The 241,290-nt window shown below is 53.9% G+C and overlaps 7 protein-coding genes and 1 long non-coding RNA gene across 36 annotated transcripts; 4 read left to right on the top strand and 4 right to left on the bottom strand.

The window, feature by feature from the left end:
- Window positions 1–4,341: 4,341 nt before the first annotated feature.
- On the bottom strand, window positions 4,342–12,128 carry Ptges (prostaglandin E synthase). Of its 2 annotated transcripts, none has more exons than XM_004849133.4 (3): window positions 11,823–12,128; window positions 9,931–10,013; window positions 4,342–4,880 (listed from the first exon to the last, which is right to left on the bottom strand). In XM_004849133.4, the coding sequence occupies exons 1-3, from the start codon at window positions 11,949–11,951 to the stop codon at window positions 4,631–4,633; spliced, it is 462 nt and encodes a 153-aa protein (XP_004849190.1). In that variant the 5' UTR covers window positions 11,952–12,128; the 3' UTR covers window positions 4,342–4,630. The 2 variants fall into 2 exon arrangements, with proteins under 2 accessions (XP_004849190.1, XP_021117548.1); XM_021261889.2 differs by having other exon boundaries at window positions 9,835–10,013; window positions 11,823–12,018.
- A 22,507-nt stretch (window positions 12,129–34,635) lies between these two features.
- On the top strand, window positions 34,636–46,191 carry Tor1b (torsin family 1 member B). 2 transcript variants are annotated; one of them, XM_004849598.4, is made up of 5 exons: window positions 34,638–34,904; window positions 35,366–35,631; window positions 37,192–37,367; window positions 37,941–38,068; window positions 38,352–46,191. In XM_004849598.4, exons 1-5 carry the CDS (start codon window positions 34,688–34,690, stop codon window positions 38,591–38,593), a joined length of 1,029 nt encoding a protein of 342 aa, XP_004849655.1. In that variant the 5' UTR covers window positions 34,638–34,687; the 3' UTR covers window positions 38,594–46,191. The 2 variants fall into 2 exon arrangements, with proteins under 2 accessions (XP_021117547.1, XP_004849655.1); XM_021261888.2 differs by lacking the exon at window positions 37,941–38,068 and having other exon boundaries at window positions 34,636–34,904.
- Window positions 46,192–48,727: 2,536 nt separating this feature from the next.
- On the bottom strand, window positions 48,728–53,501 carry Tor1a (torsin family 1 member A). The gene is made up of 5 exons (XM_004849132.2): window positions 53,257–53,501; window positions 52,717–52,982; window positions 50,456–50,631; window positions 50,245–50,372; window positions 48,728–49,600 (listed from the first exon to the last, which is right to left on the bottom strand). Exons 1-5 carry the CDS (start codon window positions 53,435–53,437, stop codon window positions 49,350–49,352), a joined length of 1,002 nt encoding a protein of 333 aa, XP_004849189.1. The 5' UTR covers window positions 53,438–53,501; the 3' UTR covers window positions 48,728–49,349.
- Window positions 53,502–55,845: 2,344 nt separating this feature from the next.
- CUNH9orf78 (chromosome unknown C9orf78 homolog) lies at window positions 55,846–60,889 on the bottom strand. 2 transcript variants are annotated; one of them, XM_021261886.2, is made up of 9 exons: window positions 60,732–60,889; window positions 60,361–60,420; window positions 59,350–59,401; window positions 59,161–59,231; window positions 58,572–58,649; window positions 57,504–57,872; window positions 56,852–56,988; window positions 56,671–56,769; window positions 55,846–56,138 (listed from the first exon to the last, which is right to left on the bottom strand). In XM_021261886.2, the coding sequence occupies exons 1-9, from the start codon at window positions 60,812–60,814 to the stop codon at window positions 56,047–56,049; spliced, it is 1,041 nt and encodes a 346-aa protein (XP_021117545.2). In that variant the 5' UTR covers window positions 60,815–60,889; the 3' UTR covers window positions 55,846–56,046. The 2 variants fall into 2 exon arrangements, with proteins under 2 accessions (XP_021117545.2, XP_004849188.1); XM_004849131.3 differs by having other exon boundaries at window positions 57,675–57,872; window positions 60,732–60,888.
- A 92-nt stretch (window positions 60,890–60,981) lies between these two features.
- On the top strand, window positions 60,982–83,786 carry Usp20 (ubiquitin specific peptidase 20). Its single transcript, XM_004849130.4, has 24 exons — window positions 60,982–61,106; window positions 68,553–68,649; window positions 70,169–70,222; window positions 71,005–71,067; window positions 71,246–71,359; window positions 71,983–72,079; window positions 72,215–72,284; window positions 72,815–72,928; window positions 74,121–74,199; window positions 75,655–76,090; window positions 76,324–76,464; window positions 76,594–76,703; window positions 76,777–76,949; window positions 77,202–77,296; window positions 79,103–79,136; window positions 79,225–79,270; window positions 79,561–79,741; window positions 79,820–79,946; window positions 80,054–80,223; window positions 80,304–80,385; window positions 80,603–80,711; window positions 81,825–81,927; window positions 82,546–82,617; window positions 82,699–83,786. The coding sequence occupies exons 2-24, from the start codon at window positions 68,566–68,568 to the stop codon at window positions 82,857–82,859; spliced, it is 2,715 nt and encodes a 904-aa protein (XP_004849187.2). The 5' UTR covers window positions 60,982–61,106; window positions 68,553–68,565; the 3' UTR covers window positions 82,860–83,786.
- A 4,851-nt stretch (window positions 83,787–88,637) lies between these two features.
- On the bottom strand, window positions 88,638–173,773 carry Fnbp1 (formin binding protein 1). Of its 25 annotated transcripts, none has more exons than XM_087183054.1 (17): window positions 164,103–164,363; window positions 138,784–138,899; window positions 133,358–133,414; window positions 132,271–132,418; window positions 124,747–124,809; window positions 124,080–124,184; window positions 112,392–112,520; window positions 111,463–111,609; window positions 109,917–110,114; window positions 108,971–109,153; window positions 101,753–101,767; window positions 98,914–99,023; window positions 97,956–98,088; window positions 97,214–97,335; window positions 96,438–96,577; window positions 95,454–95,615; window positions 88,638–90,813 (listed from the first exon to the last, which is right to left on the bottom strand). In XM_087183054.1, the coding sequence occupies exons 1-17, from the start codon at window positions 164,124–164,126 to the stop codon at window positions 90,806–90,808; spliced, it is 1,860 nt and encodes a 619-aa protein (XP_087039180.1). In that variant the 5' UTR covers window positions 164,127–164,363; the 3' UTR covers window positions 88,638–90,805. The 25 variants fall into 25 exon arrangements, with proteins under 25 accessions (XP_087039180.1, XP_087039181.1, XP_087039188.1 ...); XM_087183055.1 differs by having other exon boundaries at window positions 96,438–96,574; XM_004849115.3 differs by lacking the exon at window positions 88,638–90,813 and adding an exon at window positions 104,672–104,755 and having other exon boundaries at window positions 91,717–95,615.
- LOC147826050 (uncharacterized) lies at window positions 113,215–124,085 on the top strand. Its single transcript, XR_015439823.1, has 3 exons — window positions 113,215–118,597; window positions 118,775–118,910; window positions 120,422–124,085. It is a non-coding gene; the product is annotated as an uncharacterized LOC147826050 (long non-coding RNA).
- A 114-nt stretch (window positions 173,774–173,887) lies between the features above and the next one.
- Window positions 173,888–221,190, top strand: Gpr107 (G protein-coupled receptor 107). 2 transcript variants are annotated; one of them, XM_004849114.4, is made up of 18 exons: window positions 173,889–174,082; window positions 186,082–186,204; window positions 186,721–186,771; window positions 186,862–186,941; window positions 188,269–188,414; window positions 190,865–190,902; window positions 191,924–191,980; window positions 194,173–194,283; window positions 194,892–195,025; window positions 198,575–198,650; window positions 200,294–200,367; window positions 200,836–200,953; window positions 203,145–203,275; window positions 203,731–203,774; window positions 214,598–214,647; window positions 216,177–216,260; window positions 217,243–217,364; window positions 220,316–221,190. In XM_004849114.4, the coding sequence occupies exons 1-18, from the start codon at window positions 173,942–173,944 to the stop codon at window positions 220,410–220,412; spliced, it is 1,677 nt and encodes a 558-aa protein (XP_004849171.1). In that variant the 5' UTR covers window positions 173,889–173,941; the 3' UTR covers window positions 220,413–221,190. The 2 variants fall into 2 exon arrangements, with proteins under 2 accessions (XP_087039191.1, XP_004849171.1); XM_087183065.1 differs by lacking the exon at window positions 220,316–221,190 and having other exon boundaries at window positions 173,888–174,082; window positions 217,243–217,368.
- Window positions 221,191–241,290: the final 20,100 nt, after the last annotated feature.

The raw sequence follows: 241,290 nt of genomic DNA, 5'->3' as shown, positions 1-241,290 counted from the left end.
CATGTGTCAAGGCCCTGGGGCAGCCAAATGTTCACTTCCAGCTGGGAGAAGGGTTTCCCAGGTGGGACCTTCCGGTGCAGGGCAGAGGGAAGAGCAGTGTTGCCCCAAGAAAGGCTTGTGGCTGGGACTAGAATTTCAGAGGTTGTGCCATCTGAGGGAGCTGAGGGGGCCCTGTAGGGGGGCAGCAGCCCGGACTGAAGGGGGACAGAGTGGGCGCGCCTGGGAGATGTCACTGACACAGCGAGGGCAGGAGCTGCTGATGAAGAGGCCAGCTGAGGGCCAGGCGCGGGGTGCACGACTGTCATCCCAGCACCCGGGAGGCTGAGGCAGGAGGGTGGCAAGTTAGAGTCCAGCCTGGGTAGTTCAGCTATGGCTTTCTAGTTTTCCACTGCTGGGGGGCTAAATGAAGAGTCGAGGGTTGGGGTGCCTGGTGCAGAGGGGGACCCCTGGCTTTGGAAGAGCTGAGCCCCAGTCCCACGAGCCGCCGGTCAGCATCTGGCCAGGAGGACATCAATGTCATTTCCCCCCCAGCACTGGAGAGAAAATAAACCAGGTTAATCGTTCACACATGTGGCTCTGCCCACACAGCAGTCCGAAGCGGCCGGCAGTGCAGACCTCAGGCCGGCTGGGTGGGCGGCTTCCCCAGCACTGGCCCAGGAGATGGATTTCAGGAGCCCAAGGTGCCCCAGGCCGCTCCCGCACTGGATGCTCCCCACGCACTTCTGCCCACTCAGGCAGAAAGACAGGAAGAGACTGACTGTTGGAAAACCCCAAAGCAGAGGAGCAAAGACAAAGTTTCTGGCTCTGAGCCAGGTGTGGTGGCCCATGCTTGGCATCCCAGCATCTGGGAGGCTGAGGCAGGAGGATCTCAAAATGGAGGCCAGTGTGGGCTACATAAAAAGACAGTCTCAAAAAAAGAAAAAAATTGATCTGGGGCTTGGAAGTCCCCCTCATCCTGGCCTCCCTGTGCCCATGGCTCCCCTTAGGGACCCCCAGCCCTGCTACAGGGCAGAGTATCGAGGCCCCTGCTCTCTCCACCTGCCACAGGATCTGTGTCAGCCCCACCTTGGCGGCACCAGGGACAGGTCGTTTTTCCTCTCCCCTCCTGTGAGCTACTGAGACCCTGACTCACACAAAGTGAAGTATATTTAAAAAGCAATATAATTCAATGTTATAATTTTATATTTGGAAAAATAGAACAAAATTCCTTTATTATTTTCTTTTTGTTTGGCTTTTCTTGAGACAGGGTCTCACTGTGTAGCCCGGGCTGGCCTTGAATTCCCAGTGATCCTCCTGCCTCAGCCTCCCCAGTGATGGGATGACAGGAGTGCGCCACCACACTCGGCCTCCCTATTATTTTCCCTATTATTTATTCAGACTTTGAGAAGCGAAGCCGGTCCAGCTCTTCTTAGCTGGTACAGATACCAGAGAAGCTGCTGTCGTCCACAGTGGGCCAGGGCAGGAGCTCCAGGAGTAGAAAGTGTCAGATCCACTGGGACCTAGGGATGGCCTCCCGTCTCCTTTGAATGCGGACCGAATATCCCAGTCCCATTACATCTGTAATTAATATGCATAATTAAAACTCCAGGAGGTCAGAAACCATGATGCATCCAGAGATCTCCCCAGGATCTGGGGTTGCCCTTCCTCATATGCAAACTTGTATATTAATTTCCCTACAGGGTATAAAAATTGACAAAATCCTCTAAAATCCTACCCAAATTGGAACCGTCCTTTCTGAGGACCACAAGCCTTAAAAATAAACACACCAGCAGGGTGTGGTGGTCTGCACCTGTTGTCCCATGCTCTGGGAGGCTGAGGCAGGCGGATGGAAAGTTCAAGCCCCGCCTAGAAATTTAGTGATTTGGCAACAATTTGAAAGCCCTGGAGCAATCCCCAGTACCAAAAAGAGAGGAAAAAGCCATGCCTTTTGAACCAATAATTTTACTTTAAGGAAACGGAAGTCACCTTAAACGGATGCGCACAGGGATTGGTGGGTAGAGAGGTCTGTGAGCAATGCAACCTGGGAAATTACCCACTGCAAGAGCTGGCTAACCAAACCTGGAGGGCAGACGGGGTGGTGGGTGCCAGGTGCTGTTAAAACCCGATGTCCACCCTGGGGCAAAGCGGGAAAGGAGAAACTTGGGCCCGGAGGGAAGAGCTCATCTGAGCTGTCACTGCTGAGCTGTCACCCACGTCTGTGGCACCCTCGTCCCCTCGGTGCTGAGAAGCGGCCCATGATGGTTTTTGTCCCAGAATCCTATCTCAATTAAGTAACAAAACCACTGGCCCTGGTGGCCCACCCCTGTCATCCTAGCACTCAGGAGGCTGAGGCAGGAGGATCACTGTGAGTCCAAGGCCAGCCTGGGCTGCATAATGAGACCCTGTCTCAAAAAAACAAGATTTTCGACTGAAGCCACAGTTCTGGCTCTGATCCAGCGACCTGCCTGGTTCTCACCAGAGCCAACAGGACGCCCCTTTGTGCCACCTGAGGCCCAGCCTGACAGCAATGGGGAGGCCGGTCCTGGACAGCAGGGGCTCCCGGGTCGAAGAGGCCCAGGGACAACTCAGTCCTGTGAGCCTCACAGCCCTCTGCCCCCACCCCAAACCCCACACTCGGGGTGCTCTCGGAGGCTGAGCTGAGACGCCCATCGGCCAGGTGACACTGGGTGGCTCCGGCTAAGGTGGGTGCCCTGGGGAGGGCATGAGGGTCCGGTGACCTTAGGTCTGATCGGCACAGGTTGCCAGAGGCCCCCGGTTGCAGCCCACCCTGATCCTTGGGTCTGTGGAAACCCCAGGTCACCCTGGGCCCTCAATGTCCCCAACAGCCCCCACTGGCTCCAGCTTGGTGCCCGCAGCCTGGTACACAGCAGCCGAGGCCCGCACTTCCGGTGCCCAGGCCCGCACTTCCGGCAGGGTCAGGAGGAAGCGGCGGCCCAGGGCTGGCCACGTGGGGTGGAGTTGGAGAGGCTGTGGGCTTCAGACGAGGCAAGGAGGCGGGAAGGGGAAACAGGGTGCTGAGGCCCCGCACTTGGGGCTCAGGATGGCCACGGGGCTCTCATCACTGAGAGGCCATCCATGCCACGCCCTCACCAGCCAGACACCTCCGGGCCCTGGGGGCTGTTGTCCCTTCACCGCTGACCCCTGCCCCGCTGGAGCTCCAGGGCAGGAGGCTGCTGGCCGACTGCCATCGTGTCGCCACCAGGGGGCAGTGTTGCCCACGCCCAGAGCCCAGGCCCTGGAAACTGGGGGGGCCCGAGATTGTCATTTCCTCCCCGCTGCTGGGCCCCAGGCCAGCTAAGCTAGCGCTCTCTTTTTTCTCAGCAGTAGTGGGGTTGGAACCTAGGCCTTTCCATTAAAGTACATCCCTAACCTTTTTTTTTTCTCTTTTGGTACCCGGGATTGAACTCGGTTCCTTGCGCTTTGGAGGCAGGCAGCAGAACCACTGAGCTAAATCCCGGGCCCCCCCAACCTTTTGTTTAGAGACTGGATCTTGCTAAATTCCCAAGGCTGAGCTTAAATTTGCCATCCTCCTGCCTCAGCCTCCAGAGTAGCTGGGATTGCAGCTGTGCACCACCATGCCTGGCCCAGCTGGCCCACCTAGTGAGGCCTGCGTTCCCTGACAAGTACCCCTTGGCCCTGTGGTCCCCCACAAGGTGGCTCCCATCTGACAGGGGCCCTGCAGGGTGGTCACAAATGGACTGTGGGCTCGTGGCTCTGAATCTGGGCTCAGGAGCCCAGAAGTCCTGGGTGCAAGTTGCCCACACTTTAAGCACTCACTTCCTGGAGCTCTAGTGGCCTCAGCGTGAAAGCAGAGCTGTTGCCAGGTGTGGTGGCACACACCTGTCATCCCAGCACTGAGGAGGCTGAGGCAGGAGAATCCCCAGAATTCAAGGCCAGCCTGAGGCAGTCCTGGGTCCCCAGCCAAACAGCATCTTACCAGGCCCTGGCAGGAGGTAGGTGCTGGGCCCCAGCAGAGGGTTGCTGTGGCACCTGGCACCCAGTTAGGGAGCAAGCTCTGCCGCTCACTCGGGGTTCTCCATGGGTGGGACACTGGCAGCAGCTCCGGGGTTGCTGACAACACCCAGCCCGCACCTGCAGCCCGGAGCCCGGGGAGAAGAGCCCCACCCCAAGGAGCCGGGGCTGGACCTAGCAAGGGGGAATCACGGGGGCCTGGTGGGGCCAGGCTGAGGCTCTGTGGGAGCCTTCCCTTACTGCACTGGGGGCAGGCCCGGTGGTCTGAGAAGGGTGGGTGCAGCCCTGGGTTGGGTTTGGGGTCCTGAGTGGAGACTCTCCCGCCTCTTCTAACTGGGGAGGGAGAGAAAATGTGATTTTGATACTCTGTTGTTTCAGTGGAAAGATTTTTTTATCAGCTTTTTGTTTTCTCTTTTTCGGACACAGGGTCTCCTTACATAGTCCAGGCTGGTCTTCAGCTTACTATGTACCCCAGGCTGGGCTGGAACTCATGATGATCCTCCTGCTTCAGCCTCCTGAGTGCTGGGATTAAGGTGTGCACCACCACGCCTGGCTTTCTATCAGTCTTGACAATGGGCCACTTCATCCAGGAATCCAAGAAACACACACACAGCCCGCTGGGCCCAGAGGGTGCCGGGCGCCGTGCTGGCCACGCGGGTCACAGGTGCCGGGCTGCTTCCCACAGGATCTGCAGGGCCATGGAGGCGCAGGGCAGCTGGGCCACGGTGTAGGCCAGGGAGCGGACGGGCGCACGCAGCTGGCCCAGGTAGGCCACTGTGTGCAGCAGGCGGCCCAGGAGGAAGGGCAGGAAGTGCCCCCAGGCCGCCGCTGGGCTGGGGCCCAGGAAGCAGTAGACCAGGCCCAGGAAGAGGAACGGGTAGATGGTCTCCATGTCGTTCCGGTGGGCCCTGCAGAGACAAAGGCGCTGTCAGCCACGCTGTGCCTCCCAGTCTCCCCCATTGTCGTCCCCCCTCACCCCAGGCTTGGGCTTGCAGAGCCGGGGCGGTGCAGCTGGGATTGGAACAGTCAGAGTCGCTCCCCTCCCAGGGAGGCTGAGTCAGGACAGCCCAGCCATCCTCTGCCTGTTCTCAGGCCCTGCCCCTCCCCAGCACTCCCTCCCTCTGCCCAAAATCCAAGTGCCATCCTCACAGAGATAACAAGCTTAATCCCAGCACTCTGTAGGCTGAGGCAGGAGGATTGCTGTGAGTGGGAGGGCAGGCTGGACTATGTGGCAGGACTTTGCGTCGTAGAAAACCAAAAAACTAGGGCCGGGGATTTAGCTCAGTGGTTTTGCCACCTGCTGCGCAAACGCAAGGACCCGAGTTCAATCCCTGGTACCAAAAAAAAAAGAAAACCAAAAAATTAAATGACAAGGTCGCCTGGCTCACCGCCTGCTCCCCATGCTGTGGGTCCCTGTGGTGGTTTGGTTTAGAGCAATCAAGTGTGCTGGGGGCGCGTACAGCCCGGCCTAGATAAATGTAAACAAATGAGCAAGCAGGCGAATCTCCTGCTTCGGCCTGGGCCTGGGCGTTGTTCTGTGACCCTGGCTGACACCCTGCTCCTGGAGGGGGAGGGGGCCCCAAACGCGAGGAACCCAGTGATGCTGGAAGCTGTCACTGGCCACGCCGGGCCCAGGCCCGGGACAGAAGCCTTCCCTGCTCAGAGAGGCCAGTGTGGTGGCCTGCCTGTGGGGACCAAGGCTGAGGGCCTGTTCTTCTCCCCCACAGCAAGAGAAGGTAGGTGTGGGCCATGGTGGGGGTTAGAGGGCGGAGCAGAGCAGGGGCCTGGGGCGCCCAGCACCCAGCACTGCAGGGGGCTCCATGCTGCGGTGGGGTGGGGGTGGGGTGGTCAGGGAAGGAGATGTCTGTGCTGGAGCCTGGAGGGTGAGAAGCTGGTGCAGATTGGAGTCTGTATGTGCAAAGGCCCTGGGGCAGGAATGCACAGTGCATTCATGGGACAGAAAGTGCCCCATGCTAGAGTGTGGCACACAAGAGCAGGGACCCGTTCGGAGTGTCCAGCAGCCCATACACCCAGCAAGGCCTGTAGTTTTCTCAGATACAGCAGTTGGCATCTCTGTCTCCCTGAGACCAACACCAATCTGCCTTCTCCTTCTCCCTGAATCTTTGTTTGCTTTTTTCTTTTTTGAGACCGGGTCTCTCAGTGTAGTTCAGGCTGGCCTTGAACTCACTGTGTAGCCCAGGCTGACCTCGAACTTGCAGTGATCCTCCTGCCTCAGCCTCCCGAGTGCTGGGATTGCAGATGTGTGCCAGCACGCCTGGCTGAAACCCTGAGCTTCCCTTTTCAGAGCAGGCCCACATTTAAACAGCTGTGGCAGTACAGGGGGCGCAGAAACCAGAGAGGAGGACGGGCCACGTGGTGGAGGAGGGAGGGGGGACTGGCAGAAACCTGGGTGGGCGGAGCTTCCTGGCCCCGCCCCTCGCCTGCAGAGGACGGCCTCTCCCTCCCTCCCTCCCCCAAGCCTGCGCGGTGCCAGAGCCCAGGGCCAGGCCGCGCTGTGTCACAGGGAGACTCAGGGAGTCAGCACGGTGTCATCCCGCAACAACCCCGGGTTAAGGCAGAAGCCACCCAGGGCGTCCCCACGAGACCAGACTTGCACACCGGCCGCGTTCTGCCTCCTCCCCGCTGCAGGTTGCGACACAGCTGCATTTTGCTAGAGCAGGTGACAGCTGAGTGGGAAAGGCAGAGGCTAAGGAGTGAAGTGGGCTGGCTGGCTGCGGTGGTGCTCGCCTGTCACTTGCGAGGCTGAGGCAGGAGAATCGCTGTGAGTTAGAGGCCAGCCTGGGCTACATAGTGAGTTCAAGGTCAACCTGAACTATACAGCGAGACCCTGTCTCAAAAAAATGAAACCAAGCCAGGGATGCAGCTCAGTGGAACAGCACCTGCCCAGCAAGTGGAAGCTCCCGAGTTCGAGCCCCGGTACCACAGAAACAAAAAGGTTTGGGTCTGGCGTTCACCTTCCTTCTTGGGGACACCAACCAGGACACCAACCCTGGCTGAAGCCGCAGACCCCCCCCAGGTTCTGATCCAGTTCCGATCTGGTTCTGATCCAGCTGTGACCCACACCCACTGCCAGGCCTGGGCTCAGGCATTGCGCAAGCGAGGTGCTCGCTCTCCCTGTGCCCCAGGCCTGGTTTCCCCAGCTCAAGCTCTGCTGCAGGCACCGAGGCGTGAATGACTTCCTGTGTGCACAGGGGCCCCCACGACTGCCTGGAAACCCTGCTGTAATATTTAACCACTCCGCCGGGTCCCCCCATCCACAGGCAGCATGCTCTCCCAGGCTCTTCTGCATCCCAGCATTCCACGGCTCTGCCAGGTCAGGAGGTGGAAGGGGAGCCCCATAGGCCCAGCTGTGCCCTGTACAACTAGGTCCCCCCAAAGTCCTCACAGAGTGGATACAAAGCAGGATTAGATAAAGGGTGCTCAGCCCAGTGAGGGGGCACAGGCCTGTGATCCCAGCTCTCAGGAGGCTGAGGCAGGAGGATCTCCAGGAGTTCAAGGCCAGCCTGGGTTACATAGCAAAACCCTATCTCACAAACAAACAAACAAGTGCAGCTGGCACTTAGCACGGCATCCTGCACATAGTAGGTGCTCATTAAATCCCCAGTGGCTGGGTGGCTATTGGAGTCCATACCAAGGCCTGGCCACTAGGTTACACTGGGAAGAGCTAGAGAGCAAGGAATCTCACTTCCTGTGACACACATCGGTCTTGTTTTAAAACCACAGTGTACATACAGACTGTAACTGATGGCTCAGACAGACATAAGGGAAAAACCCACAGACTTTGTTTTCGGAAGAGAATTTCTCTGACTGAGGCGATGCGTCCCACCCACCTCCACCCTCCCCTCTCTGCCTGGCATGCTCCGAGACATGTTGCGACCTGTCCCCTGGCTCACCCCGAAAGCTACGCATCTGCCCACCCCCACCCCCGTCCTCTGCCAGCCTCAAGCCCTGCAAAGTCACCCGCCCCCTCCTGGCTGCTGGGGAAGATGGCAGAATGACCCAGCTGTGGTGACCCCTGCCTCAGCCTCCTGAGGCAGGAAGATGCCTTTGAGGCCAATCTGGGCTACAGAGCGAGACCTTGTCTCAAAAGGGGGGGGCAGAATAGCAGCTGCCCCCCAACTCTAATAATTGGCCCTGCTTATTGAAATGATCAGTTTCTAGGGCCAGGGATTTAGCTCAGTGGCACTGCGCCTGTCTTGCCAACCCAAGGTCCTGAGTTTGATCCCCTGTACCAAAAAAAAAAAGAAAAGAAAAGAAAAGAAAAAGAAATATCAGTTTCTATGGATTTTACAGCTTTTTTTGTGTGTGGTACCAGGTAATGAACCCAGGGCCTTTCTATTGAGCTCCATCCTCTGCCCCTTTCTACATTTTTTTGTTACTAATATTCTTTTTCTTGTTGTTGGTACCAGCCATTGAACTCAGGACCTTGCGCTTGCAAGGCAGGCAGTGGCACCACTGAGCTAAATCCCCAGGCCTGTTTTTGGCCTTTTTTGTTTGTTTGTTTGGTACCGGGGATCGAACTTGGGTCCTTGCGCTTGAGCAGCAGGCGGTGAAACCACTGAGCTAAATCCCCGGCCCTTCACAGTCATTTTTAAAGAATCTTTTCTTGTTTGGTGTTGGGGATGGAACCCAGGGTTCCATACCAGGCAAGTGCTCTACACCACCTCTTCACCCAAGAATTGAGTAATATTTGCCACGAGGAAAATTCTCATGAAATAATGTTCACTGAAAAAAAATCAGAACCCCATGGGCCAGGGATTTGGCTCAGTGGTGCCGCCATCCCCGGTACCAAAAAAAAGATCAGAGCCCCAAGTTGGGTCCTGCCATGCGCGCAACCTTCTCGGGATATGTGGATGCAGAAGACAAAGAAGAGAGATGAAGATGTCAGCAGTGGCTGGAATGGAGAGTAGTTTTCCTCTTTGGCTGGGTGTTTTTGGTGTGACCCAAACCGTCTGCCATGACTAGTTCTGACTTTTATTATAAGAAAAATACTTTTCAACTGCCTGGAGCAAGGTACACATAGGAGAAGATACGTTTCTTCACTCCGAATAAAAGAAATGCAAATTAAAAGCAAAATATGAAGCGGGACATGATGTGGCAGGCCTGTAATTCCCAGCACTCTGGGAGGCTGAGGCAAGAGGATGGGAAGTCCAAGCCCAGCCTGGGCAACTTAGCCACTTAGTGAGACCCTGTCTCAAAATAAAACAATAATAAAGGAGCTGGGGATGGAACTCAGTGTGAAGACCCTGGGTTCAATGCTCAGTACTGGAAAAGAGGAAGGAGGGAGGGAAGGAAAACGTGACAGCGCTTTCCCCTCTGCTGGGCAGGTCCCACCCTAAATCTGACCGCCTGCAGCTCAGGAACAGCCGGGCCCATGCGACACATTCCTGCCACTGGAGGGCGCCCTGCGCTTTGCTCCCTTGGACAACAGGCAGGTGACAGGTGCGCAGGGCTCGGCTCACACAGAAAGACAGCACAGGCCAAGCAGAGGGGGTCGGTGAGGCTGCCGTGGGCCCCTAGGCCACTCTGTGCCCTGTGTGGAGGAAAAGGGACTCTGGGATACTGCCGAGGGCAGAGGAATGCCAGGTGACAGGTGGGAGGGAGGGGGCTCTGCAGTTCCCAGTCCCAATCAAGTGTTACATTTCCCAGATTAAAAATTAACCAGGCCAGGCGTGGTGGTGCATGCCTGTCATCCCAGCACTCAGGAGGCTGAGGCAGGAGGATCGCTGTGAGTGCAAGGCCAGCCTGAACTACGTAGCGAGACCCTGTCTCAAACAAACAAAAAATTATCCACTGAATGATTAGCGCAGTCCAAGGGGATCAGGGTGCAGAGAACCCCACCTGCTGGGGACCCTCTGTGTCCCCGGTTTAGGAGACCCGCAGGACAGGCCCAGCCAGATCTGTGCCAGATCCTGGCCCAGGCCTGGGGTTGCTTGCCTGAGACACCGCTCCACGTCCGGGTTGCTTCGGCAGAACTGGAGGCCACCATGTCTCAGGGCATCCTCAGGGTTGGCGAAAGCCTGAAACACATCAGCGCGAGTTACCACAGGGGGAGGCGTGGCTGGCTCCTGGGGGGAGGACACGGTGCAGACGTGGACTGCCGTGCTCCCCACGAACATCCACCCTGTGCGTGCTCACTCTCGATCTGGTGGGGGATCCGCCTGCGACCAGCGTGGACAGGAGTTCCCTTGTCAGAAAGAGAAGACAGGGGGCCAGGGATTTATCTCAGTGGTTTCGCCGCCTGCTGCGCAAGCGCAAGAACCCAAGTTCGATCCCCTGTACCAAAAAAAAAAAGAAAAAGAAAAAGAAAGAAAGAGAAGACAGGAGCTGGGCATGGTGTGCACTCCTGTAACCCGAATTAAAGCTGAGGTGAGAGGATGCTTCCACATCAGCCAGGGGAAGGGAGGACAGGAGCAACAACAAGGGAAGCTGAAGGAACAGCATGTACATAGGCCCTGGGGTGGAAAGGAGCTGAATGGGTCTGAAGAACTCGAAACTAGCATGGCTGAAGCCTCAGGAGCAAGGGACAAGGGCCTAGGATGAAGTCACAGGGCCAGCAGAGGTGCTGAAGGCATCTCAAGAATTTGACTTTGCATCATACACTTACAGTCTCAGCAAGTTCTGGGAGGCTGAGACGGGAGGATTCCAAATTCCAGCCCAGCCCAGGCAATTTAGCAACCTAGCAAGATCCTGACTAAAAATATTACAATAAAATATACATAAGGGCCAGGGATTTAGCTCAGTGGCACTGCGCCTGCCTCAAAATCACAAGGTCCTCTGAGTTTGATCCCCGGTACCGAAAACAAAAGGAAAAAAAGTAAAGGGCTGCAGATATAGCTTAATGCAAAGACCTTGGGTTCAATCCCCAGTACCTCAAAAACAAAGATAAAGAATTTGGAGGGCCAGGAATTTAGCTCAGTGGCACCACACCTGGCTTGCAAGTACAAGGTCCTGAGTTCGATCCCCCGTACCAGAAAAAAGAATTTGGAGCCAGGCGGGGTTATGCATGCCTGTCATCCCAGCATTTGGCAGGCTGAGGCAGGATTGCTGCCAGCCTGATCTATATTGAGTTCAAGGCCAGCTGAACTACATAGTGAGATTATCCAAAAAAACCCAAGTCCGCCAGGTGGACCCCTTGCTTCTCTAAATCCAAGTCCAGAGGAAATGGCTTGGGCTTAGAACCCGGGCCCACGACAGGTGTGAGCCCTGGAGGTGACGCCTGACCTCACACCTGGCTGGGCCTCCCCAGGGGCCTCTTCTAGGGAGAGGAGCGGATCTCTGGCTGGCTGCCTGCCGTGGGGACAGCCTGCTCAGCTCTGTGCCACAGGGGGACCCCCGGGAGCAGGCGCCCCAACCCCAGGCTCTCAGCTAGGCCCACCTTTAACCCTCCCTGCTCGGCGGGCGGGGTCCCCGCCCCAGGGCCACCCCAGGGGTAGAGGCGACCCGCCCAGCCTTTGAAAGGGACAGGGCAGAGAGAGGCGCCTTTCCGGAAAGGGCTCCCGGGAAAAACCTGCACAGGAGCCGCAGCCGCCGGGGGCGCCCGGCTGGGCTCAGCGCCAGGGTTGGGGGACCCCGCTTCTCCCCGCACCTCGGGGGCAGCCGCCGGGGACCTGGGAATTTCCACTCGAAGTTCCTCACTCCTGTTCCTACCCCGCCCAGGGACGGGGGCGCGGGGCCCGGAGCGGCCGGGTCGGACGAGGCCTTAGGGGACGGGGTCCCCAGGTCCGCCTTGGGTCCGGGACCTGTGCGTTCACGTGGAAGCCGCGCTGAAGCCGGCCCGGCCGGGTCCCCGCTCCTGACTCCGCGGGCTCGGGAGGGACCGCTCTCACCTTCTTCCGCAGCCTCACTTGGCCGGTGATCACGGCCACCACGTACATCTTGATCACCAGCAGCGTGCTGCACAGCAAGAAGGCCGGGAGTGCCCGGCTGTCCGCGAGCGCCAGGCCCGAGGGAGGCATCGCTGGGGCTCTGGACGGCGGGACTGCGAGCGGCTGGGCTGCCACGGCCGGCCGGGGGAGGAGGCCGCCCGGCTCCCGCCCACTCCCCGCCCACCTCGGGCTCCCGGAGGGGGAATCCGATGCCCAGGTGCCGGGAGTCCCGGCCGATCCGTCCTCCACCTGCACATGCCCAGGAGGGGGCGCGAGGGCTGAGGGAAGGGACAGCAGAGGCGGGGTCTCATAACACAGGGCCGCAAGGTCAGGGCCTCGGGTGGGCGGACAGAGACACTGGCGGACAGAGACACTGGAGCTGGCCACTATTTATTGGGCGATCGGAGCCGGTATCGGCGACTCAGGGGGCAGCAGTGACCCTATGCTGGTGAGGGTCTTATGTTCACAAGGACGGTAAGACGGGCCGACCACTCTTACCATAGGAGGTGGGTGGAGCCAGCAGGCTAATGAGGAACGTGCCCCCCCCCCGCCCCCTGTGAATCCTCTCTTTTTTAAATTACTACTCGGTTTGGGTTTTTTTGGTACTGGGGATCGAACTCCAGTCCTTGCACTTGTGCAGCAGGCAGCGAAACCACTGAGCTAAATCCCGGGCCCTCTACTCGGTTTTCAAAGCACCAGGATGTCTTCACCTGATGCCCCTGAGTGTCACACCATCACTGGACCGTTGAGGCCTCAGCTGTGACCGGAGCCATATGGAGATGTTTCCCGCCATACCATAGCTGGCTCATGGACAAGGAGACCTTGGGCCCTAGACAATCCTAACCATAATTCATTTACAAAATGATGTTTCCCCTAAAATTATGTAGAATGGCTCTCAACACTGAGGAGCACAGAGCCAGGTGTAGTGGTGCACACCTGTAATCCTGGCACTATGGGAGGCTGAGGCAGGAGGATCGCCAGTTCTAGCCCAGCTTGGGCAACTTAGTGACTTAATGAGACCCTGTCTCAAAATAAAAGGGCTGGGGTTGTAGCTCGGTGGGAAAGCCCTGGGTTCAACCCCTAGGACTGCAAAAAAGAGGATGCACAGTGATGCCTGCCTTTGGAGGACACTCAGGGGACCAACCCCCTGCATGGCAAACGGCTGATCTGTCCATCATGGTGGGCAGGTACCCTTGCCTGAGGCCCACACTGGAGCCAAAGCTGGGCAGGCAGCAGTGTGAGTTTGCTCTTCGTGGCTGCTGGCTTCTGGCTGGTGCCTCCCAGAGTCTGTGTTCCAATCCCTAGAACCCACCAATGTGTCACCTAACCTAGCAAAGGAGACACTGCAGACAGGGGTTAGTAAGGCTCTGTTTGTTTGTTTTTTGAGACAAGGTCTTTGTAGTCCACACTGACCTTGAACTCACTATGTAACCCAGGCTGGCCTTGAACTCATGGGGATTTTCTTGCCTCAGCCTTCTGAGCACTGGGATGACTGGCGTGCACCACCAGGCCCAGCTCAGTAAGGGTCCTGAAAAGGAGCAGAATGTTCTGGATTCTCTGCTGTGGAGCCCAGGGCCATCGTGGGGCCCTGCTGATGAGGCGGGGATAGGATTACAGGAAAGACGTAAAAGCCAGTGTAGAATGAAGAGAGATGTTAGGCCAGAGTCGAGAGCCAGTAACGCCAGGGGCCCTGGCAGCCAGAAAGGACAGGAAACAAATTCTTCCTCCCCTGGGGCCTCCAGAAGGAACACAGCAGGCATGGTGACTCCAGCCCAGTGAGGCCCACACCAGACATCTGCCCACCAGAGCCTGAGCAATGATGTGTGTTTCCTTGTGGTCCTGGGGACGGGACCCAGGGCCTTGAGAACGAATGCTCACCAAGCTCTCTACCCTTCAGTTACATACCTAGCTACCCTCACTTTTTTTTTTTCTTTTCTTTGACAGGTTCTCCCTATTTTGCCCAGACTGGCCATGAATTTGCAATCTTCCTGCCTCAGCCTCCCAAGGGACTGGGAATACAGGCAGAGGCCACTGCATCCAGCTATGTGTGTTGTTTTAAGCCACTAATTTTGTAACAGTTTTTTACAACAGCCATAAGAAACCAGCACATTCGGCTGAGCCTGGTGGCATGTACCTGTCATCCCAGCACTTGGGAGGCTGAGGCAGGAGGATCTTGGTGAGTTCGAGGCCAGCCTAGCTTGAACCACATAGCAAGACCCTGTCTTAAAAAATAAACAGGTCTTAGGGGCTGGGGATTTAGCTTAATGGTTCCACCACCTGATCCCTAGTACCTAAATAAATAAATAAATAAACAGGTCCCTTGGTGAGGTTGGTTCTGGAGGCTGCACCAACCCAGCACTGTGTATCAGAACCAGCCTGACAGGGTCCCCTGAGTCCATCCCAGCTTGCTCCACCACGCTTGATCTCCTGAAACAAGGAAAGTGTTCTGGAGTGGAGCCCAGGAGAAAAGGCGTGGACAGAGGGCTGATCCTTCCCTACTATTCCTTCCAAGTCGAAAATGAGAGATGTTTTCAGGGAGTTCTCTGGGTTGCTGTATGGGGCTCCGGGTTGAAATCTTTCCTTCACCATCTGCTGAAATGCACGAGTCAGGCCAGGGCCCGGCCGGGAGCTCAGTCCGTCTCTGATCTTCGGCCAAGAATTTCAATCCATGGAAGGGTCCGCGATGTTCTGGGAGACGGAGATGTTCCTCCTCTCCAAGCTCCTGCTTCTTTGCCCTGAAGGGAGGGGTGGAGAGGGCCAGAGAAGCCCCTTCAGGAGGTTCCTGGGGTTCCTGGGGTTCCTGGGTGGTGGTGACCCCCATGGAGACACACACCAGAAGTCTCCAAGCTGTGTCTTTAAATCTTGTCACTTTACCAACTTTCTTTTAGACCCTGCCAGGCGGAAAGCCCCCTGCTCATTCCTGTTCCGCTTGGCTTTTCCTGAGGATCCCAGAGCCAGCTCTCCCCGCTGGCTGATTGTCCCAGCTTCAGAGGGGGCGGGGAGCGAGGAGGAAGCAGCCCCACCTCGGCGGGTTCCTGACCCCTGCAGGATCGCTGAGCTTTCTACAACCAGGGATGGGGAAACAGGAGAAGCAAAAGTGACCGCAGCCCAAGGGACCTTGACCACCAGATTTTCCTGTAGTCATTCAGGACAGTGCTTATGAGGTGATGGGGGAACCCCGGGACACCACCCCGCATGGTAAACAATTCAGTGAAGGATGCTGCTTCCAGCCACCAGCTCACTGCTTCTTCCTCCCCTCTGGAAAATGGGATTTTTTTTCCAGAAATTGTGCCCCTATTGGCAGGCATCCTGGCCAGTGCCCAATCGTAGCCCTCCATCCTCTTGGCATATGGTAGCCATGTGACCCAGCCTAGCCAATCACAACATTCTTAGCATCTGGCCACAGGGATTCTTCCAAGTAAAGCCAATCACAGGGCTTCTCTGGAGTTTATATGCTGTGAGGGCATTGGCCATGGCCCCTCTCCACCCTGGGATGCAAACTTGTATCCAGAAGAGGAGGTTCCAGCCTCTGACTCACCCAGGCCTAGAAATTGAGGAGATTTTTTGCTAAACAAAACATCCACCAAGTCACATCCTTCAGCTGAGGACTCGGCGCAACGGGAGAGCTGTTCCCTAGCACGTGTGAAGCCCTGGCTCCCATCCTTCTTTGGGTCCAGACTCTCAGGGGCTCCCAGCTTACTTGAGAAAACCAAAGCCTGGCCCAGCACCCATGGCTCATTGGGTCCCCGCCTTCTGCGTGAGGTTTCAGTCCCCAGCCGCACTGTCACCACGCAACGGGCCACAGTCCTGCCTCTGGGCCTCCCTTCTGGCTGACCCTGCCGACAGAACTCCCCACCCATCCAGGCCAGGGACAGGGCCGTCACCTGGCCCCAATTCCGCCTTTGAACCTGACCTCAGGGAGGAGGCCCCGCCCCGCCCCCAGGTGTCCCCCATGGCTTCCTTTCCTCTTGTAGCCTGGGCCTCCTGGGGACCAGCCACCCCCCACCTGTCACCCCTACCATCTTCTGGGGCACCAGGCTGAACAGGGCAGTGGGCCCAGTTCACTGATGAAGCAGCAGAGCCAGCATGGTGCCCAACACAGGCCACAGCCACTGCTGGGCTAAATTAAGTGAGCTTGACTTGGACTCTGTCCCTCAAACTAAAAGAACTCAAACCGAGACAAGTGGCAGCTTCCACTCCCCTCCCAGGGGTTTGGTTCTGGGTCCTGGCCCTGTCCAGCTTGGCGGTGGACACACCCAGGGAAGAGAGAGGTCTGTGGTCGTGAGTGGGATAGGCTGCTGGCCAGGGTGGGACCAGAGCCAGATAACTAGGCACCACCCTGGGCACCTGCCTTTGTCACCAATCCCTGTGAGGAATGAGAAGGTGCTGCATTTGAGTTGAGTTTGCAGATCGATAGCAAACACGCGGATGCGGGCGCACACAGCCCGGGTGGTGTGGAGACGGAAGCTGGCGGTTGTGGATGAACATAAGCAGTTCCGGTTGGAAGCTGCCCAGCAGCCAGCTCCTGCCTGGGCTCACAAGCCCACCCGGGTCCCCAACGGCTGCTCCTGACAGAGCCACGGTGGCCTGCGGGGAAGATGCCCTGATGAAGGACAGCAGCCAGATGGGCAATGGCCACAGGGCCGTGGCCGCTGTCCTCCACCTGACACTGGGCTAATCACAGGCGTTACTAGATTTTTATTTCTCCAGTACTGGGGATTGAACCCTGGGGCCTTAGCCCTGAGCCCCATCTTCAGCCTTTTTCTTTCTTTTTTGGTACCAGGGATTGAACTCGGGACCTTGTGCTTACAAGGCAGGTGGCAGAACCACTGAGCTAAATCCCCAGCCTTTTTTTTTTTTAACTGTTTTATTTTTAGACAGGGCCTCACGAAATTGCTCAGGCAGGACTCCAACTTGCAATCTTCCTGCCTCAGCCTCCCACATGGCTTGGATCACAAGTATGCGCTACTACACCCATCTTCATCACCAGATTTAAAGGAAGTATGACTGAGGGACTGGGGATGTAGCCCAGTGGCACCCAAGCCTGCCTTGGAAGCACAGTGTCCTGAGTTTGATCCCTGGTACCACCCCCACCCCCCAAAACCAGAAGTATCACTGATACATCCATTGTGGGGACATGGTGCTGTCCCTGGCTCCACACGTAGCCTTTGGTAGAAGTAGACACTTCTGTCCCACAGGGGCACTGACAGAGCTGCAGGGCTGTGGCCGGAGCACCTGGCATGTGCTATACACCTGGGAGACGGCCGCTTGTCAGGTATAATCATAGGTCCCTTCCACTCTTGAACTTCCTGATTTCCTGTGCAGAGAAAACAAGTGAACTCTCCCTGTCTCAGGTGTGAGGGAAAGCAGGGCTGCCCACTGGTCCAGCATAAGAAAAGCCTGGATTCCAGTGCAATGGAATATTACTCAACCAGCAAGAGGAAGGAGGTCCTGAACTCAGTATGACATGGATGAACCTCAAAAACATTCTGCAGAGTCGAAGAAGCTGGACCCCAGAGACCACTCGCCATAGGTTTCTAGGTGCCCAAAGCGACCAGAGCTGTGTCAGAGTAGGGATGGAGAGCTGGAGGGTGGCTGCTGGGATCAGGCAGGAGTGAGTGACTACTAAAAGCGGGGTGGGTTTTCCTCCGAGATGATGGAAAGCTCTGGGGAATGAGCTGGGCGTGGGGATACACACCTATAATTCAGCACTTTGGAGCCTGAGCCAAGAGGATCACTGGGAATTCAAGGCCAGGCCACGCTTCACAGCAAGGCACTTGGCACACGTTGGATGCAGGTGGCCGTCAAATGCAGAGGGAGATGCTACTGGGTCCCCAGAGATGCCACAGCCCCCTTCCGCTGGTTCGGGAGGCACAGGCACAGGAGTGGCTGGGGCCAACTGCCTCCTGATCAACTGTGTCACAGATGCTCGGGGCCGCTGTCAGGAGGCAGCATTTCCTGGACGCTGCTCCGGACAGGACCCAGCTGACAGCAGAGGTGGACAGGGGCAGGGACAGGGACAGGAGAATCGTCTCTCAGCATTGACAGCCACCAAGACCTCCCAGGAAAGCCGCTGGGCTCCGAGCACGGCTGTTGGCTGAGGCCACTGCATCCGGGGAAGTCACACTGCCTACCCAGCATCCAGGGGACCCACAGTCTCTGGTCGCCCACGGATGTGGTTTCCACGGATGTGCGATTCCGGTGTGCAGCTCCTGGCCGAGCCCAGGACCCATTTCCTGGGAAGTCCGAGGGAGGCTCGCATTCCTGAGCTCTCAGACAGCTGGCCAGGGTTTTCAAAGGCTGGAACGGCTGGAGCTCCTCCAAGACCCTAAACATCCAAGAAGCGCCACCCCCTCTCCTCGGGCCTCTGTCACAAGACAGCTCTTAATGACTGGTTTTTCCTAATGATACAAAAATGTCACATGCTGGCATTGTCAAGGGGGTGAGAGGGCTTCTTACTTTTTTTTTTTGGTACCGGGGATCAAACTCGGGTCCTTGCGCTTGCGGGGCAGGTGGCAGAACCACTGAGCTAAATCCCTGGCTTCTTTCTTTACTTCTTTGGTTTCGTTTTGATTTTTTGAGGCAGGGTCTTGCTATGCAGTTCAGACTGGCCTTGAACCAGCAGTGACCCTCCTGCCTCAGCCTGCCAAGTGCTGAGAGGACAGGCGTGCACCACCATGCCCAGCTTTCCTCCTTTATTCTAAGGTGAGAGTCTTGTCCGCAGCTCAACCCATCTTACAGATGGAGAAGAAACAGGGCCAGGCTGGGAGAGACCGTATTTAGGGCCTCTGATGGGGACAAAAACGGAGCCATCTCGAGCCCGGGCCCTGACTAACTCCCAGACACAGCCAAGCGCCATCCAGTCGGCCCCTTCTTACACAACTCTCCTTGCTCCAAATTCTTTCCATGTGCAGGGCTGGGTCTACCCTCTCACCCTGCTGACACCGCTGTAGGCTGAAGAACTGCTGCTCCGCCAGCCCCTCGGCCTGTTCCCGATCCACACCCAGTAACCAGACTGGTCTAGTTCACAAAGGCTGGGCCTTAAGAGAATCAATGCAGAAGAGAAGAATATGCTGCGACCTTGACTGGAGGAGCGCTTGCTGAAGGTCAGGCTAAGACCAGGAGAAACGAGGACACCGCTCAGAATGAACAGCAGTGGAGGCATCAACCACCTTGGGGGGCCAAGACCTCCCAGCCCACTCTTTCCAGGAAAACCTTGATCCTTCTGTGTACCTTGCTAGTGACTTCCTTCCCCATTTGATCCCCATTGAATCAATATTACCCACGCGATGATACTAGTAATCTTATTGGCTGACCATAGTTTTGTCCCACCTCCTACCCACATTGTGATTTCCCATTGGGTCAGTATTACCTAAGCAACTATACTCGTAATCCTATTGGCTGACTGTAGTTTTGTCCCACCTTATCCCCCCACCCTGGTTTTGCTCTATAAAACTTGCTTGAGAAGTGGGGTCTCCAGGCAACCCAGTCCCCTCCTGTCCCTCTTAGGGAGGAGCAGTCTCTCTCTCTCTCTCTCTCTCTCTCTCTCTCTCTCTCTCTCTCTCTCTCTCTCTCTCTCTCTCTCTCTCTCTCTCAGTAAATATTCCTACTCTTAACCTCCGCTGTTCCTAGAATTCATTCTTGGATTTTAGAGTACATGAACTCGGTGTACTGGACATCGAGCAGCTTGGGAGTTATATTTCCCTCATATTTGGAGGCCCTATGTCATACATGCTGGCCTTGAACTCACTATGTAGCCCAGGCGAGTTTGAAGCAATCCTTCTGCCTCAGCCTCCGGAGTACTGGGGTGACAGGCGTGCATCACCATGCCAGGCTGTAAGGGCTTTTCTGTAGGGGCCATACCCAGCACGCTGGTGACCCCTACCATCCTGGCTGGGGTCCCAGCACTGCTACAGCCACAGAAAGCATCGTGAGTCCAAGCAGTTCTGACCACATAATTTGTGGACCCTGGTGCAAAATAAACATGAAAGGCTTCTTGTTCAAATGTTAGGAAGAGCCGGCTGTGGTGGTGTAAGCCCGTCATCCCAGCACTCAGGAGCCTGAGGCAAGAGGTCCCCAAGTTCAAGCCCAACCTGGATACCTTAGCAGAACTGTCTCTAAATATAAAAATATTAAAAAAGAACCAAAAACTGCATAATTCTTATTGTGTGCCTGGGTGAGTTATTTACTCCTTCACATGGCTAATAATGGTCTCAACAGCCTTCTGGAATAAGGACTCGCAGCACTAACACACCCAGTCTTCAGAGCACATTCCTGAGACTCAGAGGGAGTACACAGCCATAGAGCTGCGGTTACAGATGGAGAATTTGAATCCAGAACTCCAAAATTGCAGAGCCACACTCCAAGCCTCTGTGCAGTCCAGTCCTCACCACAGACCCAGGAAACAAGCCTGTAGTCAACGGAGAGTGTCCCCAAAAGGATAGGGGCCAGTTCTAGCTTGATACCTGGGAGAGCTTATTTTTTTTGTATTGTTTTTGTGTTTTGAGACAGGGTTTCACTATGTAGCCCAGGCTGGCCTCGAACTTGCAGTGATCCTCCTGCCTCAGCCTCCCGAGTGCTGAGATGACGGGCCCCATGCGCATCAAGATGGGATTTGATTTCTAGTCAGTTCTGGTGATTCTGGAGGCTGAAGAGTCATGTGCTGTGCTGTGTGTAGGCTGTGGGGCCAGGCAAGTGGGAGTGGGGCTCTGTCCAAGTCTGGAGCCCTGAGGGGCAGGGGAAGGCATGGGGCAGTCTCAGTCCCAGCCAGGCGAGGAGATGAGACACCTAGAGAGAAGGGGAACTCCTCCCTCCTGTCTTCTGCTCCATTCGGGCTCTGGAGGGATTAGGTGGCACCTGCCTCGGTCTCTGGAGAGGGTTCCAATGCTAATCTTGCCTGGAAATACCCTGAGGGACACACCCGGACCGTGTAATCCGGGCTCGCTGTGGCCAGTGGGGCCTGCAACCATCACAAATCCCCCTTGTCCCCCAGACTCACTCACCTCCCAGGCCAGACCCGGTCTCCCAGCCCAGCTGGGATTCCACCCAGCACGACAGCAGCCCAGTCCAGCCCAGCCCAGCCTGGCCCCTAGGAGCCCTTCCGGGAAGGAAAGGCGAGGCCTCCTGGGATGTCTGTTCCCCTTCACATCCTGCAGCTTCAACGCCACACTATAAAAGCAAAACGTCTTATGTTGCACCATTCAGAAATAAGAGAAAAGAAAACAAAGATACACCCATAGCAAAGGAATTCTTATTCCTGTACCTGCTCAGGCGGTCGGAGCTGGTACTCGTCGGTTTTTGTTGGTGGTGGCTGTCACGCTGGTCTAAGTGACCGAGGTGGTGCCGAGAAGTGCCAGGTTTATTACATCCCAGCAAGCTGCTAAATCGATCCCTGATTTACTCCTTGTTCACTGGGATAAACTTTTCTTTCTCCTCACAAAAGCCTGTCTCTGAGCTGGTGGTTTCACGTGTGCTGTTTATAACAGTGGTGTTGTTTTTATTTCAAGACAGGGTCTCTCTATGTAGGTCTGGCTGGCCTTGAACTATGTAGCCCAGGCTGGCCTTGGACTCTCGGGGATCCTCCTGCCTCAGCCTCCCTAGTTGCTGGAATTATAGGCGTGCACCACCTCACTCCGCTATTGTTTATTTGTTTTGGGGATCAAACTTGGGACCTTGTGCTTTCGAGGCAGGCGGTGGAACCACTGAGCTAAATTCCCGGCCCTGTTTGGTTTTTTGAGATGCGGTCTCACTATGTACCCTGAACTGGTCTTAAACTCACTACGTAGCCACTGGCCACGCACAGTGACTCCCCTGTTTCAGCCTCCCAAGTGCTGTGTGTCACTGAGCCTGATTTTGCTCTGATTTGGCTTCTACTTTGGTTCTTTTGACCTAGGACTGTTTTGTCCACACAAAACATGTAGTCAAGTAAGATTTTAGCAGGCTTCCCACCTAATCTACCTCGAGAACCCATGGCCAATGCGCCAGCTCCACAGGGCTGCCAGTCAGATAGTCCAACTGCTGCTTTAGTCCTCTGTCCCTCACGGTGGCCATGTCTGTCTTGGCTTTAGCAGTTGAGCGCTGCCACCTGGCCCATTACCCCGGGATCCAACATTCCTATTGTGTTCAGGTTTCACCAGCTCCCGAGGTGAGCTCTGGCCTACAGAGTTCTGCCTAGGCACTGGGGCTCCCTCCCAAGTGTGTATTTCTTTTCTTTTTTTTTTTTTTTTTTGAGACAGGGTCTCACTACGAAGTTCAGGTTGGCTTTGCATTCACAGTGTAGCCTAGGGTGGCCTTGAATGCCGGGCAACCCTCCTGCCACAGCTTCCTGAGCGCTGGGATTCCAGGTCACTGCACTTGCCTGAGTTTATTCCTTCGAGGTTTGGAGGAAGAGATGTTTCCTGACTGTCCCAGGGCAGGTGAGGCACAGGCTCCTGCTCTTAACACTAATCCCCTAAGCCTTTGAAGTCCTTCATGTACCATCTGACCCAGCCCTGTCCACACATCCCCAGTTTGATCACCACAGGTCACGCTGCACCTACATCTTAGTCTCCAAGGGGCCAGCCTGTTAGGGTTGGTCGTGTCTCCTGGAATCCGTGCTCTGGAGACTCCTTCCCCATGGCCTCTGTAATGGCATTTGGAGGCAGGGGCTCTGGGAGGGGACTGGGTCAGCAGGGCCAGGCCCCTGAGCAGATTCAGCCTCACCTGTATTAACGGATCATTGAAGGAGTGGCTTGTTTATAAATCGCTCTCCGGCAGCGTGTTCTGTCTTGCCATGTGAAGTCTTGCAGCACCTCAGTACTCTGCAGAGTGTCCCCTGGCAAGAAGGTCCTCTCCAAGCTGGGCGTGGGGTCTACGCCTGTCTTCCCAGCACTCTGGGAGGCTGAGGCTGGAGGATCACAAGTATGAGCCCAGCCTGGGAAATTTAGAGACTTAGTGAGATCCTGTCTCAAACTGAAAACAAAGGGCTGGGGATGGAGCTCAGCACAAAGGCCCTGGATTCAATTCCTGGTTAAAAATAAAGGGGCCAGGGATGTAGCTCAGTGGCACATCACCCGCCTAGCAAGCACAAGGTCCTGAGTTTGATCCCTGGTACTAAGAAAGAAAGAAAAAGAATGAAAGAGAAAGGAAGAAGGAGGGAAGGAAAGCAAGCAAGCCCTGACCAGACGCAGCCCCTAATCCTCAGAACTGTCAGAAATAAACTTCTGTCTTTATTACCCAGCCTCAGGCACCGAGCTATTACAGATTGCTGAGTTAGGTAGAAATACTACAGGCAGTCAGATAGGGCCAGGTCTTGCGTCAGGACAAAGGTGAAAACACCACAACTGCAGCCGGAGACACATCAACTGGAGACTCGGCCTTAAGATAAATATGAGATGACCAGGCCTGCATACTTCCTCAAAGGACAAACACTAGGCCTAATGAAGTCTAGATACACATCAGCCACCTTGGTGGGTGACCAGGACCTCTGGATCCACCACTTCCTAGGAAAAGTCTTTGTTCTTTCCATCCATGCTTGTTACGTGACTTGTTTCCCAATTGGACCACTATTACCCAGGTGACTGTACCTGTAATCTTATTGGTTGATCATGGCTGTGGCCCACATTGTTCTCATGTGAGTTTTGCTCTGTAAAACTCCCCTATAAAGTGGGGTCTCCGGCTACACATTCAGGACCCCTCCTGCCTTTCAGGAGCCTTCCTCTCAATAAATATCTTTCTACTCTTAACCTCTGTTGTTCCTAGAATTCATTCTTCAATTTTTAGAGAACAAGAGCTTGGTGTATCAGACAGCTAACAGGTTGGGAGATATAATATTTCATATTTCATCTCCAGTATCATTTCCTGTGTCACTTATGGCAATGGAGAGGAAGATGGCATCTTGTTAACAAATTCCACCAGGACTGACTTTCTGTTCAATCCCCAGTACTGGATGGGGGGGACACACGGTATAAAGGTCACTGATGTGATTAGACTCACAGATGAAGTGCATGCCTGTAGGTCCAAACCTGGAGATCTGTGACCCGAGATGTTAAAGCCGCTCCTGAGGCAGGAGCCCAAATTGTGGGCCGATGTTGAGCCACCTGGTCTTAAAGGTCAGCTCTGCAAACCTAGTTTTTTGCTGATTTCCAACCCCCCCTACTGGGGATCGAACTCAGGACCTTGCACTTGTGAGGCGGGAGGGGCATCACTGAGCTAAATCCCCGGCCCCCCAGTTCCTTGCTGAAAGAACAGCAAAATTTCCTTTTCCCACTTTGGATAATGCTGAGCAAGGGCTTGAGTTTCACAGTTTGAAAAAGGATTATTTTCTGCAGTAGCTCTTATTACATTTGGAGTGGGGTAAACTGAGGCCTGGAGAGGCCCAGTAACGGTCCGTGCGGCTTGTCAGCTGAGAACCGGGGAAGGACACAGACCTGGGCCAGCAGCTGGTCACCGTGAGGCTCCATGCATCCTACTAAGCACCACAGGACCCTCCCTTTCGCCGTCTCTAAGATGCATGTGAGCTGGGCACGGTGGCACACACCTGATATCCCAGTGCTCCTGAGGCTGAGGCAGAGGATCCCAGTGAGTTTGAGGCCAGCCTGGACAACATTGGAGTCCCTGTCTCAAAGCCAATCAATCAATCAAATGGGTGTGATTGGAGGCCTTTCTCCTCCATTACTGAGATAATCAGGGGACATGGAATTGTGCCTGGCTTACACAGAAGCTCTTGCTGCTTTTGTGGGGCCATTGTTTCCTTATCAACATAGACCGAGCAGGCCAGTTGAGCAGGCTGGTCTAATTCTAGAGGCAAAGCTTTGTATGCAGAGGTCAATCTTGTAGCCAGGCCAATCGACCACAAAGGGCTGGAAGTCCAGGCCCACCACTGTCCCTGCACAAATACACAGCAGCCACTCGACAGGCCAGGCCCCTGCAATGACTCTCAGGCAGGGCCGGCACAGCCCACAGGGAAGGGAATGCTCCTGGGAGGTGTAGGCCTCCCTTTCCCCTGGCTACCAGAGCAGGCGCACACCCAGGAGCCTGACCTCCTCGCAAGCGGATTCGCTGGAGCCCAAACCCAGCCCACGCAGCACAGAACCGCAAGGAGGGGCGAGCTCCGGGAGGGGAGGAAGAAGCTGGGATTTGACGGGGGATCCGGAGCCACAGAGTGTCCTGGACAAGGCCTAGAATTCAGACGCGCCACAGCCTGGGTTCAGGCAGTCTCCAAGCAGCGGGTCCACGCAATCGTCCATGGGAAGGCCAGCGACTTCCTCATTCGGGTTTCACCCTGGCCACGCTGATTGGACAGCAGAGGCACCTGACCACAAGTGGCCCATGGGAAAGCCAGCATGTAGCCAATGAGCTCCATGGCCCTTGAGTATGCACAAAGGGTCTCCCCGGTGGGAAGTGAGGATGGTGGAGAGAGATAGGAAGGTGGGAAGGCATAGGAGCCCAGCCAGGAGAAGGGGAGAAGGGAGGCTGAGCCCAGGCAGGGGAGCTGTGTGAAAGACGCTCACCTGGGAACGGCAAGAAGCCCTCTGGGAAATCTGCGAGCCCTTGGACCCCAGCAGAGCTTTATTTTTTTTGGCACCGGGGATTGAACTCAGGACCTTGCACTTACGAGCCAGGGGGTGGAACCACTGAGCTAAATCCCCGGCCCTTTTCTATTTTTATTTTTATTTTTTGTACTGGAGATTGGACCCAGGGCCTTTGCCCTGAGCTACATTCCCAGCTCTTTAAAAAAATTTTTTTTAAATTTTGAGACAGGGTCTTGCTAAGTCTCTGAGCTGCCCAGGGTGGGCTTGAACTTGCAGGCCTCCTGCCTCAGCCTCCCAGAGTGCTGGGATCACAGGTGTCTGCCCCACAGCGGGTTTATTGTCCTCATTTTATTTATTAATTTACCATTACTTTTTCCCCCCAGTACCAGTAATCAAACTCAGGACCTTGTGCTTGCCAGGCAGGTGTGGGTTTTTTTTTTTTTTTTTGGAGACAGGTCTCACCATGTAGTTCAGGCCAGCCTTGAACTCACTATGTAGCTCAGGCTGGTCTCTAACTCGTGGTGATCCTCCTGCCTCAGCTTCCCCAGTGTTGGGATTATAGGCATGCGGCACCACGCCCAGCTCTGGCTGTTTTTTTTTTTTTTTTGGTACCGGGGCTTGAACTCAGGACCTTGCTCATGCAAGGCAGGCGCCAGAACCACTGAGCTAAATCCCTGTTCCAGGCTGTTTTTTGAGACAGGATCCCACTATGTAGCTCAGGCTAACTTTGAACTCCAAAGTCAGGTGACTGTCATCCCAGCCCTGGAAGCTGAGGCAGGAGGATCACCAGGAGGTCCAGGCCAGCTTGAACTACACAGTGAGACCCTGTCTCAAAAAGAAGAAACAAAATAAGACCAGCCATCCCAGCGGGGCCTGGAGCATCCAGCAGAGGTGGCCAGGGGAGGGTTGGGCCTCCCTGCAGTCCCTTGCAAAAAGGTTTCTGTTTGTTCGTTGCGGTACTGGGGACCAAACCCAGGGCCTTCACACTGAGCCATCTCCTGGCCCCTTTTATTTTTATTGTTAGGCTCTCACTAAGTTCCTAAGTCTTCCAGCCCTGGCTCAAACTTGCAGTCTTCCTGCCTCGGCCTCCCAGATCCAAGGCAGTCTGGAGCTCTGGCCTCTCCCCAGCCTGGGCCCAGGGTTCCCTGAGGCAGCTCACCCCACACCCCTGAGCCGTCTGCGGGATGGATGAGGCCCAGGGACCAGGACGTCACACTCGGCCAGCTGGATCCCAGTCTTTGCTTCTTGTTCTGCCCCCCCCCCGCCCCGCCCCAGGCTCAGGCTTGGGTGACTCAAGCGGACTGGGCGGCTGTGGCAAGGCTCCCGCTCTGACGCAATCGCTGTCCTCACTGCGACCGCAGCCCTGCAGGGCCTCCAGTCCTCCATGAAGGCCAGCGTCGGGCGCTGAGCAGCCTGGTGCCCCGAGCTCCTCCGTCCCCTTTCTTCCCACTTCTGCCCCCTGCTGTCTCCTCCTCCCTTTGCTCCTCTTGTTTTTTAAATTTTATTTATTATTTGAGACACAGTCTCTCTATGGAGCCCAGTCTGGCCTCGAACTTGCAGCGATCCTCCTGCCTCAGCCTCCCGAGTGCTAGGATGACAGGCGTGTCTGACCACGTCCAGTCCTTTTCCTCTTCCTCACCCACAAAAGTGACCTTGTAACCAAACTCAACTGCTACTGATGGGACAGGACTTTTCCAAAGGTGGCTGTGTTTCTGAAAGAGAGCCGGAAGCCGAGTTGTTCTTCACTCTTCTGTGTCGAGGAGGCAGGGGCCGAGAGCCGGGCTCAGGAATCAGACCTGGGGCACCTGCCAGCACCACCACACCCCACTCCGCAGCCAGGACCAGGGACTGCCCAGCATCCTCTGTGCCCTCAGCGCAGGCAGGAGCTGAGGGGGCAGGCACTGGGCTCTGGGGAGGCCCAGGCAGAGCAGGGGCAGGAAGCCGGGGAAGAGGGGGACAACGAGGGGCCTGGGCTGTCACTCAGAGGACAGGGGCAGGGCCTGAGGAAGGTAGGAAACAGAGACCTGAGCCGGGAGTGGTGGCGCACTCCTGCCATCCCAGCACGTGGCAGGCTGAGGCAGGAGGATCACTGCAAGTTCAAGGCCAGCCTGGGCTCCATAGCCAGACCCTGTCTCAAAAAACCAAAAACAAAAAGTTGGGTGAGAGGGTCTTCTCTATGCAGTGCCGTGGTCGGTGACCAAAACACACATTTCATTTCTCAAAGAATGACAGCTATTGCATCATCTGGGTATTTTTGTAAAAAAAAAAAAAGAGAGAGAGAAACCAAAGGAATTGTCCACAGAGCCTGATCCGCACATTTGTGCAAGCAGAGAGAAAGTTCTGGAGAGCAGCCACCTGGCAGTCGGCGCCTGCACCCGAGGGACAGGGCCGGGTGGGTCTCTCCACAGTCCGAGCACGGCTGGGAAACTGGATGTTTTCATCCCAGGCTCAGAGTTCATGTTTGTTTGTTTGTTTTTTGAGACAACGTCTCACCATGGAGGCCAGGCTGGCCTCAAACTCGAGGCGCTCCTCCTGCCTCATCGTCCCGAGTGCTGGGATGACAGGTGTGCACCCCCACACCGGTGTTGTTCCCCCTCGGGGTGTCTGGATGAGCAATGCGGCCTTTCCCCCTGCAACGCAGTGATTTCCCACTTGGGTTTCTCATGCTTTGCTTTCCAAACAGACCTGACTCTGAGGGCAGTTTGTGCGTACTGGCCTGGGAGTGATTTCTCCACTTTAAACAAACTTTCATTTGATTCATCGGAGAATTTCATTCTGAGGTCAATCTTATTTCCTTTTTTTTTCTTTTTTGACTCAGTTTCACTATGTAGCCCAGGCTGGCCTTGAACTTCCAGTGATCCTCCTGCCTCAGCCTCCCAAGTGCTAGGACTACAGTTGTGTGCCACCACCCCTGGCTCAATCTTACTTTCAAGGCCTTGACATTTCCCTCTGTTCAGCCCCCAATTTTTCTGTAAGTTGCTATGAATACTGCTGAGGAGCTGGCTCATTCTCGTCATTTATCAGGAACTGTACTTCCTTCTTGTGCAGCATTTGCCCTGGAAAAGGTGACCTTCAGACTCTGAGGCGAAGTCCCCACAGGGGCGAGTCGAGTTCAACACGTCCTGGAGGCTGAGGCTCGTGCGAAGGCGGATTTTTAATGCTGAGCCCCATGCGGAGGTCCCGGAACATCGTTTTACTCTTTTCCAAATTCAAAATAAGCACTGGTCACTCCCCAGGTCGTACGTGGATAAGAGGTGTGCAGACGTCCGATAAAGGGTGGTTAATAAGCGTATGCATTTCCTTACATCATTACTGATTGGGAGGATCCTTAGAGAAAGGTCTTACTGTGTAGCCCAGCCTGGCCTCGAACTCCCAGCAATCCTCCTGCTTCCTCCCGAGTGCTGGGATGACAACCGTGGGCCACAGCGGTGGCTAATCTTGGGTCATCTTAACTCCTAGAACACTGGTATTTATTTCCACCTGTGACAGCATTTCTACTCTTGTGACCTGGCCGCCGGTCTCCTACTTCTGCTCCTGGATAAACCTGGCCCTGGTTCTCCGGCCAACAGCGCCGCCTCCCGGTCGGGCCCGGCAAGTCCTCCTGCCCTGAGTCCTCGCCCTGACCGCGCTCGGGCGCCACCTGGTGCTCGAGCCGGGGAGCGCGCCCGCCTCTAAGCGTCCAGGGGGACGCAGGCTTTGCGGATACTGGTGCTTTCCGCCCCTCCTCTGCAGCTCGGAAACAGCAACGCTCTGGGCCCCCCAGAGGCCAGGGTCTCCAGCTGTCTCCCCCGCCTCCGGTACGCCGGATTGAACCCAGCACCTTCGCCCCGAGCTACCTACTCACCATCCCTCTTTTTTAGAATTTTGAAACAGGCTCTAATTTGCTACATTGCTCAGGGTGGGCTCCTACTTGCGATCCTACTGCCTCAGCCTCAGAGTGCTGGGATTAGAGGTACGCACCACCGTGCCCGGCTCTCCTGATGGCTTTAGGCTGGAGGCCTTTTTCACTTAATTATAAACAATCTCACCAAGAACAGAAAACAGGGCTTGGATTTAGCTCAGTGGTTCCAGCGCCTGCCTCGAAAGCCCAAGGTCCCAAGTTCGATCCCCGGTACCAGAAAAAAGAAAACAGAAGAGAAACTCATTTACACTAACCTAGATTTAACATTTACAAGTTATATTTTGCTATATTTGCTTCAGATCTCTACAGAAAAAATAAATAAATAAAACTAAAGCATTAATCTAGCATGGTGGTCCATGCCTATATCCATGATACTCTGGAAGGCTGAGGCCAGAAGATCACAAGTTCAAAGCCAGCTTTCAAATTAGCAACTTAGTGAAAACCTATCTCATAATTGTTTTAAAGATTGAAAAGTGCTGGGAATGTGGCTCAGGCTTTGGATCAATCCCCAGTATGCAAAAACAAATAAAAAATAAAACAAACAAATAAAAACAAACACTTCAAGCCTCATCACTTGAGCGGATCCTCCTGCTACAGCCTCCTGAGTCACAGGTGTGCATCACCACACCTGGCAAGTGTATCCATCTTAATGGCTGTCTAATATTCCATTTCAGGCCTTTACAATGGTTTCTCTGTTCCACTGTAGGTGGTCAGTGTTGCTAATATTCTAGACAGTGCTGCCCTGCACGCTCTGGGTGTGTTGCCTGGTGCATTTCTGTGGTTCCTACCGTGCAGAAGGGGCCAGGAATGTGTTGTGGGCCAGCTGCTCCTCAGCAGGCTCCTCCACCGCCCAGCGGCTGCGCTGAGACCGCCGCCTTCCAGGTGGGCCCGGCCCCCACCTCGCACATCTCAGACCAAGCCCCTGGGCCGCCCCTCTTCTCAGACTCGCCCACCTCGGGGCTCTTCTTTCCCCCAAACATGGATACGCCTCCACTCCATCAGGACGCTTCTCGTTATTTATTTGATATAGTCGAGGCCAGCCTTGAACTCACCACGTAGTCCAGCCTGGCCTCCAGCTCGCTGCGATCCTCCTGCCTCAGCCTCCCAAGGGCTGGGATTACAGTCGTGCACCACCACGCCCAGCTGTCTCGAGGTTTTCTACATCGTTGTTTTTTGTGACCATCCAGCGGTTACAGAGAGCGGGAGGGTGGTACTCCCCGGCCGCCCTCCTGTCCCCTCCGGGTGCCTCGGTTGCCTCCCCCCTGCTGGTCCCAGAGCCCAGGCCAGGACAGAGCTTTAGTCTGAGCTCCCTGGGAAACAGGTGAGGCTCGGGGCGCTGTCTCTGGTCCTGAAAAAGCCCCGCCGCCACCAGCCACCGCGTGGAGCCGCTCTTCCAAGCCTTTCCCGCTCCTCTTCAATTTACTACTCTGGAGAATTCTGAATTTAGGGTGTGAACACCCGGGGCCACGCTCCAGATGTCCCGGAGGGCAATGACAGAAAGAGGAACGGCGAGCGGGCACCCCTGGGGACAGCCACCACGGATTCCGACTGTTTGTCAAAGGCAATTACAAAGCTGAAAATAAAGTGGTCGTCAGTGGTGCACACCTATAATCCCAGCTACTCCGGAGGCCGAGGCAGGAGGATCCCAAATTCGAAACCAGCCTGGGCAACTGAGACTCTGTCGTAAAATAAAACAAAAAGGACTGGAGATGTCGCTTATGGGAGAGCTGTTGCCTGCTCCCATGAGGCTATGGGTAGCCCCACCCCGCCCCAGTATTGAAAAGAAAAAAGAAAGAAAGAAATGAATGTGGCCCAGGCTGGCCTCGAACTCATGGTGATCTTCCTGCCTCAGCCTCCCAAGTGCCAGGATCATAGACATGTGCCACGGTGCCTGGTTCACAATGCCTGCAGATCTTAGCAACTTCCCCCAGAGACTCTGAGCAAAGAATCATCTGCAGAAACCTGTGTCTAAAGGCTGAGACCACCAGAAAGCAAGTTCTGAGCTGGAGTTGATGGACGCCGGACTTGTGGTACTGTCCATTTCCCTGGGGCCCTGACAGAAAAAGTGGGGCGTGGGTCGCTGGATGGAGGGTGACCGAATATCTGCAGCCCCAGGCTCCCAGAAATGCGCCACAGGGGCAGGGCCCAGCGCCGTGGCCTCTGGGGCCTCTGGACCTCAGGCCCGGGCTCTGGGTGGTTGGAGCTGGGCCAGGTCACCGTGGGCCTCCCAGTGAGGGACCCATGTCCAGGATGAGGCCAGAACTGACTGTCATGTCCTTGGTGGCTCCACAGGAAAGGGCAGCTCTGACCCCAGGGGAAAGGGCATCCAAGCTGAGCATGGTGGGTCAGAAAAACCTCCTTCAGTGGAAGTGCTGGCCATCTTGCCATCTTCCTCAGAGATGTACTGGTTATTTCTCAAAGTTTTAAAAAAATGTATTTGTTTATTTTGTGAGACAGGGTCTTGTTATCTAGTTCAGACTGGGCTTGAGCTCACTATGTAGCCCAGGCTGGCCTCAAACTCACAGCAATCCCCCTGCCTCAGCCTCCTGAATGCTGGGATGACAGGCCCATGGCACCAGGCCTAGCCATAGTTCACACTTTTGGGCTATGCTCTGTGTATTAGTTAGGGTTCACCAGATAAACATGGCCAAGAGGAAACACAGATACACAGATGGAGAGAGTGATCTATTTATACATATCCATGAATAGGTCACATAGAAAATACACAGAACTAGGCCGGGGATTTAGCTCAGTGGTTCCAGTGCCTGCCTTGGAAGCACAAGGTCCCAAGTTCAATCCCTGGTACCCCCCCAAAAAAGAAAATACACAGAACTAACAGGAGACATAGATACCCTGAACTTTCCCCACCCCTCCTGGCTCACACACCTTTTGGGGGAGTTTTTACCAATACAGTGTGATTGAGAAATCTGGTAAGTGTTTACGGTTTTTAAAAGTTATAGCAGCCAGGTGTGGTGTGGTGGTACATGTCTGTCATCCACCACTCAGGAGGCTGAGGCAGGAGAATCACCAGGAATTCAAGACAGCCTGGGCTACATAACGAGACCCAGTCTCTAAAGAAACAGTTCTTGTAGCAAAAGACACAGTGCCATAGCTCCTCTTTAAAACCCTTGCTTTGAACACACTGATCCCACTGTCCTCGCCACTTCCTGCAGCTGCTCTGGAGTGCTCTTTCCTGAGGGTCTTTAGTTGTGTTGCCCTGGCTGCCTCGATGTCCTGAATGAATCCCAAACATCTGCCTGTTGTGGTCACTGTGACTTTGGGGAGGAGCCAGAAGTCATACAGTGCCAGATCCAGTGAATAAGGGGGTGAGAACAAAGCGCCGTGTCTTTAAGAGCTGCCTTTCCGGGTTACAGCTGTGCACCCCACACTCAGCTCCTTATCCCCCTTTGTACAAAACCCCAAAGCTCTGCCAACCCCTCCCAGCCACACCCTGACCCTCTTCTCCATCCTCCTCCTCCTCGGGCACGGCCTTCTGCCCTTCGCCCTGCTCCTTGCTGTGACAGTGGTGGGGACAATGGCTGAAGCGTTGCATTTGGACCCGGCAGCTGGAGCTGGGACCCTAAACCTCCAGTCACCGCTCCTCTGTCCTGTGGCACCATGGCCCAGACCATGTGAGGACTCCATGAGTGGATCATGCTACTCCCTGTGTAAAACCTTCCACGGCTCCCTATTACCTCTGGCAAGACCTCCACCTCTTGTCTCTGCCTGGTTCTCCATCCTCATCGCCACCACCCTGCACCCGGGGGACACTCAGAATTCACCTCCCCACAGCCCAGATGCTGGACATCTGGGGACAGGGCAGGCCTTGCAGGTCTGTCCTGGGGCCACGTGTCCCCGTGCCCAGCCCAGGCTGGCCAGGCTGTCAGGCTCATCACAGCTTGGGGGGTAAGATGAGTGGGGACAAAGCAAGGCCTGGGGCTGAGAGGCCCAAGGAAATATGTCTAGGAGATAAGACTGTGGTAGTACAGAGCTGTAATCCCAGCACTGGGAGGCTGAGGCAGGAAGATCTCAAATTCAAGGCCAACCTGGATACACAGTAAGACCATGTCTCAAAATTTATGAAAGGGGTAAAAGTGTGTCGACCTGCAGTGCGCAGTTCCTCCTGACTATGACCAGCAGGGCCTTGAAAGGCATGTTCAGACCCATCTTGGTCAGAATGTTCTAAACTCTGACTAGCTACTTTTTATGAAGAGTTAATAGATGTTAGCAGTTTAAAAATATCACCTCAATCTGGCACCTCCCACGAAAGCACAAGGTCCCGAGTTCGATCCCCAGTACCAAAAAACAAAACAACAACAACAGCAAAACATCATCTCAAGTAGACCACTGAGACCCTAAGTGTCATGTACCACCACGGCACTTTTCTGACTCAGAGCTACTTTGATTTTGATGTTACTAGGGCCAGGGTCAGTCTTTGGCTTATCAATAGATATCATTTTAACCTCTGTTAATCTTACTCACTTTAAGAAAAGTTCTCGTCGGGCCGGGGATTTAGCTCAGTGGTTTCAATGCCTGCTGTACAAGCGCAAGGACCGGAGTTCGACCCCGGTACCCCCCCAAAAAAAAGTTCTCATGTGTTTATATCTTTATTTATTCCCCTGTTTGCAAAATTGTATGAATAAAGGATAGAGGAATTATTTTAATGTTACTACACTGAAAAAAAATGTAATGGTGTGCTAGATTACTCAGCAGAGTATTTACAAGCTTCTGTTGGCCTTGTTGATTGAGCATGACTACTAAATACTATGTCATAAAAAGCATTGGTCATTGAGAAAAAAAATTTATAAGCAGGGGAAGGGGAGCCTGGGATGTAGCTCAGTGTGAGGCCTTGGGTTTAAGTGCTACTAGTGGGGGGTTGAAAAAAGAAGAGAAAAGTCTGTAGGTGCTGTTGAAATAGATCAGCGCTAGAGTGTTGGCCTAATGCACTGGTCCTTGTTCCATCCCTGGAGAGCAAAAAAGAAAGAAAAAAAGTTCATAAACTGGGTGTGGGAGGCTGAGGCAGGAGAATCACAAGTTCCAGCTCAACCTGGGCAAATTAGAGTTAGTGACACTCCCAAAATACATAAGATGTGGGGGATAAAGCTCAGTGCAAAGGTTCTGGATTCAATCCCTAGTACCTTCCAAAGGGGGTAAAAACAAAAACAAAAACAAACAGAAAAGAGAAGAAAAAGAAACGTTCTTAAAAGCCAGAGGTGAGGCTCCACGGAAGCCCTAGCGCCATCAGACTTCGTGCCACTCACAAAGATGGCTGCGCGCGCCTCGCCGCCCCTCACCGGCATGGCTGTCCTTGAGGCGGCGGGTTGGCGGGCGGAAGTGACGCTCGGGACCGGAAGTCCTGTCTGGAGCTCTCCAGGCGGGGGCCAGCGCGGCGGCTGCAGGGTGCGAGGGGCGCGATGTGGCGGGCGTCGGGACGGCCGGGGGTCCCCGCGGCGCTGAGGCGGCTGCTGCTGCTGCTGCTGCTGGCCACGCGCGAGGCGGCGGCGCTCGAGCCCGTGAGCGTGGGCCTCGCCATCGGGGCGGCGTCGGCGCTCACCGGCTACCTGTCCTACACCGACTGGTACTGCCGCTTCGCCGAGTGCTGCGACGCGGAGCGGCCTCTCGACGCCTCGGGTGCGTGCGGGTCGGGCGCAGGGGCGGGAGCGGCAAACCCCGCGAGCCGGCCAGCCAGCCCTCGGTCTCCCTGGAAGAGCTAAAAGTGCCGGGCGTGGTGGCTCACACATGTAATCCCAGCACTCGGGAGGCTGAGGCAGGAGAATCGCCGCGAGTTCGAGGCCAGCCTGGGCTACATAATGAGACCCTGGCTCAGAAAACAAACTGAAAGTAGCGTGGCCACCCGGCCTGCTCCAGGGGAGCCCTTCAAAGTAATTTTCAGATGTGTAGGGAACACCCAGGACCCCCAGATTTGGCCCCTGGTTTTCCCGGAGCCAGCAGAGGTGGTGGGAAGTGCTCTGCACCCCGGAAGCCGCATCCCTGGGCCAATGCATCCCTGAATGCGCATCCTGGGCTGTTAACTGGCTTTTTGGTGCCTTACTAAGGTGTTTTTCTCTCTGCTCTGGGGTGGTGCCCCGCAGCCCTCAAGCAGGATTTGGAGGAGAAGCTATTTGGACAGCACCTGGCCACAGAGGTGATCCTCAAGGCACTGACTGGCTTTAAGAACAACAAAAACCCCAAGAAACCGCTCACCCTGTCCCTGCATGGCTGGGCCGGCACAGGCAAGAACTTCGTCAGTCAGATCATGGCGGACCATTTGCACCCGCGAGGCCTGAAGAGTCACTTCGTCCACCTGTACGTGTCGACCCTGCACTTCCCCCACGAGCAGAAGATAAAACTGTACCAGGCAAGAGGCCCCACTGCCCCTGCTGCAGGACCTCACTAATCTGGCATTGGGGCGGCCCCTCTGCCTGCCTTGTTTCCCAGGCCTCAGGAATGGCTTGGAAGATGACAGATGCGGGCATGTCTGGGCACGGGGCACCGTGGTCCTGGCCTTTTGTATTTTGAGGTGCACAGCTCGCTGCTTGGGTGTCTTTGTTTCAAAAAGGCACATTGATGCCAGGATGGTCCCAGAGCTCTTTCTACAGTCTTTCTTCCTGTGATTCCAAAATAACTCAGTAGGGTAGTGGATGCTACTTCCATTTCAAAATGGAACCAGGACTGTGAGTGGTGGCGCCCTCATGTGATCCCAGCACTCAGGAGGCTGAGGCAGGAGGAGGCCATGGGTTCAAGCCCAATTTGAATTACACAGTGAGACCCTGTCTCAAAAAAAAAAAAAGCCCAGATTGCCTTGTACAAGCTTTGGCAGAGCAGAACTTGAACTCAGAACTCCCGGCACTCAGCTTTTTCCTGGCAGGCATGTTACACAGTGACTGAAGATGGTGCTCAGCTTTTCCAGTAGGGCCCTTGGTGTTGGGGGGAGGATTGCACCCCACGGTGCAGCCCCAGCTTTGCCTCTGCATTTGCAAGGTGGATGAGTCTGTCTTCCTCCTTTATTCCTCTCATCCTTCAAGTCCTTGCCATAGCTTTCGCTAAGGCTTCAGCGAACTGAGCCTCAGGATCCCTCTCCTTCTGAGGCTCTTTCCATCTTCCGGTCGTCCTTGTCAGGGTTAGCATTCCTATTGTCAGGCGAGGAGGAATGAGAAATAGAAACTTAACTGTACAACGAAGTGAAAGCATTTACCATCATAACTGTGAAGACCAGGAAGAGATGGTTTCCTTGGCTTCCCAATGCTGTTATCAGGCTCTTGTAACAGAGCTGGGTGAGGTGGTGCCTGTCTGTGATCCCAGCACTTGGGAGGCTGAGGCAGGAGGATCTGGAGTTTGCAGCCAGTCTGGACTGCACAGCGAGACTGCCTCTGAAAAAACAGTAAATCTTTTGAAATACTGTAAGGTAGATGAAGTGGAGGAGGGGGTGCTGTGGTTGTGGCCTTTATGTTTTGGAGTGGAGAGTTTATTGCTGGGGAACTTTGTTTTAACATTGCAGCTGAGGGTGCCCCTCCATGGTGAGCGCTTGCTGGGCATGTGCAAGGGCCTGCATGCCATCCCCACACTTTGTCGGAAGTGCTGCCTGGGTCAGCTGCTTTGTGCAGGGTGCCAGTCAAGGCCTGGTCTCAGGCACTGGGCAGACCTCTGCTTCCTGGTTCTTCTGCCCTGCCTGGCAGGAGGAACTGGAGATTTCAGTCTCCTACCTCCTACACCCTTTTGTTTGTTTTGATTGTTTTTTGAGACAGGCTGGAATGACCAGGGAGTGCTACCACACCCAGCCGGTTTCTGCTTTTGGTAAAATCTGTCAAACCTGTGCCCCAGGGAGTGGAGGCAGAGGTGGTGCAGGTCTGAGAGCTCTCCATCCGGCTCTGCCTCCCCTGTGCATGCTCTGAGCTCCTCCCCTCTCCTGCTGCTCCAGGACCAGCTGCAGAAGTGGATCCATGGGAACGTGAGCAAGTGCGCCAACTCAATGTTCATATTTGATGAGATGGACAAGCTGCACCCCGGGATCATCGATGCCATCAAGCCCTTTCTTGACTATTATGAGCAGGTGGACGGGGTGTCATACCGCAGGGCCATCTTCATCTTTCTCAGGTCAGTGGGGAGTGCTCAGGGACAGGGAGGACCCCATGACCACCTGCCCTTTTTTTTGTTTTGGTTTTTTGAGACAGGGTCTCGCTATGTAGTTCAGGCTGGCCTGGAACTCATGAGGATCCTCCTGCCTCAGTCTCTCAGAGAGCTAGGATGACAGGCGTGTGCCACCATGCCTGGCCAAAAACTTTTTTTTGGTACCAGGGATTGAACTCACAACCTTGTGCTTGGGAGGCAGATTTGGTGCCTTTGAATACCCAGCCCCTCAAAACATTTTAAAAATGAAAGTAAAGCTTAGAAGTTGGGTGTGGTGGTGCACACCTGGCATCCCAGCTCTCTGAGAGGCTGAGGCAGGAGGATCACAAATTCGCACCCATTTTTGGCGGCTTAGAGACTTGGTGAGATCCTGTCTTAGAATAAAAAATACATGCGAAGTGTTGGCCTCCAGGCAGAGGCCCTGGTTCATTCCCAGTTCTGTGAAAGTAAGGAAAGCTTAGAGCAGGGGTCCAGGAGTACGTCGGGATGGGACAGGAGTCTCAGCATGTCACTGGGCCTGTGTTTCTCTGATGGACCCAGCAACGCGGGAGGGGACATCATTACTAGGACGGCGCTGGACTTCTGGCGGGCAGGGAGGAAGCGGGAGGAGGTCCAGCTGAAGGACCTGGAGGCCGTGCTGTCCGTGGGTGTCTTCAACAACAAGCACAGTGAGTTCCCCGGTGCTCCACAGGGCACTGTCTGTCTGTCTGTCTTTGATTTTTTGAGACAGGGTCTTGCTGTGTCTCAGAGCTAGGCTTCAACTCAGAGATCCTTCTGCCTCAGCCTCTCAAGTGCTGGGATGACAGGCGTGTCCAGCATACCGGCCCCGGCAGGGCACCGTTCTCTTGGGTGTCGCTAGGGCATCAGTGGGGTGGGCACCAGCGCGTCCTGTGGGCGGGGACCAGAGGTGCTCATGGCGGGAAGGGCTAGAAACCTGCATCTCCTTCGCAGGTGGCCTGTGGCACAGTGGCCTGATAGACAGGAACCTCATCGACTACTTCGTCCCCTTCCTGCCGCTGGAGTACAGGCATGTGCAGATGTGCGTGCGAGCGGAGCTACAGGCCCGTGGGGCTGTGGTGGACGAGGAGGTGGTGGCCAGGGTGGCGCAGGAAATGACATTCTTTCCCAAGGACGAGAAGATCTACTCGGACAAGGGCTGCAAGACCGTGCAGTCTCGGCTGGACTTCTACTGAGCTGGCCTGGCCTCTCGGAAGCACTTTGAAGCCCTCTGGGCCCTGCACATTTGCACCAGGGGATGTGGGGACCTCGAGGTCCTGAGTGACTTGGGACACTAACTGTCACCTGACAGCAGGCAGCTCACCTGCGGCCACCACTTCCGCTGCTGCCTTGACCTAGTGCCTTTAAACAGCTGTGCACGTGGCCTCACGTGCCACTCCCGGGACTTTCGGGGTCCCAGGGACCCACAGAGCACCCTGTGGGGACATCCCCTTTCTGCTGCTGCTTTGCATGAAGAGCCTCCGCTGACTCAGTGCTTTCTGTGACAGTGGGTGCCATCTGTGGCCGGCCCTAGGACAGGGCTGGCAGCCTTGGCCTCTGCAGAGCAGGGCAGATGGGGCCTCAGGTCCATGCTCCTCTCTGGCTGCGGTGACAGCTCTGGCCTGGTGTCCCCTCATCCATGCCCGCTCCGTCCGGCCCCCTCGCACCCCTGGTCTTCTGGTCACTCGATACCAGGTCCCCTGGCCGAGTCCTCCCACAGCCAGAATGGGCTTGGGAGCCCAGGCCTGTGGTGACATGCTGCCTGTTACACTTGAAACTTGCTCCCGCTGGCTGCGTCCTGCAGAACCACTGGAGATCTGTGAGATGGAGCCGGGCATGGTGGCGCAGGCCTGGGCTCCTAGTAAGTTCAAGGCTGGCTTCTGCCCACCCCAAAAGGCTCCAGTTTTCAAGGGTATCTATGATACGGAAAAGTTTTAGATAACTTAATAGATTGAATATTAAGGTAGTTGTAGAAGCAAAATAAGTAACGTGTTCTTTTAAGAATTGCTTTTCCTGTAACTCCTTGTTTAAGGTGAAGATTATCTGACTCTAACCAGTAACTTCATTAACCTAACAAAGTTACCAGGCCAGGGTGAATTTACAACGTATATGGCCTATCTTGTGTCTGTGACTTGTAAATAGGAACTGGAATTGTATTTACACATAAAAGACCACTAGGGATGAGATAATGGCTACAAAGGATATAAAAAGGGAAACGCTGAACAAAGGGGGCAGATATTGACCAGACTGGTTTCTGGCATTCCCGTCCGCTTGTGAGAAGAAATTTTATTATTTTATCCGAATTCTGTGTGTCTGTGTATTTCTTTCCAAGATCAGGAATGAAATAGCCCTTTTGGGCATCGGCCCGAACCCCACCGAAGGGAGCGGCTCTCTGTCTCCTCCAGAGGAAAGGCGCGCCCCTGGGACTAATTTCCTAGGCTCCCCAACAGGACACAGAGATCTGCTCACCATTGGAGGTTTGCCCGAACCCGAGAAGGAGACTACAGAAGGAGGACTGCTGCTCTTGGTGTCTCGTCTGTCTCACTGCTGGGTGAGAAACCCTGGGAAACCCCCTAGTTGTTAACTTTCGGTTTTGCCTTGTGAATTTAGACTCTAACTTTGGGCAAATACAGCACAGGGGCTTAATCACCCCTTGTGCTTTGCCATTTGGAAAGATAGCTCCTCTCATTTGTTTTGGTATGAACTTTGGGCAAACATAGTGCAGGGGCCTGATCACCCCTTGTGCTTTGCCATTTGGGGAGGTAGCTTCTTTCATTTGTTTTGGTTACCGTTAGGGGGTCACCGGGAGGGAATGTGATAATTTCTGAATAAATGTGTGAGTGAAAGTGTTCTGGATAGGAGAGTGTGTGGAATGAGCTGCGGAACAAGACAGGGAGGAAGCGCTTGTAGAATTTGCTTGTGGTCGCGTTTAACAAAGGCACAATGGTCAGCCCACCTTAGCCTGAACAGACCTTACAATGGCCGAGAAGCCCGCAGCCAGGCAGGCGAGCGAGTGATCCCCCACCTTTGTTTGTCTTGCGTCTCCGTACAAGGGTACCCATATACGCACCAACACTCTGATCTGCTGATCGTGGGGACAGAAACATCTCATCCTGCTGTTTTTAAATGCATGCTTAGGAATTTTAAGAAAGGCTTTACTGGAAATTATGGTATTAAGATGAAACCCCAAAACTTAGAGCCTTTTGTGAGTTAGAATGGCCCAAGCTTTGCCTAGCTTGGCCAACTGGGAGATCCCTAGGTGAGGGTCTTGTCTGGTCCATCTGGCTAACAGTCACTGCCCCTGGATGGGAACATCCAGATCAATTTCCCTATATTGATTTATGGCTCAAATTGTGCCCCAGAATGCCTCCTTAGCTTCATATGTGCGCCCCAGAAGCGAAAAGCAACATCCTGGTCCTCTGTCAGAAAGGAGACGATGCTGAAAAGTAACCGGTTCTTTCAGGTCCAGACCAAGAGAATTTAGACTTTCCCTCTCTTTTTGAGTTGCTAAATTCACAGGTTTGGAGGAGGTGGGGACAGAAGCATGAAAACTGCTTGGGTTCAGAGTACCTTGCTGTGGTTAGACTCAGAGAGGATCAAATAGGGCTTATGCTCAAATTTTAAAAATTAGTAAGAAAAAGTAAGTAATGGACTAAAAACAGCTAAAAAAACTCTGAAGGACATAAAGCCAGAGAAAGTAAGAAATTTTACAAGGGTTACAAATTTTAGGTAATTGATAAATGTATCTGTGTTTCAGTTTGAAAAGTTAGAAATTTTAGTTAATTGATAAATGTCTGTTTCAGTTTGAAAAGTTACAAATTTTAGTTAATTGATAAATGTATCTATGTTTCAGTTTGAGTTGATGTTTAATTGGTGTCCTTAAAGTATTGTATTGTAAATTCTTCAATTGTAATTATAAGGTTAACTTGCACTTTTCTGTACTTTGTTAAAAAAAAAAACTTCAAGGTTACTACCATTCTATTGGCAGCCAACCAAGTTTAAAGTGTAAGAATCTGAGAAGGAAAAAAGGGACATTTTAAAATTTTAACAGCTAAAGACAAGTTTGTGATAAAAGGTCTATAGTGAGAAAATATATATATTTAAAAGCTATAAGTAAAAGAGATACAATTTTGCTATAGAAATTTTTGTATGTTTGTCTTGTTAAAAAGATAAAAAAAATTCAAGACCAGAAGGCCTAGGTGTATCAAAAGATGCACGAAAGTGATTTATCAAAAAAATATGTATGTTTGTTGGTTTCAAGTATGTTATAAAAAGTTTAAATATGTTTACATTAGTTGTCATCAAAGGGTTAAATTCTAAATATGTTACTATAATATGTGTACACTGGTCATCTTCAAAGGGTTTAAGAGCCAACAGGTTACAATATGACCTGCTTTATAGTGAGTTAGAAAAAAAAAACTATTGGAAAAAGGCACAAATATGTCAGACCAAGGTGCGATATTTGAGATTTGACTTTAAAAAGGATTAAAAAAAGAGGCTTGGTCCAGAGAAAAAGGTCATTTATTCTCTGCCAAGACCCCTCCAAAATGCTTCAGTTATTTGATTCCATCTTTGCTATCCATTGTCCTAATTGGGAAGACTGTGAAAAACTTTGTAGAACTTTGTTAACCTCTAAAATATACAGAGAGTTTTAGGAAAAATTAAAAAGTTAATGCCACTAGAATACCAGGTGCTATGCAGAATCCAGATGCTTGATATGAACAGCAATTCCCAGTAAATGTGTGGCCCGATTGGGATCCCAATACCCAAGCAGGACAGGAAAACTTGAGAAATTATCAGACAGCCCTTTTAGCAGGAATGTGGGCTGCAAGTAAAAGGCCTACAAATATGATTAAAATGCTAGAAACACAGCAGGAGCCCAATGAGAGCCCTGAGAGATTTTATGAGTAGCTCTGTAAAGTTTACAGAATGTATACACCTTTTGATCCTACTGTTCCTGAAAACCACCAGCTAATTAATACAACTTTTGTAACCCAGTCAGCACCAGACCTTAGAAGGAAAATCCAAAGGCAGGAGACTTGGGAAGGCATGAATATAACGCAATTGTTAATATATATATATATAACGCAATTGTTGCAATTAGCTGGGAAAAATGTATGTAAATAGAGAGACAGTGAAAGAGAAAGAGAGCCAGGAAGGAAGATAGCAGTAGCTATGGGAGCCAAGGAAGAGAAGGAAAAAGAAAGACAAGGCTCAAGGAAAAGAAAAAGCGGGACTTGAAGGAAAGGAAAGATACTGGCACGTTTTTGCCTGCGATGGAGGACAGTGACGGACACAGACCGGGCTCAATGCAGCTAGGCCCCCATGAGCCCATGGTCGATATATAGATAGGGGGCCAAAGTACATCCTTAATGGTGGACAGTGGCGCAGAACATTCAGTGGTGACAGCTCCAGTTGCCCCTCTGAGTGGAGAGCGCATCCAAGTGATCAGTGCCACTGGAATTTCAGAAGAGCGCCAGTTTTGCTATGAAAGGACATGTGAAATTGGAGGACATGAAGTGAAACATGAATTCTTGTATATGCCAGAACGTCCTAGTCCCTTACTAGGAAGAGATTTATTATCTAAATTGGGAGCTACAATAACTTTCACCCAACGAGGAAATGCATCTCTGCATTTAGACCCAGGAAGAGAGCTCATCGTGATGGTAACAACTAAAAGAGAGGGTGAATGGCAGTGTTACAATGTGGATGATGTTTTCCAGGACCCGCAAGAATTAAGAACTATGTTTCCTAGAGTATTGGGAGAGGAATCACCCCCAGGCTTAGCTAAGAATCATCTACCCACAGTTTTAAAATTAAAAGACAATTCGGCCCCATTGGTGTAAAACAATACCCAATGTCCAGGCAAGCCTGAATATTGGAATTAAACCCCATATCATGAGATTAAAGGAATTTGGACTTATTAGAGAACGTACGTCACCTTGGAACACCCCTTTGCTGCCTGTTCGGAAACCCGATGGGGACCATAGGCCAGTGCAGGATCTACGGGCTATAAGTGACGGAACAGTAATGCTGCACCCAGTGGTCCCTAACCCCTATGCTTTGTTGGGTCTGATGGCCCCAGAAGCAGCATGGTTTACTTGTTTGGACTTAAAAGATGCCCTCTTTTGCCTTCTCATCACTCCCCTCAGTCAACCCATCTTTGCATTTGAATGGGAAGATCCGAGTGATGGGAAAAAGACTCAGTTTACTTGGACTACATTGCCACAGGGACTTAAAACTCACCCACGCTTTTTGGGGAAGTCCTAGCCAAGGACTTGCTTGCCTTCCCTGTGGAACAATATAGCTGTGTCCTACTGCAGTATGTGGCTGACTTACTGTTATGCAGCTCAACCCAAGAATGGTGCTGGGAAGGCACCAAAAAGTTGTTGCTGCACTTACAGGAAAATTGGATATAAGGTATCATGGGGAAAAGCCCAGATTTGTGTACAGCATGTTAAATATTTAGGATTTCAAATAACACAGGGCATGCGTTGCCTAGGAAATAAAAAACAGGTTATTAGTGCCATCCCTATACCCCAAACAAAGAAACAGCTGAGAAGGTTTCTTGGGGCAGCAAGCTTCTGTAAAATTTGGATTCTGGGTTTTACAGAAATCTCTAATCTCCTTTATGAAGCCCTAAAGGGACAAGAGGAGAATCATCTGCACTGGACTGTAAAACAGGAGGAAGCTTTAAAAAACAAAAATTTTTTTTTAATTGACTTAGGCAGCCACCCCAGCCCTATGCATACCAGATGTAAAGCGGCCTTTTACTCTGTATGTGACTGAAGAAAACCCAGGTGGCCCTTGGAATGTTGACCCAAGAAGTAGGCCCATGGAATCAACCGGTGGCATATTTGTCTAAGAATTTAGATTCAGTATCAAAAGGATGGCCTCATTGTTTTTGGACCTTAGCAACTTCAGTTCTGTTGATTCAGAAAAACAGACAAGCTGACTTTAGGTCAGGAACTGACTGTGCAGGTTCCACACCTGGTCCTAGAACTGTTGAACACAAGGGAGCATCATTGGCTGTCAAATAATTGGGTTACTCAGTATCAAGCCCTTCTCTGTGAGAATCTCCACTTGTGGTTTATTTCTATAAAAACTTTAAATCCTGCTACCTTCTTGCCCACGGAGACAGGCCCTCCCAATCATGACTGCTTGAGTGTCACTGATGAGCTCTTTTCCAGCTGCCCTGACTTCCAAATGACATCCTTGTCCAATGCTGACCTCGTTCTCTTCACGGATGGGAGCAGCTTCGTGGAAGATGGGGTTCGTCATGCTGGATATGCAATAACCATGAAGGATAAGGTGGTCCTAGCCAGGGCCATCCGTGCAATGTGCTAAGCTCTGGGCACTCATACGGGCACTCCGATGGGCAAAGGGTAAAAAAGATATATATATATGGACTTTTGCTATACATTTGCTACATTATACATCATTGGCATGATTTACTGAGAGGTCTTCTCATGGCAGAAGGGAAGCTAATTAAAAATAAACAGGAAATTATACAGTTGCTAGAGGCAATGTGGAAACCTAGCAAAGTCACAGTAATATATTGTTCAGGACATCAGAAAGGCAAAGACTTTGTTGCACAAGGTAACAACAAAGCTGATGCTGAAAGCCGAGAAAGACAATGCACTCAAAGCCCTGCTCTCACCACTCTGGAGGCTGCTGAGTCGATGCACGGCTGAAGAATACCAACAAGGCCAACATGGGTTATTGTGCTGTGCCAGATCACCACTGCCTTAAGTTTCTTTGTTTTTGAACTATGGGTGTTTAGGCCTAGTTATGAAAAGTTTGATGAACAATATGTGACTTTTAAAATGGGAACCGGAAGGCTATGTGTTTACAATATTCTTTGATAAAAACATTATGGGGGACCTGGGATAACTTCTGACTGTGGGGGGCTATTCTAATGAAAAATTATATTGCCAAGAGAAAACACAAGTTTGGATCAATGGCTCCCTTGTTGGATGAGCCACTGGTAATTGTAACAGTGGTAAACAAGGTCAATGTAATCCTATATCTATGTATATGCCAGCCCCATGGGATCTTATTTGGCTACAAAGAGTAATATATTTCATTAGGACAAGAAGTTTAAAAAGACCTTGAGGAAATTTGAGACACACTTCAGGCTTTAGAAACTCAACCAGATTGACTGGCCAATGTCATTACAAAATAGGCATGCTCTTGATTTGCTCAGAAAGGAGGGACTTGCTTATTTCTTGGTGAAGAGAGTTGTTAATATGCTAATAAATCTGGTGTAGTACAAGAATCACTAGGCAAACTAAAAGATCAGATCAAGGCTCTTGATGAGAAATTTGATATAGGAGAGCTGTCCTGTGAGATTAATTTTACTTGAGCAGAATGAAAAAAACTTGGATAGGAACTCTTCTGAGTCCCCTTCTTGTTATAATATTACTATTGTAAGACCCAGATGAGACTTAGCACAAGTAACACCATCTTGTTACAGGCCCTCCATCTTGTCCCTGTGGGTTTCTGGTTCACTACAGGACACAGAGTTCCTGGAATGTACTTATTTATCTGTTAAGACACCATGGAATGTACCATTGTTTCTGTGTAAGGAACATCCTGTTTGCTAAGTAAAGAACATCTGCAACCCCCCCCAACCGTCCCCTAACCGCAAAAATTCTGCTTCTGTAGTTCTGCTTGCTAAGCACCCCTGCAGCCCCTATAAAACCTTCCAACCCCCTGAGCTTGGGGCCCTCTCTAAGCTTGTTTGCTTGGAGGGTGCCGTCTGGCCAGACTAATAAAGGTCTGTTTTACTTTTCCAACTTGTCTGGTGTGTTCCCTCCCGGGTGTTCTTTGCTGCAGTCAGCTCCTTGGAGCGTTTGATAAGGCCCTCGGTCTTACACTATTAATGTTTGGTCCTTGTGTCATCCAATGGATTTCAAAATTTATACAGTAGCATAGTGCTGCAGCTCAAGACTACCAAATGCTAGCGTTAAAAAATGTAGATAAACTGGATAAAACTTGTAATGGTTAGAAGAATTATCCCGAAGTAAACAGAGGGAGGAATGATATGGAAAAGTTTTAGATAACTTAATAGATTGAATATTAAGGTAGTTGTAGAAGCAAAATAAGTAACGTGTTCTTTTAAGAATTGCTCTTCCTGTAACTCCTTGTTTAAGGTGAAGATTATCTGACTCTAACCAGTAACTTCATTAACCTAATGAAGTTACCAGGCCAGGGTGAATTTACAACGTATATGGCCTATCTTGTGTCTGTGACTTGTAAATAGGAACTGGAATTGTATTTACACATCAAAGACCACTAGGGATGAGATAATGGCTACAAAGGATATAAAAAGGGAAATGCTGAACAAAGGGGGCAGATATTGACCAGACTGGTTTCTGGCATTCCCGTCCGCTTGCGAGAAGAAATTTTATTATTTTATCTGAATTCTGTGTCTCTGTATTTCTTCCCGAGATTTCCACATCTATTTTTATAATGCTTTTACTTCTGAATCTTAGCTAATAAAGGATAGGAGCCCACATATTTGAAACCCAGGGAAGGAACAAAGTGGAGTCTTCACCTCTCCACTCAGGTCCTCTTGAACGGAGGGTGTGAATTCTTACCATCAAGTGCATGCACTGTGTCATGCTGTAGGCCAGACAAGGTCGTCTGATGTCAGGCCGTCATCCCCCTGCCTGGCCACCGGGAAGCACAGGTCTGGAATTTCACACTCGAAGTCAGAGCTGGCGGCACAGTGTGGGAGGAGGGTGAGCTGCCCCACAGAAAAGCCTTCCGGTGTCACCTCAGCCCTGAAAAGTGCCAAGGGGTGCCGGGCGTGGGTGTGCACCTGTCAGCCCAGCACCTGGGAGGCTGAGGCAGGAGGATCGCCGTGAGGTCACAGCCAGCCTGCCTGAACTGCTTAGTGAGACCCTGTCTCAAAAATGGGCCAATGTGAAACTTGCAGTTTTTAGGATTTAGTCTCCGTGGAGCTGAGTTACTTTTCTAACCTATGGAGTGCCTGCTGTTGAGGAGCCGAAATGTTGTTTACAATGAGGCAACCAACTGGACACAAACCGGTACAGGAGGGACTGTCCTGCCCTGCCCTGCCCCACCCCGCCCCTGGGAGACATGGCCAGGAGCTTGGACTGACCCAGTAAATGTGGAGTAATAATATGGCCTAAGCATTATGTCATGAGGTGTCACTTGTCTTTTTTTCCCCAGAGTTTATTTGGCAACAAAATTTGAGCTCAGACCGCCACGGGCGATGGTGCACACCTGTCATCCCAGCATTCAGGAGGCTGAGGCAGGAGGACTGCTGTGATTTCCAGCCTGGGCTGCATAGCAAAAGCAAGACCAAAAAATAAACATGATTAGTCTCCCACAGCTCTGCAGGCCTGCCTGGCACCTCAACTGGTCCTGAGCTCCAGTGATGTCGGGAGCCCCATGACACCCTGGGCCACTGGGCCTCCACCCATGTCAGACCCCATTTCATTCCAACCGGGCCCTCAGCGCCAGGCCTTCTCCATGCGCAGCCTGAGCTCCTCAGGGTCTGTCCTGGGCTTTGTTTAAAAAATGTAGTCACATGGTGGCGCACACCTGTAATCCCAGCACTCAGGAGGCAGAGGCAGGAGGATTACTGAGCCTGGGCTACATAGTTCAGGGCCAGCCCTCCCTACAAAGAGAGACTCTGCCTCAAAAAACAAACAAAAAACCAAAATGTACTCAAATCCAGGCGTGGTGACGCACACCCAAAATCGTAGCGCACAGGAAGCTAAGAAAGGAGGATCCTCAGTTTGAGGCCAGTTTAGGCTACTTTGACCTGGGCTACTTAAGACTTTTTTGAGATGTCAAAAAAAGTGGGTGCTGGGATGCGGGTCCGTGGCAGAGCCCTTGTCTAGCACCTGTGGGCCCTGGGTTCCATCCTCGCACACAAAATGCATCCACACTGATGCCTACAAGTCTGCTGTAAGTAGCAGCTATTGGCACTTACAGTTAACGCTGTTATTAGAGCCAGATGTGGTAGCACACACCTCTAACTCTAGCAGTCCGGGCGGCTGAGGCAGGAGGATTGCAAGTTCAAGCCCCGCCTGGGAAATTTAGCAAGACTCTGTCTCAAAAAATATAAATAAAGGGGGGAAAAAAAAAAAAATATATATATATATATATATATATATATAAATAAAGGGCTGGGAATGGAACTCAGAGGGAAGACCCTGGGTTCCACCCCAGCACTACATGCCTAAGACAGACCAAAGCCCCATGTTCCTGGGCCCCTCAGAAGGGCACTTAAACTTTTCTTCCTTGGTTTGGGGAGTTCTGGTTTCACATAAAAACTAGTGAGAAACTAGGCAGATTGTTCAGGACCGTGATGGGGTAGCTGTTTATTTCGGGGCTCTCCTAAGCTGGGTGTGGTGGTGCACGCCTGTCACCCCAGCACTTGGGAGGCTGAGGCAGGAGGACCAGAGCCAGGGCTTTTAGGCAGTGGAGACAGGAGTTTTAAGACATAGAAAGCCAACAACTTAGAATCCAAAGAGTTTCTCAGAAAGTTAAAAACAATCTTAAATAAAGTTATCTCATTGCCAGTAAAACTTATTCTTTCTTCTTTGAAACAACACTTGACATTAAAACATAATCTTTGTTTTTTTTTGAGACAAGATCTGGCTATGTAGTTCAGGCTGGTCTTGAACTCACAGCAGTCCTCCTGCCTCAGCCTCCCGAGTGCTGGGATGACACGCATGTGCCACTGCACCCACCTTAACACATGATTTTAAAAATCTGTGAGCCCTGGGAAGAGGGCTGGGAGCGGGTCACTTCCTCTTGGAAGGTTCTGGAAGCTTCCGCCGTGTTCACGCTCCCTAAGGTATGGCTGCCTGTGGCCTCCAGGTGATGAAGGCAGCGCCTAGAACTCCTGTCATGTCCATCAGGAAGCGCTCGCTGGACCCTGCCCGGCATGCGGAGGCTTCTCTGCAGCTGTCAGTCTTCGAGGTAATAGTCCAACTTGGTGAACACAGTTTTGCAGCCCTTGTCGGAGAACACTCTCTCCTCCTTGGGGAAAAATGTCATCTCGTCGGCCACCCTGGTCACGATGTCCTCGTCGATGGCGTAGCCGCGGGCCTGCATCTCCACTCGGACGCACATCTTGAGGTGTTTGTACTCCAGGGGGAGGAAGGGCACGAAGTAATCGATGAGGTTCCGGTCGATGAGGCTGCTGTGCCAGAAGCCGCCTGGGAAACAAAAGGTGCAGGTCATGCGTGGCCACTTGGTCAGCTGTCCGTCCGTCCGTCCGTCCATCCCTCCACCCACCCACCAGGCATGCCCACTGGTGTCCGCGCTGGCCGAGGCAGAGCCATGCATGGGAGCCGCTGACTCCAAGGACAAGCTGTGACAGGTCCACGACAGCGTGGGGTGGCTTTGCATCCTCAGGGAGGCCTCGTGTGCCAGTGCAACTGAGCAATGGGAGCCGCGTCAAAAGCCAGGGTGTCGGGCCTGGGCCTGGGCCTGGGCCTGGAGAGGCCGAGCCCAGAGAGGAGCCTCCGCCTGGGCCGTGTCCTGGCCTCTGCTGCAGGCTTGGCGGCTCAGCTCCCGGGTGGATGTTCATGGCGCCTGCCAGGAGCATCCGGAGACCAGAACCAGACTCCGCACGGGTAAGGAGCCAGGTGCACACACAGCCGCAGCCCGGAAGTGGGCTCTCCACTGGGCTCGATCCGCAGTGCCACACACACACACACACAGGGAGGAGAGGCGCGCGCCACCTTGCCAGCTTTCAGGATTGCCGCTGCCAACAACTTCCCCCTGCCTCGTCTCACACTTCCGGTCATAACCTGCCTGGAAGTTGGAAGCCTGGGGTGCAGCCCCGGGCCCCACTTACTGTTCCTGTTGTTGAAGACGGACACAGACAGGGCCTGCTCCATGTCCTTAAGCTTGATATCCTCCCTGCGCCGCCCGCTCCTCCAGAAATCTAGGGCCACGTCGGTGATGCGCTCGGCCCCTGCGTTGCTGCAAGACAGTTGGGGAAGAGGGCTGGACTCTCGGGGAGCTTTGGCGACCGAGCTCTGCAGCAGCGGTGGCCACTCACTCACCTGAGGAAGATGAAGATGGCCTTCTGGTAGGAGACCTCGTCCACCACGTCGTAGTAGTCCAGGAAGGGCTTGATGGCATCGATGAGGCCGGCATGCATCTTGTCCATCTCGTCGAAGATGAAGATGGACCTCGCACATGCGCTCACGTTCCCTCGGATCCACAGCTGTAACTGATCCTGAATTACAAGCAAGAAGTAAGTGTCAGAGCTCTGTGCAAGCGAGATGGAAACTATTCTTTTTGGCAGCACTGGGCATGGAAGTCAGGGCCTCTACAGGTAAGATAAGAGCTCTACCACTGAGTGCCACCCCTGGCCTATGCCACATCAATGGCACTTTCCATGAGAACGCATCTGGGCACTTTGTTGTTGCAGGCAATCAAGCCCAGGGCCTCGAGCATGGTGGGCAAACAGCACCACAGCCCACATTCCCAGCCCAGGAACTTCTTTCCTGTTTTCTCCTATGGTGGTAGGGATCGAACCCAGGGCCTTCACAATGAGCTCCATCCCCAGCACCTTTTTCAATTTTTTTTCTCTTTTCTTTTGAGACAGGATCTTGCTAAATTAAATTATTAATTACCCAGGCCAGGCTCAAACTGGAGATCCTCTTGGCTCAGCCTCCCTGAGTGCTGGGACTGCAGTTGTGCACCACCAGGCCGGCTCAGGGTGCTTCTGAGCAATCGAGGGAAGGGGAAAAGACCCTCAGAAGCCTTGCCATCAGCATCAGAAAACCGAGCCATGGTCCTACACAATAGACTCCCCCTGCCCATCAGGGTAGGAAACTTGCTGTTTTCTAGAAATGGCCCTGGTGTCCGGTGCAGAGCTCTCTGCTGTGAGGCACTCTGCGGCCGCTGTAGCCATGGTGACAAAGCTCCATGCCAGTATTGAATTGAGCAGCAACTGTGCTCAGCAGCACCAGCTCAGGAGCTTGGGCAGCGGAAGTGGCTCACCAGGGTCACTGCATGGCCCGCGTTGTCCCGCCCTGTCTTCCCACCCTGCCAACGGTGGGGACAGAGCCCAGGTGTGCAGTGGCGAGGGCAGGACAGCAGCCCAGATACCACCCATAATGCTGCACTGCCGCTCTCCAAACCCAGGCAGGCTGGGCATGGTGGTGCACACCTGTCATCCCAGCTCCCCGGAGGCTCAGGCAGGAGCATCACCACAAGTTCGAGGCCAGCCTGGGGTACACTGTCTAAGAAAACCAACCAAACAAAAAAAGCCATCAAGGGAATAATACCAAGTGCTCCTTTTCTGACAGACAAGAAAATTCAGGTACAGAGAGGGTAAGCGCCCAATGTGACAGTCACTAAGCTGGTGCAGCCCTGTTCCTAACCAGAGGCCCATTCACCCCAGTCTGCCTAGGACGGGCCCAGTTTCAGCTAGGAAATCCAGCACCCTGGGAACCCTAGACAGTTGGCAACCCTGGTGCTGCTCCCCTAAGCAGACGGGAAAAATTCATTCAACCGTGAGGGCTAGGTTTCCCAGTCTTAAAAGGCAACACTTGGGAACTCAAGTTCACACTGATACTATGTTACAGAATGAACACTGCCTACTGAGGAAGGCGCTTCTCAGAGGTCAGGCAACTTTCCCAAGGCTGCACAGCTGGTGGGAGGGAGCCAGGACCCTAATCCAGGTGTGTCTGCAGCCAGAGCCTGGGCTGTCAATCAGCCTTAAATGCAAAAGCAGTTTGCAACAGTTAGGTCACTGCACTCTGGGCCTCTAGGAATGCTTCCTCTTCCACAAAGTGAGTGAGTTTGATCCTTTTGTGTTTTTTTGAGGCAGGGTTTCCCTTTGTGGTCGAGCTGGCCTTGAGCTCACCATGCAGCTCAGGCTCACCTTGAAGTGATCCTCCTGCTTCAGCCTCCCAATGCTCCACTGTGCCTGGCAAGATTTAATCTTTAACCCAGATTTGATCATGTACTTTCTGAAGTTCTACAACTTCATTTACTAAAGCTTTGCTGGTGTTGCTGCTCTGTGGATCTCAAACCCTTTGTAAGGTGCACATTTCAAAGAGGAATTACTGTTAGGTGAGCTGGCGCACAGCACTTGGGAGGCTGAGGCAGGAGGATCTGTATGCATTCAAGTCCAGCCTGGACTACATGGCGAGTCACTGCCTCAGAAAGATAAAACAAAAAGCAAAGAGGAAGTGGCACACGGAGCCATATTCAGGGTCACTTTCCTGTCAACACAGTTTTCCCAAATCCCATTCCTCATCACAGGACCCCAAACCCAGCCCCCCCCCCCCCTTTGCACTGCCGCGCCTGCCTTGTACAGGGTGATGTTGGAGGCGTGTGGGAAGTGCAGCGTGGCCACGAACAGGTGCACATAGTCACTGTTTAGCCCGCCCTCGTAAATGTTCTCCGCTATGATCTTGCTGACGAAGTTCTTGCCGGTGCCGGTCCACCCGTGCAGGGACAGCGTCAGGGGCTTCTTAGGCTTCGGGTTGCTCAGGAAACCGGACACGGCGTTCAGGACGACCTTCTTTGCAAGATGCTGTCCGAAGAGCTTGTCGTCCAGGTCCTTCTGCAGCGCTGCGAAGGACGGGGACGGTCAGGAGGGGACACGGCTTGGAAAACCCAGTCCGGGCGCCGCTGCTTCCACGGCCCTGCTCTGCAGCCCGGCCTCAACCGTAAGGCCCCCGTCGGCGGGAAGGAGGCGGAGCTCCGGAGTTCGCAGCCCGTCGCAGTCCCGCAGCGCGTCGCCGGGGCCAAAGTCCGGCCGGGCTGCGGTCGTGGGCCCCGCGCCAGGGTCCATCCCCGGCCGGGCCGCCCCGCTTCCGGGTCCGTCGGCCCCGCCTCTACTTACCCTCCCGGCTCAGGCTCCGCTTCTGGCCGCAGCACTCGGCGAAGAGGCAGTAGAGGCGTGGGTAGGAGATGTAGCCGGTGAGCACGCCGGCCAGCGCCAGGCCCAGGCTGATGGGCTCCACTGCGCGTACCACGCACGGGGCCAGCAGCAGCACGGCCAGCGCAGCCCGGCCCAGCTTCATGCCCGGACCCGCGCCGTCCTGCGCGCTCCTGCGGCGCCTGGTCCCCGCGCTCCGTCAGACGCGCGCTTCCGGTTCCTCCCGGCCGCGGCCGTCCTCTTTGTTCCGGGCGGGCCTCCTCCTGACTCCGGAGGCCGCCATCTTTGTTAGGGGCAGGGTTCTTTTCCAATTTTTTTTTTCTTCCCCTTTCCCACTTCTGAAGGGTTGGTTGTGGCGGTCGGCTGATGATCACGTTTTCTGTTTTTAAATTACAGACTTTATTTTTTTAAATTTTATTGGTACATTTTAGGTATACAATATGACATTCATCATTGGAAACTTGCACCTTTACATACTCTTGGTTCTTATTTTTTCCCCTTCCTCTGCCCTCTCTTCAACCCCTCCATTTCTCCCTATTTACAAAGACTTTGTTTCCATTTTTTCATTTTCTCATTAATTCCAATAACAGACTTTTTTTTTTTTGGTACGGGGATCGAACTCGTATACTTCCGCTTGCAAGGCAGGCGGCGGAACCACTGAGCTAAATCCCCGGCCCCAACAGACTATTTTTAAAGAACAGTTTTAGATTACAGAAAAGTTGAGAAGATCATACAGAAGGTAGCCATATACCATCCTCGTAGTTTTCCCATTATTAAAATCTTACATTAGTATGCTACATTTGTTACGATGAATGGACCGCTACTGCTACATTCCCAGGCTCAAACCTGAGAGGCCTCTCTTCCGAATTTGCCTGTTTTTCTGAGTTAGATGAAGGCTATGGGCTTTGGAAGGGGGATCCCAGAGACTCAGTGCTGCTTTATCCCATCACACCTTGGGTACTTGCTGTCTATATGACAGCGACCTTGACCTGACTGAGGCAGAGCTTGTCGTGTCGCCCCGTCCTCCTCCTCCTCCCACTGTGCTTAGGAAGGAAGTCACCATGTAAGGCCCGCACTAGGGAGTGGGGAATCTCCCTTCGCCTCACCAGGGAAGAGTACCTGCAGCACTCATTCAGAAGTGTTCTGAATGAAAGGTTTGTCTCTTCTCCTTCGCTTATGTATTCAGTCAGTCCCATCCGCATTGGCCCTGGGTTATTTCATACTTTGGGTTGTAATCCACACCACATAGTTTTTGGCCCCATTTGTTTTTGTTTTAGCCCTGGGGCGTGTCAGCTGGTCCCCTGTGCTCCTTTGACACACAACTAATGTGTGCAAACATCTGTTGATTGGGCTTTGTTCTGAGCGCGTCCACACTTCCTGACACTAAGGATGCCCTGGCTGTAGAATCAGCCACTTGCCCACAGAGCCCTGTTTCCCTGTACTGGAGGGCAGTGTTAGAGACCAGGATCTGGGTGCTGAGTGTGCTGCTGCTGCTGAGGTGTCATTTCAGGCTGCCAGCTGACAGGAAAGAATCAAGTGCATGTGGCCACCCGCACGTACACTGGTCCCAGAAGATTTCTATTCAGAACCATCTGTACCTGTTAAGCCAGACACGACTTCCTACTGACATCAACTAGTATTCTGTAGATCATTTAAGCTTCCTCCCTGCTCATCTGTAATCCCCAACCCAGCAGTGAGAATCTGGCTCCTACCCTCTGCTGGCCACTTCCAAGCTTGGTACAGGCCACTCACACCGACCAAGGGGCCTCTGGACAGCAGGTGACGTGCACCTTCCACGTCTTCATCCAGCCTGCCAAGTGTTTGCTGGGGCCTGGGTTCCAGGGCCCTGCCAGGCCTGACATCCCCTCCTTATCCTGGCGTCTGATAAACATGTGTTCAAGCCGGGTGCAGTGGCCCAAATTCAAGTTCAAGATTGTAGCTGCACCCTGCATCCACCCGGAAGCCTGCTGCATGCTCCTTCCCCAGCCCAACAGCAGGCACCGCTGCTCCATGGATTGGCATCTGCTTTCTGCATGGGAGAGGGTCAATCCCAGGTGCCCATTTCACATTTGTTGCCAGTCTCTGGGCTGATGTTGGTGTAAGGAGACAATTCAAGCAAGGTTGGATTCAATCTGTATTTAATAATTAAGTTCTTTAAATGGAAATAAAGTGTTTCTTTTTCTTTAATGAAATGTAAGTCAGAAAATCCCAGTATCCCTGATTTCATTTTATATTTTTTGCCACCTGTTGGACCCACTCTAAACAAAGGATGCTTTTTTTTTTTTTGGAGGCACTGGGGATTGAGCCTGAGGCCTTTGCACTGAGCTTCATCCCAGCCCTTTTTTGTTTATTTGAGATAGGGTCTGACTAAGTTGCCCAGGCTGGGCTCAAACTTGAGACTCTCCTCCCTCAGGCTCCCAGAGTGCTAGGAATACAGGCCTGCGCCACCACACCCAGCTGCATGTGCAATCTGAAAGGCACAATCTAAAGGGTGCTTTTGCACCATGAACACACAGCTATTTCCTAATCCAGAACAAACACTGAAAGTCAAAGTATTTACAAACAAAATTTAATATGCTCATAGGAAATAAGTTTGCCCTTAATGGGAAAGCTACACATTGTCCTGCTGCGAAAGGTCCCAGTCAGTGTCTGACACCCCGGCGGGTAGCAGCAGCCTTGCTGCATGTCTGGGGACTGTGTGTCAGCTGTCAGGAAGCAGTAGGCTGCTGCACAGTGCGCAGCCTCCCAGCAGCCTCAGTACCGCCTGTTCATCTTCTTGAACTTCTCATAGTGGTAGTCATCAGTGGCTTTCTCATTAGCTGGACGCTTGCGGTTAGGCGGGGACCCTAAGGAGGAGGACAGGACAGAACAGGCTGTCACCAAGTTGGAACCTCCAGGGCCGGGGATTTAGCTCAGTGGTTTTGCCGCCTGCTACGCAAGTGCAAGGACCTGAGTTTGATCCCCGGTACCAAAAAAAAAAAAAAGGTTGGAACCTCCAGGCCCGGCACACAAAGGCGGGGCCAGGCTGTCTCAACCCCTCAGGGGCCCCTGCCAGGCTGGTGCAGGACAGCACACAGGGCCTCGGGAAATACCTGTCATCTGTAAGCAACTTTCATTTAAAGTACGACTGAACTCAGGACCTTGCCACTGAACTCAGGACCTTGCGCTTTCGAGGCAGGCACGCACCACTGAGCTAAATCCCCCACCCTCCTTTTTGTTTTTTTGAGACAGAGTCTCGCCAAGTAGCCCAGGCTGGCCTTGAACTCAAAGCAATCCTACGACCCCATTCTATAAGCCAGGAAAGCAAGGCTCAAAAAGGGGGAGACATAGGGCTGGTCAGACCCCGCGCCGCCCCCAGCCAGGCCTGGCCACACTCACGCTCCGGCTCTGGCTTCTCTGTGTCGCCCACTCGCAAGGGCCGCGCCTTGGGCTCTTCTTTGTTCCTCCGGATGGGGGCATTAAGCTCCTCGTGATAAACTGAAGCGAAGAGAACAGAACACATCAGAGGTGGCACAGTTTCCAGCCTCCTCCTGGCGGAGCGTGGGAGTGGGGCGCATACATCGGTTGTGCTGCACGTAGTTCACAGCCATGTTGGTGGGCACAAAGGACGTCTCACTGTCTTTCTTCTTGTTCTGCTGCTCTGCCAGCAAGCGGGCCTTGGCATCCTCCGTGGAGATGATGTTTTTGATTTTAGCACTGCAGGCAGAAAGGAAGTGCACCCCGTATCAGATCCCTGCGCCTTTCTTGCAGATAGAGCTGATCTCGAGGCCAGCAGCCCTGTGCTGTAAGGAACTGAGCCAGGGCTGCTCTCTACCCAGCTCCTTCACGGTCACTCTTTCTTTCTTGAGACAGCGTTTACTATGGAGCCCCGGCTGGCCTCAAACTCATGGCAATCCTCCTGCCTCAGCCTCCCGAGTGCTGGGATGACTATGTGCATCATCACACCTCGCTCAGTCACACTCTTAACAGTGCTCACAGCCAGAGGAGAGCAGGAGCTGTTCCTCTTTTATGGCCAATCAAGCATTAAGAAGAGAAGTGAGTGGGCTGGGGATTTAGCTCAGTGGTGCTGGCGCCTGCCTCTAAAGTGCAAGGTCCTGAGTTTGATTCCCGGCACCGAAAAAAAAAAACACAGCAGTGAGTTTCCCGAGGCCAGAAAAGAGGCTAGGACCAAGTGCCCTGGTTCTACTCCACCCAGAGATGCCAGCACCCACCCACTGCACTCTTTGCTGATGGTCCCCAGGAAGCAGGCATGGTACAGTTGGAGGACCCTGGCGAGAGGGTGAGCACAGAGGGCTCCTGGGAGTGCTGGGTACAAAGGCGAGGGCTCCCAAGGGATGCCTGCCGGAACAGGAACAGGACCCGGCCCCTCGGCCTGCACGCACTCGATACCCAGGTCCACCTCAGGGATGCCGCTCAGCATCTGGTTGGACAGCATCTCCTCCGTCTTCTTGGCCGAGGACACGCGGATGTTCTCAGGGAGCTCGTACAGACAGTCCTCCGCATTCTTGGGCTTCACCTTCTGCTCCTCGTGCTCCACGATCCCTTTCCTCTTCTTCAGCTCCGTCTCGATGTACTTCATCCTGAGGATGGGAACCACAGCCTCAGGGTGGGTGGGGAGCACACAGGCATCTGCTCAGCCAGCGGCTCCCTGCACTGGCCTGCAAGGATATGCCATCACCCATGGAGAACAAAAAAATGAAGAGAACCTGAATCCTTTTCTTTGAGTCAGAATCTTGCTATGTAGTCCAGGCTGGCCTCAAACTCAAAGCACTCCTCCTGCTTCAGCCTCCCACATGGTGGGAGTATAAAAATGAGTCACCACATCTGGTGATAGTTGTTATTTTCCAGTACTGGGGATTGAACTCAGGACCTTGCGCTTGCCAGGCTGGCCCAGCACCACTGAGCTACATCCTTGGCTGATAATTGTTATTTTAAAAGCCTAGTTGGCCAAACAAAAAGAGCAAGTCCATGTTTACCCCCGAAATCCCAACCACCACTGTTTCAAGAATTCTTCCCCCCACCAAGATAAGATCTTGTTGCATTGCTTAGGCTGGTCTCAAACTCTTGGATTCAAGCGATCCTCCTGCCTCAGCCTCCTAAGTAACTAGAATTACAGAAGTATACCACCATCCCTGGCTAAAGAACTCTTAAAGAGGTTTGCAAAGTTCTCAAGCCCGTGAGGTTCAGTGACATCTTCTAGAAAATTCTGGAAAAGTCACCTGTGATAAAACCTCTCAGACTATGTATTTCACTGTCCCAGCCCAGCACCTGGCACCTACATGTCTGCGTCTTCATCCCTCCGGTTGGTTTCTGCAGAAAACGACGTCCCCAAGTGCAGGTCCTCCTCCTCGTTGATCCTGTAAGGAGACCGCAGTGAGGCAGAGCCTCCACGTCACCACGAAGTGAGGCGACTGTCCCAAGAATGAAACCAGGACATGAGAAAGAGCATAACATGCTGTCCATGGACGTGGTATAAAAACTCTAGGAACTTCGGCAAGGAAACAGTTGGCCCCTGGGGAAGGAGTGGATACACTGATTTTTGTAAACTTTTGAAATATTTGGATGTATTATTTTTGTAAATTTAAATATAAAACTTCTACATGGGTTTGAAAGAAATGAATAAGGCACTTTTTGGAGCAGTCCTCCTGCTTCAGCCTCCCAAGTGCTGGTACTACAGGCATGTGCTACCATGCCTGGTTGAGTTTTGTTTTTTCGTTGTTGTTGTTTATAAAGCACAAAGCACAAAGGCAATAGTCTTTGCAATATCCAGATGTTCCCTGCAAGGTCCCACTGTAGCCCCAGCTCCGAGGACCCTCAGACCCAGGCAGAGGCTGCAGAGAATCTGCATCTTGGTGGCCCCGCACTTACTTATCTTTGCCTCTTTCCTTCAGCTTCTTCATGTCTACCATGCCGCCCGTCTTCATCTGGAAGGGGTCGTCCTACAGAAAGCACACGCAGCTTAGAGGAGGCCCCGAGGTGATGGCAGTGGGATCATTAGTGTTGGGGAAAACACAGTTATCCACGGAAGAACAGCTACATAGAGGACCCGGAACTTACCACTAGTGTGGTCTCTTCTTGTACCTTCTCGCCCACCAGCAGCGCAGCAGCACTGAACACCACCAAAAGAAGAAGAGAAATGGTAAAATTCAGATACAGGGAGGAGGAACAGCAGGAGGTTTATAAAATGCACCATTAGTGCAAAGGCAAGGCTAGGGGGATGGCAGGAAAGCCAGCTGGAGAGGACAAGGAGAACAAAACATGCAGCTCAGCAGGCACTGCGGTCCTGGGGGATGTGTGAAGAGGAGTAATGCACTTTCCTATAAATCCACTGGACATTATCATGACCTGGAAATAAGTGCAGCAAAAGGCAAAGGTAAGAGATCATTAAAGCCTGTTTAGATGGTGAACATTTACAAAATGATCTACAAAGCAAGTTTCTTGACAAATTATGGCATCCACACCTGGTGGAATATTACATAGCCACTAAAAAAGTTTGCTGAGCTGGGTGTGGTGGTACATGCCAAGAATTCCAGAATTTTGGGAAGCTGAGGTAGGAGGGTTACAAGTTCAGATCTGGCCTGGACAACTTAGCAAGACCCTATCTCAAATTAAAAAAAACAAAAGAATGGAGTTTAGTGCAAAGGTTCTAGGTTCAATTCCCAGTACCATGAAACAAAACAAATGTTTCCTGGAAAATATTCCACAATAGGTTAAATGCCCACAATGTCATAAGTTGAAAAAAAAAAAAGCAGGGACTGAAAGTACACATGTAATTGCTCACAATCTTTACAGAAGAGAGGAAATAAGATTCTTTTCTAAATTTTCCAAACTCTTACAGTCAGCGTGTATTTCACAATTAATCGGGTGCAATAAAAAGGCGAGTTGTGACCTGTCTCTGCGCCCCAAGAGCAAGAGCTCAGTGCACTTTGGGGTTCAACGTTTGCAGCCAACGCTGTTCTCCAGAAGGCGTACGTGGGTCAAGAGAAGGGCCAGGTCCGAGAACTTGTGATGACCTGAGCTGGGGGGCGTCACTGTCCTCACCGCTCCTGCTCTGCTCGCGGTACCCACCTCACCCCGTTGGGCCTCTTCCTCAAGTTCTGTACCTCTCGGGTCTCCTCCAGCTTCAATCTGAAAAATGGTAAATGCACAGGCTGAGAGATCTCGCCCAGAACCCAGAGGAGCAGGCTTTTCGTGGGCTCCCCTGACCCGCCGCGGTTCAGAGGGAGACCTCGCACCCAGGACCCCTGGGAGTGAGATCCATCCTCGGGCACCTCTCGGTGGGGACGGCGGCCTCACCCCCCCCTCCAGAGCCTCCGTTTCTTTGGGGGACAAGAAGCCCGGCTCGCAGTTAATTGTGTCAGCTAGGCACCCGGGCGCTGGCCAGCCCACCCAAGGCGCTCTCTCTCTACCTGGCCCGTGAAACCTCGTCTGAGACGCACCTAACCTCCTCTGAATCTTGCTCATCTTCCTCCGATTCAGAGTCGGCCCGGCGCCGGCGGAAGGTCTTCCCGGTGACCGGCATAGCGGCAGCGACTTCGCGGTGCAGCCGCCGCGGGGCTGCGCAGAGGCCCGACTGCTTCCGGCGCGCAGCTGTCACGTCAGAGCCTGAGCCCTCTCGGCCCACTCCTGGCCCGCCTCGCCACGCCCCAGCAGCACCGCCCATGTGCCACGCCCCTCCCGTGACGTCAGGTTCTGCCGATTGGACAGCCGAGGGGGAGGAGGCGGGGCGCGGTCAGCAAGGCCCCACGACCCCGCGCTGCGCGGTGGAGGGCGCACTTGATTGACAGGCGGCGGCAGCGCTGTGGCGACTGCAGGTGAGTTCCCGACCGCCGCCGGGCGCCTGGGGGCTGGGCCTGTCCGAGCCGGAGCGACCCCAGCCTGGCTCTGGGCCAGTGGGGCCTGGCCGTGTCGGGTGCGCCGAACGCCGCGGCCAGGTGCGCGGAGCTGGGATGCCCTGGGTGCCGCCCCTCTCCCCTCCCCGCGGGCGCCGGAGGGGTCCCGGGTCCGCGCCCCGCCTGAGCCCCCGGCACCCGGGCCACCGTGTTGCCCATCGGGGCCGGGGCCCGGCCCAGCACTGCGGGCGCGCGTGGCGTCTCCGCGCGCCGAGCTCATTTCCTCCATGTTTGGGCCCTGACGTGCATATTTTTTTTTCTGGGGACAAAAGAGGACCGGGTCTGGGGCTGGTGACTCCCAGTCCCGCGCCGGCTGCCCCGCCGGCGGCGCCCCCGGCCACGTCTTTCCGTGGGGAGGCGCGCTCGTGCGTGCGCCCCTTGGGAGGGCGTGGGGACTGTGCCCCTCGGGTGCGCGCGTGTCGCCTTCCAGGACCTGCCCGGGCCTTGTTTTCCTTCTTTGACCCGGAGGACTCCCTTTGCCCTCCGCCCCTTTCACCCCGAAGATGCTGAGAAAATCGGGTATTTGCAAACTTAGGAAATACCTCGGTGCGACCATAATAGCTCACGGGACTTTCAGAATAGTTTTCCTCCCACTGTGGGGGCCCATCGTGCCTTGGGAGAACTTAGTAGGACGCGGCAGGCACTAACTAAGCTAAGCACGGTCTCCCTGAATTCTCCCCGACATCCTAGGAAGGAGATTCAGTGGTTTTTCATTTTGCAAACGAGGATCCGAGACTCAGGCAAGCCCTGCCCGGGCTGTGCAGCTGGAAGGGGCACCCGGCTTCTCCTAGCTTCTGGGAATAGAGGCTGGGATGATGCCTGCTCCCTCAGACGCTGTCGCCGGTCTCCCTGCCTGCGGGAGGGGCTGCTGGAGGCTTTGTTCGGAAGATTTTTCTCAAGCCGGGCCGCCTGTCTGGGATGCCTGGTTTTTGTGTGGAACAGGCTCTTCCGACGGTGTTGTCGTCCTGGGAGGTGGACAAATGGTAAACTCGCAGCTTCTTGGAACAGGACTTTGGCCCTGGTCAAAAGCCACGCGTTACAAGTCTCAAAGTCATGCCCTCTCCAGACCGGTGCAGCCAAACCCAGTGCATATGACGCTCACTGGACACTGCGTCCCTGTGAAGGGCTGAAGGAGACAGAGGCTCCCCGGAGACTGCCGCAGGAAGCGAGGGATTTGGTGTCCACCGCTCTCTCACTCCGGGAGTGGCTCTGAATGTACCCTGACAGTCACACCCCTTCTCCCTTGGGATCGGACACCATTGAGAAAAGGGCCAGCTGCCAGGGGCATTTCTGGACTGCCCTCCTCCCCATCTCAGGTCCCAGGGAGGAGCGTCCGGTGCACATGAGCAGCCCCCATCCCACCCATCCATGAAACCAGAGTGCCCGTGGGAACCCACTTCCCAGGCTCTGGCAGGCCAGTTTGCTGTGCTGGGGATCCTACCCAGCGCCTCCCACTCGGGGCAGGAACCCTACCACTGAGCCCCACCCTCAGCCCTTGAGGGCAGTCTTGTTGAACAAAAGTAATTCTCAAAGAATTATTTGGGCCCTTTTTTGTGTGTGTACCAGGGATCGAACTGGGGACCTTGCACTTGCAAGGCAGGCAGCAGAACTTGGGCCCTGTGAGAGTTGAGACTGCTTCTCAGAGGGTCTGTTCAGCTCAAGCAGGCGTCTTGGGTTCTAACTTGTCTGGGAGTCTAGTTGGTCATGGAGCCCGGGTCTGGGTGGGTTTGCTGGCTCCTTGGGGCAGGTAAAATAGGGGCTTGTTTGGGAGTTCAGGGAGCACTAATGTCTGGTTGGATTTGGGAGCCAGAGACTCAGTTCATAGACCTCTGTAGTACTTGTTCTCGAAGTGTTTGCTGGACTCATTTATTCACAAGATATTTACTGAGCATTTACTATTTAAGTGAGGCACTGTTCTAGGTGCATAAAGTGCATCACTGAGCAAAAGAGACAAAAGATCTTTAATCTAGTGGAGTTTATATTCTAATACCTTAATAAATAAAGTATGTAGCTGTGAAGTGCTTTGCAAAAGAGAAAGGCAGACCTCAGGAAAGGACTGGGCTGTGGGAGGGAGGTATCAGCACATCCGCTTGTGGTCTGTTGTTAGTGACTGATTCCTAGGCTCCCGAGTTCAAGTCCCACTCTGCCTGCTTGCCGTGGGCTGGTTCTGGGCTGAGGCTTCCCTGCACTGAGCCTGCTCCACTGGTGTCCCCGTGCTACCATCTGCTGGCCCCGTGACCTCTGACTCAGCTGCTTGGTGGGTTTAGGGGTTTGGGGGTCTGAACTTTCTTTACATTTTGTTTAAGAAAGCACTTATTTAGAGGATATATTCTTTTTGTTTTAGATAGAATCTCACTGCAGCCCAGGCTGGCCACAGGCTCTCGGCAATCCTTCTGCCTTAGGGCTGCCCCCCGCCCCCCAAGCGCTGGGATGACAGGCGTGCTCCACCATGCCCTGGTAGAGTGTGTATTCTAAACTCACGTAGAAGATACCAAACAGTAGGGTGTGTAACCGTAACGGAGGAGCCAAGCTTTTCATAGTTTTTCAGGTTAGCAGAACAAGAAACAAATCCAATCCAATCAGATCACACTAGCATGAAAGGGGAACACTTGCAGAAATGTTAGAAGTCGGCAACAAATGCCTAAGCAGCATGGAAAGGTCACAGTTCTGTTTGGCTACAGTGAGCAGAAATGGATCACTATGTAGAAATTTCAGGAAAGCCAATTTCCATTTATCATGAGGACTGAGACAGCCCGTGCTGGCCTCTGGGGAGACACGGCTCTAAGTGGTTTTGGACAAACAGCCAGCAGGGGATTTATGGAGCCAAGTCTCGCCTTAACAGGAAGGTGGGGTAATTAGCCAGGCAGATGGCGCCTGCTTGTAATCCCAGCACTTGGGAGGCTGAGGCAGGAGGACTGAGAGTTTGAGCCCTGCCTGGGTAACGTAGCAAGATCTTGTCTCCAAATAAAGCAGTCAAAAGGGCTATGGATGTAGCTCGGTGCAAAGACCCTGGGTTTGATGCCCTGTGCCGCCAAAAACAAAACAAAAAAGGGGGATGAAGGAATCCCAAATCTCCTTTTATTTTGCAGGATTGTGTGGTAGAAGCAGGATGCAGGTCATGTTACCTGGACAGGGGGAATCTGCTTCCCGGTCCTAGATATCAGGATTTTCCTGGCCCTTAGTCTGCATTGTCTGTGCTAGGAGTTTAGTGATTTCTAAGGTGATGAGATTGGAACTTCAGAGTGTGAATTTCTGCATAATCCCTTACATTGGGGCTTGAGGCTTTTTGTGTCCTGGGCCAAGTGCTGCCCCCAGCCTATTGACCCCCGGGACAGCCAGCCAGGGAGCCCCAAGCCTGTGCCTTCTCCAGTGATAGCCAAAGGCAGTGCCAGGCTTTGGTCTGCACAGAGACTCCGTCCTAAGAAACCCTGGCTGGAGACACCATCCAGGGTCGGAGCCAGGCAAGGTGGTCCCCATGCCAGGCTGGTGGGTGTGGGGCACTAGGGAGGCTGCAGCCCAGAGCTCAGGCTGAGGGCAGGAAGTCCAGGGTTTGATCCTGGCACCCAAGCTCAGCTGTGTGGATTCTGCCTTTCTTCTTCTTGTTTTTGTGAGACAGGGTCTTGCTGTGTGGTTCAGGCTGGCCTTAAACTCCTGGCAGTCCTCCTGCCTCAGCCTCCCAAGTGCTGGATTACAGGTGTGTGCCACCCCGCCTGGCGACTCTGCCTTTCTGAGCATCGGTTTCTCTACTTTTCATGATAAAGATGAGTAAGGACCAGCAAGGTCAGGGGTAGGAGAGCTCCGGACATGGGGCCATTTGGGGACAGGGCCAGGTGTGTCGGGCTGGGGGCCAGGTGCATAGTGGTGGCTGATGCTGGTGGGCAGTGTGTGCAGGTGGAGGCCCTGGCATCACCTTCTGGGCCTAGGGCCCACTTCTTCCGGGGGAAATGATGAGAAATCATTTCTCATCATTTTAGGCGGCAGCTGGCAGAGCGATGGGCGCCTGGGCAGAGGCCCGGACCTTCCCTTCTCCTCCTGAGCCCTCTGCCCCAGAGACAGGGGCACTGCTGAGTCCCCAAGGCGGGGTGTGGCCCAGCAGCCCGCCGGTCCTGTACCGCCAGGCTGCCCGGCCTCTGCCTCTCCTTCCCCTCAGCCTCCTGCCCAATGCCGGCCAGCCGTGTGATGGTGGTGGCTGTTCCTTCTCCGTCCTTAGTGACAGGGACTGCAGGGGACCTGGCACACCTCCCCTGGGTCCCGGGTCCCTCTCGGCAAGGAAGCCTTTCACAAAACTGAGGGAAGTATTGGAAAAATAACACAGTGGCCTCCTATGTACCTTCGCCTAGATTCATTGGGTATTAACATCTCGCCTTGTGGACTCTGATCCGAATCTCCTTACCGCTCATCCCTGTCAGAGTGAGCCTCGGGCGGCATTGTGCTCCTTTCCCTGCGCCTCTCGGGCACTGTCTGAAAGACAGCAGTGCCACACATGACCACAGAATGCTTTTCTTCAGAAGCCTTCCATTTTTTGTTTCTTTTTGCTCATGTGAGGGTTTGAACCCTGGCCTTGATGTGGAGGCCAGGCGTTCTGCTACTGAGTTCCATCCCCAGCACCTTTTTTTTTTTGCGTACCAGGGATGGAACTCAGGACCTTGTGCTTGGGAGGCAGCATCAGCACCTCTGAGCTGAGTCCCTGGCCTTCCTTTTTTTTTTCTTTTGAGACAAGGACTTGCTAAGATGTCTGGGTTGGCCTCGAACTTGGCAGTCCTCCTGCCTCAGCCTCCTGAATACATGAGATTATAGGCACGTGTTGCCACACCAGCTCGGAAACCTTTAACATTGATATAAAATTGGACCGGGGATTTAGCTCAGTGGTTCTGCCGCCTACCTCGCAAGTGCAAGGTCCTTCCTGAGTTCTATCCCAGGTACCAAAAAAAAAAATTTAATGTAAAATTATTGTGATCATTTCCCAGGGCTGCCCTGACAAAGCACCACACACTGCGAGGCTTGAGGAACAGATATTTTTTCCTCACAGTTTTAGATGCTGGAAATCCAAGACTCAGAGGTTGGCGGGTTTGGTTTCTTTTTTCGGCACCAGGGATTGAACTCAGGACTTTAGGCTTTCGAGGCAGGCATGGTGCCACTGAGCTAAATCCCCAGCCCGGGTTTGGTTTCTATCTTTGAGTAGAGGAGGGCCTGCTGTAAAGATCTCCTTTTAACACAGGGCTTCTGCAGAGACCTCATCTCCGAACTTAACACCGTTGTTCTGGAGGGCCGGTGGTTACCTGTCAGCATATGAATTTTGGGTTCAGGACAGGGATAATCTCCACAATAAATATTGTTATCCATGGGTGGCCCATCCTTATTTTTTTTGCTGCTGGGGATTGGACCCAGGCCTGTAATCTCACTGCTTGGGAGGCTGAGGCAGGAGCATTGCTGGGAGTTTGAGGCCAGCCTGGACCACATGGCGAGACACTGTCTCAACCTCCCCTCACAGTGTCACCTGGCATTGTGGTCCCTGTCACCACTGCAGCCACCCGCAGAGCATGAATGTGCTGGCTGCCTGTGCGCCCCGGTGCCTCAGAGGCAGGCCTGGCACCCAGAACGCAGTGTTTGGTTCCAAGCAGGAGGGGGAGGAATCTAAGGTGCGGCAAGCAAGTGGGCCGGGCCCCAAGCGGCCGCTTCCTCCCCCGGGGCTCACCTGCTGTGAGACTCGGGCAGGGGCAGGACGAGCAGCCCTCAGCCCTTCGTGGGAGGTGGGGCTGGTCCCAGCCGGCCACTGTGGGGAGCACCCGGGGAAGTTTTCTACTTTTATTGTTTTGGTGTTTTTGAGACAGGGACTCACGGTATAGCCCAGGCTGGCCTCCACTCAGGGGGATCCTCCTGCCACAGCCTCCTGGGTGCTGGGTCACAGGCACGCACCACACCTGGCTCAAGAATTTTCATGGAACAGTGAGGGCCAGCACTCAGCCTGGTGGTGGGCACTGCACTGGGAGACTCGGCCCCTGCCCTGGGCACTGAGGCTGGGGAGGGGCCCCTGGGAGCTGGCGCCGCCTCCTTCCTGTGAGGGACCCATCGGGCTCCACTTCCAGCTCCGTTCCTGGGGCCCTCGGGACCTGGCGCACTGATTTATTCTGAAGTGTTTTCTTTTGAGGGAGCTTAGATCCACAGGAAGCTGTGCAAGCTCACGGGAGGTCCTGCACAGCCTCTCCCTCTGCTGGTGACAACAGTGAGGCGGGGGGGGGGGGGTGCCGCCGATGTAACTCTGGGGCCCACCAGTGAAGCTCCTGGCTTTGAGACTTCCCAGGTCCTGCTGATACAGGGCGGGTGGTCTGTGGATGAAGCACGGATCTCCAAATAACGTCAGGCAAATGCTGTCTTCCCAACCTGCTAGATGTCCAGAGTGCTGAGTTCCTGTTCTCTAAAATCGAGGAATGAATTCTAGGAATATGGAGGTTAAGAATAGGAAGAATTGGGCCAGGGATTTAGCTCAGCGGCACCGCACCTGCATTGCAAGTGCAAAGTCCTGAGTTCCATTTCCGGTACCAAAAAAAAAAATGGGAAGAATTTATTGAGAGAAAGACAGCTTTTGTCTAAGGCAGAAGGAGGTCCGGAAAGTGGGCTGCCCCCCCCATCCCTGCTTCTCAAGGGTGTTTTATTGAGCAAAGCCACTCCCTGAGGTGGGTTCAAGGTGGGACAAAACTATAGTCAACTAATGGGATTACAAGTGTGGTCCCTTAAGTAATATTTATTTAATTGGGATCAAATGGGGAGGAAACCACGAGGAACAACAAGGATTTTGGGGAAGGACTGGGCTGGGAGGTCTCAGCCCCTGCCCAAGGTGGTGGATGTCTGTTTAGAACATCAGTCACTGCTGTTCATCCCTAGGGAAGTATGTGAGTGTAATAGTTCCTTTTTTTCCAGTCCCAGCCTTCAGTAACTAATCCTCAGTTATCTTCTGTATTGACTGCCTAGGGCCTGGCCCTAACTTCCTATAATATATCTAATTAATGTAGCTGTCTGCAATAATCCCAGCACTTGGGAGGCTGAGGCAGGAGGCTCCCCACCAGATCAAGGCCAGCCTGGGCTTCATAGTGAGTTCAAGGCTGGCCTGAACCACATAGCGAGAGGCTGGGGTGGGAGCCCCACACTCAGGCGCGATACCTGTGTATCCCTTCTCGAGGCTCCAAGCCTCAGGCCCAGAGCCTGCCCACCAGGCGTGGTGTCTGTGTGTGGCCCAGTGGCTGCGGGGCAGCTGTGGTCTTCCCAGAGGAGGGCGTGCGGCCTGGTGGGGTTGGGTGGCTGCCCTGTCCCTGGCCAGAGTCACACCACGACCACAACATCTGGCTAACCCCGTGCTATGTCTCCTCCCAGGTGAGCCTAGGCCATGATGGGGGATACCAGGGACCTCTGCCCTCACCTGGACTCCATCGGGGAGGTGACCAAAGAGGACCTGCTGCTCAAGTCGAAGGTACGGGGCAGTGGCCGTGGGCCGGGCCCAGGGCCTGTGTTCCTGGGTGTGGCTGCTGGGCCCCTTTCCTGCGCCTCTGCGCAGCCTCTGGGCACACAACATGCCGGTGTCTGCAGACGCCCTAATTTCAGACTAGGGCGGCCATCTGGGAGGTGGCAGTGCTCTCTCCGGATGTCACCGCCCATGGGGAGAGCAGCAGTCTGGGGCGGCTAGTGGGGTCCCCTGATCTGGTGCTAGGGGCAGAGCCAGTGCTCATGCATGCTCAGCGTGTGCTCACAGCCCCAGGTCCGGCATGGGCACTGGGAGGCCAGGCATGGGGAGACAGCGGGCTCCCTGGTCTCTATGTCTGTGTTGTGGTTGTTAAGTTGAACTTTTCTGAAAAGGGGCGGTGGTTGTAGAATGAAGCAACATAGCTGGGTGTGGTGGTGCACGCCTGTGATTCCAGCACTCTGGGAAGCTGAGGCAGGAGGATCTCAAGTTCATGCTCAGCCTGGACAGCCTAGTGACTTAGACCCTGTCTCAAAATAAAAAGCAAAAAGAGGCTGGGGAGGTAGCTCAGTGGAGAGGTCCTGGGTTCAATCCCCAGTATCACCCCACCACCACCAAAATGAACATTTTTGGTGTCCTTCACTGTGAGTTGTCAGGAGCCCCCCCCCCCCCCGCCCCGTAACCGCTTTCCTCAGTTCCTTTTGTAGATGTTCTTTACAAAAGCAAATACAAGTAGGTAGGTACATTCAGTCTCCATTCTGCCCTTTCCCTGTAAACGATGGCAGACGCCAGAGGCTGCTTTGTGACTGGTGTGGCCACAGAGGGTCTGTCCTAGAGCTCACCAGTCCCCTGCCTCTGACCCCAAGTGACCTCTGCTCCTCAGTGCAAGGGGACCCGACAGGACAGGGACCCACTCACCCAGTCCCCAGCGCCAGTGCCCTCCCTTGGCGCCAGGGTGTCAGTGCCCTCCCAGGTCGCTTGGAATTTCTCTCACAGAGCGCAGCGGTTACAGGATTTCATTTTGGAACTGTGCTCTAGACGGGCATGGGCAAAATGATTGGGGCACAGTTTAAGTTGCTGTTACAGAGAGACCCTGAAATACAGTGGCTTACATGAGAGAGAAGTTCCTGTTTCTCTCCCAGAACGAACTAGAGGTGGCTAGGCTGGGGAAAGTGGCTCTGCCGTTCTTCATGTGTGACTTTCCTCTCTGGGTCCAGAGTGGTTGCTTTGGCTCCTGCCATCACATCTGCATTGCCCCCTGTGGGAGGAGGAAGAGAAACAGGGAGCACATGGCTCAGAAGAGGCCCACACCTATTTGCTGTTATCTCACTGACTGGGCCGAGTGACAGGTGCGGCTCAGGGAGAACAGGGTGCCAAGAGAGCAGGGTCTGCCTAGGTCCGTCCTCGCTGATTTTATCCAAACCTGAGAGGAAATCTGACGGTGACAGGGAGTGGCCTGGGGCCCCCACGGCAGCAGTGGTGAGCCAGGGGCACCTCGCTCAGCCCTGCACCCCCTCTCCCCTCCCCACAGGGGACCTGCCAGTCCTGCGGTGTCTCGGGGCCCAACCTGTGGGCCTGTCTGCAGGTAAGGATTGGGGGGAGGGGGCGAGGCTGGGAGGGGCTGTCCTTCCTGGGCATGGGCTGCCTCCGAGAAAAACAGAATCCAGGTGTGGTGGGCATGCCTGTACTCCCGGCACTCAGGAGGCTGAGGCAGGAGCATTGCTGTGAGTTGGAGGCCAGCCTGGGCTACAGTGCAAGACCCTGTCTCAAAATAGAGTCCCCCAAAAGTTTATTTTAAAAAAGTCACGAGTAGAAACACAAAACACACCACTGGGGGCACAAGTGAAGACACTGAGTCAGGCTCTCAGGGGACTCGAGACCCAGGGAGGCGGCTGCCCCTCAGCTGAGGGGGTGCGGAGGTGGGTGTGGTCCTGCCTCAGGCGTCTGAGTCAGGGGAGAGGCCAGGAGCCCTCTCATGCCCTAGCAACCCCCGCGGTGCAGTGCTGACCGCAGGGTGTCAGGACACAGAGGGTCTCAGGGACCTGACCCGTGGGCCGCACCCTGGGTGCCAGCTGGGCTGCCCTGGCCACGCCTGCTGCCCGTTCAGCATCCACTCTTAGCAAATGGCTTTGAGGCCCCAGGGCCCAACAGCTTGGCCCTAACAGCCTGGGCAGGAGGAGGGTTTCCTTGGGGGCAGAGTCTGGAAGAGCCGTGGCCCAGGCCACACTGGCTGTCTTGTTTCCTGCCGTGAGCCTGGGTCCTTGCCCATGTTCCCCTGGGGTGGCGGAGGTGTCACTCATGGGCTCAGCTTGGGCACTTGGCACTCTGCACAGCCATCCTTGTGGTCCCACCCCACGCCCTCTGCAGGTTGCCTGTCCCTACGTTGGCTGCGGAGAGTCCTTTGCTGACCACAGCACCCTCCACGCACAGGTGGGTGCAGGCCCAGGCTGCAGCCTGCACCAGCTGTGGTCTGCCTGGGTGGCCAGGTGGGGATGTGGGGACAGCCCCCAAGGGTGCCCCGTTGTAGGCCTTGCGCAGGCCCAGGGGGCAGGTTCGAGGAGGGCACCAAGGGGCAGCCCCGAATGCTCACGCTGCACCTTGCCCACAGGCGAAGAAGCACAACCTGACGGTGAACCTGACCACCTTCCGGGTGTGGTGCTACACGTGCGAGCGTGAGGTCTTCCTGGACCAGCGGTTGGCCCCGGCCAGGTTCCCTGAGCAGGTACACAGGGGCCAGGCCAATGTGGCTGACCCGATGAGCCGGGTCCCTGGGTCAGTCTGAACCTGAGCCCAGAGCTCTGGGGGACCAAGGCACTCATGTCACCGAAACCCACTGTGCCCAGACCTGCGGTGTGTGAAAGCACAGGGTTGGGGCAGCTGTTGGCAGCTCCAGATGGGTAGGAGTCACGAGTGGTCACTCTGTCCTCCTCCGTGGGGACCACCTAGGTCCCCTGCCTGGGGCAATGTGGCAGCCAGCATGGCAGGGACCAGCCATGGGCAGGACTGCTGGATCCTCCGAGTTAGACAGGTGCCTGATCGGCTTTAGCCAGCGAGGTTGGGACCGGGCCGGAGCTTGGGAACGTTCACAGCGCTGCAAACAAAACAGCGAGCAGCTCTGGCAAGTGGACAGATACACAGGGTTCGTGGGAGTCCTCTCCGGAAGTGAGGCTGCACTGTTTGTCTTTAGGTGTCTCCCAGATGTGCCATAAAGAATGGAAACGGTTCAGTATTGCTAAGAAAGAAGCCGAGGCGGGTGCTCCCGGGCCCCACAGTGCCGGCTGCGGGCTGGGGCTGCGTGCCCGGCCTCCCTCCAAGGCCTTCCCCTCATCCCGGTCTCTCCCACAGGACTCCCCGCCACCCTCCCACCCCCTGAAAGCTGTCCCTGTTGCCGTGGCCGACGAGGGGGAGTCGGAGTCCGAAGACGATGGCCTGAAACCTCGAGGTGGGAAGCTGGTGGATGGCCCCACCTGCAGTGGCCTCCACATGGCTGTGGCTGTCTTGGGAGGTGGGAGATCGCAGGGGTGGCTTTGGAGGTCCCCTCGGGGCAGGGCCATCACCCCCTGCCTGTCACTTTCAGGCCTCACTGGCATGAAGAACCTCGGCAACTCCTGCTACATGAACGCTGCCCTGCAGGCCCTGTCCAACTGGTAGGTGGCCTGCTGTGGAGCCCTCGGGGTGACGAAGTCTTCCCTGGGTGGCTGGGGTGGGAACGTGGGGACAGTCCCCCAAGATGCCCCCTTGTAGGCCCTGTGCAGGCCGGGGGGTCCTGGCATCTGCCAGGTGGCGGAGAGGTGGGGCTGGAGAGGGACAGGTGTGCAGGGCGCGCCCCGGCCTTCTGTCCCCTTGGCCTCCAGGTGGCGTCCTCCTCCTGTCCCGTACCTGTCCTCTGTGTGCACTGCGCCTGGTGCCTGGCGGTGGAGCTGCCTCTGTTAAGGACCCTGGGCGGATGGGGTTGGGCCGGGAGTGACCGCATGCCCTTGAGGGCCTCTGTCTGCCTCGGTCAGCACAGGGCTAGGACTTGGGCGTCACTGTGGGCTGGGGCTGCGTCCAGCTCGGGTCCTTCCGGCATCTGCAGGCGTTTTCGGGCACGGTGGCCTCTGCATCCCTGCTGAGTTGCCCAGCCCTTTGCTGCTCAGTGGCTCCTCCTAACCAAGCCGCGTCCCCCTTCCCCTGCCAGCCCCCCGCTGACCCAGTTCTTCCTGGAGTGTGGTGGCCTGGTGCGCACGGACAAGAAGCCAGCCCTGTGCAAAAGCTACCAGAAGCTGGTGTCCGAGGTCTGGCATAAGAAGCGGTGAGCACCTGGGTCGTGGCCCCTGGGGTAAGGGCTGGGCTTTCGTCAGCCCCTGGGTCCAGCACTTCCTGTGGTCAGGGCCTTGTGGATACGCGGCAGGTGTGTGGTGCAGCTCGTGTCCAGCCCTGCCTTCCACAGTGGGGACCGAGGTCAGAGGGCTCTAAGTGTCCCACAGTCACCGGCTTGTGTGAGATGGAGCTAGAATTTGCCCCTGGGGTTGGGGCCAGTGGCTCAGGGTCAGGGTAAGATGGACTGAAGACCACAAGAGTGGCTCAGAGCCTCCTCAGAAGGACAGCAAGGGGAGCACCAGAAAGTGTGGAGTGGAGAGGAGGGTGAAAGCACCCCACGGTGCCCCAAGCCTGGAATCCCAGCTGCACAAGAGGCTGAGTCCGGATGGTCGCAAATTCCAGGCCAGCCTGGGCAACTCAGGGAGACCCTGTCTCGAGATAAAATAAAAATTAGGGCTGGGGCTGTCGCTTGGAAGTGCTTGCCTAGAATACATGAGGCCCCTGGGTTCTATCCCTGACCACAGAAAAAGACGGAACCGCACAGTAAATGGGCACCTGTGTCTGTATTTTGTTCTGTTCTGTTTTCTGGTACCGGGGATCGAACTTGGGACCTTGCACTTTCGAGGCAGGCACTGGAACCACTGAGCTAAATCCCTGGCCCTGTGTCTGTATTTTGAAAGAACATTCTGGATTTTATGAACTTTTAGATTTTTGTTTTGTTTTTTGGAGACTGGGTCTTGCTATGGAACACAGGCCGGCCTTGAACTCACAGTAATCCTCCTGTCTCAGCCTCCTGAGTACCCAGATTACAGGCATGCACCACCACACCTGGCAAAAGTTTAGATTTTAAATAATGAATATGTTATTACTCTTGAAATGAGAGGGCTGGGGATTTAGCTCAGTGGTCCTGTCGCCTGCCTTGAAAGCACAAGGACCCGAGTTTGATCCCCAGTACCAAAAAAAAGAAAAAAAGAAATGAGAACCACAGTGAACGTTTTACAGGGAGAATGGAGGCAGCAGCTGGGGCCCCACGTTCTCCCTCTTGGCTGTGTGGCGACCTGCTGGCGTTCCCGGCCGGGTCGGCCCCCACGGCTGATCCGATCCGACCCTACTGACCACCTGCACTCCAGCATTCCATGGCTCACAGCTACCCACCAGGACTGATGGGCTGGGTCTCCCCACAGGCCGAGCTACGTGGTCCCCACCAGCCTGTCTCATGGGATCAAGTTAGTGAACCCGATGTTCCGTGGCTATGCCCAGCAGGTAGGCTGTTGAGCTGCCTGGTCCCAGAGCTGTTGCCAGGCGGGGCCCATTGGGTGGGCTGGGTGCTAGGTGGGGCCCATTGCTAGGTGGGGCCTGCTGTGTGTCCCTTGCCCCAGCATGGTGGACTTGTCCTAGTCCTACAGCCTATAATAAGCCAATGCAGGTTCAGGTTCCTGCTCACAGCCCTGGGTCACAGCAGCATCAAACCAGGAGCAGAATCTCAATTTTATTTTTTTTTAAATTTTATTAAATAGAAACATGAACTACAATAACTTTTTAATCTGGGAGAACTCCTTGCGAGCAGCCATACAGGCTGGGCATGGTGGAACACACCTGTAAGCCCAGCACTTGGGAGGCTGAGGCAGGGGGATTGCTTCGAGTTTGAAGTCAGTCTGGGCTCCATAATGAGTTCAAGGACAGCCTGAACTACATAGCAAGACCTTGTCTCAAAAATAAACAGAACAGCAGCTGTCTTTCTAATTGATAAAATCACAAGCCCTGCCTGGGGATGCTGGTCCACTGCTGTCATCCCAGGACTCTGGGAGGCTGAGGCAGGAGGGTCACAAATTCAAGCTTAACCTAGGCAACCTAGTGACTCAGCAAAACCCTGTGTCAAAGTGAAAAATAAAAAAGCACAGGGGTGTAGCTCAGTCCCTGAATACACGCACGCACACACACACACACACACACACACACACACACACACAATGAGGCCATATGTAGATCACCTAGCCCCAGGCAGAGTCGCTGGCTCCTGGGCCTGGGTCCCTGGGGGCCCGGAGTGTCAGTGGGGTCCATGGCTAGGGCTGGGCCCACCTGGGTCCCCTCCTCTGCTGCTGGACAGGGTGTCCCTTGCCCCTGTGGTGGGCACGTGGGGGCGCCTGCCTATCCCCCGGCCAGGGCTGCTGCCGCATCTGTCACACTAGGTGGAGCAGGCGCAGAGCCCTGCCTAGGAGCCCTGCCAGGTTGTGTGTGTGTGTGATATTGGGCCTCAAACCCTCAGCCTTTACACCGAGCTACATATCTAGTCCTTTTTCTAAATTCTGAGACAAGGTCTTGCTCACTTGCCCAGGCTGGGCCTCAACTTTTGGTCCCAGAGTGCTGGGCTCACAGGTGGGCACCGCCACATCTGGCCAGGGCGCCCCTGTGGGTTAAAGGCAGAACCAGACGAGGCTGGCTGGATGCTGTTCCCTAAAGGGGCCCTCCGTGTTCCTGGCTCCGGACACTTGCCCCTCACCTGGCCTGGGACAGTCGGCCGAGGCCTCTTCCCTGGTGGTGCCCAGGGAGCTGGGCTCCTGCCCTGGCTGCGGGCTGCTCTGCACCCTGACCCCTGCCTCAGTGGAACTGTCGGGGCCCCTCGGTTCCCTCGGCTGGCGGTCAGCCCCGTTGCCCCTGGCGACCTCTCCGGGCAGCTGTGCGGGCGCATGTCCGAGCGCCCCCTGGCGCCCATTGCAGGACACCCAGGAGTTCCTACGCTGCCTCATGGACCAGCTGCATGAGGAGCTCAAGGAGCCCGCGGTGGCGGCCGTGGCGGCGCTGAGTGAGGCCCGGGACTCGGACTCGAGCGACGTGGACGAGAAGCGGGAGGGTGACCGCAGCCCCTCGGAGGATGAGTTCCTGTCCTGTGACTCGAGCAGCGACCGGGGTGAGGGCGACGGGCAGGCCCGCGGTGGGGGCGCACAGGCCGAGGCCGAGCTGCTGGTGGCGGAGGAGGCCGGCCGCGCCATCTCGGAGAAGGAGCGGCTGAAGGACCGCAAGTGCGCCTGGGGCCGGCAGCGCAGCAGCTCGGAGCAGCTGGACGAGGACGCCGACGTGGACACCGCCCTGGCCGGGCAGCCCACCGAGGCTCCGCCGCTGTCCCCGAGGCCCAGGAGCCCCTGCCGGACACCAGGTAGCAGCGCCGGTTGCTCTGCGGGGAGAGGGAGCCTGGCGCCCAGCGCTGGAGCCCGCGAGCCCTGGCTCAGTCGGAAGGGCAGGGCAGGGCAGGGCAGGGCCGGGCTGGGCCACCCGTTCTGGCACATTTGGGCCGGGGTGGCCCAGGACGAGGACAGACCCGTCCAGAGGCACTGGTGCGGGATCCTGGCTCCGCTGCCCGGCCCAGTACTGTCCCCTCTCTGCCCCCAGAGCCCGACAACGACGCCCACATCCGCAGCCCCTCTCGCCCCTGCAGCCCCGTCCACCTCCACGAGGGCCACGCCAAGCTGCCCGGCAGTGCCCCTCGCTCCAGCCCGGCGCGCATGGGGTCGTCCTATGTCCTCAAGAAAGGTTCGGGGCCTCGGGGGTGGAGGGGCCGGCGCCTGCCTGCGAGCTGTGTATCCTGGATCGGCAACCCCCAGAGCCGTGCGGGCTTAGCCGTGGGCAGGGAGACACTGCGTACCCGTGCTGTGTCCCCAGCCCAGGCCTCGGGCAGCCGGAGGCGGAAGGAGCAGCGCTACCGCAGCGTCATCTCGGACATCTTCGACGGCTCCATCCTCAGCCTGGTGCAGTGTCTCACCTGCGACCGGGTGGGTGGCTCTGCCCTTGGGGGGTGCCCACCAGCTGGGGCTGGGCTTGGGGTGCTGACCTCTGCCTCCACAGGTGTCCACCACGGTGGAGACGTTCCAGGACCTGTCGCTGCCCATTCCCGGCAAGGAGGACCTAGCCAAGCTGCACTCGGCCATCTACCAGAACGTGCCCGCCAAGCCGGGAGCCTGCGGGGACAGCTACACGGCCCAGGGCTGGCTGGCCTTCATCGTGGAGTACATACGGCGGTATGGGGGTGCTCAGGTCCCCATGTCCTGTGGGGAGGGGTTGCCCCGGCCCCTGGGGGACAGCCTGGAAGGTGGAGGGCAGGTGACATCCAGTGAGAGGGAGTGGAGCACAGGACTCTCCCTGGCAGAGCCTCCCTGCCAAGGCCAGGGCTAGGAGAGGCGATGTCCCCGCCCAAGGGGTCCTCTCCAGCCACTCGGGGCCTCCACGGGCTCCTCCCTGCCCAGCCCCGCAGCCCTGCCTGTCCTCTGCAGGTTCGTGATCTCCTGCACCCCCAGCTGGTTTTGGGGGCCCGTGGTCACCCTGGAAGACTGCCTGGCCGCCTTTTTCGCAGCTGATGAGCTGAAAGGTGAGGCCGGGCTGGTGGGAGGAGCCCTGGGGGGACTCTGCTCTAATTTGCCTTCCTTGTTGGGGTGTTTGAATATTGTTAAATGCATTGATGGCATTTCCTCAATTTTCTGTCCTACTCCTTTTCTTTTTTTGTTAGCTGTTCAGCATCTTATTTACCTTTGAGAAATAAACCTGTCTCTCTCTCTCCTTTTCAGTTTGTTTGTTTTTTTTGTACCAGGGATCGAACTCAGGACCTTGGGCTTGTGAGGCAGGCACAGCACCACTGAGCTAAATCCCCGGCCCTCCTTTTCAATTTTTAATTGTGGCAAAATACAAATAATATAAAATTTACTGTCATAAACTCAGGAGCAGTGGCTTGGGAGGCTGAGGCAGGAGGAGAGCCATGAGTTCAAGGCCAGCCTGAACTACATAGGGAGAGCCTCTCTTAAAACCTCGCCTCTTCACATCCCCCCCAGGTTTACTGTCTGTTATTTTTGATTTTTTTTTTTTTTTTGTACTGGGGGTCGAACTCAGGACCTTGCACTTGGGAGGCAGGCACAGCGCCCCTGAGCTAAATCCCTGGCCTGGTGTTATTTTTAACATAAATGTACATTGTAGTAACGTTAAATACATTCACATTGTTGTGCAGCCGTCACCACCACCGATATGCAGAACGTTTTCATCTTGGAAAACTGAAACTCTTTATCCATTAAATTTCACCTTGAGCTGGGCCTGGTGGCCCACGCCTGTCATGCAGTACTCAGGAGGCTGAGGCAGGAGGATCACTGTGAGTTCAGGGCCAGCCTAAACTGCTTAGCAAGACCCTGACTGAAATCCGTAAGTGAATGAGCGAATGTCCCCCTCTTGGGCCCCTGGAGGCCTCCATGTGTTTTCCAGATCTCCACTTCACCCTCTGTGGCCACCTGCCGGTGCTGTCATCCCGCTCTTGCTTTTCTGTGACTGGCGTTTGTCACTGAGCGTGATGTCCTCAGGGCTCGTCCAGATGGTAGCCTGTTTCAGACAGGCCTCCCTGTTTAAGGGCTGAGCGGAGTTCTACTCTGTGGCTAGTGCACACTCTGCCCATTCATCCTTCAGTGGACCCGGGGCTTCGTTCCCGCTTTGGCTGTTGCGGGTACAGCTGCTGCGAGCACGGGGTCAAAATCCCCTTTCAGCTCTGCTCACACCCAGCAGGGGATTCTGGGATTCTGGGCCTGACTGAGGCGCCGCTCTCCTCTGACCCCAGTGGCTGTGCCGTTTCCCGTCCCCTGCTGCAGTGCGTGGGCTTCCGGTTTATCTCCATCCTCAGCACTGTGTGCTGCTGGGGGACAGTAGCATCCCTACTGGGTGTGAGATGGTTTAGCATTAAGAGGTTTTTGTCTTTGCAGTGCTAGCACTTGAACCCAGGGCCTTCACAATGAGCTCCATCCCCAGCCCTCCCTTTTTGCAGTATGTATGTATGTATGTATGTATGTATGTATGTATTTATTTATTTTTTGGTACTGGGGATCGAACTCGGGACCTTGCTCTTGCACGGCAGGCGCTGGAACCACTGAGCTAAATCCCCGGCCCTTTGTAGTATTTATTTATTTATTGGTTTTCTGAGACAAGGTCTCCCTTTGTAGTTCTGGCTGCCCTTGAACTCACTGTGGAGCCCAGGCTGACCTTGAACTCATACCGACCCTCCTGCCTCAGCCTCCAGAGTGCTGGGGATCAGGCGCGCACACCAGCTGGGCTCTCTGGGGTTTGCTCAAACTCTGATCCTTACCTTCGCCTTTTCTTCCCTGTTTCCATCCCTGCTGACCCGCACTCTCTGTGCCTCGCCCAGGTGACAACATGTACAGCTGTGAGCGGTGTAAGAAGTGAGTGTGTACCCCTCAGCGTCCCAGGGTCCCCAGGGTCCCTGCCGGCCCCCCCTCCCCGGGGCGCTGACCCTGGCTCTGTCCCCAGGCTGCGGAACGGCGTGAAGTACTGCAAGGTCCTGCGGCTGCCCGAGGTGAGTGAGTGCCCGGCCCTGAGGATGGGGCTGCAGGGACCACTTCCCCGCTGCACCCCGCATCCTCCCTCTCCCGCTGCACAGCCAGGGCCAGACAGGGAGGGGACCTGGGCCGCAGGCTGTCAACGAGACCCAGGGTGTGGCTGCCCTGTGCAGGACAGACGACCGGCCGGGCCTGGTGGCGGTGGGCAGCACACTTCCTGAGGGGCAGCCCAGCTTCGGAGTCAGCGGCCGTGGTCACCTGTCTGCGCGGCGGCCTGGGCCAGCGAGCCATGACCGTGTTTCCCCAGATCCTGTGCATCCACCTGAAGCGCTTCCGGCACGAGGTGACCTACTCCTTCAAAGTCAGCAGCCACGTGTCCTTCCCCCTCGAGGGCCTCGACCTGCGCCCCTTCCTGGCCAAGGAGTGCGCATCCCAGATCACGACCTACGACCTCCTCTCCGTCATATGCCACCACGGCACGGCAGGCAGTGAGTGGCCCTGCGTCCCACCCCGGTCCCCCATCCTCCACCCCCCGCGCCCCATGACCCCGCTGTCGCGTCCACCAGGCGGGCACTACATCGCTTACTGCCAGAATGTCATCAACGGGCAGTGGTACGAGTTCGATGACCAGTACGTCACCGAGGTGCACGAGACGGTGGTGCAGAACGCCGAGGCCTACGTGCTCTTCTACAGGTGCGAGGGGCGGGGCGCGAGGGGCGGGGCGCGAGGGGCGGGGCGCGAGGGGCGGGGCCGGGAGGCAGCTCGCTCACGCTGCCGCTGCCCCCGCCGCCCCGCGGCAGGAAGAGCAGCGAGGAGGCCGTGCGCGAGCGGCAGCAGGTGGTGTCGCTGGCCGCCATGCGGGAGCCCGGCCTGCTGCGCTTCTACGTGTCCCGCGAGTGGCTGAACAAGTTCAACACCTTCGCGGAACCGGGGCCCATCACCAACCACACCTTCCTCTGCGCCCATGGAGGTGAGGCACCCTGTGGGGGGGGCTGGGGCCGAGGCCGAGGCTGAGCCGAGCCCATTCCGTCCCTGTCCCCTGTCCCGAAGGCATCCCGCCCAACAAGTACCACTACATCGATGACCTGGTGGTCATCCTGCCGCAGAACGTCTGGGAGCACCTGTACAACAGGTGAGAGCAGGGGCTGCCGGGACTGCGGGGCCCTTCCGGGGCCCAGCAGCCGGGCTGGGACAGGTGGGCAGGTGGACCCGGCAGCTGCCCGCTCCCGCTCCACCTGGCTGGCCCGGTTCTGCCGCGTGGCTCAGGTCCGAGCGGCTGCCATGGTGGGTGAGAGACCCGCAGGGATACGCGTGCTGCTGGGGACTCGAACTCTGCTCCCTCCATGCAGGTTTGGTGGTGGCCCTGCCGTGAACCACCTCTACGTGTGCTCCGTCTGCCAGGTGGAGATCGAGGCGCTGGCCAGGCGCAGGAAGGTGGAGATCGACACCTTCATCAAGGTGCGGCCAGAGTAGGGTGGGTGGGAGGGGGCTGGGCTGTCTCTGAGGTGGCCGTGGGTGGCAGGCGGAGGGAGATCAGGGTGAGCTTTGGAAAGCCAGCACGTGTTCTTTGTCTCCTTGTTCTGGTACTGGGGTTGAACCCAGGGCCTTTACGCTGAGCTGCATCCCCTGCTCTTTTTATATTTGTTTCGAGACAAGGTTTTGCTAAGTTGCTGAGTTTCCCGGGTTGGGTTTGAACTTGGGATCCTCCTGCCTCAGCCTCTTTTCTTACCTGGGCTCTGGGCTGAGGACCCTGGGGTGAAAGCCGTCCTGTGTGGTACAGGACACTTAGCTCCCGTCAGGACACTTAGCGGCTGCTGCCGCCATTCACAGGAGCTGAGCCTCTTGGAAAGCACAGCTCAGGACTGTGGCTCTGGTCAGGGCTGCAGGATGTGAGCTGCATCCCCAGAGCCAGCAGAGGAGACGGAAGGAAGAGGGAGAAGCAAGTGGCTCCCCAGGGGCACCGTGTGGGAGGGTGAGGCCATGCTCGGCCCCGCCCTGGAGCTGCTCAGGGCAGACTTGGGGACCCTGAGTCGAGTCATTTAAATTTGGGAGCCTGGTAGAAGACACTGGGGCTCTGCCTGACGGCTGTTACCCAGATCCTGTGGAGCTGGGGCTCTAGCTCAGTGGTCAGCGGCTGCTCAGCAAAATGCTGTGAGCAGCACAGTGCGTGATGGGAGCAGACAGAAATGTCCTAGTAAGTGGGGAGAGAGCATCTGCCACGTCGCCAACGTCAGGTTAAAAAGTGGTCCTTGAAAACAGCTTCGGCTGGGCATGGTGGGGCATACCTGTGAGCCCAGCATTCCAGGAGGCTGAGGCAGGAGGGTGGCAATTTTGAGCTCAGCCTAGGGGTAACTTAGCAAGACTCAAAACAGAAAGGGCTGGGAATGCAGCTCAGTGTGAGGGCCCTGGGTTTGGTCCCCATACCACAAGCCAGCAAGGGGACAGCCTCAGCAGTGGGACCTGCAGCCCGTTTGGTGCTGGCCGGGGAGCTCTGGGCTGGAGCCTGAGTGAGCTGTGGCTGTGAGTCGGCCGAGGGGAGGGAGGTAGGTGACTGGGCCACCCATCCCACAGCTGAACAAGGCCTTCCAGGCTGAGGAGTCGCCAGGCGTCATCTACTGCATCAGCATGCAGTGGTTCCGAGAATGGGAGGCCTTTGTCAAGGGCAAGGACAGCGGTGAGTGGTGAGCTGGGAGCTGGGAGCTGCGAGTGTGGGGCGGGGAGCAGAGGGCGCAGCACCTGCCCTGTCCACTCCCTGCTGACGTCCGCTCTGGGCTGCATCCCCTGCTGGGCCCCATCTGCACGAGGCAGGTCTGACGCTGTTGTCCAGCCTTTGCTGTTGTCCAGGATGGGGAGCTCCCGGGGTTCCTCCAGTCCCAGTCAGAGAGCAGCAGAGCTAGACCAGGCATGGGCTGCACAGCTAGTCCCAGGGACTCGGGAGGCTGAGGGAGGAGGATCCCAAGTTTGAGGCCAGTCTGGGCAACTTAGTCCAGGCCCTGTCCGAGACAAGATCAACAGGGCTGGGGGTATAGCGTAGTGGCAGAGTGACTGCCCCGCACACAGGAGGCCCTGGGTTCCCCAGCACTGCAAAAAAGCTGAGCCTCTGCTGGCTGTGGCCACTAGGGGCTCCCAGAGCAGCTGGGGGTGCGGGTTCCCCCTGGGGTGTGAGCCCTGGCCCTCCACCGCTGTGCGCGGACGGGGACAGTGCTGGGCATCCCTGAGCCCCCTCTGCCAGTGCACGGGCTCCAGAGCCCCCCTGGCTCGGACATGAGCTGGCCTTCCTCGGCCCTCCCAGAGCCTCCGGGGCCCATCGACAACAGCAGGATCGCACAGGTCAAGGGCAGCGGGCACGTGCAGCTGAAGCCAGGTGAGTCCAGGGAGGCCGGGTCTCTGTGAGGCACTCCCTCCCGCTGCCCTGCGCCCAGTGAGCAAACTGTCTCTGCCGCAGGGGCCGACTATGGGCAGATCTCCGAGGAGACTTGGGCCTACCTGAGCCATCTGTACGGCGGTGGCCCGGAGATTGCCATCCGGCAGAGCTCGCTGCAGCCCCCGGACCCCGAGAGCCTGCATGGCGAGCAGAAGATAGAGGCCGAGACCCGTGCTGTGTGAGGGCCAGGCCATCTGAGCACCTGCCTTCCCACGGAGGCATTCGAGGCCGGGCAGGGGTGGTAGCAAGTGGTGCCAGCCTCCCCGGGAAATGCACCCACTTCCGCTGTGGCATTGGCCAGGACGCGGGGTGCCGGTCCAGGTCTTTGTCCTGGCGGTGCCCACATCGGTCACTGCCATGTCACTGTCGTGGGCATCGGCTCCACAGCCTTCTGCTAGGTCAGGCCCGGCTCCCATCCCTGGAGCCCACTGCCGCCCCCCAGGCAGAGCCTGGTGCTGGGGACTGAGGGGCAGGAGCAGCTGCCATCCCCAGGCTGTCCCAGTGCTGGCCGCACCTGGCACCACTTGTGAGCAGAGGGGCCCTGTGGGTCCTCCTGCCTGTCACCGCCTGCAGGTGTCATCAGAGGCCCCAGCGTCCCTCCTGCTGGCCCGAGCCTGTCCTGCAGCTGCAGACCTGGGCTCCGTGGGGTTGGGCCAGGAGGGGCAGCCTCTGCATCCTGCTGGGCCTGGAAGCAGCGTCACCCAGGGACCGATCAGCTGGTGGTGTAGAAGGACCTTGTGCTTGTGGGCGGCCTGGTGCGGCTGTGTCCCTTTCCCCACCCGCCCTAGGGAGGGCACAGGCCACCTGGCCACTCACCCTGCACACGCGGGTCCCACGAAGCGTGTTGTGGCCACACGAGTGCTGGACCGCAGAGCCCAGCCAGGCTGTTTGTGGGACCTGACGGTTGGAGCTGCGGTGCCGGGACCAAGCCCCAAACCTGTGGGTGCCAGTGGGGACCGGGAGCAGTTGCCCCTGGGCCTGGTGATGTCCCCACGCCGCCACCTGTGCTGCCGCCCTGTCACCGAGCTCTGGGCCACGCTGCCCTCTGCTGCAGCTGCTGTGTGGCCTGGCTGTGTGTGCAGTGTCACAATAAACAGATGTGCCCCCACTGCCATGCGTTACCTCTGCCTGCGTCACTGCACAGCATTCTGTTCTGGGGGACAGGGAAGCTCTGCTGCGGGAAGCCCAGGCCAGGCCCAGGAGGGGCAGGGAGCAGGCCCAAGTGTCGTCTGCCTGCCCTCCTCCCTGGGGGCAGCCCGGCCCAGCAGCTAGAGGTGGTCAGGGTTGAGCCCAGCACCCCCCGCCTGGGTGCAACACAGGGCACCCCCCATCCCGTCCCTCTCCACCCTGGCTGAGAGCTGCCCTGATGGAGCCAGGCGCCTGGGAACCCTGGTGTCTCCTTGGGCTGCGGTTCTGTTGGCTTTGCTGTTACTTTGGGGGAGAGGAGAACTTGACATCTTCAAATGTTACTTTAGAAACTGTCCCTTAGCCATGCGAGGTGGTGCACACCTGTCATCCCAGGACTCCGAGGCTGAGGCAGGAGGGGGATCACTGTGGGTTCAAGGCCAGCCTGGGCTACATAACAAGACCCTGCCACAAAAAAAGAAAGAAACCAAGTAGTCCTGGAGCAGCGAGGGTGTAGCTCAGCCATGCTCTTCTGTTCCTTCCCAGCGCCTAACAACATTCACCTTGCTGTCCTGTCAGACGGCGGGGCCCAGCGACACTCAACACACAGAATAAAACAGCGGTGCCGTGGCCACCTGGGACCCCAGAGCACTGGCAGGCTGAGGCAGGACAATCTCGAGTTCCAGCCCAGGCACTGCTGTGATTTAGCAAGACCCTGTTTTATTTTTATTTGTATTTATTTTTTGGTACCGGGGATCGAACTCGGGTCCTTACACTTGCACAGCAGGCGGCGAAACCACTGAGTTAAATCCCTGGCCCAAGATCCTGTTTTAAATTTTTAAAAAGGAGCACTGGGGCTGTAGCTCAGTGGGAAGGCCCTATGTTCAATCCTGGTACTGCAAAAACAACCCTGAACACCCCCAAGTGTGAGACTGCCAGCCCCAGGTTCATAGCTTTACCAATTCCACCCCACCCCATATCCCTTGCATCTCCCGGCTTGCATTTCACTCAGCTCTCTCTCTCCCTTTCTTTTTTCATGGTATGGGGATTGAACCTGTGCCCTTTTCACTGTGAGACATTCCAAGCCCCTTGTTTTTTGGAGACAAGCTCTTGCTAAGTTGTCCAGGCTGGGCTTGAACTTTCAATCCTTCTGCCTCAGCCTCCCGAGTGCTGGGATCACAGGCATGTGCCACCACGCCGGGGTGGTGGATGATTTTCTTAGGGTCAGTTTGGTCTGGAGAATTTTCTGAGATTTGGAGCCCTGGTTTCTCGTGCAGCAGGAAGGTGGGACAGAAATAGATGTCACTGGGCCGGGGATTTAGTTCAGTGGTTCGACTGCCTGGCTCGCAAGTGCAAGGTCCTGAGTTCAATTCCTGGTACCAAAAAAAAAAAAAAGAAAAAGATGTCACCAATCAGCCTTCCAACATTTCCTGTCCCTTTTCCCTTGAACCCCCCACTTTGCGGGACTCCACAGGGGGAGAGCTGGGGTTGCAGGAAGTGCGGGGAAGCACAGGGCTGGGAGGCAGGGCAGGCCTCACCCCCTTGGGCTCTGGCAGCTCAGTGTGGACCCCCCACTCCCAGCTCCGTCCTGAGTGTCTTTTTGTTGTTTTTGTTTTGGGAGGACAAGATCTCAGAATGTGGTTCAGGCTGACCTCGAACTCACAGCGATCCTCCTGGCTCGGCCTGTGGAGAGCACATCTGAGTCTTGCTCTACCTCTTTCTGCCCCAGAGCCCCACTGGGGGAGGGGTGGCAGCTGCCTCCCTCCGAGGAGGGGAAACTTTTCCTGCAGGGAGCGTTCCTGTCGTTCGGGAGCCCTGCAAAGCCACAGTGAGTTTCTGTGCAGAGTGAGCCCTGCAGGTGTCCCCGGCCAGGGCTAGGGCGGTCCCCGTTGATGTGACCACAGCACTGGCGAGGAGAGGTGTTGGAGGGGGGCCCTCCCCAGCTGCTTCTGGGGCCTAGGGGAGAGCAAGCCTTGTGTCTGCGCAGCTGCAGGACAAGGACGCAGGGCCCTGGGCCCCCGCGCAGTCCCCAGCCTGGTCGCTCACCCGAACCCAGGGACAGAAGCGTGGGAGCGGGGCCTCAGGTCGCTCAATGCTCCTGGGGACACAGGCTGGGGTGCCCGCCGCTGCCCGTGCACCTTCCTCTGGGTCTCCAAGGGGAGCAGGGACAGCAGGCCCGGTGGAGGCCTCCCCAGGTGGGGACAGCGCCCCCTGCTCTTCCCCACCCTTGGAACGCACATCCGTGGTGGCAGCAATTCACGGGCATGGATTTCAACATTTTAAGGGCTTTTTTGTTTTAATAAAAAAATAAAAGGGCCGGGGATTTAGCTCAGTGGTTCTGCCGCCTGCCTTGCAAGCGCAAGGATCTGGGTTCAATCATTACAGGTGTGGTGGTGCACAGCTGTAATCCAGCACTTGGGAGGCTGAGGCAGGAGGATTGCTGAGTCCAAGGCCAGCCTGGACTGCATAGTGAGTTCAAGGCCAGGCTGACCCACATGGCGAGACCCTATGTAGATAAATAAGACGGGGTTGGGGGTGTTGCTTAGTGGTGAGCGCTTGCCTAGCATGTGTGAGGCCCTGGCATCCGGCAACAGGACTGTTAAAAAGGAAATGGGGCGCACCTGACCCCTCCCCGCCCCCTTCATTTAGTCCCCTGCTGGGGACACTCGGCACGCTCTGCCCTCTGCGTCCACCAGGGGCCGCCAGTGCCTGGCCCGCGAGCCTGCTCCGGCCTGGGCAGAGTGGGTGGGTGGGTGGTGGGTCCGGCTGGAATTTCCCAGTCAGGCGCTCCTGGCTGTCTGAAGCCGCGGCTTCGGGAGCCTCCCCTGGCCCGTACCCGGGCGCAGATTGTGCTCGGCCCGTGCTCCAGCCTGAGTGAGGGGCCCTAGGGAGACGCACACACCCTGTCACCGCCTGGGCCATCAGGCCAGGACGGCTGTGAGGCGCTTCCTGAATTACACCTGTGGCCAGGCCGGGTGGTGCACACCTGTGATCCCAGGACCGGAGATGGGTAAGAGTTTGAAAATATTATGAAAGTGTTAGGCAGTGGCCTGAGGTTCAGGCAGTAAAGGTCAGGGTTCACCAAAAGGCAGAACTACACTCACTTCCCCCAAGGAAGAACAGCAGTGGCCAATATCCTAAATAGGCATCAACCACCTTGGGTGGGGACCAGGACCTCCCAGCCCAGTCTGCCCCTAGTCCTCTTGGATCCAAGTAGGCTTGGAGACTCGCTTCATTTGGTCCCTGACCATAGTTTTCTCCCACCTCATACCCACTTTGTGACTTCCCATTGGATCAATGTTACCTAAGGGACCACACTTGTAATCCCATTAGTTGACTGTAGTTTTGTCCCACCTCGAACCTGCCTCACCTCCTGGCTTTGATCAATAAAACACCCTTGAGAAGTGGGGTTGGGGGAGCCCACTTGCTGGACTCCCTTCTGTCTCTCAGACAGAAGCTGTCTTTCTTCCAATAAATTCTTCCTATTCTTAACCTCCGTATTCCTAGAATTCATTCTTTGATTTTAGAGAACACGAACTTGGTGTGTCTGGGCATCTAGCAGATTGGGAGTATATTTCCCTTTTATTATTTGGATTATTTGGAGATCCTATATCATATACCCTATATCACCAGCACTCAGGAGGCTGAGGCAGGAGGATTGCTGGGAGTTTGAGGCCAAGCTTGAGTTACATAGTGAGTTCAAGGCCAGCCTGAACTACATAGCGAGATCCTGTCTCAAAAAAAAATAAAGCCCCCCCCAACCCCCCCCCCCAAGTTTGGCTCCCTAAAAGCCAGGTACAAGCACACACCTGTAATCCCTGAGGCAGGAGGGTCTCCAGTTCAAGGCCAGCCTGGGCAGTTGAGACTGTCTCAAAAGATTTGGGCCCCTGATACCAAAGGTAGCAGCTTTTGAGGACTTGGTGAGGGTTTGTTTTGTTGTTTTTGAGACAGCGCAGGCTGGACTCGAACTCTCAGTGATCCTCCTGCCTCAGCCTCAGAGTGCTGGGGACAGGGAAGTGCCACCACTCCTGGCTGAATGTGTCTCTTTGGAAGCCAGCTGCAGGCCCTTGGGCTCAGGGGCCTGGTGTGACCTCCCCTCGGCCCTCTGTGCAGGGTCTGCCCTGCCCGATGCTGTACTTCCAGGAGGGCTGTTTTCCTGAAACAGAGCGGAGACCCTTGGCAACAGAGTTGTGAGCCCCAGGAGGCAGGGGTGCATTTGTCACAGCCAGGTGTGGGCCCAGGGCTTCCACACATGGCTCCCCCTTTGAAGCCAACCTGAAACAATTCGGCGTGGCACAGAACCAGCGATGCCAACCGGGTCACCGAGATGCCTGAGCCCTTGGAACAGGTGGGCCCTGCGAACTGGAAACGCACCTGTGGCTCCACTTCCCCTAGGCAACAGGGTCCCTCAGAAGCCAGTCACTGCCAACTGAATTTGCATGCATGCCAAAAAAAATTCCTACTCATAAAGAATATTGTGGTGCATGCCTGTATTCCCAGCACTCTGGGAGGCTGATGCAGGAGGATCTCAACTTCTAGCCCAGCCTGGGCAATTTAGCAGGCACCCAGTCTTTAAAAAAAAAAAACAACCCATGGATGGAGCTCGGTGTGAAGGCCCTGGTTCAATGCTTAGTATTGGGAATAAAACAACAAAAATGCAGGCGTCTCTTCAAACCCTTGGACTGAGTCAGCCTTCAGTGGGCAGCAGTAACATTTGCAGCTCTCCAGGTCCCAAGCCTGTCGCTGGGCTTTCAATCTGTGGCCCCACGTGGACCAGAGGCCTCCCCAGCCCCAGGGCTCCCCAGTGACACCCGGCCAGCCCAGGACAAGGCTCATGGCTTTGTGATGCTAGACCGGAGGTCATGTTTTATTTACGGTCTGGAGGCTTACAGGGTTACAAGGTCAACATGAGCCTTCCAACGGAAGCACTTATTTGGTTTAATTCCGTCTCCAGAGACAAACGGGCGATTCCAGGACCTGTACAATGGTGATGTCCATGGAGACACTGCTGCGCCCTGAAGCTTAGAATTCGTGCAGCACACACTCACTCGCACGCACACGCACCCATGGGCCCAACGGCAGGTTAAAGCGGAATCTCAGATCAAGACGGTTTGTGATGTTAGAAACACAAGACAGCCCGTGAGAATCACGGGACCACGGGAACTCCCTCTACGACACTGAGGTTTCGACACGCGAGGCCTCCATGCTGTGCTGGTCACAGCCCGGGGAAGCCCAGGGGCCTCCGTATTCTCATCTTGCCAAGGGAAAACTGGGGAAGGCACAAGCTCCTCTTTCGTTTTGTCTTTAAGTCATTTCTGGGCAGGTGCTCTTCGAGTGAGTCTTTCTTTTCTTGTTTGAGATGGGGGGTCTCACTGTGCGGCCCAGGCTGGCTCTGAACTGTCGGCGATCCTCCTGCCTCAGCCTCCTGAGTTCTGGATGACAGGTGTGCGGCACCACAACGGGCTTCCCATGAGTCATTCTTGCAGCATTCTAGCAGGGGTGGGGACGGCAGGCAGGACCCAGGGAGGGGTCCCTGGTGACAGAGAGCCCACAGCAGGAGTCCGAGCCAGTGGTTGCTCAGATGTCATAGGGGATCGTCCAGGCTCACTGTGCTGGGCACCGTGGGAAGCGCCGTCTCCTTCATCTGGACACAGGCAGTACAAAGGCTTACAATGGAAACCAGAGCGGGTCCCCCACGGCCTGTGGCTGGCAGACATGAGGGGGCCAGTCCATCTGTCACAGGATGACCCGGTGCACAGGGCAGCCTCTCGTAGCGACGCTGTGCAGATGCCCAGGACAGAGGAGCCCTCGGCGGAGCCACGGGGCCCCGTGGTGTCTGGACTGATGAGGGCGCGGGCTGGTGTCACAGGCGGGCAGAGGCTGCACAGGAGGGAGCGACAGGCCGTCACCGGGTCACCTCACTGCCTGAGCCGCTCCCTCCACTGCTCGCGCTTGGCACTTCTGGCTGCCATGGCCCAGGTCACCGGGCTGAGGGCTGCTGGGAAAGGCGCCACGTGGCTGCCCAGGGACAATCCCTAGCTCCACCGCAGGGACTCCTGGGCAGCCACGCCTGACTCGCTGGACCTGCCCTTGCTGTCCCCTTCAGTTTGGCTCTTGACCCCACCCCACTCAGATTCGACCTTGGAGGACACTCAGGTGACACCTGGGTCCCCGAGCCAGCCAGGGACGGAAACGCAGCCTCAGCCAGGCCACCGGGCCAGCGCCGGTCCTCGTAGCTCACGGCACCAGGTGAAGAGGGACTGGGACACCTCGCTCCCTCGGAGTCAAACTCGGTTTATTCCCCGCGGCCTGCGGAGCCCGGGCCCGATGCAGAAGCTGGGTGACTTGGGACCTGGAGCGGCACGAGGTCTTTGGTGGTGAAGGTGCTGAGGTCCTAAAATGCTACTCTGGGTGCAGGGACAGAAGAGGCACTGTTGCTGTGCCACACTGAGCGACGCTGGGTTGGGAGGCATTGTGATCCGCAGGTCCCGAGGGGCAGGGGCCCGGGCCGGTGGACACAGGTGGGTGGCAGGGCCAGCACCAGCTGCAGGGGACTTCAGTGCGGGCCACGTGTGGGGTGGGGCCCCCAGTCCCATCCCGGGGGCTCCGGGCCGAAAGTGCAGAAGGGTCAGGTGGAGCCAAAGTTGGGATGGCCCCGATTCCTGCAGGCCCAGGGGAGGAGCCGCCCGGATGTGTGGGTGTCACAAGGTCCTCCCTGCGGATGTCAGCAGCCTGGACACCAGCGGTCACCTCATCATGAAGGCACAGTGTGAAATGTGCAGGGACCGGGTGGACACGGTGGGAACAGCGGCACCTGTCCCTCCAGGGCCCGAGGAGCATGCTGGGAGGGGAGGGGGCAAGGTGGTACGGGGACGCGGCTGCAGGCATCGTCGGGTGGCCTCAGCCAGCCAGGCAGTCTGGGCACGGCGCTGGTGGCCAGTGGAGACAGCGGGCCAGGGGTGCAGGCTCCTGGGAAGGCTCTGTCCCGGCTAGGCCTCCGCCTTTAGGAATCTAGAACACAGGAGAGAGGGAAGCTGTGGTTAGAGTAGGCAGGTAGCGGGGCGGGCACCCCAAAGTTGGTGCTCCGCCGGGGGAGGGGGGGTGTTAATAGAAAGTGGTTATTGATGGGGCAGGTCTGAGATAAGGAACTTTCACAGTTTTATTTCTGATTTATTTATTTATTTGGGGGAGGTGTTTTCTGAGACAGGGTCTCACTACGTAGTTCAGGCCGGCCTCCAACTCACTATGTCGCCTGGGCTGATCTTCACGGGTGACATCCTCCTGCTTCAGCCTCCCGAATGCTAGGATTACAGGAGTATGTCACCTCGCTTGGCTTTATTTCTGATCTTTAAGAGAGACTCCAATGAAGATGAAGCCAGCTACTCCAGCTTATTTCCCAGAGCCACCTCGCACATGCTAGGCAAGCACTACCACTGGGCTTCAGCTCGGGCCCGTTTGTTTGGTGGTACTGAGGATGAACTCAGGGCTTTTGCACTGAGCTATATCCCCAGCTCTTGTTTATTCATATTTTTATTGTTTTTAAAATTTTGAGAGCATCTCATTAAGTCTGGCTAAGTGGCCTAGGCTGGGCTCAAACTCGGGACCCTCTGAACTTTACAGAGAAAGACATGGGTTTTCCAGCACTGAAGCTCTGTCCCTTAACAGTGAAATGTGGAGTTTTTGGTGAGAAGGAGCCCTGGACCAACAGTGAAAGTTCTTCCTCGGGGAGGGGAGGGACTCGGGCCAGGGTTCGGGGAGGAAGGCAAGGATCGGGCCACGTGCGGAGGAGGAGGCAGAATTTCAAAGAGCATTTGGCTAGAAAAATCCCCCATCAAGAAAGAAGAAAGAGTTAAATATTCATATCACACAGAATAATTTTCTTGGAAAAGAGAAAAATCACTGAAATACACAACATTGAGAAAAATATAATGTTTATTAGAGAGGCAGATAGTAGGGTACAACTAGAAGATGCCAGACAGATTCTTTTCTTTTAGGAGAAGAATAGAAAGGAACAATCACGTTAGCTGTATACAAACAAAACTTACTCAGAACCCAAGTGTCTATAATGAACCCCAGGGTGGAGCAGCCAGCTGGGGCTCTAGCTGCACTGCAAGAGTCCTGGGGCCGCCCCAGCAGTTATGAAAACAAAAAGGTCATTAGGCAGCAGAATCATCCATAAAACAAACAGATAAAAGAGGAAAATGTTAAAACAACTACTTCAAGTCATCCTTTTAGTTTTTAAATTGCAGTATATACAAATATGTTCTGTGGAGAGAATTACAGACGTGTTTAACAGAAAGCAACTTAAAAAACACAAAACCCACAAAAGTCACAATGCAGTTGACCCATCGGACATTACTCTAGTCTAAATATTTTGGCAATTATTAAATAAGCACATTGTGAACAACACACACGCACACACACACACACACACACACACAAAGTGCACCGGCAGTATTAAAAATAAAACAACTGAATCCCAAAGCAGCAGCCCTGCCCAAGCCAGACAGGGCAGGTTCATGCTCGCGGTGGGGAAGGGCTCCTGGTCCACAGAATTAACCTCCGGCGTAGCTTTCAGATAAAGAAGGCTAGAAGCAGCTGTGATTTGCTCCTTACAGTTCAACAGCAAAGCACTGGGAGCAAAGGGGCGCTGGCCACATGGGTGCGGGAGCCCGACTCGCCACGCCCCGAGTGCTCTTTGACTTTCTACAGCCAGATGGGACCAGGGCCGTCAAGGTCTCTCTCGGGGTGTCAGGAGGGTGCTGATTAAACTGCTGCGGGTACTGGGGTGCGGCGTCACAATACCAGTTTCAAAGCATGATCTTGAATTTACACATCCACGCCTGCCCACCACCACAAGCCAAGCCAGCTACTTTCAAATGAAATTTGTACAACTCTAAAGGAAAAGAATAAAGGACCAAAACCCCACAATGCCACAGAGCAGGCTTTTGAAAAGTTGCCTGAGCCTACTTCAGACTTATTCAGAGGTGGCTTTGCTTTCTCCAATAGTCCATGGTCATGGAAGAGAAGGGCAGGCTTTTGTGCTCTGGGCCTGGTCACCGGCCGGTGCACACTGATCCCTGCAGTTAAAACTCAGCTGACCCAGGAACAACCTTCTTTGGCCCTGCAGTCCTGGTGATTGGACTTGGGGCTTCCTGCACTTGAGGTCAGCGCCCACCACTGAGCTACACAGCCACAGCCGCTGAATCCCCTACCTAAAAAGGAGAACATCAATACCGTGTCGGCAACAGTATTCAAAGGAAATGTGGAAGCCAGGCATGCTGGTGTACTCCTATAACCCCAGCCCTTTGGGAGGCTGAGGCAGGAGGATCCCAAATTTGAGTCCAGCTTGGGCAACTTAGTAATTTAGTGAGACCTTGTCTGAAAATAAAAAGGGCTGGGGGTGTAGCTCAGTGCAAAGCCCCCACCCAAGTGTACAAGGTCAGCATAAGCACTTAAGAGTCAGGCTGGCGAGGGTCAGCATTCTGGCTTTGCAGACAAGGGCCCACACTAAGTTGCCCAGGCTGGCAGCCTCCACTCCTGAACAGCCAGGGCACAAGTGTGCCCACCTTGCCCAGCCGGACTTCGGCTTGTGACCCTGAGCTGTCCCTGGGTGGGCAGTGGGAGGAGGGGATGCAGCATCTCATGCTGCCATCTCTGTAACCGGCCGAGTGTCTGTTATCTTTCAAAATAAAACTTCTTTAAAGAACCAGGGCATCAGTAAGTAAAGATTACTCCATCCCATCTCGGTGCTCTGTGAAACAAACACAATCGCAACTAGAATCTTGACGCACAGCAGGATGTGCCTATAACTCTTGCTGGGTTCAAGAATCTGGATAAACAGCTCTTTAATTCTACTTATTTTATTTTATTTTTTCTGAGACAGGGTTTCACTCTGTAGCCCAGGCTGGCCTTGAACTCATGGTGATCCTCCTGCCTCAGCCTCCTGAGTGCTGGGATTAAGCTGCTGCTTTTAGATTCACTTTAGGGCTGGGGATGCAGCCCAGTGGCACAGCGTCTGCTAAGCATACAGGAGGCCCTGGGTTCCACCCTCAGCATCACATTAAAAAAGAAAATCAGAGGGCTGGGGATTTAGCTCAGTGGTTTCGCTGCCTGCTGCACAAGTGCAAGAATCCGAGTTCGATCTCCAGTACCAAAAGAAAAAAAGAAAAGAAAATCAGCTTTCAGTCGACTTCAGCGCATTAAATGAGCCCACAATGTAGATGTACGGAGCTGATTTCCTACTTAAAAGCAAGACAGAAACCAATATTTGCAAAGTCAAGTAAAAAGAGGACCTTACCAGGCACTGCTATCCTGACCCCCAGAGCTGGCTCTCGGTCCCAGCTCGGGACAGTTAGGCTGGGCTCAGTGACCACCTATGCATGTGGCCAAGGCCACCTCCAAAAGCCCCTCCCCCTCGGTGCCAATTTAAAAATGCAAATCCCGACCCCACCCATATTCCTTTAAAGTGGTGAGACATTTGGTTTTATTCTGGCTATCACATAAGATGAGCCAGAAATTCTACAGTTTTCAGTAACTTTAATCTTTGGGTCTAAAAGATGCCAATGATGGAAGAAAGAAAAAAAAGAAAAGAAAGAAGGAAAGAGGGGGCGGGGGATTTAGCTCAGTGGTTCCGCCACCTGCCCCACAAGTGCAAGGTCCCGAGTTCGATCCCCGGTACCAAAAAAAAACAAAAAGAAGAGAGAAAGCGAGCGAGCGAGCGAGCGAGCAAGTGAGCTCCTTCGACAGAGGCCATGTGGAAGTTCCTATTGCAGCTTTGGGCCCTGGGTCCTATTTACAGCTCCACCTGCCACAAGCCCTGGATGAGAACAGAACCGAGTGGGAAAGTGGCTGAGGCAGCTGAGGCAGGAGGGGCCCTGCTTTCCTGGGAGCTCATCTCACTGGGCAGCTGGGCGGAGCCTGAGGGTCAGGAATATCCCTGTCAAACCAATGGCTTCCTTTTTAGTTTTTCAGTTTTTTGGAGACAGGGTCTTGCTAAGTTGCCCAGGCTGGTCTTGAACTTTCGATCCTCCTGCCTCAGCCTCCTGAGTAGCTGGGATTGAAGGTGGCCTCACCATGATGATTTCAACTGACTACTTAGCTACACTTCCCAGACTTCCTCGGGTTGTTTTCGACCCCGGGGACATAGAAGGGTAATGCCTCGTGGGTCTTCCGGAGGGAAGCACAATTACGTGGACACAGCCTGTAAGAAGGGCCCACAGAAGGGCCCTCCCTTCCTTCCTTAGGGAGAGGAGGCTGCCCCAGCCACGGCTTCCTGCCCAAGGACTAGAAACAAAACACACCAGCACGGTCCGATTTGTGACTGCACAGTGGACATCCTCTGCGGCTGCCCATGGTGGGCGCTGGACAGAACCGGGCAGCCCTCGGGCAGGGAAACAGCGTCAGCAGCCGGAGCACAGCTTTCTGGGTTCTTAGCTACAGAGGCTGCTGTGGGTCAGGTCGCGAGGCCACAGCTGTGCACGGCAGCAGGCGGCTTTCCACGTGCGTCTGGCCAGCCAGGGCCACCTGACAGCTGCCGGCCACGCGTCCTCCACGCCTCTGCTGAGGAACCACCCCGACAGTCGCGGGTGGGGAGACGCCAGTGTTTTAGGGAATGTTTCGTAAGTGATATTAAATATAAGTCTTAGCACCTTTGGGGTTTTTGTCCAAATAGACTTCGACGTACGAGGTGGGGACGTAGCCCTCCTCCTCCTCCTCGCTCCTGCGGATGCGGGTCCAACCGTCCCCTTTGTCTTCCTCGATGACAAACAAGGTTTCTCCTTCAGCCACTGAGATGGTTCCTTCATTCTGACCTGCAGGAGCAACAGCAGAATATTTTAAGACTCTCCTTGACTTACAGGTGTGGTGGTACGCATCCGTCACCCCAGCACTCGGGAGGCTGAGGCAGGAGGATCACTGAGAGTTTGGGGCCAGCCTGGGCTACACAGTGAGAGCCTGCCTCAAAATAAAAATAAGACTGGGGCTGCAGCTCAGTGTGAAGGTCCTGGGGCCAAGCCCTGGTACCGCAAAAACAAAAACCAAGCCCCAAGTTGGTGGGGTTCACCCGTCCCAGGGCCTCCAAGCCTGAGCTCTGCCAGCACCTTCCACAGCGGGCTCAGGCTGTCCTGTGGGCCTCGCTGCGGGCCCTTGGGTTAGAAGCACTGGCCTGGTATCTCTAGCAATTCCTGTTTCTGACCAACTACGGGGCTGACAGTAAATCTCCTATGTGCACCCCTGATCTCAGCACGGCTGCTTTTTTTTTTGAGACAGGATCTCACTGTGTGACCCAGGCTGGACTCGAACTGGAGGCGACTCTCCTGCCTCAGCCTCGAGTGCTGGGGATTACAGGCCTGTGCCACTGTGACTGCCTCAAAGACTTTCAAACTCCTCAGTGCTTGTCAAATACAACCCAAAGGGTCCTTTTCCTCCCGCAGCAGGTGCCTCCTGCTTCCTGTCGCAGACCCCATGGGCCCCTAAGGCCCCAGACTGCAGCTCAGGAACCTGGCTGCCCGGCCACACCAGCCTCCTCTCTGTGCCCTGGCACTCGGGGCCCTGTGTCATGCGTCTGTCACACCCTCCCGCGACAGGAGCTGTGCGGACGGGTGGAGCCGGGGCTGGCAGCTGGGCTGCTCGACCTTCGAATGTGTAGAGGGCCTTGCAGGTCCCGATGGCAGGCAGCGGCTCCTCGTCGTCGAACTCATCGTCGAAGTCCGTGGCCTGCACCTTCAGCTCGCTCTCCTGGCTCTGCTCCTCCGTGTAGCTGCCATCCGGGCTGCTCAAGATAGGAAGCCACATGGCCACTATAGCGACCGAAAGCGCCACCCTTCGCCTCCTGGGCCCTTCCCATTTGGAAAGGCGCTTCCTGCTTCCTATTACCTCTTACTCTGCTCTTGAATTTACTTACACTTTGGGTTTCTCATATAAGAGAAACCTTGCCAAATTTAATCTTCTGGGTCTGATTTGTTTCACTTAACTATGGGCTCAGGGGGCATCCGTTTCCTCTGAATCCCTCAAGCTCGTCCTTCTTTATGGCAGAGTAGTACTCCACGGTGTGTAAAGGCCTGTCTTTAACACTCGCCTGCGGATGGACACACAGGCCACTTCCAAGATCCGGCTATCATGAGCTGTGCAGATATAACCATGGGTGTGCATGGACTGCATTTAACTTTTGGGGGAGACTCCTAGAAAGAGAGTAGCTGGCTCCAGGGGAGTTTCTATTTTTAGATTTGAGGCGACTCCACCCTGATTTCCACGGTGATTCCCCCGGCAGTGTAGGAGGCCCCTCCCCCACAGCCTCCACAGCACAGCACAGGGGATCGGATCCCCCTGCCGCCCCTCCCTCCCGGAAGGGGGAGCACCCAGCCTCCGGACGGCACGGCGCGGCGCGGCCTGGCCCGGGCAGGGACTGTACCTCTCGCGGTCCTGGGCGCAGCTGCGCACGGCCGGCGGCTGCTGGCTCTCGTACATCCCGCTCTGCCTGCGCGCCTGCTCGCCTCTCCCGGGGAGGCGGCCCTCGACCTCCGCCAGCCAGGCCTGGGGACAGAAGCCACGATACTCACGCCCAGCGCCCCAAGGCGGGACGTGAGGCTGAGACCCCACACCTGGGAGGGGGCCGGGGCAGGACAGGGGCCGGGGCAGGACAGAGGCCGGGTCAGCGCTGGACACAGGGGGCCGAGGCCACTGTGTCATCCCCGCGCAGGACGGCGACAGAGCCCTCTTCACCCCAGGCCCGTGATGAGACAGGGAGCCCCAGCTGTGCTGTACCCCGGGCCGCGGGGCTGCCTGCCCTGGGTAAGTCACTTCCGGTCCCCAAGTTCCATGGCCAGAAGTCACCCTGGAAACCTGAGGCCCTGTTCCCTCCCTCCCTGCTTCCTCAGTGGCACTGGGGTCGAGCCCAGGGCCTTTGCACTAAGCTACATCCTCAGGTCCCCTTTCTAACTTTGTAAAATTCTGAGACTCCCTAAGGCACTAAGTTTCAGAGGCTGGGCTTGAATTTGGGATCCTCCTGCCTCAGCCTCCGAAGTGCTGGGATCACAGGCGTGCACCACCCTGCTGGTCTCTCCCAGTGAAGGAGCCATGAATGATCTCCCCGGTGCGCGCTGGCATGACACCCACCCCGCGCTGTCCCTGCTGCTCAGGCCACTGTCCCATACCTCGAACTTCTGCACCTCGAGCCGCAGCCTCTCCGCATTCTGGCTGACCTCCGCGAGCTTGTGGTCCAGGCTGGCCGGGTCCCCCATCTGAGGGTTCTTCAGGTAGACGTCCTTCATTTTGGTTATGGCGTCTCTGAAGAAAAAAAAAAAAAAAAAAAATCAGCAAGACCGGAAGTGGGAGGAGAGCACTGAGTGTGGCTGTGGAGGGGATGAGGGGCTGCTCCCCGCTCCCTCCCTGCAGGAGCTGTGTTCCCAGGCCTGTAACAGCCTCGGCTGGCTTTTACATTTCAGTTGCCCTTTCCGCTTCTTTTTTCAAAACTGTTATTCATTTAGACTTTTTTGAGAGAGGCTGGCCTTGAACTTACAGCAATCCTCCTGCCTCAGCTTCCCAGTGCTGGGATGACAAACAGGGATGTACCATTGTACCCAGACCAGCAGGAAGATCTTGAACCCAAAGCTAGGATGTGGGCAAAGGCGAGAGTGGGAGTCATGCCAGCTTCCCTCATTTAGCCGGTGTGGTCATCCCAGCACTCAGGAGGCTGAAGCAGGAGGATCACTGCAAGTCCGAGGCCAGCCTGGGGAACATAGTGAGTTCATGGCCAGCCTGAGCTACACAGTGAGATCCTGTCTCCAAAACCAAAACCAAGCAAGTTTCTCTCATTCATACAAAATAACTCACGTATTCATTCATAAGAGAGCCCGAGAACAGAGGCCCAGGGTGGGGGACTTGCCTCCTATGAGGCCCCAGGTTCTACCCAGCCCCACTGAGGGAGAGCATGAGAGAGACAGACAGACAGCTGTACACGATTTGCTGCTGAACTCTGGACAAAGCCTCCCGACCCAAGGACCTCACAGACCTGGCCACAGCAGCCTGGAAGGCTGGACAGAGGGCAGCCAAACCGAAGCTCCCAGGCCCAGGGAGGGCCTCCTGCTCCCCAGCCTCCCTGGGCCACCCTACCTCTGATCCATCTCCTTCTGAATCTCCTTGTTCAGTTCGTCCACCTTCTGCTGCAGCTTCTTCCTTCTCTGTTCGGGTGGGAGGTTGCTGAAGTCCTCAGGCGTGGCCCCCTGCGAGGGGGGCAGCAGGGGGATCAGGGGGAGGGGACCCAGTAGCACTGTGGACCAGGCCCGTTGTGACCAGAGCAATGCATGCAGAACCGTGGGCCCCACGCCAGCCCAGCCCGCCTGTGGCTCCAAGGGGAGGAAAGAGAGGAACCACTCCCATCCCTGGAGAGCCCGAAGCCCCCGGGTGCATTTGCCTTCCAGTTCCCAGGCCTTCCCAGTCTTTTCCTTAATAGAAACCAGGGACGCGTCCTGCCCCAAATACTCCACATCCAAACTGCTGTTTTCTTTCTATCTTCTGAGACAGGGTCTTGCTGTGCACCCCAGGCTGGCCTCGAACTCACGGCAATCCTCCTGTCTCAGCATCCTGGGATGACAGGCGTGCACCACCACACCTGGCTGAATCTGCTTTCTTTATTCCTACCCTGAGTATTCCTTTCCCTCTCTTCACACAAGGCCAGGCCAAAAGCTTCTGTCCCTGGGCAGAGACAGATGGGTCATGGTGTTCCTCAGGGAGCATGGGTGAAAAGGACAATTCCTCCCCGCCCTGTGAGCTCTGCCCTCTCCTGCCACTAAGGCCGGTCACTGCTTTTGGGACCTTAGGGTTGTCTCAGAGCAGTCCGAGAGAATGTCCACCCTAACCTTGCACTCAGCTCTTCACAGTAGAGGAAATCAACCTCGCTGTTTTGAATCTGCCAGAAGTATATTTTAGGCCAAGTGTGGTGGTGCACACCTGTCATCCCAGAACTGGGGAGGCTGAGGCAGGAGGGTCACTGTGAGTTCGAGGTCAGCCCGAGCTACACAGTGAGCCCATCCTAAAAAAACAAAACAAAAACAAAACGCCCTAATTGCTGGATTTCCTCCGTGGTGGGCTTTCTGTAGCAAATACCAGCCAGGAGCCTCTAGGCCTTCTGGCTCTTTGCTGCTTAGAAAGCTCTCAAGCACTTTTACTTAAGCCTGGCTTCTCTGTGAAGAAAATGTATTCAAGTAGCCTAGGATAAGCCAGGGAATTAAGAAAAGAGATTTTCTTTAAAAACCTTGATTCTTTTAAAACAAGGGCAAGACTGGCTTGGGGGTGGGTGTCCGGGACAATGGGATTCCAGAAGGGGGCTGCAAGGCTGAGCAGCTGACGGGGGCCTGTGACTGGGCTCTGGCTGATTACAGTGAAGGCAGTGGCCGGGCTGGAATGTGTGAGTCAGCAAATGTCATCAGCAAGGCCTTGTGGAGACCCTGTTCCTCCTCTCAGCGCGCTCAGAGGCCAGCGGGGTGTGCGTGCGTGCCTGTGCATGTGTGTGTGTGTGTGTGTGTGCGCGCGCATGTGTGCGTGTAGGCGGAGAGATAAGATTTGAGTGAAACCAGAGAGGAAGTGACAGTTTGCAGGGAGCTTGGTCTCCAAAATGAACAAGAAGCAAACATCATCTTGAACATAAAAAGACATGACTTGGTTTTTAACTCTGTACACGACAGGGTTTGGAATATTTGAAACCTTAATTACTATTTGCCTTTCGATTTGTTCAATGTAAACACTTAGCTTGAAAGAAAAGGCTTTGTGTTCACACTGGAAATTATTTAAAAGCAGATCAGTGTGTTTTCCAAAATTTGGAGTATTTGGTTTTTTAAAAGCTGGAATGTGCTGGACGTGATGGTGCACACCTGTCATCCCAGCACTGGGGAGGCTGAGGCAGGAGGACTGCTGTGAGTTCAAAGCCAGCCTGCGCTACATAGGGAGACCCTGTCTCAAGAAAACAAAAAACAAAACAAAACAAAAAGAAGTCAGTACTAAGCTGAGTGATCCTCCTGCCTCCAGCCTCCCATGTGCTGGGATGACGAGCGGGCACCACCACGCCTGGCTCACACACACACACACACACACACACACACGCACACATGCACACGCACACCTGCACACATGAAAGTCACCACCATGTACTATCCCGAGCATTGGCGGCAGCTGAGGATGTTCGTGGCTGTGGCACTTGAGGGATGCAGAGTTAGGGGTTATGTGGGTTAAGTTTCTTTTAATAAATTTAATGATTAGTTTGGCTGTTCACTAGCACTACACAGTGAAGACAGGGCCTAAGTAGCTGACTCTAAGAAGGCTCGGGAGGGTCCTCCACGTCCCTAAAACCAACCAGGTTGCGTCCACCGGGAGCATTCAGGGTCTCCTCTCTCTGCTACCACTCAGCCCGCTACAATCCCCGAGTCTCTACTTCCTTCTATGGTTCCCAGAGAGGAGCATTTTCCAACTATTACATTTACTTTTATTCAAAATGATCCAATAAACACTATCCAGTTTTTAATATTTACGTTCCAATTTATAGAGATAGCTTATCACCATCTGTCACCCTCTCTTCTTTCTTTCTCTGGTTTTTTGAGACAGGGTCTCACTATGTAGCCCAGGCTGGCTTCGAACTCATGGTGATCCTCCTGCCTCGGCCTCCAAGGGCTGGGATTGCAGGCATACGCCACTACGCCTGGCTGTCACCCTCTTAAGTCCCCCAAATAAAGAAAACCAGGTCATGGTTAAGCATTAATTTTCTTAGCAATCTGAAAGGATTAGGACAGTCTATTAGCTGCAGGCCATTCACCCCACGGTCCAGTGGACGCCAAGCAAAGCCTCAGGAGATGCGTGCGCGGTTAATTGGGAGGCCAGGTAGCTCGTGGCCGAGCACAGCACCCAGAAGACCCACAGCGGGGCCCATTAGGTTTGGGACATGCGTGGTCGTCGTGCTTACCAGCTTGAGAGAGAGCTTCGGTAAAAACGGAAGCGGTAACAGGCAAGAGGGAGCCAGAGGGGGAAAGAGAGAGAAAAAACACATCAGAAGAGAAGACAGGCAGCTGGGCCAGTGCTCGCATGACACACAGCTTCCCTACCCGGGCGACCTGGGCGGATCTGTGCGGAAGTCCCCACGAGGGCCACCGCAGGCCACTCTCCAGCAGGGTGCGTGGGGTCCGCGGGTCGTGGCCACCAGAGGATGCTTGCAGTGGCTGCTGCGTGCTGAACAGAGCAGGATTCCCAGCCACCTCTGGTTCACTGGGCTTCTCCAGAAAGTTTCATGGATGTTTCTAAGCAAACACCAGTTACTTCTACATCCTGCACGTCATATTTGTGTCTCGAGGGGCTCCAGTAAACAGGGACCCTGGGATTTCTTAAGGACACTGAGAGGCCTCTGAAGTTGCTGAGTGGACAAGTAAGGACTAGATGTCGCTTGAAGGAATGACCTAGCCAGGCGTGGCACAGCTCTCCTGGAATCCCTGCACACTGGGAGGCTGAGGCAGGAGGATCTCAAATTTGAGCCCAGACTGTCTCAAAATGAAAAAAATAAGAAACACTAGAGGGGCCAGGGATTTAGGCTCAGTGGTTCTGTCGCCTGCCTTGCAAGTGCAAGGTCCCGAGTTTGATCCCCAGCACCAAAAAAAAAAAAAGCCACTGGGGATGTAGCTCAGTGCAAACACCCCGGGCTCAGTCCCCAACACCCACGCGCCTGTCCTGCCTGGGTCCTGGCCCGGTGCAGTGGTGTCTCCGTGCCTGTTGGTCTCCAGTCCTTGGCCATGGGGGCCACTCAGATCTGGAGAACCGCTAGGGCAGCTGCTCTGGAAAGTCACCTTCAGGAAACTGGGGTCACTGGGTCACTGGCCGCGGCCCTCGCTGCGGCACCTGACATTACGGGGATGCAGCGGTGATCACCAGACCCAAGATGGGACTTGCAGACAGGGACAGCTGGTTAAAGAAGGAACCACTACGTTCCGCATGGAAGCAGCACCCGAGAGCTCAGCGCCTGCTGTTTGCCCAGCCGAGGCCAGTCCTGCGTGCCCAGGGCCTGGTCCCGAGATCCAGATACCCAAGAAAGTGCCCTGTGATTTAACTTAATTTTTTTGAGACAGGGTAGCAGTAGTAGTAGCTGTGTAGTTCAGGCTGCCCTTGAACTCATGATGATCCTCCTGCCTCAGCCTCCCAAGTGCTAGGATGACAGGTATGCGCCACCATGCTGGGCTTTTTTTTTTTTACGGAGAAGTTTATTTTGGCTCATGTTTTAGTTTTATAACCTGTTAAAGAACTTGTCCCTATGAGGAAAAAAAAAGATTTTTAAAGACAGCAGTGCTAAACAGCTTTTTGGGGAGAGGTGCCAGTCCCAATGTGGCTGCCCCACCCCAGCCTGAGCCTCCTGGGCACCTGGGCACAGATCCGCGGTCACAGGTGCAGCCGGACGCAGGCGCAGACGACACGGAGGCAGCAGGACACGTCCCACGCATCTCCCACCCAGCAGCCCGCTGTGCCCCCAGCACTGCCCATCCAGGGCTGGCTCCGAACCGATGCGCTCCTGCTTCTGCCCCGGGCCCTTCCACCCCTGAAGTGACACATTCTTTCTGAAGTCTCCAAGAAACTAACTTCTAGCATCCCAAACTACAGCATGGGAAGATGCCCAGTTCATAATAAAGGCGAATCCTTAGGCTTGTCCCACGGAAGTAGGAAATACCAGGCGCTGAAATTCCATTTTCCAGAGGGGACAAGTGAGGACCACCCAGACAAAGCAGCATTTGGTGTGAGGAGTGTGGAATTCTCTTTTGGTTTTTTTGAGACAGGGCTTGCTATGTAGTCCAGGCTGGCCTCAAACTTGCAATGACCTTCCTGCCTCAGCCTCCTGAGTGCTGGGATCACAGGCAGGTACCACGCCCAGCTTGTGGAATGATTTTTAAAATTATAAACTGGTTCTTGATCTGATGCCATAAGCCAGCCAATGAGATAATTTAAGATTAGAAAGCTACTCATCGGCTAGGAGAGTAATCATAAAGTCTCATTACGTGCATTGCCCGATGGTGAACAACCAGAAGCTGTCAGTTTCAGGAGACAGAGCCTCAGCCAGAAGCATCAATAACACATGCGAGATGCGAGACACGGCCAGCGGGACATGTGTTATTGGACAGTCACAGGGACTAACCTCACGTGCAGAGAAAGGGGACACTGGCCAGTGGCACACAGCAGTGGCCCAAATCACTTTCTACTCTGCCTCCCCACGTGACACTCAGTTTTGTCTCGTCCTCAGGCGCCACGGCCACAACCCTCCTGATCCACCTGTCACAAATGTGGCTCTCTGGGCCGATAACTGTCCCCTGCAAGAGCACTGTGTCCCAAGACCATGCTCTGCGGCTGCGTTTCATGGTGAAATTCTGCCACAGGATCGTACCCAGCGACATTTCATCGATGTCACAATCCCTTTAAAGGTCTCCCCAGAACTAGACTGAAAAGGAGGGGACCTGCGGGAGGTGTCTCAGCCTCCTGACAGCGCTGGGATATGGGAGGATTATTATGCAGCATGGTCTCCTTTGCCATGCAAGTTCCAAACATGAAGTGGCCATTGAATATTTTATTTTTGGTTTTTGAGACAGTGTCTCGGTATGTAGCCCAGGCTGGCCTTGAACTCCTGGTGATCCTCCTGCCTCAGCCTCCCAGGTGCTGGGATCACAGGTGTGTGCCACCACACCTGAAGGCCACTGAATTTATATGGTGAGATTTCCCCGGATCCTGGTCTCCACTGAGAGCGCCACCTGGAGGTGTGTAGAGGTGCTATGGCTGCGAGGTCCCCAGTCTTGGCGCTGGCGATGGGGTTAGTGGCTGTGCCGTTGACTGTGAGCTACGACACAGGGACACTTACAACATAGGCCCTCGCCTCAAAGGCATAGGTGGGCATCCCTAGTGTCCTCTTCATGAGTTCTTTGTGAAAACGGTAAGACTGAGTCTGCCAATAATCAGCAAGAGAATAGGGTAAAATACATGCAAATAAAGTCACCTGTGTAAGCCTGTGACACCTGACAGACTCCGACATGGAGTCCCAGCATCTTTGCTCAATTCTGATATTATTTTTGCATACAGTTAACTCTGAAATATTGGTGAGGTCCAGATTTTACATGCAGGGGTACCTTGCACAGGTCAGGAAAAGAAAACTCACGGAAGACAACAGCATTACACTTTGGGAATGCAAATTGAGGACACCCTGTTTAGCTTCATTTTCTCTGACTTTCTGATTTTCGGAGATGACGTCTCCCTACATAGCCCGGGCAGGCCTTGAGCTTCTGGCGATCCTCCTGCCTTAGCCTCCACAATGCTGAGATTACAGGTGCATGCTACCACACCCGGGCATTTTTCTTTGACTTGTGAAACATGAAATAACACTGAAAGGGCTCCTGGCATACCAATCTTTAAAGATGCCCGGAAAAAGGAAATTTTCTGGCAAATGTCAGTGGCTTACAATGAAAAATATTTTCTCCTGTTTAATTATTTGGAAAAGAAATCAGTTGTGCTAAGAGATGTTTGGTTGGATTTCTACTCAGATAAGTGAAACACATTTCATTTGTTGCAAAACACGATAAATTAAAAGACATATTAGAGTCACAGAGTTGCTATTCTCCTAGGATACTTTTCCTTTTCCTTTTTTTTTTTTGGTACTGGAAATTGAACTCGGGACCTTGTGCTTGTGAGGCAGGCAGTGGAACCACTGAGCTAAATCCCCAGCCCCCCCCATACTTTTTTTAACTAAATTATCTTTGGTATAACAGTCTCAAGTGAAAAAGAAGAAATGAAATGCTAACAAAGGCTACATCATTTTAGCCATGGAGCTTGTAAGCCAAGCACCTTCTATGCTGAGATTAAAATCGAATCTTTTCCCTCAAACTTTAGATTCAGTTTTTAAAACTTTTTTCTTCTTAGTATTTCCTTTTTTCAAAGACAGGTCTCACTATGTAGTCCAGGGTGGCCTTGAACTCAGGGCATCCTCCTGCCTCAGCCTCCCCAGTGCTGGGATCACAGGTGTGTGACATCACGCCCAGCTTCCTTTTTTTCCTTTTCTTTTGTTTCCTTTTCTGCTTTTGCACTGCTTCTTCTTAGGGAAGGAATATTGGATCTGACCCTACGAACAGACTGACCAAAAATAAGAGAAGCACAACTATTTCTGTATTCATTACTAATGCTTCTAATGTATACAAACGTGTGCTTTGCCCTCAGGAAAACACTTACCATTGAGGACATTTGTTTAAAAAACAAATTTGCTGAGCACAGAAAATAAGGAATAAAAAATAAAATTCATTTTGCTGATGGTAAAAAAGGATTTTCCTTTAAAGTCATCAAAATAACCCATTTCCTGTTTGTTCTTCTTGCCATCCTTTTCTTATACTTACTGAACACTGATGTTCTTTAATCTTTTCCTAAACATTTAGAGAAGTCCATGAAACACAGATTCAGAAACCATTTGCAACCAACAGACTGCGATGTGGACAGAAGCGTGGGGCAGATACATGGATGGATGCCAGTGATCACCTGTGTCCAACATATCCCGTCATGCAGACAACTGCAGATCCATTTAGTATAGATACAATAGAAGAAAACTTGGTGAAGGTGCTGGCGGTGATGTGTTAGCTGGCTCGCAGCTAATATAACACTTTATGGCCTGGCTCGCCCTGGTCATGTGTCGGAAATTCTCTGGGGAATGAATGGACTTCTAAAAGCCAGCAAAATCCAGCCAGAAAACTGCAGATTCCTCAGCCAGGCCGGGTAATAGAACTCAGCACAATCCATGACCCACTTCTGAAGCTGTATTCTGCCTTCTAACAATGGCTCTCTGGATCTTTAGGAAATTACATGTCCAATTTTTTTTTTTTTTTTTTTTTTGTGGTACTGGGGATCAAACCCGGGTCCTTGCACTTGTGAGGCAGGCGGCAGAACCACTGAGCTAAATCCCCAGCACACTTTCAATTCTTAACCTGATGTTCTGGGTTGCACAACATGAGATCATTTCCCAAATGTATTCTTTGCATAAAACTTTTAGATTCTCTTCTAAGAGGAATTGTACCTATGAAGAAATGCTGTTTCTGTCCCTTACTTTAACGGGTATTGACATAGTTATCTTGACTTTTCTTTTGGTACTGGGGATCAAACTTGGGACCTTGCGCATGCAAGGCAGGCAGCGGAACCACTGAGCTAAATCCCTGGCCCGTGACCTAGTTATCAATGATATATATTTACCTTCTTTTTGAGCTGGAGAACTTTTTGTAGACTTAAAGAATTATGATTGCCAGGTTAACAACTACTGTTATTCTCTACAGAACTGTACCGTAACTCACCAAGGACAGAATAAAAGCCAAACAAAATCTTGCTGGATCTGTTAATGCTCTAAATCATCTGTTTAGAGGTTTCTCACCACAAAAGATTTCCATTTTAAAGCTATCCCGGGAAGTCCTGGATTAGACCAACCATTTAGTAGTATTCAGAGGCTACAGATTCCTTCGTTCTGATCTTCTTCTCTAAGCCAGACTGGTGTCTACATCCCACACGGTGCCTCACAGACACACCATCAAATGACAGAGCTCCACAGCAGCTGCTCTGAATCAGCCGGACCCGGTGATTTCCCTGACCTGGGGGCTACAGCAATGAAGACCCCACTCGAAGACTCTGGTTTCTACCCAGGAATCACCATCTTCCCAACTTCATCTTTCTATGGCCCAGTTTCTTTAGGAGTAAAATATGGAGAAGTGAGCAACCAGGCTTCACAGTGTGACTGTAAAAAGCCACAGAACTTAGCTCTGTGGTGAGTGGCAGTGCTAATGTGATTCCATCCTCTAAAACAATATAGGTCGTGCATCCCTGAACAGAAGTGCTTGGGGCGACAAGTGTTTCAGACCAGATTCTGGAATATCTGTGTCCCTGTAATGAGACACAGGGGAGGAGCCAGGTCTAGACATGAGGTTCATTTACATTTCATGCACTTTACACACAATCTCAGGGCAACTGTACATGATGTCTGTTGTGTCCTTGCTTATGGATCTTAAAACCCAGAGCCCTGGGCATGCAAGGCAAGTGTTAGCACTGAGCTACACCCCTCACCCCTGCATTTGTGGCTTTGTTTTGTTTTGGTACCGGAAATTGAACTCAGGGCCTCATACTTGCCAGACAAGGCACTTACACCACTGAGCTACATCCCCAGCCCTGGTTTGGTTTTTTGAGACAGGGTTTTGCAATATAGTCCAGGTTGGCCTTGAACTTCCAGCGATCCTCCTGCTTCAGCCTCACAAGTGGTGGGATTATAGGTGTGCACCCCTACGCCTGGCTATGTTTGTGCTTTGCCTGTGACCTGTCTCCTGAGCTCAGCTGTGGAATTTCCCACCTGCAGTGTCGTGTCGACCCTCGCAAGGCTGCAGAGTCTGGAGCATTTCGGACTTCTGATTTCTGTACCAGGGCTGCTCACCCGGCACGGGGCGAGGCCTCTTTTACCAGCATCCCAGAGCCTCACTGCAGGGGCTCCCGAAAGCCTGTGGCAGGCCAGTTCCCCTCTGAGCCCAGGTTACAGCCTAGGGTACAGTTCTGAGGGAAGTGCTGGCCTTAAGTTATGCTCACACCACTTCAGAATTAGTAAGCAAACCTCTTCTGACTGTGCAGTCCTTCCCGATTCCTCATCTCCCGCTTACTTAGCTTTAGAAACTGAATCTGTGTTTCCTTTTTTGGTGAAATCAAGGTGAACACTTAGCAGCTTTATGGGGAAGTAAAGAACAGCCTTTCAGCACGACCCAGAGAGAAGCAGCCAAGCTGGCTTTTACTTTTCTTCCATTGGCCCCCTGGTTCCCTCTCTGTTTTTTCTTTTTTGAGACAGGGTCTCGGTTATGTAGCTCAGGCTGGCCTTGAACTCACTGTGTAGCCCAGGCTGGCCACAAGCTTGCAGCGATCCTCCTGCCTCAGCCTCCTGAGTGCTAGGATGGGGGGCATGGCCCACCACACCCAGCTACTTTCTTCCTTCTTCCTCCCTCCATCTTTCTTCCTTTCCAGCTATAATGACTCTTAGGTTTTCCTTTCTTTCCCTTTTTTGATGTCACAGGAAAACAATGGACCCGTTCACACACAAAGCAAGTTAGCAGAACAAGAAAGGAGGGACGCGCGTGCGCAGAGACAGACTCCGGGCAGCACTTACCCCGCGCTTTAGGCTCCTGAAGCAGTGCATTTTGGGTTTGGAGTTCATGAACTCGTTGAAGCGATGGGAGAGGGGCTCCTTTGGCTGCTTGGGAGACTGAGGGCCGTTGGGAACAGCAGAGGGTGAGGCGGAGGCGGGGGGTGGAGGAGGGGGCTGATGGGGGGACGTTAAAAGGGACATAAGCTACGTGTGAGATGAGCAGTGACAGAGTAAACCAGAAACAAGAAGACACAAAACAAAAATAAGCATCAAATCATATTGGAAATACAAAGCAAGTAAAACACAAACCATTAAATATTTAGGCCATGGTCCAAAGGAAAGCGTGGAGCACATGTTGATGGAGGACGGGACGAGAGGGAGAGGGTTAGTGAGTTTTGCAACAGAGGAGGACTCATGCGACGTCCACAAGCCAACTACCGCTCCGTTAGTCACTCTACACCGCACTAAGCCAGAGGGTCAGGGTCTCCACCTCCTGCGCTAGCGGAGCGATGGGAGAAAACAGAGACCTTAGTGCCAGGCCGTCTCTCAGGGGAACCTGCAGCCACCATGAGGTTAGAGCACAGGGTCGCCTCAGCCTGCACTACAGCACCAGGTTAGGGCCACCATGCACTGCGCCCCGCGCTGAGTGAGGGAAGCACCAGTCCCGTCCGTGCTAATGTGAGTTCCAAATCGAGCTGTCAGCCACAGCAGCAAGCTGATGGGTTGTTATGGAAATGGGGCGCTGCCCCTCGCCCAGCCAGGGGGACCCGGGTGAAAGAGGGGTGCGACCTGTTAGTGGGGTGGCAGGGCAGTGAGCATGGCCTCAAACAAGACCAGGCCGTGCGCTGACCGCTCGCCCATTCTGAAACCACAGGTTTGAGCCCTCAGGTACCCTTAAGACTGAAAGATGAAGTTAAAATCTCCACACTATCAGACTCGGCCTGTGCTGGGTCCGAACCATCAGTACCTTGTTCTTCTTGATGAATGGCCACAGCTTCCCTTTGGATTTGCCGCCGAACTTGAGCTCTGCCTTGCCGTCCGCCCGGGGCGTGGAGAGGCTGTTGTTGGACACGGTGCGCTTCAGGGGCTGCGTGTAGTCCTCAAATTCGATGTCGCCGGGAGGCTCGAATCCCGACTTGTACGCTTCTATCACCAGCTGTGAATCCTGTGATGACGCCCACAGACACAGGTGCCTTCAGTGGATCCAAGAGCTTTTTCTTTTTTCCCTTCTGGTACTGGGGATTGATCCCAGGGAGTGCCAGGCTATATCCTCACCTCTGTTTAGTTTTAATTTTCAGACACAGTTTTGTTAAAAAGTCCTCAAACTTGAGATCCTCCTGCCTCAGCCTCCCAAGTAGCTGGGATTACAGGGCACCCTATCTATGCAAATACTTTTTACAATAAATTATGGTGACCTCATACAGACGCTATTCTAAGAAAATTATATTGATGTTTTTTCTAGCAACATGTTTATCACTAGAATGAATAAATACAACTCATAAAGGTCTGTCTCTAGTTGAGATTTGAAGGTATTTTCAATAGCCATTTTTCTACTTTTGGAGAAACAAATATTTATTTAAAAAGCTAGTTTGGCTGGGCATGGTAGTGTACGCCTGTGATCTCAGCACTTGGGAGGCTGAGGCAAGAAGATTGCGGCAAGTTCCAGGCCACCCTGAACTACACAGTGAGACCCTGTTTCACAAAACCCAAAGCAGGGGCTGGGGATTTAGCTCAGTGGTTCTGCCACCTGCCTCGAAAGCACAAGGTCCTGAGTTCGATCCCCAGTACCCAAAACAAAACAAAACAGAAAAAACAAACCCAAAACAACAACGAAAGACAAAAGCCTAGTGTGTTAAAAGCAGGTTAAAAAAAAAAAATCAAGGGCCCGTGTCTAGGCAGTTCCCATGAAATGTATCGCAATACACATATCTGGCTTCCCTTATAAGTCTTTCCTTTTGCTTTATTTGAGACAGGATCACGCGACGTAGCCCAGGCTGGACCGGAACTCACGGTGATCCTCCTGCCTCAGCCTCCAGGATGCACCGCCACGCCCTGCACTAGCTCACTTGACAGGGTCCCCCGGTGTCTCTGGCCCTCTGGTCTCCATGCGGCTGCACAGGGCGATGAGCTCGAGGCTCCGAGGTTACCCAGGCTGCCCTTGGGGTCCTAGGGTGGGACCTGGGGGTGGGGCACGGGGAAGTCTGCAGGGACGGGCGGGCAGGCGGGGAGCAGGGGCCCAAGGCCCGCAGGCCCAACAGGCACAGGGCAGGCCGGCGGCGGGGCCACCACCAGGCGGGCAGGTGGGAGGGGCAGTGCTTCCAATGGGATGCGGGATGATGACACAGCGGGGCCTGGGGGGGCACACGTCACCCTGCACTCGGGAGGCTGAAGCAGGAGGATGGCTGCGGGCGCAAGGCTGGACCCTGTCTCTCACACACAGACACAAACACGCACATGCACGTGCGCCTGCGCTTGTGACCCCAGCCGGCAGCCACCCCTGCGAGGGTACTCACGCTTTTCTGGTCGATGGCCTGGGCCGCAGCCACAATGCCATCCAGGCACTTCCCAAGGATGGGGATCACCTGCCGGTCCACCTCGGCGTAGGTCTTCATGCTCTCGCCAATCCTCACGATGCGCCGCTCCTCCATCTCTTGGATTTTCTGCCGCATCAGATTTCGTGTAAGGTAAATGGCACAGCTGCTTAAGGCAGGGGCTTGGGGGGGCACTGTTACGGCATTGCGGGCTGGGCTGTGCACACCTTCTCTGAGCACTGGGCTGCCCCAGTGCTGGCCATGCACAATTTTGTTTATTTGGTTTTTTGAGACAGGCTCTCACTGTCTCAGGCTGGCCTCAAACTCACAGGGTTTTGCCTGCCTCAGCCTCTCCAGTGCTGGGATTACAGATGTGCGGCACCACGCCTGGCTCGGTTTCTCTCTTCTAGTCTCTCTTTCTCTGTGCTGGGGACCAAACTCCAGGCCTGGACCACGCTAGGCAAGTGCTCTATCACTGAGTTCTGCCCCCAGGTCCCCTCATAGCATTTTTGACAAACTAAAGTAGCTAAAAGAAAACAATGCAAACGAAAGAACAGCCATTTGTTCAAAGTCTACAGCTGCATGAATGCTGCTTTGTCTCCTAAAGCGAAGCTGACATTTTTGTGGCCAGAATGGCCCTTTTAGCCCTTTTAGCGAAGAGAACAGAAATCTAAGAGTCACAGTTCTAAGCCTGGAGGAGAAAAAACACAAAGTTGAAGGTGCAAACCCAGGAGGTTTGCCGCAGCTATTTACTGATCAACGCTGCGGGGAACACGACATTTCATTTTTAGAGCCAGCCAGTGCTCACTGTCGAGGCCTCAAAGGCAGCTTAGTGGAAACTGAGGTTCTGAACCCTCAGCACACAGAGCCGCACCCGTGTGGCGGAGGGAAGCCGGGGAGAGGAGGCACACCTGGAAGATGTTGGGGATGTGGGTGTGGTAGTACTCGTGCTGCTCCTGGTTGAACTTCTGCAGGATGGAGGAGTAGTCGGCTCTGCTGTCCTCGGCCATCTGGTGACGGATCTGAGCCTGCTGCCGTGCCTAGGGTGAAAGGAGAAACCGCACATTCACACGGCACCGAGGAAGCCTCGGACAGCGTGCCAGGATCGGGGTACCTCAGAGTGCTGTGTGAGCAGGTGGGGCTGGTGCCATCTAGCTCCCTAGCCACATATCTACCCATCCATCCATCCCAAGACTCACAGCAATCTGCCTGCCTCAGCCTCCCAAGTGCTGGGATGATAGGCGTGCACCACTATGCCTGGCTGCAGGTGATATTTTTTTAAAAAATGTCTTGGCTGAGCATAGTGGCACACCCCCATTCATCCCAGCAGTTGGGAGGCTGAGGCAAGAGAACTGCTGAGAGTTTGAGGCCAGCCTGAGCTACATAATGAGTTTGAGGCCAGCCTGGACTACATAGTGAGACTCTGTCTCAAGAAAACCAAAAAAAGAGGGCAGGGGATTTAGCTCAGTGGTTCCAGCGAGTGCCTCGCAAGCACAAGGTCCCAAGTTTGATCCCCAGTACCAAAAAACCAGAAAAGACAGGACCTGCTGCTCTCAGGGACCTTTTAAAACATCACCCGGTGACACTGACCCAGCCCGAGTCCTCAGCGCAGAGCCTGCCTGGCTGAGGACAGGGCCTGAAACTGCACTGCACCAAAGCCACCTTGGGTGTGGGCTACATTCCAGACCACTGTGTGGGCTCCGGCCTGTTCGGGTGTCCCTGAGCCAGCCTTACTGAAAGCAGAGACCTGATGGGGAAAAACCACAGGCCGGGCATGGTGGCACACACTTATAAGCCCAGCACTCAGGATGCTGAGGCAGGAGGATCACCTCGAGTTCAAGGCCAGCCTGGGCTAAATAGTGAGAACCTGTGTCAAAAACAACAAAGAAAAGAATGGAAGAAACAGCACAGCAAGCCTGTGCAAACGAAGCGGATAAGCCAGGCACCAGCCGTGGATCCCCTCTGCCTGCCGACAGGTGACATCCAGCGCAGGTGTTTCGTCATCTGGGCTCTCTGCATGGTTCCCACCCCTGTGACTGGGAGGCCTGACCGGCCTCACTTCTGCCTGTGCTGGCTCGGTGCGGGGGCTGGGAACACGGTGGCAGGGTCACTTGGGTCACTTGGCTGCTCCTCACCTGTCTTCTTCCTAATTCACCAGACACTTTCTGGATGCAGGTGGCGACCTGCGGTTCCTGCCGTGTCTCAAGCTGGCTGATGCCCATGGCCCCTCATCCTTAACTGCAGTTTGCCTCCGCGGCCACCCCTTCCCCTACCCTGCCAAATGGACGCCTCCTTGGAGAGTATGCAAATCAGAAGCCTGATGCACGTCCCGTCCTGAGTGCGCTCCCAAGGCCACAGGGTGGGAGGAAGCCGCCCACAGTGGCGCCATCTGTGTCCCCTGTGCTGCCAACGCCAGGACTTGGCTCTCGGCCGCCCTCACTACAGACATTAAGAGAAAAACCCAGGGAATCCCCGCAGACCTCGAACTTCTAAAACACTCCCGCTCGCCCCTTCACACACCTTCCTCAGAAAGGCTCACAAAAACCCGGGGGCGGGAGGGGAACTTCTCTTCCCCCTCCTCTGGAAGGCACCGTGTAAGTAGTGAGGCAGAAAGTTCCTGGATTTACACTGTTCAGTCTCCTTTAGAGAACTTACTTTTCTTTTTTTGTGTGTGTGTGTGTTTTTTGGGGGGTTTTTTTGGTACTGGGGATCAAACTCAGGACTTCCCGCTTGCAAGGCAGGCGGCAGAACCACTGAGCTAAATCCCCGGCCCTTTTGTGTGTGTTTTTAATTTACTTCGTTTGTTTTTCAGACAGGGTCTCGATAGGCAGTTCACACTGGCCTCATACTCGCAACAATCCTCCTGCCTCAGCCTCCTGAGCATAAAACTCTTCGCAGGCCAACCTGGAGATTCTTCCTGCCGGGATCTGTCCTGAGGTCCCAGCAGCACTGGGCAGGAAGGCCATGACCTCCTGCCTGCTGCGTGTGCGCCGGGCCATGTCGCTGGCGGCTCCTAAGAGTGTCCCGATGTCCTCTCACAACAAGGCTGAGCAGTGGCGGGCGGTGGGCGGTGGGCACGGGAGGAGAAGCAGCCGTGTGAGGAACTGAGGGAAGCCGGAGCACAGACAGCCAGCCTCACGCCCTCTGCAGGGACCTGCCAGGCGTCACCTGCCTGTGATGTTTTCTCTGGCGCAAAACCTTGGCCCTCAGCTGGTCAGGGCACAGGGAAGCCAGGAAAGAGGCAAGGCACCGCTGTGCGACAGACCCTGCAAAGCCCAACAGGGAGACCCAAGCGCTTGCTCAGCTCCATCTGCAGCTGCTTTGGATTAAAATCCACTCCCGGCCAGCAGAGTGAGGAATGTGCCCTTGTGCTGAGCAGATTCGCCATGGAAATCTATTTTGGTTTAGAAAGCCCTCCTGTTTATTTTACAACGGAATTCAAGAGTCACTAGTTTCTCGGAGGCAGTTACTCATTATTACAGACACATTTAAAAAAATATCTTAGCGGGGCTGGGGTGGGGGGTTAGCTCAGTGGTTCCGGCACCTGCCTCGCAAGTGGAAGAACCTGAGTTCCATCCCTGGTACCAAAAATAAATAAATAAATCTTAGCCGTGCGTGGTGGAGCACACCAGTCATCCCAGCACTCAGGAGGCTGAGACAGGAGGGTTGTCATGAGTTTGAGGCCAGCCTGGGCTACATATTGAGTTCAAGGCCTGCCTGAACTGCACAGCAAGACCCTGTCTCAAAAAAACAAAAACAACATGGGCCAGGGATTTAGCTCAGTGGCACTGTGCCTGCCTTGCAAGCAAAAGGTCCTGAGTTCGACCCTGGGTACCAAAAACCACCCCCCAAAACCCAAAAACCAACAAAAACAAATTTAAAAATCTTTAAAAGTATTTTCAAAACCAGCAATGACAGGGTGGCAGTTCATTTTACAGAGTGTATCTCCTGATGTCTGAGGCAAGACTGTAAGCATCACAATTTCTCCTCTTGGTGTGAGTCTAAAAATAGCAGCTGTTATCTCAAAGGCCTACGGTATTTCCATCCTAAGCCACAACATATGCTCTTTCTTTAAACCAAATTTCTCATTCTAAAAACAAAGAGAAGCGGCAGCTAGTGCAACATGACGCCAGAGCGGGGATAACGCAGGGTAGGTTTATTTCACTTTTGAAAATGAGTCCGAGTCTCAGAATTCAGAGACGGTGCTCTCAAAGCCCAGAACTGCCCAGGTTGCCGGAGGCTGAGTCACAGACAGCTCAGCCTGCGACGCAAGCAACCACAGTGAACTTCCGAATTTCCTGACGCACCCTCAGGCCCTCAGGTAAAGCGGACGCACGGTGACCCTCCTGCCAGGCCTGGCATGTTCCCCGCACTGCTGGAATCAGGGCTGCACAGCCCCAAAGGTCAGAGTTGCCATATTTTCAAGGGGGGTGTTTCTTTTTTTTGAGACAGGGTCTCACCATGTAGCCCAGGCTGGCCTCAAACTCATGGCTATCCTCCTGCCTCAGCCTCCCAAGGGCTGGGATGACAGGCCTGGAGAGTTGCCCTTTCCAGAGACTGAACTGCAGCCTGAGATTTTAAATCCTAAGGAGTTTAAAGACAAAAATACTGTAATCCATAATCCACTTAGTTTGCTAATTTTAGATGATTTGCATGGCCAAAATGTGACGCTATTTCCTATTTAATTCAGTGTGAGTTTTCCTTTAGTATTTCAAAATACTAAGGAGAAAGCGGCTCTCTGAGGAGTCTGCTCACTTTCTGTGGAGACAGGGGAATCTGCTCACTGAAGTTGGCAAGCCTCGCCTCTTTCCTCAAGGCTGCTTGTTTGAGACAGGGTCCTGTTATGTGGTCTCCCCTGGCCTCAGCCTCCCAAGTGCTAGGACTACAGGCCCATGTGCCACCATGCCTTACTGGTGGCTTTTAACCTTTTTTTTTTTTTGGTACCAGGGATCGAACTCCGGACCTTGTGCTTGTGAGGCAGGCAGCGGAACCACTGAGCTAAATCCCTGCTTTTAACCTTTTAATAAAATTAGCAAATATGAACTGGTTCCATTTATGCTTTGACTGAATACTTAAATGATGAGATTTATAAATTCTTTGAACATGGCCTTGGACCTTAGAATTTTATCCAATGCTGTCCCTTCAATGATAAACTATGCACCAGAGATTTTTTAGAGCTTTCCTTCCTTTGTTAAAAGAATACAACAGTTGGGTGTGGTGACCCAGTGCCTGTGATCCCAGCTGTCTCTGGGAAGCTGAGGCAGGAGGATCGTAGTAGTAGTAGTAGTAGTAGTAGTAGTAGTAGTAGTCCAGCCTGGATAACAGAACTACTAAGCAATACTGTCTCACGTAAAAATATTACAAAGGCCACCTGACTCGCAAGCTCAAGGACCCAAGTTCAATCCCCAGTACCAAAAAAAAAATATTACAAAGGGCTGGGGGCCAGGTGTGCTGGCACATGGTTATAATCTGAGCATTTGGGAGACTGAGGCAGGAGGATTGCTTTGAGTTTGAGGCCAGCCTAAACTACAGAGGGAGACCCTCTCTCAAAAAGAACCAAAACTAGTTGGGGATTTAGCTTGGTGGTTCTGCTGCCGACCTCGCAAGCGCAAGGTCCTGATTTGATCCTTGTACCAAAAAAAAAAAAGAACCAAAACCAAACCAACAATAACAACAAGAAACTCCATGTGCTCCTCAGCATACAGCTAAGGGGGACATTAGTATAGTAAGACACTACTAGTAACGCAGTATTGCTACCTATTTTCTATGTACTTTTCGTTGTTTTTTTTTTTGGATACTTTCTATGTACTTTTCAATCAGAAAAATAGGAAATAACTGAGCATCTCTGAAGCCCTAATGAATATGCCAGATTTCTGCACGGTCTGTCAGTGATTAGGGATCAAACAGATTTTATTTAAGTTTTTGACCCAACAACTCCTCTGAGAATTTATCCTAATGAAATGACTTTGATGTCCACAGAAGGCCCCAGCACAGCGCTGTTTATAAGAGCTAATAATATGAAATAATAATAGGAAACCAATGCCCAGTAATTCAATTAGTTAAATATTATGTCATACTAATGTACATCCTATTAAAATCACATGAAAGCTGGAGATTTAGCTCAGTGGCACCACACCTCCATTGTATGTGCAAGGTCCTGAATTCAATCCCCGGTACCACAAGAAAAACCAACCAACCAACCAAACAAACAAAACACATGAAAGAATGTTTAATGGTAATGGGAAATAAAAGCTATAAATAATTTTTTAAAAATTTAAAAGGCTTCAAAACAGTATTTATGGACTAGGTGTGGTGGTGCCTGCCTGTGATTCCAGCACTCAGAAGGCTGAGGCAGGAGGATCCCCATGAGTTCAAGGCCAGCCTGAGTTACAGAGTGAGACCCTGTCTCAGAAATCAACTAAACACAAAACCCAAAACCGAAAAGATAAGCTGAGAGACAAATTCTAATGCTGAATGCCAGGAACCCTGAAAGACTGGAAGGTATGGTTGGGCCATGAAGCCAAAGAGAACAGAAAGAGAGAAGGCCCCAGGGGCTGGTGTGGGAGGAGGGGCGCTGCCAGAGAGGAAAGAATGGGCTCTTTGTTGGGAGTGACACTGCTGTGTGACAAATGGCATTGTTTTTCCGCTCTCCCAGCTCGCAGTTGTCCTCCAGCTCCCTCAGGAAGGCAGTGAGGATCCCAGCTGGGGGCGTGGCCTGGAGGCATCCAGCCCTGGGGCTCCCAATGGAAGTGCAGGGAAAACACAAAACAGAGAAAAACTTGAAAATAAGTTAACCAAAGAAATATGCTTGGAACATTGCAGCAATTTCCTGACTTAAAACAGGTATCCACCGGGGCTCCGGTTGGGGTTAGTATCTGTACCATCACTGCGCTGTTGGGGTGAGAGTAATACATGAGTGCATGCACACGAGTGCTACAGTCTGACTTTACAGGGAACCCTCAAATTACAACCGGCCTGACACACGAACAAGTTGCATTACGACCAAAGTCTTGCTTTACGGCCAGAATGCCAGCCCCTTGTGGTTCCAGATGGTCTCAGAGACAGATCTAACCCTTAAAGAGTCTGGAAGGAACATGACAACATTTCCCGTGTGGGGGTAAGTGAGAAATCCTGGACCAGTGTCTCACCAAGGACACTGGGATCTGCCTGTGTACAGGAGAGAGACTTTGATGGTTGTGAGAAGGAGCCCGGGCCTTCACTGACCAACTTGAGTTACAACCAGCCCTTGCGAATGGATTAAGTTCGTAAGTCAATGGTCCCCTGTATTTTATAGAGAACAGAAATCTTCAAATCACTTTAGAAATGCAGCTCTGGAAAAGATAGGCTGAGCCACGCTGAGCAAGCCGGGCAGACCCAGGAGAACAAACACCACACTCCCTTGTGCAAGAAACTCGGGGAGCGAGGGGCAGGTCAGTCACTGTGTACCCCTGGTTTCTGAGTTGCAGCAGCTGCTTAGTCAAGAATGCTCAGTACCCTGGGAGGGAGCGGCAGTGTGCACCTTTAATCCCTGCTGCTTGGGAGGCTGAGGCAGGAGGATGATAAGCTTGAGGCCAGCCTGTACAATTTAGCCAGACTTTGTTTCAAAACAGAATTTTAAAAAGCCCAAGGGTACAGCTCGGTGGTGCAGTGCCCACCGGGCCTGCACAGGGCCCCAGGTTCAATCCCTAGAACTGCCCCAATCAAAAGGCATCAAAACAAACCAGTCCTTACGCCAGTGCACACTCTACAGATGGCCCAATCATGACCATGGCCAGAAGCTAACACAAGAGTTCCAGGCTGCCCGCGGGAACAATGCAAGCCCTCGCTGGGGTGTTGTTGAGGAAAAACCAGCTCTGTTGGACACCTGCTCATTTAAGAAAGATAATAATGTGTCCACTGTGAGCACGACAGGATAGGGAGGAAAATTATCACAACTCGTGGTGGGTGGCGCACACCTGTAATCCCAGCACTCAGGAGGCTGAGGCAGGAGGATCGCTGTGACTTTGAGGCCAGCCTGCACTATATATTGAGTTCAAATGCAGCCGGGACTACACAGTGAGATCCTGTCTCAAAAACTAAACTAAACTAAAAGGGTTAAAGAAATAAGTAATAGAAAAACCACAAGAAAGTAGTAAAATGCAATTAAAAAGGTCAGGAATATCTGATACCCAGTGAAACTTCTCTCTGTCTCTGTCTCTCTTTCTCTCTGAGACAGGGTCTCACTATGCAGTCCAGGCTGGACTTGAGCTCACTAGGTAGCCCAGGCTGGCCTCAAGCTCCCAGTGACCCTCCTGCCTCGGCCTCCCAAATGCTAGAACTGCAGGCCTGTGCCACCACGCCCAGCTTCTCTTGCTATTTTTGCACATTAACTTGCTTGTTCGGTTTGATATGGTTTTGTTATTTTGGGTTTTTTTTTTTGGTACCCGGGATCGAACTCAGGTCCTTGCGCTTGCGCAGCAGGCGGCGAAACCACTGAGCTAAATCGCCGGCCCTGGTTTGGTTTTTTGAGACAGGGTCTCTCAGCGTAGTTCAGCCTGAACTCCAGGCTACCCTCCTGCCTCAGCCTCCCTAGTGCTGGGATGACAGGCATGCATCACCACACTGGCTTGATGTTAACAATTCCGCACTTGGAAGGAAACATCTTCAGATGTGACTGCTTACAGTATAGCTATAAACCAGAGCACTGCAGAAGCTACCTGCTCTAGGATCTCTCATTTGAGCACTGGTCACTTATAAAAGAATAGAGCGACAGCATCCAGTTTTGTCTTCTTTTTAGTTCTATATAATTTCTTGTTTGAAATGAAACACATTTTAAGCCTTTTTAAGTTTCAAAGATTATGCTGCAGTTGCAAAATGTACTTCCTGCGTTATTAGCCACTTCCTCTTTTTCAATTTTTTTTTTTTTTTTTTTTTTTTTTTTTTGCTTTCTACACTGTTACAGTGAGCTGTTCCTTCGCAGCAGTCAGACATTTTACACAAACCAGGAAGAAGGGGAAGCGGTGAGGAGAGCCACGTGGCCCATAAAACTGTCAAGCGAGGCTCCGCGCGAGTCTAAGGGCGCAGCTCCATATATGACCGCGAGCGCCAGCAGACGCTCCAAATGGTCAAGGAATTTCACACCGTGCTTCAGCTTTGGTCCACCCTGCCTGGAGCCCCCGAGCCCCGGAGCCGCCACATGGTCCCTACCCAGCGCTGCCCAACTGCTGGGCTTCCCTCTGGTCCTCCGGTCCTGGTCACCGATCACCCAGAGTGAATGCTGAGCACTGCCGGATCCCTCACTACAACCTCACTTTACCTTCAGAGCACCCTGTCACATCATCTCTGAGACAGAAAGAAGTACTCTCGCATCTGTTACTGTAATTAAAAACCTAAACTGTGCAGGGCGTGGGGGCGCATGCCTGAAATCCCGGCATTTAGGAGGCCAAGGCAGGAGGATCACTGAGAGTTTGAGGCGAACCCAGGCTACATAGTTAGCTCAAGACCAGCCTGTTGAACAAGGTAGCAAGACCCTGTCTCAAAAAAAAAGGAGGGAAGGAAAAAGACCTAAGCTGAGTGTGGCGGCACATGCCTTAAATCCCAGGACTCTGGGAGGCTGAGGCAGGAGGATCAAAAGTTCGTACCCCTACCTGGGGAATTCAGCAAGACCCTGTCTTGGAAGAAAAACAAAAGCCCTGGATTGTAGCTCAGTAGAGTGCTTGGCCAATATGCCCAACACCCAAAACAAGACAAAACAAAATTTTAAAAGCCTATTATTTCATCTTATCACACACTTCTTTAAATTCTATCTTTACTCATAAACGACTCAGGACTTTTTATTCTACTTCACAACAGGGACCACTACACAGAGCTTGAAAATGAACAATGTCCATCCCAGTACTCAAGAGGCTGTGGCAGGGGACTGCCATGAGTTAGGCCCAGGCCGGCCTGGGCTACACAGTGAGTTAGTTCAAAGCCAACCTGGACTACTCGGTGAGACTCTATTTCAAATTCTCCCAAACAACAAAAACAACAACAATAAAACTGCTAGGAGTCATAGTGCATGCTTTTAATCCCAGCACTGGGGAGGCTGAGGCAGGAGGCTCACTGTGATTTTGAGACCAGCCCCGGCTACAGAGTTGAAACCCTGTCTCAAAAAACCAGAAAGTAGGGCCAGCTCAGTGGTGCTGCTGCCTTCCTCAAAAGTGCAAGGTCCCAAGTTTGATCCCCAGGACCAAAAAAAATAAAATAAAAAATTAAATAAAATAAAATACATAAAGAACAACTAATATTGTCCAGAGCCAAATACTTTAAAAGGTCATATTATATAAAAACAATGCAAACTCCGAAGGAAATGGATACCTCTTCGTGGTCGGGGCTTTCATTTAACTTTCGGAACATTTCCTCAAATTGAGTTATGTAACGGAACTGATGATTAAGCCAGAGGTCGGCGCTCCGCAGAGCTCTGACCAACAGGCTTGGTGACTGAGCGGAGGAGGCCAGCACCGACCCTTCGGCTGCAATTCCAGGGGCAGCAGAAGCTGCGCTAAGTGAAACTGGATTCCTAAGAAAGGGAGGCAAGTGAGGCCGGCCGGGCCCCGCTAGACTCCTGCAGCTGCCCCACCCCTCTCGGCCTAGACGTGATGCCAGGGCCACCGTCACGCGGCAGCGGGGACAGGGGCTCATTCATCCGCGCTCGCGGGGTGCGTGCCACAGAACACTGGGCGCTGTGTCCGAGGATCAGTCCGCATTCCACGCATTTTGATAACCTTGCCCTTTGTGCCCAGCGCCGCGCTGCCAGCCGCGGCCCAGCGGACGGCGACGGTTCCAGTCGCTCCTCCCCGCAGGTCCAGCATGGCCTGTGCTACCCCAGCAGGGCGACGGCCAGGCCCGAGGTGAACTCTGTCGCAACACTGCCCAGGAGCTGCCGGGCGGCCCCTCCGGCGAGGTCGGCGGGTCTGAGCGGGAGGCCCGGCCACCCACGCCTGGCCAGTGGCCAGGGAGCACAGGGGAGGGGCGAGCATGAACCGGTACGGAGCTGCACAGCCCAGAAATCCCACCGCCAGTTACGGCCCTTCAAACTGACAGAGGGAAGAAAACGGAATACTTGAGAGCAACAGAGCATAGACAATCAGGCGGAGCAGAGCCCAAGTCCCTGGGCCTCACTCGGTCTCCCGTGTCTTGGGCCTGGAACTGCGGTACTCGACTTGTTCCAGGGTCCCTTAGGTCAGCACTTTCCTCGCAAAGCCTCCCACGCCATCCCTACCCTCACACTTGCAGGGGTCTTTTGCAAATAGCCCTGACCACAGCACACAGGACATTATCACACTGCACCCTGGGAACATGGACAATTCAAATGATAACAAAAATGCAAAGTCAAAGCTGGGGTAGAAGAAAGAAAATGTCAGAACAAGCAGAGGAAAAAAAAATCTTAGTGATAGGGGACTTTAGATAGCTCAACCAACAAGCTTGACCTAAAAATAAAAGTATGTAGACCTGAGGCTGAGGCAGGAGGATCCCTTGAGCCCAGGAGTCAAGGCTAGCCTGGGTAACATAGGGAAAGCCTGTCTAAAAAACAAAAAATATATAAAAATAAAAATGTGTAACTGTAACTAAGGATACACGTTCTTTTAAATTATTTACACAACATTTATAAAAACTGCCCAAGTGCCAGGCATAGTGGCACACACCTGTAATCCCAGCACCCTGGGAGGCAGAGGCAGGAGGGTTACAAGTTTGAGTCCAGCCTGGTCAACGTAGTGACTTAGCAAGACCCTGCCTCAAAATAAAAAAATATACAAAGGGGCTGAGAATGTAGCTCAGGGTGAAGGGCCTGGGTTCAATCCCCAGTACTGAGGGAAAAAATTTATCTGGGTGCTAGGCCCTGAAATAAATCTTAATAGACAGAAAATTCAAATTCAGGTAACTTCCTAGGACCACAATGCAATTAAATTAAAAATAAACAAAAAAATAAGTGTAGATATGCTATACATTTTGAAATTATAAAACATGCTTTTTGTTTGGTTGGTTTTGGTTTTTTGAGACAGGGTCTTGCTATGTAGGTCAGGCTGGCCTTCAATGTACTGTGTAGCCCAGGCTGGGCTCGAAATAGTGGCAATCCTCCTGCCTCAGCCTCCCAAAGGCTGGATTCCAGGTATGAATCACCACGGCTGGATAGTATTAAATAAAAGGCATCTGAATGCATATCTTGTCTTTCAGCAAGCGATTTGGTAGAGCAGGACATTCCTCCACTGAAGTCACCTCTGACCACTGTGGTGAAAGCAGAAGAAATCTCTGAAAACACACAGGCCCTTTGCCCCCAAGCAGGAAGCTGTGGATGCCCTGCCCCGCCCCGCCCGGGATGGATGAGCGCAGGCTGCCCTGTCCTGCTGGGTGGATGCCATTTCCACTGCACGCAGAGCTTTCTCAGAAAATCCCAAGCGAGGCGGCGAGGGCCCTGGGCTCTGCCTGGCGGCCGTCCACGGCAGGGGCCAACTCATGTCCTCCAGAAGCCGGCCCTGCTCGCTCCCCCGGAGCCACTGAGGCACAGCTGAGCCCTGAGGCCCCCACCCGCTCAGGCCCAGGCCCCTCGGTGGCTGCGGCTGCCCTCGGGCGAGACTGACCTTCTCCACGTCGGCCTTGGTGACATTGATGTCCGCATCCATTTTCTCGAAGTACTGCTGCGCCCGCTCGGCCTCCTTGCAGTCGCGCTCGAATCGCCGCTTGCTCTGCGGTGGGACAGCAGTGGGTGGCGTCAGGACCGCGGGCGCCTGAATGCTCCATGTGAAGCAGGGCACCAGGGGTCCTGCAGGGCGTCTTCCACTGTGAGGCAGCGTACACGCTGCGCCCCTCTATGAATGAGGCAGGAAATCCCCGCGCCAGGGCCAGGCAGTGGCCCCGATTTGTCCCTGGCCAGAGCCCGGAAGTGAGCCGAGACTCTGCCTGCCCCATCCAGGCTGTCTCATCTCTGCTCCTTCCAGCAGAACACGGGGCTTGGTCTCTTCTGGCTCCAACTGTCATTTGAGGCAACAGCTTTAGAAACAAATTAAATGAAATGTGGATGACACAATCTGTAAGAATGTCTCTGTGTTGTGTGTGTGTGTGTGTGTGTGTGTGTGAGACAGGGTCTGGCTATGTAGCTCAGGCTGGCCTCAAACTCATGGTGATCCTCCTGCTTCAGCCTCCCCAGTGCTTCCTTGGTTTGTTTTTTTCCTTCCTGAATAATTCAAGCCTACATTAAATGCAAATCAGAAAATACACGAAGACTTGGTTGAGCTGTTTTCTACTTACGGATTCAAGCTGCTTCCAGCAGGTCTCCATGTGCTGCTGCGCCTTCCGCCCATCATGGAAGTTCTGGACAGGGGAAGATACACAATGGTCAGGACTAATTAAAATAACACTGAAATTCCGATACCTGGGCCAAGGACAGGGCTCAGCACAGAGCGACTGCCTAACACAGGCCAGGCCCTGGCTTCTGTCCCCAGCACCATTAGGTAGATAAATCAATAAAAAAATAAAATAAGAGTCGGGCCTGGTGGCACATGCCTAATCCCTACCTTTAGGAGGCTGAGGCAGGAGGATTGCCACAAGTTTGAAGCCAGGCTAGGATACATAGTGAGTTTAAGGACAGCCTGAACTACATTGAGAGACCCTATCTCAAAAAAACCAGAATAAATTAATGAATAAATAATAAAGAAAGAAGGCAGCTGACTATGGACTAAAACCTCTAAAAACTGTGGGCTAAAATAAACTTTTCCTCTTTTAAAAGAAAACAAAGAGTGAAAGTAGATCTAGTATGTGTACAGCAAAACAATTTGAATTTAAAAATCCAACAAAAGAGGAAGTGAAAAGAACAGTCGGAGTATAAGACTATAGAAAAGCAATACTGAAGAGGAAGTCATATTTATCTTGAGAAAACCCAACAGGAAGGGTTTAAGACGTGGATCACTTTGATCACCTTTTTGCTATTGAGACATAAAGGACATTTAAATTTTTATTTATTTATTTTTGAGTTCTTGAGGCCTAGTCTCGCTGTACGGCCTTGAAGTCATTATGTAGCCCAGGCTGACCTCGAGCTAGAGGCCATCCTCCTGCCTCAGCCTCCTGAGTGCTGGGATTACAGGCATGCACCACTGTGCCCGGCTTCTGTAGGACATTTTTAGAGGATTTGCCCCCTTGAATTTTATAACTGAATGGATTTCTGAAGGGTCACAAGACTGTCCAACCCTCAGTACAACTCAGCCTAGAACATTTTCATCAGCCCAGAAAGAAAAAATCCTGTCTCCTGCTGTCACCCTCCAGGCCCACGAGGCTGTGGCTCCGGACAGGACGAGCAGCGGGGAGAGAACCACAGTGGCCTGTGCCTCGTGCCTTCTCCCTCCCAGGGCTCCCGTGGACCCTCCCAAGTGCAGGGCCCGAGTCCCTCTGCAGGGCAGCGTGTGTGAAAGGACTGGGAGCCAGATCCGGGCCAGAAGAGTGGGCGAGCCTCAGGGCTGGGCCTCTGGGCTGAGCCAGGATGACTCAGTTCACAGCTCAGTGGTAGGTTGCTTGCCCAGTCTGAGTCATCAGCCTGTCTGTTGTCCCCCCACCTCTGTGGCACTGGGGATCAAACCCAGGGTCTTGTGCTTGGCAAACTGGCATTCTACCCTGAGCTATATTTTACCCCCTGGTTGGGAGTGGTGGCAGATGCCTGCCATCCTAGCAATTTGGAGGCTGAAGCAAGAGGATCGCTGTGAGTTCAACGCCAGCCTGGGCTACATAGTGAGTTCAGGATCAGCCTGAATTATGTGGCAAGACCCTGCCTAAAAAGAAAAGTAAAGAATTCCCAAATATATTTTATCCCAGTCCTCCCGATTTGGAGGAGGGGGTACTAAGTACTGACCCCAGGGCCTTCACACTGAGCTATCTCCAGCCTCTTTCTATTTTGTATTTTGAGACAGGATCTCCTTAGATCACTAAGTTGCCCAGGCTGGGCTCAAACCTTTGACCTTCCTGCCTCAGCCTCCTAGAACACAGCTCACAGGTGTGGGCCATCACACCTGGCTTCCCTGGTCTGCTGGTCAGGCTGTGTTTCTGGGCGGGTCAGATGGCAGATTCGGAGAGGCCAGGAGCGGCCTGAGGGTGCTGGGCCAGGCCGAGGCGGGCTGGGACAGGAAGGAGGAAGGACAGAGGCGGACCTTTGGCCTCAATTAAGGTCAGGATGCACGCTGAGCCGGAGGGGAGAGCAGCAGCACTGAGATCTGCACTACACTGCCGGCAGGCACACACTGCTGGGAACCAGTGGCCTGGCTGTGCTCTCCTTCCCGGAAGGCAGATCGGCAGATCGGCAGATCGGGACTGAGGAGACCTGCAGACCACGCCTCCCTGCTCGGCTCCGCCCTGCCTTTATCCCCAGGGACTGACGTGGGGGGGGCAGGGAAGTGGGGGGGGCAGGGACGTCGCCTGCCCTCTGGCTCTGATCAGATCGGATCCCCCAGGGACTCTCGGCCCCATCCGAGGCAAGAATGTGTCTAGCTCTCTGGACCAAAGGCCACAGGACCCTAAAGCACCACCCGTGACTCCGTGTGACCAGCCCTGGGGAACTGCACCCGTCAGAGCTTTTCCCAAACTGAAGCTTGTCCACACCATGCACATCACTGGAAATGCTCTTTTTTATTTTTATTTTTTTGAGACAAGGTCTTATTCTGAGGCTGGTACTCTACTCACTATGTAGTTCTGGCTGGCCCTGAACTCACAGCAATCCTCCTGCCTCAGCCTCCTGGGTACTGGGATTTCAGGCATGCACCACAGAAATGCTACTTTTATCTTTCTTTTTTCAGTACTAGGGATGGAACCCAGGGCTGGTGCATGCTAGGCAAGTGCTCTACCACTGAGTTCCATTTCCAGCCTGGAAATGCTCCTTTTAATACATGACCTTCCACCAGGTGTGGTGGCACTGGCCTCCCAGAGGCTGAGGGAGAAGGATGGAAAGTTTGAGTCCAGCATGGGCAACATGGACACCTGAGACTCTGTCTCAGAATAAAAAATAAAAAGGCCAGGGCCGGGGATTTAGCTCAGTGGTTCCGCCACCTGCCTCATAAGCGCAAGGACCAGAGTTCGATCCCCAGTACCAAAAAGTAAAAAGGCCAGCCCGGCAATTTAGCTCAGTGGTTCTGGTGCCGGCCTCGAAAGTGCAAGGTCCCGAGTTCGATCCCCTGCACGAAAAAAGAAAAAAAAAAAAAAAAAGTAAAAAGGCCAGACGGATGTAGCTCAGGGTGAAGGCCCTGGATTCAATTCCTGGTACCGCAATAAAAGGAATAAACCAGCTTTTTGCAGACGAAGGGTTGAACGTGCTGTTCCCCGCCCGCCTGCCCGCCAGGGAGTGCATAGTGCAGAAGGCGCCTGGTCCTCAGCTGAGCCCTGAGCCAGAACCTCACCCAGGCAGCCAGGACAGGGCTGGAGGATCAGCCTTTCCCCGAACAGACCGCCTTTCTTCCCTGTATCCCACTGCTACTGTCTCTCTGGGAGGTCGAATTTCCCGGTGTCCAGGGCCTCCTTACAGGGAGGCTGAGCCACCCGCTTCCCCCTCTCCTCTTGGAGCTTCAGGGAGCCTCCAGGGACTTCGGTTTTCAGCCCCACAATGGAGATGGGGACAAAGCAGACAAGAGCTAGTCTAAGGTGAGGAATAGTAGCAAGCAAGGCCCGGGCGGATGGGAGACACAGAGCAGGCCAGGGCGTGGACACTCGCCGCGGGGGAGGACACGACCGAGCTGGTGTCACCTTCAGTGAATGAATGGAGGGGAGGGGGCAGGCAGCCCGGCCTCCAGACGGCAGACAGGGAGGAACTTGGGAGGGACGGAGGGAGGGGCTTGTCATCCCCAGGAGGTCCACAGACCCGTGCAGAACAGGAAAACCTCTGTGCCACTTCCAAGCTCTGACTGACTATCTCCACAGCAACACTTGCTGCTGTTGCTTTTGGGTTTGGTCTTTTGAGACAGGGTCCTGCTATGTATATAGTTCTGGCTATACTTACACTCGCCGTACAGCCCAGGCTGGCCTTGACTTCCTGACGATCCTCCTGCCTCAGCCTCCTGAGAGCGGGGATTCCAGGCGTGTGGCCCAGCCCAGCACCTACATGTATTTGTACCTCACTTCACTGGCGGCTCCCACCAGGAGTGAAGAATCCCCGAACTGAGAGCACCTCGACCTTGAAGCCGTGGTTTTCAGGGGCTCCCTGAGCAGAGCCCTAGGGACGGCGCCCTCTGCCTGGTCCCTGTCACCGCCCGAGGCCTCTGGAATTTACTCGGCTCCACAGCACACAGAACCCTTTTGGTTCAGGTGAACCTGCAGAAAACGCAGGACTGGCAACAGCCCTGTGACCCCGGCCCCTTTGGCCGGAAGCGGCTGTGACAAAGTCAAATAACTGGGGTTGCACCCTGGGAGCCCTGTGTTCATAAGGAGCTCGGCAGAGTGCTTGCTGCTCCTCGGATGGACAAGGCTGGCTCTGCTCTGCAGGGAGCCGTCCTCAGGACAGGGCCAGCCAGGCCTCTGTGGGCCGGGGGAGGCAATGGCAGCTCCTGCCGCCTGTCAGAAGAGACAGGGAGGCCAGGCGGGGGCCCAAGAGCCCTTCCTCCCTCGTCACGAGGTTCGGGGTTTCCTTTAAAACATAAGAATGGGCAGAAAAGGCTGACGGTATCCGGGTGATGGCTACAAATGTTTCTGTTCTTTTTTCTTTTGTTTTTGAGACAGGGTCTCAATATGCAGTTTAGGCTGGCCTGGAACTCCCAGCGATCCTCCTGCCTCAGCCTCCCAAGTCCTGGGATGACAGGCGTGCACCACCACACCTGGCTCCAGTGGCAGGTTTTAAGAAGATTTTACTGTATGGCAGGAAGTCAGACTGAGGCTAAAGAGGAACAGTAAGAATGTGTATTACTCACACCAGAGTGAGGAGGGCACATGCTCACCTTGCTGTGAGTGTAGATATTAAACCACAAAGGTTAACAAAGCAAGGCACAGCACAGAGCTGGGTGCAGTGATGCTCAACCAAAATCCCAGCATCCAGGAGGCTGAGGCAGGAATGTTGCCCTGAGTTTAATGCTAACCTGAACTACATAGCAACACTCTGTCTCAAAAACAAACCAATAGGGCTGGGGATTTAGCTCAATGGTTCCGCTGCCTGCCTCGCAACCACAAGGTCCTGAGTTTGATCCCTGGTACCAAAAAACATATATACATATATATATACATATATATATATGTATATATAAAAATATATATATAAAATAAATCAAATCAAAGGTACAGCGTAGGAGAAGGACGACTGGGGGAAAGGGGCCTCTGACCCCACTGTCCGCACTGGGATGAGACAGACCCCGTGCCCGCGGCACAGGTGAGGATGAAGGGCAGTGCAGGGGTCGCTGGCTGCTACAGGCTACACGACGGACCCTCACTCTCGGGCTTAAGTGTACAGCCCAGGTCATCAGCGCCACTTAAACATCATGGGCTTTATGCCTCTACTCTCACTCTCTGGGAGGCTGAGGCAGGAAGATCGCTAGTTCGAGCCTAGCCAGGGCAACTTAATGAGACCCTGTGTCTCAAAATTTTAGAAAAATTTTAAAATGTGATAAGAATGTAGCTCAATGCAAAAAGCCCTGTGTTCGATCTCCAGTGCTGAATGAAAGAGCCAGGTGTGTGGTGCCCACCTGAACTCTCAGCACTGGGGAGACCAAGGCCAAATAGGAGGCCAGCCTGGGCTGCAGAGTGAGTTCAAGGCCTGCCTGAGGTACAGGCTTTTTTTTTTTTTTTTTGTCTTACAAACAAAAACAACAAAATGATAGTGTTTTAATGGCTACATTATGTGATCCTTCAAGGTATTTGTTTATTTGTAGTTTTAGAGACAGGACTAGCCTTGAACGTGTGATCCTCCTGCCTCAGCCTCCCTGGTATCTAGGATCATAGGCGTGGGCCCCCCTGCCCAGCTCTGAGCCCCTTCAAAACAATGGTAACTGGTAGCTGTTATAGAGAAGAAAGGAGGACTGCTCGGGTGGGTTTACACTTAAACCCCACAAGTACATGTTTGTTTACGGCATTCTCTGCAGTACCTCCCAAGCCTTGCCATTTTCTAAAATGCTGCTTTAATTTAATTACAGCAGCTTCCCTGAGTGTGCACAATGCCTCGGATCCTCCCAACAAAACATCTGACTCAGAGCCCTGGCCTGGTAATTCTTCTTAAAATAAAAGGATGTTATCAATTACCAGATGCTATTTAATGTAGATCGGGACCACTGATAATTTCCTCCACAAATTACTATCACTTTTTATTTTTAAAAAGGAACAGAATGCAAAAAGCACAACTATAAAAAAGATGGCAATTAGCAGAGTGTAAGTGAGATACACAGCCTGGTCCCAGGACACAAAGGAGCCGAGCAGCTGAGGCTGCGGAGGCTCCAAGCCCAGTGCCAGAGTGGCAGTGGCCAGGCCTCGGCCACACCCTGCTGCCTCTGCTTCTCACACTCAGCCCTCTGCAGTACTTACTAAGCACCTGCCCCTTCCCCCAGCCTCGCAGCCACTGTGCCAGGAACGGGGTGGACATGAAAGCCCCACCCTTGGGGAGGTTGGAGTTCAAGAAAAACAAGCAAGCACGTAAACCTGGTAGCTGCTAAACCTGGGCCTAGTGGTGCACACCTGTTATCCCAGCACTCAGGAGGCTGAGGCAGGAGGATCGCAGAGTTTGAGGGCAGCCTGGGCTACATATTGAGACTCTGTCTCAAAACAAACAAATGCTAGCTGCTGGGAGCCAATGCATCAGGAAAGTATGTGCTAAATGTGCACAGGGCCCTGGTTTTCATCGCTAGCAACCTCTGCCCAGGGGAGAAAAAGCTAGCTACCCGTAAACACTAGGGAAAAGGTTGACACAGGGAAAGGTGTAGCGTGAATGGAGTTGCAAAGGTGAGGTGAACAGAGGGACTCTGGGCAGGAAAGACTTTGTTAAGGAGGTGTCAGTCCTGACAAACAGGTCAGGAGTGTCCTGGGAGAGGAGTAGAAAGGACCCCAAGGAGAGAAGCCATGCAAAGGGCCTGGGGCCACCGAGCTGGTGAAAGGGGGTCCTGGTGCTGGGGAGGAATCAGGAGGGAGGAAGGGGCTGGGCTGAGGGCTTCTGTCCCAGGACTCACTCCAGAGACAGAACCAGGATTTCCTACTAAGCAGCCACATGATTCTGTTAGGAACTTGGCCTAATGCTGAGCTTCCTAGGTGGGGAAAGGTCAGGGAGAGACACGTGGAACAGAAGTCAGGACAATGGACAGGATGAGGCCAGAGCTCTGTGAGGCTGACAGAAGGTCGGCAATTGGAAGCCGGTGGTGTGCTTGGGTTTGTTGGATTTGCTTTATCATTTCTGAGACAGGGTCATGCTAAATCACTGAACTGCTCAGGCTGGGTTGGAACTTGCAATCTTCCTGCCTCATGCCTCAGCCTCCCAGAATGCTGGGAATACTACCACGTGAGTTTCACAGGGTCTGGGAGACTCAACATTGTATGTGGAGACCTAGAAATTTTTTTGTTTTTTTGAGACACGGACTTGCTATGTAGTTCAGGCTGGCCTTGAACTTACTGTGTAGCCCAGGCTGGCCTCAAATTTGTAGTGATCTTCCTGCCTCAGCCTCCCAAATGCTGGGATTACAGGTGTGCGCCACCACGCCAGACTAGAAACATTGCTTTAGGAACAGGAGCCATAACATTTATACAGCTCTCAGAGGCCTCGGCTTTCACCTGAACCCTGGCGGGGTTGTTCCCACCGCCACGGGTCAGTCTTCTAGGAAGGGAAACCAGGGTAGTTACCGCTTTCCGCTCCTGCTTCAGCTCCTGGACGTATCGGGCCAGGTCCACCATGATCTGGGCCGTCATGTTCTCGGAGATGACCTCGTGCTGCCCGGCATAGTCGCTGGTCTCGTGCAGCGTGGACAGGAAGGCTTGGCACGATGTGTACCTGGGGACACAGCTCGGCTCCTTCGAAACCAGGCCCCGTCCGGCGCCTCCCCAGCCGGGAGAGTAATTAAAGCTGGGTGAGTGCGCGCCAACCTCCCACGGGGCCCGGCGACTCCTGATGCATCTCCGGTTCTCAGCAAAGTGGCTCAGAATTAATTACAGCCAAACATTTCTATTTTAGTTAACTTCGGGAATGCTTAGTGCAGACATAATCCAAACACCTACACACGCTGTGTACCAACACTGCAGACTCAGTTCCGAATCACAGACTTAATATACAGTCCCAGCTCTCGGGAGGCTGAGGGAGGAGGAGTGCCACTAGTTCCATACCAGCCTGGGCTGCAAGTTCAAGGCCAGCCTGAACCAAACAGTGAGACAAAAGCCAGAAGCAAATCAGTCGATTCAGCTCTCACAGATAGAACTTTGGGGCTGTCTCAGCTGAGACGCTTTCAGTGCAGATGGAAACAGACATATTTTTAGGCTGAGTGAGCAGCTGCTGTTACAGAAGCAAACCCGAGCTCTGGAGTGTATGACCTGTGCCTCATACACGTGCTTAGGTTGCATATTGTGACGTCCTTCATCACCTTAATGGAAATCATCAGGAACAGGACCAGCGGCTCAGTATAAAACAAGCTAATTAAATATACTTTTCTTCTTCTCTCCCAATTTAATAACTGACTCAAATCAGAGTGTAGAATGCGACCTTTTTGATTTTTTTTCTTTGAGACAGGGTCTGGCTATGTAATTCAGGCTGGCCTTGAACTCAGGTTGATCTTGAGCTTGTGGCGATCCTCCTGCCTCAGCCTCCTGAGTGTTGGGATAACAGGTGTGGGCTACCAAGCCTGGCAGCCTATTTTTATAGATCTGCTTTCTTCCAGTCCCCCATGCGTCCCACCCAGGGCATGAAAACACCCCCACCAATCCCCACTGACGCACATACTTGTATTCTTCCTCCTCCTTGGAGTTCTTTTTTGGTTGGTATTTCTTCGAAAGATTCCTAAAACAAGAATGACACAGCAGCTGATTTAGAAAGATAATCAAGAAATCAGGCATCAGTGCTTTGTTTATGAGCTTTTTTTCTTTTTTGGTACCGAGGATTGAACACGGGTCCTTGTGCTTGCGCAGCAGGCCCAGAAACTGTTTACAAGCTTTTGACACACACACACACACACACACACACACACACCCTCCGCAGCTGGAATCCATCTCCCCACCCCCACCTCAGGCTGAGGCTCCCACTAGTAACAACCTCTGACCTCTGACCTCCTGGGCAGAGCAAATCAGAACGGGAAATGGTGATGGGGTCAAGTCCCCAGGGTGGGCAGTGCTCTCCACCTGCAGCTGTTCCTCCTACTGGGTGGCCGCTTCCCTTCGGTCACCCTTAGTTGGCCACTCCTACCCCAAATCCAAGCAAAACTGAGCCCGAATGTTTAAAGCAAAAGCCCAAGTGGCCATGGTGCGTTTCGGGGGCAGTGGCTGGCACCAGTGAGCTGTTACACATGCGGAGCCAGAGAACCCAGATTGTGGGCCAGTGGGAAAGTCGGGCCTGCTGTCCAGCGCCTGTCCATCAGATCCCGCCTGGGAGGGACTCCCGGGGCGGGTGCCCTGAGCTCCGATGGGTCCACCCGACAGTGCCCACAAAGACAGATGCTGGGTCTAGAGCTTTCTTAAAAGCACTGGGAATAATTCACCCCATCAACATGGGCAGGAGCCTCGAGGTAAAGAGGAACTTGCATCCAGGGACATTTCTCTCAAAGAACCCACGGAGAAGAAATGACCTCTCCATTTCCAAGCCCTCGGGTCAGGCTTCCTTGCCCTAGCTGCATGAAATTATTTTAAAGACAGCACAAAAAACATCATCTTTAGATTTCTGGGGCCAGGCATGGTGGCAAATGCATGTGATCCCAACGCTTAGGAGGCTGAGGCAGGAGGATTGCCGCCTGTGAGTTTGAGGCCAGCCTGAACTACAGTGAGATCCTGTCTCAAAAAATCAAAAATAGGGCTGGAGATTTAGCTCAGTGGCACCACGCCTGCCTCTCAAGCATAAGGTCCTGAGTTCAATCCCCAGTGCCAAAAAACAAAAGAGAATAAAAATAAATAAGCATAAATTGATCTCTTGGAGAACCCGGAAGCGTTTACTCAACTCACTGTGCAGCAGACTGAAAAGGAAGAGGAAAACACCCACACTTCCCTGCAAATGCGGGGTGCAGACCTGCTGGGCCTGAGGAGCAGGCAGGTTCCCAGAGTCAGACACGGGGCCCTGCTCCAGTCCTCTGAGACACCAGGGCCAGGGTGGCCCGGGATGCTTGGTTTCTCTTTTATTTCTTTAATGCTCACCACCAAATTTCTGGACAAAGGCAGCAGAGTAAAATTCAACCACAGAACAGTGCTTTCCTGACAACGAAATGTAAAAAACAAAGGCCAGGAAAAATTTTCTTTCTTTTCTTGGCGGGGTGAGGCTGAGATGGAGTCTCACAATGTAGTACAAGCTGGCCATGAACTTGATGATGCTCCTGCCTCAGCCTCCAATGGGAGAAAACAAACCCTCAGTCCACAGGCTTCAAGAAAAGGTGACAGAGAGAGACCGAAGACTGGCTGCTGATGGCCACAGGACCCAATTCAGACAGAAGTGGTGGGCCGGGTAGGAAGGAGGCCAAGACGGAGAGGCGGGGACTCTGCCATCGGGATCCAAGCACAAAGAGCACAAGGTGCACCCCAGACCTGGGGCCTCTCTGTTGAAGGGACTCGGCCTGCAGCAGGAGAGCCTCCAAGCTTCACAAGCAACAGCTGGGTGTCAAGCCAGGCCTTTCCCAGCCCAGCTTCTGGTCCCCCAGGAAGAACATCGCCCGGGCCTCAGGAGGACTCAGGGAACAGAGAGGAGGTGCCCAGCACCCACTGCTCTTCCCACTCTCAGATGCAGGTGACAAGATCAGGGACCAGTCTGTCCCCAAATCCCACTGCTACTGAGAGCAAGATGGGGGACATCTCAGGTACTGAGCTCTGAAAGCGGAACTCAGACACTTGGCCACACTGCACGAATTAGACAGAAGCCAAGTGAAAAGGTTTGTCACAGCAGGGGAGAAAGGAAGGGAGGAAGGAGCTGGAGTGGAGATGCATGTCTGTCACCCTGGCACTCAGGAGGCTGAGGCAGGAGGATCGCTGTGAGTTTGGGCTACATAGAGAAACCCTGTCTCAAAAACAAACAAACAAACAAGAAAATAGTTGCTATAGACAATAATTGATTCTCCTACTCAGACCCTATGTGATATTAGGGGGCCAGTTACTGCACATGCCTGGGGTCTCAGCTGCTTGGGAGGCTGAGGCATAGGGATTGCTTGAGACCAGCCTAAGCCCCACAGTAGGATCCTGGCTCTAAAAGGTGACAAACAAAATTATTTTGTTTTTTGAGAGAGGGTTTCATGGTGATCCTCCTGCCTCAGCCTTCCGAGTGCTAGGATTATAGGTGTGCGCCACCATGCTCTGCTGCCTGCAAACCAATTCCATTAGAAATTTCAACTGGCACAGCCTGGACCAGCGTGTGATCTCCAGCCAGGGCTTCAGTCTCTGCTACAGCTCCACTGTGTGGCCTTGAAAGAGGAGCTGGGTGCGCACCACACCTGCAGCAGGCCTGGGGTTTGGTCCTCGGCACCACAAAGAATACGCAAATAACTGCATAATGGTAAATAAAATGAAACAAAAAAAGCAGCCGATATGTAAATGTGGGCGTGGCCACATCTGATACACTTCTTTATGGCCTGGAATCGACAGGGGGAGGGAGCCCTACCTAACGCTGTGAGAAAACCTACTGAATGCACAAGTCTTTCTCAGCAGAAAGGCCACACTGGTTTCGCAGGACCACTCTGATATCTCCAGCAAGCATTTGTGGAGTAAGCTCTGCCCACGCTGGCCTCTCTCACCCTGCGCCTGCCTTAGGACCTTGGCACTGCCTGCTCTCCAACCTGGAGGAGCTCCCACCACAGCCCACGTGCTGGCTGCTTTCTGTCCCTTGGTTCTCAAGCATGGGTTTTTCCCTGACACTCAGAGCCCAGAGCCAGGCGATGCTCTCTACCACATTGCTGGTGCTGTGCAGTGGGAAAGGTAAATGCCAGCTTTTTCTGTTTGTTTTTTGAGACAGGGCTAGCTACATAGGTCAGGCTAGCTTTGATCTCATTACCTAGCTCAGTGACTCAATACTTGCAGCAATCCTCCTGCCTCAGCCTCCCGAGCACTGGGATTGAAGGTGCATGGCACCAGGCTGGGCTGATAAACGCTATCTTTAAATGATGTAGGTCTTGCTTACTCGAGAGGAGTCTGCTTTCCCCAGCTCGGGCGCTGCCCGTGTCCTAGTGACCAGAACCTCGGTCCCCTGTCAGTTGCTCTACCTGTCGTTGAACCCATTCACTCAGTCCCTGCAAACACACAACTCCACATCCAGCCATGCTGGCCAGGCAGCTCTGTCCTGCAGCCGGTGGACTCACACTTCCTACAAACGAGCTCCCACCTCAGATGGCTCAGTGGCCCCAGGTTCACCAGGCACAGGGCTTCCGGTCCAGACAGCTGAACCGGGATACGACGTAGAAGAAGCAGACATGAGGTTAGAGAGATGCTGGGCAAAGGATACAAAATTTTGGTTAGAGGAACTGCTCACGATCTACTGCTCTGCATGGGGACGCCCACTCCCAGTACTCCGGGAGGGAGGCTGAGGCAGGAAGAGGGCAAGTTCAAGGCCAGGCTAGAGACATGGCAGTGCAAAGGCCCTGGCGTGAATCACCAGTACCAAAAGGACAAAAAGCTCTCTGGGAGGGAAGAAGGACACACTTGGAAACTGCTAAGAGAGCCTGTGCTCTCACCACAGAAACTTAAGTACATGGGCGGTGAGGCTGCTAGTGAGCTCCACTCACCGTTAAATATGGCCAGAGGGTGAGGGGGTGGAGAGATGTCTTGAGGGATGGGCAGGTGGTAGCAGCCAGGGGCTCTGCTGCGCATCCCTGTGATGACAGAAACGGGCACTGGCATCGGGCGTCTGTGGGTGGAGACAGGAGCAGCCCGGTGAGTGCAGGCAGAGCGCTGGCTTTTGACCGCTCCTGGAGGCAGTGGGATGGGGAGGGGGTGAGGGTCGGACGAGCTAAGAAACCTGTGGTACAGTCCCTCGGGACACTGCGAACACAACCTGGCCGGTGTCCACTGTGTGACCTCATGGGAGAAGCCCAAAAAGCCGGGCGTGGTGACACACAACTATGATCCCAGCTCTCTGCAAAACCTTATCTCAAAAAACACACATACAGGCCTGGGGACTTAGCCCAGTAGTTTCGCCACCTGCTGCACAAGCCCAAGGACTGAGTTCGATCCCTGGTGCCAAACAAACAAAAAAACACACACACAGAGGAAGAAGGAAGAGGCGGAAGAACAGACACAGGCTGGGAGGGTAGCCGAGCAGCAAGCAGTGTGCTTGGCCAGCACAAGCCAGGCCCTGGGCCCCACCCCAGCACCAGGTGCACACATGCACACACACACACACACACACACACACGTGCACACACACGCGCGCACGGGCAGAACTGACCTAATGCTATCTCCCAACAGCCCTCCAAAAACACAAGAGAGACTCCCTAAGGGAGACCACGGGAAGAGACGCTGCTTTGTCCAGGCTGAGGCTGCTATTAAGCCATTTCCTGTGAAAGGCAACGATGCATTATGACTAATGGTGCAGAGCTTAACTAATGGACATGAAGGGGACCATTTCCCTCCCTACTCTCAGGGCCAAGAGCCTTCAAGTGCTGGCAGGGCTTCGACACACAGGGTGCTAGGCCTAATGTGGGTCCGGCAGCTTAGATAAGTTATTTCATTGAATTGAACTCACTATGAGGACCAGTCTGGCCTTGAACTTGCAGTGACCCTCCTGCCTCAGCCTCCAGAGTAGAGGCTAGATGCTTACTTAAACAACAGTGACGACAAACCTGTGAAAATCTATGTTCTTTCATCATCACAATGCATTGCTTGTGCTCACTCTGGATGAAAACTCGATGTTTCTAAAAGTAAAAATCACGGCCTGGTGTGGTCCCACACACCTGTCATCCCAGCACGCAGGAGGCTGAGGCAGGAGGATTGTCTTGAATTTGAGGCCAACTTGGGCTACACAGAATTCAAGGCCAGCCTGGACTGAGACTCTGCCTCAACAAACAAATGGGGCTGAGGCTGTGGTGTGCAGCAGGTTCAGGGCCTCCAGCATGGCAGTAAAAACAAGACACAAAACCAAGCCTAAAAGCGGCGCCTTGCTCTTTATTTTTATTGCTCTGCAGGATTAATTTTCTATACTGAAACAACTGCTTCTGCTGAGCTCGGCCTGGGACGGGCAGGGATACCTACCTAAGCTGCTTGGCATAGCTGAGCTCAATCTCCGTCCTCTCCTTCACGAACTTGATGTACTTCTCCAGGAGGTCGATGCCCCACTGCGTGTGCTTCTCCAGGCTGTCAAACTGGTCCTGGAGGGAGAGGGAGGTGGACACGCTCAGCCTCCGTGGGCCCCAGCGCTCCTGGCGCTCCCGGCCCACATTCCCTCGTTCGGCTGCAGGAGTGCGGGGCGCGCTGGGCTCCTCGAGGCTCATCCGGTCTCCTTGTCCCTGGAGAAACCACTCTGGATGAGACGGTGTCCGGGTGGAAGGAGGTCGCCCTTCCCCGATGCCACCAGCCGACCTCTGAGCTGGCACCATGGGGGCACCGAGCAGGGGCCGAGTGGGCAGGGAGGGGAGGACTCTGCGTCTCCCGGTGGGTGAAGCAGCCCCACATGCACGAGCCTCACTGGGTGCCCAGGCCAGCGCTTGGCCCTGGGGATACAAGGTTTGCCAGCCACAGCTATTCTGAGGGCCGGGGTGCCCCCGACACCAGCGGGGTGGCCCCTTAGTGGCCTGAGGGTGAGCGGGGACAAGGGGTGGGTGTGGGGGTGAGATCAGAGACAGGGCAGGGCGGGTCACTGGCCAGGGCCTTAAATGCCAAGCTCAGTGCCCGGTGACCCAGGACCTGCAGGGGTGGCCAGGCCACAGGGCTGTTTCCGGTCATTGGGCCGAGCGAGAATCAGCAGGCTGTCTTCAGGGTCCAGGGGCCAGGGACCTGAGGGAGCATGGGGACCCCAGGGGGCTCTCAGGCTCTGCTGCCTGCGACTGTGGGCTTCAACCCAGAGCTCAGAGAGCCTGTCCGAGCCCAAGGAGCAGTGGGCACGGTGGATCCAAAGACACGGCCAAGGATTGGGGCCAGGAAGCAGCGCTGAACAGGAGCCGGAGAGCAGCTGGCCAGGAGGCGGAGGTGGACTAGGGCCAGACAGGCCCAGCGTCCAGGGAGGGAGGGGGCAGGACACACAGGCCACTGCCTCCGGGCTGCAGAATGGGATGAGGTGCTGGCCCTGCAGCGCTCTGCATGGAGACCCAACCCCGTGTGATGCCTGTCATCCTGGCGCTGGAGCTGGAGGCTGAGGCAGGAGGATCGCCAGAATTCAAGGCCAATCTGGGCTACACAGTAAGCTCAAGGCCAGCCTAGACTGCGTAACGAGACCTTGATTCAAACAAACAAACAACCCCCCCCAAATAAAAATCCAAAGTTGTGCAAAATATAAAATAAACAGGGTCTTGTTGGAAGTCAGATTTGGGCAGAGGAGGACAGGGGAGGTAAAAAGTCAAAATCACTTTTTCTCAAACTTAAGAAACCTCACTGCCTACAGTGGCACACACCTGTAGTACCAGCTACTTGGGAGGCTGAAGCAGAAGGATCTCAAGTTCTTGACCAGCCTAGGCAATTTGGCAAGGTCTTGTCTCAATATAAAGAGGATGAAAGACAGCTCAGCACTCCCGGGGTTCAGTCCCCCATATCACTAACAAAAGCTTCTGGGAAAAAACTAATTTCCTCATTTACCTCCCCCAACCCTGGGCCCCAGAGAACAGCTGGAGAAACACCAGCTTAGGAAATTGAGGTCTGTCTTTACTAGGATTTCTCTCCAACTGAAAATAATCACTGTAGCCAGGAGCAGTGGTGCATGCCTGTCATCTCAGCACTTGGGAGGCTGAGGCAGGAGGATCTCTGTGAGTTCAAGGCCAGCCTGAGATACATAGTGAGACCCTGTCTCAAAAAAAAAAAAAAAATCACTGTAAAATATCCAGTAGCTTTTAGGAGTTCTCACCGATTCTTGGCCCTCCATGGCATACGCCACAAAGCCCTGGGTTCCGCTTTGAGAAGGGTATTTATTTGTTACCTCCGCGACAAGGGTTGTTCGGCAGATACATAGTGCACACAGGACTGCAGGTCTCTCCAGAGCCCCAGAGAACAAATCACAACTGATTCAGGTACAGCTGCGAATCAGGTTCTTCAGAGAGCTCTGACAGGGACCCTTGTTTGGCTGATGTAGTTTGGGAGAAATCAAGTTTATGTTTAAAATGCTAAGAACTCCTGACCCGCAGAAAGGTCCTCTTTGGGCAATGCCACATTGCCCTTTTTTTTTTTTTTTTCAGTTTTTCTGAGATGGGGTCTCCTAGTTCGGGCTGGCTTTGACCTCACTCTGTAGCCCAGGCTGGCCTCAAACTCATGGCAATCCTCCTGCCTCAGCCTCCTGAGTGCTGGGATCACAGGCGTGAGCTACCATGCCCAGCACTGCTCCTAGATTTCTTTCTTGTGCTGTTAACAATCTGACAACATATTTTCCCCAACTACATTAGTTTGCAATTCACACATATATAACTGAGTCCTTGCTGAGGCGGGAGGTTCACAAGTTCAAGAGCACCCCAGGGCTGCGAAGAGAGACAATCTCTCAAAAGAATGCCAGCTGCGGGGTGGGAGATTTAGCTCAGTGGTATCGAAGCCTGCTGCTCGAGTGCAAGGACCCAAGTTTGATCCCCGGTACTAAAAACAAAAAAAATGCCAGCTACTGGCCTCCACCAGATCACCAGGCACTCTGGTGCACCCTATGGTCACAGGTATTCGGGAGGCTGAAACAGGAGGGTTGCTTGACTTAAGAGTTCTAGACCAGCCTGGGCAACAAGGCAAAACCCTGTTTCAAAAAAACACACAATACTGTACTGGTCTCAGCCTACATGCTGTTTCTGAATAAAGTGTATTTGTGCTCATGACCTCCCTGCAGCCGGGCGCCTGTCATCCCAGCACTCAGGAGGCTGAGGCAGGAGAATCAATGGGGTTTGAGGCCAGTCTGGGCTACATAGTGAGTTCACCTGGACTACATAGTGAGACCCTGTCTCAAAAAGCAAAACGAAACAAAACGAGACCACCCTGGAAGCTGGTCCAAGCCCGCGGTAAAATGACAGATCTTAATAACAAAGCCCAGACAGTAACAAAACCCACCCTTGCTGTGCACTATTGCTCCTCAGGCAGCGCGGGCTTTTTTGTCAGCAGCTACAAGAAAATTCAAAACAGATGAAAAACTAATCAACCACGTACATTCTTGACTAAAACCTGGAAAAGTTAATGGAAAAAAATTCCAAATCTTAAAAAGACTCTCTTGTGAACAAATATTATAAATGATCCTTTAAAAATTAGCCTTTGCTACTTTGGGGATGGGACATTATCAAAAATGCATCCCTTCCTGCTTGCTGCCATGCAACAGCAGCTGAGATGTCTCCCCAGCCCTGTCAGAAGTCATTCAGGCCAGGCTTGGTGGCGTGCGCCCATAATCCCAGCATTCGGGAGGCTGAGGCAGGAGGATTGCTGACTGGGTTTGAGACCACACTGGGCTACATATCGAGACCCTGCCTCAGAAAAAATAAAAAATCAGAAATTAAAGAGATTTTTAAAATATCTATTAATTCATTTAAATAGACAATAAACATATCACATATTAATGAAAATGGCATATTTTTTATTTTTAAAAACTGATTTTGCAAAAAAAGAAAAACTAGTGGGAAGAGTGGATCTGTTTCACATTTGTTTTCCTGTTTTACATTTTTGCAGATCTCTCTGCCATCTGGCTTAACTGAAAACAGCTGGATTCGCCGATGCTTCTGCACTCAGCCTGCCGCTCCGGACTCTGCCTGCAGCAATGAAAAACTCCCCCTCCCCACGGATGGGTGGTCAGGAACAGCAGGGTTTCAATACTCTTTTTAGATAATCGTAGATATTCTTTGATATCACACTAACACCTTACAAATCATCTTTCAAAGGCTACTTGCAATGGAGTATCTGAAACCACAGGCGGGAATTTATCAAATTCGGTCACAATAAAATACTCTAGTCAACCTTGTTCTTTGGATTTGTTTTGTTTTTTGAGACAGGGTCTCCCTATGCAGTTGCAGCTGGCCTCAAACTCACTATGTGCCTCGAACTCGCAGCGATCCTCCTGCCTCAGCCTCCCAAGTGCTGGGAATACAGGCGTGCCTGGTTGAGTGGCTCTTTACCTGTGCATGATCAGGTAACAGTCTTCATCCGGCATTTAGAAAATATGATCTTGTTGGTTACACAGATGCTATCTTCTATGAACTGACACATTTCATTGTAAGATATCAAAAGCGCCTACTTGTTTATATCCCCGCCTAGCTCATCTTTTCTCAGTTGTTAAATATTTGGAAGCTCACAGAGGAAATACAACCTTCTCCAAATTCTAATTTTTACTGAAAAGCTGGAATGCTATTACTGGCAACAAACATTGGAAGTTGTTTCCCGGAAGTGACAGCTGTCTCCCTCCAACATTTCTGTCCATCCGGTTCTAGGAAAATAGCTGCCATGTGTTGCAGTCTGTCAATCATTCTTTCAGACAAAAGCAGTGTTCAGGGGGCTGGGGATGTAGCTCAGTTGCGCTGCACCTGCTGGGCAAGTACAAGGTCCTGAGTTCAATCCCAGGTACTGGAAAAAAAAAAAATAACAAGCAGTATTCAGGAAAAACCAACTTGTTATGACTCAATCGCATAAGTATTCTGGTGTGAGTGTGCAGAAGTGCTTTAGAAATACCCCTCATCTTAGCACGCTTACTATGAAAAACATGTATTGCTGGGCATGGCGTTCAATGCCTGTAACCCCTACACTCTGGGAGGCTGAAGCAGGAGGATCTCAATTTTAAGCCCAGCCTGGATAACTCAGGGACTCAACGAGACCCTGTCTGAAAACAAAAACAAAACCAGGCTGTGGATGTAGCTCAGTGCAAAGGCCCTGGGTCCAATTCCCAGTTGGGGAGGCCTGAAGTTTAATAAAATTAATAATCTTCACTGCTCCATCAAAGTCTTCGTTTTTTGGAGACAAGGTCTCGTTAGGTAGTTTAGGCTGTTCTTGAACTCACTAAGTAGCCCAGGCTGGCCTCAAACTCCTGGAGACCTTCTTGTCTCAGCCTCCTGAGGCTGGGACTATAGTCATACGCCACCACACCTGGCTACTCTAAAATTTTTAAGTTGCACATTTGCAAAGATGAAGAAAGCCAAGTAATGGAAGTCACTGTTTAATTTATGAGCATGGGCTATATATACCGGCTCTCAGGCATTCACTCTAAAACCCCAGGACTCCAGTGGACGCTTCCCAGCAGCGGGCTGCAGGCTGACTGATGGCATCTTCCTAGGCCTCTCCAGAGCCCTCTCCAGACCTCATCCCTGACCTCCATCTTTTTGGAGACAGGGTCCACATCAACTCGCTGTGTAGCCCAGGCTGGCTGTGAACTCCCAGCAATCCTCCTGTCTCAGTCTCCCAAATGCTGGGATCAAGGGCATGTGCCACCACGCCAGGCCGACCTTGATCTTGAGATCACACTGCTCCTTGAATTCAAACCAACCAAGGTTTGTGCCAGGGCCATCAGGCTACAGGGCAACTTTTTTTTTTTACCGGGGATTGAACTCGGGACCTTGCACTTGCGAGGCAGAGGGCAGAACCACTGAGCTAAATCCCCAGCCCAAGGGCAACTTTTAATACGGGGTCTCCTAATCACATAAGAGTGTGTTCAAGGGGCCCTGGTTCCAAATCCCTGGGAGAAGCCAACCTGGGGCCAATCTGCTAAAGTGACACCTGTGAGTGACATGGACTCAAGGTCAAGGGACGTTGAGCCCCTCAAATCACCGGTCTGCAAAGGACAGAGCCCTCCGCTGTCCCCGAGGCTTCCGGCCTCCGCCTGTGCTGTGGATGCCCTGACTCCTGATAAACTCCCTCTCCCAGGGCTAGGGCTCCTGGGCCACAGAAGCCCGTGGGGTGACATCAGTGGCGCCCCCTTCCTTTGAGGGAAAAGTGGCAGAAGGCGGGGATTTATCCAAAGGTGAAGAGCAAGAAGACCTCCACTTAAAATGTGTTTTGAAATCAATTATATTAAAGCAGCTGCACATCCACAAACACACAAAAAAGGTTTTATAAAATCTTACAAGGGCCGGGGATGTAGCTCAGTGGCACTGCGCCTGCCTCGCAAGCACAGGGTCCTGAGTTCGATCTCTGGTACTGAGGAAAAAAAGTCTTCCAGATGAACATGTATCACAGAATGCCAAATTTATACACCACAGGATTGGGTGGGAGGGGTGAGGCACTGGGAGGGGTAGCACCGGAGAGGTGCCCAGGAGACGCTGGCACCAGAGTGTCTGGTTTTCTGGCTCAGTGCCATGAACATGAGGTGCTCGTTTTACCTTTGTTTGTTCCACTTTCTTTCTTTTTTTTTTTTTTGGTACTGGGGATCAAACTCAGGTCCTTGCACTTGCAAGGCAGGCAGTGGAAGTTCCGTTTTCTTTTTTTGAGTCAGGGTCTCATTATGTAGCCTTGAACTCACAGAGATCCTCCTGCCTCAGCCCCCTCAGTGCCACCAGGCACAGCTCAGTCTGCTAGTTTTGCATAAATCATATCTTACATGTTCATTTTCATACATTCTTCTGTCAAACTCCAGAATTGTTAGTTTACAATCGAGTTGATGGCAAAATCTTCAGGATAAGAAAAACCAGATCACCTGAGCCTCTGCCAACTGGAAATCAAAAGTGAAGATAACTTCTGAAAGGAAAACTTCAATCAATAGGAAAACCCACTCAAGTATTGAGCGCCTCTGCTCTGACTGATGTACTTCCTTTTTGTCCTCATAAAAAGATAAAGCATTGTTCAGAAAATGGGCATCATTTAATACTCAAGTACAGTGTGTTAAATTATCGATTCAAAAAAGACTTCACACTTGAGGGGGAAATTTTTTTTTAAAAATCCAGATCTCTTATTGTTTAAATGCCAAAAATAGTTTCCACATACCAAAACAACAGTAGATCGGCCGGGGATTTAGCTCAGTGGTTCCACCACCTGCCTTGCAAGCGGAAGGTCCCAAGTTCGATCCCTGGTACCAAACAAAAACAACCCCCCCCAAAAAAAACCCAAAAGTAGATCATTTTCCTCTCAAAAGGTTAACGAATTAAGAGTACCAACAATATTACAGTGGACAACATACACTGTTTCTAGTCCGTGTTAAAGCACCATCATTCACCTAACAAATATTTTACTGAGCACCTACTATGTGCTAAATATATCAGAAACTGATGATGCAGCAGTCAACAGCCCAGACAAACTGTTTTCAAATAGTGTTTATGTACTAGATCTTCACTGTACAAAACTATAAAAAAAAAATCTCGGGCCGGGGATTTAGCCCAGTGGTTCCGTTGGCTGCCTCAAAAGCTCAAGGACTGGAGTTTGATCCCCGGTACCAAAAAAAAAAAAAAAAAATCTCAGAGCTGGGTAAGGAAGCACAGGTCTGTAATCCCAGCACTCAGAAGGCTGAGGCAGGAGGATTGCCAAGTCCAAGCCCATCCTGGACAACTTAGCAAGACTCTGTCTCAAAATAAAAAGAGAGGCTTGTCACATGCCTGTAGTCCCAGTACCGGGAAGGCTGAGGCAGAAGGATTGCTGTGAGTTCAAGGCCAGCCTGAGCTACATAGTGAGACCCTGTCTCAAAAACAAAACAAAACAAAAACCCCAAAATAAAAAGAGAGGGCTGGCCGTGGTGGCACCTGCCTGTGATCCCAGCACTCAGGAGGCTGAGGCAGGAGGACTGCTGCAAGTTCGAGGCCAGCCTGGGCTACATAGTGATTTTGATGCCAGCCTGATCCACATAGTGAGACCCTGTCTCAAAAAAAAAGAGCAAAAAAAAGCAGAAAAAGGTCTGGGGCTGGAGCTAGGTGTGAAGGTGCTGTGTTCAACCCCCAGTACTAGCGCAGGACAGAATAAAGGTAAAGCAGAAAGAGACAAGAAAAATTGTGAAGTTGTACTTTGAAGAAAACTGCAACTTCCGGTCACATCCGAGTCACCTGGCCGTGGCTCTCCATGCGGGCGGGCGGTGCCACTTCTCCCGCTTCTTTCCCTCCCCAGGTTGGTTTACTTGGTCTTTTCCTCCCCAGACCACCCTGGCTGGTGAGGTGGGGGCTCTGCCTGGTCTGAGAAGGAGGAAGCAGATGCCAAGGGCTCAGAGGATGTTGTAGGCAAACACCTTGCATCGCGGGGCTAAGGCCTCTCCGCGTAACGCACACCCCCACCACAGCAGCTGTCCTTTATCACCTGCTTGTGCTTCTCATCAGGCACCAAGTTCCTTTCCTTTTGTTTTGTTTTTTGAGTCAGGGTCTCACTATGTAGCTCAGGCTGGCCTGGAACTCCTGGCGATCCTCCTGCCTCAGCCTCCCGAGTGTGGGATGAAGGCCTGCAGGTTCTGCAGCAGGAGGCATTGAGTCAGGCCACTGTGCTGGGTCTCACGTCCCTCCTCCTGCTCCCCTAACTGTGAGGAGTCAGCACCACGGAGCTCACACCTCACACCGGGCTCAGGGCTGGCAGTGCAGGTGCAGCCCAGCAGGCAAGCACCTGGCCAGAAAGCAGGGACAGAACAGCACCTGGCGCTGAGCCCAGAGGATCCCTGGCATCCGAGAGAAGCATGGGGTGATGGGACCCCGGGGCAGTGCTCGGGGCCCCACCCTGAGGAGGAGGCAAGGCAGAGGCGGTGACCCACACTGTGCCAGGGCCCCTTTGGCTGCCTGCGCCCTTGAGCTGCTCTCTTCCCCTGCACAAAGACACCGCGACCCAGGGAGACGGGGCTGTCAGTGTCCATCCCATCTCGGGCATGGCCAAGAGCTGCTGCTTCTAATGTCTCTACTTAGAAGACCCTGTCTCAGAATAAAAGCCTCTGCTCTGAGCATCCTGGGGTTGCGTTTGCCAACCCTTATTTAAAAAGCAGGGCGTGGTGGCTCATGCCTATAATTCCAGCACTTGGGAGGCTGAGGCAGGAGGATCACTGCCAGTTCCAGGCCAGCCTGGGCTACATAGTGAGACCCTGAAAATAAAAGTCATGGGAGAAATATAGATTTTAGACAATTTTGACTTGCACTAAGTATTCCAACCATGCACATAAGATTCAAGATCTTTATGCTTCAAGACTTTAGTTTTCTATACTCATTGATTTTTAACTTTTTAAACTAATAGAGACTTTTTAATTTTGTTTTGAGACAGGGTGTCACTATGTAGCCCAGGCTGGCATTAAACTTGTGGCAATCCTCCTGCCTCAGCCTAATAGACTTAATTTTTAAAAAGCAATGTTAGGTTTGTTTTTTTGTTTTTGTTTTTGGTACCGGGGATGGAACTTGGGTCCTTGCACTTGCACAGCAGGCGGCGAAACCACTGAGCTGAATCCCCGGCCTAGCAACATTAGGTTTTACTGAAAAGTTGAGCAGAAAGTCCAGCGCCCCCACACCCTCACCCTACGTGCCTGCCACTCCTCACATCTCGAGCTGCTGCGGCACCCTTGTGGCAGCTGCTCATCCAATCCCGATCGGCTATTAGTAACTCAAACCCAGAGTTCACTCCAGCACTCTTGGCATTGATTAGTTCTGAGTTTTGCCAAATGGATGATGTCATTTATCTACTGTTGCAGCATCATGAAAAATCTATTTTTGTTTGCCTTAAAAATCCCATGCTCCACTTTTCACCCCTCCCCACTGCCAAGGAGTTGTGGACCTTTTTTGCTGCCTGTATAGTCTTCCCTTCCACCAATTCTCAGGTGCTGGAATCTTTCCATGCAGAGACCAGCTCTTTCAGTCGTGCACATTTAAGTTTCTTCTGCGTCTTTTCACAGCTCAGCTGTTCACGCTGTCTTATTACTGAGTAACTTCCCACTGTCCGGAGGCTCTGCACTGTTTAGCCAGTCAGCTGCCGCAGGACGTCCTGGTTGCTTCTGAGTTTGGCAGCTTTTAGCAAAGCCACTGCAGCACCGTTTGCAGGTCTTCACTGACATTTTACTTTCAAAAACACTTTCCTTTCTTTTTTATTCCTGAGGTTGTTTATTTTCAAAAGGTAACAGTGATAACTAAACAATCAGAGTAGTATTTAGAAGGCATGCTGGCCCATTGAAGTCGGGATTTCTTCAAATCCAGGAGCCCCTTGCTTGGACGGCTCACTTAACACATCCAGCTTCCTGAGAAATGTTCAAGGCCCGGGCATGGGCCAGGCACGCCTGTCATCCCAGCCCTCAAGAGGCTGAGGCAGGAGGATTATCATGAGTTCAAGGCCAGCCTGGCTACACAGTGAGTTCAAGGCCAGCCTGAACTACTAAAAACAAAATACAATTTAAAGTCTTTTATAAGTTCAATAGTGACATGCGTGGAGGATAAATCCACAGAATGATTTAAGAAAACACTTCAGAATATTGTTTGTAATTTGCTCTCAAAAAGCAGTGAATGAAGCTGCAAACATCACCATGCCTGCTCCATCTGGAACCAAAGCGTTCCCACAAATTCAAACTTGGCAACCAGGATCCAGAAAGCAATCGACAATACCACCCTGCTTACTTTCTTGTTTGTGTTGGTCCTCTCGGGAGGCCCGCTGGGCAGAAGGAGCCTCAGGATTTCTGAGAGGTCCCACACAGCTGCTTCCAGCCATGAAAACACAGCCCTGTGTTACAGATCCCAGGTTCAAAACGAAATCCAAAGAAAGGCCGCAGAGCCCTGCAGTCCTGGTGACGTGGGGCTGGTCACACTCGGCCATGGGAATGCTAAGCGGGGTCTCCTGGCTGGCAAACCCTGACCAAGGACAAAGCGCCATCCTCGGATCTGCTGGACACAGCGGCCTGCGTTCACTTCCATAGCAACGCTATACACAGACCTCTCTGCCTGGGACCCCCCAGTTGCCTTTTAACTTTCTGGTCCTGGGCAATTTCTTCCAGCTATCTCAGGGTTACTAAGTGTCCCTTATTTAAGAATAAAAACGATTATTTCTGCAACACTGAAACTTCTCCCCATTAACACAAAACTAAAAGGCATTAGGAATGTAGCTGAAAGCAACACCCAAAGTGAGCAGCAGGTATGGTGTGTTAGAGCCGGGCACAGTGGCCAGGCCTGGCATCCCAGAACTGGGGTGGCTGAGGCAGGAGGATCACTGCAAGTTCAGGGCCAGCCTGAAATACATAGTGAGACCCTGTCTAAAACACAGAAAGAGAGAGAGAGAGAGAGAGAGAGAGAGAGAATTAATATTCGATGCCAGTGCTGCAGAGCAACAGCCCAGTGCCAGCCAGGTTTCCTCCCTGTGCCATGAATGCCAATGCCAAGCGGACTGAGGGTGGCCAAGGCTGAGAGCCGGGCAGAGCTTCGAGGTCTGCAAGTAACACGCAGCCCTCAGCCCCTCAGCCCGCTGCGGACACCGGGACTCAGCACACTGGGCGCACCGCACCCATGGTGACGGACGGCAGCACACTCAGCTCGAGGGTGCTCTACCACTGGAACTGCTGTACAGCTCGATATACACAGGTCCCCCCTGCTTGCCTGTGTTTGCTGCTGAAGACCAAACCCAGGACCTTTGCAGTGAGCTCTAGCCCCAATTTTTAAAAATTTTTTATTTTGACACTGGGTCTTTCCTAAATTGCCCAGGCTGGGCTTCAACTTTCAATTCTCCTGCTCCAGCCTCCCAGAGGGCTGGGATTACAGGTGTGGGCTACCAAGCCCAGCCAGCCACATCCACTTTTTTAAAAATACTGATTGATTGATTGATTGACTGATTAAGTCAAACAGGATCTTGCTACGTAGCCTGGGTTGACCTCGAACTTTCAGTGATCTTCCCGCCTCAGCCTCCTCAGTGCTGGGATTGTAGGTGTGCACAGCCATGCTTGGAATCCTCCTGCTTCAGCCTCCGGAGTGCTGGGAAGACAGGTGTGCGCCACCACGCTGGCTCTGCTGGCTATTTTCTCCAGGCACTTCTGATAGAAGATACCATGGCTCTTGGGCTGGGGATTTAGCTCAGTGGTTCCACTGCCTGCCTCGAAAGCACACAGTCCCAAGTTCGATCTCCAGTACCAAAAAAAAAAAAGAAGATACCATGGGTCTAGTCATTCAGAACAGATGGCTCTTAGGCCATGAAAAATTAGGACAGCAACTTCCAGACACGTCACGGTCACTGTGCTTCAGGACAGCTCTTGGGCTGCGGCTGTCTGTGCCCCACGGTGCGGTGCAGGGCTCTGCGCCCTGCACGACACCTGTCTGTGGAAGTGGGTTACAATGCAGGCAAACTGAGCCATGTTTACTGCCAGTCTGGCTCCGGTGGTTCCAGTGAAGAACCACATAGTTCTTTTCCGCCCGCACTGTGATTGCAGCAAGGTGTGAGGGGGCTGACGGACCTGCATGGCACTGTTCCTGCCGCTGAGACTAGCAGCTTCGGCAGACAGCTCAGCAGCTGAGTGGAGCAAGTCACTGTGCGGGGGTTCATTGTCTGAGGCTGGCTTCACGTTGAGGCTATATTTTTATTTTGTTTTGTTTTGGTTTGTGAGACAGGGTCCTGTTTTGTAGCCCAGGCTGGCCTTGAACTCATCTGATCCTCCTGCCTCAGCCTCCAGAGTGCTGGGATGACAGCGTGTGCCCCACACCCAGCTGTAAGATATTTTTTATTTTATTTATTTATTTATTTATTTTTGGTACCAGGGATCGAACTCGGGACCTTGTGCTTGTGCTTGCGAGGCAGGCAGCGTGGAATCACTGAGCTAAATCCCCATGCAAGACATTTTTTAAAGGACACCACTCCCCTTATTCCCGATCTCCCTTGCTGTAATCTCCCCCTGGGCTGGCTTCTTCTTCCATCCATCACAGGACAGCCCGGCCCCTCACTCCAGGCTTGTGAGCTGGGCGGGGCCTGTAGATCTGGTAAATATTGTTTCCTTTTAAATAAACAGTCTTTTTATAGATGGCGTACGCATGCGCTGGCGAGACTGTTGGGCGCTGCTAAGGGAGAATCAGTCTCTGCCCTCTGCACAATGAACCCTGCATTTTCAGTCTTCTTTTCCTAATCAAAGGATGATTTCCTGATTGGCCCCAAGTCACCAGGGACGGTCTTTACCCTGCCCAGCTCGGGGGTTTCCTCTTTATCTCATCAGCCTTCCCTCCTCCAGGGGAACCCAGAAAGCAAAGTCACCCTGCGGCCACCGTGTGGGACAGTCGCCCGCCACACCACCTGCTGCCCAAGGCTTTTCTGCACTGGCATCAGCTGGCCTTGCCTGCTCCCTGGTCTTCCAAGGTGACAAAGCAAATGAGGCCTCACAGGATCTATCTCATCATGTAGCCCAGGCTGGCCTTGAACTCAGAAATTCTCCTGCCTCAGCCTCCTGGGTGCTGGGATGACAGGCATGCGCCACCATGCCTGGCCTCCACCAAAACAGCCCGTGTGTGCCGTGGGACGAGCCCAGTGGTCCCGCCTGTGTGGCTTCCAAACCCACCCTCGGCCTGGGAGCCAACGCGGGAAGGGAAGCGCACACAGTGAAGTTCCAAGCCGGTTCCAGTCTTTAGAAGTTGCCACTCGGCAGAGGCCACGGCAGGGCGTCCCCATTCATTATGAATCCGTCCTCCTTGGAGGGGATGCTGTCAGCCGATCCTGGAACTCAGGTTACCCTGGGACACTCCAGTGTTTCATCCTCTGTTGTCTCATATGGAGCCAAAACGTCACCAACCCCAGGTGTGCTTAGCACTCCCCGAAGTCCACTGTAAAGTTAAATTTGTCGGGCTGAACTGGGACAAGCTGGGGACCACGTGCGCTTACTAAGGACCCAAGAGAGCAGTCAGTAGAGGCTGGAAGGGATAAAACTAGGAAGCGTCCTGAGCAGAGTCTTGAGCCAGTTTTGGGGGAGGGGGTACCGGGAATTGAGCTCAGGACTTTGCGAATGCCAGGCAGGTGTGGTGCCTGGAGCTACATCCCCGGCCCTGGACCCAGTTTTTATACTCTATCACCAAACTCCCTGAAGATGGGCATAAAGCGAGGAGAAACCAGTGGGCCTGTGGCGAGCACGTCAGACCCGCTGTCTCTGAGTTTGGGTTTTGCAGCTCAGACCCAGCACACAAGGCTCCAGGTATTGGGGCCTCCGTCCCGGCATCCTGCCTGCCTGCCTGGCTTTGCCATGAAGTTCCCTTCCTGAGACAGGGCCAGGGCCTCCGCCGAGCCCAAGCGCGCCTGAGGCCTCGGTGGCAAGCCTGAGGCACAGCACCCTTGGTTCGTCGTCTCAGAGCAGATGCTCTGAAGTGGAGGAGCTGACTCTCAGGGCAGAGATGGGGAAATGAAAGTCCGGCAGGGAAATTGCAAAGCCACCGAGGACAGAAGGGCGCCATGCAGAGCACTTCTCACGGCCATGAGCAACGCGTAAAGCCCTGAGAAGATTACAGAAAAGGATACTGACTCACAGTATGCAAAGTGCACAGTCTTTTTTTTGAGACAGGGTCTCACTATGTCGCCCAGGCTGGCCTTGCACTTGTGGCGATCCTCCTGCCTCAGCCTCCCGAGTGCTGGGATGATGACAGGCGTGCACCACCCACCGTGCCCAGCAAAATGTGACACTCTTGTGCCAAGAACCTGTATTTGAGGAGTTGGTTTTCCCCTCGTGTCTTAAGGTCAGAACTTTTCTCTCTGTGGTGATGGGGGCAGAGGACGACCACTGCGCCCCAGCCCGACCTCATCTCCGGCTCAGTCACCTTCACAGGAAAGTACGCAAAAGTCCCGAGCGCTTCTCACCCTCCCAATTTCATATCCTAAGGGATTTCTCCCAGAGCAAATGAGCTCATTTGCATGCTGGGATGAAAGTTTCCCCCTTTAAGCCTAGCAAAGCTTCAAGCTCCACTTCTGCCCTCAGACCAATTTAACCTTGCTGTCTCTGCCCCCACCCCAACTCCACCACCTCGAGTGAGACCCACACACTGATTCCCTGAAGACAAATACTCGCCGAAGCCGGGCCTTGGCCTACGTCCAAGAGCAGTGCCAGGCGGACCGAGCCGGTGCCCAGGCCTCGCAGGGCTCCGCCCACAGTGCCTGTGCTGGGGCAAGGCTTCGCCCTCCCCATCCCAGCTTTGCCACCATCCCAGTTTAGATCTTGGGCGCCGACCTCTGCCCTGAGTTCCAGATACCTGCAGCTATGTGCCAGGTGTCAGACATGCGGGGCCTGCTGCTGGCCTTGCCCCTCTCCCAGCTCGGACCCCTGTCCCGATAACCATTGAACGGGATCGAGCGGAAGTCTCCAAAGGTTTCTGTTATCTTTTGGGACAAAGTCTCAGTGAGTAACCAAGGCCATACTCAAATGGGGGCGACCCTCTTGCCTCGGCCTCCCAAGTGCTGGGGGGTAACATGCATTGCCACTGTGCCTGCCTGAAAGTATAAAAATTTAACTTTTGTTTGTTTTTTTTTTTTTCTTTTTTTGAGTACAGAGATCGAACCCAGGATTGAACTCTGCAAGGTTTCACCACTCAGTTACATCCCCAGCCGTTCTTTTTTTTTTTGTACCGGGGATCAAACTTGGGTCCTTGTGTTTGTGCAGCAAGTGGCGAAACCACTGGGATAAATCCCCAGCCTTTTTTTTCTTTTTGACAGGGCCTTGCTAAATTATCCAGACTGAAAAAACAAATAAATAAATAAATAAATTGCCAAGGCTGGCCTCAAACTTGTGACCCTCCCTGCCTCGGCCTCCTGCACCGCTACACCTGCCTGGAATGTTTTACAGTTTGGTTCATGACTGCCCTTTGCCTTCTACTAGAACAATGCACCACATGTAGTAGGTGGTCAATAATACTACTTGGCCGGGCCTGGTGGCACACACCTGTCATCCCAGCACTTGGGAGGCTGAGGCAGGAAGATTGCTTTGAGTTCATAACCAGCCTGGGCTACATAGTGAGTTCAAGGCCAGCCTGGACTGCATAGGGAGACCCTGTCTGTCTCACACAAACCAGAAAGACGGACACATAGCTTATCATGCTGCAGCGCGCCTAAAGGAAGAACAGGTTAAAAGAAAAAGACCCCTCTACCTCCGAGACTACGTCCGGCCCAGCACAGCCCGGCTCCTCCCAGCCGGTACATTCACCCTGCTCTCCAGGAGCCTGGCGTAGAGTGCAGCTCTGCAGACAGGAGGCTAGGAGGAGAGGGTGCAGAGGAGCGGCGAGAATCTCCAGCTCCTGTGAAGACTTATTTGTTTGCATTCTGGTTTATTCATCAGTCTCAGGAGTCAGGTTAGTATGAGTCACCTCCAGGCAAACTCGATCCCGATGGCTGGAAGGGCTGGGGAGCAAACCCCGGTGACCCTATCAAGGTTGTACCAGCCAGAGAGAGGAGAAACAGCAAAGACCCATTGAGTTTTCTGCTAAGGTGACAAGGAGAAAAATGACCTAAAGTGTCCAGTGAGGCTGAAATTTGGGCAGCAGAGGGACTGCCGGCGGCCTTCCAGGGCGTCCTGTGTGCTTGCGAGGTGAACCGAGGGCCCATATGGCTCTGGCTCTGGCTCCAGGCCACCTTCACCTGCCTCTGCTGCTCTGAGAGCGCTGTGTCCTCTGACACTCTTGGGCCTCTGTCTGGTTTCAGATTTTTTGAGACAGGGTCTCACTATGGAGCCCAGGCCGGCCTTAAACTCGAAGGTATCCTCCTGCCTCAGCTTCCCAGAGTGCTGGGATTACAGGTGTGTGCTACCATGCCCAGCTAGCTAGCCTATTTTTAAAGTGAAATAAAATTTAAAGTTAAAAATTCAGAGCCATGGGAGCCAGTGATTTAGCTCAGTGGCGCTGTGCCTCCTCCCAGGTCCTAAGTTCGATCCCCCATACCAAAAAATTCAGAGTCACAGTAAAAAATGTACCTTACAGCCACGCGCATGCTCATGAGACATGTCCTCTCTTGAGCAGACCCTGCAGGGAATTTCCTTATGCAGCTTCCCTGATGTAAATATCTCTAAGACTCTCCGTTATCTTTGCTGGGAAATCAGTCTCAACCTGAGCCCTTATGTAGCGTAATTTATTAGTTGTCACAAGTGGCAGACAGCCAGCTTCATGAGGAGGGAAATAACGTGACTTCAGTGGAACTTTTAAAAAATGGTAAAAATAGCCAAAGAGAATTATTTCCTCCAGGGATCAATTAAAATTGTTATCTTCTAAGCCGAGTGTGTAATCCTAGCACTCAAGAGGCTGAGACAGGAGGATTGCTGTGAGTTCAAGCCCAGCCTGGGCTACACAGTGAGACCCTGTCTCAAACTTAAATACATAAAAAAAACCCTTAAATACATAAATAATAATAAAAAAGAATGCCAACATGTGTCAGGCCTGGAGATGAGAGCTGGTAATCCTAGCACTCTGGGAGGCTGAGGCAGGATCACGAGTTCAAGGCCAGTATAAATTACAGAGCAAAACCCTCACTCAAAAAGAAAAACAAAACTGAAAGGAAAGAATGCATCTGATGTGTAGATGGGCCAAAAACAGGCTGGCTGCCAAGGTGCAAAGCCTGTGTTTCCCAGACAGCCTCCTTTAGGGTCTGCCTCTCCTTCTCCTGTGTGGAGGTCAGGCCCTTCTTGCTTGCTTGTCCCAGCCCATGCCCCAGCAGGATGGGCCAAGGTCTCGCTCTCTGGGGCATGGGAGCTGCTGCCCTCTCCCCCTGCATGGGGGTCTCCATCTCGAAGGCCCTGGGCCAGGGACTCTCCCAGGTCCTCGTCAGGACCCAGCAGCTCCCTCGGGCTCCGGGCTCCATCAGAGGGCTTCTCAGCCTCAGTGTCCTCCTCGGGCCCTGTGAGAACACAGAAGATGACGGAGGTGGCAGAGACACCGAGTCTGGCTCTGGGGTGAGGCAGGGACTCTGTCCACGGGGATAAGAAGCATTCAGCAGTGCTTGAGGCAGCAGGATCATGAGTCCAAGCCCAGCTGGGGAACTTGGAGACTTAGCAACTTTGAGACCCTGTCTGAAAATTTAAAGAAAAAAGGCGAAGGCCCTGGGTTCCGGCCCCAGTACAAAAAAATTTAACCACTGGGCCGGGGATTTAGCTCAGGGGTTCCACCGACTGCTTTCGCAAGCGCAAGGACCTGAGTTCGATCCTCGGTACTAAAAAAAAAAAAAAAAAAAATTTAACCAATAAATAAATAAATAAATAAGGGGCCAGGGATTTAGCTCAGTGGTTCTGCCGCCTGTCTTGCAAGCACAAGGACCTGAGTTCCATCCCTGGTACCAAAAAAATAAATAAATAAATAAGCAGCCAGTGTTTAAACAATGGGGCCTGATGCATGTGGAAACCCTACCATAATAAGAGCTGGTACAATCATACATTCTCCCCATATTTAGATGACACAGTGAACAGAGAGATACAGATGGAAACTGTTGAAGTGCACACATTACAACTGGCGACGGTAGCCTAAGGTCTAATTCCCATTAAACACCAAATTCCAGGGCCGAGAATTTGGCTCAGTGGTTCCGTCGCCTGCCTCAAAAATGCAAGGTCTGGAATTTGATCCCAGGACCGAAGCAAAACAAAAAACAAATTCCTTACTCATTGGCCACATTTTAATTAAATAAGACCACACATGCCCCATTTCATATGGCATGAGTGTCTCAGTGTGAAAGGTATTATGGCTTCTGTGAGCAGGAAATGAAAGTTCCATCTACTTTGTTTTGGTTTTGTTTTGGTGGTGGTGGGCTGCATCTACTTCTTGTATTCCACAGTTGAGCTTCTCAACCTCTACATAAATTTCACATCATAAGATGTGTGTGGTGGCACACACCTGTACTCTCAGTACTCAGGAAGCTGAGACAGGAGGATCACCAATACATAGTCAGTTTAAAGCCAGCCTGAAGTACATATCTTAGTGAGATCCTGTCTCAAAAAAATAAATAAATAAATTTAACAGAAAAATTCACAAATAGGATGAGGTCTTAATCAAACCATAGTTAAACTACCTTTGCAAAAACTTATAGCCCTAGGCCAGGGATTTAGCTCAGTGGTTCTGCCACCTGCCTCACAAGCAGAAGGACCCGAGTTCGATCCCCAGCACCAAAAACAAACAAACAAAAACTTATAGCCCTAGCTACTCTGGAGGCCGAGGCAGGAGGATACCTTAAGCCTAGTCATTTGAGATCAGTTTGGGCAACATAGCAAGACTACATCTCAAAAAGCCAAAGGCAGCTGGACATGGTAGTGCCTGCCTGTTATCCCAGCACTGGGGAGGCTGAGGCAGGAGCACTGCCATGAGTCCGAGGCCAGCCTGAGTTCAAGGTCAGCCTGAACTATACAGTGAGAACCTGTCTTAAAAAAAGAAAAGCGGTTAGGGCCGGGGATTTAGCTCAGTGGTTCTGGCGGCTGCCTCGAAACTGCAAGGCCTTGAGTTCGATCCCCGGTACCAAAAAAAAAAAGAGTAGTTAATAGTTACACTAGGCTCCCAAATCACTCTAATACAATCTGAATAGTCGGCCTCTCATAATTTTTTACTTTTATTTTTTATTTTTTGGGGTTTGTTCGAGACAGAGACCATTATGTAGGCCAGGCTGCAGCCTTGAACTTCCAGGGATCCTCTTGTCTCAGCCTTCCAAGTTTGGGGATCCCAGGTCTGCGCCACCAGCCCAGCTCCCCGGTGATTTCTAACCATTTTTAAGTAGATACAGCACTAGGCTCACACTGGCATGAGAGCACGTTACTAAAACAGCAAACAAATATTTCCTGATGAACTAATTCCAGCAGATGAATTCCGGACTTCACACCCACATTCTCGGATCTAATTAGATTAACCTCCCAGGGCCTTTGTAAAGTCTTCTTGGTAGCTTGCAATTTTTAAGTGTCAAAATAAAACCTTATTTTTAAATACGGGTGGTGCTGATGAAACCAGTCTGAGTAATACTAGCAGGAAACACAGCATTAGCTTTGGCAAGGAAGTGGGAACTGCCAAGTGGTACTATCCATGTTTCACCCGTGTCCACCTCAAGCTGCACGGTGGCCCCAGACCAGGCATGGGCCCTTACAGGACTCCCACTTATGGGGCTTAAAATACAGGGCTTTTTTGTTTTGTTTTTTGAGACACGATCTCACTATGTAGCCCAGGCTAGCTTCCAACTTGCAGCAATCCTCCTGCCTCAGCCTACCGAGTGCTGGGATCATAGGCACGCACCACTGTGCCCAACCAAGACACTGTGTTATCACAAACACAGGGCCTGTGGATTGTCAGAAGGCATCATTTATCAAGTGAGGGCAACAGACATGTGGAAGGCACCCGGTGCCTCACCAGGGTGATGGTTTGTTTGGTTTAATGTCTGCTACCCAGAACAGGCTGCATTCTAAGGAGGCCGGGTGACGGAGGAAATCTGATTAATCTCTCTTCTGAGTACTTGTGTTCCACCCACCACAGTTTTGGGGCGCTGTCTCCTACCTTCACCCGAACACAAATCTCTGAATGGTGGAGAATTAGATCTGCAGAAGAGCTTCGAGCTGCTGTTAATGGTGGCCTCCAGTTCAGCAGTCAAGGGCAGTCGGAAGGGGTAAGAACTCCCCTACACCTGGGACTGCTAGTAGTTGATTATTTCAAGATTTAAAACACACTTTGCAGGATCTCAGTGTGGTGGTACCTGCAGGAGGCTGAGGCAGGAGGATCCCCACAAGTTTGAGGCCAGCCTGAGCTACCTATTACCAAAATATATATTTTTTTCAAGACCTGCTTTAAATATAAATAATTATGGGCCCAAGGGTGTAGCTCAGTGGCAGAGAACTTGCTTGCCTAGAGCAAGTGAGGTCCTGGGTTCAATCCTCAACACCAGTAGGCAACAAAAGCAAAAACCGCACCCAGACTGTATATTTAGGGGCAGAAGCTAGAGGAAATGAGATTTCAGTAGCTCCTCCCCAGGGGCCTGAAAGGGTCCTAAAAGCCAGTCTAGGGCTGGGGATGGACCCAGTGATACAGCTCCTGGGTGTGACCCCAGCACAGAAAAAATAAAGTCTATTGAAAACAGTGTGTCTCGAAGCCGGGCATGATGGCACAGGCCTGTGACACCAACATTTAGGAGGCTGAGGCAGGAGGACTGCTGCAAGTTCAAGGTCACCCTGGGCAATACAGCAAGTCCCTGTCTCAAAAGAAAAAAAAAATTGCATGTCATGCAAGCAGGTGGCTTCTTCCTCTGCTGATGAGGGGCACGGTTCCCAGGTCTCCCTGGGTGAGGGAATTCTCTTCTAGTCAGCACCTGAGCAAAGTAAGGACAGCAGGGGTCCAGCAGGGAGCCGCCCAGGCTGTGTCACTGCCTGAAAGCCTGTGCCGGGGATGAAGGCTAAGTTTCCAGTGGATTCTCACACGTCACACTAATAAGTAAGCTCCTAAAAACAGGAACTGACACCTCAGGAACCTGTCACTGCCTTCCAATAAGGAGGCAAGAAAAAAAATTCCAAGGTAACACGCCCTTCTTGCTATGCCTTTTCTCCAATGACCAATCAAGCTCCAACAAGTCAGGCCGTGGAGGTGGGCGTGTGTGTGTGTGTGTGTGTGTGTGTGTGTGTGTGTGATGCTGACGACCCTGCTAATCACATGCCCTGCCAGTGAGTGACACCCCAGCCTCCCCGCATTGGTTAACCTTACACAGAAACAGAACTGTCTCTCTGGACTCAGTCTTTCAGGCTGGGGGTAAAATCTACTTTGTGTGCTTTCACAGGAATGAACAGGTATCTCTCAGTGTATGTGCAGTAACTTTCAACAGGGTTCACATAGATGTCCTGCTCGTACAGAGGTAGTACACTTGCCCAGCATGCACAAGGGCCTGGGTTTGATTCCCAGCACCACAAAAAGAAAAAGAAAAGAAAGCTTAGGAGGCTGAGGCAGGAGGATCACCGCAAGTTTGGAAAGTCTGGCATCAACTGGGGCTTCACGGGGTTCAAGACCAGCTTCAACTATATAGTGAGACCATGTTTCAAAAAAATTTTTTTAATTTATTTTGTATTCCTTTTGGTTTTTTTGAGGCAGAGTCTCACTATGTAATCCAAGCTGGCCCTTAACTCCCTATGTAATCCAGGCTGGCCTTCAACTTGAGATCCTCCTGCCTCAACCTCCTGCTCGGATCACAAGTGTGTTCCACCCTCCTAGCTAAGAAAAAAATGTAATTGCTTAGAAAACAATATTAGGCTGGGCATGTACACACCTGTAATCCTAGCACTTGGGAGACTGAGGCATGAGGGTCACTTGAGTTTGAGGCCAGCCTGCGCTACATGAGTTCAAGGCCAACCTGGACTACACAGTGAGACCCTGTCTCAAAACAAAACAAAACAAAACCCAGTGCTATGAAGAGCTATATAGAAATCATTTTTATAATCTAATTATGTTAATACAGCCATTTCTACTGTTTAACCTCATACAAAAACAAAAAGCTCAACTTAAATATAAACTAATCCAATAAAGGTACTACAAATTACACATTTGAACTGTTTTCTATAGCTATATGATAATTTCCTGACATTTTGCCATTTCTCAAAAGTTTCCTAAATATGAAAGTTTACTCCTAAAAACGATTTTTTTGTTGTTGTTACAACTGGCTTGTGAACCCAGGGCCTTCACACTGAGCCACATCCTCAGCCCTATTTTTAGTTTCTTTTGGGACAGGGTCTTGTTAAATCAACAAGTTGTCCAGCTGGGCTCCAATTTGCGATGCTCCTGCCTCAGCCTCCCAGGGTGCTGGGATGACCGGCATGAGCCACTGTGCTGGGCTCCAAGAAGGAATTTTTTAAAAGCAGAGAAAAAGTTTTCAACTCTCATGACAAGGCAGGATGTGGTTTCCGCACAGGCCTTTGATGTAAACGTTTGATAGAAACCTGTCGTTTTTGAAAGCCTGTGTAGAGTTTTCAAAGTCCTGAAATGTGCGTCGAATCCAGGGGCATTTGTGAAGGGCCTCGAGAGAGAGAGCCGTGTGCACCTGTTCCCGAGTAACTCCAGCCGCCCGCACCAGCCTCAGCTCGCCCTGCTTCCAGCACTGTGGTTCTGCCGAGCAGGGCAAGCACCCCATCACCAACTCATTACACCAGGCCAGATCTGAAGCCACCGTAAGGGGAACCCTCAATCACTGGCCTGGCCAGGCTGCCGGGCGCACCACACAGCCCAGGCTCTGAGCCCGGATGGACAGGCTCCCTGTTCAGCCACATCTCCTTTGGTACTCTAGGGCTTTTTTAAAAATCTTAAAAACTACTAATAAAAACAAGGCAAGTGGAAACAGACACAGTCACTTCGCGGCCTTTTGGCTAAGATCAAATGAAGTGGAAACATTTTGCTGTCCTACGTAACTTTACATTTAGCCTTAAAACTCCAATTCTGAGCTAGATGTTATAGCGCATGCCTGTTATCCCAGCACTGGGGAGGCAGAGGCAGGAGGATCACTGTGAATTCGAGGCCAGTCTGGGCTACACAGAGTTCAAAGCCAACCTGAATGAACTACATAGTGAGACCCTGTCTCAAATACAACAAACAAAAACCAAAATACATATGCATATATACTTGGATCTATAGATCTACTCACTGGTTCATTCTTCCTCATAAAGTTACCAAGTGAAAATACAGTCTAACACTGCACACCTTTCTCCCTTAAAAACAGTTTCCGATTTTTCTCACTGTAGAGGATTTCAAGCATTAGGAGAAGGAATAGTATCACAGACTCTCCTGTACTCAGTACCCAGCCTTGATGGTTATCAATGTGGACCAATTCTGTTTCAGTATCATCTGCCCAAGGCCACCCCAAAGTATTGATGAGGACCCAAAGTTTCACATCATTCATATATATTCCAGTTTCTATTTCTTTTTGGTTTTTTGTTTGTTTATTTTGGTACCAAGAATGGTACTCTGGACCTTGCTCTTGTGAGGCAGGCGGTGGAACCACTGAGAGAAATCCCCTGCCCTCATTTTTTGAGACATGGCCTCCCTGTGTAGCCCAGGCTGGCCTGGAACTTGTGGTGGCCCCGCCTCCGCCTCCTGAGTGCTAGGATGACAGATGTGCATCACCACACTCAACAACTCCTGTCTTTGCTTCCTTCCCACCCCTCCATTTTCAAAATAAAATGTGTGCAGAATAACACAGGCAATGGAAGCCCTTATTCCCTAGTCTGAACCTAGGGCCTTCACACAGAATGACATCCATAGGCTTTTAAAAATTTTTGAAAAAAAAAATTTTTTTGAGCAGGGTCTCACTAAGTCACTAAGTTCCTCAGGTTAGACTGGAGCTAGTGATCCTCCTGCCTCAGCCTCCCTGAGTGCTGGGATGACAGGCCTCCTCTACCACGCCCAGCTCCCAGCTCAAATGGAGCTCTTTGCTCAGTTCTTCCCCTGGTAAGCCCTCCCTACAACATCCACCAGCATCACCGTGAAATGTCCTTTCATCCAGTCCCTAACACAGAAACACACTGTTTTTCCCTCCAGAATTCCATCTTCCTGCTTAAACAACCGGAAACAAAAATTTGGTTTTTTGATAGACTACTTCTGATTTCTCCTCCCCACTCACCTGATAACCATAAGGAGGAAAGGGAGTGGGAGAAGAATAAGAAAGGAAAGAATTACTCTACAGCACTTAAAGGGGCGGATTTATACTAATTAGGTGTGTGCAAATATTGATGGCCATACGTTATTTTAAAACGGGTATTTTCAAACATCAGCTGAAACGCTGTCATGAATTTCTTTGGACGGGGGATGCTTTTAAACTGCATTATCTTAATTTAAGGGACTTATTACCTTCAGGATTTTAGTCCTAATAACAGTAGCTGCTTCTGGGTCTAAGAAAGGGTTATGTAAAAACAAAGCAAAAAAAAAAAAAATTAGAGAGAATGCCCTGTTACTAATTGCTCCAACCTAGCTTTATTTTGACAGATTTCTTGGCCTCACCTCGGATGGCACCCAGCACCCCACGTCCCCCCCCCACGGCCTCCTCGGAGGATCCCCGGGGTGCTCTGCAGACGCTCAGCTCACCGGGAAGCTGGCCCGAGCGCGACGCGGCGCAGCCCCCGATGCAGAGATCGGTCCCCGCCTTCCCGGCCCCTCTCTCCCCGCGACCTCTGGAACCCCGGGCCGGGCACAGCCACCCCTCCCGGGCCCCAGCTCTGCTCCTCAGCGTCCCCGGGAGGCCCGGGCCGGCGACAGCTCGGTCACCGCTGCGCCCGCGCCCCTCGGCGCAGCGCTGAGGGGTTCACCTCGCCTGCGCCCCCCGGAGTCGCCGTGGGCCCCGTCCCGGCCCCGTCCCGTCCCCCGGGACCCAGCGCCGCAGCCCCTCCAGGGCACATGCGAGCGCGCCCGAGCGCCCGGGCCCAGGGTCCCCGCGTCCGGGACGGCTCCCCCAGGCCCCGAACCCCGAGACCTGGACCCCGCCCGGGTCGCCGCGGGGACTGCGCAGCGCGGCCTCCACGCCCCCGGGACCGCGGGGACGGGGACGACGCGGGCTCCCCGTGCTCCGCCCAGCCGGGAACCGGCCGCCCCTCCCGGCCCCTCCGGCCCGCGGCGCCTCCCTCGCCGGCCGCCCCTACCGGTCCCACTCACCCAGAGCTCGGCGCCCCAGCTCATGGTGCGGCGCGGCGGGCCCGGCGGCTCCGCGGGCCTCCCGGGCGATCGCCTGGCCTCCAGACCCCGCGCCCGCCGAGCCCCGCTGCCGCGCGCCGCCGCCTGCTCCGGTCGCGGCCCCGGCCCGGGTGTCCCGGCGGCTGTTCCTCCCCGCCGCTCCACGGCAAAATGGCCCGAGGAAGCGGCCGCGCCGGCCGCCGCAGCGCCACTGCCCGCCTCACGCCCCAGAGCGCAGGGGGAGGGGCGGGGCCGGGGCGGGGCGGGGCCTTCTGACAGCTCACGCATGCGCGGCCTGGCCGCCCACCACGCCCCCTCTCGGCCACGCCCCCTGTCGGCCCCTCGGGGGGGCCGCATCGCCCAGGGCGCGGGAAGGACGCGAGGAGCTGGGCGGTGCGGCGGGGCGGGGCGGTGCGGTGCGGGGCGGGGCCGGGCACGCCCCTCCGCCCGGCTCCTCGCGACTCCTCGGCAACCGCGCGCCCCGCTCCCGGGACCGCCGCTCAGAACCTCCGAGCGCCGCGCGGCTGGGCTCGTCAGGGCCGCGCTGTCCCAGCGTCCCGGCGGGGCGGGAAGGCACCCCGCCGCCGGTCCCGCTCGGGCTCGCCCGCCTCCCGGGGCCTTGCAGTCTCGCCGCACCTGGAGACCTGAGCCCTCCCCGTCTGCGGAGGCGCCGGTGCCTCCGGACGAGCTGAGGCCTCGGCGGCGCCCGGGCCTGACGGTGGGCTCGCTGGGCCCCGCGACCCTGCTACACTGGGTCAGCCAGGGAGCGCTGTGCTGCTTCCCCGGAGGCCCGCCTGCCCCCCTCTCCCTGTCTCTGCCCTCTCTTTCGTAACAGGGCCTCACTAGGTTGCCCGTGCTGCCCCTGATCTTCCCATTCTCCTGGCTCAGCCTCCTGAGTAGCTGGAATTACAGGCTTCGTCTGAGTAACCGTGCACTCCCCACGTGGATCCCCCTTTAAAAACAATTTCAGAGGCACGTTTCTCTGACATCCTCCCCTGACCACTCCAGAAAGGGTGGGGCTGGAAACTCACATCATTTCCTGTGCTGGTCACACTGAAACCCTCATAACTGTCTTGCTCTCTCCTTTCAGTCTCCCCTTCCCTCTCATTCCCCCACCCCCCGTTTTTTTGAAACAGGTTCTCCTCTCTATGTAGTTCAGCAATCCTCCTGACTCAGCCTCCTGAGTGCTGGGATTACAGGCATTGTCTCTTTAAATATTTGCTCTCACAGTTACCAGAGTTAAGTAGGCTTTTTTCCAGAGACGGATAGATATTTAATAATCCTAACACCCAGCCACCTCCCTGCTAAGGAGATGGATAGCAGCTGGGTTGGCAGGGTGGGAATTTAAGGAGAGCTGCACAGTTTAGTCCCCTCAGTGTGGACGTGGTCGATGAAATGCAGGTTATCTGACAATCCCTGCCTCGGTGATCACCTCATTTCCCTTCCGCCCAAGACTTGCGTATTTTCTCAGTTAAATAAAACGGTCTAATCTTGACTGAGTCCTTGGAAATGTCTCAAAACAGAGTGGCCGCTTTCAAAAGTAGGCTAATCCTGAGGCAGAACAAAGTGCTGCTTTAAAGAAGAAAGAAGGAAGAGATAAAGAACAGTAAGGGAGAGCAGAAGAAATAAGATGAAACTACTCCAGATGAGGAAGCCGGAAGTCGTTACAGGAACCCCGTCAAAGCCACGGTGGAAACTCTTTGAGCAGGGGTTTTGGGTACCGCGCTGCAAACACATTTGCTGCGATTAGGTACTGGTGTTAACCGGAAACGTGTTTCAAGGAGCCACAATATTCAAACTATGAAAGAGAAAGACACTTTTAATCTTGAAACGATGGGAACAGTAGGGCCCAGGACAAAGGGAAACAAGTCAGCAGAAAAGAGGTATAAGTACTGAACAGTATTTTTTTGTTTAGGAAGAACTAAATCTATTTCAGTTTCCTTTAGAGGAAGAGGGAATGATTATAAGACAAAGATTCTCACTATTAAAGGACTGGAACCTAGCAAGGTGTGGGAGAGAACACCTGTTTGTTTGTTTTTTGATACCAGGGATCGAACTCGGGTCCCTGTGCCTGCGCAGCAGGTGGGGAAACCACTGAGCTAAATCCCCAGCCCAAGAGAACACCTGTAATCCCAGCACTCGGGGAAGCTGAGGCAGGAGGATGATTGAGAGTTTGAGGCTAGCCTGGGCTACAAAGAGAGGCCCTGTCTCATAAAACAAACAAAGATTAAAATTAAAAAGGGCTGGGATGTAGCTTAGAGCAAAGGCCCTGGGATCCATGCCCACTACCACACCTGTTCACACACACCCCACTGTGACCTGACACACTTAGGAACCACTCTTACCGGTGGTGTTTTAACCCCTGTGCAGGTTAAGGCTGGAATCACCTAAGGGGTTGGTTTGGCTTCACCTCTCAGTAATATTTAGGGAACACTGATTATGATCTCAGCAGAAAACTGGATACTGCCACTGAATAATCTGGTTACATGAAATAAGGTATTGGGTAAACAGAGCAGAGGTCCTGAATGGGTTTCTATGTAGTGAGAAGCAAGCAACTGCATGCAGGCTTTTTGGCAACCTATGGCACATGTGCCACGGCGGGCTGTTTGTATCATTGAAAGCTCTCAAAGGTTCACTCACCATCCATGCCTTAGGCTATTGTGGCTGCGGTAAAGGCACTATGTGGATTTGGAGAGCTCAGTATAGACAGCTATCGAGATGTCCTCTAAGCCTCAATTTTCTTCTCTTAAAATGGAAATAGTGCTTCTCTCTTCAAAAATTATTGCAAAGATTAAAAAGAGACTATGCACAAAATGCTTAGTACACGGGACACAAGTATTATCTCCCCTTTCCTTCTGCTTTTCCCTATTATACCAAAGAGAGCAATTCTTTAAGCATTTCTGATACAGCAAGTTACCTTCCCTGAACTACAGCCAACTGGCTGGCTCCTGGGGAGTACTAACCAGTAACATTCTGAGGTTAAAAACAAAAGTGTTCAGGGCCGGGATTTAGCTCAGTGGTTCCGTCGACTGCCTCGCAAGCGCAAGGTCCTGAGTTTGAGCCCTGGTACAAAAAAAAAAATTCACTTGCTAAGGACCCAAGAGAGCAGTCAGTAGAGGTTGGAGGGGATAAAACTAGGAAGCAACGTGAGCAGAGTCTGGAGCCAGTTTTGGGGGAGGGGGTACCGGGAATTGAGCTCAGGACTTTGCGCTTGCCAGGCAGGTGTGGTGCCAGGAGCTACATCCCCGACCCTGGACCCAGTTTTTATTTTTTAAAAAATTTTTGGTACCGGGGATTGAACTCGGGTCCTTGTGCTTTCACATCAGGTGGCGAAACCACTGAGCTAAATCCCCGGCCCTGGACCCAGTTTTTATACTTGATCACCAAACTCCCTGAAGATGGGCATGAGGCGAGGAGAAACCAGTGGGCCCGTGGCGAGCACGACAGACCTGCTGTCTCTGAGATTGGGTTTTGCAGAAGTTCCCTTCCTGCAAAAGGGCCAGGGCCTCTCCTATGCCCAAGTGAGCCTGAGGCCTCAGCAGCTATCCTGGAGAGCACGATTTTCCAGGAAGGTGTGCTACGTGATTCCTGAGGGATGGCCAGGCCCCAGTTTGCCTTGCAGCGTTCTGAGAGGTTTCTGTTCCAAAAGTAATTTTTTGTTGTTGAGACAGTATGTAGTTCAGGCTGGCTTCAAACTCACAGCGATCCTCCTGCCTCAACCTTCTGAGTTACAGGTGTGCACCACCACACCCAGCTGAAATGTCAATTCTTTTGGTAAGAAAAACAAATGGTGTCCCAGGTGTAGTGCCACATGCTGGTGATCCCAGCACTCTGGAGGTTGAGGCAGGAGGATTGCCCAAGGCCAAGGCTGGGCTACACAGTGAGTTCAAGGCCAGCCTGAACCACATCACAAGACACTGTCTCAGAAAGAAAAAAAATTAAATTAAAAAATATTGGAGACCATTAACCCAATAATTACTGTTACAGCATGTGTCTAGATGTCCCCTCATGCAGTCACAGAGTGTGTGACGCTAGGATTGACTCATGGTGCAGCGCTAGGCTCAAGGGCACTAGGATTAAAGGTGTGAGTGCTGCCACCCTAAGTAGCCTGGATAAGATATGAGGGATAGAAGGAGCTGTGGTGGTCCCTGGTTGCTTTCCTGCCCTCTGCCTGCCATGGGCTGTTTCTCCTCTGCCATGCCCATCTGCAATGTCCTGCCTTGGTGCCAGCTGATAATGGACTGAAACCTTTACAAACTGCAGGCTAAATACACCTTTCTCCCTGTAACTTTGGGTGTTGGGCATTTTGTCTCAGCAATGAGGAAAGTAACTAAGACAATTACTTAAAAGGTTTTTGGCAATGTCCAACATCATCAATAGTGCCACATTCAAACTACGAATACTGCTACTTATGGCAACCATGGGTTAATCCCACAAAGCTACAGAAAATACCAAAGTAAAATGCACCCAACTAAGAGGTGAGGCTCAAAGCCAAGCTTATGCCAGTCTTCTCTGTCCCTCCAGGCTTTTTCAGTCTGTGCTGCTTTGAACATCCTGCTGGGAGAAGCAGGCGTAACGTGTTCTGTTACTCACCACGGCTGTTTCCAGGTACAGCAGCATGATTATGCAAACAGTCTTTTTAAAACTCAAGTCACGTGTCTACATGTAATTGCCAAACTCTCAGTTTTCTCAGGATTCAAAAAGTAACCGGCTAGACATGGTGGCGCCTGCCTGTCATTCCAGCACTGAGGAGGCTGAGGCAGGAGGATCGCTGTATTTAAAATTGAATTGTTACTTTTTTTTTTAATTCCTTGATTCTTTATACTTGGAAATTACACTGTGACTGCCATGGAGTCAAACCAACTATATCTCCCAGGGGTTTGTGAGGAATTCCTTCCTTCATGTACTTCAAACCATGCTGTCTCAACCATTATTTTGAAAACAAGAGATGTTAAGAATCAAAAATTGAGACAGGGGCTGGGGATTTAGCTCAGTGGTTCCGCCGCCTGCCTCACAAGCGCAAGGACCCGAGTTCGATCCCTGGTACCAAAAAAAACAAAAAAAAAATTGAGACAGAACCAGGTGTGGTGGTACATGCTTATAATCCTAGCACTCTGGGAGGCTGAAGCAGGAGAATTTCAAGTTTAAGCCCAGCATGGGCAAGTTAGTAAGACCTGGTCTTAAAATAAAAACATTTGAAAAAGGCTGGGGATGTAGCTCAGTCCAAAGGCCCTGGGCTTTTCAATACCATAAAAAAAGAAAAAAAGAAAACTGAGCCAGGAGTTGTGGTGCGACCCCAGGAATCCAGAGGATGAGGCAGGAGGGTCAGGCGTTCTAGGCCAGCCTGGGCTATGTATGGAGACCTTGTCCCCACTCCAAAAAAAAGAAGCCTTGTAAAGTTGTTTCCAAGAAACTAAACAACAAAAGTCATCTACTTTGAAACTATTTTAATGTTTCATCACTATCATATTATTAAATGGAATTAAGATGTTATTTGCCTATTCTTATTTTTGTTTGAGACTGGGTTTCACTGTGTAGCCCAGGCTGGCCTCGAACTCATAGCAATCCTCCTGCCTCAGCCTCCCGAGTGTTGGGATGACAGGCATGCACCACCACGGTTGGTTGATTTTAAAGATGTTTGCTAAAAATTACCCAACTGATAGTGTGATCTCAAGGAAATCACTTAAATTCCCAAGAATTGTTTTCACAACTGTTACATAAAGTAGATCCTGATTATCCAAAGACTTTTCAGCCTGGTACAGTGTGCTTTCTTTACAGGAACACAGGCCGCAGATTATGTGCTGGGCTTTGTGAATAGAGGCTGGATGAGAGCTCTAGCTGGGTGATTTAGAAATCAGAAGTCCGCCAGGCTGGGGGTTTAGCTCTGTGGCACCGCACCTGCCTGGCAAGTGCAAAGTCCTGAGTTTGATTCCTGGTACCGGAAAAAAAAAAATTTATTATCTCGCTATGGATTCACAAATCCCTAACCGTAGAGTTAAAAGGACTTGATCCTGCTCTGTGTGCCCACAGGTCACCCTTGTGCCTCTGGGGAACCAGGGCTTCGAGTCAGAAAGAGATCTGGGGGCTTGGTGACTGGGGTGATCAGAGCCCAGCAGAATGGGAATCAGCCAGAGAAATAGGCCCCAGCCCCAGGCTCCTGCCCACTCAGAGCCCCCTGGGAGGGTCACCGTTCTGGAGAAACACTGGGAAGACAACAGCTGCTGTCAGCTCTGAGATGAGAATGCTGAGCGCACAGATCCTGTGTCATCCCTGCGGGAGAAGGTGCAGAACAGGGCAAAACCCGAGGAATTCCCCGTGCTGAAGGGCTCTGCTATGAATACTAAGAACATTTCCGAAGGCAAAATTTACACTGTAGAGGCCTTGATACTTCTCAGGAATCATAAACTTTATCTCAAAACATGGACTATTGAGAAAACATCACAAGAATACCATTTAAAACCGGAAGATGGAAATTTGCTTCTCAAGTATTTTGTTACTTTTTTGATGTTTTGAGACAGGGTCTTGCTATAGCCCAGGCTGGCCTCAAACTGGCAGTGATCCTCCTGTGAGGTAGGCCTCAGCTCCTGAGTGCTGGGATGACAGGCGTGCCCCACCATACCTGTCACTTTTGTTACTTTTTTTTTTTTTGGTACCAGGGATGAACTTGGGATCTTGCGCTTGCAAGGGAGGGCCTGGAACCACTGAGCTAAATCCCTGGCCCACTTTTGTTACTTGTAAAGTCAAGATCTTTCCTCCTGGCCCAGGGGTGGTGGCCCATGCCTGTCATCCCAGCACTCGGGAGGCTGAGGGTAAGATCACCATGAGTTCAAAGCCAGCCTGGGCTGCATAGTGAGTTCAAGGTCAGCCTGAACTGCATAATGAGATCCTGCCTCAAAAAATAAATTATTTAAAAAGTATCATATTAAAAAAAATCTTTCCAAGCTCAAGGACCTGAGTTCGATCCCCAGTACCAAAAAAACAAAACCAAAAACAAAACCAAAAACAAACAAACAAACAAAAAATCTTTCCTCCTGAACACAAGAAAGCAATACAATCAAACAAAGAAAACTGAGAAATGACTTTTGTTTCTGTTTTCATTTTTAGCATAATAAATTACAGAAATCACTGAGCAAATGAAGCTCCTAAATTTTGGGATTTTTTTTTGGTACCGGGGATCGAACTTGGGTCCTTGCGCAGCAGGCAGCGAAACCACTGAGCTAAATCCCTGGTCCATAAAAGTTTTTTTTTTTTTTTTGGTACCGGGGATTGAACTCGGGACCTTGTGCTTTCAAGGCAGGCAGCAGAACCACTGAGCTAAATCCCCAACCCGAAGCTCCTAAATTTGACACCACTCTGATTGAACTCTATGACTTTCCAGGATTGCTCATAGAAAGTGTTTTGTTTTCTTAAAACTTTAATTTGGTCTAGACAGAGTACCTGTGAGTATGTCAGCATGACTAAGCCCATCTATAAATTTATTCTAAACGAAAGAAATAATGTAGTATTTTGGGCACATGATAGTAGTTTTTATATTAGTCATATGGCTTGAGACTCACATTTGACATTCAAAATTTCACCCTCCAGTTTAACTTGTTACTTCATTCTTATATTTGATCTTAACCAAAAGGCCAAGAAGTGATTGTTAGTTCATTCTTTTTTTTTTTTTTGGTACCAGGGATCGAACTTGGGCCCTTGTGATTGTGAGGCAGGCAGTGGAACCACTGAGCTAAATCCAATTCCCGGCCCTTTCTTCTTTTTCTTGTTTTTTTTTTGTTGTTGTTGTTGTTAGTTCATTCTTTACAACAGCTTTCTTGACTCCTAGGACTGCGAAATTTTTTTTTTTTTTTTTTTTTTTGGTACCAGGGATCAAACTCAGGTCCTTGCGTTTGCAAGGCAGGCGGGGGAGGGGGGGAACCACTGAGCTAAATCTCCAGCGCGACTTGACATTTTCTTGTTAGCAAACAAACTGAATAATGGGGTAAAACAACAGTATTTCCAAATAGTTTGAGACTGAATTTTTACTACTTTTTTTATTTAAAAAATTCTTGGGCTGGGGATTTAGCTCAGTGGTTCTGCCTGCCTCACAAGCGCAAGATCCCAAATTCAATCCCTGGTACCAAAAAAAAATTCTCTTTGAGACAGTGTCTCGCTATATGGCCCAAATTGGCCTCAATCTCAGTGATTCTCCTGCCTCAGCCTCCTGGTGCTGAGATTACAGGTGTGCACCACCACACTTGGCTGGATTTCTAATATAAAATGAATATAATGCTGCCTTAAGTCTAAGGGTTACCAGGCAGATAAATACGCAGGATTAAACAAATGCAAAGCATTTTTTTTTTTGCAGTTTAGATGCTTGAGGAGAATACGTGACTTAAATTTCTACACAGTAGTTTATGACATAGTATGAATTTTCGTTTTTCCAAAGCCCTAGTGGTGTATATTTCTGTTACGGCAAAAATAAGTTTATTTCAAAAGGGCAGAGGAATGCTGGGCGTGGTTGTGCACCCACGTAATCCCAGTACTCAGGAGGCTGAGGCAGGAGGATCACTGTGAGATGGAGGCCATCCTGGGCCACACAGAGTTCAAAGCTAGCCTGAACTGCATAGTGAGACCCTGTCTCAGAAAACCAAGAAACCAAACCAAAACAAAAACCCCCAAAACATTAAAGAATCGGATTATGTCATAAAACACACTACTACTTAGCACTGGTATTCCTGGCGGATTTTATTTTCTCTTTTGCTTAAATGATTTCAAAAAGCACTCACTACTTGTTTGACAAGCTAAAAACAAGAACCTAAAAATTAAATAAACCTGGCTAGGCTGGGCATTTAGCTCAGTGGTTCTGCCGGCTGCTTCGCAAGCGCAAGGACCCGAGTTCGATCCCGGGTACTCAAAAATAAATAAATAAAAATAAACCTGGCTAGTCTATTGGCAACTTTCATAAGCATATTCTTCTATAACTCATAAAGAACAGGGAGTAGGAGAGGTCCTACTTCTGAATCCTTCCATGGAGCAAGTTCTAACGAGTAGAAAAATTTCACCCTCCCTCTTAGAATTGGGAGAAAAAAAAAACAAACAAAACCTAGTTTTTTTTTTCCCGTACCGGGGATCGAACTCGGAGAGAGAAAAACTCTTAAGGGTCGGATTCCAGAAGTGGGATGGAACGGAATGGCATGTGCCAATGCCACACACTAGTCAAGTTCCCGTGATTTCCAGCTCAACCTGGAATGAGCTACCTATTTCTCAGAGCCTCGGTTTGCTTACCTGTCAAAGGAAGTGTGACAACATCCACTTCCTATTTATCAGATTGTTCCAAGAATCACCTGCCAAAAAGAGCCTAGTGAATTGCTTCCTAAGGAGACTACCAATCGTATCACTGCGAGTATTTCCCCTGAATTTACAGTGGGAAACATCTAAGACATCTGTCACCGACAGCGCTGGGAGAAATTAGTCCCATGGACCACCAGGCACAGCGTGGCTGCCACGGAGTGTCCCCATCCTGCGGTCGGTCACGGTCCCCCCGCGAGGCAGAAGGGGTCATGACAAACGCAGCAGGGATTCCCCCTCTCTCCCCCAGAATGGCTTCACTTCTTCGCGCTAAACCAGAAGTCTACACAAGGGAGGCCAACTGAAGGGCCCCGAGGTGGCCAGTTTAGGCCCCGCGCTGGCTTCCTAGAGTCTCATGCTCCACCCAAACGACCACAGACAGTTGTGCTAGGAGCCAGCCGCCGCCGCCGCCACTCCCCGGCACATCCGGCGGCCGCCGCCCTTTTACCCGGAAGTGGGCTGGAGAGGAAGCAGCTGGTGATGCGGGAACAAACATGGCGGCCCTGGCGCCTCTGGGCCCTTCGGGCTCCTGCAGTCTGCGTCTGGCCTCGGGCCTCCGGCTACTTCCGATGCTGGGGCTGCTCCCACTGCTGGCCGAGCCCGGCCTGGGCCGCGTCCACCACCTGGCACTCAAAGTAAGGCTGGGCAGGGCCGGGCCGGGGGCAGAGGCCACTCCTCCAGTACTGGGGGCAACTTCGGCCTCGCGGGGTCTCCTGGCGCCAGGGCCGCCCCGTGTGCTCCCCGGCCGCGACGCTATCGGGGAGGGGGCCGGCGGCGCGGCGCGGAGCCCTCGGTCTGTCTTCGTGGGGCTGGGACACGGGCTGACGGTGGGGAGGGGGCTGTACTGCAGCGCAGCCTGGGCAACGCGGGCGGCCACCCTGTGGTCCCTGCCGGCTTCCGTAAGTCGCTCTTGCTGCTCCCCACCTTCAACTTTATCCCAGCTTCCCTGTCCGCGGTTTCCGTTCTTGCATGCCCTTGTACCCAGCGGTTTTAAGGTTTACTGAACCTTAGCCTCGTTTTCCCGGTTCGGTCAAGGGGTCTCGCAGAATTCCCAGGAGAAATTGCTAATCGCACTTGAAATACGTTTCTAAAAACAAAAAAGAGAAATTTGGGGTAGGCCTAGAATCTTGCTTTATACTGTAACAGTTAAAAGTCCTCAAAGGTTTAATACGAACCTTCAAGTGATTCAGCAGGTTGACATATCTGGGGACTAGAAAAGCACATCGTTATGACTCAGTCTTGTACATTACTTTCATAATACGCAGTTGTTTTTTTTTTTAACAAGTTTGTAGGATTGTACAGAGTTTGTCTTGTAAAAACACATTCTGTTAAAAAAAAATTCTGTTAAACACGAAGCATTGTATTTTATGAAGGCAGAGTATTTTGCAGATCTAGATTTAAAAGCCTGGCCAAATGCATACAGCCATACTTGGTGTCAGCCTTTGTTGTTTACAAATAAATTATTCTGTTGAAAATGGGTTTTTTTGGGGGGGCGGGGGGTTTGAGGTAGGGTCTCCCTTTGTAGTTCAGGCTGGCCCCGAATTTACTACATAACCCAGGCTGGCCTTGAGCTTCTGACAATCCTCCTGCCTCAGCCTCTTCGTGCTGGGATTACAGGCATGCACCACCACTCCTGGCAAACGTGTTTCTTAACCACAGGAAGATAGATGAATTTTGGTTCTTTTTGATAATCTGCTAAAAGCTATAGAAATTCTTCCCAGAGAAGTGTACATTGAAATCTAGACAGAACGTTCATTCTTAGGCTTAAAAGCCAGTGAAGTTTATCTATGGATTCCAACTCCCACATGAATTCCAGAAGCCAGGGGTGGTAGTTTATGCCTCTAATCTCAGCCACTTGGGAGGCTCAGGGAGGAGGATCTTGAGTTCAAGGCCAGCCTGGGCAACATAGCTAGACACTCCCTCTCAAAACAAAAATAAACGCAGGCACACACAGACACACATACCCAGTCCTGGTCTTTAAAATTCTGCCATTATATAGTTTATGATCCTGCGTCTTTAAGTAATGAGCTGAATTCATACAGCTTATAAATTAGAGACAAAGCTATCAGTGGGACACACTGGGACCATGTCTTCTGGCTCTGAGTCTAGTACTCTTTCTACATATCTAGAATTAAAATACCACATGGCTGGCATCATTAGATATCTTTTTTCTTTTCTTTTGGCACTGGGGATTGAACTGGAGACCTTGGGCTTGCGAGGCAGGTGGTGGAACCACTGAGCTAAATCCACAGCCCGATATCTTTTCAATGTCTGTAGGTGGAAAATTTTACCGGCCTTGGTGGTAGAAGCAAACTGAATTTGTGTAATTCTAGTGATTCGTTTCTCCCTGTTGTGCTAAATTATGTAGTGGTTCCGTCTTGGTAACATGTCTCATAAATATCATTGTGCTCATTCTATAATCAATATTGGGGTTGTTTTTTTTCTCTAAAATGTTCTGACATATTACCCAAGGAAATGAAAGGCACTGGGAGAAAGCCCGTCATAGCAGCATTAGATTGTTTTGCTTGAGATTGAAATAGACCTCAATCAGGTTAGAGACCCAAACTGAAGATATCACTGAGTATCCAGAATATGCCTTGATTTTTTTTTCCTGTTTTTTTTTTTTTTTTTTGGTACCAGGGATCGAACTCGGGACCTTGCGCTTGCAAGGCAGTCGCCAGATCTTTTTTTCTTTTTTTGGTATGGGAGATCGAACTTGGGACCTTGTGCTTGTGAGGCAGGTGGCGGAACCACTGAGCTAAATCCCCAGGCCTGCATTGATCTTTTAAAAAAATTATCATGGGGGATTTAAAGTACACCAAAGCAAGAATCATAGGTCATCTAACCTCAGTAACCACCTTCTAGCGGCTAATTCAGCCCCATCCCTATACGCATTTCCTTATTCCCATTTTTTATTTTTTTAATTAGAAAGGAGTCCTTTCATTTTTAATTTACTTTTATTACTTTTCAGCATTCTGGTTTTCCCAGATTTCTCACATTTCTTCTTTTTTGACTTTTCTCTGTTATATTTTTGTTTTTTATTTTTTGAGAGAGGGTGTTGCTATGTAGTTTAGACTGACCTTGAACTTACTATGTAGTCCAGGATGGTCTTTTTTAAAAAATTAATTTTATTGGTACATTTTAGATACACATAATGATCACATTCATCATAGGGAATTTGTACCTGTACATAATATTTCTTAATTTTTCTTTTTTCTCCAAGTGACTCCCCTCCCTTCAGCCCCTCTTCCCCTTATGTACAAAAGCTTTGTTTCCTTTTTTTTCTTCTCTTTTCTTTTCCCTTTCTCTTTTCCCCCTCCCCTCCCTTGTTCCCCTTACCATTTGAACATTTTCTTCCTATTTCCCAATCTATTATACATTTTCATCCTTATTTACCCTTTTGGTTTTTCACACCAGAGAAACTGAGATATTTAAACTTGGGTCTGATTTATTTCACTTAAGAGTATGGTCTCAAGGTGCATCGAGTTACCTAGAAATGTCTCGGGTTAGATTTTTTTGTGTGTGTGTGGTACTGAGGATCGAACTCAGGACCTTTCACTTGCAAGGCAGGCACGGGGCCACTGAACTACATCCCCAGCCCTCAGGTTTGTCCTTTATGGCTGAGTAGCATCCAGTAGTACTCAGATTTAGCTATTATAAACTATGCTACTATAAATATGGGTGTGCATATATTGCTGTGGTATGATGCTTTTAATTCTTTTGGGAAGATACCAAGAAGGGGAATAGCTGGGTCAAATGAAACCTCTAATCCTGGTGTTTTGAGAAATCTCCACACTGCTTTCCACAGTGGTTGCACCAGTCTGCATTCCTACCAATAGTGAAGAAGGGTTCCTTTTTCTCTACAGCCTCTCCAGCACCTGTTATTGGTTGATTTCTTGATAATAGCCATTCTTTTTGGAGTGAGATGGAATCTCAGTGTTATTTTAATTTGCATTTCTCAAGATATCAGTGATGTTGAGCATTTTTTTGTATATTTATTTACTGTTTGTCTTCACCTGAGAAATGACTATTCATTTTAGATTCCCAATTTTGGATTGGGTCTTTAAATTTGTTTTTGATTTTTTTTCCTGGTACTGGGGTTGGACTCACAACCTTGTGCTTGGGAGGCAGGTGAGACACCACTGAGCTAAATCCCTGGCCTTTGGAGGGGTCTGTATATATTCTAGGTATTAGTCTCTGTCTGAGAAACAGTTGACAAAAAGTTTTTTTCCCATTGTGTGGGTTGTCACTTCACTCTGTCTGTTGGTGGTTGGTCTGTCTGTCTGTCTTTCTTTCTTTCTCTCCTCCTCAGGGTCTCACTTTGTAGTTCAGGCTGGCCCCGAACTCGCTATATAGCCCAGGCTTGTGGAGATCCTCCTACCATAGCCTCTGGACTGATGGGATTACAGGTGTGCACCACCATGTCCAACTTGGTGGTAGTTTTTCTTTTTTTTTGGTACTGGGGATTGAACTCAGGACCTTATGCTTGTGAGGCAGGTGACAGCACCACTGAGCTAAATCCCCTGCCCTGTGGCTTAGTCCTTAAATGTAGTTTTTTCCACTAACAGGGAGAAAGTTGAGGTCAAGAAAAACTGTCTTAAGCCGGGCATGGTGGTTCATGCCTGTCATCCCAGCACTCGAGAGGCTGAGGCAGGAGGATCACTGTGAATTCGAGGCCAGCTTGGGCTATGTAGTGAGTGCAAGGCCAGCCTGAAGTATATGTAATAGGACCCTGTCTCAAAAGAAAAAAGGAAATACTGTCTAGACTACAGAGTAAGGTTTCTTTTCCCTCATGTCTTTGTTTCAGCGTGAATGATTAAGAGAGTGGATGTAGGTTGGGTTGACGCGTGTCCCCTGAAATTGTTACCTGGGACCTCTGTAACCTTGTTTGGAAACAGGATCTTTATGGATGAGATTAGATTGACCAGATTAGCGCGGCTTAATTACACCGTGACTGGTGTCTATAAGAAGAGGAGAGAACCCAGACACAGTGATGTGCAACTCCCTTACTGGGGAAGCTGAGGCAGGAGGATCACTCAAGCCTAGGAGCTAAGGGCCAATCTGGGCAAGATGAGACCCTGCTCATAAGAGAAAGGGAGGAAGGGAGGGAGGGGATGAGAGGAGAGGAGAGGACAGGGGCACGGCCGAGGGAAGAAGGCTGTGCAGCGATGGAGGCACTGCTTGGAGGGTGCAGCTGCACACCAAGGTGCACCTGGCAGCACCAGAGCAGCTGGCACGGCGGGGGACTGGTCTGCTTCCTGTCATTGGGACACCAGGCTGCAGGTGGGGTGCGTTGTGAAGGAAAAGTTTACTCTGCACTGCGTTCTGAAGGCTCACATCTGGTGCTGCGCTCTCCCTGGCATTGTGCCCGGGTGGCCCAGGGCGCGTGTGGCAGGGGACGGGGAGCACATGCCTGCGTCTCTGGTCTGCCTCCCTCTGTGAAGCCGCCGGTGGTTCCCACACTGGGCCCGCTCTCCCTGATGACCTTGTCTGGTCCTAGCCCCCTCCCAGCCCCCAGCTTTAAACACCTGAGCTGGATTGAGTTTCCATACTCTTTACAGGTTCAAGGCTGGGCCTGTGGCGCACACCTGTGATCCCAGCACTCAGGAGGCTGGGGCAGGAGGCTCTCCATGAGGTTGAGGCCAGCCTGGATTCCATAGTGAGTGCAAGGCCAGCCTGAACTACATGGTGAGACCACAGCCTCCTTAGCGCTGCCCGTTGAGATAGATGTTATCATCCCTGCTTCCTAGATTAGAGAAAAGAGCTCTGGTGAAGGAAAGGAGTCGGAGTTTGAACCCAGATCCGACTCCTTCCATTTCACCACCTGCACTGGGGAGCATCGGATGCTGAAGCCCAAGGTGACTGTCCAGAGCAGAGCCCTGTTCACCAGACCCTGCCTCCTGTGTGGCTCTCTCTCCGTGTATTGCTTTGCTTTCGGCTTTTTGTCCTGTGAATGAACTGACCCACTCTGAGCTGCTGTACAAGTGTGCTGAGCCTGGGATCTGACCATCCAGCTCCTTAGGGTGCGTCTGCTGCTGCTATCAGAACCCGTCTCCCACGCATAGGTGGTGGTCTGGCCTGGCTCTGTCACCAGAGACCGCTCGTGGTGCCTACAGGCGCTTTTTGCTCCTCATCCCGATCTGATTGCTTTAACCAGGGTCACAAGCTCATACACAGATCCAGGTAGGTCCTGTAGCAGAGCTGGCCTGGGGGTAGCAGGAGAGCAGCCTGTGGGCACGTGCGGCTCCTGCCTCAGCAGGCAGCTGCCCTCGTGTCTGAGTGGGGCCCAGAGGTGCTGGATCTTGTGGTTCATTCTGTTTTTTGTTTCTGTTCTTGTTTTTGTTTTTGTGTTTGAGACAGGTTTTGCTGCTTAGCCCATGCTGGCCTCCATCTTAGAACAATCCTCCTGCCTCAGCCTGCTGAATGTTGGGATGACAGATGTGCACTACTGTCTTAGTTACTTTTCTCTCATTGCTGAGACAAAATACCCAACATCCAAAGTTAATGGAGGAAAGGTTTATTTAGCTCACAGTCTGTAGAGGCTTCAGTCCATAGTCGCTGGCTCCAAGGCAGGTGGTACAGCAGATGGGCATCACAGAGGAGAAACAGTTCAGTGCAGGCAGAAGGCAGCAAAGTAAGCAGCAAGCAAGGGACAAGCCGAGCTTCTTTCTGTCCCTTATATTGTATCCAGGTTAGTTGGATAAGGGCGGTGCCAGACCAATCAGTGGACTGATGTAGTAATCACCCACCCTTAATCCCAGCATCACACACACACTCTGGATTCAGCCACCTCTGAAAAAGCCTCACTTATGACTGCATGAGGCTTTGTGGGGGGGATCTGGACCCAAACCGTAACAACTACCATGCACAACTTCTTTCTTTCCTTTTGTTAGGAGAAACTACAAGTTAAAGTTTATGACAGATTAGCTGGGAACTAATTCAGATTTAAAATCCAGGAGGTTGAAGGTACTAGCTCAGAAGTAGAGCACTTACTTTGCACACAGGGCCCTGGGTTCTGTCCCTGGCACAAAAACAGCCAAAAAGCCACAAACAGAATGCTGTGCTGGCTCATGTGGACCTCTGGGCTGCCACAGTATGGTGCACTTGGGAGGCTGCTAAGGAAGTAGGGGGAGGGGTGACCTTCAGCTTGCTCAGGGATGCCTTGCTGTAGTCCTTGTTTTCTAAAGTTCAGTTTACAAGAAACACTAAATGGAGATGTCTTTACTTATCTGTCTTATGTTAACAATTTAATGTGAAGTTGTGGGGAAGTGAAAGGAAAAGCATTTTTTAAGTTCTGAAAATTGGGTAAAATGACAAATGTCAGTGCTATAAGACAGTTGGGGGTTGGTACTGGGGATCGAACTCAGGACCTTGTGCTTGTGAGGCAGGCGGTGTTTGCTGCAGGAAGTGGCAGGGGCGATGGGAGCATGAGTTGAAGTACAGGGGAGCTGTGAGGGGATTCATAGTAATGCTGTCTGTTACTTAATACATCCAGACCCCCACGCCTCTGATCGGCCCTCACAACTACTCCCAGAGCTACTCCAGTGCACAGTTTGGTAGCGAGAGTGACCCTTCCTAAAAGCCAGACTCCATGGTGTCCCTCCCCTGTCCGTGCCTCTGTGGTTCCCTTTCCCCCAGGAGGGACGCGCAGTCTTTAGCGAGTGTTTATCAGTGTCCAGCTTGATGACATTTGGTGGGTTCCCACTGAGCACACGTAGGACAAGAAAAGACATCTGCAGCCCCTCAGAAACTGCCCATGGCCGAAGGTGCTGATGATGTAGTCCACAGAAACGCAGGCAGGGAGGAAGACAGCAGTCTTCTCTTATCTGGCCTGATGATCCAGAGCAAGCCAGCAAACACTGATGACAGAAGAGGAAGCAGGGGACTTAATATGTGACAGAGGTGATGTCACACAGCCAAGGGGTTAGGAGTCCTGCTTTGAGTGGTCAGCGTGACTGCTTTTCCCCCAGAGAGGAGAGGGAGGGAGGGAGGAGAGAGGGAAGGGTCTGCTTCACATGTCCCCCAAAACAGATTCCAGCTGGGTTACAACGACAGCGTGAAAACAGTAAAATGTCTGAATATTCTATAACCTTGGAATCAAGACTATTTTTATTTTTTTATTATTACTATTTTTTTTTGTGGTACCGGGGATCGAACTTGGGTCCTTGCGATTGAGGGGCAGGCAGCAGAACCACTGAGCTAAATCTCTGGCCCTCAAGACTATTTTTAAAAAGACGTTTAAAAGAATGGTACCTGGAGTAAAGATTCACGGGGCTTTGGGAAGCTACAGCAGCAGGAGCAAAAGTTTGGCCACCCTGGGCTCCGTACTGAGACCCTAGATCAACAGTGTCAAAACTGCTAGGCTTTCTCCAACATTTAAGAAGACTTACATGCCAGAAGATACCACACAGGTTAAAAAAAAAAGACTGGGAAGAGTTACAGCATAAAAATTAAAGATTAGTCACCAAAATCCATAAGAACTTAAAAATTCTAGGAGGAGCTGGATGTGGTAGTGTACACCTGTAGTACCAGAATTCTGGGAGGCTGAGGCTGGAGGATCTCGTGTTCGAGCCCAGCCTGGCTAAGTCAGTGACTCAGTGAAACCCAGTCTCAGAATTTTAAAAGGAGGGCTGGGGATTCAGCTCAGTGGGAAGCCCTTAGATTCGATACCCCTTACTGAGTCCTGAGAGTACATAAACAGGGTATGCGTACATACACATGGCGGTTCTCTCAGAGGCATAGTTTGTGGCCAACAAAACAATAAAGTACGAAGAACACAAGTTGTAATTACCTGTCATGAAGCATTTGAAGTAGAACAGTATTTTCTGTATGACAGGGAACTTTTTGCTTTTGGTTGTATTTTTGTTTCTATTTTTGTAGTTTGGAGTCTCACTATGTAGTTGTTCAGGCTGGCCTTTCAATTTAACTTTGTAGCTCAGGATGGCAGTGAACTCACTACAGCCCTCCTACCTCAGCCTCCCGAGTGCTGGGATGATAAGCATGTGCCACCGCGTCCAGCTACTTCTGGTTTTTAGTGACCTAAGACTTTTCTGTTGCAAGAACACTACAAGTGTGGTTTGTGTTGGGTTTTGTTTTGTTTGAGTTAGTTTGGTTTTTTGAGACAGGGTCTTGCCATGTCGTTGAGGCTGGCAACAGTCAGGAGGCTGCGGCAGGAGGATCTCCTGAGTTCATGACCAGTCTCAACTCCTTGAAGCCAGCCTAGGCTACATAGCAAGAATCAGTGCCCTCCCCCAAGAAAAGTCACAACAAAATGATAATATACTATTTATTGGGTTGTAAATAAAGAGTCTGAGGTGAGTAAAGCACGGATTTGGAGTTTAGAGAATCCTGAGTTATAGTGCCAGTTCTGCCAGCTGTCATCCTCATGGCCGTAAGCAAGGTAGGTTTCCCTGTAGGAGTGCCTCGCTGTGGGGTACCAGGGTGAGGGCCCTCAGCCCTGCGTCCCGCGAAGGCCATAGCCTCCTGCTGTGCGGCGCTGAGGGCTGGGAGGGTACTGGCTGCAGGGTGACTCAGTCTGCACTTCCGTGTCTGGCGCTGTCACCCTGGGACCCTGCCACCCTCCGGGCTGATGACTGGGCAGTGCTGGGCGGCTCTGCCTCCCACTTCTGCCTGGCAGGTGCCAGGGCCTTGAGCGTTGGCAGCCTGGCTTCCCCATGGCTGGGCAGCCAGGTCTCCTGGGCCCCACGGGACTGGCTGCAGGAGATCCCCCACGCCAGCCGTCTCTGCGACGGAGGACTTGGCACCTCTTGGGCCTCGTCTCCTGGTGCGGTTTTGTAAATATTAATTTGCATGTGATTGAATAAAGTTGCATGAGTGAGTTTTCTAGGGCTAGAAGTGGAAGCCAGGGCCTCGGCACGTGCTGGGCTGCGTTTGCAGCTGGAACAGGTGATTGGAGCGTGTGTCCTTCCTGCTAGCGCCTGATCTGGAACCTTGTGTGTCTCTGTGACCTGTGTTGAGTACAGTTGGCAGAGGCGCTTCATACGTGCACTCAGGAGACTGAGGCAGGAGGGTCACCCCGAGTTGGAGGCCAGCCTGAACTCCATAGTGAGTTCAAGGGCAGCCTGAATTACACAGTGAAACCCTGTCTCAAAACACCAGAAAAAAAAAAAGTGGAAATATTTGATCAGGCAAGGGTCCTGTAGACATTGCTGGCAAGTGCCATACTTTCTTTTTTTTGAGGTGGCCTCATTGTGCAGTCCAGGCTGGCCTCAAACTCAAGGAGGTCCTCCTGCCTCAGCCTCCCAAGTGCTGGGATTACAGGGGTGCACCACCACACCTGGTGTAAATGGCAATACTTTCTATAAAAATTACATTTGATTTTTTTCTAGTTATAAATTGGTACATGAACACTGTTAGAAATTTAGAAAATACAGAAGAATAAAAGTGACTGCTCACAGTTCCTCTGGCTCTGACCTTTTCATAGTTTAGTGAATTCAAGTCTTTTATAATAAAACAAGTGAATACATCGGCCTTTAACTTTCTTTCTTTCTTTCGTTTTTTTTTTTTTTTTTTTTTTTGGTACCAGGGATCGAACTCGGGTCCTTGCTCTTAAGAGGCAGGCGGTGGAACCACTGAGCTAAATCCCCATCCTAAGTTTCTTTTTTAACAAACTCGAATCTGTTGGCGCCTGGTTTGGACTCTGCTCTTTGCGCTCCCTTCCCCTGCTAGAGGCCTTGGCCGGCCACAGGGATGCTGCCCTTCCCCACGGGCCTCTGCGGCCCGTGAGCACAACCAGTCTCGGAAAGCGCAGGAGAGTAGGGGTTGTGATGCTGAGGTGATTGCGTTAAACATTCACCTGAAACCTGGAGTGAAACCTGGAGTGACGGGTAAGGGTAAGGAGAAACGGCCCGGGAGTGGGCAGTTAGTGCGAGTAGAAACTGCTGGACGATTCCAGTGGAAACATTTTTTCAGGAAAAAAAAATAGAAACAAACCAAAACAAAAAATAACTAGAAAGCGAGTGTTGTGAAAAGTTCCCAGGGGCTTTTGTCCTGCTCCGGAGCAGCTGCACAGTGGATGCTTGGGAAGTTGGAGCGCCCCGCCTGCTGAGCTCCTGGCCCCGCCTTGCAGAGCGCGGGGAGTTCCTGCTGGAGGATCCAGGTCCCGACCTCCGCCCCGGTCTGCAGTTGCTGTCTGCTGCGCGCTCTTCCTCCCGCTCTGTGGCCCTGCTCGGGGCTCCGGGCCCCGCCGTGGAAGGCTCGGCGTGCCTGGCCTCTGCTGTGGTGGCTGCGGCGGCCAGGTGCTGCTCTCCTGAGAGCAGAGAGGGGGTGGCCGAGTCAGTTTCTGGGGGCCCCTGGTCCCCGGCTTCTCTGTCCCAGGGAGGGAGGGCCTCAAGAGCTTCTGGCCGGCCTGGCCTTCCGCTCTGCGGACTTCCGTCAGCTCCTGGCTGTGCTCCCTGCTCGCTGTGGGAGTGGAGCTTTGCCACTCTGCCCTCTCCCCACCACGCGAAGCCAAGGCCCGCTCTGAGGCTTTAAATTCACAGCTCCAGCGCCAGAGAAACGGGATTCTCAGGGGCCAGAGACGGGGAGATAAGTGGTGAAACCCAGCAGTTAAAGGCAGAGCTCCGTGGGGGAGCTGGGTGGGAGTACAGCAGGTTTATTCCTGTTACGGGTCTGACCCACGGCCTTCTTTTAAAAATTCTTTTATTCTTTTCTTTAATTTTTAGATTTTTTTTGAGGCAAGGTCTTGCTATGTAGTTCAGGCTGGTCTTGAACTCATCATGTAGCCCAGGCTCCTCGCACTCATGGTCATCCTTCTGCCTCAGCCTCCCCACTGCTGGGATCACAGGCGTGCACCATCAGGTCCAGTCCACAGCCTTTTTTTTTTTTGGTGCCTGGGATTGAACTCGGGACCTTGAGCTTGGGAGGCAGGCGGCGGCACCACCGAGCTGAATCCCAGGCCCACACAGCCTTTCTTTACTGGTCTTTGGTGTTTGTGTTAGTTTCCTTCTGATATCTGGGAGATTCGACATTTAGAGATAAAAAATTACACTCACACAGACAAGCTCCGGACTCCCTGAAGGCGCTGCAATTTCAGGAGATGGTTCTTGGCCATTTCCCAGAGTACAGGTGTCCCTGTGGACCCCGCACTGCAGTTTCCCCAGCGCTCGGGGTTTCCTCATGTCGGTGGGCGCTGGCCCCTGACTGACTGACTAGTCGCTGGGATCCCTTTCATGAAGCTTTGTTCTCTGAAAACCCCTCTCATCCTATACCATTTTCAGGCACAACGAACCTTTGTAAGGAAATTACAGGTTGGAGAATTCCTGTGCGGGCGGAGGCGCTGTGTGTGGCCAGCTGAGCGCGTCTCCTGCCGCTCCGGCGCCCTCTCCCGGTGCTGCCCCGCGTGCTCTGCTGGACGCCGGTGCGGTGCTGGGGAAGGACTCAGGGCGACCAAGCCCAGCTCGTCCATCGGCTTGGAGTCCCGCGCCGGCTGGCGGGTGTCCGGAGCCTGCAGGGCCCAGGGACGAGCCGCTGTCCGGTCCTGGTTCCTTCCTAGACCATTGGGGGAAGAGGGGGTCGCACGGCTGCGGAAGCACTGGCCGGCAGGAAGCGGTACGTGGTTTTCCAGGCAGGGAAGTGGTCACATCTACCTGACCCCACCACTGCTCATCTCTAGGACGATGTGAGGCACAAGGTTCACCTGAACACCTTCGGCTTCTTCAAGGACGGGTACATGCGGGTGAACGTTACCAGCCTCTCTGTGCAGGACCCCACGGGGGCCGCCGACAAGGACGCTGCCGTGAGTCCCCCACACCCCAGCCGCAGCTTCCTTACCTTAGGGCAAAGCCCCCTTCAGTTGGTTTTCCTCTTTGTGTTTTGGTTGGTTTTGGTTTTTGGAGACAAGGTCTCGCTTTGTAGTCCAGTCTGGCCTTAAACTTGTGGAAGTCGCTCCTCTTGCCTCAGCCTCCCGAGTACTGGGGTTAGGTGTGTGCCTCCAGGCCTGGCTTTTTTTTTTTTTTAAGTTAGTTTACTTTCAACACAAGTTGTAATTCTGTTTTTTTTTTTTGGTACCGGGCATCAAACTCGGGTCCTTGCGCTTGCGCAGCAGGCGGCGAAACCACTGAGCTAAATCCTCGGCCCATAATTCTTGAATAAATCTAGTAATTAGTGATTTTAGTTGAGCAGCTGTTCCCTTATACAAAATGAATGCAAGAAAGACTGGGGGAAGCCAGGCCTCAGCACCCTCTGCTTGCTGAGTAAGAAAGGTAGGCACGGCAGTGTGGATGTTTACCTCTCCCCGTTGCTCCCACCCTAGATTGGGTTCAGCCTGGACCGCACGAAGAATGACGGCTTCTCTTCCTACCTGGTGAGTGCCCGGCCAGCCTGCCGTGGGAGGGACCCTGGGCCCGGCCCCGTATGCACCCGCAGGTGGTGAGCGACCGCCCTCCCTTCTCAGGGAGAAGACGTGAACTACTGCATCCTAAGGAAACAGTCTGTCTCTGTCACTCTCCTAGTCTTAGACATCTCCAGAAGTGAGTAAGTATTCCCTTGTCCCTTCGGTGCTGGCCGAGAGCTGTCCCTGGCATCTGCGTGGGCCACGGCCTCGAGGAGGTGGCCGGGGGGCTGTCCCCTGTCCCCAGGAGCGGCAGGGCGGGGCATGCAGGGCAGGGAGGCCGTGTGGGCTGAGGGAGCAGTGAGAGGCAGCTGGGCACGGCCCGAGGAGCAGGCTCTGTAGGAAGCAGCTCCCTCGGGCACTGTGCTCCCTGCCTCATGGTGATGGGCACTCAGCGAGGCCTGGGCTGCATCCCAGGCCTCGCAGCCTGCAGAGGGGGAGAAGAAAACAGATCCCAGTGAGATCCCCAGCAGCCAAGTCTCTCAACACATTTGCCCTTGGAGGAACCAGGGGACTTGCTGTTTTCAGGTTCAGCACTTCTCCGCCCCCCGTTGGATTGCTGAGGCGTCTTTGAAGGGGCTCAAGGAGCTGGGGGCTGCATTCAGAAGCAGGGGCGGGCAGGCCAGTGAGGGGGCTGCTTTCCAACCAGGAAAGCCGCCTTGCTCCCCACAGCGCCTTGGTTGCCGCTTAAGAAAGTTGAGTCTGCCAGCCGCTTGTGGGGCCCGGATACAGTTGGCAGTAAGCTCGAGTGCCTGGGTGTAGCCTGGCCTGAATCTCAGGACAGTGACCCCGCTGTCAAGGCCCTGGTCAGGGGCAGGGCAGGGAGCAGTGGCTGACGGTGCAGGCGGGAACCGAGCCTTTCTCCTCTGCTCTGCCCTCCTTCCCTGCATCGTCCTCGGCCAGGTGGCCCCAGCTGGTGATGGCCCTGCTTCCTGTTCCCATGTAGCCAGGGGAGCGGGAGCCTTCCCTCTGGAGGGGGCCAAGCCTGACCGTGCCGACTTTGGTCCCAAGTCTGCCCTGGTGTGGGCACTGCCACTGCCCCTCGGCCTGGCAGGCCTGCACAGCGGGTCTGTGCTGAGGGAGGGCGGAGTGGCCATCCGCACCCCCGGTAGCAACGAGATGCTTCTGCTCTGTTGTGCAGTTTGCCAGGCGTTAGGGTATTTGGGCGGCGTGAGTCCAGCAGCCATGCAGCGGCGAGGACCCTGGCTTGGGAGGGAATTCCAGGCCCTTGCCCGCGCCTTCCTGGCAGTGGCGGGTCACAGCCGGCCCAGGCACTGGGTGAGCTCTCCAACCTGCAGCCCTGCCCACACGCAGGTTCCAGCCCTTCGTCGGAGTCAGCCCCTGTAGAGTAGCGATGGTGGGCCCACTCCGCATCCTTAGGACCTCCTGGAGACGATGGTTCCGAGGCTGCTGCGGCCCTCGCTGGGGCCCTGCTTTGAGCTTTCTTCCTCTTCTCTGGCTCCACCGCAGAGTGAAAATCAGGTCTCCGCCGGAAGCTGGTACCCAGCTGCCCAAGATCATCTTTGGCAGTGGTGAGAACGTCCCCGGGCAGAGCCAGGGGCTGGACACGAGCCCTGAGTCCCGGAGCAGCGGCAACCAGACTCAGAAAGCACAAGGTGAGCAGAGGGCACAGCCCAGCTCAGCACCTGCTCGGTGGCTGACCTGTTCTGGGTAAAGCAAACCTGGTCCGCTGTTGTCTGAGTTTCATTTTGGAGGTTGTACAAAAATGCATAATCCTCAAACAAGGATGTGGGAACTACAGAGCAAATGGAAAAAGCAGTCATCTTTCTCATTCCCAGTCGAATTTTAGTAATTTATGTTTCCTTTTCAGCTTGTGTCCTATGTCTAGGAATTGCTTTTTAGAACTCACAGTCATGTGCGTGGCTTTCTGTCTGTGCCTGTTCGCGTCACCTGAACGTGCTTCATGTGCATCGAATGGCCCATCACAAGCTCACTGTGGGCTGTGATTCCTGTCTCGCTGCCTGTGCCCATGCCCGTGCCCTGCGCCAGGTGCTGCACATGTTACTGTCCCGTGGTGCCCACTGGCACCAGTCCTACTGGTCCCACAGGCCACTGCTGTTTGCAGCCGGCAGGAGCTATTCTCGCCTTCTACGCAGCCTTCATCCTGAGGAGGCGCATTCCATTCCCAGGGTGCTATAAACCTTGCAGCATTGTAGTTTCTCTTTTTTTATCTCCTTCCCTCCATTCCTTCTTTCTCTTCTTTGTGTCTTTCTTTCACTGGGAATTGAACCCAGGGCCTTCATGCTAAGCTGTATCCGCATCCCTTTTTTTAATTACTTACTTTGAGACTGGCTATCACTGAGTGTCTGAGTTGGGCTCAAACTTACAATCCTCCTGCCTCAGCCTCCCAGAGTGCTGGGATGACAGGGGTGTGCTACCACACTGGCTTAGAATTCTTCAGACACAGAAACTTTTATATGTGTGAAACTTTCCTTAGAATTGGTTATTTGAATTGGAATTTGTGACTCAAACCATAGAAGTGTTTTTGAGAATGTTAACACATTTTCAGATTCTTTTACAAATGACTTAGGTGAATTTATACTCCTATTGCAAATATGTAGAAATAGTGTACACACTGCTGTGTCCTGCCCAGTACTGGGCATTTAGTTTTTGTAAAAGTTCTATAATGCTGAGCATGGTGGTTCATGCCTGTAGTGCCAGCTGCTCAGGAGGCTGAGGCAGGAGGATTGCTTGAGCCCAGGAGTTTAAGGCCAGTCTTAGCAATATAAGGGGACCCTGTTTCAAAAAGAAGAGAAAAAACCCCCATAGAATGAAAGGTATAAAAGGTATTCTTGTTCTCGTATTGACATTTATTACCAGGGCTACACATTTTCTTTTTTGTGTGTGGCACTGTGGATTAAACCTGGAGCTTTCTCACTGAGCTATGCGCGGCTGCTCATATGCTGAGTAACCATTTATGTTTATCTCCTCTTTCATTACCTGTCAGGGGGGCCGGGGATTTAGCTCAGTGGTTTCGCTGCCTGCTGCGCAAGCGCAAGGACTCAAGTTCGATCCCCAGTACCAAAAAAAATAAATAAAAATAAATAAAATAAAATCATTACCTGTCAGGCCCATCTGAAGATTTATGTGAGTTCCTTAAAGATCATGTACTACTTGTTATATGATTTGTACATTTTCCCCTCTGTTTGTGAAAACTCAGTCCAAGCTGAAAGCACACAGAGGGGCCGATTGTGTGCCGGTGTGGTCAGGTCTGCATGCTGCCCCTTCTCGTCCCGCCCCATGGTGCCCCTGTAGCCGCCCCTGGTTAGGAGAATTCTCCGCGGCCCTCCCCTTTCCCTTCCCCTTCCTTCCTGCAGAGAGCTCCAGCTCCCCTCTTCGCACCAGGAGACTCCTATGTGGAACCAGGCTCAGGCCCGGCCTGTCCCTCGAGGGAGCCCTGCCCATCCCAGCACACTTGCCGTGGGAAGGCGAGACACTGGCCACAGTGCGGCTCCGGGGAAGCGTTTGCCCAGCATGCACCGGGTACTGGCTCAGTCTTAGGCCCCACACACAAAACTACACGTTACACTAGTATTGGCTCTTCATCTTTCCATGTGTGTAAGTAGATCTCACGTATTACCTGCTCTGTGAACATTTCTTTGTTTGCAAGCACGACCACATAGAAGGTAAGGAAGTGGTTCCACACAGTCTGCAGCAGTGTGCCTCAGATATTCACCATTCGGCTCCCAGCTGGTTCTCCCTGTTGCCATTGATTTGATAACATCAAACACTCTTCGATTGGCTGCTTCTGCAGCTCACAAATTGTTGGGGCCCTGAGGAGCTGGCAGCCCGTGAGATTGGATGGTTTTAACATAGTCACCATGGGGCCGTAATTCATATCTCACTCCTAGGTGGCTCTGAGCCACCTGTGGTACAAGTGGGTGCGTCCCCTCGGCGGGCTGGGATAGTCGTGCATTTATCACCGGCGGTTCAGGCTGGCAGGAACGTGTTATGGACTTCACAGGAGACAAGCTGGAGAGCCTCATAAACCGTACTGCAGGGTGCTGGGCTATGAAGTAACAGCTTTTCATTCTTGTGCTTCCAGATGGTGGGAGGTCTGAAAGAAGCACGGTGGACGCAAAGGTAAGAACTCACTGGCCACCCCGTGCTCAGCTTGCCTGGATGCACGTGTGTGCTGTGTGTGTGCCTGTGTGGAAGTGTTCCCACGTGTGCCTGAGTGCGCGCCTGATCCGCAGGGAGCCAGAAGCGGCTGCATTTTCCTGGGGTCGTCAGCTGGCCTGAGGGTGGCCGAGAGCCCCAGGCAGCAGCTGTCACCAGGCCACGCTGGGATCTGCTTGGGGAAGGGGTCTGAGCACTGGCAGTTTGGAGCAAAAGGTGCTAGCCATCTGCGTGGACAGCAGGGAGAGGTCGTAGACACTGCAGGGCCAGACGAGATGTGGGCACGGACACCAGGAAGCTGTCGCCAGCTTTCCGTCCAGAAACGCAGGGGGATGGTGTAAGCCAGGACCCAGCTCTGAGTCGTGCAGTCACCTCAGCAGGGACCAGGAGCGCTCGTGAGGACCCCGCGTGAGGGGTGTCCTGGCTGGCGTGGGCCCTGGCGTGTGGACGAGGGGATCTGTGGGCTGCTGCGGGAAGGAGGGGGTGGGAGGGCCGTTCGGCTTGCAGAGACGTGGGTGAGAGAGTAAGGAGGGGAACCGGAGTTCTAATTCCCAATTTCGACTTCGTGAGGAGGCGTCGAAGTAGCAAGGTTTCCTTTGGGTCTGTTTGTGTCCCCTGCTGTGCACAGGACTGCCTGCCGCTTTGTGGAGGGAGATTCGCAGGGCTTGGTGTCAGTGGCTTCCGTGGTAGGGATGGGTCCTCCCTTCCCAGGCAGCAGGCGCCTGCTGCACAGAGGGTAATGTGGTCATGCGGAGTCGGGCAGGGCGCCCGCCGGGTGGGCATCCTCGGTCCCCGAAGCTGGAGCGGGCAGGGAGCCAGGGCGCAGGCGCTGGAGGAGAGCGGTCTCAGACCCAGCTTGAAAGGACAGGAGGTTTCCTTTCAGAAGCAGTCTTAGGGTTTCAGAAGAATGTGGTTTTAAAGTTTAATTTAATGAGGGTACTTTTCCTCCTCCCCAGAATCACCCTAAAGCAGTGTCATTTTTTAGGCACCGGCAGAGAAATCCTTCTCCATTCGTAACAACGCCGGGGCCGTCTCCTTTCAGGTATGGCTTCTCGGGTGAGGTTGTGTACGCAGACTTTGTGTCTGCCGAGGAGCCCTGAGCCTGCTCCCTCTGTCAGCCCCGCGGATGACAAATGGCTAGCAGGCGTCGTCCCCGCTTCTCAAGTCCCGGGTCCCCAAGCCTGAACACCTTGCTGAGTGTCCACGTTCAGGCCAGGTCTGGTGGCCGATCCATGGCTCCCTGCCCCTCTGGCCCCACCCTGTGCCCCCTCATGTCCCACGCCGTCACTCTCCTGAGAGGCCCTCGGGCTGAGGGCACTGTGGTTTAGAGAGGAGTTCACAGAGCCCTGGCCTGCCGTGAGGTGCTGGCACGGGATCAGGCAGTGGGCGGTCTCGGAGCTGCGGCCTGCCGGGGGGGGGGGGGCGGCTGGGCTGCCAGTGTAGCATCTCAGGAGAGCAGCAGGGCCTGTCCAGGTCTGTGTGCTGTCCCCGAACAACCACCCTGCCTTTCCCCGGGAGGTTCATGGATGGAGGTGACGTAGTGCCTGTCCGGAGCCTGCACCCTGAGGCGCTTCATTGTGTATCCATCTCTGAAAGCCCCCGTGCACACCCACTCCTCGGATTGCCTTCAGCCTAGACTCTTTTGCCCGTTTAACTCTGCTTGTGTTTCGTCACCTTCGGGAGAACTGCCGACAGTGACCAGAGCCTGCCGTGCGCATCTGCCCAGTCCCGGGCGGCATCCCATCTGTCACCGGCCGGTGAAGCCAGTGTGGCCTGGCCCCTGTCGTCTCCCTGACCCCAGCTCCTCTCCTTTCCCTGCCCACTCCATGTCCTCCCTCAGGCTACCTCGCCCTTCCTGCCCTGCATTGGTTGTGTGCCCGGCCTGGGCCTGAGTCTTTCCAGCTGGCTGGTGTGTCCTGGCCCCAGCCCCCTGCAGCCTGCCTGCTTTGTCCCCACTCCAGCCTCCGAAGCATCTCTGAAACCTTTGTCTCAGTTTTAACCTCCCCTGGATCTGTCTTTTAGAACTAAAAGTTACTGTTTAGAGAAGTTTCTTTTTCTCTACCTGAGCGGACTGAAATCTGTGCTCTCACGTGTACAGATGCACATTTGGGGCATAGTTTAACAGATTAATGCTCGCAGCTGAGTCTGAGAACAGAGCACGGTCAGTAATCACCTTGGTAACCGTCTCCGGTGCAGGAGGTGGAACAGCTCTGGCCACTCAGAAACCCTCCCGATGCTGCAAACCCCCTACAGACTCCACGGTGCCGGGGGTGCTGGGGCTCACCTGCCATCCTGGCGCTGGGGAGGCTGGGCCACGAGGGTCCTAAGTGTAAGGCCAGCCCACCCTGCATGGCTAGTTCAAGGTCAGCCTGAACTTCACAGTAAGACCCTGCCTCAGAGCAGAGCAGCCATCATCATTATCTGCTCCTTTTTTTGTTCATTTACTTGTAGTTCTAAACAGTGTCTTTAAGACAGACTCCTTTTTATTGCTAGAACTTTTTGCTGATAGTAAAAAATGTGCTTAGAATTGACCAAGGAGTCATCCTGTGGTCATGTGTAGATTGTTTCAGTTTACATTAAACTTCATTTGAACCCATGAAATGTAAGAAAAACAGAAAAACGTAGAAAATGTAGCTTTTGTTACTGAAATCATAGGTGTAAAATTTGATGAGGGGATACTGGTCTTTTTCAACAACAAGATGAGCCTCCTTTCTTCTTCAAGAGTGTTTTTACCTAAAGAACAAAATAATACACTTGCTTGAAAACTAGATAGCTGCATCTCAGATCATTTTGGCAGATTTCCACCCCAAACCCTCACAGACATGTTGAGCTGCAATAAAGCAAGCATTGGAAAGTGTGAACTGTAGACTCCAGGTGCAGGTGGAAGGTGTTCACTGCACCATTCCACCCACTTCCGCTTGTCTGTGTGCTCGGACATTGTTCTAAAATACTGGGAAGGGACCGTAGGGTAAGGACACATCCATTTAAGGTCCCTTCTGGGAGAATTTGATTCATCTGTTTTCTTCTGTCCATTAATATTCATCAGTTATTTCTAAGTTTTAGAAACGAGCAGAGGTAGAGTTGAGCAGGGTGGTACATGCTTGTAATCCCAGCACTCGGGAGGCTGAGGCAGGCTGAGCTTCATAGTGAGTTCAAGGCCAGTCCAAACTACCAAAAAGAAAAAGAAATTAGCAGCAGCTTTGAGTACCGTTCAATTTTTTTCTTCACTTTCAGTTTTTCTTTAACATCAGCACGGATGACCAAGAAGGACTTTACAGTCTTTATTTTCATAAATGCCCGAGCAATGAGTGGCAGTCGAGTGACAAGTTTTCATTCAGCCTTGATGTAAGTGCCACCTGGGGACTGTGTTTTGGGGATTTTACCAATGTAAAACTCAAGAGGTCTGTTTTTCTATAAGAAGAGTTGTTTTCAGCTGGGCGTGGTGGTGCATGCCTGCCTATAAACCCAACACTGGGTGGGTGAGGGAGGAGGAGCCCAAATTCAAGCCCAGCCCAGGCAGTTTAGAGATTTAGCAGGACCCTGCCTCATAATAAAATGAGCTGGCCATGGAGCTCAGTGCAGAGGATCACCACCAAAAAAGTTTTGTTTTGTGGTGCCAGGGATTGAACCCGGGGCTTTGTGCACACTAGGCAAGCAGCCTACCACTGAGCTGCATTTCCATCCGCCAAGATCAGGTTGCAGAAGCACTTCGTGAAGAGAAAAGTGGGGCCAGAGGCCCCACTGTGGTGGGCGGGATGCCAGGCCAGAGGCCCTGAGTGGAAGGAAATATGAAGCCAGTCAGGCTGTGTTTCTGCTTCCGCCCCAGTGTGGACAGTGTGGAGGTTCTCCGCGGTGCCTGCTCTCCTCAGTGGAAGCGAAGCCGCTGAGATTCCAGCTTGACAGTGAGGGGTGATCTGTTCCCAAAGTGAAGATCTCTCTCGCGTTGGTTTCAGATCAGGATCGTGGAGAAGAACCCCGATAGCTACCTCTCCGCAGGGGAGATCCCTCTGCCCAAGCTCTACATCTCCATGGCCTTCTTCTTCTTCCTCTCTGGGACCATCTGGATCCACACCCTCAGGAGACGGCGGTGAGCTGACCCCCAGGGCCTTTCACGGAGCTTGGGGGTTGGTGCGTCCCACCTTTTGCCTGGTTCTCCACTGGGGAGGGCTGAGCCCAGCAGCCCTGCTGTCCACATCTTCCCTCAGCAGTGGGAGCCCTCAGGGCACCCTGAGGCCTCTGCACCGGGGTGCTGGCCCCTCCCATTGAGCTGGACTTCTGCCTGACGTCCCGCAGAGGACAGTGCGGGAGCAGGGCTTGTGCACAGCGGAGACCCTGGCCCACCATGGGCGCCCGGTCCCTTTCGCGCTGTCTCTTTCTGAGAGGGGTCAGGCGAGAGGTCCCACTGCCCGCTCCCAGGCCGGCTGATGCTCCCTGCCTGGTGACCCCTGGTGCCTGACAGGAGGAGGCCTGGCTCTGGGCCTTTGTTCAAACCCCCGAGGCCAAGAGCTCCTGGAGAAGGCCTGGGGAGCAGCCAAGAGCAGGGAGAGCAGAGCAGTGATGCCCAGGTAGGGAGCAGCAGCAGTGTGGAGTAGCCTGCTTGTTGTGTTAGAAGGCCAGTGAGCAGGTCAGCAAGAGCGTATGAGTTGCCGCTGTAGTGCCTAGCAGTTGAAATTCAGGAAACAATTAATCTCTGTGGCGATGCTGGTGCTGGCAGTGCGGTTGCCTGTACCCATGTGTCATGATGTCCTTTATGCCTGCCAGGTGGACAGTCCACGTGTGCATGAGGTTATCAGGCAGGGTTACACAGGAAGGAGGAATCCCACGCATTCAGGTCATGAAGGATTTTGTGGGGTTTTTTTAGAGAAACTTGCTCTTTTACTAGAAAAGTAGGAACCGCAGGTCTGAGGCTTTGTGACTTCTGGTCTGCCTTGCTTCACCGTAAGCCTTTCTCCTCAGCTCTGAAAGTGGACAGTAGTAATCCCCCTGCCTTCCTCTGAGTGCTTTTTGTTTTCCATTTTTCTTTTCCTTTTTTCTCTTTTTATTTGTGGTACTCGGGGTTGAACCAAGGGCCTTCCCACTGAGCTCCCTCCTCAGTCCCTGCCCCCCTTTTGAGCCAGGGTCTTGCTAGCTTGCCCAGGCTGGGCTTGAATTTGCAGTCCTCCTGCCTCAGCCTCCCAGAGTGTGAGGATTACAGGCTCTTGCTGACACACTGGGCTCCGCTAAGCACTTGAGATCCTCAAATCTGTGTGATTTAAGCTGAGGGAGCCTTGCAAATCAGGGTGCTATGCAGGTAAAACTGCTTACCTGCCAGCTGTTGCTGCTGTTTTCACTTCCTGCACTCGGTGATGGTGAGGCACTCTCACTGGTTCCCCGGTGCAAAATTGTGACAAGAGTTTCAAGTGTCTGGTTACACGAGGCTGCCCCATTCTGCTATGTTTGGTGTTTAGCTCCTTGCTGATGGGTCAGCTCCACACAGAATGGTGCAGTTGAAGCACCCCATGCTTTGCAGGAGCCTCAGAGCAGCTGTTAGGCTGGGGACTTGAGGGGCTTGAGGACACAGGACCCCCTTTGGCCAGGCATATCTCCGAGGTGGGTCCTTAGAGCTGGAAGGACGGAGGGCATCTGTCACATGAATTTATGGAGGCCTCACAGAGCTGGGGCTTCAGCCACCTGACAGGCTCCTTTCCGCCTGTAAGTGTGGTGGCCCCGGGTGTGGGGCAGGGACTCAGGGCCTTGGGTGGTGGGGACAGGAGGGAGGCGGCCGATGACTCTGGAGTCCTCTCTGTGTGGGTTCAGCTCAGCTCAGCTCAGCTCCTCTTCTGGCAGCACGTTGGGGTAGGGTGCCCCGTTTTCAGAAGAGGTCACTGTGGTCCCTCGAGTTGTCAAGGGAGATCAGTCTTCAAGCCCAGGCGGCCCTGGCTTCGTCCCTGCCACTGTGTGGGGTCTCTGCTGGGGCCCACAAGTCAGGGCTGCCCGGATGTGGGGGTGAGCGCGGTTCAGTCTGCACGCTGGGTGACTCTCATGCTGTGCAGTAGTGACAGGCTGCTCGGCCTTCACTTCCTTTTTGACCTGCAAGTCATGGGCACAGGAATAGGACGGTACCAGGGACGTCAGCCTGAAGGGAAGCCAGTCAGTGTGTGTCACCCCAAGGTGTGTTCCCTCCCCTCTGACCCTGCCCTTCATTTCCTGTCCCTCTCGTCCCTGCCGGCTGTGGGTCCCCCTGAGTGCTCAGCAGACAGCCTGGGTGTTTGTGGATTCTCTGGGGTTCGGATTGGTGTCTCGTGTGCTTTAGATTGATGGGGACCATGCAGCCTGTGGTGTGCCCTCCCCATCCAGCCACACTGCGACCCGCGGGGGAGCAGACCGGAAGGGGTGTGCTGGTCACGGCCTGCCTCAGCCATCAGGTTTCTTTCAAGGCCACCAGAGGGTCCCGTTTGCCTGGCTCGTCCGCTGACGCCTGAGTGTCTGCTCGCCCGAGGGGGTGCACTAGTGCCCCGCAGGGTTTGGGTTTCTCTGGATGGTGGTGCGTGCACGTGTTAGCCTTCACGCCTGCCTGTGTCCCTCGCCATTTCCTGTCAGCTTTCTGTCCTTGTTGCCTAGCACAACGCTGATCCTCCTATGTCTTACCCATTGCCGTTTTCCCCCAGGTCTTGAACTACCCTGTAGTGTTACTGTTGAATGAAAATCTTTCATTTTAGTGCAGTTGAGCTATCTAACTAGTTTCTAGGCAGTGCCCTTGGAGGAGGCCTTTTCTGCCCTGAGGCTATGGAGTGTGCATTGTGTTGGCGCCCTGAAATGTCCCGAATCTCCCCGTCTTCTTTCCTGTGAGCTCAGGGTCACGCTGGTTTCCCGTGCCCCCCATCGGTGTGGTGTCAACTGCAATCATCCTGCAGCAGGCGTCTGCTCCAGTCTGTCTGTGGGCTCGCTGTCCTCTGCCCTGTCGGCCCTTCTGTCTGCAGACAGCGACACCTCAGTGCCACACACCTTCCCCCTCACTCAAGCCCTTCTTTGCATACTTTCTTCCAGGTTCTCCACTCTTCTCCATGATGGTCCACGGGTCCTAAAGGCAGGGGGTGAGGGGGACCAGGAGTGAGTGAGGGCAGAGGGCGACCCGCGCTTCCCCCTCACCGCCGCTGCCTCCTCCTCACACTGCTCCCTCCTTCAGTGGGCCCCACACTATTTCGCACACCTGTCTGCCTCCTCCTGCCGAGCTGCTTCCCGCGCTGCTTCTCGGGAGGACACTTCAGTGTGCAGATTTCCATGTGGTCAGGACTGAGCTGCTGTGTCTCTGAATCCACCACATTCAGTCATCTGCAGAGACACCTGAGGCCTCTGCCCGAGACCACTGCTACCTCAGAAAGTGCCGGGCTTGGTGGCACATACCTGTCATCCCACCACTCAGGAGGCTGAGGCAGGAGGATCACAAGTTCCAGGCCAGCCAGGATGCATAGTGAGCCAAAGTCACCCTGTGGTGTGGAGCAGAAGCTTGTCTGTAGATAAATAAAGTCTGTCCACACATACTTCCGAACTTGGTGTGTGCGGTTTGCTTTTGTGGTGTGTCCTGCCTGCCTATGAGTGCACCTGGTGCTTTGGCTGAGCTTGAGAACCTTCTGCTAACCCCTCTCTGCTTTTGCAGGAATGACGTGTTCAAGATCCACTGGCTGATGGCAGCCCTACCTTTCACCAAGTCTCTGTCCCTGGTGTCCCATGCGGTGCGTATTAGCGTCCTGAGTGTGGTCCATGCCCTGCCTGTGTGTGGGGGAACTGGAAGCCAGCCCCGGGGAAGTGACTGCAGCCGTCCGGATGCTAGGCCCATGACAGCTGGTGCTACATAGAGCCCGGGGCTGTTCTAGAGTCCTGGCTCCCTGGTTTTACTTCCTTGCTTCCACTGTTTCTTTTTTTTTTTTTTTGGTACCGGGGATTGAGCTTGGGACCTTCTGATGGCAGGGCAGGTGGTGGAACCACTGAGCTAAATCCCCGGCCCTTCCATTGTTTCTTGAGGCGAGCATACCGCCTGCTCAAGTGTTTCCAGGACTGCCTTCATTTTCCAGTGCTCCCTCATGTTCCTGCTGGATTTGAAGCTCAATGTTAGCTGACTTCCCTGAGAGAAAATCCATACTATAAAGATTGAGGCGTAGAATGAGCTTCCAGGCAGCATAGAGTCCCACACCTGTGGTCCTGGAGTCCTGGGAGGCCAGGGCAGGAGGATCACAGATTCAAGCCCAGCCTGGGTAACTTAGAGTCCGTGTCTCGGCAACATCTTCAAAGAGGAGGTAGCGTAGTGGTAGTACACCTGTGTAGGATACAGAGACCCTGGGCGCCAGTCCCAGAACCGCCAGAAAGCCGAGCTGGAGCAGAGCAGAATCGAGCTTCAGCTTTGAGTCTCAGGAACCTGGTGCAGGTGGCCATGGACTTGGCCGGGGGGAGTCCGTGCTCTCCCTGTCTGTGGATGCATAAGGTACGCATAGACCGCCCTTGGGCCACCTCCCTGCTGCACTTGAAGATGATGTCAGGGGAAAAGTGAGACCATGTCTGGGTACAAGGTCAAGAAATGACCAGAAAAAGCCACAGTTACTGGGGATCCGGTGAGAGATTCTTTCTGGAGTAGCATAGGTAGTAAGTGATGGTCGCTTCAGCATCCTTTTTCCTGTCGGTACTGGACATTGAACCCAGGGCCTTCACCCTGACCTCCATCCTCAGCTCTTTTTATTTTTTACTTTGAGACAGGGTCTGGTTAAGTTGTTCAAGCGGGACTCAAACTTGAGGGACACTCCCGCCTCAGCCTCAGTGCTGGGATTATAGGCAGATGCCACCTCTTCTGGCTGTACATACAGTTCAGAGAGAATGAAAAGTGTGTGCGTTGCCATTAGCCTGGGGTTCTACCGGGAGGCATCTGGGGGCACTACTGAATCTTGCCACTTTAGTTAGCATGCATTGGTGGCCTCAGCTGTCTCCAAGTGTACAGGAGCTTTTTTAAAAAAGGAAAAATAGTTGAAGCCAGGTGATTAATTGTAGATTTTTTTTCTTTACTGGGTGGGCTGATTTATTTGCTGTGTAAGCAGCAGAGGTGTGAAGGATAAAGATCTTGGCTGGAATGTTGAAAAGACCTTGTGGCATTTAAACCTGGGAGGTTCTTAAGGAAAGAACAGCCAGCCATTTGCCAGCGATGATTTGTGCTGGGGAGCACCTGGCTGGGCCTCGGCGGCACCGAGTTTCCAAAGCTGCCCGCCACTTGCTAGTGCTCATGCGGTCCCCAGTGGGCCTCGTGGTGAGGGGTCCTCCCAGGTCCTGTGTGCTTCTCCACACGCTAGGAGAGGCCCGATCCACCCTTCTGACCCGCAGCTGTTGGTTTCAGATCGACTACCACTACATCTCCTCCCAGGGCTTCCCCATCGAAGGCTGGGCTGTGGTGTACTACATAACGCACCTGTAAGTCCGCGGGTGATCCTGAGCGGGTGTGAGCAGGTGTGAGCGGGTGTGAGGCCTTGGCGGGCAGGCACGCTGGGGTGTGGCTCGCTGCTGGAGCTTTTGCCTGAGCTGAGCACGGGTGGCCGAGGCCGTGGATTCAATCCCTAGCACCATAGAAAATCAGGAAATCAGGGAAGCCGAGGAGGCGGGCAGGTATGGCCCACCCTGAGGTGCCCGCGCCTGCTCTCCTGGGCCCCGACACCCAAGTGTGTGACCCTGGGGGGCTGGGGGACTTGGGGCTCGGGCTGTTGCTTGCTCCTTCCTCCTCCCTGCAGCCATTGGTGGTTCAGGCAATGCAGTGCAGTGCTGTGTGCGCACCTTACAGGAAGTGTTGCTCACGTGAGATGCCCTTCCTGAATCTGGCTGCCTGTCTTTTGCAAGGAGCAAGAGTAGAGGCCCATGGCGCCTGCGCACTCTGTTCTCTCCTAGTCTGAAAGGGGCGCTGCTGTTCATCACCATTGCACTCATTGGCACTGGATGGGCTTTCATCAAGCACATCCTTTCCGACAAGGACAAGAAGATCTTCATGGTTGTCATCCCACTGCAGGTACAGGAGCCCCTGCCGCGTGGCAGCTCCAGGGCGGCCTGGGAGGGGAGGTCAGCGCCCAGATCCTGCAGCTCCTGGCACTGGGGGCTGGAGATCAGCACCGCCTCTTTGGGTTTTCCCGGCCTGAGACTTTGGTCACCCACCGTGGCGGGAGGCACCGGAGTCCTGTCTTCTTTAGAAGCCTGGGTACCCGGTAATCTCCTCAGCACGGAGCTCTGGGGCTGTGATGGACACCAGTGGGTTTCAGCAAAGTGGAAGCCTCTCGAGGGCTGGGGGCGCCCTCGCCAGGTCTGAGCCCGCTCACGCTCCACGGAGCCCACCCTCATGCGGAGCCTTGGCAGGGCTCCGAGCACAGTCTGGATAGCGGGACAGCGCTCGGGGCCCCAGAGGCCCAGCGGGCAGAGTGGGAGCAGGGCCCCCCACTGGGCCATGGGCGGTGCGTCCTCGCATCACGTGAGTGGCGTGGAGCGGGTGCTGTGGCTTCCTGAGGTCAGGCCAGGGCCCACGCCGACTGGCCCGGGGTTCAGGGGGAGGCAGAAGAGTAGGGCAGGGCGTCTGCGAAGCAGATGCCGAGGAGTGTGGGCAGCTTGGGCGGCCACACTGAGCACCACGGCCTGCCTCGGCCTCCCACTTTGCCCAGCCCCCGCCTGCTCCCTCCCAGCCTGACCTGGCCCTGACGGGGCAGGGTCCGTCCTGCTTGCCTGCTCTGCTCCCCTGAAGGTGAACACACAGGGTTACAGGTGACCTCTGAGGGGAGAGTGGTGAAAAGCGAGCACGAGGCAGGTCTGGGTGCATGGGTGCTGGGCCACTCAGCAGCCTTGAACGCCAGCGCAGTTCACACCGCTTCCTTCTGAAGGCCAGGGGGAGGGATGGAAAGCTGCTTTCTTGTTAGGGTGTCTTTCATCGTGCCCGGGATGGAGCGCAGGGCCTCGCCGCTGCTAGGCAAGTGCTCACCCCCAGTGCTCTCCCACCCGCATGGAAGGGGCCTGAGGAAGGGCTGGCCGGGCCTGTGCGGGGGAGCCCGCGTGCCCTGGGGACTCCCGCCTCAGACGCTGTGAGTGAAGGACAGTGGCAGTGTGTTGAAGGAGGAAGAAGTCAGAAGCTTGTCGGGGAGGCTGCTGCAGTGACTTTGCTGTATTAAGTGCCGCTTCTGCGGGGTGAGCCTGTCAGTGCTACACAGAGTGAGAGCCCGCCCTCGGGGCTCTTGACACCAGCGCAGCCAGCAGCTTGCAAGTGTGGGGAGCGCGACCTCCCAGCAGGCGGCGTGGGCTTGCTGGGGACTCCCGTCTGTGTCCACACCTGAGGGCCGACCTCAGTCGGGCCTCCCCGAGCTCCGTGCTGTCGAGGGCTGGCAGCTGATTCTCAACCCTGCTAGGAGCCCAAGTACAGGGCTCGTTCAGAGGCCCAGCTTTGATTGGGATGCAGAAGCAGGACGTGGCTGCGGAGCTGCAGTGCTCAGTGTAGGGAGGACCGGGACTTGGGTTGGCCCTGTGCAGAGCAGCTGGCCACGGGGCTGAAGAGCAGAGTGTCTCAGTTACCTGTCCCTGTGTCACCAGCTGCCTAACGCCTGGTGACTTCAGACACAGCAGCCATTCTGTCCCCGCTGCTTGGGTGAGACATGGGGTTGGACATGGGGTGCCGCCTGTGTGGTAGAGTCAGAGTCGGGCAGCGCTGGGGCCAGGAGATCCTCGGGTCTTTACTGCTGGCAGCGGGGGATCAGTGGGACATATACACACAAACAGCGGGGCCCGGGATGTCTTCTGTCTTGGTCCGATTTCCCCAGCATGGCAGTTTTGGCTTCTTTTTTTTTTTTTAGTTTTTTTTTTTTTTCAGTTTTGGCTTCTTACAAGAAGGCTTGGTGTGGCGATGTATGGGTGTGATCCTGGCACTCTGGGAGGCTGAGGCAGGAGGACTACAAGTTCAAGCCCAGCCTGGGCAACTTAGTGAGACCCTGTCTCAGAAAGAGTGCGGTGGGGCTGGGGACGTGGCTTAGCGTGAAGGCCCTGGGTTCAGTCCCCAGCAGTACACACTCACACTCACACATGCACACACACAGGCACAGCCCAGGGGAGGGCTGAGGGGAAGCTGTGTTCCCCTGGGCATCAGCAGTGTCACACCACCGCTGGCCCCAGGTGGGGCCCTGCCTCGGGCTACCACATATCCAGCCCCAGCGACCTCTCACGCCCCGCAGGTGCTGGCGAATGTGGCCTACATCATCATAGAGTCCACCGAGGAGGGCACGACTGAGTACAGCCTGTGGAAGGACTCGCTGTTCCTGGTGGACTTGCTGTGCTGTGGTGCCATCCTCTTCCCCGTGGTGTGGTGAGTGAGCTGGCCCAGAGCTATGGGCTCACCGAGGCCCAGTGTCTGGGGGGCCGTGTCCTCGTCCAGTCGTGCTGGGTCCTGGGAGCTGGCCCGGCACCTCACTGAGGCACAGGCGGCCGCCTGGGAACAGAGCCCAGGAGCCTGTGACAGGTGGAGGGCCAGCTGAGTTCTTGGGAGTGACCGATCCCACACGCCCCAGCCGGGGGAGAGGCCCGGACCCCTGGGGCTTGCAGCTGCAGCTGCGCTCCCTGTGCCCTCCCCGTCGCCTCCAGGTCTCCAGGGTGTGGCTGAGAGGGAGCAAGCTGGAGGAGCGTGAATGATGTGGCTCCCTGTGCCCCTGCCAGACCCACGGCGCTGGCGTAGGGAGGGACTCCAGTCTGTGAGCGCCTAGGGCAGGAAACAGAAATGCAGATTGGTCTGCTAACCATTGTTCTCCAAATGTTTATTTCTAGGTCAATCAGACATTTACAGGAAGCGTCCGCCACAGACGGAAAAGGCAAGTTCCCGGGCACTGCCTCTGCCACTGTCCCTGAGGTGGGGGCTGCGGTTCTTGGGCAGGCGGGTCCTGCGCGATAGGAGCAGCCCTCGGTGGGTGGTGGGGAGAGGGGGACCGTCACCCACCACCGCTGGAGGGGACTGTGGGGCTGCAGTGTGCTGAGGCGACACTCTGCGTCCGGAGGCCTGTGGTCCTGGCAGCCCAGTGGCCCTTGCTGGCTGAGGACGGGAGGCCTGCGGACCGGGTGGCTCCGCATAGGGCAGCCCTCCTGCGGCTTAGCACTCAGAGGAGACGTGGGGCTTTCAGTTAGGAGGCCGGGCTGGAAGGAACAGTTAAAACGACCTGACATCCTAGCACTGGTGTCCTGGGGACCTAGCTGAGCCCCGAGTCTCCAAAGAGGCCACGCACACAGCAGCGTTGTGCACTCCTTTGCCTGGGGCCCCAGGTGGTGCCCAGGCAGGGCTCAGGTCAGAAATCATGTGCGGCGCGGAGGGTGGGCTGGCCTTGGGAGCTGCTTCTCAGCAGTGATGTGTATGAGTGGATTCGTATTCTCACTGAAGTTCTGTTCTGATTGTAAAAGTCAGGCGACCTCACTTGAGAGCAACCGAAACAGTGCCAGGCTCCAGATCTTACTTCTCAGGCTCCACCTGCCCCATTCTGCCCTCAGTTTTGCGTCGTCAGTTCTGGAGGTGGAAGCTGGGCCCGGGCTCAGTGCTTTGCCCCAGCTGCAGCCCCGGAGCACGCGTCTCTAGGACACTGGGCCGAGACCAGGCCGCTTCCCAGCAGCGTTGGGCACTGTGCCCACCGCCATCCCGCTCCAGTGGCTCACGGGGGCTGCCGTGTGGTCTGTGCCACCTCTGAGGGGAACAGATGGATAGGGCGAGGGCCCAAGCCCTCCTGCGGCCCTTACCATTTGGGGAGTCTTATTTTTTACCCTTCTGTGCATGTTATGTAGAAAGATGGTTTGGGTTTTTTTTTTTGGTACCGGGGATCGAACTCGAGTCCTTGAACTTGTGAGGCAGGCAGCGAAACCACTGAGCTACATCCTGGGCCTGGTTTTATTATTTTTATAATTAATGAATAGGTTTGTTTTTTGATACTAGGGATCAAACTCAGGACCTTGTGCTTGTGAGGTAGGCACGTTGCCACTTAGCTAAATCCCCGGCCCATAAATAGGGTTTTTTGTTATTTTAATGTATTAAGATGAGACTTTTTAACTTTTCATCTTTATACACTTTGTTCTCTCAGAGTTAGTTTTTCTGACCTTTCAGCTGAAAATATAAAATCCCAATCGGGCAAGGGCAAGGCAGTGCACACCTGTGATCCCAACACTCTGAGGCTGAGGCAGGAGGATTCAAGTTTGAGCCCAGCCCGGGCAACTTAGTGACACATTATTTTATTTAAAAATCAGAAATAGGGGCCGGGGATTTAGCTCAGTGGTTTTGCCACCTGCTGCGCAAGCTCAAGGACCCAAGTTTGATCCCTGGTATCAAAAAATAAAATAAAATAAAAATCAGAAATAAAAGGCCTGGGGGTGCAGCTCAGTGTGAAGGGCCTGGGTTCAGGTCCCATTACCAGGAAACCCAAACAAGGCAGAAACCTGCACATAACCACGTTTCTCCTCGCCTTCCCCCTTCCCAGTGACCCCTCCTCTGCCCCCATCCCTCCTCTCGCCCTTTCCACTCGCCCAGATCCACTCCCAGCTGAGGCTGCTCCCCCAGATAGGGCATCTTTGTAGGGCCTGCCTGGGGCTGCAGTGCAGCTCCCCTGGAACAGGTTGACACTGGCTGCCCGGGGCACTGTCTCAGCGTGTCCACCAGGGGGCAGCGTGGGGCTTCCTCGGCGAGAGCAAATACCACAGCAGCATACTGGCTCCGTTTCCATTCTGCTGAGGAAGCACCCAGCTCTTGTGAGCCAGTGCCACAGACCCTTAGAGGCTGGGACTGAGCAGATTAGAACGGGGGAACCTCTCAATGGCAGCTTTCGAGCGCCCTCCTTGGCCTTGTTCATTCCATGATTTGAAAATGGTTGCGCTGGGCCAGGCGTGGTAACAATGTGTGTCATCCCAGCACTCGGAGGCTGAGGCAGGAGGATTGAGTGCGGGGCCAGCCCGGTGAGTTCAAGGCCAGCCTGACCTATGTAGCCAGACCCTGTCTCAGAAAAACCAAAGAATAAACAAGTAAGAAAATGGTCAAGCTTGTGCCACTCAGGGGTCGAGGAGCCACGTTCCCACGGTGGTGTCTAGACCAGGGCACTGCGGTCCATGCCAGCTGCTGGCTCCATGTGCTTGGCCCTCTGCATCTTGCTTCACCCCCAGCCCCCTCTCCTAGCTGGATGGCGCCCAACTCATTCCTGGGATCTCACTGCAAGGCGTGACCGTGACGTGGGCTTCGGGGCCTTGGTTTCAGTTTGGGTGCAGTGCAGGCTGGGTAACTGCAGCCCAGGGAGGCCGTGGCCACTCTTCCCGTGAGTGTGTCTCGTGTACTCCTTTGTCTGTGGGTTCTGTTCACTGAACCCCAGGGGTACACAAAGGGAGGCGCGAAGGCCGGAGCGCGGCACCCTTACCGCCCTGTCTCCTGCCCTCGCTGTCCTGTCCTTGGGATCGGGAGGCCCTGTGGGGCCTGGCGCCCACTCTGCTCCCCCGTGGTGCCGCTGCCTACAGCACTGCGCCCTCTCCTCTCGGCGCTGTGTGGCAGAGGGGAGGTTGGGGGAATCCGGAGGAGGCGGGCCTCCCCCGGGCCACAGGAGAGTGGGTCGGGCGGCGCTTGTCCCCAGGGCCCTGGGCCAGGCTGCCCTCACGGTACAGCACCAGCTCTCACTGCGGGCCCCACGGCCTGGCCCCGAGCCCCACGGCCTGGCCCCGAGCTGTCCTGTAGCCATTGCTTCTGCATGGCCACCTGCTTGTGGGGGGAGAAAGGGCTCACGTGGCTGGTGAGGGGCCTCAGTGCTGCTGCGGGGACTGTTGCTGGGCTCACAGCAGCAAGTGGCCTCGATATTGCGGGCCCCAGCGAGTCTTTGGGGGCCCGGCGCGCCCCGCTGCTCCTCCGTGTAAGGGCTGGGTGCGGTGGCCATTGTGGGCCCGCGGCTGCGTGGGGAGCAGGTGGCCGCTGGCTTCTCAGCCTGGGCGTTGGCAGAACCCCCTTAGGGTGGAGGCAGTGAGCTGGCACTCGAGGAGAACCATCAGTGCTGCCAGTGATGAGACGCGCCTGCACGGTAGGGAAACGCGTCTGCCACGCAGGCCTGGTCGCTCTGGTTCCCACCACACCTCCCACGTGACCGGGGCGACTGTCAGCAACAAGCTCTTGAAACGATTTGTGAGAGCTGCTCTCTGGCCGGACGCGCTGCTCTCGGAGGACGCCAGGTGGCAGTGGGCCACGGCGGCTATGGGCTAGCGCGGCTAGCACGGCTGGGGAGCAGTTGGAGGTCACCTGCGGCAGCCCCACCTCCTAAAGCCGAGAAGACTGCTCTGGGAAGTGGCGGCAGGTGCCTGTGTCCCAGCCACTCAGGAGGCTGAGGCAGGAGGATGGCATCTCTAAAAATCACAACAGCATGTTCTCAGGCGTCTGGCAAGGTCTCCTGCCTTCCATGGGTTCATAGACCCAAGGTTTAAGACTCCCCGCTATCTTTAGTGTCTAGGCTGTCTGGGGACTCACTGTGTAGCCTAGGCTGGTCTCAAACTTGAGGTCCTCCTGCCTCAGCCTCCTCGGCAGTGACTTGGATAGAAATGTGCGAATGCAGTCATGGTGTCCCCGACCGATGCCAGGAGAGACCAGAGTGGGTACCCCGGGGGGCTCCCACAGCTGCTTCCCTCACTCTTCCTAATTTCTCTTTCTACTCCTCCCCCCTGGGCTGGGCTTCAGAGTGCTTGCCTCGGGGCCTTTGCTTTTTTTCTCTCCCTTTCCTGTGGGAGAACGGCCCGGCGCATTCTAGGCTTCCCAGTCTGTGGCAGTGCTTTCCCGCTGTGTGCAGTCTTCGCCGCCCTGCAGCCTGCACAGAGGCGCCCTCCTCCCCTCCCCAGGCCTGGAGGCCACCGGTCCATCCCTGCAATGTGACCACTGTGGGTTTTCCCGTTTCGCTGTTCGGTGCCTGGCTGGCTGCAGTTAGCTGCGGTTAGCATAGCTCCCTGAGGCTCTCAGGCTGTGGAGGAGGCAGGATTTCTGTGTACCAGGGCTGAGTGACGACTCGCTCTGTGTGAACCACAATGCTCAGCCATTCGTGTGTCTGTTGGCAGACATCTGAGTTGCTTCCCTGTGTTGGGCTGGTACTGAGGATCGAACCCAGGGCCTCTGCACTGAGCTACAGCTTCTGCCCTTTTTATTTTGAGGCGGGGTCTGGCTTAGTCCCTGAACTGCCCAGGGGGTCTGCCCAGAAGTGGGCTCCCTGAGTGACGTGGTGACCTCGCAGAAGTTCTGAGGAATCGCAGTTTCCCACAGTGGCCGTGCCATGCTGCGCTCCCACCAGCTGGAGACAGATCTGTCTGTGTCCTCAGCAGCACGTGCTGCTTCCCAGGCGTCCTTTTCTGTGCCTGGGCCGAGGCCAGAAGCCAAGACCCCACTCATGCCCAGCGCCTGCTCCCCGCTGGCCTGCAACCCGGCCTGCTGTGGTCGCCGTGAAGCGGTGTCTCCTTGTGTGTGCTTCGCGTTTCCTTGGTGATCCGTCACATCCAGCATCTCAGGCGCTTGTTGGCCGCCTTTAGCTCTTTGGTTCCTTGCCCATTTCCTGACTGGATCATGTTTGCCCCTGAGGGTCTATGTGCTGGAAGCGTGGTCACCAGGGTGGCCACACTGAGAGCCTCAGAAGGGACCGGGAGGTACCGAGCCGCAGTCCCCTGGCGGGAGCTCCCACACAGTCCCCTTGCCCGTGCCCCCCATGGTGATGCTGCCCAGTGTGGGCCGACGCCAGCCGGTGCCTGGGGCCTGCAGAGCTGCAAGCCGCACAGACCTTTTGTGAAGCAGCAACTTGAGGCAGTGTGGTGGGGGTGGGACGTTCGTCCTCTTTGGTGTGTGCGACATTGTCACCTAACCTCCTGCTCAGGAAGGACAGCCCTGTCCTTGGCAAAGGAAGCAAGAGTGCATCTTGGTGCCTGTGCAGCGATTCCCTAGGCCAGGGGTCGGCAGTCCTTGGGCCACTGGCTGAGCTGGATGCCGTCATGCCCACTGGAGCGCTGTCCTCGGTAGGTGCTTCCAATGCGGATGGAGCTGTCACCTTGAGAGAGAGCTCATGTGGACCTAAAGCCAAGTGCTGGCTGCTCTGCCCCTGCAGAGTTTGCGAGCCCCGCCGGCCCCAACACCCAGTCCCCCGTCTGAACCACACGAAGCACGGCAGTGACTGACTGCTCGCTCCACCGGAAAGAGCCCTGTGTCCGCCTGCTGGTGACTCACTCTGGTGGGTGTCACGTGTGGGCGCCCTCACTTGTCAGCCGCCCCACTTGTTGCTTCCTCCCGGGTGGGAGCATGGCGGCTCCCCTGCTCCCTCCGACTCGGTGGCCCTTGAGGCTGCAGGCCTGTCCAGCCGGGTTTCACTGTCCAAACAGGAGCAGCAGGAGCCTCGGCCAGCAGGGAGGCCTGATAGCGGGTTAAGCCCAGAGGCCCGGCTGGGGAGGGCCCATGCTTGAGGGGAGGGGCCTCCCATCGTGGCACAGGGGACAGCCCTGACGTGTGCAGCCTGCTCACCCTGGTATGACCTGTGGAGTAGATCTGTCCTCTGGAGCAGTGCTGGGTGGCAGGAGGCAGAAGCGGATGTCCCTTGATGTGGCTGCTCAGAAATGGGCACTGTTTCTTCCTTTGTCCCTGTGTAGCTGCAGGATGTGGTTGTTGGTCCTCCCTGTCCAGAGGGGACAGCACCTTCTCAGTGGACACCCGGCCCCTGGGCCACTCTTGCATCCCTTGTGGCACGAGGTGGCATCTGAGGCCTGAAGCCTGCACCCGCTGCCTCCCTGAGCACAGTGTGCTCAGCGCCTGGTTGGGTGCTTTATCACGGCACCGGGAGAGCCTTCTGCGGCTCTCAGCACTGCTCAGAGGCTGCATGGTCTTAGGGCGGCTTAGAGCCCTGGCTGAGACCAAACCTAGAGACAGTATCTTACTAGGCCGACCCCGTACTGGGGATCGAACTCAGGACCTTGTCCTTGCACTTTCGAGGCAGGCAGTGGCACTGAGTTAAATCCCCTGCCTTCTCAGGCTGACTTTTACAGTGAGCTTTAAATATTTTTTAATCACCAAAAACGTCTTCTCAGTACTTTTCCCTCAATGCATCAGCCAGAAATTCCTGTGATGTCATTGACCCAAGGCCGGCTCCTTTCTCTGGGTGGCACTGGGGATCGGACTTCCCTGACCTTGGCCTCCCTCCCAGTGTCAGCAGCTACCGGAGGCGTGCAGATTGGAGGCAGAGGCCTGAGGAGCGGCCTGTGGTGGCCCCGGTGCCCCTGTTGTTGCTGTCGTCAGGCAGCCTTGCCAGCACGGAACCTGAGCATCCAGGAATGCTTGGCCACCAGGCAGCCCAGGCCGCCAGCGGGGTGGCGGTGTTGACAACGCCTGCTCTGGCCTGCCGCACCCCTGCTTCTGCCTGGGTATGAGCACGACTGCCATGTCCCCGGAAGCGCAGGCCTCCTGCTAACCAGGCCGGTCACCCCCACCAGAAGTCCGACCTTCATCCTCTCCCAGGGACCTGGCAGCCCAGCCTCGGCATGGTGAGGGGCAAGCGCTGCTGAGAGACAGCAGCAGGGGCACTGGCCTCTGTGCTCTCACGGCAGGCTGCGCAGGCTGCTTCTGGCTGATGCGTGCCCTCTGGCCACCTTCTCCCACCCTCTTCTTGAGGGTCCAGGGATCGAATCCAGGGCCTCTGCACTGAGTGACATCTCCAGCCCTTTTCCAGTTTGAGACGGGATCCCACTATGTTGCTGAGTCACCCAGGCGGGGCTCCAACTTGTGACCCTCCTGCCTCTGCCTCCCTGGGTTCTGGGATCATAGGCGGGCACCACCATGCCCTTAGTCCTCTTTCTGTTTTGCTGTTGTGAGACGGGGTCCCGGGGTGTGTGGGGCCAGGGTGGCCTGGTGGTCTTGCTTCACCCTCCGAGTAGCAGGGACACCGTGACCATTGCCGTGCCCAGCTGGGCCACTGATGAGCCAGTTTGGCTTCTGTGGTGCTTTGCGTTACCATCTAAGATTTAACTTTGCTTCGGGTGAGATGCGTGGCCCTTTGCTGTTGCATCTGACGGCTGACGGCGTGCCTTGAATCGTTGCTGGGAATGTGCTCTGAGTCCTTTTCGTGTGACCTGGGTGGTGTGAAGATGAAGGAATCTCCTTTTCTGCAAGGTTCTTGGCTCCCCGCAGCCTTTCCCAGTCTTGTGCCTGCGTGGTGTTTGTGAAGTGGGTTCGGGGGGCAGAGGGCATCCCCCGAATGCCTCCAGGCCAGCGTGGCCCAGTGCCCGAGAGGCCAGCACCTAGCTTCGCTGTCATCTTGGCTTCTCCAGTTTGGTGTTTGACTCAGTTCTCTCTGCTGCTGGGCAGGGAGAGAGCGGCAGGAGGGCGGGGTGGGTGTTACTGAGCCGAGAAAGGATGGTGGGAAACAACTCACGCTCCAGGCTGCCGTGGGCCCTGTGTGTCCCTGATCTCGGCGCCCGCTCCGAGGACGGCTTGCGGGCTACTCCTGCGTGACTCTGTCACCCTGCACTGCTGTGGCCTGACAGCCCAGCCACAAGGGGCTCGCCCTGATGTGAGGCTCGGGCTAAGAACAGGGCCTTTGGGGGAAGGGGCCTCTGCCCATGAGCCCTGTCCCTTCGGTGCCTGCCTGACCCTTGCCAGGCTGGGCTTCATCTGCAACAGTGGTGCTGAGGCTACCGCCCTCACACAGGTGCAGCGAACCAAGGCCAGAGGGGAACTTGCTCGACGCTGGCTGGACACTCGGTGGCCGCCCAGCAAACGGGCAGGGGTGCTGCTGTTTCCGTCACTGTCCTGGCAGGGAATCAGCTGGGGCAGGAGTGACCGCTCCCTGCTAACCTGTCTGGAGAGGAGTGGGGGTGTGTGGGGAGCAGGGGCCAGCACGGGTCTCGGAGCCTAGCTGGGCCCTGTCCCTCCCGAACGGGGACGGCCTGGGCCTCGGCCCCTGAAGGCCGTCCCAGGTGACTGCGGCGCCCACCTGCTGGGATGCACTCCCCCCTCACCCGGAAATCCCGCCGTGTGGAGTGGGCAGTGTGCTGAGCTCACACTGGGCCCGGGATGCTGGTCCCCTGGCTCCCGCTGGGCATTTCTCCTCCCCAAACTCATTCCTTGACCATATTTGCTGCTCCTCCCCTGTGGGGTCAGAAATAGCCCAGCCTTGGGGAACCTTCAGTCCCACGGGAGCCGAGCAAGCAGCAAGCGGCAGCGTTTTCAGCCCCAGGTCGGCAGGAAAGCAAGGGCAGTTGGGTTCCCAAGCATCATGGGCCTGGCTGCTTTTTTTGGGGTGCAGGTGAGGTTCCTCCCCAGCTGGTGCAGCCCTGCCCCCACCTGACTCGGGGATGGCGCTGCTTCTGGGCCCTGCGTCCCTGCTTTGTCACCCCAGCCTGGCTGCCTGGCAGTGTGGCAGCTGCTGCAGCACAGATGCCACCTTGGTCCTGAGCTGACCCCGTGGTCTGACAGGCACTGTGAGCTGTGTACCTCCCCGTGCCGGCTCAGTTCCTGCAGCCCTCAGGGAGGCCTTCAGTCCCTGCCCTCACAGGTGAAGAAGCAGGGCCCAGAGAGGTTCAGTGAGCTATCTGAGGCTGCATAGCCAGCAAGAGGAGAGCTGGAGTTTGGACCCCACACTGAGATGCACAGGGCCTGCGCTCCAACTGCTCAGTGCTCCTGTTTCCACTCACCTCTGCCGCCCTTACTGCCCCGAGCACCAGGGCACCTTGAGGCTGACACCCAGGCAGCTGGGGACATCAGCAGGGTGTTCGCTGGGCTGTGGACAGCCTGAGGTCTGGGGTTGTGGCCGTATCTCTCAGGGACTGCATTCCCGAGGTCGGGGCGTGGTGTCTGTCCACGAGCCTGGGTGTGCTGTCGGGTCACCGTGCAGCCAGTCAAGCTGCCTGCGTCACAGTCCGGCTTCCGCCACGCTCCCCAGCATGGTCTTAGCCTGCAGGCTCCCACCGGTCCTCCTGTCCATCCCCATTCCCTCATCTTCTTCCCGTCAGGCTGCACCCGTCGCCTTGTCCCCCAGCTGGACACCAGGTAGGGAAGCCTGCGGTTCCTGCCCTGGCCGAACCTCGCTGGCACTGGCACTGGCACTGCAGACCCGGCTGTGCTCCTCTTCTCGTCCTTCCTGAGAGCTTGTTGGGAAGTGCAGGTCTGACCGTGGCCTTGCGCTCCGCGGAGCTCAGATCTGAGTGACCGCACTGGGCCTGCTCCGCCCTGCCTGATGCCAGCCTCTCCCTCGGCCTGGCTGGAGCCTGTGCCTGCCACTGCACGGTGGCCACAGCAGTCCGCCGGTCCCTGTCCTGCAGCTGGGCATCTGGGCATGGCAGGGGACCCTTCTCTGCCAGCCGAGGCCTGGGTGAGGCGCAGTAGCCTTTCCTCAGTCGGGCTGGCAGACAGGACTTGGAAGACTTGGGGCGACTTGATGTCTTCCCAGTCTCGTAGGTGCAGCCCCTCAGGCCTTCAGAGAGGGTTTCGGGTGGTACCGGTGTGGCCAACTGGGTTCATGGGGACCTCGTTGGCCAGCAGGAGGCACGGAAGCTCCCAGGAGCAGGTGAGGTTGCTGTATCCCTGAGTGCTTGGTTCCCAGGCTTGGCTCGAGTCAGGGCCCTTTGGTTCGCACCGTCTGTGTGAAAAAGGCAGGAAGCAGCAGGGTACAGGGGATCCTCCGCGCGAGCCTCCCAGGGGCACCCATGATGCCCTGTGGCCCTCTGAGCCTTGTGTGCACACAAGTCCTTTGCAGCTCTGGGGGGTGTGGGGGGTCTTGTGGCCCAGTTCAGCCTCAGGACCCCCCATCCATGCTAGGGCTCTCGGAGATGGTCTTGCAGGTTATTCCTTAATACTCAGCGCTAGCATAGCTTTAGGGTTTTGGATTCCTAAGCTTTGAGTGCCCCCCACAAATCATGAGCCAGGGAAAGAGGAAGAGGAAATTTGAGCCTTTGCCACCAACAGTCCCACTCTTAAGCTGAATCCGTAATTGAATGCTATTAAGCAAAATTAATTTGCCTCCTGCAGGAAGGTTTGTGATGAATGAGTGGCTAACCGGGGAGGGAGCCAGCCTGCCCTCCGTGGTCATCAATATTTCATAGTCCGGCTGTGTCAGGAAGTTAGATGGGCTGGCTCGGCGACCTTGAGTGTGACTTTGAGTGCCGCGCAGGTGGGATGGACCCAGGGAGGGTGTGTGTGAAGGGCTCACTCTGAGACCCGCAGGGAAAACTGAGGTGAAGTCGAGCAGATGCCCCGGGTTAACTGGGCTTACATCCTCAGCTGCTGGGAGCTCCCAGGCGGGGCTCGGGGGCCAGCCCAGGGAGGGGCAGTCTCAGCTGCTCTGCCCATGAGGCCAGCTCCCTGGGGGCAGGGGCAAGGGCCGGGTGGGCAGCACTGCAGCTGGGTCAGCTGCCCGAGCCCGTCTCTCCCGGCTGTGGGAGGGGAGCCTGCCTCGCAGCCTGCTTCCCGGAAGTGCGGCTGTGCCTCTGGGCTCGGGCTCCTTGGGACTGATGGGGCGCAGTGGTGCTCGGAGGATCTGGCCGCTCAGAGGCTGGGGTGGGAGGGCTGCTGGAGCCCAGGAATTGGGGGTGACCTAGGCGGCAAAGTGAGGCCCTGTCAAAAAATGGAGTAGGAAGCGGGAAAGGATACCAACAAGCTTTTCATTTTGTTCTTTCTTCTCCCCAGCTGCTATCAACTTAGCAAAGCTGAAGCTTTTCAGACACTATTACGTCTTGGTGAGTAAAAGGAACCCTAAGCCTTGTGAGCAGTCATTTCCTGGGGTGGAGCAAATGAGCTTGGAAAGATTAGGGAAGCATGCGAAGCTGAGCTGCCAGGCCCTGCTCGGGTTCTCCTTTATAGCCTCCGATCGTGTTGTCTCTTAAACAGAAATTAAACGTCTGGATCACTTCTTCCTAAGTTTTAGTTTTAGGTTTGGTTTAAAATACATAGAAAAGTGGCCGGGCATAGTAGGGCATAGTACCTGTAATCCCAGCACTCAAGAGGCTGAGGCAGGAGGGTTTCCCTGAGGTTTGAGGCCAGTCTGAACTGCATAGTGAGACCCTGCCTCAGAAAAACAAGACAGTTGGGGCTGGGGATTTAGCTCAGTGGTTCTGCTGCCTGCCTCCAAAGCACAAGGTCCTGAGTTTGATCCCCAGTACCAAAAAACAAAACAAAACAAAAAAAGAAAAACAAGACAACCCAAACCAACTTAGGAAAGTAATGTGTGCTTGATGTAAAAGCAGAAGCACAGGAATTCCAGCAGCCCCACCAGGCCCGAGGCGCCACCTCCCAGGGTACTGGTCCCAGCCAGGCTCCTTCCCTGGCTCTTCCAGGCCTCTGCCTCACCAGGTTATTCCTGGAGGAGAATGGGATCGCACTGCAGTGTTCTTCCACAGCCTGTTTTCTCCCCTAATGTTACCGGAGTGTCTCCCCACCCCGCCGGCTCAGACTTCCCTGCAGGAAGCTAGTCTTGTGTTGTGAGAATATTTCCCTTAGGAGTAGAAAATTGAGGCAGTTTTTGTAAAACTTAAACCCTGGTGGTGGTGGGTGCACAGCCAGCTGTGGCCCCCCAGGCAGTCGCACTGTCCCCGAGGCTGGCAGCGTCTCTGTGTACCTGCAGTGCGGAGCTGCAGGGTTTGCCTCTGACTCCTCACAGGCCTTCCCAGCTCGCTGCAGTCTGGGCATTGAATGTCCTGCCAGACAACACTTGCATCTGAGCAGCTGTTCGCAGCTTCAGTAGACCAGCAGGGACCGGCAGCCCACTGGGCTCTGGTTTTATCAAGGAATGGTGTTGTCCCCCAGAACAAGGGCCTCTTCGGGCTCCCAGGCCTGTCCTGGGCACCCAAGCCTGGTCCCAGAGAGCAGGCTGTGTTGGGGCAGCACACTAAGTCCCCGTCACAGTGAAGAGAGACAAGGCCCCTTCCGAGCAGATTGTCCCCCTTGTAGCCCCTGACCACTCCCAGCATCTGCTGTCGAGGAGACTGGCAGTCCACGTCCTCCCTGAGGACAGGTAGCTGTTCCTCCAAGCCCTCTGGCAACAAGCCCAGGGGTGTGTGTGGCCAGGTGAGGAGGGTTTGTCTTTCCCAGGCATTGCGGTGGCCATGCCTAGTGACAGAGAACTCCTCTCCAATAGGACCAGCAGGAGTCACCTCTCTTCATGTCAGTTAGCACTGTAGTAGTTGTGTGTGGGGGTTCTGAGTCCTGGACTCCAGCTGTACCTCATCTCATCTCCCTGCTGGTTTTCCTTCCTTTTTCTCTCCTGCAGATTGTGTGTTACATATACTTCACCAGGATCATCGCGTTCCTCCTGAAGCTGGCCGTCCCCTTCCAGTGGAAGTGGCTTTACCAGGTGTGCCGGCCTCGGATACCTTGGGGACTGAGGACGTGTGTCGGGCAGTCTTGGGCCTGGCTTCTGCTTGCTCTCATTTATGGGGGTAGCCGCCTGCACCTTCCAGCGCCGCTAGATGCTTAGGTTTCTGTTTATCCAAGGAGGCTGCTGGGTTACCAGGGCAATCTAGAGAGAATTCCATTTTTGGCTGTAGTTTTGAATTCAAAAACTCTGAAGAGAAGAGCCTCAGGCAGAGAGAATGTAATTAAAACTTGGAGGAGGCCAGGGATTTAGCTCAGTGGTTTCGCCGCCTGCTGCACAAGCGCAAGGACCCGAGTTTGATCCCCGGTACCAAAAAAAAAAACAACTTGGAGGAGACCTGGTCTTTGCCTTCCGCTGCAGGGCTCCGAGAGGTTCAGAAGCCTGCCCTCCTCCCCTGCCCTGACAATAGCCATGCGGGGTCTTTGCAGTGGCCTAGAAGCCTTTCCCCGCCAGTGTTGGCCAAGTGATTTACACACCCTTTTTCTTGATGAACTCGCCCTGTGCTTCAAGCACTGGAGGAAAACGTGGTATAAAATGAGTTCTCAAAAGGTACCAGTGAACTGGGCCTGGGGTTCGCCTGCCTATAATCCTGCACTCTGGGAGGCTGAGATAGGAGGATCATGAGTTCAAGCCCAACCTGGGCAATTTAGTGACTTAGATCCCATCTCAAAATAAAAGGGCTAGGAATGTAACTCAGTGGAAGGCCCTGGGTTTGAGTCTCAGTAATGAAAAAATAAAAGGTACCAGTGTATAAGCTGGGGATGTGGCTCTATGGTAGAGCACGTGTCCCATATCACGAGGCCCTGGGTCCCACACTCTTAACACCCCAGCAAGAATCGGTGCCCCTGGGAACTGGTTCAGGCAGCCCCTCTTCAGTGTGGTCCTGGCTGCCGCACTGCCCTGTACCCAGTAGGCGGAGGCGGGGCTAGCTCAGCTGGCTTAGTGGGTTTTAAATGTGCAGCTCCTGGATGAGATGGCCACGCTGGTGTTCTTTGTCCTGACGGGGTACAAATTCCGGCCGGCTTCAGACAACCCCTACCTACAGCTGTCTCAGGAGGACGAAGACCTGGAAATGGAATCCGTGTAAGTGGCCGCCCTTCCTTCCATCTGCCCTTGGCCTGGCCCTTCTGCTGAGTGGCCCACGTGCCCCGCGCTCTGCTGTTCCGGGGCTGGCCCCCGTTTTTAGCAGAAGGCCATGAACACTTGGGCCCAGGTGCTTCCACCCAGGTAGAAGCTCAGTGTCACCGGGGAAGTGGGCCCCGCCGGCCGTCCTGCTGCGCCTTGTGGGGGCCATGGCAGGAGCTGGGGCTGTCCCCTGCCAGTTCGGGTCTCTAATGAGTGTGGAAGTCGAGGGAGCGGAAGGTGCTGACTCACCACTCACCGAGAGCACACCTCCTTCTGGCGCACTCTCAGGAGGGGCGTGCAGGCCGGGGTCCCTGTGACACTCCTGCGACAAACGAAAGAGGCTCTGGTTGTGCTGGTTTCCAGGGTGTGGTGGGGGCCAACCTGGAAGAGTGAGGTGAGGTCCCCAGCGGGGGGCAGCGTCCGTGGGTGCATAGGGTCAGACTTGGGGTACCCCAGGTGGAGAGCCTGCAGCTTCTGTCCGGAAGGGGACAGTCAAGTCACACTAACCTGCTGCTGTCTTTTCCCCTTTTGCATTCTTCTTTGGACCTACCAGTTTGGGGAGGGGGCTGGCCTGGAACTTGTGATCCTGTCTCAGCCTCCCACGTGCTGAGGTTACAAACGTGTGCCGCCACATCCCAGGGGCCCACTGATTCAGGAACAGAGTTTGTAGTAAAGAAAGACCGAGCAGGAGGAGCGTCGCCAGCCCTGGGGCGGCCCCCACATTGGGCCCCCCTTGGTGGTCTGGATGGTCACCTCTGCAGGGCAGGGGCGGAAGTGCTGAGGGGCAGGAGGTGGTCCTGGGGTCCCCTCCAAGGCTTTCCTTGTACCGAGATGCACCCGTCCCAGTCCCGTGGACACCTCTGCTGGCCCTGGAGGCCAGGGTCAGGTCATCAGCCCATAATCTGGCGCGGAATCTAGGACTCCAGGGTGGCCTGCAGCGCCACTGAGCCCCACTGCGTGTGCCCACCAGGAGGCTACAGGGCTGAATCTCCTGCAGTGCCCTGTCAGCCCAAGTCTGTCTCCATGGGCCACTCCTGCCCTGCAGCAGCACCCGCCCACCCCAACTCCTGCCGGGCTCCCTGGCTCTGCTCTGTCTCCCTCTTCAAGCACCCAGCTCTCTGGAGCTCTGGGCCTTGGGCCACCTGCCCTCGTCCTCCCAATTCTTGCTGCCCCTTCCTTGTCCTGCCAAGCTCACTGCCTTCCAGCCTTCAGGGCAGGCTTCACCCCGTCCCCAGGGCACTCGGGAGCTCCCTGCAGCACCTTCCCCCTCGTGGAGCAAGCAGCCACTTGTAGGCCTGACCTCGAGTCTGCCACCACACTGCCCCTCTGTCCCCCTTCCCACCTGCCTCTCCGCTCTGTGGTGGCTGATGGCCTCGCCTTGGGCCTGCTCCTCTGTCCGTTCTCCAGGCTGCAGACACCTGGGGTGTGGCTCTGAAGTCACCTTCCAAGCTGCACCTGATGGGGAGGCTGCTGGGCCTGGTGTCTGCCCAGGTGCCCAGCCAACTGTCAGTGCTCCTGCAGCTCAGGGACGCAGTGGCCTCCCCGCACTGTGGCCTGGTCCAGTTCCCGGGGTCTCACTGGTCCCAGCGTCTGGCGCCCAGCTCTGTCTGCCCAGCACACACCATGTAGAGGGGTGTATTCTTCGGGAAGCAGGGAGGAGGCTTTCATCCCTGTCCCCTGTCCTTTAGTCTGTTGTTTATGTTGTGCTGCTGGGGATTAAAGCCAGGGCCCTTGCACTGTGCTAAACCCCAGCCCATTCTCCACATCTGGCTTAAAATTTTATTTTAAGACAGAGTCCAAGTTGCTACCGTGTCCAAGCTGGGCTCCAACTTGAGATTCTCCTGCTTCGGCCTCCCAAGTGCTGGGATTATAGGTGTGCAACTCCACACCTGACTGTGCCTTGTCCTTTTAGACAAGGTGCTATCACCAGAGGCCAACTGTGCGGCCCTGGATGTCCCTGAAGACTTCGTGCGCCTTTCTGGTCTGAGCAGGTGGAGCAGCACCGGCTGGGTTGTGCAGAGCTGGGTGGCTCCTGGCTGTTACATCTGCACCTGCACACCGGGCTGGTCTTCCTTCCTGTCTGTGGGACGACACCTGGTCCCTTGCTGACAGAGACCCGCATGCAGACTGTGTGCGCTGGCCTAGCATGGCCGCAGCACAGACAGCCTTTGGGTCCCCGGGTGCCTGGGAGAAGCGCGTGGTCAAAGCGGTCATGGCAGCAGCTCGGAGGGGGGTGGGGGACGCAGTTTCTTCCCTCATGCTTCGTGACGGGCAGCTGCACGCCAGATGCAGGCTGCCACCCTCCACCGGTGGCCGAGGAGGACATGGCAGCCCCTGCCCAGTCTGCTGAGCCAGTTGTACAGCTCAGGATGAGGGCGAAGTGGGGCCCATGGCTTCCCACACTCAGGCCCCAGGCCCCGTCCTGGAGAGGATGCCGCTGTCAGGCAAGCCCAGCCCACCTTGTTGGCTCAGTGCCTGCTCAGCACCCGGCTCCTGGGACAGGCGCCCCCGGGCAGAGGCATTGGACGGGCCAGGCAGGGTGGGCAGAGAGCGGCAGCTCTGCTGTCATGGAGTCTCTGAGCCTGGAACTGCGCTCCGACCCGGAAGCGATCCATAGCAGCTGGCTGAGGTCAGCGCCACAGCCCTCGAGCTCACAAAGCCTGAGAACCCGGGCGGCCGCGACAGAATAGTTGCTGGGGACCGGAGTCGGGCAGCTGATGTTCACTGACTTAGAGAGACTCCCTTCCTCCCTGCCAGTCCTGGAAAGTGCAGTCAGGTGACCTCTGAGGCTGCACAGCGAGCTGGGAGAGGGTGGGACTCACCCAGCCTCCTGCGCACCGAGAGGCGGCGGAGGCAGCCTGGGCGATGACTGAGGTCTTCCCGTTGACCAGGCCTTTTCCCTTTCTCAGGGTGACGACGTCAGGGGTGATGGAGAACATGAAGAAAGTCAAGAAGGTGACCAATGGCTCGGTGGAGCCCCAGGGCGACTGGGAAGGCACCGAGTGAGGCCGACGCAGGGGACGCTGTCGGAGGAGACATCTAACTTATTCGAAGCCCTGGGGGAGCAGGAGCGTTCTGACAGACTCTCGCCACCGCCCATGGACGCTGCCTCTGCAGCCGCGCTGACCAGAGACTGGGGCTGTCCTTCAGGGGGTGGGAGGAGGTGCAGGGGAGCGCGGACTCGGAGCTGGTTAATTTCTTACATTGGGAGCTCTAGGGTCCAAGCAGCGGTGACCCCAGGTGGGCAGAGCATGGAAAGGCATGCGGGTGGCAGGGAGGGTGGGCACTGCTTCTGGACACGGCCAGATGGCTGCTGAGGACCCAGGAGAGAGGAGGACATCGTACCTTTGGGACAAAGGGATGACACCCTAGAAAGCGAAGTCAGAGCCCAGCGCACTAGGTAGACCTGTCGTGGGGCTGCTGCCCAAGCGTGGCCCAGACCTCCGTGTGGACCCCTTGGGGCCGGGACGTGGGCTCTGTGCTTTCCAGGAAGGCTCGGTCCTCTGCAGCTGCCGGTGCCCTCAGCGTCGCAGCTTCCTCAATGGAGGTGGCAGGAACGGGCTGCCAGTGTGTCCTCTGCAGGTTTTCCTGGACTCCCAGCTCGCCTCGGCCCCATGTGCCTCCTCTCTGCGGCTTGCATCTGTTTTTAGGGTCAGATTTTGGGAGCAAACGGGGAAGAATCTTCCTCACGCAGCAGCAGGGGCAGAAAGGCGGTGGTCAAGCAGGGCTTCCGCAGACATATCCTCATTAAAGAGCTTTTCCTGTGGGCCAGGTGGGCCTCTGACTGGAGCATCCCCAGGACCAGACCCCGAGTTGAGTGCGCATGGGGAGGGAGAACGCGGCTCAGCGGCGCTGGGGCTCGGGGCGGGCCCCTCAGGGTGTGGGCGGGCCACGGAGCTGCCTGGGTGAGCAGTGTCGCACTGGGTGACCGTCCCTGAGCCTGCAGGGCTCGGCCTGGCCTCTCGTGAGAAGGCTGTGGCTGCCCAGCTGCTGAACCACAGGAAGCCTCCGCCCCTGCTGCTCCAGCCCCGCCTTGCCCTCTCCGGCCTTGCACATGCCCTGTGCCTCCTGTTGGGCCTTCCCTTGGTGGCTCCCGGACACTGAAGGTCCCTCCGGATCTGCGCTAAGGTGTCCTGGCAGGGAGTCCTCGGAGGACAGCCCCTGGAGTCCCTGTCACCACCAGCAGCTGGAGTGTGGCTTGTGGTCGGCAGGCCAGATGGTCCCTGAATCCCCCGGGCTCTTCTGCAGCCTTGTGCGCTGTGCCCTCTGCTTGACTGGAGAACTTGGCTTTGAGGTGGCCGAGCCCAGGCATGGGTGGCACCCCCTGGGGTACGGGGTGGAAAGAACATGCTTGGGGTAGGGGAGCAAGGACCCCGTCACCACGGCGCACCAGGGACCTGGTGGGTGGTGATGGCTGGAAGTCAGAGGTGACACTGGGAGGCAGTGTCAGTTTCCAGATGCAGTCGGGAAAGGACATGGCGAAGCCCACGCTGGCGCCCCGGGACCTGAGGAGGCCCAGTCTGAGGCCGTGCAGTGTCCCAGGGTCAGCAGCTCCTGCACACTGGTCACAACCCCCGAAGCAGCAGGCGTCCTCGGTGGGAGGGCTGTGGCACGCCCATTGGGGTGCGGGGCCTCGGTATTCTGCTGACACTAACGACTGCTGAAGAGTGTTGTGCACAAGTGTGGCAGGCAAGGGATCGCCCGTGCTGGCGGGGCGAAGCCGGTGCTGTGCAGCAGACGTGTGCAATAAAGACTCCAGGACGGAAGTGGATGTCTGCGATCCCAGTGAGTCTGACTCCTGGGTGCTTTCTCTTCTCCTCCTCCTCGTAATTTTTCCTTTGTGCTTTTTGCTCATCAAATTAGTTAACTGCCGCCCCCACCTGCTCCCACCTATGACTGACATCAACTAGAGCAGCCCCTGGGGTCTGAGCAGCTCGGGGGTAGTCCTCCCAGAGATGCCGCATGCCTGCTGGGGAGCCAGCAGGTGCTGTAGAGATCAGCCCCTGGGCAGGGCTGCCACCTAGGGGAGGGGACGGCAGAGGCCCGGGGCGGAGCCCGCAGTGACAGGCGCTGTCCATGTGCCACCACCTGGCCCCAGCTGTCAGGTAGCTCTGTCAGTCTCCCCGCCCAGGTCAGAATTCCAGTCACCTTTCAGTGTCAGCCGGTCCCAAACCCCGTATTTCACTCGGCAGTGCATTTTTCACACAGTGAAACTCATCTCTAAAAATGCGCAGTTGGGCCAGGAATTTAGCTCAGTGGTTCCACCACCTACCTTGCAAGCGCAAGGAGTTCTGGTACCAAAAAAAGAAAAAAAAATGGTTTAAAAATATGTAGTCGGCTGACTTGACAGGTCTGTGTGTGCTGCTGCATGCTCCCCTGCAGTCTCACGGAGCCTTCCTCGGTCCGAGAGGCACCGCATGCTGTGCCCCATGGAGCTGCCTGTCTGCAGAGCCACGCCTGGGCTGGGCCAGGCCATCCAGAGCACCCTGGGGGAGGAGCGAGGGGTCCCCGGTGTCTTCCTAACATCACAGCAAGCTGATCTGTGATTTCACCATCCAGAGCCTGGCTTGAGAACTGCAAAACCGGAGCCTACAGCTGCTTCTGCCACTGCCCGCCCCTGCCCAAGCCAGGACACGGCAGGGCCTGAAGGGAATAAAGTCGGGCCTGGCACAGTCTCGCCGAAGTTAGGGCAGGGCTGAGTTGGTTTGTGCCGTTGAGTTTGTGGTGATGTTGACATCCTTGTGGCTTTGCACTATCCCAGAAGTGCAGAAGGGGAAGGGGTCCTGGGATGTGTTGCCTGCTGGGGTTTGGCTCGTGTCACCTTGAACCTGCTGCAGCCCAGGCCTGGGGTCACATGGCCAATGCCCCAGATGGCCGGCAGAGAGCAGCCAGGGGCCTGGCCATGGGGCTCCCTGAGCCTGTTGGGACAGGGCATCTTGCTGTCCTTGGTCCCTTTGGCTTCTCCCCAGGGATCCTGGCCCCTCCTGCCATCCCCACTGCCCCAGGTGAGTGGAGCCTGATGGCCTGGTGTGGGAGGCTGACCATGGCACACCCCGGAGCCCGTCTCAGCCCAGGAAAAGCTACTGGCGCAGAGCCCCTCACCCCAGTCACACCCCTGCAGCAAGCCCACCTCCCCAGGGGCTGCTGGGCTTCCCACTAGGTGGCTGATGACCGTCAGACATGGCCAGCCAGTGACTGACTCCCCTGGGGGGACATCACCTGTGTATGGAGCCAGCTAGGGCCTGGGCCTGGGTGTAGGGAGTGCTCAGCAGCTGCTGGCCGGGCACTGGGGTCTCCGAGGGGCTGGGAGGGAGGCTGGGCAGCAGCTGAGCAGCAACCAAAAGTCAGCTGTGGGAGCCTCCTGTACTCAAGCAGATGCATGCGGGGTGTGTGTGTGTGTGGATATGTGTGTGTGCGTACGTGTGTGTGTGTGCGCTCGTGCACTGGTCCAGCAGCAGTTTCAAGTAGAGAAAAAAATTGTAATTGTCAGGAAAGACAATCTGATAGGCAAAAGCTTTTTTTCTTTCCTTTCTCTAGCATTGAGGATTGAACCCAGGTTTCCCTTAAATTTCCCAGGGTGACCGAAAATTGCAGTTCTCCTGCCTCAGCCTCCCAAGTAGCTGGGATTATGGGCATGTGGTACCATGCCCTGCTCCACTGAGAGCGTTTGAGTGCCAAGGAATAAACTACCAGGGTCTGAAGTAGCAGGAAGTCGGCCTTGTGGATTCCGCACTCTGATGAGGCAAGGTGCTGCCTGCCTCTCCGGGAATCTGTGCCCAGCCCCGGCTGCCTCCTGTGGAGAGATGCACACTCAGCATTAGGGGACCTGGCTGAGGGGCTCAGGGGAGCCAAGTGGGAGCTGAGCCTGCCCCACATCCGGTGTGCGGGGAAATTGCTGGCCGTGCAATGGGCAGTCTGCTTGTGAAGGCGGCTCCCAGAGCTGAGCTCGCACACAGCCGCATCTGTCTCATGGGGACACCTGTTGGCTTGGAAATGGTCCTCAGTGCTGATAGGTGCGGGGCCCCGGGAGACACTTGGCAGCACATCTGGCTTCTGCTGCAGGCTGGGAGGACCGGCTGGGGGGCAGCGTGGGGACAGCTGAGCAGGCAGCAGGAGCATTTCCTGCAGCCCTTCATACCCGAACTGCCCTGGTTTCCTCCTCTCTTCCCTCCACCTCATCAGGGACCTTGCTGTCCCTTCCTGTCCCTCTCCCTGCACTGCATCTTCACCCTTCCCCTACCCCCGCCCCTCCATCCGAAATAGCACTTCAAGTCTTTCCATTAAGAAAAGACGGCTGTAGTCCCGGGAGGGAGGCTGAGGCAGGAGGACCACAGGTTCAAGGCCAGCCTGGACAACTTAGACCCTGTATTAAAAATTTAGTGCCTCCTGTGCTGTGAAAAGGCACATCGGAGCCGCACTGCCAAAATGAAATTGCCTCACCCCTTCTCAGTCCTGTAAGAGGGACCAGGCCAGAAAGCCAGCTCTGGTCCTTGATGCTTCTGTTTCCCCACCCAGCTCTTCGGCTCAAGTCCACCTGCTTGGCTCTGTCCTCTGCTGCTGCTGCCCAGGCTGCCCCTCCCCCTGGGCTACAGCTGCCAGCCTCACCTGCACCGCCTCTCAGCCATGTGCCGGCGGGGGTGACTTCAAACTCCACACGGAGCAAGGAGAACACAAGGTCAGCATACAGGAAGCAGGTGCATTTCTATACACCTGCAGCAAACATTGCATAAGTAAAATTACGAAAACAATTCCAGCAGGCAGGCCTGGTGATGCAGGCCTGTAATCCCAGCACTCTGGGAGGCAGAGGCAGGAGAATCCTGAGTTCAAGCCCAGCCTGGACAGCTTAGCAACTTAGTGACCCTGGCTCAACATGAGAAATAAAAAGGGGCTGGGGACGGAGCTGTGTGAAGGCTGAGGGTTCAATCCCAGTACCTCAAAATAATCCATTTATGGTAGCAGCAAAAAAAAACACGTAGGAAAATGTGTTTTTAAAAATTTTATTTTATTTTAATTTTTGACACAGTCTCGATATGTAGTTCAGCCTGGTCTTGAACTCACTATGTAGCCCAGGCTGGCCTCAAACTCATGGCAGTGCTCCTGCCTCGGCCTCCTGAGTGCTGGGATTACAAGTGTGTGCCACCATGGCTGACCCTAGAAAGAAATTTAACAAATACAAAATTTATACTCTGAAAGCTAGAAAACATTGAAAAAAATACAGCAGACCTAAATAATTGGAAAGACATCCCATGTGCATGGCTAGAGGGCAGTATTGTTAAGATGATCTTACTTTCCAAACCAGAAACACAAGATGTCTGCATCTACCGCACACTCTCCAGGTAGATCCTAAAGGCCAATGCAACACCCCCCAATGCCCAACTGGTTTTTTGGTACATATTGACAAGCTGATAGTAAAATTCACAAAATCCAGGATAGCAAAAACTATGGTTTTTTTTTGGGGGGGGGTACCGGGGATCGAACTCAGGTCCTGGTGCTTGCGAAGCAGGTGGCGAAACCGCTGAGCTAAATCCCTGACCCAGCAAAAACTCATTTTTTTTTTTTTTTTGGTACCGTGGCTCGAACTTGGGACCTTGCACTTGCAAGGCAGGTGGCGGAACCACTGAGCTAAATCCCCGGCCCTCACAACTCAGTTTTTAAAAATTTATTTATTTTTAAGACAGAGTCTCACTGTGTAGTTCAGGCTGGCCTCAAACTCATGGAGATCCTCCTGCACCAGTTCCATACACCGTGCCCAGCACAACTCAATTTTAAAACTTAAACCACACCTGTAATCCCAGCTCTTCAGAAGCTGAGGCAGGAGGATTGCCATGAGTTTGAGGCCAGCCTGAGCTACATAGTGAGACCCTGTCTCAAACCACACACACACACACACACACACACACACACACATACACACCTTACTACAAAGTTGCAGAAATGAAGAGAATAAAAGTCCTGGAATAGTTTTTAAACTACAGATCAATGAAGTAGAATCGAGAGTCCAAAAAATGGATCATGAACCTAAATGTAAGAGCTAAAACTAGCAAAGTCTTGGACAAAAATATAGGGATGACTCTTCATCCCCTTGTACTGGATGATTACTCCTTATGTAAGACACTAAAACACAAGCAACCAGAGAAAAAAATGGATTTGATCAAAATTAAAACTTCTGAGCTGGGTGTGGTGGTGCACACCTGCTATCCCAGCACTCCAGAGGCTGAGGAAGGAGGATCTCCCTGAGTTTGAGGTCGGCCTGAACTTTGTGCATAGCAAGATCTTATCTCAGAAAAACAAAACCATCTATCAATCAAACAAAACTTGTAAGCGCCAAAGGATGTCATTAAGGAAGTGAAAAGACCTGTCGATCTGTAAGGTTCTAATTGCCAGGATATATATTTTAAAAACTCTTACAAATCCATGATAAAAAGGTAACCCGCTTAAATCTGCAAAGGACCTGAACAGGCACTTCACGAGGCACAGTGATTTCCAAGGTATTCCTGCAGCACGTGTTGGAGTTGCACTGCTCTTTAGGCTGAGCAACGGCCCCTCCTCTGTGGGCCCACGTTTTACTCTTTGATGTGACGCACAGGTTCGTCGCCTCCACCTTTCTGGCTGTGGGAGTGTTGCTGCTACCAACACTAGTGTGCAAGAAATCTGTTCACACCTGTGCACACCCAGAAGTGGAATTGCTGCCTGGAAGAGAATTTTCTGTTTTACTTTTTGAGGAATTGCCATACCATTTGCTGTTCCAGCCGTTCCACATCTTGCCAATGCTTATTATTTGTTGGGGTTTGTTTTGAATCAAAGCCACCCAGACATTAGGATCCAACCATTTGTTATGGTTTTGACTTGCATTTCCCTGGTGATCAGCCATCCAGTGTCCTTTCAAGTTGCTTATGGGCTATTTGCCTGACTTCTTTGTAGGAGCAGCTATTCAAGTCCTTTGCACAGTTTTGTTTTGTTGAGACAGGGTCTCGCTATGTAGTTCAGGTTGCCCTTGAACTCAGATCCTCTCTGCCTTAAACTCCTGAGTAGACATCACCATGCCCGACTACAAGTTTATTTATGTATTTATTTAGTCCAATTTATTGGAATTTTTGTTTGTGGTGCTGGGGATTGAACCCAGGGCCTTTGCACTGAGATACATCCCCACCCAACCCCCTTTCATAAAAATTTTTTGAGGGGGCCGGGGATTTAGCTGAGTGGTTTTGCCGCCTGCTGTGCAAGCGCAAGGATCCGAGTTCAATCCCCGGTACCAAAAAAAAAAATTGAGACCGAGTCTAGATTGCCCAGTCTGGTCTCTAGTTAGCTATCCTCCTGCCTCAGTCTCCTGAGTGCTGGGATTACAGGTGTGCGCCACCTTGCTCAGCCTGGATTTTCTTTAGTTGCCTCTGGTTTTGTTGTCATATCCAGGAAGTTATTTCCAAATCTGACGTCGTGAAGTTCCCCTCATGTTTTCTTCTAAGAGTTTACAGTTTTAGCTCTGTACTACTCACTTCCCATTGCTGGGACAAGACATCTGACACCTGCAGCTCGAAGGAGAAGGGGTGTGGTCTAGCTCTCATTTCAAAGGATTCAGTCTGTGGCAGGCTCCAAGGCAGGGCAGAGGGGCCTGGCGGAGGGGAGCTGCTGCCCTCCTGGCAGCCGCAAAGCCACAAGGAAAGAGCGGCTATGGGAGCCCAGCTCCCAGGCCCCGCCCAGCGACTGCCTCTTCTCGACAGGCCCCGACCCCTAACGCAGCCGCGCTTTAATCCGCTGATGAGCCCAGTGTCCCATCACCTTCCAAAATTCCCGCCTCTGAACGCACAGGGCTATGGGGACATTCTAGATCTAAACCCTATCAAGCTCTTACACTCAGGCCTTGGGCTCCTGTGAGGTTATTTTTCTATATTGTGTGGGGAAAGGCCCAAGTTCATTGTTCTGCATGTAGATAGCCACTTCCCGGGATCCCCATCGAATACCCTGGGTACCTGGATGGGCATTTCTACACGGAACACAGGCTGGCGGCCCGGGAGTGCGTGGGGAGACCCCGGCACCATCAATCGGGCACCACTGAAAGCCATGGTGAGCTACTTCCCACTCTCTAGAGTGGCAATAATCAGATAGTAACGGTTGTTGGTGAGCTGGTGGGAATGGGGGTCGGGCAGCTGCTTTGCCGATCTCAAGAGATCAGTGTACGGTCACTGCCAGCTGTGATGGCATGTGCCTGTAATCCCAGCACTGGGGAGGCTGAGGCAGGAGGATCACCAAGAAGCAACATAATGAGTTCAAGGCCTGAATTACATAGCAAGACCCTGTCTCAAAACACAAGAAAAAGTAGCCGGGGATTTAGCTCAGTGGTTCCGCTGCCTGCCTGGAAAGTGCAAGGTCCCGAGTTTGATCCCCGGTACCCCATCCACCCAATATATATGTGTATATATATATATATCTAAGAAAAAGTGTATTTACTGCATGACCTGACAATTGCAGGAGAAATGAAAACATGTCCCTACAAAAGTGTCTGTACAAATGGCAGCACTATTGGGCAGGCGTGGTGGCGCACACCTGTCATCCCAGCACTTGGAAGGCTGAGGAAGGAGGATCGCCATGAGTTCAAGGCCAGCCTGAACTGTATAGTGAGACCCTGTCTCAAAAAACCCAAAATATCAAACAAATGGTACCATTATTCATAATAGCTAAAATGTGTAAACAACCCAAAGTCTAACACTTCCATGCCTTAGGAAGTGTTAATACATTTTCTGTGTTTTTTTTCATGTTTAAAAATAAATGGAAATAAGCTAAGTGATGAATGGACAGATAAAATATTATCATTCCATTGTATGGCTATACTATAAACTCAGAAATAAAAAGGGAATAAAATACACAATGCTACAACCTGGACGAAACTAGAAATCATGTTAACTGAAAGAAGCCAGACACGAGGGTCACATATTGTATGGCTCCATCTCCATACAATGTCCAATTGGCATTTTTCTAGATAAAAGCCAATTTCACACATGTCCAGAATGAGCAAGTCTATAAAGAATAAAGTACTGTACATTTGTTGTTGCGCAGGGATAGTGAGAAGCGGGTACTAATAAGCATAAGATGTCCTTTTAAGAGTGGTGAAAGTGTCCTAAAAAAATTTTTTTTTGAGACAGGATCTCGCTATGTATTTCAGGCTGGCCTTGAACTCACTATGCAGCGCACGCTGGCCTCGAACTCGCAGTGATCCTCCTGCCTCAGCCTCCCAAGTGCTAGGATGACAGGCGTGTGCCACCATACCTGGCTCTAAAATTGTGATGGTTGTCGCATAACTCTAAATATACTTAAAACTATTGAAATACATACTTTTTTTTTTGGTGGTGGTATGTGAGATTGAACCCAGGGCTTTTGCACTGAGCTACAGCCCCAACCCTTTTTAAATTTTGAGACAGGGTCTAGCTAAAGTAGCCAGGCTGGGTTTGAACTTGTAATCTTCCTGCCTCAGCCCCCCAGAGTGCTGGGATCGCAGGCGTGCGGCCCCACAGCCAGCTCACACTTTAGAGGAGTGAACTGTGCTGAGGCTGTTACTCAGCCCCTTGCTGGATGGGCAAAGCTTCAGCACCTCCACAAAGGGGCACGATGAATGTATGGTGAGGGAATTACACCTCGCTAGAGCTGGTGCAGGCTGCGCCGCCACGCCTGCCTCTCCGCCTTAGTCTAACCTAGGGCCGGGAGCACCTGCTCCGCCCACAGCTGCCCTGCAGTCCGGGGTGGGAGCCCCGCTGCGTCCAGAGAGTTAAAGCGCCCCAGGCTGACGTTGAGTGGGCGGTCCTGGGGCGTGGCCTAGACCAGGCCTGCGCAGTGGAGCCCGCTGCTCCGCCTCACTCCCGGCTGCTGTCCTGCGCTCCCCCCCCCCCGCCCCGCCCCCCGCCTGCCTTGGATCCGCAGTGCCAGACTGACCCTCTCCTCCTCCAGGTCTCAGGTGTCAGGTGTTTCGTGTTTTGTCGCTGCGACGGGAGGGTGACCAGCACAGACCGGAAGTGGCGAACCTTGCCGACTGCGCCTGGGACTGAGCCAGCCGCGTTGGAGAAGCAGCTTATTTTCCCTCCTCCCTGAATCGGGTCAAGTCTGACTCAGCCTCCTGCCCCTGCTCCGTCCAGGTCTCTTAAAATCCAGCAGCAGGCGGCCACATTGATTATTCATTATATTTTACATCCCCGAGTAAGTGAGTCTCTCTGGCCCCAGTGGGGCCTTGCTCAGCACTGCAGCATCTTCGGCCTCCGTGCCTGCTGATACAGACAGAATTATTAACAAGGCCATATTTACGCCTCCTGAGGGGCCCTGGCAGCCGCGTCCACACAGCGGCAGGGGCCTCCCTCAAGCTGCATCCTCTGCCAGCTCAGTGCCAGGGAGGGTTGCTAGCCACTGGCCTTTAAAGCATGCTGAGAGCTGGGCACGGTGGTGCACGCCTGGAATCCCAGCACTCAGGAGGCTGAGGCAGGAGGATCGCCAAAAGTTTGAGGCCAGCCTGGCTACCTACCAAGACTGTCTCAAACCGCCCCCCCCATACATAAAGCACCCCAAGCCACCACCCACTTAGAGGAGCCTCAGCTAGCACTTGCCCCTCCCTGGTTGGCCCTTTTCACCCCTCTCCAAGCTCTGAAGGGCCTCGGTGGCAGCCCGGCCACCAGCTGGCATCAGCAGGTCTCGGCCCACTCCGGCTGCTGTAACAGACCGCATGGTTCACACCCAGCAGAGATTCATTGTTCAAGTTCTGGAGACAGACTGAAGCCTGGGTGCTGTGGATTTGCCATCTGGTGAGGTGTCCTGGTGAGCTGTCCTCTCTGGCCCCGGTCCCCGTGTGTCGGAGCTCATCCCCGGCCTGTTCCAGGCTCTCCTGTCCCGCTCCCATCCCACCACACAGGCCCCACCCTCCTGGTGCCAACATCTAGGGGTTAGGATTTCAGTGCGAATCGGGGGCCGTGAACCCTCAGTCTACTGCGGCCACTTTCCTCCTAGCGAGACAAGGCTGGGAGCCACAGCAGTGGGAGCCGGGGCTGGCAGGGGCCTGTGTGACTCCACGGCTGTCCCTGTCCCTTCCCACTCCCCCGGGAGCTGGTTCTGGGCAGTGGCAATGGGGCTGATGCAGCCGATCCGGGCTCCGCCTTCACCCCGCAGTTAGCTACTGGGGTGCTCATCAGAGCCCAAGGCTGCTCAGAGGAAACCCCAGGGTGGGGGAGACAGCAAGAGCAGATGCCAAGCCTTCTCAGACCCTCAGCCGCACCCCACTTCCCCAGCTCTCCCTGTACCCTCCTTAGGCGCCCCCCCCCCCCGCTCCCCAGGACCCGCAGGAAGCCCTGCCCAAGCACCCGCAGTGGGTCAGTCTCGGAAGCCGGCAGGAGCCCTAGGCTGGGGCACTGTGTGATCCCCATGACGGGCCTGGGGCAGGGCAGGGGGTGCTGGCTGCCCGGGGCCGCTGTAAGCGATGCTTCCGAGGCCACTGGGATTGAGGTTTTCAAGTCCACCGGCTGCTGGGCCCCCAGAGGCGCTGTGGGGCCCCAGCTGTGAGACAGGAGGAGCGTGGCCAGCAGGGTGCCCTGGCCTCCAGAACTGCTTGGAGGAAGAGGCTGCGGGGAGCCTCCTGTCTGCCATGCTGAGCACCCCGAGACCAGGCAGGGGAACCTGAGTGGCCCCAGCTCTGTGGGGGGATCCTGGGATCGCTGTGCCCACTTCCTGTGGTGAAGGTGCCCTTGGCACGCTGCTGGGCACACAGTGAGGTCATAGTAGGTGGCTGCTGCCACTCTCCCCGTTGGGCCTGCTCCGTACCAAGGCAGCACCAAGTTCTAGTCCAGAAGCAGGAGAAGTTGAAGGTTGAGAAGGTTAGCTTGGATGTTTCACATCACAGTCAGGGAAACTGAGGCCCAGAAGGCTGGGAGCCTAGGACAGTAGCCAGGTGTTATGGCCTCGGTGTGTAGCTGCCCAAGGAGACAGGTGGACTCCACATTGTGACTGGAGGAAGAGGAACTGAGGGGGCTGAGGCCCCGTGTGGCTGGGACCCTCCAGAGCCACCTTGCCCCTGCCCAGGAGGGTCTATGTCCTGGCCCAGCTGGGGGCTCCCAGGGACACTGGGAACTGGGCCTGCCCCCTGGTGGCATTTGGGTGCCTGCCCAGCCCCACTTGGCCAAGGGCCGAGGGCCACCCTCCAGAGCCATAGCTACGTGGTCTCTCCCTGCTGTGCCACGGCTCCTGTGGGCCACTCAGACCCTGTCTCCCAGATTGGAGCCCTGTGACGCCGCAGCCAGTCTGGAGGGTGGGTATGGAGCTCAGGGAGGCAGTCTGGAGCTCAGGTAGAAACTGCCCCAGACAGGCAGGATCCTGTGAGTGTACCCCCATTCTTCTGGAAAGAGCACTCTTGTTAGCTTCTGTCCCCACACAATTCCTGACATAAATCAATTTGAAGCCAGGTGTGTTGGCACACACCTGTAATCCCAGCACCAGGGAGGCTGAGGTAGGAGGATTGAAGCAGTTTTGAGGCCAGCCTGGGCTACATAGTGAGTTCAAGCCAGCCTGGAATTCATAATGAGACCTGGTCTCAAAAAGTTAAAAAATAAAAATAAGTCAACTTGAGGGAGGAAGGGTTTACTTTGGCTCTGGGTCAAAGAGGGTTCAGTCCATAGTTTTCAGCTCTGAGGCAGAAGCATCATGGCGGAAGGATCTGGCAGAGGAAAGGTCCTCACCTCATGGTGAACAGGAAGCAGAGAGATGCAAAGAATCTTTCTCCCGAAAGAAAGGGGCCAGGGACCAGACATAGTCCCCAAGGTCACGTCCCTAGGACCCACTGCCTGCAACCAGGCCTCACCTCCTGTTCCCATCACTCCCGATAACATTGCGTTACCTCATCAATGATCAATGCATCGATGACACCAGAGCCCTTGTGATCCAGGCACCTGAGGCCTGCTCTGAACATGGGAAAGTCAGGGACATTTAGCTCTGAGCCATAGCAACACCTGTTACCTTGAGGGACGCTGCCCAGGTGGCCCCAGGCATCCCCACCCTGTCCAGCGGGGTTCCTGACCCTGGCCATCAGGCCGTCTCTCCCAGGACTGCGCTGTGCACAGGGACCGGCGAGAGGGACAGGTACCCTGGTCCCCACGAAGGTGGCCTGGGGATTCCTGGATCCTGTCCTCACATCCGCTGAGCACTTCTGTTTTGATGCCACTTCTGCCACCTTTGGTCCCTGTCATGGGTAACTGGGGCCTGGGGGCTATCGGGCTGCCCTGGCGAGTGAGGACCCCCAGACACCCGTCGCTGTGAGGCCGGGGGTGACAGGCACAGCTGTGACCCCTTTCAGGCCTTCTTCCTGGCAGGCTTGAGCTCAGCTCCTGTCACCCCAGCTGGGCTGCTATGTGCTTCCGGGTGGCTCCCTGTCTTCCAAAGCCTGGCTCGGGTGGGGGTCCAAGAGGGTCCCCAGGAGATGCCAAGACCAGAACCTGTGCCTAGCATGGCTGACCTGCGGCCTGACAGTCATGGGCTCCCAGGAAGGGGACAAAGAGGTCCCTTGTCCCCTGCAGGGCACCTGAGGGAGCTGGGGAGGTGGCATTCATCCTGGGAGCAGATGGGCTCTGCACCTGCTTCTCAGGCCAGCTCTGAGCTTCATTCATGAAGCCACCTGGCCCTGCTGCCTGTGTGGTGACCTCACCTCCAGAGGCAGGAGGGGCCCCGGGAGATGGCAGAGCCTCTCACAGCTGAGGACGTCAAGGCTCACAGAAGCCATGCCTGCCAGGGTCCAGCAGTCAGAACTCAGACCTTTCCACAGGAAATGCCACTGCCCCACTTCCTTTTCCTATGTTAAGAGCAATTCTAAGGGCCAGGGATGTAGCTCGGTGGTGCAGCACCTGCCTGGCAAGCGGGAGGCCCTGAGTTCGATTCCTGATACCAAAAAAGAAAAAAAAAAGTATTTCTAGGGCTGAGTGGAACTTGGCGGTAGAGCACTTGCTAAGCATGCACATGGGTTCCATCCCCAGCACTGCAAAAAATAATATGGTCTGTGTGGTGGCCCACGCCTGGTGGTGGTGGTGATCCCAGCATTCTGGGAGGCTGAGGCAGGAGAATTGCAAGTTGAGCTTAGGTAACTTAGCAACTTAGAGAGACTCTGCCTCAAAAATAAATAAAATTAAAGGGGTTTGGGGTGTGGCTCGGTGTGAAGGCTCTGGATTCAATCCCCAGTACAGAAAATATTATAATAATCATATTTGGTTGGGCATAGCTCAGTGGTAGACCCCACAGTTGGCATTTGTAAGGACTCTGGTCTAATTCCCAGTGCGTGCATGCATGCGGGCACACACACACACACACACACACACACGCACACAAATGTACAACAATAATAGTAATGTGGAAACAAATATACACTTGTTTGTCAATTACAATAATAGCTAACCTTCACTGGATAGTTCTAAATATTCTGTATATATCATTTAATTCTCCTAACAGCCCTGGTGAGAGGAAGTATTTTTATTATTCCCACTTTCCACATAAGGAAACAGAAGCTTAAAGAGTTGTTTTGTGTGTGGTGTGGTGGGAAGCGATTTGGACACAGTCTTGCTATGTAGCCCGGGCCGGCCGCAAACTCACAGCGATCCTCGGTGATCCTGGGCACGTACTACCATACCCAGTTTCAGGAGGTTTAAATAACTTCTCCAGGCCACACGAGGGAGTACAGTCTGGCCCCAGGCGAGTGCTAACCTCAACTCCTTGCTTCTCTCCACGGAGGAAAAGAGCAGGCCCTGTGGCCCAGGCTGGCCAAGGCCCGTGCGGAGTGGCCTGGGCCCCCACTGTGACTGGCAGTGGCTGGGGGCCTTGGACTCAGCTGTGCAGAGACCTTCTTCTGCCCCGAGAAGCAGTTCAGTCCTCATGGCCACGATACCCGGGGTCCAGGTGACCGAGGGAGCCTCGGCTTGTGCAGCCCTGTCCAGTGGAGCCCCTGATGGCGGGGGTCCTGCCTGTAGGAGGCTCCACAGCCCCTACCCGGCTGGAGCAGCAGCCCCGGAGCACAGGGAGGGGACAGTGCATGGCTGGGGAGGCAGGAGGATCGCTGCCAGTGAGTTCGAGACCAGCCTGGGCTACACAGTGAGGCCCTGTCTCAAAAACAGACAAAAAACAATAATAATAATGCTCTGTAGCAGAGCAGGTGTGAGAAATGCCCCCGATTTCTCTCCTGGAGGCCTCAGCAGTACCTTTCCTGTGCTGGACTCCCCAGAGGGCAGAACAGGAGCACCCCAAACACACCTGACAGGGGAGTCTTTTCCTCCTCATGAGTCATATACCACGGACGCTAATTTTCCCACTTATTGGCTAACATAGCTTGAAGAAACATTTTTGGTAGAACTACTCGATTAAACTATCCCACGACATACCCGGATTTTCTTCTCTGCACAGTCGGGTCGGGCCCGACTTTGGGGCCCTTTCCACAACCCCTGGCAGTGAGGGGCCCCCAGTGGGAGTGGTTTTCGGATGGCAAGGCCTGGTGCTTCGCTGCAGATGTGGCCTCCGCTGCTGGGGTGGTTCCGGATGTGCTGGGTGCCTGTGGGCTTGAACATCGTGCCTGCCAGGGACTCGCTCCAGGGTGGCGTTGCAGAGCCCTGCGCCTCCAGCCGCTCAGCACCGCTTTGCCTGCTTGGCCCTGCCTGGACGCCCATTTCCTGGCTGGCTACTTTGTTGGTTTATCTGGCCAGTTTGTTCGGTGAGCCTATGATGACCTCTGTGAGTGTGCTGGTGGCTTGTACTAGTCCCTGTGTCAATCGCCTGTTCAGGTCTCCCCCCAACTTTCTATCCAGGGGCTCCTCTGTGTCTATTTTTTTTTTTCTGGTACCGGGGATTGAACTCAGTTCCTTGTGCTTGCACAGCAGGCGGCAGCACCACTGAGTTAAATCCCCAGTTCTCTTTTTCTTTTTTGCTAAGCTTTTTTTTAAAAAAAAAAATTATTTATTTGCTCTACTGGGGGTTGAACCCAGGGTCCTTGGACTAAGCTACATCCCCGGCCCTTTTTATTTGAGACAGGGTCTTTGTAAATTGCCCAGGCTTGGTTTGAACTTGGAATCCTCCTGCCTCAGCCTCCCAGAGTGTAAGGATTATAGGTGTGCACTGCTTGGAGTGCTGCGCTGTGGATCCCTGCAGCCAGGCCTATCTTGCCTCCTCCCGAGGATGAGGCAGGGCCCCGGGGGAGGAGAACAGACGACAGAGGGCGCGGTGGAGCAAGGCCTGGGGAGAACAGGACTGTCCTCCTCCCCACCCATTCGCCAGAGAACCATCACGCCTGAGGTCCTGCAGACCTTGGCTGCTCTTCTGGCTCTCGTTACAGACCAGCCCCTTTACCTGCCCCAGCGCTTCCCTTACCTCTACTCTATAAATAACCCGCCGCATTTGCCTGGGGTCTTTTCCTCCCACCTGGCCCCACCTTATGTTCTTTTATATCTCTTTGTCTTTGTCTTTCCTCCTTCGTTTCTCACTGTGGACCCTTCAGCCACGCAGGCCGCCGAGGCAGTGCACCACCACACCTGGTTTGAAAAAGCTCAGTAGGTTAAAGACGTTAACTCATTTGTGTTTCATTGTTTGCTCTGTGTTTTGTGGCACTGGGATTGAACTCAGGGCCTTGTACATGGAAGGAAGGCAGGTACTCTAAAGACAGTAACTCTTTCTTCTTGAAAAGTTTAATTGATACAAATCACTGTCCACAGGTATGAGACACAATGTGACAACTTCATGCATGTGTACAATGTTTGATGATCTAATGCGTAGTTAACATTTCTAGCTCCTTATATGCATTTATCCTTTTATTGCAGGGAAGCCTGGGAACTCTTCCGGTTCTTTATAAACTGTAATAAATTTATTTAAACGATAGTCAGCCTGCTGCTCTGTCCAATGAATTCTCCCCATCTAACTGCGCGCTTGTTTATTTATTCATCTATTTATCTATTTTTGCAGTGTTGGGGATGGAACCCAGGACCTCAAGGGTCCTAGCAGGTGCTCTACTCCTCAGCCACTCCCCTGCCCCTAACTATATTCCAACACGGGTTACCCATCCTCTCTCTACCTGGGCCCCCTCCTCTCCCTTTAGGGACCACGATTCTGCACCCTTTCTATAACTTCAACTTGATTTATTTTTGGAGACAGGGTCTCAAGCCCAGGGTGGCCTTGAACTCCCGGCGATCCTCCTGCCTCAGCCTCTGGAGTGCTGGGATTACAAGCGTGGGCCACCATGCCCGACTACTTTAACTTCTTAAGCTTCTAAAACGAGTGAAGCCATGCACAACCCTTTCACCTTTCTGCACCCAGTTATTGCAGGTAACATATGTCAGGCCCAACCATGTTGTCCCAACAACAAGACTTCCTTATTTTATGGCCAAATAATATTCCATTGAGTGTCCGTGTCCCTGGACACCCAGCTGGTGAGCTGCGCCACCACAAACAGAGCACGCAGCCGTTTCCAAGCCTGTGTACCCTTCCCCAGAAGGTCGGAGTTAGGAGATGAGAAACCGTTTGCCGAAAGCCACAGAGCACATGAGGGAGACACGATCAGTACTAGCGCCCTCTGCTGGGCCACATCCTCACCTGCCCTGCCCAGCAGCTGGCCATCCTGGCCCATTCCACCCGTGCCCCAATCCATCCAGCCCAGTGAACTTAAACGGCATCCGCCCCCTCTCCTTACAACGCCAGATGCAGCCACATAGAGTGCGGAGCAGTGTCTACTCCAGAAGTGTTTCCCCACGGGCTTTCTGCAGCTCCCGGACGACCTTATAAAATAAAACAGGGCAGTACCTGCCGGGTGTGGTGTGCACACCTGTAATCCCAGCACTTGGGAGGCTGAGGCAGGAGGATCCCAAGTCTGAGTCTAGCCCAGGGAAGTTACCAATTTAGCAGAGGCCCTGGGTTCAATCTCTGGGACTGCAAGGAGGCAGAAGGGGCTCTCTCTTTGCTGAAAGGCGGAGGGGCAGACCAGAGGCTGGCTCAAGTGCAGGCACCAGGCCGCACTGCATTCCAACTCCTCAGCCTACAGGGGCCCGGGAAGCTGGGTCCAGATCTCAGGGTGTCTGTGGGCCAGCCTGCTCCTCCTGAAGCCCCCTGCAGATAAGCAGAGGGACTTGACAGCGATTTCTCTTACTCAGAAGCACAGCCTCTAATTGTAGGAAACAGTCTGCATAAAATACAGATGAGTTTCCGGAAATAGATACATAGCCAACAAGCAATGCCTGCTGAGCAGTGCGTTTTGAAGGGATGGAGTTTCTGTTCTGTAAATTGTACCTCGAGAAAAAAATGCAGACGAGTGGAGAAAAGAAGTACAGCTGTCATCCCACTGTGTAGCCCAGGCTGGCTTTGAACCCACGGCATTCCTCCTGCCTCAGCCTCCGGATCATACTGGTTTATAGCCTGTTTTATTTGTGCCTTTATCTTTCCAGTGCTGGGGATGGACCCCAGGGCCTCACACATGCTAGTCAGGTGCTCACACCGGGCTGCACCCTGAGCCCCAAACAGAACTCAACATTTACCTTTGGGTGTCTTGCAGACGGCTCAGAGCCCACATTCTGGGGGTCCGTGTCTCCTTCCAACTGCCCGGCCTAGGCGGCTTCCAAAGTGTAGCCCCCCCATCCATCCCCACCCTGGGTCATCAACAGCCCTCCAGGTCCCAGCCTTCAGTGGAGGCTCTGCTGTCCCCCTACCCTCTCATCCCGCAGCAGTGGGGAGGACCCTGTCCCCCCTGGGAATCAGGCCACGACTCCCAATCACAAGATGGCTGTGTCCTTTTCTTCACTCACCTCCCAGCCTCCAGGGGCGTTAGTGGCCACAGCCTGTGCGGGAGGTCAGGGCAGTGGGCCCGACCCTCTGTCCCCAGGCTCGGAAACTTGCAGTTGACCCGGGAGGGACCCTGTGGCCCCAAAGGCAGGTCAGGATGGGGGGGTGTCCCCTGCCCAGGGCCAGAGCCTGGCCTAGCCGGCCAGCTCCTCACTGCTCCCTCCGTCGCCCACACTCTGTCACTTCCAGGCTCTCCTGGAAGTGTTCCCGCCAGCTTGGCCTGGCACCCTGATTTTCCTGGTCCCCAGTCTGCTCCCTGGTGATCCCCAGGTCCAGGCCCCGAGTCCAGTCTGCGCTCTCCCTGTCCCTGCCTCCACAGCAGGCCCGGCCACGGCTCCTGGCTGAAGCCGCTGCTGTGACCCTGGCAGCCCTGTGGCTGTGTCTCCACCCTCACCTGCCTGGGTTGTCACACAGCAGGGACCCGGCTAGACACAGACCCCCTCCCAGCTCCAGCCCTGCCCTGGCCCTGCCCGAGGGTCCCCAGGGCCCTGTGCTGGAATTTGTCCCCTCTGGGAGGTGTTAGAAGGTGGAAACTGAGTCCAACTAAGGAGTTTAGGGCAGGAGCTTTGGGGAGATGATTAGGATCAGGCAAGGTCCATGGCTGGTGCCCTATGATCAATCCGGTGGCTTTAGAAGAAGACAAAAAAGGGGAAAGAGCTGGGCATGGAGCTATGCACCTATAGTCCCGGCTACGTGGGAGGCTAAGGCAGGACAATCACTCAAACCTACAAGTTTGAGGCCAGTTTGGGGAACATGGACAACATAGCCAGATCCCGTATCAAAAAAAAGATCAGAGACCAGACAGACAGACAGACAGACAGACACACACACACACACACACACACACTCCCTGTCTCCTGCCACATGGTGTCCTGCACTGTCATGGATCCCAGACCCAGTGAGCCCATTCCCAGATGTGTCCCAGACCTTGGCAGCCCTGGAACCTGGAGTCGAAAGCGCCCTCTTTTCTTTCTACCCCCCCAGCCAGAGGCACCTTGCTACTAGCCCCAGAAAACAGATGAATGCGCCGTCTAAGGCCCACCTCCCGGTCCCCTGCAGGCTCCCCAGGCCCAGCTGCCCTCTTGGCTCCTTCCTCACCTCCCTGGGGTCACGGATGGCCCTCTCTGTCAGAGCTCCCAACCCTGACACCCTGGCTTTAGGTTTGTCTTTACCTCTCCTGTTTTCCAGGGACCTCTTGGTTCCGTCTGACACACTGAACACCCACACGTGCCTGCGGTTTATTGCTCACGCAGTCCTGTGATGGCAGGACTCAGTCGAGTCCCAGGGGCCGGCCACACGCAGGGCACATGCTGGGCATCTCCGAAGCCCCTGGGACTCCCGGCTCCCCAGCCGGTGCCTCCGTGTCTGCTCCTCCTGGGCCTTTCCACAGCCTGTGACGTGTCTGTCACCAGTGCGATTGTCGGATTGCTGGGACGGGCTGGGGCAGATCCGGGAGCTCCTGGGCTGGTGGCAGGGGTGTCTGTCCCCAGGGCCCAGCTCTGTGCTTGGCGTGAGAGCATTGAGCAGAAAAGAGGATGACACCAGGGTTTCTAGAATGCTTGAGTCGCTGCCCCACGCAGTCATACCCGCCAGGTCCTGGTCCCGGGTCTCGTGCCACCTGGGCCCCCACCCCCAGAATGAGGCCCTCAGCCAGGCCTTGGGAGGAAGAGGGTGTCTGGGGTGAAGGGTGGTATCAGCCCCCAGGGTTCTCTGGGCTTTGTCCTGGGCCCCTAAGAAACTGGGGACCCTGAGACCCTGCCGCTAGCTGCTCTAAGCCCCCCATCCCCACCCGGGCCCATCTGCCGTCCTCCATGCCACTCCTTCTCAGGTGGCCTTCTGGGTGCTGGCTGGGGAAGAGGCGACCTCAGGAATAAAGCAGGTCAAGTTTGCAGCAGGTGCTGGAGAGGACAAATCCTGGTGGGAAGGAGGGGGCTCCCCCATGGGCCTCCTGGGGTGGCGGCCTGGGTGGCTGCTGGGCCAGCTCTGGAACCCCCCTCCCCTGGGCCATTGGGCTCACTGGGTCCAGATCTGGAACGGGGCCACCAGATCCTGCCCGAGCCCCACAGTCCAGGAA

The sequence above is a fragment of the Heterocephalus glaber genome, unplaced genomic scaffold (assembly GCF_053883595.1).
Source record: "Heterocephalus glaber isolate CG9 unplaced genomic scaffold, H.glaber_assembly_v1.0 deba00001479, whole genome shotgun sequence".
Lineage (NCBI taxonomy): Eukaryota > Metazoa > Chordata > Mammalia > Rodentia > Bathyergidae > Heterocephalus > Heterocephalus glaber.
This window is presented reverse-complemented; position numbering and strand designations above follow the sequence as displayed.

Coding starts and splice junctions, on each gene's coding strand:
- Ptges (XM_021261889.2), bottom strand. CDS start 11,951: ATGCCTCCCTCGGGCCTGGCGCTCGCGGACAGCCGGGCACTCCCGGCC. Junction 10,014..11,822: donor AAGTGAGGCTGCGGAAGAAG/GTGAGAGCGGTC, acceptor GATGTGTTTCAG/GCTTTCGCCAACCCTGAGGA. Junction 4,881..9,834: donor ACACAGAGGGTCCCCAGCAG/GTGGGGTTCTCT, acceptor TTGTCTCTGCAG/GGCCCACCGGAACGACATGG.
- Tor1b (XM_004849598.4), top strand. CDS start 34,688: ATGTGGCGGGCGTCGGGACGGCCGGGGGTCCCCGCGGCGCTGAGGCGG. Junction 35,632..37,191: donor AGAAGATAAAACTGTACCAG/GCAAGAGGCCCC, acceptor CTGCTGCTCCAG/GACCAGCTGCAGAAGTGGAT. Junction 38,069..38,351: donor TGTCTTCAACAACAAGCACA/GTGAGTTCCCCG, acceptor TCTCCTTCGCAG/GTGGCCTGTGGCACAGTGGC.
- Tor1a (XM_004849132.2), bottom strand. CDS start 53,437: ATGAAGCTGGGCCGGGCTGCGCTGGCCGTGCTGCTGCTGGCCCCGTGC. Junction 52,983..53,256: donor GCGGAGCCTGAGCCGGGAGG/GTAAGTAGAGGC, acceptor CGTCCTTCGCAG/CGCTGCAGAAGGACCTGGAC. Junction 50,632..52,716: donor CCAACATCACCCTGTACAAG/GCAGGCGCGGCA, acceptor CTTGTAATTCAG/GATCAGTTACAGCTGTGGAT.
- CUNH9orf78 (XM_021261886.2), bottom strand. CDS start 60,814: ATGCCGGTCACCGGGAAGACCTTCCGCCGGCGCCGGGCCGACTCTGAA. Junction 57,873..58,571: donor AGGGATGAAGACGCAGACAT/GTAGGTGCCAGG, acceptor TCCCATCCTCAG/GATGAAGTACATCGAGACGG. Junction 56,770..56,851: donor CTACGTGCAGCACAACCGAT/GTATGCGCCCCA, acceptor TCTTCGCTTCAG/TTTATCACGAGGAGCTTAAT.
- Usp20 (XM_004849130.4), top strand. CDS start 68,566: ATGATGGGGGATACCAGGGACCTCTGCCCTCACCTGGACTCCATCGGG. Junction 76,091..76,323: donor GAGCCCCTGCCGGACACCAG/GTAGCAGCGCCG, acceptor CTCTGCCCCCAG/AGCCCGACAACGACGCCCAC. Junction 79,742..79,819: donor CCACCACGGCACGGCAGGCA/GTGAGTGGCCCT, acceptor CGCGTCCACCAG/GCGGGCACTACATCGCTTAC.
- Fnbp1 (XM_004849115.3), bottom strand. CDS start 164,126: ATGAGCTGGGGCGCCGAGCTCTGG. Junction 111,610..112,391: donor ACATCCCCAACATCTTCCAG/GTGTGCCTCCTC, acceptor CTGATGCGGCAG/AAAATCCAAGAGATGGAGGA. Junction 98,089..98,913: donor CAGAAGGAGATGGATCAGAG/GTAGGGTGGCCC, acceptor TTTTTTCTTCAG/AGACGCCATAACCAAAATGA.
- Gpr107 (XM_004849114.4), top strand. CDS start 173,942: ATGGCGGCCCTGGCGCCTCTGGGCCCTTCGGGCTCCTGCAGTCTGCGT. Junction 188,415..190,864: donor CCAGACTCAGAAAGCACAAG/GTGAGCAGAGGG, acceptor TTGTGCTTCCAG/ATGGTGGGAGGTCTGAAAGA. Junction 216,261..217,242: donor AGTGGAAGTGGCTTTACCAG/GTGTGCCGGCCT, acceptor TTAAATGTGCAG/CTCCTGGATGAGATGGCCAC.